This window comes from Doryrhamphus excisus, chromosome 7 (genome assembly GCF_030265055.1).
Source record: "Doryrhamphus excisus isolate RoL2022-K1 chromosome 7, RoL_Dexc_1.0, whole genome shotgun sequence".
Taxonomy (NCBI): domain Eukaryota; kingdom Metazoa; phylum Chordata; class Actinopteri; order Syngnathiformes; family Syngnathidae; genus Doryrhamphus; species Doryrhamphus excisus.
The window spans coordinates 8,110,514-8,396,024 of record NC_080472.1 but is presented as its reverse complement, the minus strand read 5'-3'; the positions used below and the strand labels follow the sequence as shown (position 1 = coordinate 8,396,024).

The window sequence follows — 285,511 nt, the reverse complement described above, 5'->3', positions numbered from 1 at the left end:
TTATTTGGTATGGGATCAGCACCAAAGCTTGGCCCAACCCTAATTAAGTTACCAGGAATGTCACCCTCGCTTAACCATCCCATGTAGCGTCCCGGCTATCAGGGCTGCAAATGAAATATGTAATCACAAAATCATGCCCCACACGACTGCACATTTACTACACTGAGTTGATTGATTGCAGCGGATTGCAGCGTGTGAAGAACCATTGGCTGGCGCCGTGTACGGCAAAGTGGAATACAACTCATAATTAAATGGTCCGCAGGCCAAACCTTTCTCGCTCTTCCTGAAGGCCAAAGTTAATGCAGTCACAACGAGAACTATGATACATGCCCACGTGGAACGTCCATGTGAAGAAAAGCCCGAGGGAGCGCCGGCCTTGAATGAGAGAGAGTGGGAGGGAAGGTTTAGATCCTCAAATATCCTTTCGGTGTCTGGTTGGCTTTGAATTCTGTCAGCTAGAAAGCTCACATTTTTGTGTTTCTCTTTCGTCGCTGAAGAGCTTTCAGTGTTATGATGATGACAGATTGCCAGCTACCTGATATCCTTCATCATCCTCCCCGCTGGAGGTGTGTGTTCCACCCGGCCTGAGCAAGTCCTCCGGGACCAATAAACGGGCGGCAGGTTGACGGACGATGTGAAGACATCTGCTCAGCCTGGTGTTTGCATGCCATATGAGAAAAAAAAAAACACTTTGTTTTGATCCACTTTGTCCGTGAAAGATGCCAAAAGCAAGCCAATGTAGGTCAATATCTGCTACATCCACACACCATAGCTTTGTGCTAAAGAGCTAATAAGATCTACTAATACTGCAGTGGTTCTCAATTGGTGGGTCGCAGATCAAGTCAAGAATTACATTAAAACATGTCATGTCGAACCAATATTCTTTTTTATTTGATGATTTGCATGCAGTTACCATGCAGTTGCATGTGTCAGTAATGTTACACTGACGAGACAATTGTACTGTGCAGAAACAGGATGAAGGAAAGGACGTTCCTTTCCTTCATCCTGTTTCTGCACAGTCTATATTCTCTATATACTTAGTCTATACTCTCTTGTAATGTCATATTTTCTCTTAGTATGTCTACTATATTAGGTAATATGAGTGTAAACGTGACTATAGGGGTGTTATTTCATGTCTACAGGGCTCTAATAATGTTAAAATATATATTTAGAAGGTCATAAACAGGGTTTCGATTAAGATATTCCATGTATAAGTAAGGAATTGTACTACCTTATCACACCTGGGTCTGGAATCAATGAATTGGGATAAACAAGGGATTACGCTACAGTGGATCGCCACACATTTGCCAAATTCAGATTTGCGGCCCTGAAAATGTACAAATGTTTGTTTTGTTTTTTTTAAAGGCTTTTTTTCATGCCTTTTTTCATGAGAAATGTCTAACTACGTGATGATATCGGTCAAATGTACAGCCAAAAAGAGCTGCAGGTTGACAGCCCAGTATACCACAGCATTGCATGACGGTGCAGTGTTTTTTTAACATCCAGCATGGATGACACATCCACGCCAACATCGTCGTAACTGCCCCCCCCCCCCCCCGGGGCCACCTCTGTTTTGTACACTCAAGGGAGAAGACGGAGACAAATGACTGCAGCGCAACGTGATTCATCGTTAAAGACGCTCTATCCTTCACAAAGACGCAACCTTTGAACACTGTCATCCATTTGAATGCGTGCACACTTCCTGTCAGCGCTTGTGTGTTTGTAAATTGTCAACAATTAATAATGTAATTATAGTATCGTTAGAAATTAAAATATTTTAATTTAAAAAACTGCCTGTTTTATAAATTTTGTCCAGTAGATAGCATAGTAGAGCAAATGAAGCCTAAAGAGGATTTTCCTTTTCGTGAACTATTTTGATCAGTCTTCACATGCGTCATCACTATTGATATAATTATGCATACTTTGCTATATGTATACATGTGCGCGTGTGTAATAAAGAAATAAAAACAAATCAAAACAATGTAGCGACAACGTGACTAAAGGTGACAATGTGGTGACCGCATTGAAGTTTGGGCATATTTGAAGTATTTTCCTGCAGTTACAATGTCCGTCGCTAGGGGGCAGTCCTATGAATAAGTCACCTCAAAACCGGAAGTTGTGCCTCGTTGGTCATATAAACATGGCGTCCCCCATGTTGACAACATTGTGACTACCAACGAACGACGCAGCTTATTAGTCTGTTGTCATATGTGGTTCTAAATACACAATAACGTGTCATGGCGCTCAGACTGTGCTGGCGTTTATGCAGGGATGCGGTTGTCCTCCCCAGACGGCTCGTCGCGTCTGCTCGCCAGGAACCTGAACCTGCGTCACGGCTTCTCAAGAAAGGTGCGTTTCGATAGATTATGGCATTCAGGCGAGGTACATGTACAAACAACCCGGTGTTAAGGTTGTGTCACACAAAAACTTTCATACGCTCAGAAATTGGTAAATAGAGTGGTGACAGCGATTCACAATTTAAAAGCAGCGAAAAAGAGGAGAACGCCTGGAAGTATTGCGGTCGTCATTTCCGGCAAGTGCACGACGACATAGTCGATCCTTTGAATAACGAAGTGAACATAGTATACTTATTCAAAGAGAGCAGCCCGTGCTTCTATTCACGCACTTCCACTTAGAATTGAGAGTGCGTGTTAAGTGCGTGGTGAGTGCTTTAGACGCACGGGCGGGCTCGTATTGTTAGAAAGGGTAGTATCACTACAGGAACCATACTAGTAAGATGACATCTTTATTTGTCATTGTGTTACATTGTCTTATCGTGTTATATTTATATATTGTTCATTTGTTCACACGTACGTAAATGTGTTGATGGAAAAAGGTATTTGTTGTCTAAAACAGGTTTGTCCAATGTGTGGCTTGGGGATATTTGCCGCCTGTGGCTGCACATTCCGAATATTAAATGTAAAAAGTTATAATTTAATTAGAAAAATGCAAAAAAAAGAGAATGACAGTGTAATATGAAAAGTTTAGCAACATGAAGTTGAAATATTAAACAAAAAAGTTTATTCTTTCATTGATTCATTTTCTACCGCTTATCCTCATGAGGGTCGCAGTAGGTGCTGGAGCCTACCCCAGCAGTCTTCAGGCAAGTTGTAATACATTATTATACATATAAGTATTATTGTCATTTTTAGGCTGGAGAAAAAGTTCCAATATTGGAATAAGGTGAAAATACTTTGGGCAATATTGTCATATTATGAGAAGAAAATGTACTTTAAGAAATGTGGAAAAAATGCTGTAATTTTCAGAGAATACAGTCATATAATTAAAGTCCCAAGTCAAGTCAAAATACTAACAAATAATAAAATAAATAAAGTAATACTTTGGTGACAAAAAATGTCATTTTAGTATCATGGTATTATAACACAAAACAAAGTTGTCATTTTTAGGCTGGATAAAAAGTTAGAATATTATTGGAATAAGGTGAAAATACTCTGGGCAATATTGTCATAATATTATTAGATGAAAATGTACATTAAGAATGTTTAAATAGCTAGAAAAAAGAGTGTCAAAAATGTGAAAAAATGCTGTAATTTTCAGAGAATACAGTCATATAATTAAAGTCCAAGTCAAGTCAAAATACTAACAAATAATAAAATAAATAAAGTAATACTTTGGTGACAAAAAATGTCATTTTAGTAGTGTTAGCAGAGTTCTTTTACCCAACGTTAAACGTTAAACGCACATAACACACGGCACACGTTGTTCAGTGCTGAGTGAAGCACCCGCACACACGGGCTCACCTGTTTTATATTAATTAGAGCATGTGGGCAGTTCCCTAATCACAGTCACGTGATACCAAAATGAACAAATAAATCATAACATTTTAACAAACAAAATGAAATGAGAGCACATCAACAAGTAGCATGGTATTATAAGACAAAACAAAGTGATATTATTATTGGAATAAGGTGAAAATACTCAACGCAATATTGTCATAATATTATGAGAAGAAAATGTACATTAAGAATGTTGAAATAAAAAAAAGTAACTGTCAGAAATGTGAAAAACTGCTGTAATTCAAGTCAAGTCAAAATACTAACAAATAATAAAATAAATAAAGTAATACTTGGGTGACAAAAAATGTCATTTTAGTAGCAGGGTTGAACTATTAAATAATGAATACAGTTTTAGTTTCTTTTTATTAAGTCATAATAGGAGAAATAAAGTTTTCTTTTTTTGGAAAATGACAGTAGGTTAGAGTAGAGACGACCAGCCTTTGTCCAGGAAGGAATGAATGAAGTATGCAGTGTACATGGAGTAGTATTCATATGGAGGTGCGCTGCCGGAAGTACTCCATTTGATACACATCCATCCTATGCTCCTTTTTCCTGCCAGTGCAGTAATGGAGGCGCTGGTGTCTTTACAGGAAACTGTGGAAGAGGCGACTCCTTTCTCTTCACTCCAGCCTGTTTTATTACATCAGAGGCCTTTCTAAACACGCTGCTGAAAGGCAGCCCCGCAGAGGCAGATGACGGCTCTTATCGCCTCCCCGCCTGCGTTCCTCCAGACAACGGTAAGCCATCTGATGCCTCCAGCATGCCCAGCACCATGTGCGTCTGATCTTTGAATTTTCCCTTTAGGTGAACACATGTCGCTGCTGCTGAGATGTCCCAATCAGCCCAAAAATGCCAAGATTTTGAAAGTGGCCATAATTGGTGCCCCCAATGCCGGGAAATCCACGTTGTCCAACCAGCTTCTTGGCAGAAAGGTGTGTCTTTTGAATTGTCCTTTAAACACCGTGCACTTTGTCTTGATCTTAAAGTGGAAGGCAGAAAGAATGGTAACATTTACTCCAGGACGTTCCCTACTAATGTAATTATCTACTTACGAACAAAGAAAATGTTGAGAATTAGATTGCAGTAATCCCTCCCCGCCTTTTGGCGCATTGAATTAATGGCTTCACTCTATCATAAATATGTTCATTAATTATGGTTTTATTTCATTTGAACATGCATCAGATTACAATTGAGTGCATCCCATAATCAGTTCCCAGTTCCACATGTCCAAAAGGAGTAGGAAGAAGCAAAGCTTATTAAATCCTACCTCTCCATCTGGTACTTTTACTTTCAGTAACTGTTACATTTGTTCACTTCCTGCTTTCCTAATATCATTTTTTTTAAGTTAAAAAGTTTTTTTAAGTTATTTTTTTTATTTTTTTGCTTTATTTATTTATTGTTATTTTATTTTATTTTTTTCATTTTTATTTTTATTTTTTGTCACATACCGAAGTAGAAGGTGATATGAGCATCCAATGCCATAATGGGTACCATAGTAAGTGTCAATATAGTGATATATATAGCACATCATGACTGGTTCAAGACTCTTCATCCTTGTATTTAGCAAACATCAACTGCTTGTATTGTTTCTTGAATTGGCTCATCGTTGTGCATTGTTTGAGGTCCTTACTCAATCCATTCCATAGTTTGATTCCACATACTGAAATGCTATGGCTAGCATAACGTTGTCCTAGCATATTTATTTTGTTTTGTGGTTGCATATGGCCTGTTATTAGTCATTTGGCATACGCAAGCAAATGTGAAGTTTTTTTTTGCCTAAATTAAGCATTTTCAAGCATAACAATGACTAAATGAAGTAAAATAAAAACACAATGATGTTGTGAAGATATGTAGTATTCTACGCTGGTCGCTGGGTGTCGCTAATGTTTCTGTAATATGTGCTGAGACACATTCATTGCAGGTTTGAAATATCTCGCAACAGCTACTGTTGCGGCCATAACCCACGCCACACTAAAACTCAACTCTCAACCCTCCACATCACTTCCTGTCTGTCCGCCACTCAGCTCTACTAGCGCTGGAACACATTTACAGCAACGCAGTAAGCTGGGGTGGGCAAATATTTTGACTCGTGGGAGGCATTGAGTTAACAAAATTGTCCGGGGGGCCAGAACATATATTTAACACACACACTATTTTATGCTTATAATTTTCCTTGAATTATTTGTCTAATTTTATCTGTAAAAGTGTAATACTATTGGCTGTATGATCTCATGTCCCTTTTTTCAGGAGCACTTTAAACATCAGATCACATCAAACTATGTATTTTTATTTTATAGTTTTGTTTTGTGTTTTTTTTTACTAAATAAGACATCCGACTTTGTATGTTAAAAGTTGAAATACTTAGAAAGCAACTGGTGGGCCGGATTCAAACGCTTGGTGCAACGGGCCCCCGGGCCGGAGTTTGCGCACCCCTGCAGTAAGCAGTGTCGTGTTTTCTGTTACGATGTCTACTATATTGGGTATTATGAATGTAAAGGTGACTGTAGGGGTGTTATTTCCTGTTTAGAGGTCTCTAATAATGTAACAAAATAGAAGGTCATGAATAGATGTTCTATGGCTTAAATACAAAAATATTCCATTTATAAATAAAGCAATCCTACTTTGCAGAAATTCACTTATCACACTCGAGTCAGGAACCAAGTAAGCACAATGAATGAGGGATTACTGTACATAATCATTTTATTTTTTATTTTAATTTTTTTTTAACCAGGCTAAAAATGTTCCCCATACTTTTGTAACTTTTTTTGTACTATTGTAAAGTCCGACATCTCTCTCCATCAAAGGTGTTTGCCGTGTCCAAGAAAGTGCATACAACCAGGAAACGGTCCCTGGGGGTCCTAACAGAACAAGACACCCAGATAGTAAGACTTTGTATTTGATGCTGTTTGAACCCCCCATATGCTGATGCTAACATGTTCCTTTTCAGGTTTTACTGGACACTCCAGGCCTCACCACTCAATCAAAAGTCAAAAGGTGCTTTTCTGTTTTTGCTTGAAAGAAATGTCATTTTATGCGGGTTATGACTCTTATCACCTATTATTATTATTATTATTATTATCACCTTGACAGACACCAGCTGGAGAAATCTTTGCTTCTGGATCCTTGGAGCACGGTGACAGAGGCCGACTTAAGTATGGGCTGCAGTTTTTTTGGGGGGGACCGCGTTCCTCAATGAAGTAAATAAAAGGCATGACTATCAAAGGGTAATCCCTGTAACGCTGTCTCTTCCCAGTGGTGGTCATGGTGGATGTGTCAGACAGATGGATGTGCAAAAGGCTGGACTTTGAGGTGCTGAAATGCCTGGCAAGACACCCGGACATCCCAGCAGTGCTCGTCCTCAATAAGGTATCTTGTCCTAGAATAAAATACCCCCGAACAAAAATATGACATTACTATACACGGTAATCCCTCGTTTATCCTGGTTAAATCACTCCAGACACGACTCTGAGAAATAAATATCAACGCATAGTATTCCTTATTTATAATCATTTATAGTTAGAGCAGAGAAAACCTGTTAGAGCCCTCTAGACATTAAATAACACCCCTATAGTTGCATTTACTTGTATAACTTGTATTTTATCCATCATTAAAAACCATGATAGGGTGAAGCCGTGAAATAAAAGAGGTGCACGGTGTGCGAGCCTCAAACCGCTGCTTCCAGCCACGTCCCCGCTTAAACCGTTTGTGTCAACGTCATTTGACACCCAAAGCGGTCCGCTTATGTTGACCTGCATCGCAGTATTGTCAGCTCATCGCCGCTAACTGCTGTTTACAGAGCATGAAATGTGCGAACGGTGACTTCCTGTTCAGTGCAATTTAAGATAAATAAACAACAATAAACAACACGAAAGACTTAAAGCTGGTATTATTTGCGGATGATACCACTGCTTTTTTTCCGGAGGGAGTACAGACAAAATCATTAGAAAGGTCAGAGAAGAAATGGTCACACTAAAAAGATGGTTTGATAATAATAGATTGTCCTTGAACCTAAATAAAACTAAAATAATGCTGTTTGGTAACAGCAGAAAGGACACAGGTACAAATGTACATGTGTCCATTTTGTTTACAAATGTAACAGTTACTGATTGTAAAAGTACCAGATGGAGGGGTAGGATTTAATAAGCTTTGCTTCTTCCTACTCCTTTTGGACATGTAGAACTGTGAACTGATTATGGGATGCACTCAATTGTAATCTGATGCATGTTCAAATGAAATAAAACCATTACCATGACCACAAACAGCAGCAAATAAAATCCACCCATTCAATAAGCTGTGCTTCTGCCTATTGCTTTCCCAGCACGTTAAACCTTAAACGGAAGCACAAGATGCTCCTTGGTGTAGCTTGCCAAGCATGTTCGAAACAAATGAAGCCCATTTCTTCTTCCGTCATAAAAGGTGGACAAGGTGAAGGCGAAAGACAGGCTGCTGGACATCACAGGAGAGCTGACATGCGGAGTCGTGAACGGCCGCCGACTGCATGTCAGACGCTCGATCAAGCCCCCGTGGGCTGAGAAGAGTCCCGAGCGGGATTCTGAAGAGTTCCAGGACGAGGACGCCGCCGTGTTTGAGGACGGTGCCGATGGAGACAGGACTGCGTTGGACAAAGAGCACCTGAAGGCACTGAGCACCCAGAAGGGCTGGGCCGGCTTTAAGGATGTCTTCATGCTCTCATCCGTGGACAGAGAGGATGTGGAGACGCTGAAGGTGATGGAATGAGAGTAAATCTCACTGACGTCCAAACTTTTACTCACAGCCGCTCCTTTCTTTGTGTTCCAGAGTTACTTAATACTTGCAGCCAAAAGTGGGTCGTGGCAGTACCACAGCGAGGTCCTGACTGACCAGAGTCCAGAGGAACTGTGCACCAACATCATCAGGGAGAAGCTTCTAGAGCACCTTCCGCAGGAGGTGCCGTATGCCATTACACAGGTGAAAATACGGCCTATTTTTAGTCCAAAATATGCACATTTAACCAAATTGTACACATTTTTCAAGCAAAGTCAAATAGAAATATAAGGCATTCAAAGGCACTCCATTCGTTTTAGTCTGGATTGTTAGCCAAAGGTAAAAACGTTATTGTCACTGTAGCTGAGACGTGTGTAGAGCTAATGGGGTTCTAACTTGTCTGTTTCAGTCTGTTGAGCTTTGGCAAGAGGATGAAAACGGACAGCTGAACATTTTGGTGAAAATTCACACCAAGAAGGAAACTCATTTGGTAAGCGAACGTTTCTGAGTTTAATTATGGTTGCTTTATTTGTCATCGTAACATAAATAGAAAGCAGTTTGATAGCAGTTTCAACATTTTCCAGCAGGAAGACATGATGAGTAAAGTCAATTTGAAATGAGTTACATAACAGCACAACCGAGTCAGCTGTGCTATGACGTGTGCTAAAAAGCGGCTGGGGTTGTGTAATGATGTAGACTAGTAAAGCCAACTCTATCTGTGGCGGTCCAACTGTATTGGTGGCGATCTGCTACTGTTTTAGCGGATGGTGATCGGCACTGCGGGCCAGATGGTCGCACGTATCGCCCAGGAGACGAGCGAGCAGCTCACGCACATCTTCCTCAAGGAGGTCAAGCTCAGGCTCTCAGTGAAGATGACGAAGGGATGACGAGAAGAAATGATGGGAGTAGCTTCCTGCCTGCGGGACCCGGACTCGGGAGGGACACGGATGCATAAAGAGGTGCTTCATAGATGCGTTTATGTAACCAATAAATCTAATTTGCCCCCTCAAATGAGATCCAATACAACACCCAAAGGGATAATAACGCTCACTTTTGGTGGTGTAATGTTTTTATAGCTGTGCCCACCATGCCATTTAAATAAAGCCATTAAAGTATGATGTCGTGCACTTGGAAGACATTTATTTATCTTATTTAAATAAATAAGATAAATAAAATAAGATACATTTATCTTATTTAAATAAATAAGATAAATACAATAAGATAAATAAATGTCTTCCCAGCTGAATGAATGAGACCTAATAGATGTACCTAATATTGTGGCCACTTTGCCGGTATTGGACAGGAATGACTGCTTGCATCCAGCAAAAAAAACAAATAAAGACCATTTTTTTAATGTACATGTATTTTTTAGACACAAGCATTGACAGCATATTTTCATATATTTTATCATACACTTTGTCGATGAATTATTTGGTCATACATTTGTTTGTAGTACTTGGTCATTTCCAAGAGCCCAGACAGATATCTGGATTCAATCGTCACACACGAAGCTGCAGCTGTCTGTAATTGTTATCGCAGGCCAGCAGGGGGGGCGTGTGCACATGAAATGTCAAGAAATGAACCCTTTTTCGAACCAACTGATTGAAATGGTCCTAAAGCCTCATAAGGCTTCATCTCGACATCAGTAGCAGATAAAATAATACAAACTAAGACATAATATAGACTCACACACGTTAGCCGTGGGAGCGTTCCGTGTTTCCTCTCTACTTCCGGGTCTTCTTGGGTCTATGCTAATGGTACATTAGTGACACCTACCGACGAGTAAAAAATACTACATGTCAAATGAGCGTCCGATGCCTTTGCTATCTACAAGATGTAGGTCAGTTTTATGCTTGAAAATGTTTAATTTGGGGTAAAAAAAGGAAATATCTTATTTTGACTAATAATACGTTTTACCCAGTATGAATGTGAAATGGGTCAGAATTCAATACAATAATCCCTCGATAGCCGCAAAGTAGGATTCCTTTCTAAGTGGAATATTAACATAGAACATCGCTTTAGTACCCCATCATAACGGCTTTTAACATATTTCTATCCCTGGAGACACAAAACGCCCCCATAGTCACCTTTACATTCACATTACCTAACATAGTAGACATAATAGACTCAATAATGTTAGCATTGTGAGATTTCCGTGTTGTTTCTTGCTGACTTCCGTCTTCTTACGGCGGCTGATGGAACATTACTGACACCTAGTGGCGAGTATGGAACATGACATATCAATGTGTCTGGCAATGCCTTTGCTATGTACTTTATCTAAGGTCATTGTAATGCTTACTTTAGGACAAAAATACGTAAACATTGCTTTGAAACGCCTATTTTTTGATTAATAATATATATTTTTTGCCAGTATGGCTATGAAATGAACCTAAAATACATTTTTGTCTTTAAAAAGCATCACCTTTCGTCCGCCCTGAAGATAAAGCACACATAAACACATGAAGTGACGGAATGGAAGGAAAAGTCTTTGAACGCCTCACACGAACGAGCCCAATACAAGCACTTTGAAGACGTCTGATTGGAAAACTTTTATTTCACATCATTCCAGCGCATCTTCCACGGTGAATATGAATAAAAAGGACATCCATGCCTCCGGGTGGCGCCGATGTTGAGCGAGAGCCATTGAACCCTTACCATTACTAAAACTCAGTAATGGTAACGGTTTGACGGCCACCCCTCTGCTTTGTGTGCATCATCCATACAGTATGCCCCCCCCACCAAGATGAGGGAATGCCACCCTGGATAGTACATCATCTATACTGTAGTGTCTCTTCATTGAACTTACAGTATAAGATGATATCCTGTCCGGGGCACAAGTCATCAGATTCCTAGGAAATAATAATAATACTCACATGTGCTCCGGCAGAATCTCCCATTCTATATTCAGCATATTTGTCCACGTGCTGTTTCAAACTGGCTCGCCTGTTCAATCCCCTCTTCTTAAAGGGCCTCCCCCGCTTGATTAGCATGCCGTCATGACATCTGGGGCGGGACTTTTTGTCTTATCTCGTCCTGACCTGCTTGTCCACACCCCTTGTTTACTTCCCATCCTAGTTTCACTTCATTCTAGGGATGTCCACTAATTATCGGTACCACTAATTATCGGCCTGATATCAGCATAAAAATGCAATATCTTTATTCCTATAAGATTCAGCAACAACATTTTCCAAAAATTATATTATTATATATTTTTTCTAATTATATATTATTATGTTGTATCATGACTGTCATTATATTATGTAAGTAAAATGACATTATTTTCCACATAATATTATGATATTATTGTTGTAAAATCGGGACTTTTTTTCCCCTCAACAATTTTTTCCATTTCAATTTTTAATTGAAATAATTCCCAACTTTAAAAAAAATATATGTTTTTGTAACATACATTTGTATTTTTATTTTAATTTAAAAATATGAACATATTAAATATGTTGACTTATGCTGGTAAAATTACTGCTGATTTTTCTTTTTTTAATTGTAGTTTTCTTATGCACTTTTAGTACTTTTAGTTTTTTTCTCTTTACATTTATGACTTTTTTAATTTACTATTTTTAAAACCTTTTCTTTTTTTATTCTCATAAATTATTGACTTGAATTAGAAAGAAACAAAATCAGAAATGTGTAAAAAGAAGCAGAGTTCATATTAATAATATCCATTTTCATTCGAGTCAAAATGTTTACATTTTCAATTGTAAAATTATTTAAAAAGTTGAACATTTATGAGGTTTTTTGTAAATTTTAGAAAAAAAAGTTTACACAGCTTTGAAACGGTTTGAAGCCAGTTTGAAGCACTTTGAACCTGGTTTGAAGCCAGTTTGAAGTAGTTTGAAGACAGAAGCGCTTTGAAGCCAGTTTGAAGCACTTTGAATTGGTTTGAAGCCAGTTTGAAGTGCTTTGAACCGGTTCAAGCCAGTTTGAAGCTAGTTTGAGGCAGTTTGAAGCGCTTTGAAGCCAGTTTGAAGTGCTTTGAATCGGTTTGAAGCCAGTTTGAAGTTCGTTTGAGGCACTTTGAAGCTGTTTGAAGCCAGTTAAAAGCGCTTTGAAGCCATTTTGAAGCACTTTGAATCGGTTTGAAGCCAGTTTGAAGCAGTTTGTAGCCAGGTTGAAGTGCTTTGAACCGGTCTGAAGCCAGTTTGAAATGAGTTGTAGCCAGTTTGAACCGCTTAGAAGCCAGTTTGAAGTGCTTTGAACCGCTTTGAAGCCAGTTTGAAGCACTTTGAAACGGTTTGAAGCTAGTTTGAGGCAGTTTGAAGCCAGTTAGAAGCGCTTTGAAGCCAGTTTGAAGCACTTTGAATTGGTTTGAAGCCAGTTTGAAGTGCTTTGAACCAATTTGAAGCCAGTTTGAAGCGTTTTGAAGCACTTTGAACCTGTTTGAAGCCAGTTAGAAAAGCTTTGAATCGCGTTGAAGCGGTTTTAAGCGGTTTTAAGCGGTTTTAAGCGGTTTTAAGCGGTTTTAAGCGGTTTTAAGCGGGTTGAAGCGGGTTGAAGCCAGTTTGAAACAGTTTGAAGCCAATTTGAAGCGCTTTGAAGCCAGTTTGTTGCTTGAATAAAGTTAGCCTTTTCAAGGCGATGCCAATGTTGCCGAGCGGTTGCAGGACCTGACAGGCTGCTGATGAACGCTTGATGCTTTCCCAGATAAAGGTGTCAGCATACACCCCCCCCCCCCCCCCCCCCCCATCCGACACCCCACGATGGGCGCATTTAGGCTGATTTTGCTCCATTGGATGGGATCTGGGGTGTTTGGGCGGATCTGTCACACACGCGTCTCCATCTCTGACCTTATCAAGTTTCCATCGCAAACCAGGAGAAGGAAAAGCATGAAGTAAATAACATTTTCTCTACGCTACGTCTGCTAAGTATTCACGGTGCTGGAGAAAGAAATGAAGAAGAAATGAGGCGACCAGCAGAGCAAAGGCTGTTAATACTTCTGGAGGTCCCTCTCATTTAGTCATTTTTCATGACTTATTTTTACTCTCATATTTAATGCAATTAAGATTGATTAGGAAATTATTAATTAAAGTAAACATTTATTTTGTTATTTCACTATCCCAAATTTATTGAAGAGTTTATAAACAGTGTTTTGTCTATTTTTATTTTTAATAAATATATTTACTAATATAAAATTATTAATAGAAAGAAATTGTTATTATTTTATGAGCTCAAATTTATGACACAAAAAAGAGCAAAGGGTGAGAATACTTATGTGCCTGTCATTTCTTTTTATTTGTATTGTTCATGAAAATATGTATTTATTAAAATATAATATTTATAATTAGAAACAATAAACTATATATTATTTATATAAAATGATAAAATAATACAACAAATATTTGTTTATTTGCCCAAGTTAAAAAAAATATACCAAAGGAAGGCTGTGAATACTTATGGGCGTGTGATTTATTTTATTTTTATTCTTAATAAAATATTAACTTTCCAATAATATACTATATATATATATATAATTATTTATATAAAATGATGAAGAAATATTTATTATTCCAAATGTATGAGCATATGCTGCCAAAGGAGCAAAGGCTGTGAATACGTATGTGCTTGACAATAAAGTATCTGTTTAAATATAATATTTATAATAAAATATCAAATTAGTAATATTTAAAAAAATATATATTTGTTGAATTCGGATTTTTAATCAATTTGCAAAGATTTGTAAGAAATGACTTGTACAAAATAAGACAATATCATTTGTAGAAAAAGTGCCATAATTATTAGAAATACTTGATTTAGTCATTAGGAAGTCAAGTCAAAAGACGTCCGGCCGTCCTACTAAGTCAAGGAAGCTCCAGTGACCCATTTTCAACATTCCTATGTGAGTCCTTGAACTACACATTTCCCTTTCTATTTGGACCCGGGTTAGATCCTTAGGAGGAACCTGAGCGTTTCCATGGTAACACACTCCCTGGCTGGGGTGTGGCGCATCCTTTGGCGTATCAGCAGCCCCCCAGCAGGCCCAGATAAAGAAAAGATGGGCGGGCGGGTTTATTCGTCTGTTGCTGACTTATCTGCTGCAAAAATGCCTCTCTGCTCCTCTTCATCTCCTCTCCCTCCTCTTCATCTCCTCTCCACTCTTCTTCATCTCCTCTCCCTCCTCTTCATCTCCTACTCATGCTTCATGCTAATGCTGACATTTTGTACTCGTTTTTTCAATTGTTTTTACACTTTTATGGAAGCCATTTTCAGTTTTTACTTTTGTTGGTTTTATTTCTCTTTTGTAATTATAAAAAAAATTAACACTTAAATAATTTTTATTACGTATTAAAAAACTTTTATTGAAGTAATTTTTTACACTTATTTGTTTTTATTCTTTTGACAAACTTATTGAAGGCATTTTTAATTTTTTTTGAAGTAATTTCATTTGTTTTATTGTACTTTTAAGTCATTTTTACTTATTACTTATTTTCTTGCGTTACACTTTTATTTCTATTATTTTTACACTTTTATTTATATAATTTCTATAATTTTTACACTTTTATTTATATTCATTGCTATTATTTTTACACTTTACACATTTATTTCTTTACATTTTTTCAAAATACTTTTAAGTCATTTTGAATACTTTTTAAAACTCTTGTTCAAGTCACTTTTATTATTATTTGTTCCTATTATTATTATTATTACTCTTTTATTTATTTACTTTTTTCACTTGAGTTTTGATGACTAATTTTTTGTACTTTTATTGAAGTCATTTTTATTTGTATTTTCATCCATCCATCCTTTTTCTATGTCGCTTATCCTCACTGTGGTCATGAGGGTATGCCTCTACCAGATCTTGAGTGGTCACCATCCATTTTTATTTACGTCATTTTTATTTTTTTAGGTCTTTAATATTTTATTCATTTTAATGATTAAAAAAACACCTTTATTTTTTTTATTTTATTACTTTTTTTTTTTAATTTTATTTTTTTACTAACATGTTTTTTAGACATAATTCCATGTCCGAGGTGCACTGTCAAGGACTTTATGAAGTTTTGTCAAGGAAACCAGGAAGTCAAATCAAACATCACGGCGCCCAATAAAGCTGATGTTTCATTTTCCTTCAAACTTCCATTTGATATGATGTCATATGATGAATATGATGTCATATGATAAATATGATGTCATAGATGACAGCTATCTGCTTTCCAGAAGAACAGGACAGGCCATGGTATGTATATATATATATATATCTTTTATTAGAGGATGGCGAACAACACAGAATAACATGAACACGTGCTCAAAACGCCATGCTGCATGACTTCCTCCCAAAGGTCGGCGTCACTGGAGCGTCGCTACCAATCCGGGGCGTGGTAGAGACCTTTTCCCATGAGAGTTAAGGCGTAGGTCTAAGGTTTGGTCTTCATCCAACATGTCTACTGGAGTCACACGTACGGTATCATATCATCATATAGTATCGCTGCGTTAGACAAAGCTACTGTTGGCACAAAATACATCGGCCAAAACGATAATGACTACAAATAGCTGCGGCGAGAGGAAAAACAACGGCGAGACTGAGGCGGAAGTTCTGTGACCGTGTTCCCGTGTCGTCTTCCATGTTAGAAAAGTCATGAAGCTGGAGAAGTAAAAAAGGAAATACATGTACACGTTACACGCAACAGTTGAGTATGATTGAAACAGCACGGATCCATCACCTTTTTTGTGTGTTTTTTTTTGTTGACAAAAGGCACTGGGTACAAAAAAAATAAAAACATGTCCTCCAAGATATCTCCAAGATTTGTATTCCATGGATAGATTCCAGGGGTGTCACAAGACCGGGTCTACGAGAGCATTTCTACGTTACATTGCATTGCTCCTCATACGCTCTTCTGCACACTGTGTGCGTATGCTAGCAGCCCCGCCTCCACCCACCGAGAGAAAGACTATCAGGAGAAATCTCGTCCCGTTTTCATGATCTTGTGACATCCCGAGCAGGTTCAGCAATCGCACAAAGTGATGGAGGTCAGTTAGGTAGCGAGTCTAAAGCCAGTGAATGTTAGTCCGGTGCGATTCCCAAGCGCTGAGCTGTGGCACACAACAAAAAAAAATGATCCGATTCCATTGAACTGGTTGGAAAATGATTCTTTCTCCTACCGGACGGCTTCAGTTCTTCACGTATGTAACTTGACGCAACTCTCCGCTAATGGTTTTCCACTTCTGAGCAATTCTAAGCTATAAAAACGGCCACAAGGTGGCAGAAGTGCATTTGATAAGAGCTGAGCAGGGATGGGTGAAGGGAAAAATCACACGTGACAGGAAGGAGGAAGTGTAGCGTGTGGAAATAGGGTCATTATAACGCGTGCGCGCTGTAAATAGTTCATGGTGGTATATTAGTAAATCAATTGTTATTTTGGTGTAAAACAACCCCTTTTGGGCTGCACGGTGGTCGAGTGGTTAGCGCACAGACCTCACAGCTAGGAGACCCGAGTTCAATCCCACCCTCGGCCATCTCTGTGTGGAGTTTGCATGTTCTCCCCGTACATGCGTTTACTAAAGAACGTAAAAAGACGTGAGTGTAATCTTTCTTTTGGTATGTTCCACGTTTATATCGCCATAAAACACAGTCTGTGTTCCCAGAAAGATGGCACCCAAATGGTGTCCAATGGAGTTAAATGTAGACATGGTATGAAGGAGTTAGACTGAGTTAGACTGCTGCTTATACATGCTAATTGTTAGTTCCGAGTACAAATGCAACACAAGGGATAAAACACAGCCCCAGAGTGCTGCGTAAACATTCTAAAAAAATCATTTCCGAGAAAGAAGGCGTGGTGCGGCGAGTGAACGGCCCTGAGCGTCTGGCTTAGCATGCTACACGAGGTACTGCTCTACCCGGCGTGCCACCGTAAGACCACCCTCGCTAAACGTGGCTTTGCGTTACAACGTCTCCACGACCAAAGCACGAAGTGTGTGTTAGTAAAGGCAGATGTGACGGCGGGGAACCACATTTACACGGCTGAGGCCAAACCCCCGTCCTGAAAGGTTTTGGGCACTTGAGTGGCGATCGGACAGGCACAGCACAGAAGAGGACAGGCGAATAGGCTAACAAGCTAACAGTGATGGGAATAGTGGTTCTTGTATTAGTTCTTCAAGGTGAACAAATAACATCACACCTGGTCCAGCTTGGGAGAAGAGGCAAAAAGTCCGATTACAACATTAAAGGATGTCTTCCCTTTCTAAACACTTTAGAATTAAAAAAACCACAACACCAGTGGGTGAATAGAAGACCACTGCAGCATAAAATCCTGATTGACTACGGAGAAGACTCTTTTCTGTTCTTGGGGGGGTTTGGTATCTGTGGCAGTTGCATAAGTGGGTGAGAAGGTGTGGTCATGCTTGAGGCAGATACTGTTTACGTCGAAGGTTTGAGATTCATCAGACGGCCACTTGGCTGCTCATCTTCTGCAGCAGAGGAATCTGGAGGGAGAGGAAAGGGAAGTCGTCATTGGAAGACGCGGCAAGGAACGTACCGCAACGCTGTGGCAAGCCACGCTGCACGGGGAGCGGCACCGCCCCCTGCTGCATGGCAGGGACTACGTACGATTACTCCGTCTGTGTCGTTACTTTTCAAATCGCTTGCTGGACATTGGACTGAAATTGCTGACTCAACAGCCTATTTTATGTGACTTCTAAAGATATAAAAACAGCTAAAAGTAGATAGATAAGTATGCAGAGTGATTTCATGACAAAATATTGTGTTGCTGCTGGATGTTGAGTTATTTAAGTATTTTTTACACTTATTTGTTTTTATTATTTTGACAAACTTATTGAAGGCATTTTTTAAAAACTTTTTTGAAGTCATTTCGATTAATGTTTTATTGTACTTAAGACATTACTTTTTTGTGTTCCAAGTTATTTTTACACTTTTATTAATATTCATTTCTATTATTTTTACACTTTTATTAATATTCATTTCTATTATTTTTACACTTTTATTAATATTCATTTCTGTTATTTTTACACTTTTATTTATATTTATTTCTATTATTTTTACACTTTTGCTTATATTCATTTCTATTATTTTTACACTTTTATTTATATTCATTTCTATTATTTTTACACTTTTCAAATTATTTTCTTTAAGTTATTATTAATTTTTTTTAAATACTCAAGTCATGTTGAATACTTTTTAAAACTCTTGTTTAAGTCACTTTTATTTGTTCGTATTATTATTATTACTCTTTTATTTTTATTTATTTACACTTTTTTCACTCAAGTTTTGATGACTTTTGATGAATTTTTTGTACTTTTATTGAAGTCATTTTTATTTGTATTTTCATCCATCCATCCATTCTCTATGTTGCTTATCCTCACTGTGTTCACGAGTGGTTATTTTAAAAAACATTTTTGATTTTATTACTTTTTTTTTTTTTTACTAACATGTTTTTTTTTAGACATAATTCCATGTCCGAGGTGCACTGTCGAGGACTTTATGAAGTTTTGTCAAGGAAACCAGGAAGTCCAATCAAACATCCCGGCACCCAATAAAGCTGATGTTTCATTTTCCTTCAAACTTCCATTCGATATGATGTCATATGATGAATGTCATATGATGAATCTCATATGATGATCTTTTATTTATAGACATTTCATCTGTCACAAAAGCAAAAAATATTTGTGTCAAAATGAAAGTGGTAGTCGGGAACTGATATTTCCCTGAAACTTACCCATGTTCTACTGCTGTTTACTAAAGAACGGAATAAGATACAAAGAAAGTTTTTTTTCCCCAAAGAACGACTTTGACGTCAAAGCTGGCACCAAGTTTACATAACGCCTTCGAAACACTATTCCATGATAGCGACAAGGCTGCAACTTACTTTAATTCCCAACATTTTCCAGCAGGAAGAAGCTTTAACACACCTTTTTCCCCAGAAAATAAGCAGAATAGGAGAAATGGCGGTATTTCCACCTTATTTCCACCGAGATGACTTTAGCGGACGCAAGATGTATTCCACCCAGGTCGTCCATATGGAATGTTTCACCTCAAGCTGTGGATGGTCGCCACGTCACTGGCGGCGCCCGGCGTGTCCAGATAAGACGCTAAAAATAAGGCCGGCCACACGTACCTTGGTCAGATCCACTCCGGTGAGGGCATTGACAGAGACGGGGAGTTCAGCTAACAGACGGTTGACCTCTCCTGTAACGCGACTGCCGTCGCCACTCAGGATCACAATCTCGTTGGTCTTGGCCAAGGGTGCGGCCACCTTGCTGGCGATCTAGAGACACGCATGGAGGCTTACTTACCGAGAGACTTGCTAATAATGAGGAGAATACAGTGATAACAAGAATAATGGATAGAATTCCAGGGAGCAAATACCAGAACAGCGGAAGTGAAAATACCACTGACCTTGGGCAGGGCCTCCAGGACCAAAGCTGTCTTGGCGGCCTCGCCGTACTGCTGGTAAGCTTCAGCCTTCAGCCTCATTTTCTCAGCCTCCGCCTTGCCCACGGCTTCGATGGAGGCGGCCTCCGCTTCACCAATGAAGCGGATCTTATCTGCCTCGGCCTGGGCTGTCAGAACTTTCTTCATCCTGGCGGAGGGTGAGACCCAGTGACAAGCACGCATGAAAGGTCATCCTCATAACGGCCGACGAGGTTCTCCGAAAGGCAGAAGGACCACTCACTTCTGTCCTTCGGCCAGCTGCTCGATCTTGTAAGCTTCAGCCTCAGCGGGTCTTTTCACAGTGGCAATGAGCTCCTTGTCGGTGCGGTCGATCTCCTTCTCCTCGATCTTGATCTGCTTCTTCCTCTGGACCACTTCGATTTCGATTTCCTCCAGACGGATCTTCTGCTGCTCCTTGGCGGCTTGCAGCTCATAAGCCAGCTGAGCTTCTGCTTTCTGCGGAGAGAAATTGGCGTCTTCAGACGGGCTCTTTCTTATGGGAGGTACATCTGCAGGCCAGTCGTACGCTTCGAAATACCTTAGTGTTCACTTCCTGGTTGAAGGCTGCTCGCTGCATTTCCAGCTCTCGCTTGGAGTCGGCCATTTTTGTGTCCGCTAAGAACTTAACGTCCATCATTTCTTTCTTACACTCGGCCTCCTGTCGAAAAAAAAAATAATAATCTTGAACTTGCTATTTGTCCTGATTTTCCTGTCCGTGTGTTCGTCCTACCCTGATCCCGGCGTCTCTCTCGGCCTCGGCCACCCCGATGTCTGCGTCCCTCTGCACTGCAGCCGTCTGCGTTTTGCCCAGTGAGCTCAGGTACTCCACTTTGTCATACACGTCCTGTCAAATACAAATAACACTTCTGTCATACACTAACTCCAAATCCACCGCTTTGTTAAAACCTGTATTTAGTAGCTTGGAAACAGGTTTTCTAGACTCTTGTTCTGAAAATATTATCTTTAAATATATACATTTATGGGCGGCACGGCGGTCGAGTGGTTAGCGCGCAGACCTCACAGCGAGGAGACTAGGGTTCAATTCCACCCTCTCTGTGTGGAGTTTGCATGTTTTTGCATGTTCTCCCCACGTGTGGGTTTTCTCCGGGTACTCCGGTTTCCTCCCACATTCCAAAAACATGCTAGGTTAATTGGTGACTCCAAATTGTCCATAGGTATGAATGTGAGTGTGAATGGTTGTTTGTCTATATGTGCCCTGTGATTGGCTGGCGACCAGTCCAGGGTGTATCCCGCCTCTCGCCCAAAGACAGCTGGGAAAGGCTCCAGCACCCAGCGGACCCTCGTGAGGAAAAAGCGGCAGAAAATGAATGAATGAATATACATTTATAAGGTTACAGTATAAGGAATTCTGTATGGCGATGGTTTCCAAGGCAGGGCCCAGGGGCCATTGGCGGCTCACACAGTTTGTGTTTGGGCCCCCGGCTTATTCTATGGATACAATTCAACCACAGTCAAACTTCAGGTTTTGTATAATTGACTTTTTGTCAAAACAGTTCACCAAAGGTTTGCCTGTTTTTTTACACACACTCGTTTTTTGCGCAATATTGGCTCCAACAAGCTAGTACTTTAGCCTGCTACTCTATCATTCGGTAAAACCGAGAGCCCAAACAAAGCACCCTATTCACTGACTGTGGATTGTTTTGAGTGCAACTGCTAAATAACCTGCCATGGGGCCAAAGAAAGCTGCTGGTGGCAGCAATTTGATAAAGAATAAGAAACACTATTGAATTAAATCCACATCAACTATGCCTTCCATCATGCTGTCATTATTCTCAAGAAAATGTCTTATTATTTCTTATGGTTTTCCTGATGTTCTTTGGGAAAAAATGATTCCAGTAACTGAGCTAAAAAACATGCCAAACATTTAAAAATGACAGAAAATACAGCAAATATGTTGACATTAATAAACAATAAACATCATTTTAGAGCTTGATCTCCACACCCTTACATCTTAGCCCGTGTGGAAAAGTTTCGCTGCTTTTCCTCAATCAGTCATCATGTTTTTGTCTATGGACATGAAAGCTGAGCCCATCGCAGGAGGTCTTGCTACGTCCAGCAGCATCTCTTCCTCAGGTTCAGCATGGAGCGGTGCCACATGTTGTAAATCAATTCTCTGCGCCGCATTAAAGATGATCGACATTACCACCAGCGCCGCAATTTGCCTCGGCAGATCTTGGTCTCGTTAAATGACTGTGTAAACGCAAAAGTGGGCACGGCCAGGACGACTAAAGGGGGTTTTCCACGTTTCCCACCTTGATGGTGAAGCTGAGGATCTCAATTCCCATGCGGCCCACGTCAGGCGCTGCCACCTCTCGGACCAGCGAAGCAAACTTGTCCCTGTCTTGGTAGATCTGCTCCACAGTCAAGGTGCCTGGAAGGAAAATGGCAAGTATCTGATTCAGTGTCTATTGATGATTAGCATATTTTGAACAGAATCTATCATCTAACATCTATCTGGACCAATCACACGCAGCAGAGCCCAATTTGAGGCGGCTTTCTCAGGCAGCAAATGTTCCACATAGGAAGAAGAATTATTGTGTATCGTATTGAAAGAAAGATGAATGACAGGACAAGATTCTATTATATTTGCATGTATTAACGTATTTATTTGACATCAAGCAAAAAGAAGCCACCCATGTTTGAAAACACTAGCCTCTTCAACAGTAGCAGAAACCACGGTATTAAAACACCTCCAAAAACCTCCAAGAAGGTGTTGGTGAGCATTAGGTAACAGGTACATTCATGATAACATGTCATACACAGTCTTTTGCCCAATTATGGTCATTTTAAGCACTAGCGGAACTTCCTTCCTGGGTGTATTGATTTCAGTAGCATGACAACTAGCATTACCTTCATCCAAACTCAAAACAAAAAACACACCAGGCGTGGCGGCAGCTTCGTGTTACCTTCCCCTAGTGGCGAGGAGCTAGCCGGTGTGGTTGGTGTCGGTGTGGATGACAATGTTGATACCAATAATATGCTCAAGGACTTTTGTTGTGACTGTTTTTTAAGGCCATGGGGTTTAATTTTCCATGTCACGCCTCATTGCTCCATAGTAAAAGAATTGTTGATATCACGCACGTCTCCCTAATGGACCACACCTTAAAAATCACTGGAGTTTGGTGGTATGTCTAAAAAAAGAGTGACTATTGAGCCTTACTGGTTATTATATTGACACACAATAATATATTTGCGCGTGGGTTCGCCGTTGTATTTTTCCGCCGCATGATTTACAGGCAGGCATCCGCCGGGCAGCTTTGTGTTGCCGGAAGACCCTGCAACACACGCAGTCGCGGTACCCCTCCCACACTGCAACAGTGGCGAATCACAACAAGGGTAAGTTTTCAACTTTTAATTATCCTCTAACAGTTAAACTTAGTATAAATATTGCCACCTGCTTTGAAATAGGACACATGAAAGCCAAGTGCATGCAATATACGTGCTTGAATATATAGTTTAGTTTGTGAGTCGTGTTATTATGTGTGCGCGCTCTCTCCGAGCACACACACACACACACACAGAACGAATTGGAGCAGCCATGTCTGCTATTCGAGGTCTTCAGCGTGCACAACACCAACTTTAATGATGAGAGAAATGTTTTATATATCGTACTAAATTGTGCCAGTGTGACGAGGCGGGGTGCGTCTCACTGCATGACCGAACTACGACCGAAATGTTTTGGACATGGTTGAATATTTACTCCTTTTAAAGTTGATAATGCTGTTAAAAATGTGTGTTAAAGTTTAAAGTTGATAATGCTGTTTAAATGTGTGTTTAAGAAAGCTGAATCCTACTGTGTTCAGTGTTTACAGTTCAATAAATATTTGTTATCATTGTAATTTTTTCATGTAAATTGAGGCAGCAAAAGCAGTATCACCCACAAATATGGGCCCAAGCAAAATCGGGCATCGGGTAAGGGTGATGGGAAAAAAATCAGTATCGCCCCCCCCCCCAAAAAAAACGGATTAGCAATCGACCGATTCCTAATCCGTTTTTTTTCCTAATCCGGACCACACGCCTGCGTGATCGCTTCCGAACAGCCGCAGAGACCCAGTAATGTGGACGACCGCAGGTTTGTGCACCAACGGTTCACTGAGACTCCAGGAGCATGGTATACGACCATGCTGTGCACACACAGTACGTGTACTTTACAATGGGGCAGTGATGGGGCAATTGTGCTTTTAAAGTCCTTCAGTGTAATAACAATGTCACTTGGTTAATATTGTATTAATATTAATACATTATGTAAAAGGGAGCGTTGCTAACGCTTTTTCAGAAAGCTTTATAGCCAGGACAGGTGCTTCCCATTAGGTGCATTCCTAGCAGCCTCTTTCGAGCTGTTCGATCTTTACAATGAACAAAAGAAAGAAAGTCCTGTGTTCATGTTTCAAGATTAGGATTGTGAATGACGGGCAATTTTCCCCCTTTGAAAGCCGTGATGTTTGGAGTGTCCGTGAATGCTCGTGATGTTCCGAGGACATACATAAAATTATGGTGTTGCAATTTGAAAGTAACCATAGAGCGCCAGGCTCTGTGATGCTGCGGGGACGACACCGGGTGTTGTGCTCGTTAACTCATTAGCTGCCAAAGACGCAAACACAACAACACAACACAAATGCCTGAAGCAAAGAGGTAATGATAAAAAGGGATGTCTTTTGAAAAATGGCTGGGATTGAATGAGCTAAAAATGTGTACATAATTAAATGAACAACAGAACACATTATTTACTGTTGCTCTGACTTCCTGGTGAGCAAACACAACCCTTTCACGTTGGTACAAAACCTGTTTTTGCCTCCTACGCTGTTCTCAGCTGCTACCAGTATGTATCCACTCCCTTCCATCTGAGATGTAAACACAAGGACTGGTTACAAGCAAGCGGCTACCTACCGAGGATGGCGCGCAGGTGACCTTCGAGGGTTTGCAGGATGACGCTCTTGATCTCCATGACCGACTTCCCTAAAAACTGCTCGCAGGCGTAGCCCAGCAGTTCGTTTTCGGTCATCACCTTTACCTGGTGTCGGTGCGGACAAACATTGTCAGCTGAGCAGGAGCACACACGGGCCAACACATCATATAGCACTCAACCACATACGTTCTTATTCTTATACATACTAGCTTACTTAACACGTCAAGTGGTATCAAAAAGTGTTTGGATTTAAAAAGGACAAAGCCTGACTACAGAAACCTTTTCATGGGAGCAGCTGCTGGCCAATGTAGTCCCCTTGGCTCAAATATGGGTTTCAAAAAGATGAATTTGCACATGGGGAAGAATATACAGTAGATCTGTACTAATATAATTTCAAAGATAATTTCTGTACCATGCTAGTTACCCATGCATACAAAAAGAAAGTCAGGGAGATATCATTGACTGACATGAAAGAAATGAAAGAAGGATGGGGGTGATGCTGTACTCCACTGGGGCTGGAAAACGAGACAAGTGCGCTGGGTCCTTAGGCGAGCGGTCACACTCTTTTCTTGGCTTACATGCACTCATATGAGGGTAGGACACACAACGTAAAAAGGGTGGCGGCGGGGAAGGGGGGAGGGGGGTGCGTGTCATTCCATGTTTAGCCGTTTGAAAAATGAAAAAAAGGGCGCAAGCCGGACAAGCACACAGCAGGCTGTCCCGCCAGCGAAGACGTAAATAAACTCCTGTGTGGAAAAAGTGAGTCTTGCCCCCCCCCAACAACATATTTGACATCACACTTCCTCCTTCCCAAAACAATGCAAAACAGGGTAAAAAAATGTCGCGCCACCCACAAAAGCAACATCCTGCACTAACATGTACTCTGGCTTCCTAGAGGTGGAAGTGGGCGGGCTCAACGCCTCCAATACTTCAAGGCCACGCCAGCCTGTTGCCGTGAGAGATGTGGACCAATAGCACAGTGACATGGTAAAAGTAAGAGTGTTAAGAGAGGGAGGGCTTCTTCCAAACAGTGGGCTCATTGTCAACATGCATGGAGGACACACACACACACACACACACACAAAGGAAACATTGGCGCAAACACACAGGACTGATAATGAGGAAACTCTTTTCATTCTCTCTCATTCCCGGCATGCGGGTGAAAAAGCGATTAACGGCCAAATCGACGGGTGGAATCCTGAATGCAGCACATCGTGTGCTCATTTCTGTGTTCAGTGAAAAGCTAAATGCTAAAAATATGTTGACTTAAATGCTAAAAATATGTTGACTAATTTGGATCTTAATGAAGAACACGCTTTCTCTGAGCTCCAGATGGATAAAACTCATACAAGTCTAGTTCAAATAAATCAAAAACAGCTGAATCATTTTAAAATGGGCAGACTTTGGTTATGGTACAAATGCAGAATATATTGGCTACGCCAGTGGGTCTCAACCATTGGGTCGTCCCAAAAATAATAACACCAAACATTCTGAAGAGGATTTTTTTCAATGTGCGGAGTGTCCATGAATACTCCTACAGGAGGCGGCAATTCTCTGCTGTTCTATTTGAAACCTGCAGTTATAAAAAGACCAACAGCGTTTGCCTCTTGTTGAGTGTTAGGTGTTTTCCTGTAACCAAGATACTAACTGTTTAAGTGACATGTCAATCTAACGCGTCTATTTAATGGTCATAATTGTTTGACATCAGCATATAGAATTGCCAATGCTAATCACAAGTGCATATGGTCTATGCTATTGGTGAGCATCCGCATGGAACCAGCATATTTCTTTAAATCATAGCTGTCCCGGGGGTCATTTTTTTATTGGCTCGTGGCATTCTCAAAAATTAAAACATAAAGCAAAATGAAGAAAGGTTACCAGAATAATGTCAGAATATTATAAAGAAAACAACTTTACTTTAGTAGCAGAAAATAATATATTTAGTATATTTAAAATAGACCTAAATTCTAAAAGACATTTTTGGCTAAAATGATTAAGTACATATATTATTAATATTATTAAGTATTAATAAAGTACTAATAAAGTACTAATAAAGTATTATTAAAGTATTATTATTATAAATATTATAGAACAAAGTCACAATTACAAGAAAATAAAATGGTTGGAAAATAAAAAATATACAAACAGCAACATTGGAAAAAAAATCTGTAATTTTATGAGTAAAAAGAAAAAAGTCAAAATATTACGGGGATAAAGTCATAATATTACCAGATTACCAGACCCTTTAGGGGAAAAAACTTGCAAAAAACTGTGAAAAAAGAGCAAAGATCGAAGTTTTTACACTTTATAAACCAAAAGAGTTAATTAGCTAATTGATTAATTGTTGCAGCTCTACTTGAAAGTAAAGCCAAACCAAATGAGAACCACACCGTCTCATAAATCGGCAAACATGAAAATGAGAACCCGAGAACAAAGAGTGCACGTCCTGCGTGCAAGGGCGAGAGCAAAAAAACCAAAGCACATGCAGACCCAACATCTGGGAGGCGAGCTAGACAAATGCAGGTGTGTAATGCAACTTGAGCCCTATGTAAGAAAGCCCCTCTAACGTGATTATGGGGTGATGCCAGACCAAAGGGAAGTTACGGGGATGCGTGGGAACAGGGGAGGAGTCTGAACCGGCATTCCCAAAAAAAAACAGCAAGTGTGGTGATTTACCTGAGCCACCCCAGTGACCGTAATAGCTACACCCTCCGCTGTCTCTACATCCTCACACTTGGGCTGCAGGGTCATAATCTCAAGCGTTATCCTGTGAAGAATGTGGAAAAAATATAAAATAAAAATAGGCATGTTCCGAGGGGAAGCAAATGAAGGGAGGGGCCAGAACACAAGGAAAAAAACAGGACAAAGTGAAACCATTCACCCAAGGACTCCAGAGCACTAACAATGGAGTTGAAGGAGATCCCTGAAACAGACCTTTCTTTACATTGGCTTCATCTCAATTTGCGTCTGCTTGAAGCTATTCTGACTGATCATCGGTTGGCATATTTTTCTCAGAGTGAAGCGAGGTTAGTGACAGCTGATTGCCCCCGATTGACCACCCAAGGAAGAGAGAAGCCGTGAGGATGACAACACACACACACACACAAGCACACATATAACAGAGTATAGCTTATTAGGCCAGCCGCTTCTCTTGTGTCTTCTTTTGGTCTTGATCGCCAGCCAGTCATTTTTTTGGTTGTTTTTGGGGAGGGAGGGGAGGTGTCTCGAAAATACATTACCTGGGCCACCCCAGTCACATCCAGGGGAACACCCTCCGAGGTTTCGATATTCTCACAGCGACAGAGGATGGTCATAACCTCCAGAGACATTCTATGCAGACAGGAAGGAAGGCCGGAATAGCAGAGGCAAAACAGTAAGTTGGACAAGCTGTTAGGAATGTCAGTAACCAAGCTCAGAAGAAAGAAGTCAGATGGTGGAGGTAATGGGTACAACCGGGGTGGAACCCCGGGTGGACCTGCTTTGGCCACAGACCGCACGCAACATCCATTATTAATACTGTAGGACGTCTCTCTCTTTTGTTCTTTTTGGCTGACTTTGTTGCCCTGACGTCTCCCAAGCGCGACTCTTCTGATGGCAGTGCGTGGTAAAAAAACAGGAAAGCCAGTGAAAAGTGAAATTAGACATTTTCAGAAGCTCTGAAAGGGGTGAGACGTTGGCCGCGTACCCGGTCCGAGCCGCTCAAATGCTACAACCACCATCAAGGATCAAGATGGTATCCTTGAACATGCCAAAGGATCTCCTAAGAAACGATTAACTAAGCAGGGTAGTGGTCTTGTTGTTTAGACTCCATCCTCCCGATAAGACTCTCTCTCCTTTCTTTGCAAGGCCCCTTTTCTCTTTTATATTACTCCATTATATGTCACTTCATGTGTTCTGTGTAATTTACACTACAGCTCAATTTAGATCAGGGGGGTCCAAACTTTAAAACGTCAAAGTTATGCAAGCACCACTTTTGGCACATTTTGTAGAGCAATATGCTAAAAGACTATTATTACAAAGAAATGCTGTCTTTGAAAGAAGCCAAATGTCTTCTTACATAATCCTCACAAATTTTCTATTTGTAATATTATGACTTTATTGCCAAAACGTTTGGACTTTTTTCCCCCAACCAAATATTCCTAAAAATTACAACTTTATTTTGTTTTGTTTGTCTTGATTCTGCAGTTTAAAAAAATAACATATTAATATTATTCATTATATTATGTTTAATATTTCAACTAGTGAAAGTGGTATGTCCCTGATGTAATTCTCGTAAAAAAAAAAATTTACTATATAAAAAGTTGTAAAATTACAACTTTATCTTTTAAAATTACAACATTTTCCTCGTAATATTTTCACTTTATTCTTGTAAAATTACTGCTGATTTTTAAATTTTTGCTGTTGTATTTGTTTTTTAGTTTTCTTAAATTAAATGATATTTTTAGATGGCGCCACTAGCCTATACAAAAAAAAAAAAACATCTGTGGGCCACAAATGACCCCCGAGCCGCATTCTGAACACCTCTGGCCTGGATGACTGTCATAGAAAGGACATTTAACGTACGTACGCCAAGGACCTCCTGTAGTCGGCTAAAAGTGGGACAATGGATCAAAGTATCTGTTTGCATTAAACGAGATTGTCCTCTGACAACCAAACAGAAAAAACATCTTTGACGTCAGAAGTAGTAAAAATGGTTTCTTTCCATCAGGAGTGCGGCCTCCGTCTATATTAATGGCCCACAGTATGATGTACAAATAAAAAAAAACAGCAAAAATGCAACAAAAAAGAGCAAAATGTTAAAATGTTGACACTAATAATAACACAAACCTTTAGCTTTAAATATACATTAGTGTTGGTATTTTTTAGCCTTTTTACCAAGTGTTGGGTTTTTTTTCTTCAGAAGCGTACTGCAGCAAGAGGAGACTCTCTAGTACATGGCTGCAGCACAACCCACCCCCCCACCCCCACCAGGAGAGCCGGATCAATGAGTCATGGGCCTGGACATTAACATGATTGCTGCATCACATGCGGGAAGACACCCCGCCCTCCCCTGCCCAGCGACGGGGCTTTTAGCACAAGTGCTCCCGTTGAATCCTCCAAGAAGGAAGACCCAAATGTGGACTGAGCGGGCGAGTGAGGATTAATGGAAAAGCAAGCGTGGGTCTGCGGGCCTGGTGAATATATAACCTCGTCCGTGCATCAGCCTCACTTTGTTGCTGCGGTCCACCATTATGTCTCCAAGCAACACTGACGCGTGGTTGTTAATTGGAAATGAGCAACCTGAAGCGGGCAAAGTAGAACTGACATCAACAACACACGCACACACACATACACACACACAGAAGCAGGTTAAGTATAAACAAAGCACATGCACATCAGTACAGGTTAGTCCAAGTCAGCTAACAGTGACATTAAGTAGAAGTTTTTTTTTCTTTCTGCTCTACACTTAAAAGCTGCAAAAGCTCTCATTTTCACCTTTGCTTTACTTGGACCCAAATCCAAACCCAAAAAAGGCGCTTTCATGTCATGTGATTTGGGTTGATGAAAGGGCTTACCATAAGGTACAAACGTGTTTACCTTCCCAGAGTGATGACTGTGGCTGGTCAAAAGCATCTGACAATGGTGAGCAGCAATGTTTACACTTTTCAACAAACACGTGTTTGAATAAATAGCCCACTGAGCCACAATAGAATGTTTATCCTTCACAAAGACAAGAAAGAGAACGCCCCATTCTTCCAAATGATAATGCTGTGCAAACCTTATTTATTTCCATGATTATGACATGAGAAACCAGACTAAACCGGTAACCCATCAACTTGTCAATTCAGATGACAATGGCCATTAATATAATAAAAGACATGTTTTCAGACAGTTACATGGACAAGCAGATTTGGGGACCTACAAAGCTCATTTTGGCCCTTTCTATTGAGTTGTGGACTCCTATAGAGCAGCTACACTCCATAACCAGTACAGAAAGCTTTCTAGAGCTTCCAGAATCTGTACCTAACAGTCTGTTTTCATTTATTACAACATTGTAACATTAATAGTTCGGAAAAGTGGAAAATGAATAATAGGTCCTCTTTAACACCTTGGGCTCTAATTGCGTAGACCAGGCACCAACGGGGTGTGGCCACAACACTTTGCATTTTTCGTGAGCAGTGCAGTCCGGCGCAGCGCCGCGCACCCACGCTTCCATACCTCCCAACAGCGCCAGAGGGAGGAGAGCGATGAGTGGATCTGTCTTGTGCTTTTTCTGCTGGAGTTTTCACTTCTGAAATTTTGATTTTGGAGGGAAGGAGGGGCAAGCCATTAATTTAGGGTGGGGTCCCAGTGTGGAACCAGCCCCGGTTGGCATCATACTTTCAGCTGCCGTCAGGATGCGTGACTTCTTTGATCTGACATCAGATGTGAGATGTCAGATGTGATGTGAATTAATACAAAAACGTACATGCTGGTTCAATAATGGCTACTGGTTGCATTCAAATCTGCCTGACACTCTGGAAAAACCTGCCTGTGAGTTTTACACCATATTACCACTGCGTGGGCTGCGCCACACTACACCACCCGGTGCCACCTTGTGCTGCGCCACGAAATCAGAGCCCCTTCAGTTTATTACATGACCCTGCTGAAAAAGTGTTCCCCTTTGTGTGTGTGTGTGTGTGTGTGTGGAATGACATGCAGCCATAGCTTACCTCTGGATGTCAGAAATGAGCCACCAGGCCCAAGCCCAGCCTCCCACAACGTACGTCTTCTGATCTGAGCCACAGCAGCCACCTTAGAAGCAACACAAACGACAAGATTTATCATGTTAACATGTTTTTCGGTGTACGGCAGTGTTGCCTCGGTTTGCACGCATTCTCCCGTTAAGCACGTGTCTTTGCATGTTGCTAATACACTACTAGAGCTCTAGGATTTCCATGTTAATAAAATCAACAGAATAGTGGAATTGGCCACTAAAAACAGAATTTACTAACTAAAACACAGAATCCTGCAGAAATGGACTTGGGTGGCATCTCATCAACACTAACCCGCCCCCTCCCAAACTAAACATATCGAAATGGCAATCTGTAACACCAGCAAAGGTTGGTGACAACACTCCTCTTCCAGAGCGTGAATGGAAACTAGCTGGGTTAGCGTAGTTTAGCAGAGCATGCTAGTGCGGCTGTGTGTGTGCACTCGGGCTGCATGAGCTTTTTAATGCAAACAACGGCGTTAAAAATGATCTTGCTGCCACATGGGTGTCTTTGGGAACAGTCAAGTCTTCATGGATGGAGAACTATAATTGCAGAAGTAAAAACGTATTTTGAGTTAACATATTTGACTTCCTGTAGCAATGGATTGAATTGACATCATTTCCTATGGGAAAGGTTGATTCGGTTAGCGTCCATTTCAGTTGCAGTTAGACCTTCTGGAAGAAATGAGTAACCAACGCTCTGTTGACTGAAATGACCAACAGCTGTTTACTGATTTGAAGCATGCCGGTCTCAGTTATTAAACTCTGATCTGGCAACATTTGCTCAGGTGATGTGACACTGGTCTTGTGACTTTCATCTTTTTAGTCACGCCGTAAAAAGCACATCCACTTCTTCTTCTCTATGATGAAATAATTGACTTTCAGAACGCAACATCATATTTCAAAGCAGTTCTTCCCGATCCAAAACAACACAGCGCGGTAGTAACGACAGCCAGTGTGTGTTGAGCAACAAAACACGGACCTCGGAGTCTGGTTCCTTTCCAATGGTTGTAGCGCCGCATTCCCAGCTGTCACGTTAACCGACAGAAAAAGGGCTGGCGGTGGGGCCTCAGCTATATTTACTAGCGAACACACACAATATGCTAATAACACATCCTCCATCCACAGTGTTGATACCATTTACTGTATCGCTTGGAGCAAAGTGACATTTGAATATTTTCCACCTGTTTTCCTGCAATTGTGCATATGTTTTCTTTTGATTCTTCTGTTTTCGTATTTGATACTTGTATCTAACAGAGCTACTGCAGTCAAAAAAAAACGACGGCCACAAATACAGTATGTAGTAGTGATTCTTTTCAAGTTGGGACACTATGGACGGATTCTGGCCATAGAAACCTGTAATCATCTTTATTATGTGTGGGAGGGCGGTTTATTTATAAGAACGCACACAGAACGATGAACAGCTCTGTATTTGTCTCCTTCCTCCTATGATGAGGTGTTCAAGCGCACTGCGTATTTCTGTGTTCTGTCTGAGGAGTCAGTGTGTTTTTGCAAAACTGCACTTATTCTCTGTAAAATGTGTTTTGTGTTCATATGTTTGGAATGGGGGCTACATGGCGGTTCAGTGGTTAGCGCGCAGACCTCACAGCTGGGAGACCCAAGTTCAATCCCACCCTCAGCCATCTCCCCATGTTCTCCCCGTGCATGCGTGGGTTTTCTCCAGGTACTCCGGTTTTCTCCCACATTCCAAAAACATGCTAGGTTAATTGACGATTCCAAATTGTCCATAGGTATGAATGTGAGTGAGAATGGTTGTTTGTCTATATGTGCCCTGTGATTGGCTGGCCACCAGTCCAGGGTGTACCCCGCCTCTCGCCCGAAGACAGCTGGGATAGGCTCCAGCACCCCCGCGACCCTTGTGAGGATAAGCGGTAGAAAATGAATGAATGTTTGGAATGGATTAATTGGATTTAAATTATTTCTTATGGGAACATTTTTTACTGAAACTGATTCATGATGAAAACCGAGGGCCGTAATTCATAACACTCAACATGAAAATGAACTCATTTTGCTAGCTTCAATATATTGCCATGACCATGAGTGTCTGTTCTCCTGGTCAAGCAGGCTGGAAGAGAGTTCACTCTGTGCATTGGTTTCAGCACCTTGGCCCGTGAACACAGTGACCGTATGAAATAACACCACTATAGTTGCAACACAGCCACTTTTATGCTGACCACAATTTTTTTCTTCGAAGCCAAAAACTCACCACATAAAGCATGTGGGTGCCAAATGCTTTATGCTGAAAATCAACCAACTCCTGGCAATGCCAACCAGAGTGAGGACCATTAGAGATGCACTGGACTGCACACTATCAATGCTACAGTCTTTTTAACCACTGGCATAACTGACATTCCTGATGGCATTCCACCAACGGGAGTGGGGGTTGCTTAAGTAAATGAATACCAACCTACATACATTTGTTTTTAATTTAGTACGTTTTGTCATCAGCTTTGGCAATTGCCTTTGTTGAGCATACAAATAAAGCTGATATATAATAACGATATATATACATGGAGCTTGGTGATTTTCCTAGCATTCCAAAAAAGGACATTCCAAAGTCGATGAGTAAATTTCCACACAGCGGAGCCGGGCGAGCTCGGTCTCACGACTCACAGCTCGTGCCCACTCAGCTCTGTTCCTCTGTGCGGTTAGCACCGTCTTCACCAAAAAGCCCAAAGCAATGTGACCTCTCTCCAGTGTGATTTTGGTGTGAGGAAAACGGTTCAACTGTTTCGGTGGTGAAATTTGTGTTTTTCTTTTTACAGAGCTCAGACCACAGCCAAATCCCAAGTATAAACATGTGTGCAAACACATTTTTCAACCAAAAGCACGGATCAGACATTCTCAAAGGTTCACTGTGCAATTAAGCGGATTTAGCGGACATTGTGATTTAGCATCGGGCTTTTTACAAGCAGCAAGCTTCTTGAGGCCTCTCAATACAGCCCCCGTTGCCGAGAAGTGGCATTTTAGTCAGCGCCGTTCAATGTCTTAGTAATATTGTGCAATACAGATTCCTTCAAAAAGTCAACTGCTGTCTGTCGTAGTGGAATCCAACTATGCAGTTGGCCCTTAAGTTACACACCGTGGTACTGTATGTCACAGTAGCGCCTTTTTTCATAGCCAGGGTTCAAACCAGCTGATTAAAACAAGGGTGTCCAAAGTGCAACCCGGGGGCCATTTGTGGCCCACGGCTGATTTTTATTGGCCCACCGCACATTCTAAAAATTTAATTTAACAAGAAAACTAAAAACAACAAGAAAAATGAAAAATTAACAATATTTTTTAACAAGAATAATGTCAAAATATTGATATAAAAAGTGGAAAAACTTGTAATTTTATGAGAATAACATTGTATTATTATGAGGAAAATATAATTTTGGCCGTATTAAAGAAAAAAATGTTTTAAGTTTTATTATTATAAGACACAAACAAAACAAAAGTTGTCATTTTGGAAAATTCTATTACAGAAAAATGTTCAAATGTGACGAGAATAAAGTCAAAATATTACGAGAATAAGGTTTGAATTACCAGAAGAAAATTGTCAATTTGAAAGAGTTGGAAAATTTGGAAAAAACAACAGCAGAAATGAAAAAAGAGGCCTACTTTCATGAGAATAAAGACAAAACATGAAGAGAAAAAAGTTGAATTATAAGAATTATACAAGAATAATTTTATTTATTTATTACAAGAAAAAATAATGTCATATTAGTAGCTTAGTGTTGAACTATTACTTTTTTTTTTACAAAAGTTTTATAATATTATGAAAAACAGACAAAATTAATTTGTAATTTTTGGAAAATTCAGTTGGGGGAAAATTTTCAATATTATTGGAATAATGTTATGGTACAACAACAAAAAAATTCAAAGATTATTTGAGATGGAAGTTGAAGTATTTGAAAATACAAAATATAACTGCTTGTTACCATAATTAAGGTTGTTCTGGTGTTAGGTTTGACAAGGTCGATCCTGGACCAGTAGGGGGCAGTATGCATTGTAACGTTGCTTCTTAACACGCACCAGAGAATAAGAAAATGCTGCAGGAGGGTGACTATATTCATTTAGCGAACATTCACACGCCCCCAGTGTTCTCTTTCAAAACAGTAACTTTTTCTAGTCTTATTGGAGTCTCGCTCCTCTCAACGAGCAGCGGGTGCTGCCGTGGGCCACTCCCCCATCGAAAATCACAGACGAGAGGCGTGTTTGTTCTTAAAAAAGAAGCAAAGGGAGATTTGTTTTGCTTTTCAGATTTTTCTGCTCACATTTTGTCTCGCCCGCAGCATCCATTAAGTTCACGTGCGCATGTGTCATGGTATGTTATACAAATCAGATGATGACGCCCCGCCCACCGCACAAAAAAGCCATCACAAATACATTGTGCACATGGCTACATAAACAAGAAGGTGCATCCAACATCACATCCAACCCACTTGAGGTCATACAAGTTGGAATGTGAACCTTCCTCTTGGGTTAGGGTCGGCACCGACTCGTTTTACATTTTAATGCATAAAAAGAATCACATAACATTTGTTTATTGCATTAAGGCTTTTTGACTTTGTCTGGAAACTATTTCAACAAGATAAATCCAAAAAAATATTTTTTACTACATTTTAAAATGGTCAGGTTGAAATTATGACCACTGTATTGTGAGGGTCGGTTTCGACCTTGTTATAAGAATATATCTATAAAGCAATATTTTGAGCCACAACTGAAATCATAAGTGTACAATTAGCCAACACAATGACAACACGCTCCTCTTCTCATTATGTAAGTTTCAGGGGATTCTCATTTTGACCGCTTTTCCAGTACACCAGCAGAAAAACAATGTCCAGACATTCCCTACAGTGAAGCAAGATCTGGACCTGTTCTGCTTTTTTATTTCAGCTTATACCAAAGTTATGTTACTGAAAACAATAACTTTTTCAAACCTTTTCTTGACATTAATATATATGGGTCAAAATTGACCCGAACACCATAATGTTTCTATAGTGATTAATACTAAAATGAGAAAATAAATAAAACTAATTGATTTTATGTTCTGTAGCCCTCAGTAATAGCCAGGTAATAAAAGAACCTTCAATTTATGAATATGATTCTTTTGAGGTTCATTTGACCATTTTTGGAAATTGAAATGGAGGGGTATAGTGACAAAAAAAGGCCTACATGCCCACACCAAAAGTATTAAAACCAACATTTTCAAATTTGATGGTAACTTATTGTTTTTAGTGTATTTTATAGCTGATTTAATACATGGGTCAAAACCGACCCGTTAACCTAAGAGATGATACCAGAAAGCGGAAGGTTAAAGGTACCACAAAACAAGAAGGGGTCTGCAATAATAATAATAATAATAATAATAATAATAATGTTTACACACACTAAAAAAATCCATGACACAAACAGCTCATACAAATGCCCTAATAGCCAAAAGTGTATTATTTCCATTGATTAGTGTTTGACCTGAGATGGCATGCACTGTGTCAATAACAAGCACAGCCTTAAAACACTGGCAGAATACACACTGCCTTGTTTGTCGTCCTTGTAATACAACATCAGCTGATAGTCACCGATTCTATCTTGTTGCACTGGCAACCAGACCAGAACCAGGAGGTCTTTAAGGGCCTCCTCTCCCGTGTAATCCAATTTATTCAGCTGTATTGCCTCTGCAACGAGGAGCCACCATGTTGAGCCACAAATAAAAGCACAACTGCTACAATTTACAACCTACACATAACCTAACAAACACAAACACACCCTGTTTGATATGACTTTTAGGTGTTTATATTAGAGTGGGCTATAGAGGACCAAAGCAAATACATAATACTTATATATCATACTTAAAAGTAACTGTGACAGGAGCTTGTATTTAACGCCTGCTTGTTGAAAGCGGCAACGTATATGTGTTAAGTGTGTTAGTGAAGTGTTTTTTTAAAGATAGAAAGACGAATCCATCGAGCGAAAGCAAGGAGAACGCCCCCCAAGGCCCGCCTCTTAAATCCCTTCATGGCGCCCAGTGAAGCAGGCGGAGGCCTCGGGGCTTCGGAAGAAACCAACCCACGAGTTCTGTGTCGTTACCTGAAACCACGAGGGCCTCGTTTGGTCCAACGGTGTGGCAGTTTCCCATTTTAAAAGGAAGTTTAAAAGATATGCGAGCAAAACAAAAGACGCTAATGTGTTTTCCCCTTTCCCCACCAGCGACTCGCTATTATTTCTTCACAACATCCGCGTAGCAACTCCCTCCCAGTCACACCCGTATCGATTTTCTCCTCCATGCAGGAAGGCCACCCCACTTCCGCTTGATGCTTTCAAAATAAGACCTTATTTCGTACAGCGGTTTGCTTTTATAGATGGGAGTGTCGGCTTTTATTTTCTTCCGCCATGTTTGTTGTTGTACCACAACTTGATACCACTTTTGTAAGCTTTATGGACTATCCCTCCCCCAGGCTAACAGTGCAAAGGCAAAGGATATGATATAATAGTGAAATGGGGGTGGGAGATAGATCTTTCGGATCGAAAACCGGAAATTTGACAAAAGTAAAGTTGGTCTTTCTTATACGTGCGCGTACAATTCATGGACAGCTATCAGTGTGCAGCCCGAATCATTTCGATTGTTTATTGTTTATCATCTGAAATGAGAATGATAAATAAACTCAAACTGTTCAAAAACATTTCTCAAGTCACATGAACTCATAATATTACGGAGAAAAATAATGTCAGTAGCATAGAGTTGAAATATTAAAGACTAATTTTAAAAAATGTATTAAAATGTCATAATATTATGTGAAACAAACAAAATAAAATAAAGTTGTCATTTTTGGAAAATTAGGTTGGGAAAATAGTTGTAATGTTATGGAAATAAAATCATAATATTAGGGGAAAAAAACATTTCCAAAGGTGATTTAAGAAGAAAGTTGAAATATTTTGAATTGTTAAAAAAGAGCAAAAATTAAAAAAAACAGATGTTATTTTATGAAAATTAAGTCAAAATATTAATAGAAAAATGTTGCAACCCTTGTGAGAATATGCGGTAGAAAATGAATGAATTAATGCATTCTAATGAGGAAGCAAAGTCACAATTTTCTGAGAATAAAGCCATAACATTATGAGGAAAAATAATTTCATTTTAGTCATAGTTTAAATATTAAAGTTTAAATATTAAAGTTTAAATATTAAAGAAAAAACGCATTTAAAAAGTCAAAATATTATGAGGAAAAAAAACAAACAGCAGAAATGAAAAAAACTGAAGTAATTTTATGACAACAACAAAAAAGGTTGTCTGCTTATAAGGAATAATATTAAAGAAAAAACACATTTAAAAAGTCAAAATATTATGAGAAAAAATTCTAATGTTATGAGAATAAAGTTGAAAGAGTTGGAAACAACAGCAGAAATGAAAAAAACTGATGACAACAACAAAAAGGTTGCCTTCTTATGAGGAATACAGTCACAATTTAAGAAGAATAACCTAATAATATTAAGAGGAAAAAGTAAAAACATTTTGAAAATTCCAAAGATTATTTAAGAGTAAAACTGAAGTATTTGGAATTGTTAAAAAAAAGAGCAAAAATGTAAAACAAAAACAAACAGATGTTATTTTATGAAAATTAAGTCAAAAAAATGTTGCATTCACATGAGGAAACAAAGTCACAATTTTCTGAGAATAAAGCCATAACATTATGAGGAAAAATAATTACATTTTTTTGTCGCATAGAGTTTAAATATTAAAGAAAAAACACATTTAAAAAGTCAAAATATTAAATTAAAAATAATAAATTAAACAAATTCTAATGTTATAAGAATAAAGTTGAAAGAGTTGGAAACAAAAGCAGAAATGAAAAAAACTGATGACAACAACAAAAAGGTTGCCTTCTTATGAGGAATACAGTCACAACTTAAGTAGAATAAACTAATAATAATACGAGGAAAAAGTAAAAACATTTTGAAAATTCCAAAGATTATTTAAGAGGAAAACTGAAGTATTTGGAATTGTTAAAAAAAGAGCAAAAATGTAAAAAAAAAAACAAAACAGATGTTATTTTATGAAAATTAAGTCAAAATATTAATAGAAAAATGTTGCATTCTCATGAGGAAACAAAGTCACAATTTTCTGAGAATAAAGCCATAACATTATGAGGAAAAATAATAGATTTTTTGTCGCATAGAGTTTAAATATTAAAGAAAAAACACATTTGAAAAGTCAAAATATTAAATTAAAAATAATAAATTAAAAAAATTCTAATGTTATAAGAATAAAGTTGAAAGAGTTGGAAACAAAAGCAGAAATGAAAAAAACTGATGACAACAACAAAAAGGTTGCCTTCTTAAGAGGAATTAAGTCACAACTTAAGAAGAATAAACTAATAATAATACGAGGAAAAAGTAAAAACATTTTGAAAATTCCAAAGATTATTTAAGAGGAAAACTGAAGTATTTGGAATTCTTAAAAAAAAGAGCAAAAATGTAAAAAAAAAAAAAAGATGTTATTTTATGAAAATTAAGTCAAAATATTAATAGAAAAATGTTGCATTCTCATGAGGAAACAAAGTCACAATTTTCTGAGAATAAAGCCACAACATTATGAGGAAAAATAATTGATTTTTTGTCACATAGAGTTTAAATATTAAAGAAAAAACACATTTAAAAAGTCAAAATATTAAATTAAAAATAATAAATTAAAAAATCTAATGTTATAAGCACTTCCTGCTTTCCATAATACAGTTTTTTGGGGGGAATGGGGGGGGGGGCAAAGAGCAAAGTTCATACTATAAAAATAACCTTTTTTATAACCTTTTATCACAAAGCTGAAATGCATTTTTCCAGGAAATAGTGTACTGTATAACTTGAAAGCATATCTATTTCAAAGCGGCTCTGCCTTGCATCTTTTCAGTATTTTTCAGTATGCAGCCCTCACTGGACAAAGTTCAAACCCCCCACGCTTTCAAGACACCCCTGCAGTAATCACATGTGTCCAGCAGGCGGCTCACACGTGCCGAACGACCACGCAGGGCAACATCGGAGCAGTCGGAGCTGCGATAGCAGACGAAGAAGTCCCACACCTCGGTCTTCCTTGTGCTCCACGGTTGCCGCCTGCTTATCATATCAGCTGCAGGAACACAGGCCGTTTGGCAACATGACCTCACATGGAAGATGGCGTCCTCACGTGTCAACATGCGGACACGTCAAGCACCCATGCAGCACGCTGCAATTCATCCAATGGTCACACTGGAGTTGATTTCAAACATTATTTGAAGTTGATCCAGCCATAAAAACAATCATATGACTGCCAATACAGAATAATGGCTATCATGGCAGAGGGCACGGGTTAGATTCCCAGGAAGGGCCCAAATCATTCACGCTGTGGTGACCTCTGACACTGGGGGAAAAAAAACAAACTTTCAACTCTGAAGCCATTGAGTCATTGAATCCTGGAGGTCTTCTGCTTGCTAATCATTACGGATAATAAAATGTTATGTCACCCACAGCCACTTACGTTACCATCCTCATTTCCATGGAGTTTGGGTCCAGATGAGCACCAGCACAGACACGGGACACGCGGCGGCAGACATGGACAAGCAAGCCAGCAGGCCGACATGGAGCAGGCAGATCGAGTTCACTCTGGCGGGCATCGGCGCTGCCGTGGGGCTGGGCAACATTTGGAGGTTCCCTTATCTCTGCTTCCGGAGCGGAGGAGGTGAGAAATTTTATCCAAAAACTAAAATCCTCAGACACGCTGAGCCTATAAAACATACTGTATGCAAACGCGCCGACACAAAAGACTTTTAATGCAGAATAATTGGACTTTCACGGCGTTTAAAGACTTGTTGGCAAGGACCGGAGATGGACAAGTGGAAGGGATGGGAGCTTCATACTTTGCGCTGAGTTAGTCATCCCTTGTTGATCATTTCCAGACCCCACTGTGATGAATACATTTCCTTGAAGTAGTAGTCCTTATTTATAAATACGTAGAATATATTCCTAATCAGAGCATTGAAAACCTCTTATAGGGTTCTACTATTATTAGAGCCCTGTAGACATGAAATAACACCCCCATATCCACACTTACACTGGTATTACCCAATATAGGTGACCTAACAAGAGAAAATAAGACATTTGAAGAGTTCATTGTTGTTCCATTCTGTCACATCAATGTAACATTACTGACCCCTGGTGACCAGTGTTGATTACTACACATCATCATCACGTCTTTAAATGCATCTTCTGAATGCCTTATCTGACATTTTTATGTTCCAACATGAACATAATTTGCTTCAATATGCATATTGTATGACGACGAATAAGTTGTGATAATATATATAATATACACAATTAAATGATGATGTATAGTTATAATATCATTAAAAAGAGTAATTACAACATAATTAATTGTAAATATTTTTTTATTATACAAAAAATATATATTAATCACAAGATAATTAATATTAAAATAAATTAAAATTAATTATAACATAATTAATTGTAATTTTTTTTTAAATTAATTAGAAAATATTAATTAGAACATAAATAATTCTAAATATTTTTTAATTAATACAAAAAATAATTACAACATAATTAATTGTATTTAAAATGTAATTAAAATGAATAATAAAAAATATTAATCACAGCATAATTAATTGTAAATATTTTTTATTAATATTAAAAAATATTAATTACAACAATTACAACATAATTAATTGTAAATATTTTTAAATTAAGATTTTTCATAATATATATTTTTTAATATTATGGAATAAAATTGGAGAAATATAATGGAAATTATTATTTTGTATTTTTTTTTAGAATTATTTTATGATATCCTAATGATACATTATTCCAAAATTGAGACACAAGTCCACACCTCGGATTAATGCACAGTATCGACCAATAAACCGCGACACTCTATGAGAACCTCTGCAAAATTTTGGGCCAAAAAAGGCACGTTGGACATTGTGTTTGTATTTTTGTGCTAATGATCTCTGTCGGCCCGGAGACGCACGTGTAGCCTCACTTGGTCACGTGCAGTCAAGGACTTTGGTTTTACATTAACAACATCAGCCTTGATGAAAAGCCAAACCACTCAAGACTTTCAACTGTCAAGATAACGCTAGGTGTCACAATCTTCTTGGTATTAGCGCTAACGCTGATGCTTTCTTTCACGTCACAAGGTTTCATCACGCGCTTACAGTCTCACATTTCCATCATCTCCCACAAGGAGAAGGACTGTTGACAGGGTCATTATATTCCAGATACTATTAGAGATAAAGCTGGCATAAACAGACGTGTAATAACCGGATATGTACAATAAATGATAATGTTTTATAAAATAATAAAATCCTGGATAATGATATCAGACTTTCTTTTTCCTTATGCTTTGTAAACACGACACTGGCTCATATCAGTACAGTGGAACCTTGGTTAGCATCCAGAAGGTGCGACTGTCACCAAAACGGATGCTAACCAAGTCCATTTTTCCCCGTAAAAAATAATCCACACTGAATCCAATTGGTTTACTCTTGTTAGAAAGCCAAACATCTTGGCACAAAACCTGTTTTTACATGCAGATAATAATGCATATAAACACACATAAATGATGATTGAAATGTGTGACTGCTCCCAAAGACAATGTGGCAACGAGACATCACGCAGACAGCACCTTCCTGTTTTGCCAGTTTTGCTAGAATTCAACAATGTTTTGCACCTTTTTTTTAATCAAAATGCGGGCACTAGAAACTTTCTTTACCTCCATTTTGGGTTATTTTGCAGCCGGGATTTGTTGTGAGACAGCGAGAAACCACAGAGACACCACCTTCTTGTTTTGCCATGAGTCTCTTCTTGAATTCAATAGTGTCTCACTACAATAACCAAAAATGGAGCCAATGATAATTTCAAGTGCCAGCATTTTTATAAAGAGGTAAGAAACACTTTTAAATAAAAATAAAAAACTCATGACAAAACCAGAAGGTGGTGTCCACAAAACACGTTTTTATAGTTGTGCCATTGTAGTTTTACATTCACAAAACTATTCCAAATGTATATACGTATATAAAAAAGAAAGGGGAAAATGAACATTTAAGGTTACTTATACCGTCATTGAAGATGTGATTGTTGACAAATACACAATGTGGGAACAAGACACCTCACGTACACCACCTGCTTGTTGTGCTATGACTCCCTTCTTGAATTCAATAGTGTTTCTCACTACAATAACCAAAAATCGAGCCAAGGATAATTTCAAGTGCCAGCATTTTGATAAAGAGGTAAGAAACACTTTTAAATAAAAAAATAAAGACTAATGACAAATCCAGAAGGTGGTGTCCACAAAACACGTTTTTATAGTTGTACCATTGTAGTTTTACAAGCACAAAACAATTCCAAACATATATAAATAATGAAAAAAGGGAAAAATTAACACGGACACCACCTTCCTGTTTTGACATGAGTTATTTCTTGAACTCGATTGTGCTTCCCACCGTCTTTATGAAAACGAGGCCACTTGAAACTGTCTTTAGCTCCATTTTGGGTTATTTTGCAGCTGTGACTTGGGGTGAAAAACACTACTGAATTCAAGAAGTAAGTCATGGCAAAACAAGAAAGTGGTGTCCGTGTTGCCAACGTGCATCATGTCTTCAGTGAAGGTAAAGGTAACCATAAATGATCATTTATCAATTTCATTCCTCATTTCTATGCTTTTTCAAATATTTTCTGCATGTAAAATTATAATTGTAAAACAAAATTTTGAGTTTTTTTTGTTTTTTGTTTTTTTAGATTAATAGGATTTACATGATTTCTAATGGAAAAAAACTGATTTGGTTAGAGTTAGTTTTGGTTACAGTTGCACCTCTTGGAATGGATGAATGACACCAACCATGCCTCCATTGTAACTGTTTTGGTTCCAGTATTGATCCCTGGGGTACACCCCAAGCTATATCTCCAGATGAAAATGTATGCTTGCTTAGCGTCACAAGCGTTTCTCACCAAGTTCACCAGCAAAGGTCTAACACATGTTCTTCAGGTGCCTTCCTGCTTCCATACCTGCTAATGCTGTTGGTGCTGGGCATCCCTCTGCTGTGTATGGAGTTGACTATAGGACAGTACACCAGAAGAGGGCCGGTCCACGCTCTGGCTCATGTCTGTCCACTCTTAAAAGGTACAATTATTATTCCTCATTAACTCGCTCAATACCAAAGACAATTTGAAGCCATAATGGCCACAAGGTGGCAGAAGCGCTGGGAAGACTACGGAAAATCACACACCGCAGACAAGAAAGCAAAGTGTGGAGGAGGGTCGTGTGCAAAAGGTTTCATGCACACACATAGTTCAGTTCACGGGGGTATGCTGGAGCCTATCCCAGCTGTCTTTGGGCGAGAGGCGGGGTACACCCTGGACTGGTGGCCAGCCAATCACAGGGCACATATAGACAAACAACCATTCACACTCACATTCATACCTATGGGCTCCTATTGGAGTCGCTAATTAACCTAGCATGTTTTTGGGAATGTGAGAACGTGTTCATGTTATGATTCGTGTTATGATTCATGTTCATGTTATGATCAGTATTGGTGATGTATATTATTTCCGTGCCCGCTCAGGTGTAGGCATAGCATCTGTGGCCATTTCCTTCATCATGTGCACGTACTACAATGTGGTGATCGCCTGGGCCCTCTACTACATGTTCAGCTCCTTTCAAGCGCCGCTACCCTGGCAGAGCTGCAACAACACGTGGAACACGGCAAACTGCACCGATCACGCCACCAACAGCAGCTACTCCTCCACTGCCAGCCAGGAGTTCTTCAAGTACGTTGACCGATGTGAATGATATCAGTGGAAGTGATGGGTGATATCAAAATTAATCCATACGCTGTGGTAGAGATCAGGACAACCTGGAAAGATTAGTCATTGCTTTGGCAAATCCTGTCATATATTTTCTGCTGAAATCAACATGTGCGGCATATTTGTTTTATAAAGTTGGGCTGGGTTTCATTATTTATGAATGGAATATTTTCACAGTTACAGCAAAACTCCAAATTTGTAAATGTTTTTGAAACGTATTTATGTTATATATTTGGTTTTGATTAGAGCCCTCTAGACATGACATAACACCCCAATAGTCACCTTTAAACTCCTAATACCAAATATAGTAGCCACAATAAGAGAAAATATAGACTCACTCATGTTAGCATTGAGACGGTACCTTGTTACTCTTCATTTTTTACTTCCTGTTCCTGCACAGTAATTCACGCGGTGGCTATTGTCTCATCAATGTATCATTACTGGGTGTCATGTTTATGCCTGACAATCCTTATTTTAGGCCCCTCAAAAATTGCCAAAATGTGCATTTAGTTTTACTAATAACAGGCCGTATTCAACCACAAAACAGTATGATTCATTTCAACCTTTTAAATATGCTTTTTAACATCATTAGAACCCTCTAGATATGACATAACACCCCTATAGTCACCTTTACACTCCTAATACCAAATATAGTAGCCACAATAAGAGAAAATATAGACTCACTCATGTTAGTATTGAGACGGTACCTTGTTACTCTTCATTTTTTACTTCCTGTTCCTGCACAGTAATTCACGCATTGGCTATTGTCTCATCAATGTATCATTACTGAGTGTCATGTTTATGCCTGACAATCCTTATTTTAGGCCCCCCAAAAATGGCCAAAATATGTATTTAGTTTTACTAATTTATTTAAATATCTAAATATTTAATACATATTTAAATAAATATTTATCTAAATATGTTTTTTAACATGATTAGGGCCTTCTGGACATGACATAACACCCCTATAGTCACCTTTACACTCCTAATACCAAATATAGTAGCCACAATAAGAGAAAATATAGACTCACTCACGTTAGCATCGAGGCGGTACCTTGTTACTCTTCATTTTTTACTTCCTGTTCCTGCACAGTAATTCACGTGGTGGCTATTGTCTCATCAATCTATCATTACTGACACCTGGTGACCAGTGTAGTACACTACATATCATGTCTACTGAATGCCTTATATTTGTACATGTTTGCTCATTTAGTCATGTTTATGCCTGACAATCCTTATTTTAGGCCCAAAATAATAATAATAATAATAATAATAATAATAATAATAATAATAATAATAATAATAATAATAATAATAATAATAATAATAATAATAATAATAATAATAATAATAATAATAATAATAACAATAATAACAATAATAATAATAATAATAATAATAATAATAATAACAGGTTGTATTCAACCACAAAACAGCATGATTTATTTCAACCTTCTAAATATGCTTTTTAACATGATCAGAGCCCTCTAGACATGACATAACACCCCTATAGTCACCTTTACACTTCTTTTACCCAACATAGTCGAGAAAATAAGACATTTAAGACCCACATAAGAGATTATTTATCAACACCTGTCACCTATAAAGCAGAATTTGTACGTAGTGAGAGATCCCCACCTGTTGTTGAGAAGCATCCCAACGCTTTGTCGTTCCTCGTGTTTGGTCTGTGAAGATACAAGATGCTGCAGCAGACGCGAGGCGTTGAAGACGCCGGATCCATTCGCTGGGAGATTTTCCTCATCCTTGTGCTAGCTTGGCTCCTCATCTACTTCTGCATATTCAAGGGGGTGAGATCAACCGGCAAGGTGAAGTGAAAAGATGGAGCACACACACACACACACACAAAGGAGTGAGCGGGGGCCTTGATTCCATTGTTGTGGTGTGCAGGTGGTGTACCTGACAGCTCTGCTCCCCTACGTCATCCTCATTGCGCTGTTGATCAACAACGTGCGGCTCCCCGGGGCCTTGCAGGGAATTCTGTTCTTCATCGTGCCAGACTGGGAGAAGCTACTCTCAGTTGAGGTGAGAAAGAGGAGAAGAAGAGATAACGGGCAAACGTGACAAACACTTTGTGCACGCAGGTTTGGGTGAACGCCGCAGCACAGATCTTCAACTCCATCGGGATCGGGTTTGGTTTCCTCATGTCCATGGCCAGCTATAACTCTTTCAACAACAGCATTCTTAAGTAATTCAAGTAATTCAGCCCACTCACCCCCCCCCCCCCCCCCACACACACACCCTATAGGGATAGAATCAAGAGATGCTCTCTCCCCCCCCCTCCCCAGGGACACACTGACTATATCCATCGTCAACTCCCTCACCAGCATCCTGGCAGGCTTTGTTATTTTCTCAGCGTTTGGGTACATGTCTCATCTGCAGGACGTTCCTGTGGCCCACTTGGCTGTGGACGGTAAGTCGGGATCATTATTATCATTCATTCATATTATTATTCATTATTGGAATTAGTGAGCAAAAATGATACAAAAAATCAGAATCTTTGCATGCAGGACCCAAAGATGGAAAAAACGGATGTCGATTATTCTGAGTATTATTTTTATGATTATCTTTTATTATAAGAGTGAAATGTGAATTGCAACCACTGGAATGTTAATCCCTCTGGTAACACTTTACATAACATCACTACTGTAACTCCATGTGCCTTAGTTCCTCAATAACTACTCTACCCATTAGTTCCTCAGAAACTACTCTAAATGTACCATATGTGCCTTAGTTCCTCAGTAACTACTCTACCCATTAGTTCCTCAGAAACTACTCTAAATGTACCATATGTGCCTTAGTTCCTCAGTAACTACTCTACCCATTAGTTCCTCAGAAACTACTCTAAATGTACCATATGCGCCTTAGTTCCTCAGTAACCACTCTACTCATTAGTTCCTCAGTAACTACTCAGTAGTTCCTCAGTAACTACTCTACGCATGATTTCCTCAGCAACTACTCTAAATGTACTGTATGTGCCTTAGTTCCTTAGTAACTACTCTAAATGCATGTACATTAGTTCCCCAGTAACCACTCTACTCAGTAGTTCACCAGTAACTACTCTAATTGTACTATATGTGCCTTAGTTCCTTAGTAACTACTCTACCCATTAGTTCCTCAGCAACTACTCTAAATGTACCATATGTGCCTTAGTTCCATAATAACTACTCTAAATGCATGTACATTGGCTCCTCAGTAACCACTCTACTCATAGTTCCTCAGTAACTACTCTAAATGTACCATATGTGCCTTAGTTCCTTAGTAACTACTCTAAATGCATGTACATTAGTTCCTCAGTAACCACTCTACTCAGTAGTTCATCAGTAACTACTCTAAATGCACTATATGGGCCTTAGTTCCTTAGTAACTACTCTACCCATTAGTTCCTCAGCAACTACTCTAAATGTACCATATGTGCCTTAGTTCCTCAATAACTACTCTACCCATTAGTTCCTCAGAAACTACTCTAAATGTACCATATGTGCCTTAGTTCCTCAGTAACTACTCTACCCATTAGTTCCTCAGAAACTACTCTAAATGTACCATATGCGCCTTAGTTCCTCAGTAACCACTCTACTCATTAGTTCCTCAGTAACCACTCTACTCATTAGTTCCTCAGTAACTACTCAGTAGTTCCTCAGTAACTACTCTACGCATGATTTCCTCAGCAACTACTCTAAATGTACTGTATGTGCCTTAGTTCCTTAGTAACTACTCTAAATGCATGTACATTAGTTCCCCAGTAACCACTCTACTCAGTAGTTCACCAGTAACTACTCTAATTGTACTATATGTGCCTTAGTTCCTTAGTAACTACTCTACCCATTAGTTCCTCAGCAACTACTCTAAATGTACCATATGTGCCTTAGTTCCTTAGTAACTACTCTACCCATTAGTTCCTCAGCAACTACTCTAAATGTATCATATGTGCCTTAGTTCCATAATAACTACTCTAAATGCATGTACATTGGTTCCTCAGTAACCACTCTACTCATAGTTCCTCAGTAACTACTCTAAATGTACCATATGTGCCTTAGTTCCTTAGTAACTACTCTAAATGCATGTACATTAGTTCCTCAGTAACCACTCTACTCAGTAGTTCATCAGTAACTACTCTAAATGCACTATATGGGCCTTAGTTCCTTAGTAACTACTCTACCCATTAGTTCCTCAGCAACTACTCTAAATGTGCTCTATGTGCCTTAGTTCCATAATAACTACTCTAAATGCATGTACATTGGTTCCTCAGTAACCACTCTACTCATAGTTCCTCAGTAACTACTCTAAATGTACCATATGTGCCTTAGTTCCTTAGTAACCACTCTAAATGCATGTACATTAGTTCCTCAGTAACTACTCTAAATGTACTATATGCGTCTTAGTTCCTCAGTAACCACTCTACTCATAATTCTTCAGTAACTACTCTAAATGTACTGTATGTGCCTTAGTTCCTCAGTAACTACTGTACTATTTAGTTCCCCCGTAACTACTGTAAATGTACTATATGCGCCTTAGTTTATTAGCTACTCTACTCTATTACTACTACTCTACTCATGAGTTCCTCAATAACTACTCTAAATATATGTGCCTTAGTAACTACTACACTCATTAGTAATGTCTATATTCTACTATACTATGATTATATTCATTAGTTCCTCATTACTTCATTCACTACTCTAAACGTATGTACCTTAGTTACTCGGTGACTACTCTACTCATTAGTTCCTCATTAGTTCCTCATTAGTTCCTCATTAGTTCTTCATTAGTTCCTCATTAGTTCCTCATTAGTTCTTCATTAGTTCCTCATTAGCTCCTCATTAGTTCGTCAGTAGCTACTGTAAAGTGACACTGTCCCTCCCCCTCTGCAACATGACTGAATGAATTCGAAAGACTACATGAATTTGGATGCAGCCTAAACCCTGTCAGGAAGTAAAATAGAGGAAAGTGGGACAGATGTCCTCAATATGTGGCAATTGAGCCTGTGTTGTACGCCCGCATGCTGTTTAGGTCCAGGACTGGTTTATATTGTCTACCCACAAGCCTTCGTCAACATGCCAGTGCCTCAGCTGTGGGCTGTGCTGTTCTTCTTCATGCTACTCTGCCTGGGACTAGACAGTCAGGTGCCCAAGTTTGCAGCAAATACACCAAAAAACAGTCGGCAGGCGGCTTAATGACTCCATTGATGGTTTCTCTGTGGCCAGTTTGCCATGGTGGAAGTGATGGTGACCAGTCTGACGGATCAATGTGATCAACAACTGATGAGATTCTTCAAGAAGAAGGAGCTGTTTGTTCTTGCGGTTTGTGTGGTGGCGTGTCTTCTTGGAATTCCCTGCGTCATGCAGGTAAGGAGAATCATTTTCCGTCATGCTGTGATGGCATTGACCTTTGTGTCGTCCTTGGAGGTGGGGATCTACGTCTTCCAGCTGATGGATCATTACACCGCCATCGTGTCCATCATGTTCCTGGCATTCTTTGAGGTTCTCGCCATTTGCTGGCTTTATGGTGAGCGCGACAAGCTGGCACGAGACCAAAAGCTAATCACGTTTGCTCAGGTCTACATTCGTAAAATTTGTGCGTTCAGGCGTGGGTCGACTCTCTGACAACCTGGAAGAGATGACTGGAAAAAGAGCAAACGTTTTCTTCAGGCTGTGTTGGCAAATTGTGGCTCCTTTCCTCATCACGGTGAGTCGGTGAGTCGGTGAGTCGGTGAGTCGGTGAGTCGGTGTGTCGGTGTGTCGGTGAATCGGTGAGTCGGTTGGGCCGTTTACGAGTCCCAACTGAATGTGCTTCTCTGTGGGGCAGGTGATCCTGATCTTCTCCATCATCCAGTTCAAACCTGCCCGCTATGAAGGCTATGTCTTCCCTCCTTGGGCCCAAGGTGTTGGCTGGGTGGTTGCCATGGGATCCATCATTTGGATCCCTTTGGCCAGTGTTCACACGTTGTGGGTGCTACCTGGATCCTTTGTGCAGGTGATGTATACACATTTCCTTCCAAAGACGGTGAATGTAGTTTACTATTCTGAGTCCCATACCGTTGATCGGTTCATCAATGGCATGGAAGATAGGACGTCCCATTTGGCGCTACTCAGCCACTAGGACTCTCCATACAACAGAGATAGATGGAAGAAGAGAGAAGCAAAGCGACTGACAAGAGTGAGACATACAGGGAAAGAAGATAGAAATGTATGCTAGGTATGCGAAACGAGCGATAAATAAGGATAAAGCGGACAGCGAGACAATAGCGTTGATGTAAACATTGCAACTCTAAATACAAAGACAGATGGAAGAAGGGAGAAGCAAAGCAAGTGACACGGAAGAATGAGTAATACATACAGTGAAAGAAGACGAAATCTATGATAGGTATGGATAAAGCGGACAGCGAAACAAATCAAGGGAAAGGAGAAGGCAAAGTGAGCGACATGGAAGAACAAGTGATACATCCAGGGAAAGAAGATAGCAATGAGTAATACATGTGGATAAAGTGGACAGTGAGACAATAGAATTGATGTAAACATTGCAACTCTAAATACAAAGACAGATGGAAGAAGGGAGAAGCAAAGCAAGTGACACGGAAGAATGAGTGATAGAAGATAGAAGGGAACGAAGATAGAAATCTATGCTAGGTATGGATAAAGCGGACAGCAAGACCAGTGCATTGGAGTAAAATTTGCAACTCTATATACAAAGACAGATGGAAGAAGGGAGAAACAAAGTGAGCAATACAAGTGAGACATACAGGGAAGGAAGACAGCAATGAGTAATAAATGTGGATAAAGTGGACAGCGAGACTATAGCATTGGTGTAAACATTGCAACTCTAAATACAAAGACAGATGGAAGAAGGGAGAAGCAAAGCAAGTGACACGGAAGAATGAGTGAGACATACAGAAAGAAGATAGCAATGAGTAATAGATAAAGTAATGATAAAGCGGACAGCGAGATGAGCGCAGTGACGAAGATAGAAATCTATGCTAGGTATGGATAAAGCGGACAGCAAGACCAGTGCATTGGAGTAAAATTTGCAACTCTATATACAAAGACAGATGGAAGAAGGGAGAAGCGAAGTGAGCGTTAAGGAACGAGTGAGACATACAGGGAAGGAAGACAGCAATGAGTCATACATGTGGATAAAGCGGACAGTGAAACGAGCGATAAATGAGGATAAAGCGCACAGTGACACAATAGCATTGGTGTAAACATTGCAACTCTAAATACAAAGACAGATGGAAGAAGGGAGAAGCAAAGCAAGTGACACGGAAGAACGAGTGATACATACAGAAAGAAGATAGCAATGAGTAATAGATAAAGTAATGATAAAGCGGACAGCGAGATGAGCGCAGTGGCGTCAAACATCGCGACTCTCAATACAACAGAGACAGAAGTATTGAAGCAAGGTTCATCATGTGTCATGTCTTCCCACAGAAACTAAAGCTGTCCATCAGGCCGTACTCCCTGTCGGAGACATCCAAAATGGCGTATTACGAGAGGGGAGGAGGTGACCGATATCCAGTGGTGTCTGTCATAAGCGCCTCCATCCGTCCACAAGACAAAGCGCCAAACCAGGGCAACTGAAGAGGCGTGCAGCTGCAACGGTCCCTTTCTGCCAGGCAGAAAGTAACATGGAGATTCTTTGTGAGTCAGCGTATTGCTTGGAAGTGAACTTTGGACTATGATAGAAAGTTAAGCGATAATTTTAGTTTTTATAGTTTTTATGATATTTTTGATAGTTTTTCAAAAACACACTCAACTTCATAACTGGTGCTGTTTCGTGGTTGAACACGGCCTACTATTACTCCAAAATATGCACGTTATGTATTGTTTCAGCCTAAGCTCAGCATTTCAAGCATAAAAATGGACGAAAATGTACTGAAATGTAAATATAAGGCATTCAGAAGACGCATTTAAAGACCTTGTGATGATGTGTAGTATTTTACACTGGTCAGTAGGTGGCAGTGATGTTACTGTAACGCTCGGTGAGACACACAAGCACCAGACTTGATGGCCAAAATATGATTGCAGGTTTGAAATGATCTCACAACAGGCACAATCATCTCTCCAGATTCAAGATTCAAATTTTCCATAGAACAACGGCATACACGGAATGAGCCCTTTTGTCAGTCATACAGGAGGCAGGGGCCGCTCCATCCATTTTCGATGCCGCCTATCCCGGCTAACCTCAGGCCAGAGTAATGCAAAGTAACGGATTACAAATTCAATGAGTAGAATGCAATATATTTTTTCAGTGTACTTTTCTTAATAGTAATGTTAAAATCTCATCTCGTGACACCCCTATTCCTAAACCACGCCATGCTAAAACTCAACTCTGAACCCCTGACGTCAGTTCCCGAGCACCAGGTGACATTTACAGCACCACACACGCCTTATTTATACCTTATTATGGCTACTATAGTAGTCATAAGTAGGGGTGTGAAGATGACTGTAGGGGTGTTATTTCATGTCTACATGGCTTTAATTGTGTTAATTTAATTTACCATGAAATTATTTTGGTTATATATTACATTGGTTAATTTTAACCAATTACCCGCGACAAACGAGGGATTACTGTGCTGCATATCTTCTGACACTTCACCGTCCTTCATTCGACAAGTCGTTTTGCTAACAGCAGTGCCATCCTTTGGCCACATTTGGAACTGCAGCGATGAGTGTAAATAGTTGTACTGTACTTTTATCTGTATTTAACTAATGCATTTAAACGTGGTAACCAAACTATTTAAAAATGACCAAATCAAAGTTGTTCATATTGTTATACATCCCTTGGATACAGACTGTACTCATATATACATATATACTGTATATAAGAATAAATACACCAAATTGTGTGTGTGTGACGTATTTATTAGGTCAGATACAATAATGCAACAGGGCCTCGCTGAGGAAAATAACAAAAGTCGGATTTGTGTCGGGAATACAAAGGTCATGCTGCTCGTATGTGGCGTCATATCAACGTGTCACACGTGACCTAACAGCGTGCACGTGCAAAGTACGTAGAATGCTTATGAAGTCCTACACCGGCATGGACAGGGGCTAGACCAGGGGTGGGCAAACTGCGGCCCGAGGGCCACATCTGGCCCGCGGTGTGTTGAAATACGGCCCGCCCGTTCTTTCCAAAGTATTTCATTTAAAGTCAACATAGAAGCTGGCATCATGGCTTGAGCCTACATTTTCATGGTTTAAGTAGCTGCAATTTCGTTATTTGATGTGGTCTGTTGTTTAAAAAGTGCTCCTGAAAAAAGGGAGCACATAATAATAATAATAATAGTAATAATGATAATAATAACAATAATAATATAAAATAATACACATAAAATAACAAATCATATAAAATAATAATAGATGTATTATTATAAATTTATAACACACTTTACATAAAATAAATGATCTCAAAGTGCACATATAGCAGACAGCATGACACTTTTACAGATACAGATACAATAATTCCAGGTGGACTGTTACGTGTAAAATATCGAGTCTGCCCCCCCCCCCATCAATTTTGTTAAATCAATGCGGCCCACCCCTGGTCTAGACTGTAGTGTCTAGTGTTAGATCTTACCTAGTGATTCCTCTTTCATGACGTACAGTACATAGATTAGCTATAGATCTGCGTTCCCTATATGTTGCCTTCAATGACTCCCGGCAATCAATTCAAAGTGCTGGATTGAAATGACACGACCAAAAGAAATTGGATTGCAGAAATTAAACATGCACACAAACGCTATCGTTAGTTTTTTGCTGACTGATTAAAAGTGGTCGTATTTCATTTGAAGGTCAGGTGGGTGGACCCGGATTGGAAGTAACGCTGGCAAGCCTCGGAGAATGTTAAGTACTTCCATTGAATCAAGTGAAAATGTGGCAGGGGTGTCCAAAGTGAAGCCCGGGGGCCGTTTTGTGCACAAAATTCATGATGAGTCATAACGCCAAGTTGTTTTGTCGCCTTTGACAGAAAGTTGGGAGCTCGATGTTTTGTTCGGGAAGCTTAGCAATACATTGACCTACATTGGACACGAGTTTGGCCATCAAATACACGAGTTTGGGGACAAAAATGGGCATAAAACATGAACAAAAAAATGTTAATAAAAACTTCATATTGACTGATTTTTTTTTAAGAAAAATTGTCAAAATATAATAATGCAGGGCGGTAATTACCTCCTAATATTGCATTTACCATGGGGATTTAAAAAATATTTTTAATATATTTTTAAACTAACTTTAAAATAATAATGCACCAAAATCAGCGAATTCTTGACCAATGCGAGGCTCCACCTACTCCATAACAAATATTCCACGTTGGGAAAATATTCCAACAATTCCTGATTAAAACATTCATTCATTCATTCATTTTCTGCTTGTGGCCGATGGTGGAATCGAACTAGGGTCCCCTAGCTGTGAGGCATGCGAGCTAACCACTTGTTCACTGTGCAGCCCAAATTTTTAAAAAATGTTTTTTTTACCAAACGCGCATAAATCATAAAAAAGTAATAAAAATGATGAAATTGACAGATAGCGCTGAAGTTTATCTAGAGATATGAATAAAAATAATTAGAATATATGACTTAATTGTTATAGCCAAGTATCAGGGGCACAGTAATACTTGTTATACAGTTAACGACTTTTGTTGTAAATTTATGAAAAAAAGTCATAATATTATGAGAATAAAATCATAAATTTCTGAGGAAAAAACCTAAAAAAAAAATAAAAATAAAGCTGTGGTAATTTTATGGGAATAAAGTGGTAATATTACGTGTCAGAGGGTTTTGGGGTCCCTGCATACAATAGTGATTATTTTTTAATAGGAAAAAAAACTACACTTCCACTAAAGGTCATCTTTGTGGGTTCCTGACCTCGTATTTGTTACCCCTCCCCGCGTGCTTTCATTTGGTGGAAAAGGTTTGGACACCCCCGGTTGATGACAGCAGGTCCGCCCAGACTCGACTCAGGAGGTAAAGGGACCGCCATCGTAGAAAAACTAACAATTATTATCAACAAGAAATCCAGGAAATTCCAAAGAGAGATATGTGACATCAGCTAAAAATCAAATCATAATAAAGACAGTGTGCAGTCGTTAGCATCCTCTTCCCTCGGCCGTTTGGCGCGGCCTGATGTAGCGCTCGTGCCGCACGTGGGGTGTGGTCTCCGTGCGCGACTGAGGTCAACAAACCGATGTCTGCGTTCAGTAGTATTTTCTCAAAAGTCTACAAAGTCCACGACCTTCACTTCACCGCCTCCGGTCCTCCCCGACCCCCGGTGTCCCTTTCCGCACATGCACCCGCCGTAGAAGATGTACTAACCCCGCCCCCTTCCCTCCCACGCCCAGCAGAGGTTGCCAATGGGTCGGCGTTGCTGCTGACGTGCGAGGCGGGCTCCTCCTGCAGCTTTCCCTTGCCGTCGGCTCTGCTATGACACCTGCTCCACTGGCCTCATCTGAACGTCTCCGATCTGAAGGGGGGGGGGGGGGGGGGGGGGGGGTTGGACATGCGGCAAACGCAAATCAGCAAATCAAACGTCATTTCCACTTTGGAAGGAGACTCGGCGTTGACCTACCTGGACGTGAGGAGGGGCACCCAGGACAAATGTGACTGCGCTGGCTATATCTTCTGCTTTTAAACACTGCACGTCGATGTGGCGTGGGACACACACACACACACACACACACACAGAACTTAGCTAAAATTGTAGCATCGGAAAAGTGTTCACCGCAAGTCAGCAACTTACTTTCATGCTCTCGTACACCGCAGCTGCCTTCTCCGGATCGTTGTTGTGGTGACGGAAGGCAAACTCGGTCTCAACAATCCCGGGAGATATGCACTACAGGAAGGGAGGGGGGGGGGGGGGTGAATAAAAGAACCACACGGTGAACAAATACTTGGCTTTGCTACGGAGGAAAAGCCTCAGGCTACATAAACCCAACAGCACACTTAGAAGAGAGAGGCCTGAAGGGGAGAGGCCAACGGCCCAAGAGAAAACACTTAGTGCACTTCTATACAGTACTTACCCCACAAGTGCACTTCCATACAGTACTTACCGTCAAGTGCACTTCCATACAGTACTTACCGGTCAAGTGCACTTCCCTACAGTACTTACCCGTCACCATCCATACAGTCCTCCCTCCTTTATCACGCTCAAACGTTTATGCTTGAAAATCCATGTTTTAGGCAAAAAATATGCATGATTTGCTTAATTAGACATATTTGTTGGCTAATTATAAGTTGTATTCAACCACAAAACAGCATGATTGAATAATTCATATTTTTGAAACACTGTGATACAGTCAAGGCATTAACTTTGAAGCATCCGGCCATCTAAATACGGTTTTTACCATTATTAGAGCTCTTTAGACATGAAATAACACCCCTACAGCCACCTCTACACCCCTATTATCCAATATAGACATAATAAGAGAAAATAAGCCACCTTAAATAGACATAAATAGGAACAGATCAACTCTTGTGTTAGCATCGATGGCTATCGTCTCACTAATATATGACGTTACTTTTATTAACAAGCAGTCACTTTCACACAGGAGCTGCTGTGGGGCGCTCGCGACACGGCTGACCCACAGAGATAGAAAGATGTAGAAAGCTCACACCAGGGCGCAACACACACACACAGTGCTTCAGTGCACACGCCGCCATCTTGTGTAGCACGACTTGGCAGCAGTGTATAGGCATGTATACTAAGGCGGGAATTTCAGAAAGCATCAGTAAAAACGTCAAAAGTCGCAAACGAACAAGGTTGTGCTACACAAGATGGCAGACTCGCGGCGACAAAAAGGTACGGCTCGTGAGTTTTCTACGTAATGTAGCTCTATGGGCTAACCTGCTGCTAGCACTCGGCTAACAGCTGACGGCACTTCGTAGGCCCTGCTTCTTAAAGGCACACACACGTCACAGATACTCTATTGCACCTCCTTTGAATGCCTTCTAGTTCTATTTTCCTCCATTTAGCCATCGTTAGGATGCAAAATAAATCAATTATTCATGAATAATAGACCATATTCAACCACCAAACAGCAATCAATTATTCAGGAATTGATTTTTAAAAAAACGGGATAGAGTGAGGGAGCAGTGTTGGATCTGCGATGTAGCGAGGGAGGACCGTAATATGGCCTTTTGGTCCCTGGGCCTCTTACTGCCGCCACCATCACGCAGTCCTACAATCCAGCCATTCGTCACCATCTTGCATTTCGCACATTCACTCCATCACGGTTTCTCAGAAATAGGACTAAATATATATATTTATATATTATTTATTATTTATAAATCCTGCTGTTTGCTAAAAAGTGCATATTTAAGGTAATTGTATTTGTATGTGTAGCCTAAATCAAGCATTGTCAAGCAACACAAAAATGTTGTGATGATGTGTAGTATGCTACTGTATCCACTAGGTGTCAGTAATGTGACAGCAATGAGACACACAAGCACCACACCACGCTCCATTGAGCTCCCCCCAGCGCAGGAACACATTTGCAGCAACACACAGGTCTTAGGCCACGTAGGCGGCTATTATTATTTTTCCACGATGTGGCTTGCCATCCACACCAGCCCATAGGTAGTTGGTACGAAAAACAAGGTTTTATGTGTTTGGGTGTGGATGCCAACAACTAATAACTACCTGCGACAACGTATGCTATGACATCACACATGCCACCCGCGTTTACGTCAAACAACATGGATGCCCTGAGAACCGTTGGTAGCCATTTCTCAGGTTTCTCGCTTTTTGCTTGCTTGTATTTGCAAGCCCAAATATTGCTTGCGGTGTCAGGATGACAGCGGATGATTCTGATTGGACAGAATTGTAGGAAGTACTGCCACCTACAGGTTTGCCATGCTTATGACTGTGGTTGCGTGTGGATGCATTTTTTTTCATAAACAACAAAGGGAAAATATGTGGTTTAAAAAAATTCGCCACCACGTGTGGACAAGGCGTCATTCCCGTCTTTGAAGGTTCCTATTCCCCTATTCCGTCTACACCAAAGGGAGTCCAAAGAGGCTTCCAAGCGACGGAAAACTCACGGTGGCTCTGATGTGGGTGTTCGCGTCCCGCAGTTCTTGCCGTATTCCCTCAGTCAAGGCGGTCACCGCATATTTGGTGGCACAGTAGAAATGCACGTCAGCACTTGGCACCACTCGATGCCCGCTCATACTGCAACGGGAGGAGGAGAAAAGATGGTGTCAGTTGATGCTGCAGATAATTTGCACCGCTTGTTTCCCTTTGGCACACAAACCAAGAGGCACGTTTGTTCCAAATGTCTCCAGGAACAATCAGGTGATGCACACAACACTATGTATCTGGATCCTGTTTATGACCACCAAACGGAACAATCATCTATCACTTCTATTCGTTTCATCCACGACCCCCCTGGCCCCCCTTTATGGACGTGATACCACCCCTAGCTAGACGGGCTACACATGTATGTCAGTAAAAAAGAGCATCAGGAACAAAAGCAGGGATGTTTTTCTTGGTTTAGATGACGAATATAGAAAAAATATCTTCACTTGCTAAATGTACTGCAAAAAAGGTCAGTAAGGATAATTCATAATGCCGTCTACAGAGAACATACTAACTCCTTATTTCTAAAATCACAAATACTTCAACTTGCTGATATAGTTCATCTTCAAACAGCTAAAATAATGCATAAGGCTAAAAATAAGCAATTAGCCAAAAATGTCATCCAATACTTCTCTACAAGAGAGGAGAAATATGATCTCAGGGAAGAAGTACATTTGAAACACTTCTATGCTAGGACTACGTTATGCTAGCCATAGCATTTCAGTATGTGGAATCAAACTATGGAATGGATTGAGTAAGGACCTCAAACAATGCACAACGATGAGCCAATTCAAGAAACAATACAAGCAGTTGATGTTTGCTAAATACAAGGATGAAGAGTCTTGAACCAGTCATGATGTGCTATATATATCACTATATTGACACTTACTATGGTACCCATTATGGCATTGGATGCTCATATCACCTCCTACTTCGGTATGTGAAAAAATAAAAAATAAAAAAAAAATATATATACACTTATTATATATTAAATATAAATATATAAATTATATTAGCAAAGCAGGAAGTGAACTAATGTAACAGTGACTGATTGTAAAAGTACCAGATGGAGGGGTAGGATTTAATAAGCTTTGTGTCACGAGCGGGCTTCACCCCCTTGTGACAGCTCTCTTAGTTTCCTTCTTTGCCTCTGTTCCGGTTTCCATGCCCTTATTTTGGTAACCACTTCCTTTGTTGTTCCCTTCCGTTTTCCTTGCTCCTGCTCTTTTCATGCACCTGCTTCTAATTTCGTTATCCCTATTTAGTTCAGGTGCGTGCTCTTTCTGTTGTGGCTTCATTGTGAATTGAAGTTGGTTTGGTTCGTTTGGTGGGTTTTGTATCCTGCTGCTGCCATTCGCAATAAAAGATTCATTTTATCTGCACATTTGGTCCTGCTCTCTGCATCCTGGGGTCGTACTGCAAAACTCGCAAGCCCAGACGTGACACTTTGCTTCTTCCTACTCCTTTTGGACATGTGGAACTGTGAACTGATTATGAGATGCACTCAATTGTAATCTGACGCATGTTCAAATGAAATAAAACCATTACCATGACCAAAAACGCCAACCGATGTTGGCCGAGCATCGTTAAGGACAAAGATGACTGAATGCTAATGAGCGCCAGAGGGGTCATGGATTCTGTGCGCTGCTACCAGGAGGTTATCCTTCCTGACTAGCCCGGGACAACCTTTTAGGAAGGTAGGCGGCCTATTTCAACCTACTTTGTTGCCTTACCTGTTAATATTGATGATGTGCCCATCATCCACATTCCTCTCCTTCATTGATTTGTACGCCTCCCGGGTGCAGATAGCCAAGGCCAGAACATTCACCTGTAGAGATAACCTCATTTAATCCTGCGCATGTTTTAATCAATGAATCCAGCCCAATGTGGAAGAATACATGCGGCGTAAATGCTTTGGGACAAGTCGTGGGACACGCCTCTTTGTGAATAATAAATCAAGCGGGGGGCGGGCTAGACCACTGACCACTCGCTTCACGTGAATTCTTCTTTTGGACAGTTCTATGCTTCCCACTTGGCTGTCCTGCTTGTCCCGTCTAAGCTGCTCCTGCAGAGACGCTGGTGGCCAGAAGGTTACATTCCACATCCAAACATTAAAAGGTTGGGGGAGGTGACCAAATCAGGTCAGCATGCAGATTAAACACAGGCTAAAAATACACTGGCCAACACGTTCATTTGGGCTGCCATGACAACAGATGGACGGGCCTTACCAATGCCGGACTCTGGAGACTTTAGAGCAGGGGGTCTTTAGTGGTCAAGAGCTCATTGAATCTGAATGTTTGGGTCTAACAAGATAAATAGCGGCAGCTTTCATTAGCAGCCGCCCCCCCACTGGGCCACAACTTCTCTTCAGAGCCAATGGAGCATTCTCTCCGACTATGCACACATCTACCCACTGAATGATGCCGTACATACACAAGAGAAGGGCTGCAATGCTTCCTGCTACTGCCCAACCACTAGCATTCGCAGCTAGCACCCGCCGCTTATAGCCACAGCTAACACCTGCAGCTAACACCCTTAGCTAACACCCGCAGCTAGCACCCGCAGCTAGCACCCGCAGCTAGCATCCGCAGCTAGCATCCGCAGCTAGCATCCGCAGCTAGCATCCGCAGCTAACACCCTGAGCTAACAGCCGCAGCTAGCATCCGCAGCTAACACCCTTAGCTAGCATCCGCAGCTAGCATTCGCAGCTAACACCCTTAGCTAGCATCCGCAGCTAACACCCTTAGCTACCACCCTTCGCTAACAGCCGCAGCTAACACCCGCAGCTAACACCCTTAGCTAGCATCCGCAGCTAACAGCTGCAGCTAACACCCGCAGCTAGCATCTGCAGCTAACACCCACATCCACTTGTCCCAGCATGTACAGTATATTCACGTGAGCGTGTGCGGTCGGGGCCACCCACATCCATCATATTCCTCCAGCCTTCCGTTTTCCCGCTGAGCAGCGGCTCGTTATGGGCTAGTCCGGCATTGTTGATGCATACGTCCACGCCCTTGTGGAGCGTCTTGATGGCCGAGAACATGGAGAGGATCTCCTCCTCGTTGGACAGGTCGCACTTGTAAGGAATCAGTGTGCCGCTGTAGCCCGCGCTCTGACATTCGGCCGCCAGCTTCTGAAAAACAGCAATCCAAGCAGCATGTAAGCCAGGGCGGGCAAACGTTCCTTTTTCATGTATTTGTTGCACAAAAAAATAAATACAGAAATACAGAAGCACAATGAAAATACAAGAAAACCAGGGGAGGGAAACCTCTTGGGGTAAAAAAAAAAAAAAATGAAAAAAAACTATAATATAAATAAATACACACACAGGAGCTGTTGACCCCAGGAGTTTGCCTACCCCTGGTTTACATGTTGCTTTGATAAGTTACACGTAAAAAAAATTGCATTTTCTTTTGTACAACTATTTTAAAGCAACAGCTAAACCAGAGCTGGGCACGCTTTTTCATTTATTTTTTACATTTTATTCATTATTTGCATTTTTTAAATTTTATTGTATTTGTATGTAATTTATATTTATTTTAAATATATTTTTAAGTTATTTATTGTATGTACAATAAAAAAAACAAAGCAACATGTAAACCAGAGGGTGGCAAACCTTTTTTGAGTAAAAAAAACAAAAAACAAACAAAAACCCATAAATGACTAGAAAGTGCTGAATATTTATAACAACTTGAGACTTGGGTAATTTAAAAACAGCATTGCAAATCCTATTGCTGGTTCGGCTACAGCTTCAAGGTCAAAGGTTTTAAAAACAAAACGCAACCCTGAGTTTTAAAAACCTTTCGAACCTCTAGGTGTCCGATATTGGTGCTATGATGCTTGCTATGATGCTTGTGCAGCCTGAGCAGGCAGCAGTCCAAGCGGGTCGGCTGTCCGTCCGGCACAGTGGGATTTGGAGCCACCCCCGACTGCCGGGCACAGCTGGCCCAGTCACCTGATCTCCAGGCCCTGATGCCAGCCAGACAAGAGGAGGTGCAGGCAGGTGGGAGACGTGCCACCACACCAGGTTAGCACGGGAGCCCCCCCTCCGTGTGACCTCACACGTGCCAGGATTCTGCTGTGACACGACTCGGCCCGAGGGTGGGAACACGTGACACATTCTGCAGACAAATTATTGCTTATAAACCATATTATGCTCACAATTATTTTTGGAGACCATTTTTATGAATGTATGCAATACTCTCAACGTTATTTTTGAGACCTTTCAAACATTAATTGATTTATTGATTATCTTGACAGGCCTTGTGGCGCCTCAAGAAAATATCAAAGTATCCCGTTTAACTCATTTAAATCGCAAAGACGCACTTGTACGTTTCTACAAACCCAAACGCCCGATCGCAATTTTTGGTGACAGCAGTGCATTCGATAAGAGCTCGGCAGAGATCACGTGGACAAAGCAGGCATGAAGGGAAGGCGGAAGTGAGAGAGCGTAGCGTGCAGAAGGTTAGGCATTGATCACGGTGTTATATTAGTATATAATGTGTTAGTTTGACGTAAAGCAACGCCTTATTGTGTTGTTTATGTTGTGGCATAGTTCTTTATATAGTTGAACTGTCACCAAAGCAAAAAATATTTGTGTCAAAGAGTGAAAATTATGATTGAAATGCAGTATTTCACAAACAGCTGGTTTTCTAGTTGGGAACTGATATTTTCCTGAAACGTACCGATGTTTCACTGCTGATTACTCAAGAAGGGAAAACGGTAGAAACAAACTTTCTTTTTGTGATGAAAGACGGGAGTCTCATCGTTCTTTTTTTTTTACTGCCCATAGAACATAATATTCTGCCTGACGGAAGAGAAGGGGTTGTCTATGAGTTAAAACCAAGGCCTGGCAGACGGGTTCTAAGGTTGCTGCAAAGGAGACAGCGCTGTAAGCTGCATAGCGTGGCTGAGCAATATTTACAGAAATGCCACAACAAAGTCCAACAAACCGTAAACAGCACAACACAGGCAATTAGCATCATCGTTGCTGCTCAAGGCAAAATTAAAAGCTGGCAACGGCAACTGAGAAAAGTGTATAAATACTTCAGGTCATCATTTCAAATGTCAAGACCCAAAGGAACAAAAGGGTTACAAAGCGGTGCGATTGATAAGCCTCACTCTCTGGCACCTTAAGAGACAAGACAGGTTTAGGCCAAAGGTCACAGCTTTAAGTGTACATGGCTGACCCACTTCTTCCCGTCGCTTGGACACAACTTTAGTAACGCGCCGTTAACTCAGAGTGGTCGGATGTTTATTGTACGGCTAAATAAAATTGGATCATTCTGGCCTTTTTTCAGGTAAAAGACACCATAGAGCAAACCCACCCCAACTCACACTTTGGGTGTGCAGATTTCCTTGCTCTGCCTCTAATCTGTTTAGCCTGGATTATCCAGGGAGACAGCATTAGCTGACCAGACAAAATCAACAAAATGCTTCAACATTGAGCGTGCTTGTTTTAACTGTAACGCTTTCACCATCAAGACGGAGGAAAAGCCAGTCGGGAACGCCGGGGCCGTATTTCTAGAGAGAATGAATCATGTTAGTAGGGGTGAAGTAGAAACCCAGCAGAGCAGCTAGCAGGCTTTGATAGAGCTCCAACGACAGGAAGTCTCAGGCTGTGAATCAACGCGTGAGTGAGTGACTTTGGGGCACCAGCTGTACAACCACGGCCATGAAGGCCAAGACTGGCCCTCATAGCGGTCCCGGCTACAGCCAACTAACCTGTCCACACACACACACACAGATCATTCATCTCCATCCAAAGCGTAACTGGATACCTTTGGGTGACTGCTCAGTGTCAATACAAGAGTGAAAAGTGGGTGAGAGCAAACCATAAAACAGGTTGTCAAGTGTTCTCCATACACTGTCTGTTATACACACCCACTCATGCACACCTAACGCTGCTGTGTGCTTTTTCTTTGGCCTCTGACCAAACTTTTCTCTTCCTCTTTTTGCTGTTGTGTGAAAAACATGACAAAATGCTGCTAATGTGGCCCGCCACAGATAAATGTGGACTACCACAGATAAATATTTATATTATTATTATATTTTGTTATATTATTATATTTATTAATATGTTAAAAACGTATTTTGTTTAAGATATGGTGCTACCCATCCATCCTCACTCAGCCTCTGACCAAACTCAGCCTCTTTTTGCTGACATTGTGACATTCATTCATTTTCTACCGCTTTTTCCTCACAAGGGTCACGGGGGTGCTGGAGCCTATCCCAGCTGTCTTCGGGCGAAAGGCGGGGTACACCCTGGACTGGTGGCCAGCCAATCACAGGGCACATATAGACAAACAACCATTCACACTCACATTCATACCTATGGACAATTTGGAGTGGCCAATTAACCTAGCATGTTTTTTGGAATGTGGGAGGAAACCGGAGTACCCGGAGAAAACCCACGCATGCACGGGGAGAACATGCAAACTCCACACAAAGATGGCCGAGGGTGGAATTGAACCCTGAGCTGTGAGGTCTGCGCGCTAACCATTCGACCGCTGTGCCGCCTGTTGTGTGACAAACATGACAAAATGCTGTTAATGCGGCCCGCCACAGATAAATGTGGACTGCCATAGATACATTTTTTTTGTTAAAACCATATTTTGTTTAAGATATGGCGCTACCTGTCCATCCTCGCTCGGAAACACATTTCAATGGGACTGTCTGACCCTCGTGAGGATAAGCGCTACAGAAAACGGATGGATGGAAGTCTGTGTAGAGCACGTGTGAAATCCAGTCCGTGCTACAATTTCATCAGTCCTGAGGAACTATTTGGAAAGTATCATTGAGTTAGCTCGCTCGCAGTGATCCGAGTAACTAAGCAATTTCTGCGGTCTAAACTATTCCTCTGGCCTTTTGACTTGAAATAAATATTGTACACGGCACAAAATTCACAACCATTCTTAATAAGGGTGCCAGATTCTGACCAAAAGTCTAAGTAACTTAACTGTCCACGACTAAAAACTAGTCCACCCTGTCTGTGCAAAATAACACCTTCAAGAGGCTTAAGTCATCATTTTACCCATAGCAAAGCATGCTGGGAAGTGCGTCATCCTTCCATTTCTCAGTCTTCCAGATTGCAAAGTTTTTGCCTTGGTATAAAATACTGTTGCTTTTGCTCGGACATACAGAGAACGATGAAGAAGTGCTCAAATAACCACGCCAAAACTATCACCATCGTATTTTCTCCATTGCGATGTGAGTGGGAGGTAATGTCCAGTTCGGCCCACACCCGGATGTAGGCTTTGAGTTTGACACCCCTGGTGTAGACTGTCATTCAAACTCCGTACAGTAGATGGCATCGTAACTCAGCTTCTTAACACCAGGGAATAAGAAGATGTAGCAGGAGGGAATTCAGAGACTCAAATCTAGAGACAGTTTTATGATCTTATTGGACACCTTTGGAGACACAAAATAACATATCGCTTTCCGGGTCCTTCTGTGGACCCCCTTCTCCTCATCTCAGACCATTTCCACAGGACGACAGATATTTTCAAAAACATACATTCCCCCCTCCAAAAAAAGTCTTACCCACACGAGTGGATGTACAGTTTGGCCAATCAGGAGCCCGAAAAAGCCACAACAGCTGTTTGATATGAGATGTACAACGACAAGCACTTGAGATCGTATCTGTACGTCTGGAGAGAGACAGAAACGAGCACCGACCGCACCTCTATTTCTGACAGCGCCACAGAGAGACATCACGTTTAAAAGCTGTCCAAAACGCACTCAAGAGGAAGTGGAAAGAACATTAGCCGAGCTCTAAGAGTAGAAGGCAGACACATTTAAAGTGGAGAGCCAAATCGATACTGGGAGGCGGCAGCCGTGAGCACAGAGAATTGAAAAAATTTGATTTGTCCGAGATTGGCTCAGGAGAACCCAGCCTCCCTTGACAAAAGAGGGCTTATAAATAGACTACAGTGGACTACTATGTCGGACTGACTGACAACCAAAACTAGCCAACGCTTGCACATTCACAAGCGACTTTGGCCAAAAACATAAGCAGAATGGGCGATAATAAAAGATTTGATTCCATGCAGTACAATTCATCAGGGTACTGTGTATAGTAGTGTATGTATTTTAGTCTGAGCAGATATTACGGGCTTGTAGGGTGCCATTGGGGTTCATGTAGTTACTAGGGGTGTGAATCTCAGCACTGAGGATGATTCGATACACATCTCGATGCACTGCCAGCGATACCATACTTTAACCATACATGGCGATACGATTCACCGTCTTCACGATGCAATAATCATTTAGTTCACATCAATGCAATCCGGCATGATATGGTGCAATTTCTTGCGATATGATGCAATTCAACATGATGCAAATAAGCAAAGGGAAAAAATGGAATTCCGTATGGTCCTACAAAAAGGATTTGGCTTTATTCCTTCTAGGCACTTGGCAGTACATTCAACTAAAGAGCTGTTTGTCTTTTTTACTATGCACCACTTCTTCATCATTCTTTTTGCCATCTTAAAACAGCAACAACTTTTCAAAAACAACTTTCCTCCCACTTTCACATGGGCTATGCAATTCCAATAGCAGTGGTTCAGTGGTGGAGTCAAACAATTCAACAATAATTACGGCTGTAAAAAATACAGTACAGCAACAACAAAGTTAAAGTGACACTTTCAACAGTGCAATCAATGTTTGTTTATATTCCTGTCTGCAAAACACACTGCTAATATGAATGAGCTAGCAGCTAGGCTAATACAGTAGTGAGGAGCAGAAAGTGGAAAACAACTTCTACCCTTTTTAAATTGTTTCACAATTCAGGAAGAAGCCAACTGCTCTGCTGTTCTAATTACCTGTCACCTGCTGTGCTGAACACTCGTACAGGGGGGGTGGAGGGGAGACTTTTTGACACGTTGTACGGCTTCTTAACACGGCATTCTTTGCAAATGATGGATGTTTTGTCGAGCTTTCCGTCGTTCTTTGCGAAACGTTGCGGGGGGGTTAAATATAGAAAGTTCCTCGCTGCTGCTTGCTACGAACGTCCATGCTGTTTTACTAGTAGTTGGATGTGCCTCACTGCTTCTGTCCGTATTCAATACAAAACACCAAATAATGATGGTGCATTCATTGCACCTGGGGAACAGCATTTGGGGTGAAGTTGAACATTAATAAAACGGTGCTTGCATCGGATTTTACCGATACCCACAAACGCATCGCGATGAATCTTGATTTCACCCGTCAATTGCATCCATACGCAGTGAATGAGCCGATGCACTTGCATCACGTGCATGCGCATCGATGTATCGATTAATATCGATTATTTTCCACACCCGCAGTAGTTATGCAAGGTATGCAAACATATTGTGTGAAATTAAAACTAGGGCTGTCAATTAATTGCAACTAATCACATTTTTATTATTATATTAATAAATATTTAATTTGTAAATAATCACAATTAACAGGGTGCCCGTTTTGATCTGGCTGCCGCATTGCGTCTTAGACAATGACATCAACAAGACATCATGTCTTGAACGAAGGTCGTTGTAACCTTAAATGCTCATTTATCGCATTCTTCCGTCATTTCCAAGCATTTAGAATCATTTTCTGCAGCCGTTTGTAACAGTGAGGCACAGGAGGACACTGGACAATCTGCTGTCCATCGTGGACACCCCCAGCCACCCACTCCATCGGACAATAGAGGGGCAGCGGAGCTCATTCTCCAACAGACTCCTCTAGTTCCGTTCCCACAGTGAACGCTACAAGACTTCATTCATTCATTCCAAACGACATCCATATTGCACTTCACCCGTCTGTAAAAGATCATTCACAACATTATTGTGCTGTACTCTTCCCTCCCTTGTATAAAGTGTAAATTTATTGTATTTATGATATTTCTATATATTTATATATCTCTATATATTTGTAAATATATATTTTATATTATTTTATTCATATTGCATTGCATTTTATTTTAGTGCGTGTCTTTTTCTTCTGCAACTGTAACCAAGCAATTTCCCTTCTGGATCACAACAATGACTGTAAAACGATTAAAACATGTTTTGTGTTAACATTTTGGAGAATTGTGGTGCAACTGTGTGAGTTAGCAAAGGGCTACAAAGTCAACCCCTGATGATGTCATAGACAGGCGACGGAGCCAGCTGACGTCCGTCCAGGACATTTTTGTAAGAACACAGAGGGACTCAAGCAGTGTATTAGTAACGCAGCATATCTGAGACCAAAGTTTGGCCTACTGTACGTTTTCTAACCGGGGTGTACGCTAACCGAGGCGCCACTGTACTTAGCTGATAACATATGGATCGGGAAAATAAGTGTTATAGCATGAAAAAGCTGGTCAAAGTCTGTAAAAAGTTTCCCTTTATAGTACCTCAGACACACAAAGCAATTTTGCCTGTCATACTCCATTTCCATCATCATTAACGAGACTGTTGTGCAACATCCACAAATCCTTTGCAGCCTTTGGAAGCAAGAAATTGCAGGAAAAAAAAAAAAGGTAAAACCGAGGTGAAATTGGGGGCATAAAATCTGTATTGAACCTCACTGGTATACATTGCACAGAGCAATATGATTTAGTGCGCGGGAAACATGGAGGACGTGCACAGCATGACCAAACCAAAGACAACTCGCACTGATTCCATCTTCAGCATAATTGCACTGTCAGGAGTACCACTGGTGAGCTGATATGGAATGAAATGATGCTTGAAGAGACAGAATCTACCTCTTATCTGAGCAAGCGATCTTGTGAGGACTCCTTATCCTTGCTAGCAAAAAACACTGAATGCCAATCATTGAGGTTGACCTAATGGGGTTAAAGGTGAGTGCAGTGCAGTGTAGACGGTTAAGTGATAATCTCTTCCTCCCACTAAAAGGTCTAAAGGTTGAACGGGATGGTTTTATTGCACGTTGCTTGTTATGGTCTAATCACTTTGGGGCAGATAAGCAACTTGATGACTTGTTTGTGCCCGTCCTCCGGACCTTGTGGAGACTTAGCAAGAAACTACATTACTTTTATTTATTTATGTTTAAGGCCTCAGCTGACGGCCAACCCGACTTAAGTGGCGTAAATGACCAAGAGTGGCACACTACCAGGGGATGAGGGGGGGTGTCGTAATCGACTGGTGCAACCAGTGAGGTAAGGTTGTATTTCCCCAAACAAAGTCATAATCACAAGCATGGTGCATCTGTGTCAGCAGTAAGAGCCACCATGAGAGAAGCCGGTGCCGCCATGTTCACACGCTAATCATGTGACAAAAATGGCCCTTTTGTTTGCAGTTGAGACATGCTGAGGTTTGAAGTCCTTACATTATGTATGTGTGGCCTCCATCTCACCTGACTCTCTTGTTCTTTGCAAAACTAGCCATTTTGGGGGGGCTTTGGTGGGTCTCTTCAATTATACAGCAAAGGGAACGGTGCCGTCATTTCATGCCACCATTTCCTCTGGTGTTCCATACCGTCATTTATTTGCAGGCGACCCAGCATGATTGGACCGCCGCAGAAGGATAATTATAATAGGACCTCAACACATGCGGGGTGCCAGACAACGTGGCTGAGCAGGAAGAGGGCAGGTTATAGTACGTTCAAACACTAGAGCCCCCCATTGCGGGACCTAACTGTGACAGACAGCAGCATTTGCTAACAGCTATCACGCCGCAAACGGACAAGGTTCATTCATGAACTTTGCTTAAATATCTTGTATATCGTTTGGACTTGTGTTCTACATTTGGATTTTTGAAAGCAAGTTGAGCCCATGCTCACGAACTACACACGGGACTGGTCAACGGCCATTCATGGCCATTGTGAAATCGTCACCGACTGAGAATTTACACGCCAGCTGCACGGATCAGCTGTGTGAACCACTACACTACTCTTCCTGAATCTACTCTTCTGTCAAGTCAATGCCCACTATGATAGTGGCTATGGTAGACGGGACTGCTGGATGGATGGACGGATTGCTGGATGGATGGACAGACGGATGGATGGACAGACGGACAGATGGACGGATTGCTGGATGGACGGACTGATGGATGGACGGATTGCTGGATGGACTGATGGACGGACAGACAGACAGACGGACGGACGGATGGATTGCTGGACAGACAGATGGGTGGACGGACGGACGAATGGATGGACGGATTGCTGGACGGACAGATGGGTGGACGGACGAATGGATGGATGGACGGATTGCTGGATGGACAGCCAGACGAACTGACGGACGGATATGACTTCACAGTAGCTCAACTTCATCTGGATCCCACATAGCTGGCCCTCTAGTCGCCTCACAGAGTTCATGTTTACCAATCAACAACATTCTTTCACCTTTGCTCCCTGCTGCTCGTATGCACTCACAGGCCACAGCAGACTCACCCTAATGAAATCAAATGAAATCTGCCATCACATAGAAAACAATACTTAGCATTTGCTGCATCTACCAACAGATCTATTACAGTGTGCTTGGGTGTTAGTTAACAGGATTACTCTATCCACGTTTTGATCCAAACGTGCACCAAAATGGAGTCCGTGTTTGTTCAGCATATGTGACAATCCAGCAGATTGTGTCGACAAGCCCTGACTCATGCAGACAGTAGCAGCAAATACTGGATGTCATGTTGATAGGATTTCTACTACGGATGTACCGATAAGATATTGATATCTGGCCAATATCAAGAAAAACATCTTCCTGTGTATTAAATGTCCCATGTAACGACGTGGACATCTACCACTTATAGACTGGAAATGCATGAAGAAGCAAATGGCTGAGTTTTTACCGAGTACCAGCCCAAGAACAGATGACAACAACATCTGTATTGCACATCTACGTGTACTTTTACTATGGAAATCTGCCATAATCACACCTCTTCCTTTTATTACTTAGCTGCTCAGTGGTAGGAATCAGGGGCGTCACGATACAACGATGCCGATGTTGCATACATTGTCGATATTGAGCCGCTATCAACATGACTCATACATACTTTTATGACTTATTTTGTATTGTGGAATGCGAGAAAAGGCTTGATGAAGTGATATGATTCAAACAGAAAACAATAGGACGTTTGAGAACTTGGGTTGCATCTGTTATTTGGGCAGGTGTACATAATGTAGTGGCTAGCGAGTATGAGCCCCCCCCTCCCGTGCATGTACAAGCAGGATCAGAGAGCCAGCGCATGCATAAAGTGTCTCTGACAAGACAGGACGGGACAGGAGGCGCCCCACCTACCATGGCAGGAGGCTCAAGCGGGGAGTGTCGAGGCCAGTAAACCTTAAACCTTGACAAGGTGATAAGAACAGAGAGGAGAGCTCAGTGGTGGTGCGACTGGTAGGGGTCGCCGGGCTGTCCTGCCTCATTAGACTGGCGGCCACATGAGATCCCAGTGACCGTACGACACTCCACGAAACACACAGGTTGTGACTATAATGCGCTATCATGGTTCGGTTGACATGGAGAGAAAACTCAGAAAGAAAGCTGTGAATGTTGCTTCTCTTCCCCCCTGAATCCACAAACACAGGATGGATTATTCTCCTTTCGTTTTAAGTCTTTGTTGGCTCCAGGTTAAAGTGGAAAACATCGGCGGAAAAGCCGTTTGCGCGGTACAGCAGAAGAGAAATGAAAACACCAAGAGAAGGCTGAGGGTGTGCGATGAAAGAGAGTCAAGCTGCCTGACCTGACCGCACGCAATTCAAATCCCTTCAGGAATGAAATCAATCCGTTGTGAAATAAAAAAAGGACGGGCTTGTCCAGACGTTACCTGGTTGCCGAGACGGATTTGCAGACAGAGATGAAACATCTGAGCAATTAACCAATAGGAAACAACTTGGAACAAAACGGTTGGTCAACTAAGGCCTTTGGTGTTTGTAACACCGCATATTTCCTCCTCTGTGTTAATGAAAAAAACGGCGTCCACACGTAATGTTCGTGATGTTCGGAAATTGTCACGCCATTTCTCCAGGGGGACGACTTCCATCTCAAAGTTCCCCCACCAGCTGGCATAGCGTCCCGGTCTGACCCAGGGCTGGGACGACGTGTCTACGTCATCAATGACATCGACACAAAAAATACATCGACAAAAGAACTGCATGTCGAGGCGCCTTCACTCAGAATTAGTGGTGGGCAAAACCGTTCATTTCAAAAAATAGCCGTTCATTTCAAAAAATAGCCGTTCATTTCGCTCAATTGGTCGTTAGCCTGTGATCTCCCCCTGTGCATAGACCCGGTCAGTCGTGTCGAGTCAGTCCGTTCACTCAAGTTCACGTTTGTTCCGACTCAACAGCTCACCAACTAGTGCTGTGTCAGTCATGAACAAAACGGCCGGCGGACTGAACGGGTATTTTATGGGCGGTTCATTCGTTCGCAAAAAAGAACAAGTTCTTTTGACCCGTTCATTCACGCTACTCAGAATCAAAACATGGCGGCGGCCGTGGCAACACACTCGCACACTCACGTCTTGCTAACATTTTTTTTAAACTGACACAGACACACACTCCTCAAATACACGCTATAGTTAGTTTTATTTCTATTATTATTATTGTTATTAGTATTATTCATGTCATTATACTTTATTGATACGGGCAGATCATTTAGAAATATATATTTTTATTAACCTGTGCATGTTTTCAGGGACTAATCAGGGACTTTCAGGGATTAATCGATGCATTGAAAATCTATTTTCTAGATTAATCGATTACAGAAATAATCATCAGCTTATTCATGAGCGTAAAGGGGTCTTTCTACCCTGATTTGTTATAATTGCGCCGCTGTCCCCCACGATAAACATACTGTACATATCGCTGTGAAAAGATGCTTATCAGATGTATAACGCTTTACAGCCTTGTTGCTATCATGGAATAGTGTTTAGAAGACATACCAATAAGAAATGACTATGTTCTGTGGCAACTTTGCTTTCGTTCTTTTTGTTTTTCTTTTCCCCTGTGTACTGCTGGAATAGCCCATCCTTTTTCAAAGTGCGTTTATACCGTACTTAGGTACGTAAGTGTTCCTTCATAGCAGTCATCAGTAAAATGATTTTTGTCTTAAACATTCCGCTTTTGGAAAAGGAAACCAAGTTACAGTATCACTCGGACACTGTGAACATCCAGCAGCAACACAACATTTTGAAATTACTAATATTTTGCTGAAAATATACTGGACCAAGTAGGCGATCTACCTCGAGAAGCGTTTGTTTACTCGGTTCGTCATGAACCATAAATGTAGATTTTTGCAAATTTATCGTTTGCTTTCAAAAACTGAACAATGCTGAACACAATTACAAAACAATGTAGAACATATTTAAGCAAATTTATATATCATGACAGGGACCCTTTAAGCGGGGTCCACTGTAGTTTAAAAAAAAAGGACCACTTTTGTACTTGAAGAATCCACAGTGGCAAGATTTGTCTTTCAACAGAATAGAAGAGTTCATGAGAAAGTGTATTGCTGCTTCTTGGATGCGGTCCCATCTCGGCCATTCCTGCAGAAAGCCCATGGTGACCGCGCGCCTCCCATCTGCCCCCACCGCTGCCTGCTTACAAGACAGCACAACAAAACTGCTGCTACGCTTAACTTTTCCTTTCTCAACGCTGCACAGATGCGACGCCATTTAAGTCCACCTTTGGGTGCGCTCGTGCTTACATCTGCGCTCGTCTAATACTGTACGAACAATAACGGCCTTTATTTGCACGCGTGAAAGAAATACACACCAAAGGGGAAGTCAAGAACAATTGCTTAGTGACACTTGCATCCCCCACTTGCTTTGGCACAGCTACAGCCCAGTTTACATAGCCGGGAGCGTACAATACCGCCTTTGTCTCTCATCTCACACACACAACTTCCCAAGGATCTGCTGTCAAACGGAAGACAGCAACCTCTCACTCCTTTCATCTCGCTATCCATCTCTGTGGCATCATATTTGGGAAGCGACTAAGAGTTACTGAGGCTGCTCTGGCTGAAATGCAGCCAAACGCTTGGGCGGTGACGGCCATTTGCACAGTGCAATTTCCCATTTAAATTGCGGTGACCTTGTTTTGAGAGTGACACATGTCAGCGGCAGAAGCAATGACAGCTTCTGCTGCAGTTAACTATTGACAGGACAGGACATGTGACCAGACTATGAATGGCGGCGAGGCAGCCTTATTGCGCAAGCCACACTCACTGGAAGCATGTACGGGCGGGGGCGAGGGCGTGCAGTTGAGGTGGGAGACATGCTTGTGTGTCAAAAACAAGGCGTACATGAATGGAGAGTTAATGGTTAATCACTGTTTACGAGTGAAAAACTAACTAAAATGATTTATACGACCATCCACGACAGAGTTACTGACAATACACAAACAGAAAAATTCATTTTCCTATTCACAAATAAGGTAAGCATTATATATATATATATATATATATATATATATATATATATATATATATATATATATATATATATATATATATATATATATATATATATATATATATATATATATATATATATATATATATATATATATATATATATATATATATATATATAATATATATAATATATATATATATATTTATATATAATATATATATATATATATATATATAATATATATATATATATATAATATATATATATATATATAATATATATATATATATATAATATATATATATATATATATAATATATATATATATAATATATATATATATATATAATATATATATATATAATATATATATATATATATATATATATATATATATATATAATATATATATATATATATATATATATATATATATATATATAATATATATATAATATATATATATATATATATATATATATATATATATATATATATATATATATATATATATATATATATATATATTATATATGTATTAGGTAAGCAGCTCCAATCTCCATGCTCCACACAATGGTAACACCTTACAACAAGGCACAAAAATGACAGCAGTTAACTCATTCACTACCAAAGATGTATTGTTTTTTTATGTTTTTTTCCCCACCCCAACTCTCCATCCTGAAGACGTATGTATCTGTGGATGTATCTGTCTTTTATGTTGTTTTGCACGAGAGGCAAGAAGAGGTTCTTCATTTGTTCCTCAGCAACTACTCCAAATGTATGTGTCTAAGTTACTCAGTAACTACTCTACTCGTTAGTTCCCCATTAGTTCTTCAGCAACTACTCCAAATGTATGTGCCTAAGTTTCTCAGTAACTACTCTACTCGTTAGTTCCCCATTAGTTCCTCAGCAGCTACTCCAAATGTATGTGCCTAAGTTCCTCAGTAACTACTCTACTCGTTAGTTCCCCATTAGTTCTTCAGTAACTACTCCAAATATATGTGCCTAAGTTTCTCAGTAACTACTCTACTCATTAGTCCCATTAGTTCCTCAGTAACTACTCCAAATGTATGTGCTTAAGTTCCTCAGTATCTACTGTACTTGTTAGTTCCCCATTAGTTCCTCAGTAACTACTCCAAATGTATGTGCCCAAGTTCCTCAGTAACTACTCTACTTGTTAGTTCAACATTAGTTCCTCAATAACTACTCTACTCGTTAGTTCCCCATTAGTTCCTCTGTAACTACTCTACTCATTAGTTCCCATTAGTTCCTCAGTAACTACTCCAAATGTATGTGCTTAAGTTCCTCAGTAACTACTCTACTCGTTAGTTCCCCATTACTTCCTCAGTAACTACTGTTAGTTCCCCATTAGTTCTTCAGAAACTACTCCAAATGTATGTGCCTAAGTTCCTCAGTAACTACTCTACTTGTTAGTTCCCCATTAGTTCTTCAGAAACTACTCCAAATGTATGTGCCTAAGTTCCTCAGTAACTACTCTACTCATTAGTTCCTCAGTAACTACTCTACTCGTGAGTTCCCCATTAGTTCCTCAGTAACTATTCTACTTATTAGTTCCCCAGAAACAACTCTAAATTTATGTGCTTTAGTCATTAGTTCTCAACAACTACTCTAAATGTATGTGCCTTGGCTACTCAGTAACTACTATAAATATGTGCCTTTGTTTATCAGAAACTACTCTAGTCATTAGTTCTTCATTAGTTCCTCAATAACCACTCTAACTTTACCTGCCATACCTCCTCAGTAATTACTCTACACATTAGTCCCTCATTATATCGCCATATGTTCCTCAGTAACTACTTTAAATTTGTGCCTCAGCTCCTTAGCAACCACTCTACTCATGAGTTCCTCAGTAACTACTCAAAATGTATGTGCCCTGGCTCTGTGACTAATCTACACATTAATTCTTCATTAGTTCATTAGCTCCTCAGTAACTACTCTACTCCTTAGTTATTAATTAGTTCCTCAGTAACTACTCTAAATGTTCCTTAGCTCCTCAATAACTACTCTAAATGTATGCGCCTTAGTTCAGTGACTATTCTATCATTAATTCCTCATTAGTTCATTAGCTCCACGGTAACTCCTCTGCTCATTATTTCCTAATTAGTTCTTCATTAGTTTCTGGGTAACTACTGTAAGTGTATGCGCCTTAGTCATTACTTCCTCATTAGTGCCATATCTACTCTAAATGGTGTCTAATACTGCATTTTTAGACTTTTTAAGACGATAATGTAGAAAACTTCAGACCGATTTCACGTCCATACTGGCAAAATAAAAAAGACATGAAGGAGATGTGCCGAGTACGCTAGCTGGTTGTGCTCCATAAGTCAAAGATCTGCACAGATCTCTGCAAGTACTGATGTCTCTGGTTGGTATCGGACTAAAGTGTCAAACTACATTGTGAGAGGCGTCATCAATGCTGTCAGGCCCCTGAGCCCCCCCCCCCTCCCAACACCACTTTCAAAGTGTGGTGAGGCAATCTGACACTACCTGAAGAGCACACACACACACACAATTAGCAGCAATCATCTGCCTTTCTTTTTGTGTCACTGGAGTAAAAGTACACAACAAGCTTTGTCTTCACTCCCCCTTGTTTCTTTGACCTCTCCAAAGAAGGTCAACCCCCCCAAAAATGTTTGCACAAAGACTCAAACATATTAGCGTATTGGTGCAAAATTCCTCATTGCAGGAAACAGTGGATCAGTGTTGAGAAGTGGGAATACAACCACATCCCTGTGGCTGATGTTTCATTCACGCCATGCCTTGAACGTGTTGTCTCTCTTACAGTATTTACACGGTTAGCTTTCATCAATAAAAGAAAAGTGTAGCACTACATCGATAGCCTACGACCCTTTTTCTTTAGAAAAATCTAAAGAATGGGAGGGTGGGCCAAATTTAAATATTTGTTTGAATTTTGAAATCTTTTATATATATTTAAAGACAAATCTTTATGTTGTTGCGCTTTGCTCTATTTTTTTCATTTGTGGTTAATTAGAGAAAATGTATTTTATTTAATGTGCCACAAACAAAAGGTGAAAAAGGTAAATAATAACAAATACAAATTATAATACAATACAATAAAATAAATAAAAATAATAAAGTAAGTAATACTAAATAAATAAAAACAAATAATAAAATAACGGAAAAAGAAAACACGATACGTGCTAAAAGTAAACAAATAAGTCAAAATAATAAACGCTTGAATGACAAGGAGGTAAGTTAAAACAAGTATAGATTAAAGACAAATGCATAAATAAGTAAATACTACAAACGAATCAGGCAGAAATAATAACTGAATAATATAATAATGAATAATGCTGACAGAATGAAGTACATGGAACAGGGATAATTAATTTGCCGTTCAAGGTAATGTTTACGCTGTATTGTCATTGCTAAATTTGGAAAAAGAAACCAGTGTCCCAATCTATGTGATTATTTATAGTGTTGTATAATTGTATAATTGAGTGTGCATATCATTTGAAGTCAACGGCTTTTTTACGTTCCAAATGTCCTTCGTTGCCTCACGCTAGCTGAAGTTGTCAAGCTAACGTTAGCTAGGTAGGTGTTGCATTAGCCTCCCCTATGAGTCAATGCTTAACGCTTGACTTCACGACATCCAATTCAATACCTCGATTTTGTCGACATTCCTGGCGCAGCCGACCACCCTCATGCCTTGTTGGACCAGCGCCCGGGCCACAGCCGCTCCAATGCCCACGGAGGCTCCGGTCACCAGGGCCACTCTGCCTTTCCACCGCTCCATCGCCAGCAACGCAGTCCTCACCGGCACGGTGCACTTAAGCTTCTAACGTCAGTGGGCTTGGTTCCGGCAGGCGTCTACTGGTAATGCTGGTGAATCACGCTGTTCTCGATTTGCAGGATGCTTCGATCTCCTGGTGTCAGTCTGTGCAGCATCCGAGAGCGCGGCGTCGGTGGTGCGTAAAGGCAGCAGATCCATGCGCTCCTCTGGATGACATGAGCCGAGATTGTGTTAAAGGTTTGCTCTCCCCCCGCCCCCGACACCGCCCACTTTCTTGTTCAGATCTGCTTGTGCTTAACTGCTCTCGGTGTCTTGGTCGCTTCCGCCACCTACCGGAAAACAATAAACACTGCAATTGATTTCCTTTTTGAAACCTTCCTAGTCGCTGTTTTCTGTAAAAAAAAAAAAAGTCTCAATTCACGCACTTAAATGGGTCGTAAAGGCGCAAAAAAAAATGCTAAAATGAAGCAGGTGGATAATTAATGCACATAATGGGATACACACTAAAAAAAACATGACCAAAAACCTCCAACTAGGTTTTCTATCCAGGCTGTGAGGATATAGTCATAGGCACTTAAGTGCACTCAAAGTGACCTTGACTTTTATCTCATAATGGATATATGTAAATACTTAAAATACAGTATATTAATTGTATTTTTAGAACATTGGATTGGTTGCAGCTTCAAAGAGACAAAAATTACCACGTCTAATTATAAAACATGAATATAAAATAAAAGGGACGAGAAATGAATGCAGATTAATAAATATCCTTTATTTAGTCCATTTCCCATTCTGCTCATGTCACACCCAAATGCTCGTCGTAAGTGGATGTTAATCTCTTAAAACCTATTTAGAATTTCTATACACACACTTCATAGTGCAGCCATCACCACAGAGAATGTGAGACAAAGAAAACCCTCCCATAAGACTACATCACAGATGACAAAGCTCGAGGTGCTGTTTCAGCGTGCTCTTGAATGCCAGAGCGCCCCGCCACCTCCAGCCATTGAGAATCCATCACCACTCCTGTTGGAAAGTAAGAGTCTGATCTCACGGGCGCAAACCTGAGACAAATCACATTTGATAAAAAGACAAATAAGAAAATCAAAGAGGAACAGATGAGATTCTTCTGGATTTGTTGCAGCAGAGGCGACGAGGGTTTCCCCCGGCAACGTCACGAACGTACTTAATTCACACTGGTGGTGGCAAACCAGTTGCCACAGACGGTCTTTCCCTCGGCTGCGCAGCAGTAGCTGGTGAACTTCTCCTTGAGGTGCTGTCGGTACTTGTGACGGTTGTTGTAGAACAGCTGATGTCTTTTGAGAAATGACTGAATTTCATCCTGGGTGAGACAGTTCTCCTCGTCTGACGTCACTTCCGAGTCATCCTGTGAGAAGAGTACGGGCTGAGCATGGGCAACGTTTCAAAAGGTCTAAGGGGCTGTGTCCACACGGAAACGTTTTCAGGAGTGGCAGAAACAGGAGTTTTTGAATGGCAATCTTCAGTAAAGACGCAAATGTTACCTGCTTACACTGTTATGTAGTGTTGTGCTGACGTCGTGTTGTTTGATTGTAAATGGGAATTTGCACACCACCTTTTTCACTTTGCCTATTGTTACACATTAGTTTGTGTATTTTATGTTACTATAATACAGTGTTCCCTCGCTCCATCACGGTTCACCTTTACAGATTTTTTATTGCAATTTTAGTATTTAAAAAAGATTTTTTTAAATACAACATAGGAGCGATGCTACAGGCTGCGCTTTAGCAGCAGGTGGCTGTGTCTCCCCGACAAAACACACAATAATGACAAACACTCTGCACCCAAAAGGCAGAGGAAGATGCTAACCATCGCACAAGAAGTTGGACTTGTGGACACGCCCAAGGAAGGTAGAAGCCATAAATGAATCTTTGGTTCAATGACAGGAGCAGTGCCCTTTTACAAGGATACAAAAACGCTTCAGGCGAAGCGGCCCCATTAGAGGAGTGAAATACGTCACTTAACTTCTTGTGTTCAACCTTGTAGTCATTAAAATTCAAACAAAATCTTAACTTTGAGAATGTATAAATGAGAAATGTGAGAAAAGTGTAATGTGGGGGTTTTACAGCCATTAAGGTATCATTGTAAAATTATAAAGTTGGCTACTTAGCGGCTTTCACTTATTGCAGGCTATTTTGGGGACCTATCCTCCAAGAGAAATGAGGGAACGCTCATTTTGTAGCCGTTCATTGATTGATTTAAATATTAAACATTTGATATGCATTTTTTTCATTAATATTTCATGTCACACAATGATTTGCAAATAAATTATGACAAATTCTTCTTCTATGGTTTTGGCGTATCATGTGGATCCATCTGCGCCACACGTACAGTAGGTGTGCCTTGTGTGTTACATCGTTTTCATGCAACTACAGTATTTCAAATGTGACACGGTGTGGACGCCAATTTCTTTTTTCCACCCACTAAAGTGATAATCTCCCGGGCGTTCCCATGTGGCCAGGGCCCAAGTCAAGTCTCACTCACCAGGAGGTCCATTAGACTCATGTTGGCCTCTGGGTGTTTTGCATTAAGGCTGAGGTTCCTCCCATGTACCATCCATGGCAAGTCTAGTGCAAAACTATCTTGTGTCTCATCACAGCATGAGGAGGACTTTAGAGGTTGGCTTTGGCGTACGTGAGATGATGGCGCACTGTGATTCATCTTCCCCCCTGAGGCACAGTCTCCACGTTTGTATCCCTGGAGACACATTTTAGGTACAGTTCTTGGATTGGTACACAAATGCAGAGAGTGGACCCTGGACTCTTTCAGTGAATACTCTTACCTGATTCTTACATAAGCTATTCCCCTTTCTTTTCTTCTTTTTACTCTTGCATTGCGGCTTTTCCTCGGGCTGTGGCCAGCAGTCAACACAGCTGTCCGTGGCCTCCTCTTCTCTGTTTTCGGCATAGTGGTGTTCGTTTGTCTCACCTTTAGAGAAGTGAGGTTAAAATGAAGCTTCAACGATACGGCATCATGTGTGTGTCATTGCAGAAACGTACATGTCAGACCTCTTTCATCGTGGTTGCAGAGCCCCTCGGAGCAAGCGATATCCGAACCTTCCCGTGAGCTGTTGTCACTGCCCTCGATGCTTGAGGAGTAGCCACAATCGCTACCGGTGCTGTGGGAAGTCAAATCTGGAGAATGGAAGGATAACTATTTCACCCAATGTCGGTGGTTTGTCAGTTTGCGACATTCGTGGTGATGAATGTGCGCACATTAATGAAAACCTGAGGCCGATTTTGCTGGTAAAATCAGTGTGAAAGGGCCCTAGATGCGTGGAGATTAGGGGTGATACCAGAACAGACGATGCACGAGACAAGATAACATTTTAACATTCAATGAAGAAATGACTGAGTCACAAAACAAGTGCGTTTTGAAATGTCCCACAAAGGGGCTGCACGGCGGTCTAGTGGTTAGCGCACAAACCTCACAGCTAGGAGACCAAAGTTCAATCCCACCCTCGGCCATCTCTGTGTGGAGTTTGCATGTTTTCTCCGGTTTCCTCCCACATTCCAAAAACATGCTAGGTTAATTGTCCATAGGTATGAATGTGAGTGTGAATGGTTGTTTGTCTATATGTGCCCTGTGATTGGCTGGCCACCAGTCCAGGGTGTACCCCGCCTCTCGCCCGAAGACAGCTGGGATAGGCTCCAGCAACCCCCGCGACCCTCGTGAGGATCAGCAGTCGAAAATGAATGAATGGATGTCCCAAAGTGACGCTTAAGTGACACGATTGTCTGCATTTTCTTAGACCAGGGGTCAGCAACCCACGGCTCCAGTGCCTCATGTGGCTCTTCAGCCTCTTTCTTGTGGTTCCCTTTGCAATGCTTCAATATTTTTTAACACCCGAGTGGGGAAAATGCACGTCTTTTGTAATGAGTTAAAAAAATCCAACTTTGTGTGAGACCATGAATGCATCCTGACTGAGTTCTGACTGGTGATTGGATGAACAGACAGGATGCTATTCAGTTCTCTCTCACACAGGTAAACATGAAGGAAAATGAGTAATACTTTACCAGAGCTATTTGACAATTCTAAAAAATAAATTAGAGATCATTTAAAAACAGCGGCATTGGAACTTGTTTGCGGCAGAGTAAACAAATCAGGTAAGTTTACACGTACATTTATGTAAGTTTATCTCCAATACTAGCAAGAGTACTACAACTCGTCTTTTCTTATCTGAACTACTTTGATTCCCCCAAATTCCCTCCAATGTTGTTTTAAACATACTATGTTTGCGGTTCCAGGCTATTTTTCTTCAGTGGGCAAGGGGGTAAAATGGCTCTTTTCATAGTAAAGGTTGCCGACCCCTGTCTTAGACCAAACAAGCCACTAATGTTATGATTATATGTTTAAAAAAATTATAAACGATACACGATCATAGTGATGCAATATTTCCTTTAACATGTCATCTTGCACTGAAGATGTGAAATTGCTGACCAATCGGAGCATCCCTCCCTCCAAGCGGCAGTGTGCCACAGAAAAGGAGCTTTTTATGACTGTGCCTTTCTGTGTGCAGTGTGAATGATTTAGATCCAAGTTCCAAGTAACACGAAGCTCAACTTGCATGACATGACAGACAAGAACCGAACTCGCTCATAACTCAAGGACCACCTGAAGCCGTCAAAAGGACTGGGTTTTCTGTGTAAATCCTTACCTCGTTTTCCTGGACAGCTTGGGGATGCGCTTGCATTGGCAGAACTGTTCTCCTCGCAGATTGACGGCCCCTCGTCATGGCCCCCACACGCATTGCAACAATGCTCCCCAGCCTCAAGAGAAGCCTTCCACACAAGAATGCGTGCGTGAGGGTACATGCATTCACATCAAAGTATGTCCAGCAGGCGTTCCAGTCTCCTCACCTCCTTGTGACACTCTTCCTTGAGCTCTTCTTCCTGGTTGTCAAGGCCACACTTGTTTTTGCGTCGAATTTTCCGTTTTTGTCTCTTTTTCTCCTGCTTCAGCTGTTTGGCTCTTTCCTTCTCGGACTGCTCCTCCACAAACTGCTCAAGCCGACTGAACCCCTGAATCTTCTCCACTGCCATCTAGGGGCATGACAATGCAGCGAGAAATTGTAATAATGATCTTCTTGTTTCTCTTTGGACTTTTCCGTTCAGGGGTTGCCACAGCTCTGCACATCACCCTTGTTCTTAAAAATGGCCACCAACACACTTCTCCATTCCTGAGGCATCTTCTCACCACCTAAGATCCTATTGAACAACCCAGTCAGGAACTCTACTGCTGCCTCTCCTAGACACTTCCATACCTCCACAGGTATACCATCAGGACCAAGGGCCTTTCCATCCTTTTCAATGCTCTTCTCACTTCCTGTTTAACAATCTTTGCTACTTCCTGGTCCACGGCAGACACCTCTTCTACTCTTCCTTCTCTCTCCTTTTCCTCATTCATCAACTCTTCTTTTTGTATTTAATTTTCCTTGCCCTTCGCTGTCTTGCCACTTTTACTAGCCGCTTCAATCTTCCCACGTCTTCAAACACCCGCTTCCTTCTTTGTCCTCCGCGTGGGCGACGTAAGCGATTATTCGAGACGTGGAAAACACCCTTGACTACTTTTTGTAATTGAGGTATTCAAATTATCCGAATAATCATTGCAGCCCTAGTTTTAACACAATTAGAGCCCTCTAGACATGAAACGACACCCCTGTAGTCATCTTGCACTACCCAGTATAGGAGACATAATAACAAAGTTAGCCATTTAACATGTCAAACAGACTTGTGGCCATGTGTGTTACTGGAAATATGTTCCGTGCTCGGGGAGCTAGGTCGGGGGCTTAGCGCCTTTCAGCTTGGCATGGTTTACTGCCGCATCAGTAAACCATGTTTGCAATCCCGTCCTATATATAGTATATATAGCCCTAAACATAAATACCACATACACTATGTACCATGTCCATTTAAGACATATAGTATATATAGCCCTAAACATAAACACCACCTACACTATGCCCATTTAAGACATATAGTATACAGTGAAGAAAATAAGTATTTGAACACCCTGCTATTTTGCTATTTCTCCCACTTAGAAATCATGGAGGGGTCTGAAATTTTCATCGTAGGTGCATGTCCACTGTGAGAGAGATAAACTAAAAAGAAAAATCCAGAAATCACAATGCATGATTTTTTAACAATTTATTTGTGTGATACAGCTGCAAATAAGTATTTGAACACCTGTGTATCATCTAGAATTCTGACCCTGAAAGACCTGTTAGTCTGCCCATTAGAAGTCCACCTGCACTCCATGTATCATCCTGAATCAGATGCACCTGTTTGAGGTCGTTAGCTGCATAAAGACACCTGTCCACCCCATACAATCAGTAAGACTTTAACTTGTAACATGGCGAAGACCAAAGAGCTGTCCAAAGACACCAGAGACAAAATTGTACACCTCCACAAGGCTGGAAAGGGCTACGGAGCAATTACCAAGCAGCTTGGTGAAAAAAGGTCCACTGTTGGAGCTATCATTAGAAAATGGAAGAAGCTAAACATGACGGTCAATCTCAATCGGAGTGGAGCCCCATGCAAGATATCACCTCGTGGGGTCTCAATGATTCTAAGAAAGGTGAGGAATCAGCCCAGAACTACACGACAGGACTTGGTCAATGACCTGAAAAGAGCTGGGACCACCGTTTCCAAGGTTACTGTAGGTAATACACTAAGACGTCATGATGTGAAATCATGCATGGCACGAAAGGTTCCCCTGCTTAAACCAGCACATGTCAAGGCCCGTCTTAAGTTTGCATATGACCATTTGGATGATACAGAGGAGTCATGGGAGAAAGTTTTATGGTCAGATGAGACCAAAATAGAACTTTTTGGTCATAATTCCAATAAGCGTGTTTGGAGGAAGAAGAATGAAGAGTACAATCCGAAGAACACCATCCCTACTGTGAAGCATGGGGGTGGTAGCATCATGCTTTGGGGGTGTTTTTCTGCACATGGGACAGGACGAGTGCACTGCATTAAAGAGAGGATGACTGGGGCCGTGTATTGTGAGATTTTGGGGAACAACCTCCTTCCCTCTGTCAGAGCATTGAAGATGGGTCGTGGCTGGGTCTTCCAACACGACAACGACCCGAAGCACACAGCCAGGAAAACCAAGGAGTGGCTCCGTAAGAAGCATATCAAGGTTCTAGCATGGCCCAGCCAGTCTCCAGACCTGAACCCAATCGAAAATCTTTGGAGGGAGCTCAAACTCCGTGTTTCTCAGCGACAGCCCAGAAACCTGACTGATCTAGAGAAGATCTGTGTGGAGGAGTGGGCCAAGATCCCTCCTGCAGTGTGTGCAAACCTGGTGAAAAACTACAGGAAACGTTTGACCTCTGTAATAGCAAACAAAGGCTACTGTACCAAATATTAACATTCATTTTCTCAGGTGTTCAAATACTTATTAGCAGCTGTATCACACAAATAAATTGTTAAAAAATCATGCATTGTGATTTCTGGATTTTTCTTTTTAGTTTATCTCTCTCACAGTGGACATGCACCTACGATGAAAATTTCAGACCCCTCCATGATTTCTAAGTGGGAGAAATAGCAAAATAGCAGGGTGTTCAAATACTTATTTTCTTCACTGTATATAGCCCTAAACATAACCACCACGTACACTATGTACCATGTCCATTTAAGACATATAGTATATATGGCCCTAAACATAACCACCACGTACACTATGTACCACGTCCATTTAAGACATATAGTATACGTAGCCCTAAACATAAACACCACCTACACTATGCCCATTTAAGACATATAGTATATATAGCCCTAAACATAACCACCACGTACACTATGTACTATGTCCATTTAAGACATATAGTATACTTAGCCCTAAACATAACCACCACCTACACTATGTACTATGTCCATTTAAGACATATACTATATATAGCCCTAAACAAACACCACGTACATTATGCCCATTTAAGAAATAAAATGCTCCATTATCAAAATAATTCAACCAATGGCTCCTTCAGTACTTTCAATTCAAGTCAATTCTTGTGACTTTATTATTTCTCTTGAAACAAGAAAAATATGTTTTATCCAATTACTCGATTAACTGAAAGATTTCGGTAGAATACTCAATTACTAAAATATTCGATAGCTACAGCCCTAGTTAAAAGCAGGAATTAGAAGGTCAAACAGTTCTTCGAAGCTGTAACAATGAAAATATTCAATTTATAAAAATGGGGAAAAACCTCACGGTCCGGTCTGGAACCAATTAGCCATGATAAACAAGACATTACTGTACCTCAAAGCTTTTGCGCAGTTCATCAATGCCCAGATGGTACAATATCTGCCACGTCTGCTCTTCTGCTCGGAGTTTCTGCCAGATTCGGTGCAGTCGCTCATAGAGATAAATGCCCAAACAAGTCAGGACTTCTTCTTGTGCAATGTCAATGGTCTTGGCATGTCTCTCCCTATAATTAAAACACAAAATGGGTAAATAAAAAAACAAAGATAGCGAGTACACATGTGATTTAGGAATTGACATACTCATAGCCTCCGGCAAACTCCGACTCAGCTCGACTGAGGAGATGAGCGATGAAGTCAGTCTCATAGCACACGTGGATGTGGCGCTCGCGAGGGCAGCAGCACAGTCCCTCATACAACGCAGCGCAATAGTCCTTCTCTTCACTGCTGTCCACCTCCCCAACCAGGATGTTATATGCCCTCAGCACTTTATTCTTACACTCGGTGCAAAACCTGGGGGGGCGGAGGGGGTAAAATGAAGAAACCTTTCTCTTTCAAGAGATAACTTTGCACAAACATTACATGTGTTTTTGCAAGTGCGTCTCCAGCGTCTCCAAAAGACAGGCACTGTCGACCAGCACCACCTCATCTCGGCACTCCTGAGACATCCGCTCCCACACGTCCATCCAGCTCCCTCTGGAAGTAAATGCAACATCAGTGTAATAGAGAAGAGCAATCAGTAAAATCAACAACCAAATGGCGATAGCCGGTCCTCGGTTTGCCATGTGCAGCGTTACCACACTTGGTGGTTACGGGTGTGCTCCCATTCGTTAAAAATACTAAAAACGTCCAATTTCAATTTACCTCAGATGAGGAAAGGAAATTGTGTGGAAATTGTGTGGAAATTCATGTGATAAATGAATTTCTGCAAGTATAATTCTTTATTCAAAAATCAAAAGACTTTCGTAGTTAGAGAATAGAAAACCTCTGTACAACCTTCTAAATGCGTTTTTAAACATTAGAGCCCTCTACAAATTAAATAACAGCCACATATTCATTACCCACCATTATAGACATAAGAGATAATAAGCCATTTAAGACATAACAGAGAAGGTTAAAAGTTCACATTAGTCTGAAGTGAACCACATGCAAATAGTTAGTTTTCAGTTCCTCGCTTCTTGTCTGCCCGGGTTTGTCATGCTTCAAACCATGCTTCTATGATGGGAAATGAGGAGGCTACGCAACTAGATAAGAATTGGAGTTATTTATTAGGGGATAAGAAGGCTTCACAAATCCCTTGTGATTGTGGTTATTGTTGTTTTAGGTGTGCCCAAACTTTTTCCATGGAGAAAATGTGATATTCTTCCCCTTTTTGTTGATTAAACACACAATAATCAAAGTAGTTCAAGACATGTTCAAATAGTTTTTATCATTTAATGTGTAAAACATTTTTATCCTGGTTAATGCTCAATTTAGGCCAAGAATAAAACTGAAAAAAAAAAAAAAACTATGGTAAGAGTGAGGGGGCGATGTATCGAAGGACAACTACTGTACATATATGCAAGGAGGAAGGGCATTCTCGGGCAGGCTTTTGTGACTTATTACGTGACGCAACTGAAACAGTACATTCTGCTACATTTAACCGGGTCAGATTTCACAAAAAGCTTCCAAAATATCCTTTTAAAGCGAGCGCTGGGCCTCACAGAGGGAGAAACAGTGTGCTCTGTGCATGTAGCATTGACATTTGACCTCGAGTGAACCAACGCACTGTGGAAGTGGTTTTGATGCTGACTCAAGTTTTAGTACTCTGGTTGCATCATACAAGATTTTGATGAGGAATGGAGATGACACTGTACTTACCCCAAAGGTCTGAGTTTGTTCGTGTCCAAGGAGTGTAACTGACATCGGTTGCTCTTTTTACTTTTGGGAATGGCGTTAATCACATCGTTCAACTTTGACCTGTCAAAAAAAAACAATAGGATATATGTAAAACACAACAATTGATGGCAAATAACATGGAAAAAGAAAAAAATAGATGCATAAACTGAGCAAATAAATCTATACATCTTACCCTTGGATGTAGAAGAGGCTGTATAGCTTCCTGATATCTGCTAAACAAGCCCTGGTGACAGACAGCATTCCTGTGGGCTTCACTGTGAGCGGCTCCAAAGCCGGGGTCCCCGACTCCGCTAAATGGGAGAAGAGGCGCTCCACACTGCGTCTGCAGCCCACGCACGGCACCATCTGGGATAAGGCCCTGTACAACGCCCTTGATGGCACCGTCAGGGCCATCGTCAGGTCCTGCTCCATCAACTTGTGGCGACCCTAAGTGCACAAAAGTCCACAAAATCACACAGTGGCTAACCTATTCTTTACACTTCTACAACAGTTAAGAATGACAAAAAAGATACTTAAAACATTCCCCGCACACTTCATATACAGTGTTATTATGGAATTCCATTTCTGTTAGGGAAAAACAGATCCACCCACCTCTGCAAATTGTTTCCAATGGGAAGTACTAATTACATGTTTGTCCATATCCATGCCACTCTCAGCAAACTCCATCACCATCTGCAAACAACAAATGATGTGGATGACTGTTACATACACAGCTTTTCATCATTCATGTTTCAGTTTTGACGTCATGTACAGCGGGGGAAATATTTCATCCTGTTGATTATGGACAGACACCCGTGCGTGTGTGGGTTTACTCCAGTTTCCACCCACATTCCAAAAACATGCTAGGTTAATTGCAGAATCCGAATTGTCCATACGTATGAATGTGAGTGTGAATGGTTGTTTGTCTATATGTGCCCTGTGATTGGCACATATAGACATCTGGGACAGCTGGAATAGGCTCCAACATGCCCGCAACCCTCGTGAGGATAAGCAGTATAGAAAATGGATGGATGGATTGTTGGGTAGGTTTATTTGAACCAAGTATTGAAAAAATGAAGAAAGATAGACATTCATTTGTAGTTGGAGCATGTAATAAACAGGTTTTTATGCTCCATCTATGTTTTATTTTGTGATCATACGTAAATTGAATGGAAATGCTGTTCCTATAGAAGAGTTTAAGGTGTATGCTAACTAAAAGATAAAGACAATTAATACGGCAGTTCATTATATCTTCAATGAAATACGCTTGTAGCAGCAAACAACTGTATAACTGTGGAGCAGAAAGGGCACACTGCTAAGTAAAATAATAAATACAAATATTTTATAGGTTTTTTCCTTTATTTGTCTTTGGCATCAAATCAGATCTGCCTGTAGGTAGTTTTAAATAAAAGACTATTTAAACGACTATAAAATTAGTATTTACAATTAGTCGACTAATCTAGGCAGCCTCCAACTATGAAAATATTCATTTTAATAATATTGAATCCTGCTATATACACCTATCACTTACTATTTCATATTCAACAAGTGTAAGCAATCAGGGACTCCTAGCCAACAATGAAGAATATCATTTTATGAGCATAGCTTCAGGTTTTCCTGGTGCTATGAGAACTAGGCCCAAACCACTGGCTAACTAATTATTCATTCTTTTTGGGGAATTACATCCATCAATATTGACCTACCGTCCAAACGTCATCGATATACAGAGGGATCTGTCTGGCAAGAAAAGGGTAGTCCTCCTCATTTTCCCTGCAAACAGCTACCAGACGTGCCATGATGTTCTTCTCCACTTCCAAATGAGACTCACCTGCAGGTTTCACAGGAGATTCGGTAAACACATAGCAACTCAATGAAATCTACAATGGCCGAGTCACACTGCAGCTAAAACGAGGTTTTCTAGCAGATAACACCGTGGGTGCAGCATAGATGATTAACTTTGTCGCGTCGCCACTGCTGACAACCCCAGCATATTACCACCCTTTGGGCTTGACCTAGATTTACTGCAAAGAAGATCGCCAAGATAAATGACCCAATCATGTGTGGCTTATTTAACGGCCTGTGTTGTTTGCCACGATCGTTTGTGTCGCGGGGATCGGCAATGGGCAACGTCATGCTAACGTTAATCCGCTGGCGAGGGAAACCATCAACCGGCGACTTGTCGCTAGCTAACATGTGGAAAACATGACATATACGCAGGTGAAAGAGCGGTAACGCGCTTTATGTGTGTCAAATACACTCGGATAACCGGTCTTTTTTTTAAATGTTGTATGATGGTGTAATTTGTGCTGTTGGTGTGTGTTTGTACGCGGTAGGTGCTAGCAAACCTGACAACCCACTTGTTAGCATCGCTGCCTATTACACCGCGAGCGTTAGCAAGCTCAACTACAGGCTATACATCGGTAAGACCTACAAACCTAAAGTGATTATGTGTGCGATCGATTGTCAGCCTTTGTGGATAAACTGACATTTGTCGAAGCCCGGTAACAGTTTGAACTTACCCGCTTGCAAAGTTACTTACAGCAGAAAATAAATAAGAGAGTTGGTGCTGCGTTCCAGTAACTTTCCGAAGTCGGGATTTCAGAGTTTCCAGTCGGGGAACAAAAATGGAACGCCCCGCCCCTTGAGCGCCTGACTATACATTTCAAAATGGCCAACAATACTTAAAGCTGTAGCAGTGTAACGTTTTTTTACTTTGTCTGCTTTAAATCTGTTTTAAATTGACGCTTCTCCAAACCTCCGTTAGTGTTATTACTATCATGTTTGCATAATTAATCGTAATCACGAAATGAACAGACCGCACCCTGCTGTCTCCAAATGGTACGTGCCAATTATTTGATTCCACCTTTCGACTCATTTGGAATACAGTAGGCCTAATTATACAACTGTGTCTGTATGCCAAGTTTTTTTTCTTGGTGTGACGTTCCGTGTCTCCTTTGAGGTATTTTGACGAGTCCCTCCAGAAATACTTGATGTCTTTGACGTTGACTGCACGTGCATATTTGATGGGGTATATTTTGTTTGAACAATTGTATGTAATTAAAGTGAATAGTTGTATTATTTTCTTTTTTGTACATATTGTTAAATTATTCACAAATAAATTCATTGAAAAAATGTGTTTGCCTAATAAAGACAAAATCACTAAATCATTCAACAGTCTTAGAAATACAAAATTTGCAGTGGGTCCATCATCCACCCGTGGTACTCAGTACTCTATGTAGGCACGCATACCCATGAATGAATAAAAAACTTGCCTGTAAACATGAAATTCCCTCAAACTAGTTCCAGCATGCGGCTAACCCAAAATATAAACTACACAAAAACATCTGTACCATAACTAACATGTCCAACACTGTAAATGGTGTATATAATAGTGTATGATTTGTACTAGCTTGATTTTGCACTTTGTATGCTCTTGTGTGCTTTTGCTGCTGTAAACCTGGAATTTCCCCTTGTGGGACAAATAAAGGCTTATCGTGTGTTATCTTAGCGGGGTCATGGATTCTGTGCACTGCTACTAGGAGATCTGAGAGAAGACGAGGTTATACTTGTCGACCAGGGGCGTCCAAACATAGTGAAAAATGAAAGGATGCAGCTTTGGATGCAAATTTTGTAAAGCAACACGTGTAGATATGCTAAGAAGTTATACAGTATATATTGCAAGAAAAAAGACGGCCGTTCAGCTTTATGATATAAGTGAAATGCTACTCAAATATTATGAGTTTATTATTTTCAAATTGTGACATTTTTCCCTTCTTCAGTTTAAACTTTTTTTATTCAATGTTTTGACTTTATTCTCCCAAAATGCCATCCATTTCTCATGATACATCTGTGTCTAAAGTGCGACCTGGGGTCCATTTACGTCACATTACTGTTTTTTTTAATTTATAAATATATATATATATTTAAAACAACAGCACAGGCGAGAAATTAGGAGTAATTAAGTCAAAATAGGCTACACAGTAATTGAGTGGTTCGCGCGCAGACCTCACAGCTAGGAGACCAGGGTTCAATTCCACCCTCGGCCATCTCTGTGTGGAGTTTGCATGTTCTCCCCGTGCATGCGTGGGTTTTCTCCGGGTACTCCGGTTTCCTCCCACATTCCAAAAACATGCTAGGTTAATTGGCCACTCCAAATTGTCCATAGGTATGAATGTGAGTGTGAATGGTTGTTTGTCTATATGTGCCCAGTCCAGCTGGAAGAAAGCTGGGATAAGCGTGTGGATAAGCGGTAGAAAATGAATGAATGAATAAGTCAAAATATTGAGAAAAATATCTGCAATCTAATGAGAAAATGTCACAAGGATAATGTATGCTAACAGTTCACAAGCATTCACAATTGTATGCAATAAAACACAACACAGGATGCAAAAAGCCATAATAATAAACACACAGCAGCAAACATTCATATGAAATATATCAAATATATCGAAATTGTGTCAAAGACATTAGAATCGCACTCTTATTCCAAGAAGGTGTAAAGCATATATTCCCAAGCAATTCATGAACATGAACGACAATAAAAAGCACACGGAAAACAAAGTGCTGCAGGCAAGCGTGTCCACCGAGATGTTGGCGAATATTGTCAAAAGGTTTGCGAGCAAGAAAAATAACATCTGATTCTTGTCGACAGCCTGAATGAGACACAAGTTTTCCATCTCCTCTTTCTTTTCCCGGGAGTCTAAATTTGAATTCCACGACGACGGTACAAAGCGGCAGCCGGAGGTCGTCTGTGAAAAGAGTACAATCACATCGGCTAAAGCGATGCAGGATAGAAAAAGCAGCGATTGAGCCACGCTCCAGAGGCAGAACGGTAAATTAGCCAAGCGGCGAGACACCGGCTCCACAATAGTCTGACATGTGCACAAAGCAGCAAATAAGAGCCAAGTCGCCACGAGGAGGTTGAAGACGGCTTTGAGCCAGTCTCTAACGTGGGATCTGGGCTGCATCACGTAGCATCCGATCTGCACTCCTGCCATGTAGACGGCAACATAACCTGCTGTAGAGAATATCCCCTCCTTGTTAGCATGCAGGAAGTCCTTTCCTCTGTCATCGTTGTGCATGATGAAAGCCTTCAGGCCTGTTGTCTCCAAAACACACTGATACACTCCACTGATGAGAAGACACAAAACCCACGACCTTCTTGCCGGTACAACAACCAAAAGCATTTTTGTCACGACTCTGACAATGGCCAGCGTGAAGAAAAAGTTCCAGTGGACGCCATATTCAGTCACATGTTCTTGGTAGTTCCTCAGTTTGACAAAGACAAGTCGCGCCACACCGAGGAGAACCAGAGGCCACACAGACAGGAGCTGCTTGGAGATATGTTTCACCTTGGATCCAGACACGTTCCTGCCACGTGCTTCTGGGCAGACCAGACCGTTGGCCAGGACGAACGCTCCAACCCCGAAGTCCATAACGCCAGTTCCGTACGTTTCCGTTTTAGCGTATCGCCTTGGGAAGACTCTAAAGTCCACGGCAAGAATACTGATGGCTGTTTGCACGTTCACCATCACTCGAAAGATGGTCACAAAGGGAACTTGTTTGAAGTGAACGGTCCCGCCGACGAAGGCGCTGAGAGCAGTCCGGCGTTCGGTGCGGCAGACGCGGCAAAGCGCGCATGACAGCACAAAGGTGAAGCTCAAGACCACCTGAAGAAGAACGTCGCTCAGGACGGTGCATGACAGCACCAGGGGGAGGACCAGTGCTGAGAAATCGAGAAGCAGGTGAGAAATGGGTGGGAACGGCAGAGGGAGACTCCCCTTGGCCTGATGGTGGAGGATCAGGATGAGCGCTCGATTGAGGATGCAGAGCGGGGTGAGAAATGAGCCCACGACCACTTCCTGTAAAGTAGTTCCGTTGAGATTACTGACAAACGCTTCTTTCAGTTCCTTCTCAGACATTTCCTGCAAACATGAAATAACATTTACTGCATGATGCATTCTTTTAATTGATTAAACGTTTTTCTCATAGTAGATAGTGCTGATGTATCAAACTATCAAAGTTAGAAAACTTTTGTCTGTTTGAATGTATTATCCTGGATGATAAATTTTCCTTTGGTTTCCGTGCTTTTTCAAGAATTCATTTGCCAAATTATCAACTAAAAGGGTCTCTTTTAGCATCATTTTGAAAATAGCACTGAAAACATTTGGACTATCAGTCTAAAAGTACTTCCAGTTTAAACAAAATGCAAAATGAGGATAAATCCTAAAATGCAAATGAGAAAAAACAGCCCTTGTCAGTCCTTCGTCGGGTAAGTTGCACTTACCGCAGGTTAACAGCAATGCAAGACCCAAAACGACTTTCCCCACAGCAAATACTAGAAATGCGTCTTGACGTCATCGGCCTGCCTACTTGTCGATTTGAGGACGTCGCATTCATGGCAGCTCGGATTTGTGAGTGTTGAAACAATTAATAAAAATCGTGAATTAGTGCTGCTAATGTAATGATGATCACAGGCGTGGCAATAAGCAACATTACCATATTAGTGAGTAAAAACACAAGTAAAAAGTAAAGTCAATTTTTATTGCTGCCATTTAGAAACAAACGTGAACCCACCGAATTCTTCATAATAACATTTTTCAAGTCTTGAAAATAAATCTTAAAATACAGATCTACAGCTATTTATGATAAAAACAGCAGCACAGGAGCTTGTATGTAGAACATTATCCTTAAATATCTAGAAGTGACATTGTAGTTTTTTTTATTTTATTAATTAGGGCCAGAGCATAAAGACCCAGTCGGTGCAAGGGTGCTGTTGTAATCTCTGTGTTTATTAGTATTGATACTTTCACAAAGGTAATGGGTACTGAATCGATATACGTGTAAATGGTGATATATACCGTTGGTTGGAAGAGTTCCAATTTGAATGTCTTTTCTTCTTCCTGCTCCTTTCCAGACGTGTAGCAATTAAGTGTATATCTGGGTGTATATTAATGTAACATTGTATATAACATTGTATACATTGCCATATTTCAAAATGCATTATTTGTAAATATAAACAACTAACAAACAACTGATTCCTGCTTCCAGGCTGATAACCCGGAAGTACAACATTTAGGTCGGTAGCGCGTGTCTTGCTAACACGTCATAGTTGATGCCAGGTCGGATAATTTGTAAAGCTTGCAAATTTCAATGTTGTTCCCCGTTGTTTTGGGTTGGGGTTGTTTTCAGAGAAGTCGTCGCTTGTTTCTCTCGCGAGACCTGGCTAGTGGCAACGCGACGCTGGGCGTTCCACACATCCGGAAGTGGTGTATTGAATTTTAGTATTGTTACGTTTTCTCATTTATTTTGTTCACATCGGTTGATATTTATGTGATATCCAGCAGCTGCTCGGCACACCGATTCCACTTTCGGTGTAAACCCAATCGCAAGTTATTTTATACCAGTTGAACGCCGCTCCACTGACTCGTTAGGCTTTTAGTCATTTTACACGTCCATCAGCCGGTTCCCGTTTGTTTGCTATGGACGCGGTGGAAGCAGACGGTCCGGCGGCGAGCTCCGACGACCCCGGGAGGAGGCGCAGGGTGCACGGCATGTTGAAGCTCTACTACGGGCTCAACGAAGAAGGAAAGCCCGGAGAGAAGCCGCAGTCACTGGATCCCTGTGACATCAACGGGCCCCATTTTGACCCGGAGCACTACCTAAACAAGGTAAGTGAACGTTAATGTAAAAACAATGTCGATTCTTTATTTCTATATTGTTTGCAGTGGATACAGCTGCATTGTGGCGCAACAGGAGGTGCACCAATCTAATATGTTTAACATTGTGGTTGTAGACTGAGCTTTCTCCTAATATAGTGACTATTGAGCTACAGGAGAGTTGCAACACTACAATTGTGTACCACTGCAAAATAAAAGTACTTGAATAAGCACTTTGTTACTGAGAGTATACGTTTTATTACTTTTATACTAAGATAGTTTAGATGCCATTATATTCCATAGCATAGCTTTTTGGTGTAGATGTCTCCTCGAAGTTTGGCCAGTCTTTCAGACAATTGTCATCAATACCAACATTTTACTTTGAAGTGTGGATAAATTGTGACATCTGCGTGCGTGACCCCATGCAGCTTCGAAGGGAATGCTCTCTAGCGGAGCTGATGGACCAGGAGACCTGCATGGTCAAGCAGATCCGTTCTTTGGATAGTGACATGCAGACGCTGGTGTATGAAAACTACAACAAGTTCATATCTGCTACAGGTGAGGGACTTGCCATCCGAAGTGTTGTCCAATCAGAATATCCTGCAATGTCTCCTGTCTATCTCCAGACACCATAAGAAAGATGAAGAACGATTTCAAAAAGATGGAAGACGAAATGGACTGTCTCTCTGCTAACATGGCGGCCATCACTGATTTTAGCGCTCGCATCAGTGGTACCCTCGAAGACCAGCATGCTCAGATTACAAAACTCTCTGGTGAGGCTGTGAAACCAGGGTTGTTTGTTTTGATGAGCTGGTGGTGGGATGCTTCATGGCCTTTTATGATCCTGTTTCATTCCTTAGGGGTGCATACTTTGTTAAGGAAGCTGCAGTTCCTGTTTGAACTACCTGCCAGACTAAACAAATGCTTGGAGCTGCAGGCCTACGCTCAGGCAGTGAGCGCTCACCGACGTGCTCGCTGTGTGCTACAGCAGTACAGCCACCTGCCCTCCTTCAAGGGCATCCAGGATGACTGCCTGGGTATCATGGAGAAACTGGCGGAGGAGCTTCGGCAGAAGTTCAGGTCAGATTGTTGTGCTAAAAGTGGAAGATAGCAAGTGTTTCATGTGGGGCTGTTGAGATATTGGCATAAAAATCAGATGCCAGGTCATACTGACATCGTACTGATGCACACAAATCTAGCATACCTGCAGAACAATATCAGTCCTTAATTTCATACAGTGTGTTTGTTGTCATAGCTTTCCAAATTGTATCGTTGCCAGCATTATTTAATTGGATTCTTATTTGTGAATGTATGAAGTCTAACCTGTCCTCCAACTTGCATTACATATTGCATATAACATGGCGCCCTCAGTTTAGCAAAAATATATTAATTAGTTGATAAATGACCACTGATGACAATTTATTGTATGTAATTGGTTCATGAATGGGATATTTTTGTAGTCGGAGCATATAAAACCTGTTTACAACCTTATAAATACTGTTTTTAACATTATTAGAGCCCTCAATACATGAAATAACAACCCTATAGTCCCCTTTACACTCATATTACCCAAAGTGATACCACTGCTTTTTGTTCCGGACGGAGTACAGACAAAAATCATTAGAAAGGTCAGAGAAGAAATGGTCATACTAAAAAGATGGTTTGATAATAATAGATTGTCCTTGAACCTAAGTAAAACTAAAATCATGCTGTTTGCTAACAGCAGAAAGGACACGCACCAGCAAATATAAATAGACAGTGTAGACATAGAAAGGGTGAAGGAAAATACATTTCTGGGGATCACAATAGATGAAAATATGAGCTGGAAACCTCATATTACAAGTATACAACATAAGGTGGCCAGAAATATTTCAATATTGAACAAAGCAAAATTTGTTCTCAATCAGAAATCACTCCACACTCTTTATTGCTCTCTGGTTCTACCATATCTTACTTATTGTGTGGGCTAATAACTATAAAAGCAATCTTCACTCACTAAATGTACTGCAAAAAAGGTCAGTAAGGATAATTCATAATGCCGCCTACAGAGAACATACTAACTCCTTATTTCTAAAATCACAAATACTTCAACTTGCTGATATAGTTCATCTTCAAACAGCTAAAATAATGCATAAGGCTAAAAATACGCAATTAGCTAAAATGTCATCCAATACTTCTCTACAAGAGAGGAGAAATATGATCTCAGGGAAGAAGTACATTTGAAACACTTCTATGCTAGGACTACGTTATGCTAGCCATAGCATTTCAGTATGTGGAATCAAACTATGGAATGGATTGAGTAAGGACCTCAAACAATGCACAACGATGAGCCAATTCAAGAAACAATACAAGCAGTTGATGTTTGCTAAATACAAGGATGAAGAGTCTTGAACCTGTCATGATATATATATATCACTATATTGACACTTACTATATTGCCCTGTGATTGGCTGGTCACCAGTCCAGGGTGTACCCCGCCTCTCGCCCAAAGACAGCTGGGATAGGCTCCATCACCCTCATGAGGATAAGCTGTAGAAAATGAATGAATGCATATTTCTGACTCATAGGCCGTATTCAACCATGAACCAATGATGATTTATTAATAATTGCAAAATACCATGATAGAGTGAAGCCACGGAATTTGAGCTGCAAAGTGGCGAGGGTTTACTGTGTCCTTGAACGCGTGCAACCCAGCCTTCGACCAACAGAAGTCATGAAACACTCTTCCATCTTTGGTAACACTTCTCCCTTCCTGGTGAAATACATGATCCCGGGGTATCCAAGGTGTGACAAAAATGGTAAAAATAATAATGAATTGCCTTTAAAAAAAAATACATGCACATACGCCATGGCCATTTATGCATATTGGAAAATGACGTACATTTTTGTGTGTGTAATTGTGCACTATCCCTTTGTTGTGTTGCCCGCAGGGATGGTGGATCAAGTGCTAAAGATTTATCCGAGTGCGTGGAGCTGCTGCTGCAGTTGGACGAGCCGGCGGAGGAGCTCTGCGAGAAGTTTCTGAGCCACGCTCGCTCTCGCCTGGTAGTGGACCTGCAGGGCCTGGAGGCCGAGATTAGGTCGAGCCCGTCTGCTTCAGACGTGAAAGATGCGCCGGTACGCAGGCCTTCCCCTGGCACCTTCATCGCTGCTGGATCGCCGCCTGACGGTGCCCCCAAAATGAGAAGTCTCCCCTCTCCCGCCTCAAACACAGACATCTTGGAGTTCATCGACAGAGGCTGCAACGAATTTGTCAGCAGCTTATGTTTGGTCATTACTTCTTATCAAGAACTTTTCATCAACCACGCTCAGACAGGCGAGCTCGCATCCAAGAATATTCCTCAGATGGCAAACAGCAAGCTGCACGCCTTCGTGGATGACCTCGCCGTTCGATATTTCTCGCTCGTAGAGCGGAGGATCCAAGAGGAAAAGAGCGTGGCGGATAACTCCCTCTTGGTCCGCGCCCTGGATCGCTTCCACCGCAGACTCCAGGCCGTGGCCAAGCTGCTGCCGGGCTCCTCGGTGCCGAACCAAGGCACCGAGATCGTGATCCGTGCCGCAAACGAACGACTCAAGCAGTACCTGACGGCTCTGCAGAGCTTCTACATGGACAGTTTGACGGATGTTAGGCAGGCCCTTGCAACGCCCCGCCTGTCCATGGCTGGTGCAGGGGGCGGGGCTCATTTGGGCGGTCCGGCCTCCAGCAGAGATGCTCCGAGCAGCCTCCCCGAGCTGCTCTCCTCCCTGTCGGCGTCGATCCTAAACCAGATCAAGTCAGTATTGGCATCGGTGCACCTCTTCACAGCCAAGGACATCACTTTCTCCAACAAGCCATACTTCAAGGTGAATGCTCTTTTGGTTTTATTGGACTTTTTATCTTTTGTAACATCACTCTCGGGTAAGGTTCCATTTCTTTCAAAGCAAAGTCTATGAAACGTCATGACAAAACAGGGATTATACATAATATACACATTTATATTATACATCACATTATTTCATTCATTCATTTTCTACCGCTTATCCTCATGAGGGTCGCAGGGGTGCTGGAGCCTATCCCAGCTGTCTTCGGCCTTCCTGGACTGGTCGGCAGCCAATCACAGGGCACATATAGACAAACCAAACCATTCACACTCTCATTCATACCTATGGACAATTTGGAGTGGCCAATTAACCTAGCATGTTTTTGGAATGTGGGAGGAAACCGGAGTACCCGGAGAAAACCCACGCATGCACGGGGAGAACATGCAAACTCCACACAGAGATGGCCGAGGGTGGAATTGGACCCTGGTCTCCTAGCTGTGAGGTCTGCGCGCGAACCACTCGACTGCCATGCATCATATTATTTCTTACTGGAAAAATGTATTTGGTTAGAGTACATTTTGTTTAGAGGCAGACCTTCTGGAGGGGAATTATGACGCTAACCAAGGTTCCACTCTATTTCTAAAGGTGTGCAATTGGATTCTGATCCAAATGACTGACTGTCTTCATTTATTTACAGTTTTTCATGTACGTCCACTTTTTTTGCAAGTATCATAATAATCAATGTGCAGGGCACCATCCATCCATCCGTTTTCCTCCGCTTATCCGTGTCCGGGTCGCGGGGGCAGCAGTCTTAGTTGGGAAGCCCAGACTTCCCGGTCCCCGGCCACCTCCTCCAGCTCCACCGGGAGGACACCAGGCGTTCCCAGGCCAGCTGTGAGACATAATCCCTCCAGCGTGTCCTAGGTCTGCCCCGGGGCCTTTTCTCGGCCGGGCATGCCCGGAACACCTCACCAGGGAGGCGTCCGTGAGGCATCCAGACTAGATGCCCGAGCCACCTCAACTGACTCCTCTCGATGTGAAGGAGAAGCGGCTCTACTCTGAGCCCCTCCTGGATGACTGAGCTCCTCACCCTATCTCTTAGGGTGAGTCCAGCTACCCTATGAAGGAAACTCATTTCAGCCGCCTGTATCCGCCATCTCATTCTTTCGGTCATGACCCAGAGCTCAAGAGGTGAGATGACCATAGGTGCGGTGACCATTGGTGACCTTCCCTCACTCGTGAACAAGACCCCGAGATACTTAGGGAACAGGACCTCATTCCCAACCCAGAGGGAGCACTCCACCCTTTTCCGACTGAGAACCATGGCCTCTGATTTGGAGGTACTGAGTCTCATCCCAGAAGCTTCACACTCAAAAGATGCAAACCATCCCAGTAAACGCTGAAGGTCGCAGTCCAAAGAGGCCATAAGCACCAGATCACCTGCAAATAGCAGAGATGAGATTCTAAGATCTGAGTTTCTTGCAGGGCACGTGTATGGTAAAACGTCTACATTTGTGGGGCATCCTCACAGTGTGTCTTTAACCTGACTTCATCTTCAATGCATGTTTTGTTTGTTCGTGCAGGGCGAATTCTGCTGCCGAGGTGTTCGCGAGAGCCTGGTGGTGAGCTTCATAAAGTTTGTGTGTCAGTCCTCTCGCCAGTTTTGTGAGAGCGCCGGAGACAAGGGAGGGTCTACCCCTCCGGCCCTCCTGTTGCTGCTTTCTCGCCTCTGCTTGGACTATGAAACCTCCGCCATCTCGTACATACTCACTCTTACGGATGAACAGTTCCTGGCACAGGTGCAGTCAGCAGATCTATAAATCCTGGCATTTAGTGTCACTGAATGTATTCTCGCTAACCGCAACCTTTTTAATATGTTGTCAGCACCATAGTCCGGTTACACCCGTGACCGCTCTTTGTGCAGAAGCCAGGGAGGCGGCACAGAAACTACTCAACCATTATGTCAAGGTAGTTACTCTTCCTTACCATGCAGACCCTTGATCATTGTGGTGGGGGAGTCGGGCCAGTGTCACGTTTGTCTTTAAGCTGCAGTAGAGTAGGAGTACACACAAACTGCAGTAAAATAAAGTAAGTATATCTAATTAAGAGATAAATCAAGTAGATCTGTGTGTGTTCATATTTGCAGGTTCAAGGCCTCATTATTTCCCAGATGCTTCGAAAGAGCGTTGAAACACGAGACTGGGTCAACACCATCGAGCCGCGAAATGTCCGCGCGGTGATGAAGAGGGTGGTGGAAGACACCACCTCCATTGACGTACAGGTGACGTTCGGCCTCGGAGGGCCTCTCTTCCAGCTTTCATTTGAGCAGGGCGCCTCACGGTGGCAGTGTGTGTCGCTACAGGTTGGCCTTCTGTACGAGGAAGGCGTGAGGAAAGCGCACAGCAGTGACTCCAGTAAAAGGACCTTCTCCGTCTACAGCAGCTCGAGGCAGCAAGCGCGCTACGCTGCAAGCTACACACCAAGGTACTTTGGCAATTTGGCCAGGAGTGCCCTAGTGCGTGTGTATATTTGCACATAATACATGATAAAGACGCAATGGCTTCTCATGTAAATGATGAATGATAGTAACCACATTAGACATTAGACAAATAGCACCCTTGTAGTCACCTTTACACTTCTATTAGTCATTGTTTACACCGGATTGCACAATTGTTATGCTACAGGGACTGGAGAATGCCTCTAGTTTGGTCGCGTACAACCATACATTCATTCATTTTGTACCGCTTATCCTCACGAGGGTCGTGAGGATGGTCGGGGGTGCTGGAGCCTATCCCGGCTGTCGTACACGGGGAGAACATGCAAATTCCACACAAAGATGGCCGAGGGTGGAATTGAACTCAGGTCTCCTAGCTGTGAAGTCTGCGCGCTAGCCACTCGACCACCGTGCAGCATGCGTACAACCACTTAACCTCAAATATATTTCTTCTAAACCTAAGAGTTTCAGTTTCAACTTATGAGCGGGGAAGAGAAGGAAAAGGAATGGGCCAGAAATGTACCACTTCCACACGGAATGGATGAACCTTTGTTTCACTCTGCAGCCGTGGCTGACTACATTGAGTGCAAGGCAGGGTAATGTCATAAAGATTGATGGCTCATCCATGTAACATTACTGTTGCCTAGCGACCATATATCACATATCGCTTGCATTTCAATATGTTTTGACCAATAATAGACCATAATCTACCACCAAACAGCCATCATTATTGAATTTCCTGAAAAAAACAGATATAGCAAGGGAGCAATAATCAAACCACAATATCGTGAGTGATGACGATGGTCTGATAAGCACAACATACTGTGGTGGTAACTCAGTCCACAGCGACAATTTGAATAACTTATACATTAATCACCGACAGGAAACCGGGACAGGAAGCCAAGTCAGGGCTTTGGAGTTGAGCTTTTTTCGATTTGGTGTTGGTTTCAGCCACTATAGCGCTTGTTCGGAAATCATTTCAACTTGCAAGAAAAGCCTTTTGTTTCTGCGATCGAGTCTGGTGCTTGTGTGTCTCACCGAACATTACAGCAACAATACTGACACCTAGTGAACTACATATCACAACATCTTTGAATGCATCTTCTGAGTTGTTTTAGACATTCTTATGCTTGAAAATGCTTCGTTTGGGCAAAGAATATGCAAAATTTGGTTAAATATGCATATATTTTGACTAATAAAGGTTAGGCGAACTTACTGTAGAATTTGCCAAACCAAAAAACGACCTAGTAGTACACATGCTGACTTTTATGCAGATTTTAGTTCTGTTTTCGTTGTGACTACAGCGCTCCCATGGACACCAACCTACTAAGCAACATTCACAAGCTGTTTTCCGAGCGGATTGACATCTTCAGCTCGGTGGAGTTCAACAAGGTGAGCGCACGTCTTTATCACATCCTCGCCGACGCACTCACTCACTCGCTCCTCCATCGCAGGTCTCGGTGATGACGGGAATCATCAAAATCAGCTTGAAGACCTTCCTCGAGTGCGTCCGCCTGCGCACCTTTGGTCGCTACGGGCTGCAGCAAATCCAAGTTGACTGTCACTACCTGCAGATGTACCTGTGGCGCTTTGTGTCTGACGAGAACCTTGTGCATTTCTTGCTGGATGAGATAGTGGGGAGCTCCGCCCACCGCTGCCTGGATCCGGCCCCGATGGAGCAGAGCGTCATTGAAGTGATCTGTGAACGGGGTTAAAGCTCAAAGTGCAACACTGACTGGTCACGCACAACGTATCGCTGGATATTGTCAAATACTGGACTTCTCTTGGGTATTTATTACTGATAAATGTCCACCACAACGCTCAAATCATTTATTCAGGTGTCGATACCACACAGGTGTTACGTCATCATTTATAACGCTTCAGACACTAAAAAAGTAAGCCAGCACTATAAGTCACCTGCTTTCATATCTTTTAGTGGCACTTGAAATATCCTCAGAAATCATAATGGATTTTTACATCAACTTTAGAGAAATGAGCGTGCGTGTGTTTAACATATTCGCAACACATACTGTAAGCTTTCTCCCAGAAATGTGACGTATGAATGATAGAATGATAAAAAAGGTAACCTATGGATGTATTGTGGAATCATTTATCTAAAGGTAGTGTATAATAACAAATCATGCATGGTGTTTAATTAACAACAAATTCCACCACGTAATTTATATGATTCAGCTGTAAAATGAGTATAACATGTCTAAATAAATGTGCCTCTAATCACAATTGCACTTTTTAAACGTTATTTCCTTGCCATTATTATCACTCAGTTCATACAGCTTAAGTCTTTCTCCTCCGACCCCTCCCCAGTCACCACAGGTGTGCCCCAGGGCTCTGTCCTGGGGCCCCTTCTCTTCATAACCTACCTTCTCCCCCTCGGCCATATCTTCCGCAAATTTAACATTCATTGCCACTGCTTCGCGGATGACACGCAGCTCTACCTTTCCTCCAAACCTAACTCCACACTCCCACCCCCCTCCCTCACCTCCTGTCTCTCTGAAATAAAATCATGGTTCACTTCTAACTTTCTGAAACTTAACAGCAATAAAACTGAATTCTTACTCATTGGCACCAAATCCACCTTATTTAAAGTTGACTCCTTTTCTCTCTCCATCGACAGTTCCTTAGTCTCCCCCTCCCCTCAGGTCAAGAGTCATCCTTGACAGCACACTATCTTTTCAATCCCACATTAATAACGTCACCAAGTCAGCCTACTTCCGTCTGCGCTCCATTAATCGTCTCCGCCCCTCCCTCGCCCCCCACACCACCGCCATCCTCGTCCACAGCCTTGTCACTTCCCGCCTCGTCTATTGTAACCCTCTCCTCTTCGGCCTCCCTCAAAAATCCCTCCATAAACTACAACTGGTTCAGAACTCTGCTGCCCGCATCATCACCAGAACCCCCTCATCCCACCACATCACCCTCATCCTGCAGCAACTCCACTGGCTCCCAGTGGCTCAAAGAATCACCTACAAAATCCTTCTGTTCACCTACAAGTCCATCCATAACCTTGCCCCCCCTTACCTCTCTGACCTCGTCCACATTGTCAATCCTTCCCGCTCCCTCAGATCTTCCTCCTCCCTCCATCTTACTGTACCCTCTGCACGCCTTAGCACTATGGGGGGCAGAGCTTTCAGCCGCTCTGCTCCCAAACTCAGGAACTCATTGCCAACAGACCTCTGTAACTCTGCCACCCTTCCCATCTTCCAATCCAAACTCAAAACTCATCTGTTCAAACTAGCTTACTCTCTTTAACTCTCTTTAACATGCCCCCCCCTTTATTTATTGTATGTTCTTATTCATTGTTTATTCTTGTATCTTGTATTTTATATGATCTTCTGTACAGCCATCTTGGGTGTCCTGAAAGGCGCTTTGAAATAAAATGTATTATTATTATTATTATTACTTGTATCATGCTGTCCAACTGTTTCTCCCTGTCCTGTGATACAGCTCCTTCCAACAGTTCTGCCTAGCAACAAGTAGCCACACTACTACAAAAACGGAGAATCTGAGCAATTGTGCCGACTTGCTAACTAAAACTATGTTTTAGTTGTTTTATTTGTTGTTTGTGCAGTTCATTGTGTAGGGAGAAAATAATTGTGTTCTGGCTCGCTACTTCGTTATAAAGTATGCATTTACTGACTTTCAGGTGTTTCACAACATCCGAACGTGTGCTGACATTGCTGACGCCACCCGGGAAGCTAATCTGATTGGACTAAGCCTCTTGTCTCCGCCCTCTTCTGACTCCCGTTAGGAGATATGATTGGCTGAGGTAAAATGTGATTGGCTGCGGTAGCATTTGGCGCTGAGAAAGTCGGCGAGGGGGCGGTTCGTCGTGAAGGCTGTTGGACTGATGCACACGCATTCTGTTCGATATCACCCAAAGAACTTCGCACTGGTAAGTTACCACACTCTGTTGTGTAATTCAAACAACATATTCGAATTACGTGAGTGATAAATGGCAGCAGTTTTATCTGGTAAAGCGACAATGTAGCGTGTTATAGCTACAGAAGCACTGTCAAGGCATAATTTTTGTATTGCATTCCATCTCATTCGGAATAAAGTCGTAATTATTATTATCATTATGATCATCATAATGTAATTTCATTAGCACAAAAATTTAATGTTACACAATATTGTTTTTAATATTAGACAAACAATGACTCATCATCAATCAATATTATGGCAATAAAGTCATAATTGCGAGAACACAACATAGGAGAAGAAAGTTGATCTCGTTGGGAAATAAAAAAAAAACAGAAAAAAAAAAGAGTTATGAAAATTTTACGAGACTGACATCATAATATTATGAGGAAGAATGATATGATATGAATGAGAAAAAAACAATATTGTGAAAAAACAAATACATTTTTTTAAATTAGGTTTGGGGGAAAAGTTTATAATATTTTGTCCACATGTTATGGTAATAAAATCATAATATTACAAAAAGAAAATGTACAAAAAAAAGTTGTAATATTTGGAAAATAAAAAAACACCAAACATGGGAAAAAGGAGCAAAGACTAATAATATTTTTTTTCATCTATATCACAAAGCTGGGATGCAGTTTTTTCTTGAAATATGTAACCTCTTAGTATATGCTTTATAAATATGAAAAGCGCCCTTTGATTGGCTGGCGACCAGTCCAAGGTGTACCCCGCCTCTTTTGCCCGAAGACAGCCGGGATAGGCTCCAGCACCCCTGTGACCCTCGTGAGGATAAGCGGTAGAAAATGAATGAATGAATGACTATGAAAAGTGTCCTTTGCATCCTTTCCTTTTCAAGATACCTTACGGCCCTGGGGAGTGGGAGTGGGAGTGGGAAAAAGCCAATACACAGAAGATGACACAGATTCTGCAGCCCCATTACATCTTGTAATGTTGTCTTTTTTTATATACAGGAAGCGTAATCATGGCGCCAAAGAATCAAGCAGCCAATGGCAAGGCTTCCCATAACACAGAAAGGGAATTTGGAGGAACCCTCGGTGAGCCGCTATCACGATTTGACCCCATTAAACACATCATACATTTTAAAAAGAACATTTTTCATAAATACTGATCATCACTAACAGATGTGTCAACACATCCCAATGTACGTACAAGCAGAGCTTGTCATTGAACAAGCCATCACATTTGGGAAGAATAACACACACTTTGGGTGTGACAGCCAGCAAGCTTCACAGACTTCAGAATGATTTCAGACGCTTGAATTCTTGATACAATGTTCCATTTCCGTGTCGCTTCCCAAGGAGCCGTTTGCATTCCCATCTTTCTCCCATTGACGGTGCTTTTCCTGATCTGCGTGAGTCGATCCCCTGAGGGGGCTGTACTCCAGTGGCCCCCACCTTTCCCCTCCGTGGACCAGCTGTGGGACCCTGTGGCCCCCCTCCTCTTTCTGGGATGGATATTTCTTCATGCTGTCATCTATTTGTTGCCATTAGGAAAGGTACAACAAGTTGCACAACACCCCTCATACAATAGCGCCGAGCTTGCTGGTGTAGAGCAGATAATATGATAATAATTCATTAATTCATTGATTTTCTACCGCTTATCCTCACAAGGGTCGCGGGGGGTGCTGGAGCCTATCCCAGCTGTCTTCGGGCGAGAGGCGGGGTACACCCTGGACTGGTGGCCAGCCAATCACAGGGCACATATAGACAAACAACCATTCACACTCACATTCATACCTATGGACAATTTGGAGTGGCCAATTAACCTAGCATGTTTTTGGAATGTGGGAGGAAACCGGAGTACTCAGAAAAAACACACGCATGCACGGGGAGAACATGCAAACTCCACACAGAGATGGCCGAGGGTAGGATTGAACTCGGTCTCCTAGCTGTGAGGTCTGCGCGCTAACCACTAGACCACCATGCATTATCATACTATTATGATTTTTATCATAATACTAATAATAATTTATGATAATAATAACATGATAAAATATTATGTGTTATGATAAAAAGCACAATATGATATGATGATATGATAATTATATATGCTGTTTCTTGGTTGACGACGCCTATTATTAGTCAAAAGATCTTCATATTTAAGCAGATTTTTAAGCATTTTTTAAGCATTTTCAAGCATAAAAATGGCTAAATGAACTAAAATCCAAATATAAGGCGTTCAGAAGATGCATTCAAAGACTTGATCAGTCGTATCCTATCACTCAGAGCGGAAATGGAACAGCTGTCAACAGTTGAATGCATCATGCTTCTGCATGAGTAGTATCACCCCATCAGGGTAACATTACTGACACCTAGTGAGCGATGTAGACTACTACATTATTGATTAATATATGTTTGAAAGACCGTGGTGAATTGAAAGCGTGAAGTGGCGAGGGATCGCTGTAGAATGTTATCTTACGTGTGTAGTGAAAAAGCCAAGCATTGCAAAGGTAATGTTGCTAAATAATCACGTTTGGTTGTGTGGAAGTTGTACAAATGTAAATACCGATGTGTTCCCTTAGGTCTCTGAGGGATTAGTGCTGCGAGATGGAACACGCCTCAAGTATCCAATCAACGGTACAGTTGTTTTTTTGGAAGAGGGTCTCACATTTCTACTAAGGGTGTGGAAAATAATCGATATTAATCGATACATCGAGTGCATCGGCTCATTCACTGGGTATGGATGCAATTGACGGGTGAAATCTAGATTCATTGTGATGCGTTTGTGGGTATCGGTAAAATTCGATGCAAGCGCAGATTTATTAATGTTCAACTTCACCCCATATGCTGTTCCCCAGGCGCAATGAATGCACCATCATTATTTGGTGTTTTGTATTGAATACGGACGGAAACCGTGAGGCACATCCAACTACTAGTAAAACAGCATGGACGTTCGTAGCAAGCAGCAGCGAGGAACTTTCTATATTTAACCCCCCCTCAACGTTTAAATGGTATGTTTGGAAACACTACGGATTCTCAAAGAACGACGGAAAGCCGTAAGAAGCCGTACAACGGCAGCACTGCAAACGCCCCCCCCCCCCCCCCCAAAAAAAGGGGACACCACAACATGGACAAGTCTACCGCCCCCTCCCCGTCTAGTTCCTCGTCGGACACCGGGGAAGAACCAAGCAAATCAGGTCAGAACAAGTGGATCTTCCGCTGCTTTCCAAATTGTCCAGGAGCTATTTGTCCGTCCCTGCAACAAGTGCCCCCCCCCCATCTGAACGAGTGTTCAGCACAGCAGGTGACATTAGAACAGCAGAGCAGTTGGCTTCTTCCTGAATTTGGAAACAATTTTTAAAAAGGGTAGAAGTTGTTTTCCACTTTCTGCTCCTCACTACTGTATTAGCCTAGCTGCTAGCTCATTCATATTAGCAGTATGTTTTGCAGACAGGAATATAAACAAACATTGATTGCACTGTTGAAAGTATCACTTTAACTTTGTTGTTGCTGTACTGTATTTTTTTACAGCAGTAATTATTGTTGAATTGTTTGACTCCACCACTGAACCACTGCTATTGGAATTGCATAGCCCATGTGAAAGTGGGAGGAAAGTTGTTTTTGAAAAGTTGTTGCTGTTTTAAGATGGCAAAAAGAATGATGAAGAAGTGGTGCATAGTAAAAAAGACAAACAGCACTTTAGTTGAATTTACTGCCAAGTGCCTAGAAGGAATAAAGCCAAATCCTTTTTGTAGGACCATACGGAATTCCATTTTTTCCCTTTGCTTATTTGCATCATGTTGAATTGCATCATATCGCAAGAAATTGCACCATATCATATCGGATTGCATTGATGTGAACTAAATGATTATCGCATCGTATAGAGGGTGAATCGTATCGCATCGTATCGCCATAAAATTCCATGTATGGTTAAAGTATGGTATCGCTGGCAGTGCATGGAGATGTGTATCGAGTCGTCCTCGTTGAAATAATCAACAGCTTTGTGCGTTAGTGTGATGTGATATGAACACTGTCTCCATGCCAGTCCCTTCGGCTTGATTTACATGAGCGCCTCTTACAGCCTTTACATTTTTCAATGCATACGTCTCCACCTGAGGTTAGCAACGCTGACTTCCTGTGTGTTCCTCTTTCTCAGGTTTTCACAGCCTGTGCATCAGTGGCGTGTTACTGATGCTGCTTCTGATGCTCCAGGCTCCTCTGGGGCATCTGTTCCAGCTGATGTTGCCCCTGGCTGTGTGTGCAATAGGAGCCTCCTTCGTGCTCTCCGCCTACCTCTACCTGCGCTCCTTTTTGGCTCCTCCTCATGCTCTGGCATCGGGGGGCACCACAGGTGAGACAGAAGGTTTAATAATAAAATGGCGGAGCTGGTGGAAAGCTCCTACTGAAGGCTTCAGAGGTTCTTGGGTGAGTGGTGGAGGGGTGCGAAGTTGAAACATGTTCTCGCACATTTCAGCTTCTTGGCTTTATGTTTTGCCGTGATTAATTTTATTTCTATTATGTGCCGTGGGCTGCAAGCCACACGTGACGCTTTGGACACCCGGATATAGACTACCACAACCTCACAATGACTCCAAATCGTGGCTGCGTGTGCTACACATGTACGCGTATACAGCCCTTTGATTGAGTCATTTTTAACTTGTGAGAAATATAAACATGTATTTGTTGACATTGTTGCATCGTATGACCGCCATGTCCTCGTACTTAGTTGGCATGTTGGTTTTATTTTGACCCGTCCCTGTGTTTTCTTTAGGAAATCCTCTCTATGACTTCTTTATTGGACGGGAGTTAAACCCACGGATTGGTCATTTTGACCTGAAATATTTCTGCGAGCTCAGACCGGGTCTGATTGGCTGGGTGAGTTGTTGTGATTATTTCATATTTACATGTAATATTTATATTTTATTATTGCTGTTCACAGCTGAGACCTGAGTTCAATCTCACCCTCGGCCATCTCTGTGTGGAGTTTGCATGTTCTCCCCGTGCATGCGTGGGTTTTCTCCGGGTACTCTGGTTTCCTCCCACATTCCAAAAACATGCTAGGTTAATTGGTGACTCCAAATTGTCCATAGGTATGAATGTGAGTGTGAATGGTTGTTTGTCTATATGTGCCCTGTGATTGGCTGCCCACCAGTCCAGGGTGTACCCCGCCTCTCGCCCGAAGACAGCTGGGATAGGCTCCAGCGCCCCCCGCGACCCTCGTGAGGAAAAGGCGGTAGAAAATGAATGAATGAATGAATGAATTATTTATTGCTGTTGTTTAAATGTTGTGTCTAAAACAAAGATGTACTTTAAGGTGGTGAGATTAGAACCCAATACTGCCAGCAGGGGGCGGTCTTATTCTACTTCCAATTCTTCCGCCTCAGTAAACGTTTTCCTGTTGAACTGAGGCGACATGGCTGCAATTGTCATCTGTGTGGGACTCGTTACACCGTTTTAACGTTTGGATTTCACACTGCAAATGACATGAAGCCAGGTCAAAAAGATCTGTATTTGTTTTGAAAACAAAACAATTGTTCTGTATTTCCAGACGTAATGAATCCTTTACGAGGTGAGCATCTATCCTCCTCGTCTCACAGCAAAGGCTTTGTACATCTGATCGTTTGAAAGTCAAGTGTGTAGGAGAGGACACAAAAACCTCCCACTAACCGAGTGTGTGGGAGCTTGTGGTTGAATTTTTGACAGCATCCCAGAATGACTTGCTTGCCGTAGCCAACTGCAGTACTTCTCACAGACTATATCACATAACATCAAATACAAACATAATTTAACAAGAAAACAAAAAAAACACAACAACAAATATATTAACTATTATATTCTATTACATTAATTACAATATAATAATAATGTATTAATTACATTCATTAATATTATAATTGTCATAATTAATTAGAATTAGAATTCTAATTAATTAGAATTAGAAGAATTGCAGAATTGAAAGCAGCAGCTGTAATTTGACAAAAGGAGAAAAAAGTTGCATTCTAATGACATAAAATATTATATTATATTATATTATATTATATTATATTATATTATATTATATTATATTATATTATATTATATTATATTATATTATATTATATTATATTATGTTATTATGGGAATAAAGTCGTAATATTACAAAAATATATTATTTAAGAAGAAAGTTTTATAGTCATCCCTTGTTCATCATGGTTAATTGTTTCCAGACCGGACCACCAAGTCGGATTCAGTATTCTTTTTTCTGTATTTTTGTAGTTACTGCATAGAAAACCTCATTAGAGCTCTCCAGACATGAAATAACACCCCTATAGAGGCAGCCCCAGCTAGCATAGCAAGCTAACTAGTTAGCCTCTACAATTTGCTTATTCTGAACTTAAAAAAGGATATCAAATGGAGAAGCATTTGAAGAAATGGAAGAAGCTAAAAAATGTACCACTTTCACACAGAATGTCTCAGCCACATCATATTGGCTGTTCTCTGCTGGCTCAGCAGCCAGTCTCCATGCAGTGTGAAAGGTCATGCCATCTAACGTCATGTCTAATAACTTTACCGATGCCTAGTGACCACAATACTACATAAAACTTCCATCTATCCATTTTCTGTACCGCTTATCCTCACGAGGGTCGCGGGCGTGCTGGAGCCTATCCCAGCCGTCTTCGGGTGAGAGGCGGGGTACACCCTGGACTGGTGGCCAGCCAATCACAGGGCACATATAGACAAACAACCATTCACACTCACATTCATACCTATGGACAATTTGGAGTGGCCAATTAACCTAGCATGTTTTTGGAATGTGGGAGGAAACCGGAGTACCCGGAGAAAACCCGCGCATGCACGGGGAGAACATGCAAACTCCACACAGAGATCCCAGAACAGGGAATCGATCATGGGTCTCCTAGCTGTGTGGCCTGTTTGCTAACCGCTTGTTCACCATGCAGCCTACATGAAACTTGCCTTTCAATATTTTTGGACTGATAATAGGCCATAGTCAACCGTGAAACGACGATAATAGTTGCAAATAGTACCGTATTTTCTGGACTATAAGTCGCTCTGGAGTATAAGTTGCACAAGGACAAATATGCATAATAGAAAAAAAAACATATCTAAGTCGCACTGGAGTATAAGTTGCATTTTTTGCGGGTAATTTATTATCCAAACTACTTGACCAAAACAGACATTACGTCCTCATGGACGGCAAGTGGTAACATTAATAAAAGAATAGAGAACAGGCTCAATAGGTGTAAGATATGCTAACACAATGCTTATTCAGCTACACAAAAATTAAAAAACAGGAACAGAAAAGGTGTCATAAACATAAACAGTTTTTTCATTCATAAGGCGCTCTGGAGTATAAGTCGCAGGGACAGCCAACCGATGAAAAAAAGTGTGACTTATAGTCCGGAAAATACGGTAACTCATTCAATACCAAAGACCTATTTTTATAAACCTGAAGGCCTGATCCCAAAGACGGATTCATACGTCTTTTTTGTGCTAGATGCAAAAAAGAGTCGATGATGCAAGTGCACAATGAAAGATGTCACTTTTGGAGGAATTTTAAGCCATAAAAATGGCCACAAGGTGGAAGAGTTAAAAATGGTAACTAGTTACTGGTGTTATATTTGTAAATACATTGTTATTCTTATATAAAACAAGCCTTTCTTGTATTGTTATTGGATATTTGAGATATTTGAGCTGTCAAAGTGAAAGTAATGCTTGAAATGTATCGTTTCACAAAAGGTAGGAGTAACCTTTCCTAGTTGGGAACTGATATTTCCCTGAAACTTAACTAGTCGCAGGAACAGCCAACCGATGAAAAAAAGTGCGACTTATAGTCTGGACCAAGTGGCCCTTTCATATCTTCATTTTCAGTATGCGGCCGTCAGTTCGGACAGCCCAGATATTATATTATATTGATATTATATTATATATAATATATATTATATATAATATATATTATATTGATATTATTATTATAAATTATATTATATAGTATATTGTCTGTGAGTCATCATCAGATGCGCTCATGATGCAAAGCGTCCGACAAAAAGCCCCGAGAGCTCTTCTTTGTCTCCAAATGCGCGCCTCTTCATCTACTTCCTCCTTCCTGCCACTTGGAAACCTGACCTAAACTTAGATGTCAGTGCACCAAGTGACTAGAAGGATTTGCTAAAATGCATCTGGAGGGCGTAGGATGAGCCGACTGTGCTGAAGTCTTGTCGGCACGTGTCGCAAAGAGAAGCGTGACACGGAACAGATGGAACATCAATATATGATATTGTTTTGTCCAGGATGCCGTTTTCTGTCACAGTTCGTGTGAGAATCAGCGGGAGGGTAAACTCAGTTCAGCCGAGATCTCAGCGTGATGACTTAGGCCGAGGAGGAAAATCAACGATATTTGCACTTTATAGCAACAGTAACGCAACGAGGGGGGGTTCTCAAGCTTGCGGTTTTGTGCCGCATCGTCTGGAAAGGAAGCAAGGACAGAGAGATGCAACATTGGCACAAGGTTATTCTCTCTGTCAGTATGTTCAAGCTGTAATGTGAGCTTTGTGGACGCTTCTAAAAGAAGTGATTTTAATCGAGGGCATCAATGAATAAATGATAACGCATACACTGTTGGTGTGCTTGAGACCTAACCAGTCATTCTCTGGCCCAAAATGCTTTCGCGCTTCCACACTACTTGAAATAAATTATTATTAACAGGCGTCCAGGTTGAACCTTTTCACTTGTAATACAATACTTCTACAATGCTGCCACACATTTGTAGTGTGGAATGGTAGAAAAGACCCAATGACCACGTTTTCCAGGCTATTGAGTCACAATGCATCAAACACCTCAGTTCAGCACGTCAACACACAAGATGCACAAAGTAATCCACCTACTGTAGCATTATCAATTGTGGATTGGGACACCCCTAATAAATCATCACCAGTTTTCATACGAATCATTTTTTTTGGAGAAGATATTTGCGGAAATTTGACATTGATTTTCATACCCCGCCTTGGTTTTCATACAATATTACACGTTATAAACTAGTCTAGTATCATTCCCCAAAAAGTGAAATCGTATTTGGGATGTCCGATAACATCAGCTGGCTGATAATAGTGGCCAATGTTGGCATAAAAATCAGATATGGGTTTCATTTTTCTTATCTTATTTTTCTGCTAATAAGGATATCAGCGCACGAGGGATGACGTCGTTTTACGCAGAGCAACAATATTGCTATCTCACCATGTCCGTGGTCTGGAATCATTTCCAAGTCCAATTTGCAGTGATTGCAAAGCACTGGGATTGGGGGGAGGCCTCTCCCTTCAATAGATAGATAGATAGATAGACTTCCTTTATTGTCATTGCACAAAAACACAGTAGTGAAATTGCCAACGAAATGTCGTTGCCTGGCTCCCATATAACAGACACAAAAGAAGATAAGTAATAATAAATAATAACAATAATAATAATGTGGAGAATAAATAGACACCAAATGTGAACAACATAATGTAAAGTGCAGCGTGAACAGTAAATTGCCCAAATAATTTAAATAATTAAAATAAATAATAATAATGTAAGTAAGATAGAGGGGCTTATTTGGCATTGAGCAGTCTGATGGCCAGGGGGAAGTAGCTGTCTCTGAACCTGGTCGTCCTACAGCGGATGCTGCAGAGCCTTCTCCCCGATGCCAGGCGAGAGAACAGTCCATGCTGGGGGTGTGTGGGGTCAGAGCAGATCCGATGGGCTCTTGATACACACCGGCTGTTTGCTACTTCCCTAATGGGGGGGAGCTGGGTCCCGATGATCTTCTCCACTGTCCTCACCACTCTCTGCAGTAACGTCCAGTCCGAGGCCTTGCAGCTCCCAGACCAGACGGAGATGCAGTTGGTCAGCAGGCTCTCGATAGTCCCTCTGTAGAAGGTGGTAAGGATAGGAGGGGAGAGGGAGGCTCTTCTCATCCGCCGCAGGAAGTGCAGTCGCTGCTGTGCCTTCTTCGCCAGAGCGGAGGTGTGGAGTGACCAGCCGAGGTTGTCCGTGATATGCACCCCCAAGTACTTGGTTGTGTTCACAACTTCTACGGCTGTGTCGTTGATGCTGAGTGGAGTGTGGCTGGGTCTGGATCTCCTGAAGTCGACGATGATCTCCTTTGTTTTGTCAACGTTCAGGATCAGGTTGTTCGCCTTGCACCAATCCACAAGGTGTCGCACTTCCTCCCTGTAAGCCAGTTCGTTGTTGTCCTGAATGAGGCCCACAACTGTTGTGTCGTCCGCGTACTTCAGGATATGGTTGCTGCTGTACTTGGGGCGACAGTCATGGGTCATTAGGGTAAACAACAGGGGGCTCAGAACACATCCCTGGGGTGAGCCGGTGTTCAGGGAGATGACACTGGATGTGTTGTCGCCCACTCTGACATACTGGGTTCTATCTGTGAGGAAGTCAAGCAGCCAGTTGCACAGGGAGGTCTTGAGGCCCAGCGGCTCCAACTTGCGTACCAGGTCCTGGGGGATGATCGTGTTGAATGCTGAGCTGAAGTCTAGTAACAGCATCCGTACATGGGTGTTTTTCTTCTCCAGGTGCTCCAGGCTCAGGTGGAGAGCGGTGGAGATGGCGTCTTCAGTGGAGCGGTTTGGCTGGTACGCGAATTGGAAAGGGTCGAGTGATGGGGGGAGTATGGAGGTGATATGGTCCTTAACCACCCTCTCGAAACACTTCATAATGGTTGATGTGAGTGCAACAGGCCGAAAGTCGTTCAGACATTTAATAGATGGTTTCTTGGGCACTGGAATTATTGTGGCGGACTTGAAACACGGGGGGACTACAGCTTGGGCCAGTGAGGTGTTGAAGATGTCTGTGAGCACGTGGGCCAGCTGGTCTGCACATTCCTTGATCACCCGTCCTGGAATGGCGTCTGGGCCTGCAGCTTTCCGCACGTTGACCTTCCTCAGGACTCTCCACACAGCAGCAGTGTCAAACTTGACTGCCTGTTCATCTGGGTGGGGGGTAGCCTTCCTCGCAGGGTTATTGTTCAGAGCCTCAAACCTTCCGAAGAAGTCATTTAGCTCATTGAGGAAGCTGATGTCATTCTGGCAGGATGCAGGTCTGGCTTTGTAGTCAGTGACAGTCTGGATGCCCTGCCACAGTCGTCTGGTGTTGCCGGAGTCCTGGAAGAAGCTTTGGATCTTCCGGCTGTGGGCACGCTTTGCCACTCTGATGGCACGGTTCAGATGTGCCCTTGCTGATCTGAGTGCCATCACATCACCAGATTTAAACGCAGCATTGCGTTCTCTTAGTCTTTCACGCACCTCCTGAGTCATCCAAGGTTTCTGGTTGGCCCGTGTGATGATCGTCTAATGCATCTAATCTCATATCATATCATATCATATCATATCATATCATATCATTTGTAGGAATGGCATAACTCAGATGCACACACACGAGTACCTGCTGCACATTAATAAGCAACAGTAAATGCATGAATATTTTCTACTTAGTAGGATCTACTTATAGTAGGAGAACATGTTACTTTAATTGATTATTGGTCATGATTTTTTTTACTTTGATGAGACAGAATTTTACAAATAAGCAAGTCGTCCGTCATTTATCGTGGTTTCAGACCCGACTGTGATGAGTGAATTTCCATTCCATTCCTGATTTATATAAATGGAATGTTTTCATAGTTAGAGCATAGAAAACTTGTTTCCAACCACCCTAAATATATTTTCTAAACGTTATTAGAGCCCTCTAGACATGGAATAACACCCCTATAGTCACCTTTACACTCAGATTACCCGATATAGAAGACATAGTATAGTATATAGTAAACGTAGTAAAATTCAAATGATGAAATCTAATGTGGGGAATTTATTTACACCAAGGTACCCTCAGTAATCACATTACTGCCATACGATAATTATATGGGTAGTATATGGTAGACATAGTAACAAAAAACAAGCATAAACAAGGCTAAAACAAGAATATTGTTTTCCGTTGTTTAGTACTCAGCAGGGGAACGTAGTTAAGTTTCAGGGAAATATCAGTTCCCAACTAGAAAAGGGAGGGAAAACTACCTTTTGTGAAAAGAAATATTTTCACAAAAGCATTACTTTCACTTTGACAGCTCAAATATCTCAAATATCTAATAGCAATACAAGAAATGCTTGTTTTATATAAGAATAACAATGTATTTACAAATATAACACCAGTAACTAGTTACCATTTTTAACTCTTCCATCTTGTGGCCATTTTTATGGCTTAAAACTCCTTCAAAAGTGACATCTTTCATTGTGCACTTGCATCATCGCCTCTTTTTTGCACCTAGCGCAAAACAGACGTATAAATCCGTCTTTGGGATCAGACCTTCGCGTTTATAAAAATAGCTCTTTTGGTATTGAATGAGTTGCTGTATTTTCCGGACTATAAGTCACACTTTTTTTCATAGGTTGGCTGTTCCTGCGACTTATACTTATATATATATAGATTTATATATATTCTTATATATACAGAGCGATTTATAAATGAAAAAACTGCTTATGGTACATAAACACTGGATACCTTATTCTGTTTATTTTTAGTGTAGCTGAATAAGCATTGTGTTAGCATATCTTACACCTATTCAGCCTGTTCTCTATTATTTTGTTGTTAGAACTTGCCTTCCAAGAGGACGTAATGTCTGTTTTGGTCAAGTAGTAAATTACACGCCAAAAATGCGACTCAGCGCGAATTACGTTTTTTCTACCTAGTTATGCATTTTTGGCCTTGTGCGACTTATACTCTGGAGCGACTTATAGTCCAGAAAATACGTTATATGATCTTCAAATCTTTGGCACGAACTGGCACCAACTAGCCCCAGCCCAGTGGACTCTTAGCATAAAACAGGGAGTAAAACAAGGGAACTGTCTATCCTGGACAGTTCTAATGGTCAATATGTTCTCTTATTATGTCTACTATACTGGGTAATAGGAGTGTAAATGCGACTATAGGGGTGTTATTTCATGTCTAGAGGGCTCTAATCATGTTTAAAAAGTGTATAAGTTTGTAAATCGTTTTTTTTCCTCAATATGAAAATATAGCCTTTAAAAATAATTAATCCAACTTTGCAGAAATGTACTTATGACGGTTGGGTGTGGAAGCAATAAACCGTGATAAATGAGGGACTACGGTATTGTTAAATTTGGATGAACTCCACAAAAGAGCTGCATGTAAAGTATGATGAGTGGTCAGCATCCGGCACCTTTATATTTATGCTAGTGTGGTAGTGTTATTTACAATCAAGTCATCAGCGTTATTAATGCTGCTTAGCGCTATTACTCCGGAGCGACTTATAGTCCAGAAAATACGCTAATCAGAATATCTTAATTAACAAACTAAAAGAGTGTGGAATCAGTGGGTTTGCTGTATATCGTGAGTACTGTGTATGGGATATCGGTAAAAGCCAATATCCAGCATGTCTACTAATCATGACACATCGTTTTCATCACCAAGTGATGCTTGAAGGATGCAAAGCATCATCATTTGCCATTCCCTCAGGTGGTCATAAACTTCAGCATGCTGATGAAAGAGGTGGAACTTGCAGGTTCGCCCTCGCTGGCCATGATCCTGGTCAATGTTTTTCAGTTGTTGTATGTGGCTGACGCCCTGTGGAACGAGGTGAGATGGCAGTTAGCATGCATGACTTTCAGCTTCATCGGCTGCGATTCAGCTTGATTGGCTGTGACTGCTGACAGGAGGCGGTTCTGACCACCATGGACATAGTGCACGACGGTTTTGGTTTCATGCTGGTCTTTGGAGACCTGGCCTGGGTTCCCTTCACGTACGGCCTGCAGGCGGCCTTTCTGGTCGGACATCCCCAAGCTCTAAGCCCACTGGGGGCTGCAGCAATAATAACACTGAATGGTAACAGAATATGTTCATAATGCCCTCTTAGATGTTAGATTTCATACTATTGTCATACTACTTCAGGCTATTCCTCTCTTTGTTGTCAGGCATCGGATATTACATTTTCAGAAAATCCAACTCACAGAAGAATCAGTTTCGGAGAAACCCTGCACATCCAAGTGTTGCACGTTAGTAATCACTTTTTCTCCCTGGAATGATGAAATGATAATCAGCTGAAGTGATTGCAAGATTGTACTCTGCATCATCCACGGCTCCTGGCAGGGCTGGAGACCATCGCCACATCAACAGGGAAGCGTTTGCTGGTGTCTGGCTGGTGGGGGCTGGTTCGTCATCCCAATTACTTGGGCGACCTCCTCATGGCCTTGGCATGGTCTCTGCCGTGTGGTAAGAACTCCCGTAATCTACACAATCCCAGAAGCTATACAGTAAATAGTATATTATTTGTATTCATTCATTCATTCATTTTCTACTGCTTTTTCCTCACGAGGGTCGCGGGGGTGCTGGAGCCTATCCCAGCTGTCTTGGGGCGAGAGGCGGGGTACACCCTGGACTGGTCTCCAGTCAATCACAGGGCACATATAGACAAACAACCATTCCCACTCACATTCATACCTATGGACAATTTGGAGTGGCCAATTAACCTGGCATGTTTTTGGAATGTGGGAGGAAACCAGAGTATATTATTTGTATTATTTATTTTTATTATTATTTTATATTTGTTATATTATTTTTTATAATATTTTATTATATTATTTTTATGCCTCGTCCATCGCGGTGAATTGGTTTCTCGACCCGACCGCCATTCATTATTCATTCATTTTCTACCGCTTATCCTCATGAGGGTCGTGGGGGTGCTGGAGCCTATCCCAGCTGTCTTCAGGCGAGAGGCGGGGTCCACCCTGGACTGGTGGCCAGCCAATCACAGGGCACATATGGACAAACAACCATTCACACACACTACTACACACACAAAACCCACCCGTCATTCACATGTTCCAAGACTTTGGCTCACGTGAAGAACCGGGTGGGTTGTATTCCAAGCTGTGTATCCGATCCAGATCCAAACACCTGGAAAGTTGCCGCGACATACCGTAATCGCTTACTCCTCCCAAAGACTTTTCCACCATTCCAACTTGGTAATATGAACGTGACAGAGTGATCAATTCATGAATTAATGGAAATGATGTACTCCTACTACCGCAAGCGTGACAAATGAGTATGGTAAGGATTCTTACTCCGAATGTCAGTGACGGATCATTTTCTGTCTGGAAATGTTTGCAAGCCGCAGCCGTTGCCATCCTGTTATTATCAGATCATGTGTTTGGCTGCAGCGACGCGGTGACGGTCTGCTCTCATTGTTCCTGTCTGGCACGCATTGTCTAAAATGGAGGCTGTCAGTCCTTTGTTACTGCTGACACGTACTGCGCCATATAACAGGACGTGACTCATTATTTAGCCGCTTGTGTAACCGAGAAGCACAAAAGTTTCAGAGAAAGAAATCTGGAAAAGCACAAAGGGGAACAAAGTCAGCGGGATGGAGAAGACGGGAACGTAAAACCCCTTATTGTGTCAAAGTGGGGAATGATTACACCCCCGCCCACTACGTCGCTGCAGAAGAACATGTACAGCTATTTACAAAAGTAATCTTTGTCTGCTTCTCTTGGGTAGGTTTCTCACATCTTCTGCCGTACTTCTACGTGATATATTTCACCGTCTTGCTGGTTCACCGCGAGGCCCGTGACGAGAGACAGTGTCGGGCCAAATATGGGCTTGCATGGGACACGTACTGCCGACGAGTCCCCTACAGGATCCTCCCGTATATTTACTGACAGGTAAATTAAGAAGCCCACGGAGAGACCAAACTGTCCACTGATGCCTTTTGTAAGTCTGCTTTCACACATTTGAATCGCTTTCCAGTTACAGCCCAATTTGCTTTTTTTTTTTTTTTTTTACACTGGGGGCCAACCAAATGACATGTTTCATTTCAATATGGATGCTTCTTTAGCAACGTCCAATCTAATCAGGTTGCTGTCAATTGGAAGAATGTTTATAATGAGTCCTATGTCAATATTTGTACATGCTTGAGCACCTCGATGAGGGTATGACACAATAAAGTATCATATAATAGCTGCTGTCATTATGCTGCTGAAGCTGAAACTATCAAACCTGCCTGTTCACCCTGGCTTATAAATACACGACAGTAATGGTCATGGTTTCATTTCATTTGAACGTGCATCAGATTACAATTGAGTGCATCCCATAATCAGTTCCCAGTTCCACATGTCCAAAAGGAGTAGGAAGAAGCAAAGCTTATTGAATCCTACCCTCCATCTGGTACTTTTACAATCAGTAACTGTTACATTTGTTCACTTCCTGCTTTCATAATATAGTTTAGTTTTTTTATTTTAATGTTTTTTAATTTTTGTCACATGCCAAAGTATGAGGTGATATAACCATACAATGACCTAATGGGTACAATAGTAACTGTCATGTATAGTGAAATTTATATAGCAATCTCTCGTTTATCACGGTTTATTGTTTCCAGACCTGACCGTGATCAGTCCTTGAATAAATTGAATATTTTAGTTAGAGCATTGAAAATGTGTTTACAACCTTCTAAATGCAAGTTTTAACATCATTAGAGCACTGTAGACATGAAATAACACCCCTATAGTCGCCTGTACACTCAATATAGTTGACATAATACACACGGATAAATGTGTTTTGACAAATGAGACAAGGGAGGGTGCACAGGACCTGCTTAAATATGCATGTTTTACACAAATAATGGTTTGTATACGGGTTATAACATTATTAGAGCCTTCTAGACATAAAATAACACCCCTATAGTTATCTTTACATCTTTACACAATACAATATGCAAAAAAAAAGCCATTTAAGACATAAGTGGGACCAGGAGAGCTGAGTAGGAGGGTGGACAGGAAGTGATGTTGGGAGTTGAGTTTTCGCTTGGCATGGGTTACGGCAACAATGGCTCATCTCTCATGAGATCATTCAAAGCTGCAATACAAGCCTGTTGTTTTGGCGATCAAATCAGGTGCTTGTGTGTCTCGTCGAACATTACAGTGATTACTGACACAGAGTGGCCAGTGTAGACTGCTGCATATCATCACAGCATCTTTTCAAATCAATTAGCCATTTTTATGCTTACAAATGCTTAGTTTGGGCAAAAAAATAAGTAAATATGTAACATTTGCTTAAATATGCAAGTTTTACACTAATAGTAGTTTGGATATGGGTTATAACAGCCTTCTAGACATGAAATAACACCCCTATAGTGAAACTATAGTCTATATGCAAAAAATAAGCCATTTAAGACATAAATGGGACCAGGAGAGCTGAGTGGGAGGGTGGACAGGAAGTGACGTTGGGAGTTCAGAGTTGAGTTTTCCCTTGGCATGGGTTACATCTGCAACAGCAGCTCATGGGTCAAGGATTATTGTGCCTGTTGCGAGATCATTTAAAACTGCAATAAAAGCCTGTTGTGTCGGTGATCAAATCTGGTGCTTGTGTGTCTCGCCGAACATTACAGTGACATTACTGACACCTAGTGACCAGGGTATAATGCTGCATATCCTCAAGGCATCTTTTCAGCTCACTTAGCCAATTCTATGCTCAAAAATGCTTAAACAAATGTGTGACATTTGCTTAAATATGCATTTTTTCCACTAATAATAATTTGTATATGGGTTATAACATCATTAGAGCCCTCTAGACATGAAATAACACCCCTATAGTCACCTTTACACTCCTATTAAATCAAATATACATTTTTTTTCACTAATTATAGGCCGTGTTCAACCATGAAACAACATGATTTATAAAGCAATAAGCTGACAAACCGTGGAAGAGTGAAGCTGGTAAATTTGAAATGGGACTGAATGTGAATGAAGCTTTTCCTTCCAGCTCCATACAGCAGACGGCATTGTAACTCTGCTTTTTAACATAACTCAGTCGCACCTGGTCTGCCACAGAATAAGAAGATGTAGCAGGAGGGGTTGGTGTTGCCAACCTAGTTCTATGTTTAGCAAGTGTTTGGAGACTAACATACAAGCACGTGTCACACCAGCGGCCCACCCCCACCTGAAAGCGCCCACAGGTGACTCCATTCTGCGTGTGACATTTAAAAAACCCACAAAAGTAAGCGACAGGAGAAAGTTATTTTGTATTTGTATAGAAAACAGCATCCAAGTTAATTGCACTGGGACAGTTGTGTGATTTAAAGCCCTAATCTATCAACTGACATTTGCATTGGATTTACACCTTGCACTTGGACGGCAAATATTATTTCTGTCACACGCAGCGCGTTGTGCAAATAGAGGTGAGAGTGCACTCTGTTGATGGACACCTTCATTTGTCACCTCCATGCAACCCACTTAAGTACACTTTGCCTCTGGCTTCGCCCACGCTGCACTCAAGCTATTTTGCCTTGTTTTTTCCTATGCGGCGTGCTCATGACAAACGGGCTGAGACGCCGTGCCGACAAAAAAAGCTTGAAAGCATCACACCTGTGCTAGTGCAGAAATGGACACTCGTGCAGAGTATTTCATTTGGAAGAGCCTGACGTTGTGATTATACTTTACGTTGTTACTGCACTGCAATTTACATTAATTCTGCTGACTTTTAACACGCATTTAAAGTATATTGTAGCCTTCTTGGTGTGATGTCATATTTTTTCATAAGGAAAAATAGAATAGGGCTGCACGGCCAACGAGTGGTTAGCACCCAGGCCGTACAGCTAGGAGACCCAAGTTCGATTCCACCCTCGCCCATCTCTGTGTGGAGTTTGCATGTTCTTCCCGTGCATGTGTGGGTTTTCTCCGGGTACGCCGGTTTCCTCCCACATTCCAAAAACATGCTAGGTTAATTGGCCACTCCAAATTGTCCATAGGTATGAATGTGAGTGTGAATGGTTGTTTGTCTATATGTGCCCTGTGATTGGCTGGCCACCAGTCCAGGGTGTACCCCGCCTCTCGCCCGAAGACAGCTGGGATAGGCTCCAGCAACCCCCGCGACCATCGTGAGGATAAGCGGTAGAAAATGAAAGAATGAAATCATGTATTCTTTCCAGTGCTCAACTGCCACTGTGGTCACCAAACAACTGATATAATATGTATGTCTAATGTGTATGTTTATATTTATTTTCTATCATTTGATTGTCTTTGCAGGCAGGACTTGGCCATCAAATGTGAAATATTGCTGAAGTTGGCTCTTGTAGTACATGAAAGAGACGTCTATGCTTATGTTTCATGTCTGCACAGCCCAAATGATGTGCCGCAACCTACAGTGTCTTGTGTAATGATTGATTAGCTATTCAATGTGTGTGCGCCCATGTGTATGCCAATCTTACCGTTTCCAGCCCTGCAGTTGTAGCCAGTTTCCATGGCAACGTGTCTGTGCGAGCACAGACGTAGGAAGAGAGGGGAAAGGAGTTGAGACAATTACGGCGGTGTGGAGGGCGAAGAAAAGGGAAGAGCCCGGGATGATGAGTGTGAAAGAGTGTGAGTGGTGGGAGAAACAGATGCATCGTGTGTGTGTGTGTGTGTGTGTGTGTGTGAGTGATTAGGCTGTGTTGTAATGTTATACATCCTTATGGTTCCCATGGCGACGTACATGCCTCCTGTGCAAGCGCAGATACTCAGGCATCTGAACACGTATGTAATGTGCAAAGAAATGCTGCAAGGCATGCAAAGTGCAGATGAGCTGGAATTTTTCTGTGTTTTGAGTGCGAGCCTCCGAGTGAGTCAACAGGAATGTCGAATCCAATTTGGTTTCCATGGTGACAGTGGAGAATGATATGTCTTTTCACTGAGAGGAAAAATATCAGCTGGGTGCCTTGTCGCTGCTTTGATTCCTGGCTAATCACTCTGTTGTTGATTTTTTTGGCCTAAATTTCAGATTGGGCAAGCCATGACACGGGATTGTCAGTGTTTTGGAAGCACACAATAGACACTCAAGGAGAGGCACTCAGTCGTCTCCTGCTGTGCATGTGGAACTTGTTCAGCTCTTTTTTGTTGTTGTAAGACAACAGGTGGTCAGTGCGTTTTTATATTAACACTTATCCCAATAAAGTTGTCCCTCGCTATTTCGTGTCTCGAATATCGCTCCCTCAATATATCTCGTTTTTCAAAATAGAAACAAATAAATTATGGCTGTTTCATGGTCCAAAATATTGAAAGACAAGCTATATGCCTACAGAGAACATACAAACTCCTTATTTTTAAAATCACAAATACTTCAACTTGCTGATATAGTTCATCTTCAAACAGCTAAAATAATGCATAAGGCTAAAAATAACAAATTAGCTAAAAATGTCATCCAATACTTCTCTACAAGAGAGGAGAAATATGATCTCAGGGAAGAAGTACATTTGAAACACTTCTATGCTAGGACTACGTTATGCTAGCCATAGCATTTCAGTATGTGGAATCAAACTATGGAATGGATTGAGTAAGGACCTCAAACAATGCACAACGATGAGCCAATTCAAGAAACAATACAAGCAGTTGATGTTTGCTAAATACAAGGATGAAGAGTCTTGAACCAGTCATGGTGTGCTATATATATCACTATATTGACACTTACTTATATGTCATTGGATGCTCATATCACCTCATACTTCGGTACGAGGTACATTATTAAAAACAAAAAAAAACTGTATTATGGAAAGCAGGAAGTGAACAAATGTAACAGTTACTGATTGTAAAAGTACCAGATGGAGGGGTAGGATTTAATAATCTTTGCTTCTTCCTACTCCTTTTGGACATGTGGAACTGGGAACTGATTATGGGATGCACTCAATTGTAATCTGATGCATGTTCAAATGAAATAAAACCATTACCATTATCATTACCATTACCATATGTGGTATTGAGGTCACTCGGCATCAGTGCTGTTAAGAGACAAGACGTTTGATGAGGTTACCTTTCACACTGCATGGAGACTGGATACCGAGCCAGTAGAGCCCAGCCAACATGCCATGGCTGAGACGGACACGCCATGCCTGCGATCTAGTTTCTCCTCTTATTCCGTGTGGAAGTGGTACATTTTTGGTTTCTTTGTCTTTCTCCATTTGAAACACTTTCTTATATAGAATAAGTAAATTGGAGGGACGAACTAGTTAGCTCGCTAGCTTGCTATGCTAGCGGCGGTCGTCTGTTATGTCTTTGCGGCGATCCCATAGCCTGCACAATGTGATACAATGGGAATTTAAAAGAGACTATATGGGTGTTATTTCATGTCTAGGGGGCTCTAATAATATAAATGTAAATAAAACACATTTGCAAAGTCATAAACAGGTTTTTCAATGCTCTAACTACAAAAATATATTTAAAAAAATGTATATTAACTTATGGTGGTAGGAACCAGTTAACCGTGATGAATTGGATCAGTGAATCAGTTCCAAAAAGTCTGACGAAAGCCGAAATGTATAAAAATGGAAGCAATTTTCAATAAGACATTATGTAAATCAAATGAATGCCTTCCAGATGGCCATAAATGTTATTAAAAAAATAAGAAATCATGTAAATGCAATTAATCTTTTCCAGTAAGCCAAAAATGTGAACACATAACATGTTTTTATAGTTTTATAATGACCAGAAAACACTTCAAAATGCATATAAATAATTAGAAATAATGAATGAAAGACTTAATGAACATTTACGGTCACTTTTACTTTGATTGAAGATGTGATTATTGCCCCCCCCCCCCCGCGTTGTGTTTACTTGAATGTCAACATCTCATAAGTGGTATTGGCCCCCTCTGATGCATCCCTGCTCTTGGCCCAGTGTCAGCGCCGCAAAGGGCTGCACAGATGGGCAAGATAATGTGCTGGCAATAAGAAACATGCAGATTTTGGCAGTACTTTTATTAGAATACATATGAACTGTACATCATTAGTATAACCTGATAGATCTAAAGTTGTCCACCAAACTGTCTAAAGCGTACAATGATCAGAAATGTATAAAAGACTGTTACAAATGCTCCAAGTTACAAGTTTCTAGAATGTTTGATTCAAGAGTACATACACAGAGACACTGAACCAAAATATGTTTCTCCATGTGCTTGGGTGGTGATTGTCCTGACTCAGCATTTGTCTTTGCGATGGCTCTTGTTGCGGGCGTCTAACATTGTCAGCGGTGTTATTGACCGGACAGTATGTTTCTGGATTGGCCCGTGCCAATATTTTCCATTCATCGAGGTCATTGTGTTCTCAAGAAGACGTTTGGCCTCGCCTCCGAGCAGGCTTCATGAGTTCACGCTCAAACTAGACTGACACGCTAGTCTAATAGGACAGCTGGAGTCTGAGAACTTTGGCTCTTTCCTGGTGTGAAACGACGGTCGTTAGGATGCAGTGGAGTGAGGCCTTAGCCCGTCAGTGATGGTTAGCATCCCATTCAGCTGTAATGATGATCATGGACCCACCTGAAACCATGGTGGCTGTGCCTTCTTTGTATGGGAATAAGGTGATGTCACTGACCTCCCCCTCTGTTCGGGGTTGGCTCCTACTTTAGAGGGTAATTACACTGGATTTTGCACCAAGTTCCCAGAGCCCATTTAGCATGACTAGCGTTTGTCCTGCCTAATCTTTGATCATGAATGGATGACGCCTGCTGGGATTAGAGGTGAGACGTCTTCTAAGACAACCTGAACTGTCCGGTGGCGATCAATTCATTGCTTGTGTTTTGTTGAGATTTGTTTGAATTTTTTGTCATTGGACTTTTTCCATGAGGACAGTCGGGAGACTTTGTTGATGTTCTAATAAGATTTAAAGGGAAACAAACTGTGCTGTAATAATAGATAGTTTGTTTTGTCATTCACAAAATGGCAATATTTACATGAACATCAATATTCAAGGCTGCACGGCGGTCGAGTGGTTAGCACGCAGACCTCACAGCTAGGAGACCAGGGTTCAATTCCACCCTCGGCCATCTCTGTGTGGAGTTTGCATGTTCTCCTCGTGCATGCGTGGGTTTTCTCCGGGTACTCCGGTTTCCTCCCACATTCCAAAAACATGCTAGGTTAATTGGCCACTCCAAATTGTCCATAGGTATGAATGTGAGTGTGAATGGTTGTTTGTCTATATGTGCCCTGTGATTGGCTGGCCACCAGTCCAGGGTGTACCCCGCCTCTCGTCTGAAGACAGCTGGGATAGGCTCCTGCACCCCCTGCGACCCTCGTGAGCAAAAGCAGTAAAAAAATGAATGAATCAATATTCTAATATTAAGGATGATACTGATACTTTGTTGTAAAGGTCTGCCCACCCTCTGGTGAGCATGGATATATAATACTCCATGTTGGCAGGCAAATTCATTCATTTAATCAGCTTGCTGCCATCCAGCTAGTGCTGGATGGCAGCTAATCTTCCTTGAAGGAAGGGAGTGACACGCACACCCCCGCCCCTTCAGGACGCGGCGAGTACTGCAGTGCCTCAGAGTATGACATTTTTATGTATTTAATTGTCCGATTAGCAAGAGTAATGACGTCACGCTTACATGAAAGACATTACACAAGCTGTAGAAAGTAATGGTGGATAATAAATGTTCCTGCAACGTTATGTTACCGCCACATGCTGACAAACAAACGTGCAGGCGCCATGATCCAACTCAGTGCACTCCTTGAGTGCACTCAGAAGGTAGGCAGGGCTTTGCACTAAGCCGAGAAGAGTCACTCCCGGCAGCCTCATTGTAAGTTTCTGTCCCGGATTTGATCAGGAAATGGAATTCAGCAATAATAACAATAAGCGGTAGAAAATAAAGCAAATAAAGTTGACTAAAATTGTTGTCCATGTAAACATAGCCATTGTTGATTTGCATGATTAGTTCTGCTAGTCTTTCATCCTGGTATTGCTGTCTATTACAATATGACTTCCATACACTTGAACGTACAAGAAATGTCTGATTCCTACTACAGTGTGGATGTTGACACTTTTACCCCTAAGTATTGATATCAAAAACGTATATCTGACACGCTGAACCGGCTGTGAACCACATTATTATCAGGTTCCTGAATTGCTGTATTTCTATCGCAGTTGGAATCACAATAGGACCATCACTTATCAACAAATAAGTCAAACTAACGAACAAGAGCAAATGAGCAAAGGCTTGGTCGTCAAGCAACAATTATTCCATGTGTTTGATGGAGCTATCATCATCTGACACCTACTACAGTGGAACCCGTTTATGTCGACGCGCCTCGGGCTGGCTGACTCACACCAACAGAACCGAAACTTGTGACTTTGATTAGACACATAAGGTGAATTGGTGATAATGCATATGTTTATTATGTGATATTTTATACTCTTAAGTCTAAGTCGCAACGGGATGTACAATTTTTGTACAATGAAGGAGTAACATCTGTCCGAAATATCCGAAAGTGCTTTGGTTGCACTGATTTCACTGATTTCACTGATTTTTTTTGCATGTTTGTCACACTTCAATCATCATTAAATGTAAATATTAGTCAATGACAACACAACTGAACACAAAATACAGTCTTTAAATGAAACTTGTTATTATTAAGGGAGAAAAAAAGCTAAAGCTACATGGACCCCGTGTGAAAAAGTGATGGCCCCTTAAAGCTAATAAATGGTTGGGCCATCTTTAACAGCAACAACTGCAATCAAGCGTATTGCAATAACTTGCAATGAGTCTCTGATAGCACTGTGGAGGAACTTTGCAGAATTGTTGTCATTCAGCCACATTGGAGACTTTTCCAGCACGAAGCCTTTTTATGGGCATGCCACAGAATCTCAATAGGTGGACTTGCTGGTGTGTTTTGGATCATTGTTCTGTTTCAGTCGGTTTCAGATGGCCGGACATTCTCCTTCGGCAGAATTCATGCTTCCTTTTATCCCAGCAAGTCTTCCAGGTCCTGAAGCAGCAAAACATCCCCCAGACCATCACACTACCACCGCCAGATTTTACTGTCGCTGTGATGTTCTTTTTCTGAAATGCAGCACCACTTTTTAACCAGATGGAATGGGACACACACCTTCCAAAAAGTTCAACTTTGATCTCATCGGTATTTTCCCAAAGGTCCTGGGGATCATTAAGATGTTTTCAGGCAAAATTGAGACAAGAATTAATGTTCTATTTGTTCAGCACTGATTTTTATCTTTGTCGTGTCTTTCTTATGGTATAGTCATGAACGCTGACCTTAATTAAGGCAAGTGAGGCCTGCAGTTCTTTGGATGTCGTTGTGGGGTCTTTTGTGACCACTTGGATGAGTCGTCGCTGTGCTCTTGGGGTCATTTTGGTTGGCCAGCCGCTCCTGGGAAGGTTCACCACCGTTTCATGTTTTCGCCATTTGTGGATAATGGCTCTCGCAGTGGCTTGCTGGAGTCCCGAAGTTTTAGAAATGGCTTTATCACCTTTTCCACGCTGATGGATTTCAGTTAATATCAGTTAAGTTTTAACAGGGGGCCATGGCTTTTCCACACCGGAAAACATCCTTGTACTGGATGTTTAGATTTTTTTTCTCCCTTAGTATTAAAAACTTTCATTTCAAAACTGCATTTTGTGTTCAGCTGGGTTGTCGTTCACTAATATTTAAATTGATTTGACCTGAAACATTGAAGTATGACAAACATGGAAGGGGGGTAAACACCACATATGAGCAAAAAAAAAAAGAAAGAATTTTCTCTGCAGTGTGAACATAGCCAAAGACGTTTTGGCCTGATAAACTTGACCCGAAGGGGTCATCACTAGGTTCTGAAGACAGGGGGGGCTTAGCCCCCTGGAGATGCACAGGATATGAATGAATGTAGTAGACATTCAAAAAAATCAAAATATAAAAAAAACAAACAAATAAGGAACAAGAACCGGGATATAACTTTCCCACTTTGGACAGATTTAGTAGAGATACTCAATTGTTTTAGGCCACCATTACATTTACACAAGTACACACAATCTACACTGCAAAACCGCTGCTCAAACTCTGCAACCATTCTGTCCAGTGGACAGTGATCAATTATATAAGAATCATTATTATATTATTAATTAGGGCTGTACGGCGGTCGAGTGGTTAGTGCGTAGACCTCACAGCTAGGAGATCCGAGTTCAATCCCACCCTCGGCCATCTCTGTGTGGAGTTTGCATGTTCTCCCTCGTGCATGCGTGGGTTTCCTCCCACATTCCAAAAACATGCTAGGTTAATTGGCCACTCCAAATTGTCCATAAGTATGTATGTGAGTGTGAATGGTTGTTTGTCTATATGTGCCCTGGGATTGGCTGGCCACCATTCCAGGGTGTACCCTGCCTCTTGCCCGAAGACAGCTCTCATGATTATAAGCGGTAGAAAATGAATGAATGAATATTATTAATTAGCCTATTATTATTACTATCATAATTCTTCTTCTTCTGATTATTACTAGTATTAGCCTGCTTATTGGCCTGCTTTTGCTCAATTATATGAAATCTGTCAGATAATTTTTTTGTAAAAAAAAAAACAACAAATCTATAAATAATATCAAATTATTTAGGGGGGCTAAAGAACATTTTAGGGGGACTGAATCCCCCCTAAAATAGGCCTAATGATGCCACTGGCAACCCGAACATTAATATCGGATGTATGTCTACAAATGAAAGCGGCCTGGGTGCATTTGAAAAAAAATGAAAATTACAGTTCACACTGACATGGAAAAATCCGACAGAGGTCACGTATAATCGGTATGATGGGTAGCCATAGACACGTTGTCGACATGAACGGGACCAAGCGTACATATGTAGACACCTCATCTACTGTAACCTAAGACGTTGCCAGTTTGGAGTTTTTCATTGCTTTTCATACATAAGAGCTGTACGCTTTACAACAGGTCTGAGAAATGTCGCTGCGCTAAAATGGCTAGCATAGATGCTAATGAGTAAACATCACTGGAAGTAAGGCTTTTCCTGCACACACAAAAATACAGACCATAGTTAGTTTCTTTTTTTTTTTTTCCTTTTTTTGTTTTCTTGTAAGCACACCATTGCGCCAAGGTTAAATAAGTCTTGAAGAAAGTGAAAACCGAGACACAGTCTGATATATCGAGGACGTTTTTTTTCGTAGCTCGCCGTTGTTGTTTTCACTTGCTTCATGTTCTTTGGCACAATGTTTTTCAGATACGAACATTTGGCATTGACTCTATGAGCAAAAAGCCCTCCTCTAGCTATATTTAGCACAAAATACGTCCTTACAGCTAAGAACACACTTAAAGTGAATGAATTGCCAGCATGGAGACTTCAACCTTGTTATTATTATTATTATTAATTTATTACAATGTGAAAATGTCCTTGATGAACCTGATGGTCAAAGCTTTATCCCCATCCTGGTTGAAAGTGTCTGTGCACGCACCAATCTCTTATATTCCTTTTTTTTTTTTTTTTAAACATCCCATACTTGGTACACTAAATGCACCTGAAACTCAACAGTGGTTGGATATTAGAGGTGTCTATTACTTGAAATATACACAATAATAGCAAACAGCTGGCCGTGTGCCCGCCTTGAGAGATTACAGACATATTGTTTCGTGTTCCAGCCCGTGTTAAGTGTTTGGAGAGTCACAGTGAGTTGAGAGACTGGATCAGTAAGAGCAGCACGGGATTACTCCAGCCCTTCAGAGTCGTCGTTAAGTTTTGCAATGAGGCGTAAAAGGCAGCACAAACAACTTTTCCATCATCAGCATCACTTCCATCCCTCATTCGTACCTTTGTCCATCGGTCTCGCTGCGCTGTTTGACATAAAGCGATACAAATCGAGCGGAGGCAACACCTTTTACATTCACAATGGCGCTCATATCGGGTGTTGTTTGTGTCGTATTCCAAGGTGAGACCGTGGAAGACCCAAGCCACTGATGGGAAGGCTCGTTGGACCTCGGTCTCGGCGTGAGCTCGTTAGAAGCTCACCAGGGCGTAGACCATGCTGTATCAGCAACACAAACGGGCACTTCATGTACTTTGCCACCACACTGGAACTGAAATTAAGGCTGCGTTTACACTGCATGGTTCAAGTTACCCAATCCTTGTTTCTTTTTTTTGGGGGGGGGCTCTCCAGTCTACTTCTACTTTGAGAATATTATGAAGACTTTCTAGTCTATGGCAGGGGCTCGTACTGCGTTTGTTGTTCGCCTTCTGTATTTTCTCAAAATAAAATGGCCGTAACTGTTTATCAATGGGATACAGTAATCCCTCCCCATTTAGCACTTCAAATTTCGGGACATCACTCTACCACGGCTTTTCAAAAATAAGTTAATTAATTATGCTGTTTGGTGTTTGAATACAGCCAAGTATTATAAACTAACAAATATGCATATTGAAGCATAAAAAAGGCTAACTGAACTCAAATACATATACATTCATTGTTCATTTATAGCGGCTAATTGCTTCCAGACCCGACCTCAATAAATGAATATCCACAATATAGGATTCAATGGAAATAAATCAAATATTTTCATACTTTGAGCAGAGAAAACCTGTTTCTGACTTTCAAAATAAGATTTTTTACATTATTACAGCACTGTAAACATGAAATAGAAGCCCTACAGTCACCTTTTCACTCCTATTATCCATTGTTTACACCGCATTCCAAATCTTATGCTGCAGGGACTCAAGATGGCTGCTCGTAAGCGAGCTAACCAGTTATGTATTTCTTCTAAATCTCCACTGGCTTCCCGTCCCCCAACGTATCCATTTCAAAGTCCTTCTCATCACCTACAAAGCTCTCCACAATCTGACCCCCCCATATCTCACAGACCTCCTTCAACCACACAATCCCCCGCGTCCCCTTCGCTCCTCAGACTCCAACCTCCTCTTGCTCCACGCACTCCCCTGTAAGACCAAGCTCCGAACCTGGGGAGACGGAGCCTTCTCCATCGCTGTCCCCACCCTCTGGAACTCTTTGCCCCATTCACTCCGTGCTTGCCCTGACCTTCCTACCTTCAAAAAACAACTCAAAACCCACCTGTTTAAATCCGTTTTTAATGTCTAACTTTTTATACCTGACTGCTGTGCCCCGCCCCGCTTTTAACCTTGTTTTAGCTCTGAATAAATGTATGGATATTGTATTTTAATGCATCGTTTACTCTGTTTTTTACTCAACTCTATTTTTGTTTCTTTTTTCTCTACTGTAAAGCGTCTTTGAGTACTCTGAAAAGCGCTATACTAATAAAATGTATTAATATTATTAAACTTAGGACGCCAAAAACACACCACTTCCACATGAAATGAGAGGATAACATTTTTCACCTTATGTGACCCAATAAAATTTGATATTTAAATAAGGAATCCTACTTGAGGAAATTCACATATCACAGTGAGGTCTGATACCAACTAGCCATGCTAAACGAGGGATTAGTGTATAGGGAGATACGTAGATATTACACTAATTTGCTTTGTCCAAGATGTGGATGTTGTGGTCAGATAGCCTAGCCTATGTTGACCTACATTGGGTGAGTTTTAGCATTTTTACGGTACATAAACATGTCAACATCACACCTCTAAGCCAGTGATTCTCAACTTATTTTCAGTGGGTCGCGGTTCTTCATCTTACGCTTTAATAATAGTCAACACTTTGCTTCTATTTCAATGCCTTAGAGGGTGTGTTTGTGTACGCTATGTACATATCAGTTGTTTCAGTGGAAGGAAATCTTCTCATGGGGCTCGAGTGGTTAGCGCGCAGACCTCAAAGCTCGGAGACCAGGGTTCAATTCCACCCTCTGCCATCTCTGTGTGGAGTTTGCATGTTCTCCCCGTGCATGCGTGGGTTTTCTCCGGGTACTCCGGTTTCCTCCCACATTCCAAAAACATGCTAGGTTAATTGGCCACTCCAAATTGTCCATAGGTATGAATGTGAGTGTGAATGGTTGTTTGTCTATATGTGCCCTGTGATTGGCTGGCCACCAGTCCAGGGTGTACCCCGCCTCTCGCCCAAAGACAGCTGGGATAGGCTCCAGCACCCCCGCGTCCCTCGTGAGGAAAAAGCGGTAGAAAATGAATGAATGAAATCTTCTCATATGAGGAGGCGTTTGAAATCACCACGTAAAATGCTAATCACTAGCACAAAGATGGGATTTTCAATGTGAATTAGCATTGAGCTAGTTATATTGATATTATGTTAATATCTTATGTAAGCTATAATTCATTTTTCATGTTCACAGCATTTACAGTAGCCCTGTAACTAATGACTTTATGAAAGCTATTTGCCCCACACTGCCTGGGTGTCGTGACTAATCGGAAGACCTGCAGTGTAAACGCAGCCGACATGATCATGAAGAAGATTGTTAAACATACCTGTAGAGATAATAGAAGAAAGAGAGCAGATAAAAACCCAGCTTGCACCAGGACTCCTTCTGACAGTAGTTGAGGATGTCGGCGTTCATCACACTCACAGGATCGTACATAACCTCTGACCCGTCAGCCGGTCGATGGAAAAACCTAAAAAAAGCCCGATATAGACGTCTTGAAAGGAACTTTTGAAGTCATCAGCTGGGGAGGCGAGTTGATCCGTACCTCCACAGATGGTAGAAGAGAAGCGGGATATTTAGGCCAAGTGTGACCCACTCTCCGGCACACATGAACATGAGGCAAAAGAGCCCGTGGATGGAATACTCCGGGACCACCAGCTAAACACAACACACACAGAAACGCGTTCAAGTACCTTCAAATATCAGTTTTAGTTGTTGTGGTATTGTCATGTCATTATACACTCCTGATCAGTTGGAGAAATTGCAAGAATTTACAATTTGCATCTTAAGTCGGCTCTCAGTATTGCTTGAAAATGCAAAAAGAAGAAACAGGAGTGAGCAATTTATTGCAAGCAGACTTGAAAGTGAAATAGGCTGTTCATCACATGATCAAAAGCTGAAGACTCCAGCCTTTAAAGGACTAAATCTTGGCATAAAGTTATATTCAATGTGATGTTCCCTCTGGATCTCTTGATGGCAAAGGAATTGAACACGGGATGGGACCGTGGGATGGTTGAGCTGCCTAAGCGAGGCCTCTGGCAGCCAATGTGTCATTGCTGCTGAGGTTGGACGCAGTAAGACATTCATTTGAAACTTCTTCAAACATCTTGAAGGTTGTGGAACAAAAAGTCAAGTGGTCGACCAAAAAAATGTCACCTGCCCTGAACCGGAGGATCCGATGGACCGTCTGTCAAGACACGGGACCATCCTCAGCCCAAAGAAGGTTGTGACGGGTGCCGAGTGCAGTCTAATAATCGTCATAACGATCATCATACGGCATCGTACAGACATTTTTGGGGAAATTGCAGGAGAGCAGCAAATTATGGGATGTTGTAGGGTGGATGAAAGTTTTATTCTTGATGGCTTCCAACGTTGCTGACATGAGAAACCTGAGATGTTCTCCAAACAGCACCGTGGAGGAGGCGCCATTGTGATCCTTCAATGGAACAATGGAGCTTCAGGTTGTGCAGGGGCGTCAAACATCAGACAGCTATGGGGAGATGTTTCAGGGGGCGTCAAACATCAGACGGCCATGGGGAGATGTCGCAGGGGGCGTCAAACATCAGGCGGCTATGGGGAGATGTCGCAGGGGGCGTCAAACATCAGGTGACTATGGGGAGATATTGCAGGGGGCGTCCCTCGTGACTGAATGCCCTCGTCCGAGTGGTAAGGACTGGCCTTTTCAACAGGACAATGCTGCCTGCCTGAGAAGTGACTTCTTCCAGAGGGGTCAGCTCAGAATATTCGGGGATGGATGGCAAGGGAGGCTTACAAACACGGCCATCACTCCATGGAGCCATCTTCACCACATGGACCGACATTCCCTCTAGCCTCCTGTGAACACGGGCATCAAGCACGCCCACAGCCATTTTTCAGCTGATGAACAGGAATGAATGAAGCTTCCTTGAGATCCACCAGTGCAAATGTAAATTCCTGTAATTTTCCATTTGCTCAGGAGTGTACTATATATCATTGCCATGACTGGACAGCGGTTTATTATACCATTTGGGTGTTGTAACATGTCAAATGCTCAATGTGTTCTGCTATAGTGCCATTTGTAAGGGGCTGTGGGTGTTTGTGCATCGTTACATCATGACAAGCAATCAAGCAATAGCAAAATGGAACAGAGGTGGAATGAGGCACGGTAATGGTGGCCTGTATGGATGGATGGCATCATCACCTTTTGTCTTTAGAGTACATACTGTATTTGTAGTGACATATAGTGTGATAGTCTCAGGCCCTGTCCACACATAGACCGGTATCTCATAAAACTAAGTTCTTTTTCAACGACTTGGTCTATCATCCACACGAGCCTGCAGATATCTGGCACTAAAAAACAAAGTTTTTTGAAAATCTCTGCTGGTAAAACTTTCAGATTTCTGAATAATCACTGTCCTCGTTATTGTTATTGTTAGTCTTATTAGCTATTTTGCTATTATTTGGGGATGCATTTTTTTTTAATACGATGTTGCATGGACACCATTTTTATTCATAAACAAAGAGGGGGAAATATGCGCTTTTAAAAATACCCTGCTACGTGTGGACATGGCCTCAGTCGCTTATTCATTCAGTGTGAGCTTCAAAGAGTCTTGAACCAGTCATGATGTGCTATATATATCACTATATTGACACTTACTATGGTACCCATTATGGCATTGGATGCTCATATCACCTCCTACTTTGGTACGAGGTACATTATTTAAAAAAAAAAACAAAAACAAACTATATTATGAAAGCAGGAAGTGAACAAATGTAACACTTACTGATTGTAAAAGTACCAGATGGAGGGGTAGGATTTAATAAGCTTTGCTTCTTCTTACTCATTTTGGACATGTGGAACTGGGAACTGATTATGGGATGCACTCAATTGTAATCTGATGCATGTTCAAATGAAATAAAACCATTACCATTACCAAAACAGTACATAGAGTATTACTTCCATGATTCAGTTAAAGGTTCCCTATTCATTATTCACTATTGTGCTTTTTCCACTTTTCTGATCAATAGTTATTACAATGTTATATATGTTCAGATCATGAGGTTTTCACATTTGGAAGTGAGCCCTGAGAGAAGTTTGTGATGATACCATTTCAGAGAGTTTTTTCCAACACCGGCTCCCTGTGACGTCACAGTTAGTCCGGTGAGAAGTCACCGGCTGGATTACATGGCCGGGTACATGTCTACATGTCTGGGTACAAGCTGTACAAGCTGAGTGGGCGTGCTGGGAGGCAGGCCGTGGGTGGACCTTTTTGGAAAATCCAGCCGGAATAGGTGCAGATTCTGGAAGATCTAGAACGATTTATCTGCTCTATACAGGCGCCCACAACTTAATACAAAGGGCCCAAAATGAACACCATAGTTCCCCTTTAATACAAAGTGACTGTGTTGATACTTGGAAGACTTGAAGTGTTTGTCTGGATGCTGACTTGTTCTTTTGTGTATTTGTGTTGGCCAGGTGGTATTCTGGTATTCTGTTGGCTTATTGGAAACTATTTCTACTGTAAATAGCTGCCGTTGCCAGCACAATAGTCAATAGTTCCACACTAAATGGATCCGTGGGTTTGTTTCTCTCTTATCCTGTTGTTTCTTTTTCATAGTTCTACTTACTTTCTTGGAAATGTAACATTATTTACCCACTGTTTTGTCTTGCATGTAATATATTTTAATATTCTTTGCTGATTTATTATTACTGTGCATTGCCAAAAGCTCTGTTATTGTATTTTATAACAATCAAAACAGACAGACATTTTTCTGTGGAATGCAAAGAGCGATGACAACATGAGCAAGTCGTAGCGAGTGGGCGGGTAGCATGCAGCCAAGGTGGCCTGTGGTGATGACTCCATGTGAAATGGAGTGTGTGTGTGTGTGTGTGTGTATGCGTGTATGTGTGTGTCACGGCTCCCCCACCGCAGGCAGAGACAAATGACGCCCCTCTGGTGCCATTATCGAACAGCCGCAGGTGAAAAGCAGGTATTACTCACTCTGCGAAGAAGGTTGCAGATTCGCTCGATATTGAGAATCCTTTCCCTCTGTAGAGTGGAAGCAAAGAGAGTCTTTTTTTAGAGACAAGTTTCCAATGCATTCCTTTACTTGTGTGTGTGTGTGTGGGGGGGGGGGGGGGGGGGGTCCGCCACTTTTTCGTCACTTTTAGAGACTCGAACATGAAGTCATTTCTCAACGAGCAGCGGGTCCTGCTCCTTCCTGGGTCCCGGTGTTCCCAAATGTAAAAACAATTATTGAGTGTATGTTTCTTTGTCCATCTGTATGTACTTCCTGGTCCATGGATGATGACAAATATACGGGGGCTACCATTCTGATTGGCGGGGGGGCTCAGTCCGATCATACCATACTGACTCCCTCGATTATCGCCATGAATTGCTTTTAGACTCGACCATGATAAGTCAATTCCTGATTTATAAATGGAATATTTTTGTAATTAGAGCATGGAAAACCTGTTTACGACCTTCTAAATATGTTTTTAACATCATTAGAGCCCTTAAGACATGAGTGAAAAGAGTTCACCCATTCTGTGTGGAAGTGGTAATCTCAAGTTTTAATAAAAAAAAAATTGAGGCTAACTGGAGGCTGCATGGCGGTCTAGTGGTTAGCGCAGACCTCACAGCTAGGAGACGCGAGTTCAATCCCACCATCGGCCATGTCTGTGTGGAGTTTGCATGTTCTCCCCGTGCATGCGTGGGTTTTCTCCGGGTACTCCGGTTTCCTCCCACATTCCAAAAACATGCTAGGTTAATTGGCCACTCCAAATTGTCCATAGGTATGAATGTGAGTGTGAATGGTTGTTTGTCTATATGTGCCCTGTGATTGGCTGGCCACCAGTCCAGGGTGTACCCCGCCTCTCGCCCGAAGACAGCTGGGATAGGCTCCAGAACCCCCCGCGACCCGCGCGAAGATAAGCGGTAGAAAATGAATGAATGAGGCTAACTGGTTAGCTCACTAGCTAGCAACCATCTCGAAACCCTGCGACATATGAATCAAAAATGCAAAAATTAATGTCATGGTAACCATAGGGTGTTATTTAATGTCTTCTAATAATATTAAACACCATATTTAGAAAGTCATAAACAGGTTTTCTATGGTCTTGCAAATGAATGTATGTTGGCATGGGTTAGGGATTATTATGCCTTTAAAAGCCTGTGGTTTTCAAGTCTGGTGCTTGTGTGTCTTACTAAAGAGTATAGAATGCTACACATCATCACAACATGTCCGCATGCCTTATATTTGTATTTTTTATTTAATTCTGCCATTTTCTTAGGCCAAAAAATGAAGGGTGAATGATAATTATCATGATATTGTACCGATAAATGCTTTACCCTTACGGTGCAGGGGAGCAAACCAAGTGCTCCCTTTTTTTCCTGTCGTTAGCTTTTCGTTACTTCCCCTGACCTCGCATAAACAAGCATTCACTTTATGAAGGAAGGCCCAAATGCTCCACGATGAAGGGGGGTACTTTGAGCACACAAAAAACCTTATCAGCCACCCGAAACGCCAGCGCTGCAGCATTTTGAAAAGTGCAAAGGTTTTGACCAGAGACCTCCGTGGCGTCACACCAGCTACTGGGAGCATGTGCCCGAATACAGTGCACTTTGCTGGGCCACGCCAGGAGGCTCCTCCCAGTATATACTCCAGTTCTCCTGACCTTCGTTTCAGGTCCTTCTTAGGACAAATTACAGTTAAGTCCACATTTGAAAAAGGTATCAGTTTTCACTTTGGAAAAAAAGATATTGTGCATCTACATGAAAAAATATGTTGCATTTGCTTGAATATTCATATTCAACCGAGAAATTGATTCATTTTATTTTATTTTATTTTATTTTATTTTATTTTATTTTATTTTATTTTATTTTATTTTATTTTATTTTATTTTATTTTATTTTATTTTATTTTATTTTATTTTATTTTTATTTAATTGATATGTTTTTTTTAAAAAGTGATGAAAAAAAAGTGGTGAAGGATTGTATCCTTTTTTTTTATTAGCCCGTTTATCCAGATCCTCACCAAACGATAGTGGCATCTTGCTGCGTCTGTTAAAGAGACCAAAAATAAAATCCAGGGTGGCGTCCATGCTGGTTGTTTACATTCCTCAAGTCATTTTCTGGACCCGTCACAGCCTCCGTTAGCACTCAAGCTCTCCCCGTTGGACCTTGTTGGAAATGTGACGGCATCAATTCAAATCCCCCTGGCGGCCTTAAAGTGGACTTTGCCCTGATTCCCGATTCTAAACTTGACTCTCCAAGCGTCTCTCCGCCATCCCCTCTGCACTTGCATTGGGTCGCTGGTGCTTGAGCATGCTACGGCTGGCTTTGCGTTACTGTTATGCGCTGCAAACGGCTCCCTGATCCGCATCCGAGGTAATCATAAGAAATATCCATCGTCACCAATCTAATTACCAGCAATTAGTACCAATATGAAAATATCAATACTGATACATCAGTTGTTTCAGGTCATGTTGACTGATTGGACACAGGGCCATGTTCAAGAATAAAGTGGCTCTTCATCCATTTTTATTAATTATTATTATTAATAATAATTATCATTATTTCATGATTGCACTGTCTTTATTGCGTGAAATACCATTTTTGACATATTTTATAATTTTGGCCTTATTTTAGCTTGGCTATATTGTAAATAACCCCGTTAAAATAAAGCGATACATGACTGCAATCCATTGATTGAAATTCATCATGTATTTAATTATTCATTCACTAAATTATTTATGCTACGGTATGCACAATGGACACAATATATGTTGTAAATTTACGAAGACATTATGGTCGTCATATTACCATTCATTCATTCATTCATTTTCCTCACGAGGGTCGCGGGGGGTGCTGGAGCCTATCCCAGCTGTCTTTGGGCGAGAGGCGGGGTACACCCTGGACTGGTGGCCAGCCAATCACAGGGCACATATAGACAAACAACCATTCACACTCACATTCATACCTATGGACAATTTGGAGTGGCCAATTAACCTAGCATGTTTTTGGAATGTGGGAGGAAACCGGAGTACCCGGAGAAAACTAATAATCTCAGATTTGGGGAAAAAAGTTGTATTTATTATTTATAATGTTATTGTCATGAATTTGCGTGAAAAAACTTGTCAACTTACGAGAATACAAGATGTACATTAATGAGAAAAAAATGGAAATTACGAGAAAAAAATACTCGTCATATTACCTTTGCCCGAGGCCAAAGGTCACATAAGTCCCGCCTTTTCATAGCCGTGTTTACTGGAGTAGTAAAATGATTTGAGATTTCGAATAAAGACGGCAGTTTGTGACTTTATTGTCTCAATGTACGAGAATAAAGTTTGTAAATTTATAAGAAAAAAATACTATAGTATTTGAAGCCCCCCTTCCATAGCTGTCTCAGGCAATGCCTGTTACCACAGAGGATTAAAATAATTAGATATTTTGAGAATAAAGTTGTTGTTTCTCGTAAATTTGTAGAATTTGTCGTAAATTTATGAGAAAAAAAAATAGTGTTAACATTACCTTTGCCAAAGGCCAAAGGTCATAAAGTCCCTCCTTTTCATAGCTGTGTTTATTAAAATCATTTGAGATTTTAAGAATAAAAACGTAAATTTGTGACTTTATAAAAAAATTTGTACATTGAGGAGACTAAGACCCCCCTTTTTCATAGCTGTCTCAGACAATGCCTGTTATGACATAGGATTCAAATAATTTGAGATTTTAAGAATAAAGACGTAAATTTGTGACTTTATTGACATAAATTTACGAGAATAAAGGTTGTAAATTCATGAGAAAAAAATACTATAAAAATACTATAGTATTTTTTTCACATAAGCCCCACCCTTCCATAGCTGTCTCGGGCAATGCCTGTTACGACATTACGGATTAGAATAATTCAAAATTTTGAGAATAAAGTCGTAAATTGACAAGTTTTTTCTCATAAATTTACGACTTTAGAATTAAAGTCGTAAATTTACGAGAAAAAATAGTGGTAATATTACCTTTGCCAAAGATCACACAAGTCCCTCCTTTTCATAGCTGTGTTTATTAAAATCATGTGAGATTTTGAGAATAAAAACGTTAATTTGTGACTTTATTGTCGTGAATTTACGAGAAAAAAGTTGTACTTTTCGGAGACTAAGTAAATTTGTAAATTTACGATAATAAATAGTGGTAATATTACCTTTGCCCAAGACCAAAGGTCACATAAGCCCCCCTTTTTCATAGCTGTCTCAGGCAATGCCTGTTACGACATAGGATTAAAATAATTCGAGATTACGAGAATAAATGGGTACATTTATGAGAATAAAAGTATTAATGTGATGTTACAGACTTTGGAAATGAAATCAGTGCTGTTATTATTATTAACCCTGGACCCCCTTTTTGTGGACATTTCTTCATTTCACTTTTCGAACTCAGCGAACAGCTAGGATGAGTGCTTTCACCTGTTTAGACTACGTGTGAGTGTGTGTGTGTGTGTGTGTGTGCGTGTGCGTGCGTGTGCGTGCCTGCGCGGCTGGCACACTTCCACACTCCTCCAGTCTGATTTCACAGTTTCCTCTCCCACTCCTCGCCACTCTCGCTTTGCAGCTTCGCATGCTTTGCGGGAACGTTGGCTCAGAAGCTCCCAGCTGATGTCACCTTGCTAAACGGCATAACGACAGGCAGCTCTTATGCAGGCACTCGAGCGAGACGTATACGCGCCGTATGAATCAGCGACGGCGGGGAACATTTTGTCTCCTTCTGATTGCCGTGAGATCAAACTGGCGGCGTTTGGTGGCGGAGACAGCGGCCTCATTTGCATTCAATTCAGCCAGCTGACGAGCCGCCATCTTTGCGGAAGGTTGATGAGTCAAATCTGCACAGCAGTGAGCGTTCAAGGCAAACGTTGGGCAAACGCCTCTGTGCTCCTGGGGCACCTGGAAGGCTTGATTACTATAACAAAAATTTCATGCTCAAACTCCATTTCCCCCGTGCTTCATACCTGCTGACTAAAAAAAACAGAGTGAAAATTTCAAGTTGAGGTGCGCTCAAAACATTTTTCATATTTCATATTACAGTGTTCCATCACTGCCACTTCTTAAAAAAACATGTGCAGCCACACCGGCTAGCATCTGTTACACATGCATGCTAAAGTCTCCTCCTGTAAGGGACAGAGACGATGAAGGGCAGACTCACATGCCCAGACATTTGGAATCAGGGGATAAGCTTGTGGAGGTCTTGTACTGTATGTATATATACTGTATGTACAGGTATCATTAGAATATAATATTCAAAGGGAATAATGGACACAAGGCACTTTGGAAGCGTATTTTCTGAACAACTTTGACATGTTCTTTCCACTTAAAGTTAGCTTTCATAGCATCGCTTACCGCTCTGGTGGGATTGCTCTGATCGATGGGGTTTTTGAAGTCCGTGCGCAGCTCATCGAAGGCAATAATCTGCAAAAAGATTAGACAATTAGACTAATTAAGGTGTACTTGTGGAATATACCACCTGTCATACATATATACGTATACAGACCTTTCCCACATACAAGTAACTTGTGGTATTTTGGAAAGCAACACATGTACTTGTGCTAACAACTTCTTCTTGCTAGCAACTTTGCTCATTGCTATTTTTTAAAAAACATTTTTGCTGTTGTTTTTCTTATTTTCCAAATAGTTCAACTTTCTCCTTTCATAATCTTTCTTCATACATTTTATTCTGGCAATATTATGACTTTTTCCAAACACAACTCAATGTTTTCTTTCTTTTTCATTATATTACAATTTTAAAATATCATTTTTTTCTTTAATATTTCAATATCTAAATTTACGGCATTTTTTCTCATAATTGTATTACTTTTTTTCTCATAATTTTACAACTTTATGCTTGTAAATGTACAAATTTTTCCTTTAAATTATGACTTTTTTCCATCCATTTTTGTAGAAGTACTATTTTTTTCTTTTTTTCATAAATGTGTGACTTTTTTTCTTGTAATTTTACAACTTTAAATGTACTATTTTTCCTGTAAATTATGACTTTTTTCATAAATGTTTAACTTTTTCTCGTAATTTTACGACTGGATCCTAGCAAATGTACTACTTTCTTCTCATAAAGTTACGACTTTTTCTCATTAATTTATAACTTTATTCTCATAAATGTACACATTTTTCCTGTAAATTATGATTTTTTTTCATAATGTTTAACTTTTTCTTGTAATTTTACAACTGAATCCTAGTAAATGTACTACATTCTTCTCACAAAGTTACGACTTTTTCTCATAAATTTATGACTTTATTTTTTTCAAAGTACTATTTTTTTCATAAATGTATGACTTTTTTTCTTGTAATTTTACAACTTTATTCTCATTAATGTACAAATTTTTCCTGTAAATTATTACTTTTTTTTCATAAATGTTTAACATTTTCTCGTAATTTTACGACTGAATGCTAGTAAATGTACTACTTTCTTCTCATTAAGTAACGACTTTTTCTCATAAATTTATGACTTTATTTTTGTAGAAGTACTATTTTATTTGTTTTTTCATAAATGTATGACTTTTTTCTTGTAATTTTACAACTTTATTCTCGTAAATGTACAAATTTTTCCTGTAAATTATGACTTTTTTTCATAAATGTTTAACTTTTTTTTGTAATTTTATGACTGAATCCTAGTAAAGGTACTACTTTCTTCTCATAAAGTTACGACTTTTTCTCATAAATTTATGACTTTATTCTTGTAGAAGTACTATTTTTTCTGTTTTTTCATAAATGTATGACTTTTTTTCTTGTAATTTTACAACTTTATTCTCGTAAATGTACAAATTTTTCTTGAAAATTATGCCTTTTTTCATAAATGTTTAACTTTTTCTCGTAATTTTACGACTGAATCCTAGTAAATGTACTACTTTCTTCTCATAAAGTTACAAATTTTTCTCATAGATTTATGACTTTATTCTTGTAGAAATATTATTTTTTTCATTTTTTTCATAAATTTATGACTTTATTTCTTGCAAAATTGACTTTATTCTTGCAAATTCACGACTGTTTTTTAAATGTATGCCTTTTTCTAGTAAATGTACACATTTGTCTTTTTCTTACTACTTCACATAAATGTACTTTTTTGTCATAAAAACTTCCTTTTTCATAAATGTAGTAGATTTTTCCTTGGAAAATTACAGGTTTATTACTTGTAAATGTACTACTTTTTCATGTCAATTTCTGACTTTTTTCTCGTAAATTTCCGACTTTATTCCTGAAATCTGAGATCATTTTTTTCAATGTCCATGGCACAGGATAATACGATCGTAGTATCAAATGAAAATGACAAAAAAGGGCATTTCCACTAAAAATGAGCTTTTGCCGCATCCCAATGCTTGTCTAAAAGGTTTTGTGTTTTTTGATGATAAAAATGCTCGTTTGGAAGGAAAACATCGAGACGTGAGAAGCTCCCAGCCTTTCTGTGATGAGTCCCCGTGGAGAGAAGCCAAAGGTCAAAGGTCTCCTGCTGTGTTTTTCCGCAGCTTTTGCCGTTAAAAGCGGACCTTTGTTGAGACGAGTGGGTCGCTTGTGCCCGTATTCCCGCTCGGGGGTGATTTCCTGCGAGCCCACGTGAGTCTGCCGGTGGTTTGCCACACTTGTAAACAGATACAGTTTCCATAGCAACATGACAAAGCCCTCAGCGGGCGCCATGGTTACTACGGCAGCGAAGCAGTGATCTCATTGGCCGAGGGCCGAGTAGAATGGGGATGCGCCGGCATCGGTGGGCGGATCATGGTTTGATAAGCATTTCAATCACACGGTTGAACGGCAGCTACCAACCGACCCGCTTCCTCACACAGACGCGCCGCCGCCTGACTCACACGCCGTCTCGCCCACTTCAGCCAGTCGGTCCGTGAGCCATTTCAAGCCTTACGTTTGTCACTTTGGTTTTCCTGCCTTGTTTGTCCAATCCCAGCAAGCGTCTCTGGGGACCCCTGTGCAAATTTCACTCGACAATGCTGCGGCTTGACGGCGGCCGAGCAAAGAGAGCAGCGCTTTGCCGCCTCCGTCCGTTTGGCCAGCTCTGGCTGGGGGCCATCTTTGTTGACAACAAACAAGGCCAACTTGTGCTGAAAGATACCACTTTTCTTGGCTCAGATTCTGGACTAAAAGCACCCCTTCAACTCGGGGTCGTCCAGACGTTTCCCAGTGAGGGTCACATCGTGACAAATAGTCAACAAGTTATACGTATATAGTTTAGTTATATATATTTCAAGAAGAAACTACCCCATTTTGCTGTTTTTCATCCATTTTCTTCTTGATAGTGTAATAATAATCTTGATCATTTCTTCCTTTCTTCGCATAATATTAGGATTTTATTCCCATAATGTTACTTAACTTCCCCCAACCTCATCATATTTTCACTTTATTCCACTTTTTCTTCTTGTATAATTGCGGCTTTTGTCTCTTTCGACTTTATTTTATATTATGAATTTCATTATTATTTCAATTATTTCAACTTCCTTCTTGTAATGTTTCATAAATATGGCTTCATTCCCATAATATTATAACTTTATTCCCATAATATTATGGCTTTATTCCCATAATATCATAACTTTATTCTCATAATATTCTAACTTTATTCCCATAATATTATAACTTTATTCCCATAATTATTCTCATGTTTATTCCCATAATATTATAACTTTATTCCCATAATATTATAGCTTTATTCCCATAATATTATAACTTTATTCTCATGTTTATTCCCATAATATTCAAACTTCATTCCCATAATATCATAACTTTATCCCATAATATTATGAAATATCTATGAAATTATGTCATTTTTTCCCATAACTTAAAATGACAACTTTTTCATGTTAGATTTTTTTTCTGTTAATATTTTGACTTTATTCTTGTAAACTGTCTTGTAGAATAGTTTTTTTGTGGTACGTTTACCTCGATGGGGGAGTATTATAAACAGATGGCACATACCATCTGTATACGGCCTTCTAAATATGTTTTCTGACATGATTAGAGCCGTCTAAACATGAAATAACACCCCTATATTCACATTTACAGTCCTATTACCCAATACAGGAAACATAATAAGATGTATAAGACATAGAACACCTGTTTACAGCCTTCTAAATATGATTTATGATATGATTAGAGCCCTCTGAAGATAAAAATAACACCCCTACGGTCACCTTGACACTCCTATTATTATGGTAGACATAATAAGAGAATATAAGACATATAAGACATAGAACACCTGTTTACATACTTCTAAATACGATGTGAGACATAATTAGAACCCTCTAGACATGAAATAACACCCCTATAGTCACCTTTACACTGCTATTACTAATTATGGTAGACATAATAAAAGAATATAAGACATAGAACACCTGTTTACATCCTTCAAAATACGATTTGTGACATGATTAGAGCCCTCTAGACATGAAATAACACCCCTATAGTCACCTTTACACTGCTATTACTAATTATGGTAGACATAATAAAAGAATATAAGACATAGAACACCTGTTTACATCCTTCAAAATACGATTTGTGACATGATTAGAGCCCTCTAGACATGAAATAACACCCCTATAGTCACTTTTACACTCCTATCACCCAATAGGTTAGACATAATAAGACATAAATAAGACTCGTGTTGGTGTGCATTGCTGTAAATGTGTTCCGGTGCTTGGGGCGCTGAGTGGAGGGCAGACAGGAAGTGACGTCGCTAGCGACATATGACAGCATGTCTTTGTAGGTGTGGCGTCATCGCGTGACCTACGTGTGCGGCCGCTGCACGCCACACGTGTCCGGTGTGTGCGTGTGTTGCGGGGGTCAGACCCGGGCCGCTGCCCCTGTACTCACCTGCCAGATGACGAAGAAGATGAGGGCGGCGCACAGCACCAAGGTGAGCATGTAGCAGAAGGCCGCAAAGGTGAACGCCATGGCCGTGCCCGCCAGCCTGGCGACGAGACGGGTAGGGCGAGAGAAAGGGAAGTCCCCTTCCCCCGTCGCTCTTCTTCTTTTAGTTTGTCTGCCTCACCTTGACAGCCCCGCCCCCTCAGGTGCTACCCTGTTTCATCCAGGCGGGTGAAACCCTGGGCTCTAATCAGGAAGGGTCAGGAACTGCTCGCTTTCGGAAGCAAATGTCTTTAAGTGTGATCACATGTCACTTGGAGAACGAGCTTCCCGTCCAACTGTTGCTTCCGAGCGAGAGCACGGTGGAAGGCACGTCCGCGTCATTCCAGCCACAAATTGGTTGACACAAAGCCGGCGTCTAAGAAGTCACGGGAGATGATTCGACGGACGGAGAATACCTGCCAGTTTGGCTCGGCACAATCAGGACCGCCTGCCTGGCATCTTCTTCTCATCCCTCACCCTGGCTTCCTTTCCTCAGGGAAGCATGGAAGCTCAACATCTCCATCCCAACGGTGCGCTCCCTTTTCAAGCTCTGCTACGGAACGTGGTCTTCCCTGACTCTACTCTCCCCTCTGGAGGAGAAATGTTTCTATCACGCTCCATATCGAAGGCGTCAGCCAATGGCGCCCCCCCCCACCCGTCTCTTATTTGCTCTCCCTCGCCCTGCCTCCCGCCTCTCTCGCCTCCCTCTCTCCTCCTCGCTCACCCGTTCATGCATCCATCATCACCTGGTCCCTGCAGGCTGATGAGGGGGCAGGGAAGCCACATTCGTCATTTGGCGACACAGCCTCCATGTCCGCCTCCTGATGGATTCCATGTTTCCTGCTGAGATGTGGCGGACAAACAGGATGGAGATGTGAGAAGACTGGAGAAGGTCCAGCCATCAGACAAGCAGCTGCAGGCACTCGCTCCTCTTGTAAAGTCTCCTTTGATGCCACGATGAACGTCCAAGACGCCTGAGAAGGTCCTCCAGCAAAGGAAGAGTCACTGAGATCATGCCAACTGCACTCACAAGCCGCCGGAGCCCTAAAAGTACACCAAAAGTACGGAACCACTCAAAGGTCAAATAAAACTCCTCGTTATTGATAGCTTCATGCTTCATCCAGCATTTGTTTTACAATTTTAAATTGATTTATTTTCAGTTTTATTTATAAAATTATTATTTTTTTTAATATTGTATTATTAATTTGTTATTATTATTATTTTTTGCTCCAGTATTTACTGTTATTTGTTTTCAAATTATAAATTCATAGCTTTTTAATTTTATTTATATGTATTTTTTCCTAGCATTTGTTTTACAATTTTAAATTTGTTTATTTTCAGTTTTATTTATAAAAATATTTTTTTAATTTAATATTGTATTATTAATTTTTTAAATTATTTTTTTTATTGCTCCAGTATTTACTGTTATTTGTTTTCAAATGATAAATTCATAGCTGTTTTAATTTTATTTATATGTATTTTTTCCGAGCATTTGTTTTACAATTTTAAATTTATTTATTTTGAGTTTTATTTATATATATTTTTTTATTTAATATTGTAGCTGGGATAGGCTCCAGCACCCCCGCGACCCTCGTGAGGAAAAAGTGGTACAAAATGAATGAATGAATGAATTTAATATTGTATCATTTTTTAAAATTGTTTATTTTGTTTAATTGCGCCAGTATTTACTGTTATTTGTTTTCAAATGATAAATTCTTAGCTTTTTTTTTTTATTTATATGTATTTTTTCCTATTTTCTATTTTATTATTTCCCCCTATTTATAAATGGAATATTTTTGTAGTCACAGCAAAGAAAACCAGTTTACAAGCTTCCAAATATGGGTTTTAACATTATTAGAGCCCTCTAGTCATAAAATAACACCCCCACAGTCACTTGTACGCGCCAAGACATAATAGACAAAAATAAGTCGATAGAAAATGGATGGATGGATGAATGGAAGACATGTTCTTTAACTTCCTGTTTCTGTACAGGACTTCCTGTGCCAGCTATTATGTCATCCATGTAGCAATACTGATGCCTTGTGACCGATGTGGAATACTACATATGATGACAATGCATCTTCTCAATGCCTTAGATTTCTATTTTAGTGCACATCGCCATTTTTATGCTTCATTTAGACAGAACGTATTACAATTTGCATAAATCGACATATTTTGAAGGCAGGAATGATTCATATATTTTTGAAAAACAGGGATTACCGCACCGGTAGAGAGAGTTGCCACCCGCTCATCAACACATTATAATGGGACTGCTGTGTGAATGCAGCTTGCTATTCCAACTCGGTACAACAGATGGCGGCGTACCTCTACTTCCCGACACGCCTCGCTTCCACAGCCGGGAGATTTATGGTGGCTTTCTCTCGGTGTGGATGAAATACGACAAATAAAAGGAGAAGAGAAGCTTCCGTGGTCCAAATGTGTGACTCACAGCCAAGATCCCGACAGGAAATGGCGCCGTGCCCATCTAATATCGCTTTTGCTCGGACCCGACAATGGAATCCATCAAAATGCCTGCTCTGTAACGTCACAGCAGCCTATCACTCTTCTTTAATTGAGCGGTGGACGGGTTGACAAAGAGCCACGGCGCGATCACGGCGCTATCGATCCACGTCTTCCCATAAGCCTCCGCACTAATGACTATGATTACACAGCAAATGAATCACCTCCGCCCTCAACCTGCACCGCCTCCAAGTACACATGCACTTAGCGCAGCGGTGCTTCTCTGCTGGGGGGTTCCGTGGGTTGCGGACACATCCGGGGTGCACCGCTAGTCAAAAATGATGGCAAATGTAGCTATTTTTTTCCTCATGACCTTGACATAGTTTCCTCATAGATTATTCTAAAATGCGCTGTGGACACATCATTATGTGTGTTCATGTTTTTATAGATGATAATAATAATAGAATAACTATATGTTTGTCAAATAATAACAAAAACCAAGGGTACAAAGCAATTCACATAAACTGACTTTTAAAAGTGTCGAAATAATTACAACAAATAAACAAAAAATATATGACTTAAATATGTCAAAATAAAAGAAAAAGAAATACAAATTAAAATGACTTGAAGTGTAAATAAAAAAAATACAAATTAAAATAACTTTAAAAAATACTAAGTAATATTTTTTGGGAATAATATACAAATAATTATAAATGCTGCAATAAAAGTGCAAAAAAAATAATAAGTAGAAATGATTTACATAAAAATGCAATGAAATCATTAAAAATTAATAAAAGCAAAAATGACTGACTGGAAATAAAAGTGTAAAAAATAAATAAATAATATAAAAATAAATAAAGCAAATACAATAATATTACTTAACAGTTTAAAAACAATAAAATAAATATTACAAATATTAAAAAACAAAATAATAATAAAAATTATATAAAAATAAAAATGACTTCAATAAAAGCCATTTCGAGATTTTGAGGTTGAGACATTTGAGATACAACAATTGGCAAACAAAAATGTTTTTCAGGACAGGAAATCATCATTTGCAAAGCCAATGATGGTCCGAGTCTGCCCTCTTTTGGTCGTACTTGGACATAACATACAGTAGCATGTGAAAGCGTGGCGTGTTTTTTTATATCACATTTGAGTTAAAAAATCAAACCCGACACTTTAATCCTACATGTATATTTTTTGAAGAATTAAACAGTGATGATTTACACTGAAATTTACTTAATTTCTTAACCTCTTCGACCCAAAGGGACTGGAATATTGTCATGAATACGAAGAATGACACATTTAAAGTTGTCCACAAGAGGGCGACATTACGGAGACAGCGACAGATGGCGGCATTAGGCGTCTAACAGGACTGATGAACAGACTGCCACTCTACGTTTCCTCTTTTTTAAATTGCCGTTTTCATACGCCGCAGCTAGTTTGGGAGTATTGTTGTTATTTAAAATCATCATGATAATCTGCAGCAAGTTTCAATGGAGACATCCTGCATCGAGCCAGACGGAAAACCAATTAACCCGACCGGCGTGGCCTCGGCGGGACTCGGAGCGGCGTTCTGCGAGTTGAGTGACAAAGAGCAGCATTTAGCGGGATATTGCGGCGAGGAATAGTGGCGTATCCCCGGGGAGGGAAATGATTAGGTTAAAGCCATCATGTGTACACAGATGCTCAAAGAAAAATCAATGGAACAACTTGTGATCCGCTACCCTTTGGGTGGAAAGTAAACGTGTCATTGAGTGCTTTAACAAGGAAGGCCTGGGTGGGGGGGTGGGGGGGTGTTGACCAACAGACCACAGATTAGCCATATAAACCCACACCAGCTGTACACAGACTACTCCAAAGGATATCCATGTTTCATTGCTGCAGTATTGTACCTTGAGAAGATACTGTGTTATAAAAACTTGTTACGTGTTATTTTAAAACCTGTTATTTTGTTCATCGATGGATTTGTGGGGGCTTTTAACCCAACAGAACTATAATTATTGTCGATTTTTTGGGGGGGAAATTTTTCAAAAATTTATTTGGTGGTAACATTTTTGGGTGGCTGGAACGGATTGATTAGATTTACATGATTTTCTAAGGGAAAATATGCTTTGGTTAGAGTCTGTTTTGGTTTGAGTCGGAGCTTCGAGAATGGATTAATGGAAAGGCAAGGCACGTTTATTTATAGAGCAGCGTTCATTCCAAGTACTTGGGTAGGGTGAAATCAGGCGATGTCCGATACGTGTTTTTTTTTTGCCGATATTGTCCAACTGATAGCATTACCAACCAATACCGATATGTGTATCAATCTATTGATGATTGGGGTAAAAAAAAAATCTGATACCGATATGGGACTTTTATGCTGTTATATGAGGCTGATAATAATTGACGACAGTTAATTATCAAACATTGTTAGTAAAATCATAAAAGCATTCATTCATTTTCTACCGCTTTTCCTCACGAGGGTTGGGGGGATGCTGGAGCCTATCCCAGCTGTCTTTGGGTCCAGGGTACACCCTGGACTGGTGGCCAGCCAATCACAGGGCACATATAGACAAACAACCATTCACACTCACATTCATACCTATGGACAATTTGGAGTGGCCAATTAACCTAGCATGTTTTTGGAATGTGGGAGGAAACCGGAGTACCCGGAGAAAACCCACGCATGCACAGGGAGAACATGGGGAGATGGCCGAGGGTGGGATTGAACGCAGGTCTCCTAGCTGTGAGGTCTGCGCGCTAAACACTTGACCGCCATGCAGCCCTTCATAAAATCATTCCAGCCAAAACCAAAACGACCTTAACCAAGGCATAACTGTATTACTGAGAAGAGCACCAACATCCCAGCCTTTTCTCCTCCATTTCTTGATCTTTCTTTTATTGAATTTGATTTTCACAGCGTGCCACGGGTCAATACAAAACAGTCGTGGACCTCAAATAGCCCTCGGGGCGTGCTTTGGACACCGCTGATATAACAGAACCAATAGAAAGTCCCCCCCTTTGTATTTGTGAGCGTGTAAAACGGGTGAAGATATGTAGCTTAGAGGGGCGTACAACTGCACTGCATCACATCGGGAGGTGTTGCTCATATTTTGGCAACATCTTTGATCACAGAGTCCAAATGTTCGTACAGGAAGAGAGAATCTGCCTTGTGGGATGCCGTGAAAAGTAAAAGCACATTTATTTATCATCAGGATGAATGATTTAAAAAAAAAAAGAGCATCATCAGAGGACTGGAAGCAAGATATTGTGGGCAGGTGTTGCTAACGTGTGTGTGTGGGGGGGGGGGGGGGCAACAACAACAGGTGATGATGGGTGCAAGCCTTCATTGTGGACTTCTGATGCGCAGTCAGGAGGTCCTCCCTTGTCTCCACTGCAGTGTTCCTGCTTCTCCTCCTTCTCGCTCCTCCTTGTGCCAATTCCGCCCACCGCAAGAGTAAGACTTGCTTTTTTTTTTTTTTGACACACACACAGACACACACACACACACACTTTATGTCGCCCGCCTGCCGTGCACCATCCCCACCATCCATATCCATCTTGTCCCGGTCCTTGTGATGTGATGATGTGCAGATGTCGGTGCACCAGCATCCTCCCATCCACGATCCACGCCTCCTCTCTCCCGTGTGCACCGCTTTGCTTTATCCTCCGCTCACAAGAGAGGGATTTCCCATTTTTTATGCACCCCCCCCCCCCCAGTAGATTCATCGGATGAGAACACTGTGGCAACCCGTTCCTGAGAGGACTTTGCTGGAATTTGCCGACCAGAAAGGAGGCTCCTCTTTTACGCACCGAACAATTGGCGTATGCAAATCCCATGCATGCATTGTGATTTTTTTTGTCGCTGTGGAGCAAGGAGGCGTTTCTCTATCAAGACGAACTAATCCGGATGTGTTAAGTTTGATGTAAAAAAACAAAAAACAAAAAAGAGTGGTGGCGTGGAGAGAGGTGGTGGTGGTGGTGGTGGGGGGTGAGTCCAACACATAAGCGCAAGCACGGCAACATCAGCGGATCTGCTCATCTGCATGCTCCAAGCACTCAAGGCGGGCTCCTGTGAGTACATGTGATGCTGCATCAGAAGGAGCCGCCAATTAGGCTCCCGTGCATGATGATGCTTCGGCAATTATGGCGGTTTTTTAGTGTCTCTAATGGCGTGTGTCGATGGTGATACAACTTTATCTCACTGGATGTGTTTCTGTTTCTGCAGGGAGACATGACAAGTCTCTTCTTCCGCTCCTGAGGACTCACAACTGTTGCAAAGGTGAGTAGAAATGTCTCTTGGGATATTAAATATAGTGGATCATATCCGTATCCGTATCCGTATCCATATCCATATCCATATCCATATCCATATCCATATCCATATCCATATCCATATCCATACAGGGCAACATTGCTCATTCATCCATTTTTCCTCGAAGAAATCAAGCACAGTCAACCACCCATCCATCCATTTTTCTATGCTGGAGCCTATCCCAGCTGACTTCAGGCGAAAGGCGGAGTCCAGCCAATCACAGGGCACATCTAGACAAACAACCATTCCCACTCACATTCATAACTCCCAGATACGTATGTCCAATGTTTGATTGTTCATATTGTTGTTGCCACCGGGCTACCCAGCATACCTTGCGGGCCCAACATCTTAAGTTGCGTGTGATGTTTAGTGCTTCGGTGTTGTTTATCACCCACGTGCTAGTAGTCGATTTATGGGATGTTTGACTTTGCTGTGGATGTGTCGTGTTTTTGTTTTGTTGCACCGTGAGTTTGATGACCACATACCGTGCTGTTGCAAATCTTAACAGAAAAAAATGTTATAGTTTCAGGAATATAGCTCAACTCGTAAAAAATGCATATAAATACATATCAATGATGAGCGATAGGGACAAATGGACATCGTTGAAGACCTGATTGTTGCTGGTGGTTGATCTCGCTGCCACAGAATGTCTTTGGCAACAATCAGGTCTCCTGAGAAGGTAAACATCCCCTTAAATGTTCATTTCTCACTTTCATTCCTCATTAACAGTGGCGCCTTGGTTAGCGTCCACCCCGGTTAGCATGTTTTTTGGTTAATGTCTTGGATTGTGTGCACTGCATGAGTCCAAATGTGTTTTTGTCACAAAGCATCGTTCCTTGCTAGCATCCCATTAGCTAGCTAAAACAAAATGTCAACCAGAACTGGAAATTATGTCTCTGCCCGTCAAAAACTCTCCAAATGCTTTCCAAATTCACATCAACGATGAATGAAAAGGATAAAGGAACTTGCTTTGACCTTCACTGAAGACGTGATGGTTGCCAAAGACTGTGAGATCAACACGGACACAACCTATTTGTTTTGTTTCCCTGAATTCCATCATGTTTCTCACCTTAAGTCTCTGCCCTTCTTTGAATGATGGCTGCAAAATGAGCTAAAATGGAGCCAAAGGAAGTTGCAAGTGGCAGCATTTTGGTGAGAAACGCGACTGAAGTCAAGATATAACTCATAGCAAAACAAGAAGGTGGTGTCAGGTGTTGATCTTCCTTGAAGGTAAGAGTTTATTTATCGCTTTCATTCATCATTTATATGCATTTCCAATGATTTTATGCCTATGAAAATATCAATGTAAAAATATAAAAGGTAACATTTTTAAGCATTGTGATGTTTGCTGATGTTGTCATGTATTTGCAAGCTAATAGGATGCTAACGAGGATGTTTTGGGATATGAAAAAATATGTTAGGACTGCACGGTGGACGAGTGGTTAGCTCACAGACCTCACAGCTAGGAGACCCGAGTTCCACCCTCGGCCATCTCTGTGTGGAGTGGGTTTTCTCCGGGTACTCTGGTTTCCTCCCACATTCCAAAAACATGCTAGGTTAATTGGCCACTCCAAATTGTCCATAGGTATGAATGTGAGTGTGAATGGTTGTTTGTCTATATGTGCCCTGTGATTGGCTGGCGACCAGTCCAGGGTGTACCCCGCCTCTCGCCCCAAGACAGCTGGGATAGGCTCCAGCAAAACTGGACACAAAAATGCGACACCAAAATAGACCCCAGAATATCGGATGTTAACCAAAAAACATGTCACGTACGCTAACCAAGGTTCCGCTGATTGCCGTGGTTTATTCCCAAGTCTGCAATTGTGCTTTTAACCGACAGCCGTTTACTCTCCCATGCTATAAGTGAATAAATGAAATGTGTGCCATTGAGCAACCACCAGGCGTCGTCTCATCAGTTGGCGTGTTTGCCTTTACCATCCAAACATCGCCCACTCAACATTTGTGCATGCTTGCATCCATATCGCATCCACATGACGCTTCACCGCAGCGCCTCTGAAGCATAAAAGGATGTAAAAGTAGAGCCGGGGGGGGTTGGGGGGGGGGGTCAAGTGCTGGTTTGTCACAGCAGCCGAGCCCCGATAGCGACACAAAAAGGCATGTGTCTCTGATTTGCACGAGCGCACCGCTTCACCTTGAAACGCGGCGCCGCTGCCAAAACGTGCGCTCGCGGGTCAGCGTGTGGCGTTTGCGTCCTCTCCCCTGCTGCATGCCAATGAGCGTGCACGGTGCGGCTCCAGCCTCGTCACATCCCCTCAGCTGGAGGCAGGCGGCCTATTTTTGACACCGTCTTAAAATTTTGATCAGGCGCATCAGATTACACCTTCCCCGGTGTGCTGTTCCTCTCCGCGTTCAGACCGACGGCGGCGTGAAGCCTCTGGGTCGCACTGGCGCTCCACTCTGAATTATTCACTCAAGCCGTTGAAACGGTCATTTTGCCAGCGTGAAGAAGTTTGCCTCCTATGTAGCTCAAATGACGTAATCTCGTGTCAACTGTGGTGGGTTCATACCACAAAAACGGATTAGTCCTCGCCTTCGCTCTCCCACCCAATCACACACACAACACAATGGGACCTGAAAACAAGGATAGGATTTTAACCATCTAAGTCAACCGGAAAGACGTCCAATCACGATCTGGCATACTAGGTATACAGATAAAAACATACTTTGCTGTATTTAGACACACTTACAATTAGAACTGACGTATGTGAAGGAAAGGAAGATTCTAGAAGATTCTCCACTGATTTCATCCCTGTGGAAAATGGCCAATGGATGTTCGCAATCAACTGCATTGTTCTTATTTTCAGTCACGGCCACCCCTCCCACACTGTCCCTTTTGCTCAAGGGTGCGCATTCTCGGCTAATGTGCAAAGGATTGTCAGGCCGTGAGAGAATAAAATGACAGAATTCACCCACTGACCTCTCAGTCCTTGTTGGTGATTCTCAAATAGTGTGGCAGACCTCCCAACGTGTACAAATTTATAGTACTCAACATGCAATTTGACTCTTGAATATGCTTGTATGCGCTCCATTTATAGTAATAATAATAATACATTTTATTTGTATAGCGCTTTTCAGAGAACTCAAAGATGTTTTACAGTAGAGAAAAAAGAAATAAAAATAGAGTTGAGTAAAAACAGAGTAAACGATGCATTAAAATACAATATCCATACATTCATAGCTAAAAGAAGGCTAAAAGCGGGCGGATTTTAACAGGTTTTTTGAAGGTGGGAAGGTCAGGGCAAGCACGGAGTGAATGGGGCAAAGAGTTCCAGAGGGTGGGGGCAGCAATGGAGAAGGCTCCGTCTCCCCAGGTTCGGAGCTTGGTCTTAAGGGGAGTGCCAGGAGGTTGGAGTCTGAGGAGCGAAGGGGACGCGGGGGATTGTGTGGTTGAAGGAGGTCTGTGAGGTATGGGGGGTCAGATTGTGGAGAGGTTTGTAGGTGATGAGAAGGACTTGGAAATGGATACGTTGGGGGACGGGAAGCCAGTGGAGGTTTTTAAGGACCGGGGTCATGTGTTCACGGGAGCGGGTGGAGGTGAGGAGGCGAGCAGCGGAGTTCTGAATATATTGTAGTTTGTTGAGGGTTTAGGATGGTGTACCGTAGAGAATACTATTCCAGTACTCCATTCTGGATGTGATAAATGCGTGGATCAGGGATTCAGCGGCAGAGAATGTAAGTGATGCAGTCCGGGTTTTGACGTTTCAAGTGTTTGACGTGGGGTTCAAATGAAAGAGTCGGGTCTAGGAGGATAACGACGTTGCGGATGAGCGGGGATGGAATGAGGGTGGCGCTGTCGAGTTGGAGACAGAAGTTATTTTTGGGATGTTTTTGGGACCAATGATGATATTATTTGTCACTGTTAAGTTTGAGGAAATTGTGTCCCATCCAGGTTTTGATGTCAGTTAAACAGTTGGTGAGGGTGGAGCAATCGTAATGGTAATGGTAATGGTATGGTAATGGTAATGGTTTTATTTCATTTGAACATGCATCAGATTACAATTGAGTGCATCCCATAATCAGTTCACAGTTCCACATGTCCAAAAGGAGTAGGAAGAAGCAAAGCTTATTAAATCCTACCCTCCATCTGGTACTTTTACAATCAGTAACTGTTACATTTGTTCACTTCCTGCTTTCATAATATAGTCTAAGTTTTTTTTGTCCCGTACCGAAGTAGGAGGTGATATGACCATACTACAATGCCATAATGGGTACCATAGTAAGTGTCAATATAGTGATATATATAGCACATCATGACTGGTTCAAGACTCTTCATCCTTGTATTTAGCAAACATCAACTGCTTGTATTGTTTCTTGAATTGGCTCATCATTGTGCATTGTTTGATTTCCTTACTCAATCCATTCCATAGTTTGATTCCACATACTGAAATGCTATGGCTAGCATAATGTAGTCCTAGCATAGAAGTGTTTCAAATGTACTTCTTCCCTGAGATCATATTCATATCAGTATATATTGGAGTTGATGGAGATGTATAGCTGTGGAAATTGAGGCCATGACGACGGATGATGTTGCCAAGTGGGAGGATGTAGAGGATGAAGAGAAGAGGACCAAGCATCGAACCTTGGGGAACACCTTGAGGTAAAGGGGCTATGGAGGAGGAGCAGCTATTGATGTGCACTATCTGATGATGATTGGTGAGGTATGACTGGAGCCAGGACTGAGGATGGTAAGATAGCCAGAGTCGGAGCAGAGAAGAAGATCATTGGTGATTTTAAGTGTTTGGGACGGACTGGAAGGATTCAGTCAGGATGTTGGAGTTGAGGTGAGTTTGAAGTTGAGCAGCTATGACACGTTGGAGGATTTTGGACAGAAAGGGGAGGTTGGATTTGGGACAGAAATTGGAGAGTTTATTGGAATGAAGACCAGACTTTTTGAGTGTGTGTGTGTGTGGGGGGGGGGGGGGGGTTGTGTTTTCCTGGTTTCATTTTGAAGTTCAGTCTGTACAGTACAGATACATGAATAAATATGATCAGTTTCTCTAGTATTCCAATTCTGTCCCTTAGGGGCCATGACAGAATAATTGAGAAGCCCTGTTGTAATGGTACAGCTGCTGCCTTTCAAAGGCACGGAACTTGAGTCGGATCCCAGCTGACGAGGGAAACATTTTCAAAACCTAATAATGCTAACGAGGGGTGTCACGGCCTGGGATGATAATAAATGAAAATAAAGTGGATCATGAGCCAGAGGGTGCTTGTCACTGCTGTCCTTCCATAGAGAGGAAAAGTAAATTATTCTCTTCCTTTTTCCTATTTTTTGTTTCTTTGTTTTTATAATGGGGGTGGGAGCCTCGGAATAAAATTCAGCTTCAGGCTCCAGCTTGGTCCAGCGCGTTTGGCAACCCATCTAACTTGACATTACTTTCCGGACTGAGTCACTTTTTCTCTTCGTGCCGCAAGTTCAGAGGGTAACATTTCCACCGCTGCTTCACACAAAATGACCACATTACACAGCGCGCGTGGGAGGGGGACGGGGCCGAGAAGGTTCAACGCCGATGACTCAACGATTAGTAGGTGCCGATATTTCTGCTTTCCACAGCTCAAACCTGCCGTGCGATTGGATCCCACGTCATTTGCATACAAAAGAGCATGAGCGCTTCAGTTATGTGAGTTTATTTGGGGACTCGCACTCGGAAGTACAATTGGATTGCTTGGATTGGCTTGCAGTATCGACGCAAAATGTTTGCGTGGTGTGATTGTAGATGCAGGTCATGAGGTGTTAACACTGAGGAACTACTTTTCTGGCGTAGTGGTTATGGTAGCATTAGGAGCTAAACCTTGCCAAATCGCTACCATGAGCTAACATAACAAACATAATAACGTGTAACATGTAATAACGGGGCTGCACAGCGGACTAGTGGTTAGCGCAGCAAGGAGACCCGAGTTCAATCCCACCTTCGGCCATCTCTGTGTGGAGTTTGCATGTTCTCCCCGTGCATGCATGGGTTTCCAAAAACATGCTAGGTTAATTGGCCACTCCAAATTGTCCATAGGTATGAATGTGAGTGTGAATGGTTGTTTGTCTATATGTGCCCTGTGATTGGCTGGTGACCAGTCCAGGGTGGACCCCGCCTCTTGCCCGAAGACAGCTGGGATAGGCTCCAGCAACCCCGCGACCCTCGTGAGGATAAGCGGTAGAAAATGAATGAATGAATGAATGTTTGCTGATGTTTTCATGTATTCGCAAGCTAATTGGATGCTAATGAGGATGTTTTGGGATATAAAAAAATCTGTTAGAGCTGCACAGCGATTGAGTGTTTAGCACGCGGACCTCACAGCTCAGAGACTCGAGTTCAATCCCACCCTTGGCCATCTCTGTGTGGAGTTTGCATGTTCTCCCCGTGCATGCGTGGCTTTTCTCCGGGTACTCCGGTTTCCTCCCACATTCCAAAAACATGCTAGGTTAATTGGCCACTCCAAATTGTCCATAGGTATGAATGTGAGTGTGAATGGTTGTTTGTCTATATGTGCCCTGTGATTGGCTGGCGACCAGTCCAGGGTGGACCCCGCCTCTTGCCCGAAGACAGCTGGGATAGGCTCCATACCACCGTGACCGTCGTGAGGATAAGTCGTAGAAAATGAATGACTGAATGTAATAACGTGTGTGTTGCGAGGGGCGTGGCTTGCAGGGTCGAGGCAGGTTTCCGTACCATCCAATTCCCGTAGTCCGGTCTCTCAGAATCCACACTCTGATGGAGAACTGTATCTCATTCTGCTCAAACTGACCTTCCTGTTCCCCTTGCTTTCTCGTAGACGTTCCTATCGATAACCCTCCACATGGATTGACGTGAGAAGACTAGCAAACATCGTCATTGCACCATGCTACTCCACAAGAGGACTCCATTTTTCACTCCATGCGTGTTCACCTCCATCCTGCTGCTCCTGCTCCCGGGAGTCACCCACGTGTCCCAAGGCAGTTCCAGCCACGAAGACCACGGCAGCCCGGCCAGGAACTGCACCAGCGAAGATAACTGCTCTGACGGAGTGGTGCTTCCCATGTGGAACCCCCAGAACCCAGTGGTGGGCGACAAGGTGGCCCGGGCCATCGTTTACTTTGCAGCTCTCATATACATGTTCCTGGGCATGTCCATCATCGCGGACCGCTTCATGTCCTCCATTGAGGTCATCACATCCCAGGAAAAGGAGATCACCATCAAGAAGCCCAACGGAGAGACAACAACCACGACGGTGCGTATTTGGAACGAGACCGTGTCCAACCTGACCTTAATGGCGTTAGGCTCCTCAGCCCCAGAAATCCTGCTCTCCGTCATCGAGGTGGTCGGTCATAATTTTGAATCTGGAGCGCTCGGGCCGAGTACCATCGTGGGCAGCGCCGCGTTCAACATGTTCATCATCATAGCGCTCTGCGTCTACGTGGTGCCGGAGAACGAGACTCGCAAGATAAAGCACCTGAGGGTGTTTTTCGTCACGGCCGCCTGGAGCATCTTCGCCTACATCTGGCTGTACCTCATCCTGTCCGTCTTCTCCCCTGGGGAGGTGGAAGTTTGGGAGGCGGTCCTCACCTTCCTCTTCTTCCCGCTCTGTGTGCTGCAAGCTTGGATCGCAGATCGCCGCCTGCTCTTCTACAAGTACGTCAACAGACGCTACCGCGCCGACAAGAATCGAGGCATTATCATCGAATCGGAGGGGGACGCCATGTTCACCAAAATGGACTTGGAGATGGACGGCCAGGGTGTCAACTCCCACACGCACCCCAAGGAGGCTCTGGATGGCATGCTGGAGGGGGTGGAGGAAGGCGGAGGCTCCAGCGCGGAACAAGACCAAGAGGAGGAAGCCAGGAGGGAGATGGCTCGCACCCTGAAGGACTTGAAGCAGCGGCATCCAGAGAAGGACATGGAGCAGCTGATTGAGATGGCCAACTACCAAGTTCTGGTCCAACAACAGAAGAGCCGGGCCTTCTACCGCATCCAGGCCACACGCATGATGATCGGAGCCGGAAACATCCTGAAAAAGCACGCCGCCGACCAAGCCAGGAAGGTGGTGAGCTGCCACGAGGCCAGCGGACAAGAGGAGGACCCCAACACCATCTACCTGCAGTTCGACCCCTCCCACTACCAGTGCTTTGAAAACTGTGGCTCCTTAAAGCTCTCAGTGAGCCGCCACGGAGGAGAGAGCGGCTGTACCGTGAAGGTGAGAAGGCCGCATGAATAATTTACTGTTTCGTAGTAGAAGTTGGACCACTTCCTGTATCTGCTCCCAAACAGGTGGACTACCGCACAGAGGACGGGACCGCCAACGCCGGCTCGGACTATGAGTTCGCCGAAGGCACTTTGGTCTTCAAGCCCGGCGAGACCACAAAAGAGTTCACCGTCGGCGTTATCGACGACGACATTTTCGAAGAAGACGAGCACTTCTACGTGCGCCTCAGCAACCCCCGAATAGTGCACAGAGCCGAGGTCTCCATCCTGGAGCCGCGCTCCATCTCCTCCAGCAACAGCATGGTGGGCGTCTCCTCCCACATCCCACCCAAAGCCGCCCTGGGCGGCGCTCACACCGCTACCGTGACCATCTATGACGACGACCACGCCGGCATCTTCACCTTCGAGAGCAAGTCCACCAGAGTCAGCGAGAGCGTCGGCAACATGCAGGTCAAGGTTCACCGGACGTCCGGAGCAAGGGGGAAGGTCGCGGTGCCTTATCACACCGTGGAGGGCACCGCCAAGGCGGGGGAGGACTACGAGGAAGTGTCTGGCAAGCTGGAGTTTCAGAACGACGAGACCATGTGAGTCCGTGTGCTTCTTATTTGTCTTGATGGAATATCAGAGCCCACATGTTGACATGTTGGCTCCAGAAGCTCAGATGATGTGGGAGGATGAGAGGATATCATTGTGAGGAAGATAATAGCCGCCGCAAAGAGGAAGGTGTCTATGAATGAGCGCTGGTTTTAACCTTTTGAGGTCACGCCGGAGTTCACAGCGACGTGGTTCCGCAAAACTAATGGCGGGCAAACACAGAAAAGGTGGCATGCTAAAACATCATTCACCACCATGTCAGCTGATTTAAAAACGACAGATGGCCGAATGATTTGCAGCCAGCGACAGCGTGAGTAGCATGCAGACAAAGAAAAGAAGCACAGAATAAAACGTGTCAAATAAATGTGGAGGATGGCAGGGTGAGCGTGTGGGTGTATTGTGTGGGTCGGTTGAGCGCGCCGGGGGAGGGAAAAAGGCAGGTGAATGCATCGAGAATTCACATCTCGCTCTTTGTCTCCAAACTTCACATTGCGGGGGAAATGGGAATGTTTGTGTCCGTTTCCCTGCCGTTTGCATACATTTCATTAAAGGAAAACGGCACTTCCCTATCGGAGATAAAAACACACGTATGTGCGTTTTCCATAACTGCCTTCTGGTGGTACTTTTTCACTAACAATGCAGATAATGAGCTTTCACCTATTTTGCTTATAAGGCCTTCTAAAGAAAACATCCCTCCATTGATATTATCATATTAATGTCGATACTACATCGACATTGTTTTCTATCCATCCATTTTCTTCCTCTTATCCGGGCAGCAGTCTCGCTAGGGAAGCCCAGACTTCCCGGTCACCACCTTTGGGATATAATCCCTCCAGCGTGGCCGGCATGCCTGGAACACCTGAACTGGCTCCTCTTGAGGCGAAGGTGCAGCGACTCTACGCTGAGCTACACCCGGATGACCGATCTCCTCATCCTATCTCTTGGGGTGAATCCAGCCACCCTAAAGAGGGAACTCATTTCGGCCCGCTACTATCACGACCCCAAAACCGATGACCGCAGGTGGGGGTTTGAACATAGATCGACCGGTTCCCAAACTTTACCAACTCAGGGCCCACTTAAAAACCTAAAAAATGTCTGTGGCCCACCTTTGTCCTATAAACAGTACATAGACAAAATGCTATAATAATAATAATAATAATAATAATCATCATCATCACAATCATAATAATAATCATCATAATAATAATCATCATAATCATATATTGACATTATATATATATTATATACGTATGTATATATACTATAAATATTATATATGACATCATATATTATATAATAATAATAATAAATAATATATTATTATTATATTAATATTATTATTTTATAATAATTATGATAATATTATTAATATAATACTACTACTACTACTAATACTAATTATTATTATTTATTATTATATTAATAATAATAATTATTATGATTATTATATTAATTAATATTGATGACCACAGGTGGGGGTTGGTGCTTTCCAGCGACCACATCTGCTGGTCAACCTCACACGCCAACCTTCCCTCCCTCGTGACCCCACAGCCGACTCAGAGGTTGCAAGCCCTTCTTTTCCCACTTTGGAGGTGCTGAGTCTCGTCCCAGTAAACGCTGAAGGTCACAGCCCGACCACATTGTCTGCGAATAGCAGGGATGAGATCCTCAGGACCCCCAACTGAACTCTCTCAACAGCTTTGGCGGAGGCCAACGTTCCCCAGGAGAAGGCAGACATTGTTCCCGTGGGAGCTCCCACACAGGAGCTACTTTTCTGGCTTTGTTACACGGATAGATGGGCTGTGTATCTACTGTAGATATCAAGCGCTATGTGCTCCAGGTATCAACATCATGGTGACTCAATGGTCCACCTGGTCCAGATGGTCTAGGGCGTCTTTTCCAGTTGATTTTGAGTAGGAGGGGAAAAAAGTTCTTTGTGATGTAGTCTCTTGGAGCATTTCTAAAACCTGAACTTCACACTCGCTATAGTCAGCTTCAAAAAGATCAGCTTCTGGATCTCTGCCATGATGAGTGATAGCAAACACAGAATGCACTGAAGTAGCGTTAGTTGCTAAGCACTCTTAACATGAATATGCCTGTTACCATGGTTACGGCATGTATACAAAACGTTATGGGAGGGCTTTGGGTGTTTTTTTTAAAGAGCTTTCCTCATTACCTGCATTGTTAGTAAGAAAAATTGCTAGCACAAGGCGGATATCTAAAACGCACAGAAGAGGCAAAGACGTGTTCTTGTCTAATAAAGATTGTGGGTGATGGGCAAAATTCCCCAAAAGTGCAGTTTTCCTTTGCCTGTGTATAAAACCGGCATGGAACTAAATGTCACCCCGCTCCTAAAAAGGTTTTCCCGAGCATCCAGCACAATTACAGGAAGTTGAGAGAGGCTCCCGGAGTCCCTGATGATCTCCACAGAATGCAGACAGCTACACACTGCGGTTAATGAGCCAATAGTGTACCACTAAGTGAAATTGGGGGGGTCGTAGGCAGCTTGTATCTGCATTGGGAAGGCGAGTCGGTACTTACTGTTCGTCAGTTTGTGCCTCATTAACGGCCCTACGGTACGTGGTCCTTGGAGTCGTGCTTTCAAGACGGGTGGGGGGGGGGGTATGAGCCACAAAAGCAAACTTAAAGTGCTGGTGTCACCAAAACACATTCATGTTGTTATTGAAAGGCATATTTCTTATGTTAAATATGTGCTCCGTTTTCTCCCCCGAGCTCATTTGTAAACAAACAGTCCCTTTCAGAGACATTTGGCGTACTCCACGGTGAGGGGGAAAAAACCTCAGCAAGCACACAGAAAAACCAGCCGCCTGAAACGTCACATCCCTACGACACTCTGGGTTTGTTGGGCCACAGTGTTGGAAAAGTGAAACGTCACATTCCTACGACACTCTGGGCTTGTCGGGCCGCAGCATTTGAAAAGTCAAACGTCACATCCCTACGACACTCGGGGCGTGTCGGGCCGCAGCGCTTGAAAAGTCAAACGTCACATCCCTACGACACTGGGGGCATGTCGGGCCGCAGCGCTTGAAAAGTGAAACGTCACATCCCTATGTAACTCTGGGCTTGTCAAGCCGCAACGTTTGAAAGATGAAACGTCACATCCCTACGACACTTGGGTTTTTTTTGGCCGCAGCATTTGAAAAATGAAACATCACATCCCAACGACACTCGGGGCGTGTCAGGCCACAGCGCTTCAAAAGTAAAACGTCACATCCCAACGACACTTGGGGTTTGTCGAGCCGCAGCGTTGGAAAAGTGAAACATCACATGCCTACGACACTCGGGGCGTGTCGGGCCGCAGTGTTGGAAAAGTGAAACGTCACATCCCTGCGACACTCGGGGTGTGTCGGGCCGCAGCGTTGGAAAAGTGAAACGTCACATCCCTAGAAAACTCTGGGCTTGTCGGGCCGCAGCATTTGAAAAGTGAAACGTCACATCCCTACGACACTCAGGGCGTGTCGGGCCGCAGCGCTTGAAAAGTGAAACGTCACATCCCTATGTAACTCTGGGCTTGTCGGACCGCAGTGTTGGAAAAGTGAAACGTCACATCCCTACAAAACTCTGGGCTTGTCGGGCCGCAGCATTTGAAAAGTGAAACGTCACATCCCTACGACACTCGGGGCGTGTTGGGCCGCAGCGCTTGAAAAGTGAAACGTCACATCCCTATGTAACTCTGGGCTTGTCGGGCCGCAGCGTTTGAAAAATGAAGCGTCACATCCCTACGACACTCGGGGCGTGTCGGGCCGCAACGCTTGAAAAGTGAAACGTCACATCCCTACGACACTCGGGGCGTGTCGGGCCACAGCTTTGGAAAAGTGAAACGTCACATTCCTACAACACTCGGGGCATGTCGGGCCGCAGTGTTTGAAAGATGAAACGTCACATCCCTTCGACACTTGGGGTTTTTTTGGCCGCAGTGTTTGAAAAATGAAACGTCACATCCCTACGACACTCGGGGCGTGTCAGGCCGCAGAGCTTCAAAAGTAAAACGTCACATCCCTACGACACTCTGGGTTTGTTGGGCTTCAGCGTTGGAAAAGTGAAACGTCACATCCCTACGACACTCCGGGCTCGTCGGGCCGCAGCGTTCGAAAGGTGAAACGTCACTGCAGCATTTGAAAAGGGCAAAAGGTTGATGTCATGATGTTTGATTAGGAAAAATCAGCAGTTGCCTGAATCGTAATTTGTTCAAGTCCCTCTTGCCTCCAAATTACAATTAAATCCAAATGATGAAAAAAGTTATTGGGTATTGGTGTCATATTGATCTTGAGAAGCAGAAAGTTATCGTATGGGTTTGGAAAAAAAGGTCAAAAAGTGCATCTCCGGTGAGAACCATAAGAAATGTATCTCAGCTTGCATCAGCTTGCCCTGCTAGGTCCTGCTTTGTAAGCAAGCACACGTGGCTGAAATAAATGTATTTACCCAAGCGCATGCCAAAGTTCTGCGCCGAGGCCTAAATCTTTTACAAGATCAAATTTTGTTCCTGCTGCAAGCTAGGCAGACGCTCCAGCCAGACTGAATTTTTTATCATCTTTTTTTAATTCAAAGCATTCAGTCTCCTTTTAAAACATGCAGATGGAATCGTGTGTCTTCACGGAATGATTTCACCGACTGTCTGTTAGAGCGACCTGTTTGGACGCTGAGCAGATCATCTTGCTTTTGCGTGCTCAAGTCGCACCAATGTGGTGTACATTATTTATTCCCTGGCGTAGGAGTCCTTCTTTACAAATCTAATATTTTCATAGCTAGAGAATAGAAAACCTGTTTACAATCTCCTGACTATCCATTCATCCATCCATTATCTATGCCACTTATCCTCACCAGGGCCGCGGGTATGCTGGAGCCTATCCCAGCTGTCTTCGGGTGAGAGGCGGGGTACACCCTGGACTGGTCGCAAACCAATCGTAGGACACATATAGACAAACAACCATTCATCTTCTGAATGTGTTTTTTAATATTACTAGAGTCCTCCAGAAATCAAATAACACCCCTATAACCACCTTTGTGACTAGAACCAATATTGCAGAGATATTAAGAAAAAAGTAAGCAATTTAAGACATAAATAAGACTTGTGCTGGTGTGTGTCGCAGTAAATGTTTTGCATTCTTTTTGTTCAGTAGCAGTTTTTGTCTTGGAATTGCATGCAATTGTAAAACAACACATGACATCATGTGCAGACACCACAGCAATGCCTGGCATCTTTCACTACTTGATGCTATGTTGCTCGATGCTACCATGCTAACTATTAGCATGTTAGCATTTTAGCTAATTTACCCATGTCTAAAGGCAAATACACACATGGCATTATGCAGGGACGTTATAGGACAGCCTTGGCACTTTCGGTACTTGAGGCTCTCTTGCTAGGTGCTAGCGTGATGACTGTTAGCATGTTAGCATTTCAGCTAATGTAGTCATATCTAAAGGCAAATACACACATGGCATGATGTAGGGACACTATAGGACTGCCTTAACACTTTTGGGACTTGATGCTTTCTTGCTCGATGCTACCATGCTAACTGTTAGCATGTTAGCATTTTTACTTTTTTATGCAAATCGAAATGAAAATACACACATGGCATGATGTATGGACACTATGCAACTGCCTTGGCACTTTGCCACTTAATTGTATCTTGCTAGGTGCCACCATGTTAACTGTTAGCATTTAAAAATTTTGGCTATTTTACTCCTGTTTCAAGGCCTATATATAGATATATATATATACATGGCATGATGTAGGAATGCTTTCTCTGCACTTTTTGTGCTAGCACGCTAACTGTTAGCATTTTAACATTTTAGCTGTATTCCTCACGTCTAAAGGTTAATACATACATGGCATGATGCAGGGATATTGTGGGACCGTCTTGATACTATGTCATGTGCCATCTCGTTAGATGCTATCATGCTAACAGTTAGCATGTTAGCTTTTTTGCTAAATTCCTCATGTAATGTACGCTCGGCGACGTGGTACAGCAGACACCGGGCCCGAGGTTCACAGCACAGGTTGCATGCCCATCTAAATTCCGCGGTAATTTTCTAGTTTATGTAAAAAAATGTAAAACTTGCTTTAGAAAATATAAAAAATAGGCCATATTCAACCACAAATTATATTTTTGAAAAAACGTGATATGAAAAGTGCGGAAAAGTCGCCACATATGGAGGGCGTGCACGGAATGCCCCCATTTGAAATATAACATGACAAATTCCATTATCAGATCAGATAGTAATTATGTAGGCGACTGTACATTGTTCTACCGCAGAACAGAATGAATGCAATCTGGATGAAACCTGACCTTGAAGCAGATGGTAGCCGTTGTGCCAGATCTTTAAGCCTGCTGTTATTATCTTCTACGCTTCTGGTTTGGTGCACATCCTCCTGGCTCTACTCGTCTTCATCCTTCCAGCACTACCGGATGTTCTTAGCCATCCACGAGTCTCAGGGCTCTCCCAGCTGTTATGTATGTGTCTGTCTACATGGTGTCGGATCCTAAAGAGGACCGTGTATTTTGGAGCTTTTGTTCCAGAGGCCCGGAGGAAGAAATCAACGTCTAGATTCTGCAGTGCAGCAAATAGATGGTGATGCACAGACATAAGCCTTTGAGCTAAAATAAACACGCTGACAGAGAAGCGTTCCCCATTCTGTGTTTATGGATTAGCTGAAGCCCTGTGCAGACCCTGTGATGCTTGTGTGCGGCCTTCTTTGTATCTGTTTTTGTCGGCGCCTCAGTATGTGTGCCGCAACACCAGTTGAGGCTAAAGTGGATAACACGGGCGGTTACATAAGCTGAGATGAAAACGCTATGAGTGGAAGGGGAACACTTCTGAAAGGTAAATCAATAGCCAACGCTCGTAACTTCTTCTTGTTTCCAACGTGGATGAAAGCAGAGCGCCGCCCTCATGGTGGGCTGATGCTAACACGTTTGGACAGATCCAAATCTTTCCTTAAACATAGGCTGGTGATGAAAAAAGGTACGTTTCATATGCCACAGGATTTTAGCTGTGTTTGGCTGTTTTGGTGTTTTGGGCTTCAGCAGGTGTTGTGCTGAACCATCCAAAAGTATTTTGCGAAAAGAACCGAGAGTGTTGAGGAAGTCCGGGAAATGTTTCAGGAAAATGAGCCAAACCATTTTCGGTGGCACTGACTATTTCTTTGGGAAAGGAATTAGCTTTGAAGTACGAGTGAACAGTTTTGTTCTCAACTGATTGGATGGATATAGTCTTCCCCTGCTACATTGTGGATTTGCTGTTTTGCGTATGTGCAATTGTGATGTATTAGCGCTCTGTTGGATGTGTCTGTTATTGTATTTACCACTGCTACCAGTAGAGGGTGTTGTATACTCATGTGGGAGTTGATTGGCTGTTGTTGGTCAGTCCCTGTGCGAGCATTTAGTTTTAACAAGGATACAAAAACACTACAGTTGAATGGTCAGACTAAGGTGAGCCAGAATTTAGAAGGTCCATTATTAAAATTCAAACAAAATTTGAACTTTGAGAGCATTTAAACAAGACAGAAATGTTAATGCCTGTTTGAGAAAAATGTATAACGTGTATGGTTTTGCAGCCTTAAAACACGTAATAGTTGTAAAAAAAAAATTCTATTTGTACTATAAAAAGTAGATCTAAAAAAGATTCATTCACTCATTTTCTACCGCTTTTTCCTCACGAGGGTCGCGGGGGTGCTGGAACCTATCCCATCCCAGGAGCCTATCTTGCCTATCTGGCAAGAGGCGGGGTACACCCTGGACTGGTGGCCAGCCAATCACAGGGCACATATAGACAAACAACCATTCACACTCACATTCATACCTATGGACAATTTGGAGTGGCCAATTAACCTAGCATGTTTTTGGAATGTGGGAGGAAACCGGAGTACCCGGAGAAAACCCACGCATGCACAGGGAGAACATGGAAACTCCACACAGAGATGGCCGACGGTGGGATTGAACTCTGGTCTCCTTGCTGTGAGGTCTGCGCGCTAACCACTTGACCACCGTGCACCCCTTCATAAAATCATTCCAGCCAAAACCAAAACAACCTTAACCAAGGCATAACTGTATTACTGAGAAGAGCACCAACATCCCAGCCTTTTCTCCTCAATTTCTTGATCTTTCTTTTATTGAATTTGATTTCCACAGCGTGCCACGGGCCAATACAAAACGGTCGTGGACCTCAAATGGCCCTTGGGGCATGACTTGGACACCGCTGATATAACAGAACCACTAGAAAGTCCGCCCCTTGAATTTGTGAGCGTATAAAACAGGTGCCGGATATGTGGCTTGTAGCTTAGAGAACATGCAAACTCCACACAGAGATGGCCGAGGGTGGAATCGAACCCTGGTCTCCCTGCTGTGAGGTCTGCGCACTAACCACTAACCACTAACTCTAAAAAAGTTATCGGTTATCAATACTATATCAGTCCAGGAAATGATCCTGATCCTGTGACTTAAACACAAGGATGCTTTATCGGTGATAGTTTATCCAATTATTTTCCTTTTGGAATACTGATTATTTTGTCTGCAGCAGGAAGTTTTCAGACTAATGTCCTAATGGAGGAAAGTGTCATTGTCCATTCCATCCAGTCTCTGAAAGGCAAAGTCCCGCATACACGCGTCTGGAATAACATCCGCAAGAAGCACAAGTAAAAAAAAATGCACGTCTCTTCATTTGCTCCGATATGACTTTGTCTTTGGCAGTTGGCCAGCTGACGTGGTGACGCCCACTCCCACGGACGGCAAATGTGGACGGTTACGTTCGACATTGACATCACCATGGAGCTGCCAATGTGCCACGGATCAGGATTAAAATCACACGGATGCTTTTACTGTGCGTGTCTGAGAGATACAGTCCTCAGCCATGGTGTGTTCAAGGACTTACTTGCCCGGTGTATTTATAAGAACCAAGTCACAAATAACACGTTAATGAGCTCCCTCAGCACTCATCAAACAAAGAATTAAATACAACGAAGGCTGTGAGCGTAAAATTCGAAAGCTGTTTGACTCAGGTAAAGAACGCAATAAAGTTAACAGTAAAATAATCCGATTTACTTCGATTTTATGCCGGGGTAGCTCGGCACTTCAGTCGTACGGCAGATGACTGATTTCGAGGCTAAATCCCAAATGTGTCACGATCCTAATATTGCCGGTGGATATGAGAAGCCTATTTCTTCATGGCGCCTCTGTGCCGCTTGAGTGTTCATTTTCAGCTCTGACGCATTCTCCCGAGCCCTCCGAGATGTTCAGTGTGTTGCTCATCTTTGCTGGTTGGAAGCACGGCCACTTCAAGTGTGTTGGACATTTGTGTTTTCGCTACCTGCTTTCTTTCTGGTGGGCTTTTCAGGACAGGGAAATCATTTAGCATCCTGGTGTACCGTTGAGGCTACATTTAAAGGAGTTAGCAGGTCCTCCACAAGCCGAGTACTATGTCCTAGTACTTTGTCCTGAACGTGTCGGAAGTGCCAGCAGCCAAATGTGCAAAGGAGCTCCGGTTGGGACCTGACTAGACTCTCAGCAATAACAGTTGACGGTGGCCTGCAGAGACACCGGAAGTAGAATTGAGTGGCGTCATCCATAAAGCTTGTGTCAAATCTCATTGACACCCCTGAACGCCTCTTGAATTTATGGCCAATTTTAGTATTCAAGGAATCGCTCCGGCATTTTACTTCGCCAATCAGCCACGCGCTGCATGTGCACGTGTGTGTGGGCTCACTGGCCGCAACAATAGGAACACCTACACACTAAGGGGTGTGGAAAATAATCGATATTAATCGATACATCGATGCATCGGCTCATTCACTGGGTATGGATGCAATTGACGGGTGAAATCTTGATTCATCGTGATGTGTTTGTGGGTATCTGTAAAATCCGATGCAAGCACCGTTTTATTAATGTTCAACTTCACCCCATATGCTGTTCCCCAGGCGCAATGAATGCACCATCATTATTTGGCGTTTTGTATTGAATACGGACGGAAGCCGTGAGGCACATCCAACTACTAGTAAAACAGCATGGACGTTCGTAGCAAGCAGCAGCGAGGAACTTTCTATATTTAACCCTTAGATGCACGAGTGACTGGACCCTACACTCTTCCATAAGTGGGTCAAAAATGACCCATACTAGAATCAATGCGTTTTTATGCCAATTTTGCCATTTTGGTTAGGAATAATCACATGTATGATATTTAGTATTATATTTAGGACCGCACAAAAATGATTTCATGTTAGAAACATCTTCATTTTTCACTTTTTGACATCTTTGAAAAAGAAAATGACTCTGTACAACAATAGAAAATGTGAGGATCCATTGTGTGTTGCATAAAGGTAAGTTAAAAATGTGAATGGCATGATATCAAAAAATATGTTTTTGAGGAATACCTGGAATATGAAATGATAACAATTTTTCAAGATATTTCAAGAAAACAACCTGACCCACTTATGGAAGGTTGGGGTAGTAACACAAAAACAAAAACTTCTTAAAATGTATGAAAGATAAGTTAAAAATGTGAATGGCATGATATCAAAAACATGTTTTTTGAGGAATACCTGGAATATGAAATGATAAAAAATGTTCATTTTGAGGATATTTCCTTTTTGACCCACTTATGCGCACAGGGCTTATGCGCAAGCTCATTCATATTAGCAGTATGTTTTGCAGACAGGAATATAAACAAACATTGATTGCACTGTTGAAAGTGTCACTTTAACTTTGTTGTTGCTGTACTGTATTTTTTACAGCAGTAATTATTGTTGAATTGTTTGACTCCACCACTGAACCACTGCTATTGGAATTGCATAGCCCATGTGAAAGTGGGAGGAAAGTTGTTTTTGAAAAGTTGTTGCTGTTTTAAGATGGCAAAAAGAATGATGAAGAAGTGGTGCATAGTAAAAAAGACAAACAGCACTTTAGTTGAATTTAAAAAAAACTCCTTTTTGTAGGACCATACTGAATTCCATTTTTTCCCTTTGCTTATTTGCATCATGTTGAATTGCATCATATCGCAATAAATTGCACCATATCATATCGGATTGCATTGATGTGAACTAAATGATTATCGTATCGTATCATGAAGATGGTGAATCGTATCGTATCGGCAGAAAATTCCATGTATCGCTAAAGTATGGTATCGCTGGCAGTGCATGGAGATGTGTATGGAATCGTCCTCAGTGCTGAGATTCACACCCCTAGTACACACAACCACTGTTAGAGAATCCTGTATCGTATACAGTCACTGTTGTATTGTAGTAAAGTCATATAACTAATATATAGCAGGGCTAGCATGAGCCCACGGGCAGTGGTTCCTGCAGGGCTGCAATCTATTTGTGGCAGTGTGTTATTTGAATAAATTGTCCAAATCAATTAGCAGCGATTAACGAGGGCCATCTGAACTCTCTTTATCGGCACTTTACGGCGACATTTAGCAGTCATTCACGTTTTGAAAGACTTTTTTGCGTCATCGTCCAGTCTCTCAATGCCATTAAAGTCATTTCCCGCCTTTCAAAGTAAGGCATTCATCTCTTGTAAGTCAGATTCATCGAAATGGAAATGCTAGTCAACAGTGAGGTGGCGTTCGTGTGACTACGGCGATGAATAGAGATCATCCATCGCAAATTCACTTTCTACCTGAAGATCCTACACCTGAGACCTTGGTTTTTTTGTGCCTGCGGGCTCTTTGCTCCCACTGGCATGACTTTCCCCCGATGACGCGTCGGCCTTGTTTGGAATAAAGCTGCTTTTCTTCTGCGAGCGAAAGGCGCTTCCTGCATGTTTCTGCATCCTGGGCGTATGTGTGCAGACAGAAATAGTCAGCCGCCCACATATCATTAGGGAGCCGGGAGAGAGCGGGAGAAGGAGTCAGTGTGACAGAGTGGGAGGAGAAGGCGGCTTGAGCAAAATATGTCGGTCACACTTTGACAGCACGGCTTGGCGTTTGAAGCGCCGGCGTCTCAACCGCTGTGGATCGGCAAGGATGTCTTTCTGCATCCTTTCCCTGAAAAGCAGCTCTTCATTCCCACACAGAAAAATAGAATGATGAGGAAGTTTGTGTGGGCTATTTTATTTGTTTCGACTCCAATGCTAAGAAAATATTCATTAGCTGCCACTGATGAGATCCAACACAGCGGATCCACAGAATAACCACACATAAGACATGAGAAGGGCTGCACGGTGGTCGTGTGGTTATCACTCAGACCTCACAGCTAGGAGACTGTGAGAATGGATGGAAGTTCAATTCCACCCTCGGCCATCTCTGTGTGGAGTTTGCATGTTCTCCCCGTGCATGCGTGGGTTTTCTCTGGGTACTCCGGTTTCCTCCCACATTCCAAAAACATTCTAGGTTAATTGGCCACTCCAAATTGTCCATAGGTATGAATGTGAGTGTGAATGGTTGTTTGTCTATATGTGCCCTGTGATTGGCTGGCCACCAGTCCTCTCGCCCCAAGACAGCTGGGATAGGCTCCAGCACCCCCTGCAACCCTCGTGATGATAAGCGGTAGAAAATGAATGAAGATATAAGAATGCTCTTCTGAGGGAGATGTTAAGAATATCTTTATTGTTAGAAGAGTTTTCCCTACTTTACCTCCCACTATGGCGCCGTACCTTCTACAGGCCACATATTGTTATAGTCAGGGACGTCAATAGAGGACAGGGGGGGCTAAGCCCCCTGGAGATGCTCAGGATATGAATGAATGTAGTAGACATTCAAAAAAATCAAAACAATCTAAATATCCAAAAAACAAATAAGGAACAAGAACCAGGATATAACTTTCCCACTTTTGGACAGATTTAGTAGAGATACTCAATTGTTTTAGGCCACCATTAAATTTACACAAGTACACACAATCAATTATATAATAATCATTATTATATTTGATTATTACTACTACTACTACTACTAGTAGTAGTAGGCTGGTATTAGCCTGCTTATTGGCTTGCTTATTAGCCTGCTTTTGCCCTATTGTATCAAATTTGTCAGAGATTAAAAATGAAAAATCAATAAAAAATATCAAATTATTTAGGGGGGCTTAAGAACATTTTAGGGCTGAAGACCCCCTAAAATAGGCCTAATGACGCCACTGGTTATACATAGTAATATCTGATATGAAGGAGGGTGCCCCCCTTGGATGCAGCCCCCATACCCCCCACAGGCATGATGATTACAAGTCATCATCCTCATCACTTTTCATCATTTGTATATATTTGTTTCTATTGAGAGTAGGGACTTGGAATGTTGGAACTATGTACTACCAGCAAGGCTAGAAGTTTAGGAGCAGGGTTCAACTTGTTCTATCATGGTGTCGATGGGAAGAGAAATGGAGTAGGAGGAGTTGGTTAAGAATGTCCTGGAGGTAAAAACAGTAGGATGGGAGTTGGAGATTCTGGCTGGACCTTGATGAAGTGATGCAGAGCATCCCGAGAAGGGAATGTGTTGTCATTGGGGCAGACTTGAATGGATGATGGTGATGGGCAGGTTTGGTATCCAGGAGAGGAACGCAGAAGGACAGATGGTGGTTGACTTTGCCAAAAGGATGAAAATGGCTGTGATGACAGTGCTAAGATGTGCTGGAGGTGTGACGGAAGAGTTCAAGGTGGAGGTGGAAGTGCATCAGGGATCAGCTCTGAGCCCCTTCCTGTTTGCTATGGTGATGGACAGGCTGACAGATGAGCTTAGACAAGAATCTCCATGGACTATGATGTTTGCAGATGACATTGGGATTTGTAGGGAGAGTAGGGAACAGGTGGAGGAGATGCTAGACAAGTGGAGGTTTGCCCTGGAAAGGAGTGGAATGAAGATTAGCCGCAGCGAGACGGGGTATATGTGTGGGAATGAGAGGGACCCAAGTGGAAGAGTGAGGTTCCAGGGAGAAGAGAGTTTTAGGTATGCTGGGTCAACAGTTCAGACCAACGGAGCTTGTGTAAAGGAGGTGAAGAAGCGTGTGCAGGCAGGATGGAACGGGTGGAGAAAAGTGTCAGGCGTGATGTGATAGAGTTTCTGTGGTGAGACCAGCCATGTTGTTTGGTCTAGAGACAGGAAGCAGAACTGGAGGTAGCAGAGATGAGATATTTATATTTTCATTCATTTTCATTATTATTCAATTTATTCCATGCAGTTTTTGTTATGTTATGTCATTATTTTATTCAGAATTCCCATTATTTTATTATTCAATGTTTTTTTTTATATATTTTTCCATATTTTAATCATATTTATAACTTATACATGTATATTGACAACACATGTATCTTTCATGATTGTATTCTAATTTTTCATTCTATTTGTTTATGGTCATTATTTTGATATATTTTTATTCATTTTCATTATTATTCAATGTCATTTATTCCATGCATTTTTTTGTTATGTTCCTCAGAGTTTTCATAATTTTATATTTGTCAGAATTCACATTATTTTATTATTTAATGTTATTTTTTTCATATTTTTTCCATACTTTAATCATTATTTTTTTTCAAAATATGTGTGTATTATTTAATTATTTATTTGATTCCTCATTTATTTCATGCTGTTATTATTATATTCATATTTTTATTATTTATATAATCTATTATATTTTCATTTTTGGGGGTATATTATTTATTCCAGATATTTTTCTTTTTTCGTGATTGTTTTTTCATGGTATGTAAATGGGTTTTGGGGGGAGGGGGGGGTTGTGATTTTATTGAATATTTTTTCCCAAATCGGTATTCTGGTAAACTTGAGTGGCCCTGCTTTGGATTCAATAATCCGATACTGAGTTGACTGTAACCGTAGCAACAGCCAACATTTTCAAACACAGTCTTCCCCGTGCAAAGTCACCTATTTTCTGCTTCTTTCCCGTCGCCGTGGTTTGCGTGACTGTTTGACACTGCGCCACCGTTCCAAAGCACGGGGCTACTCTCCCAAGAACAAACCCGCACGCCGAGCCGTGTTTTAATGCCGACCATATTGATTCTCACCAAATGAGATTAGCGGCCTTGAGGTTGCGACCCATCTTCTCGGGTTCATAAATGCTGTTTTTCAGCCTTGGCAAAGCTTTAAGTCTCATTCTGTTGGTCTGCGGAGCCGCTAAGATCACGTTCTTCCTGATTCATCGCGTGGGCTGTCTACCTTTCGGCTGCTCGGCTCCTGACTACAAACGCTTGTGTTTGGATTTTCAAGTTGGCATTAGAAGTCGGCGGTGGTCGGCACGGAGCCAACAGATGCATTTGCCTTCTTCTTGTTTAAAAGAAAAATCCTAAATAATATTTCACAAGAATTTTTCTGGTGGCAAAGAGCAAAGTTGATAATAATAATAATACACTTTTTCACCTATGTGCCATTTTTTCTTGAAATATATATATATCTAACTTCTCAGCATTTTGGGAAAATTAGGTTTTGGGAAAAACCAAGAGAATAAAATCCAGATATTATGGACATAAAGTCATAATTCATATTTGGATATTGTATTTTAATGCATCATTTACTCTGTTTTCACTCAACTCTATTTTTATTTCTTTTTTCTCTACTGTAAAGCGTATTTGAGTACTCTGAAAAGCACTATACAAATAAAATGTATTATTATGTATTATTATTATAATTATTACAAAATATTTACAAGAAACTCCAAAATAAATTTTTAACATTTAATTTTAAAATACAAAATGGAAAAAAGCTGATTTTTTTAATAAAATAAAGTCAAAACATTAAACCAAAAAGTTATATTTTACAAGAAAAAAAGGAGGAAAAGTTCTAATATTAAAAAAAAAATTGAAAATAAATGTCTTTTTAAAAAGCTGAAATGAAAACAGCTGTAATTTCATGAGACTAAAGTCAAAATATTATATATTATTATATATTGATATATATTAATAATATATTATTATTTTAATGAGAAAAAGGGAGAAAAGCTGTAATATTGTGGGACTCAAGTCAAAAGAAAAATTCTAAATATTATTTCAGAAGAAAATATTTGGACATTTTTCTGGGGGGGCAATGAGCAAAGTTGATAATAATAATAATAATAATTGTCATAATTTGTCATAATTATGACAAAATATTTACAAGAAATTCCAACATAAATTTTTTAAATTTAATTTTAAAATACAAAATGGAAAAATGCAGCTTTTTTAATGAGAATATAGTCAAACTGTTAAACCAAAACGTGATATTTTACAAGAAAAAAAGGAGGAAAAGTTCCAATATTACGAGTGTATAAAAAATGTGAAAATAAATGTCTTTTTCAAAAGATGACATGAAAGATTTTCAAGTTGGCATTAGTTGGCACGGAGCCAACAGATGTATTTGCCATTTCCCAAATAATTCTATTCATTCATCGATCCACGTCTCTCTGCTCCCATCCTCCCCTTGCTCCTCGCGACCTTCCGCTCCCAGGAAGCTGCTGAACGTGAAGATCATCGACGATGAGGAGTACGAGAAGAACAAGACCTTCACCATTATTTTGGAGGAGCCCATCCTGCTGGAGGTGGGACAGAGACACGGTGAGTCCTTCTTCTGCGTCTTCACCTCCCGACGTTTCTCGTCACGCCAGCCGGCGGGTTGACACGTGGTCCTCTTGTGCAGGAGACACCAACGATAACAAGACGCCCGTTGGGCCCGAGGACGTGGCCAAGATGGGCTGCCCATGTCTGGGGGAGCACACCAACCTGGAGGTGGTCATTGAGGAGTCCTATGAGTTTAAGGTAGCTCCGCTCGTCACTCGTACGCTTTTCATCACGTTATCATTTGGGTTATGATTTGACATTCATTCATATTTCATGTTTCTCATTCATATTCAATAGAATAAATAATCCAGTCATTCTTTAATACTATTAAAGAATTAAGATTAAGGAATTCATTTCATTCATTTTTATTATTAGAAAAAAGGCGCCATTTTACCAGAATAAACTTTTAGGAGCATAAAGATTTAATATTAACATTAATTAACATTCATATTTTTATTCATAGTCTAATGTCAGAAACAAACAAAACAAAATAAATGTATGGGAATAAAGTCAAAATATTATTGAAATAAAGTCTTGATATAAACAACATTTTACCAAGATTATTCAAGAAGTTTAAATATTTGGAATATTTTTTTTAAATGCGGGGAAGAGCAAATCTGATACTAATAATAGTAAAATTATTTTTATTTTTTAATATAGCTTATTAGGAGAAATAAAATAAAGTTGTCATTTTTGGAAAATTAGGCTTTGGAAAAAGCCAAGAGAATAAAGTACAAATATTATGGACATAAAATCATAATTATGACAAAATATTTACAAGAAATTCCAAACTACATTTTTAAATGTAATTTTAAAATCCAAAATGAAAAAAAAAGCTGAAATCTTACGAGAATAAAGCCAAATCGTTATATTTTAGGAGAAAAAAAAGGAGGAAAAGTTCTAATATTACGAGAATAAAGTGCACAAAAAATTGAAATTAAATAATTTCTTTTTAAAAAGATGAAATGAAAAAGAAAACAGCTGTAATTTCATGAGAATAAAGTCAAAATATTAAGCCAAAATAGTCATATTAAAAGGGAGAATAGCTGTAATATTGTGGGACTAAAGTCAAAAGAAAAATCCTAAATATTATTTCAGAAGAAAATATTTGGAAAATTTTCTGTGGGCAAAGAGCAAAGTTGATAATAATAATAATACACCTTTTCACCTATGAGCCATTTATTTCTTGAAATATATATATATATAACTTCTTAGCATTTTTTGGAAAATTATGTTTTGGAAAAAGCCAAGAGAATAAAATCCAGATATTATGGACACAAAGTCATAATTATGACAAAATATTTACAAGAATTTTTTTATGTAATTTTAATATACAAAATGGAAAAAAATGATATTTTATGAGAATAAAGTCAAAATATTAAACCAAAAAGTTATATTTTACAAAAAAAGGAGGAAAGGATCTAATATTAGCAAAGTTGATAATAATAATAATAATAATAATAATACACTTTTTCACCTATGTGCCATTTTTTCCTGAAATATATATATCAAACTTCTTAGCATGTTTGGTCATCTCTGTGTGGAGTTTGCATGTTCTCCCCGTGCATGCGTGGGTTTTCTCCGGGTACTTCGGTTTCCTCCCACATTCCAAAAACATTCTAGGTTAATTAGCCACTCTAAATTGTCCATAGGTATGAATGTGAGTGTGAATGGTTGTTTGTCTATATGTGCCCTGTGATTGGCTGGCCACCAGTCCAGGGTGTACCCCGCCTCTCGCTGGGATAGGCTCCAGCACCCCCATGACCCTGGTGAGGATAAGCGGTATAGAAAATGGATGGATGTATTAATGAATGAACTTCTTAGCATATCTATAAAATACCTACCTTTCATTTTTCACGATGTGGTCCCCGCTGGTAAACGTTTGGACACCCCCGATAGGGCTGACTGATACAGGACTTGGCCAAGGACTGGTCCACAGGACTCCAAGTGACCACAGGGTGGTGGTGCTCACTCAATAAAAATATACCAAGCGGTCCTCCCTTTTCTATGCTGCTTTTTCCCTGCAGAACCACACGGGGGGAGTGGAGCCTCCAGTGAAATGATTTCCTGGGGGGGGCTTGGACACCATACAGTTAAAGGTATTGAAAAAAGGCTTCCCATGTGGCATTTAGCGAGGGGGCAAAGTACATGTCAATACCAAGTCTAACCACCGCTTGCCTTACACAGCCTGACACATCCTGACTCCTCACATTGATTAATCGTGATTAATCAGGTTGCCAGCTGAACGCACCACCGCACCATTGGGCCTTCTTTTGTTGTGACCAGGCCTATGGAGTAGATGAGTGTGGAATAGACAGTACAGCTGGGTGGAGAATGAATTGGGGGGCCAATTGGCTCCGGCATCCCCCATTAAGCTGAGTGCACTCCTGGCTTTGACACAGATGACGGACATCGGATCATGGAAGTGCATAGACGGAATGGGAAACGCAGGTAGAATACACCAGATGCCCGCTTTCATCATCGGAGAATGGCCAAAATCTGCAAGGAAATTGATGTTCCCTTCTAAGATTAGATTAGAGCAGGGGTCGGCAACCTTTACTATGAAAAGAGCCATTTTACCCCCTTGCCCACTAAAGAAAAATAGCCTGGAGCCGCAAACATAGTATGTTTAAAACAACATTGGAGGGAATTTGGGGGAATCAAAGTAGTTCAGATAAGAAAAGACGAGTTGGAGTACTCTTGCTAGTATTGGAGATAAACTTACATAAATGTACGTGTGAACTTACTTGATTTGTTTACTCTGCCGCAAACAGGTTCCCATGCAGCAGTTTTTTTAAATTATCTCAAATTTATTTTTTAGAATTGTCAAATAGCTCTGGGAAAGTATTACTTATTTTCCTTCATGTTTACCTGTGTGAGAGAGAACTGAATAGCATCCTGTCTGTTCATCCAATCACCAGTCAGAACTCGGCCAGGATGCATTCATGGTCTCACACAAAGTTGGATTACAAAGACATGCATTTTCCCCACTCGGGTGTTTAAAAATCTTCAAGCATTGCAAAGCGGCTGCACGGCGGGCGAGTGTTTAGTGCGCAGACCTCACAGCGAGGAGACCCGAGTTCAATCCCACCCTCGGCCATCTCTGTGTGGAGTTTGCATGTTCTCCCTGTGCATGCGTGGGTTTTCTCCGGGTACTCCGGTTTCCTCCCACATTCCAAAAACATGCTAGGTTAATTGGCCACTCCAAATTGTCCATAGGTATGAATGTGAGTGTGAATGGTTGTTTGTCTATATGTGCCCTGTGATTGGCTGGCCACCAGTCCAGGGTGTACCCCGCCTCTCGCCCAAAGACAGCTGGGATAGGCTCCAGCACCCCCGCGACCCTTGTGAGGAAAAGCGGTAGAAAATGAATGAATGAATGCAAAGGGAGCCACAACAAAGAGGCTGAAGAGCCACATGCGGCTCTGGAGCCGTGGGTTGCTGACCCCTGGATTAGAGCCTCGCACATGTATCTTAAACGCAAAACCATAATAATGTAAGATGATGGGTGAACAGATGGAGTCACATGACATGGAGTCACGGTTAGTCTTTTGTTCAAATTTGTAGCAAAATGTTGCCTTGGTTTGCATGCTTTGTCTGGTTATTGTAAGTCCAACTGGGTTCTTAAAGGGACCTGTTATGCTTTTTCCATTTTTCTCATCTATAAATGTTGTTAATGTTGTGGCGTCACAGTGAGTCGCACCTCTTATGTGGGCGTGCCTGAGTACAAGCTGAGTGGGACCATTCACAGCGGAGTGGGCGAGATGCGGGTCGTGGGTGGGATAAATTCAATCTAAGGAAATCCAGCTGGGATAGATGTAGATTCTGAAAGTATCGGAAAGCTTTCTGTGTGGGTTATTGTGTGTAGCTGCTCTATAGGAGTCCACAACTCGATGCAAAGGGCCCAAAATGAGTATATTGGGTTATAGCATTCCTTGTTAGCAGCCTTTTAGCTTGCTAATACACGGAAACAGGCACCGGGGGTTAGCTCTGTCGCTAGTCTATTAAGTTATTTGCTAACTTTTTCTGTTTCACTTTGTTTTGCTTTGTTCTGTTTATTATTAATATTGGACTTTTTTTAATAACACATTTTTACTATTAGATTTCAACTAGATGCTATTGGTATTATTTTTCCTCATCATATTTAGTTCGATTCCACCCTCGGCCATCTCTGTGTGGAGTTTGCATGTTCTCCTCATGCATGCGTGGGTTTTCTCCGGGTACTCCGGTTTCCTCCCACATTCCAAAAACATGCTAGGTTAATTGGCTACTCCAAATTGTCCATAGGTATGAATGTGAGTGTGAATGGTTGTTTGTCTATATGTGCCCTGTGATTGGCTGGACACCAGGGTGTACCCCGCCTCCCGCCCGATGACAGTTGGGATAGGCTCCAGCACCCCCGCGACCCTCGTGAGGATAAGCGGTAGAAAATGAATGAATGAGTATTTATTCTCCTAAAATTGCAACTTTTTTCTCATTAGAACATGACTTTTTCCTCTTAAAAATGTTTTTTCTCATAAAATTCTTTTATTTCTGCATTTTTTGAGGGAGGGGGGGGTTATTTTCCAATTTTTTGTGTAAATGTTCTTCTCATAATTATGATTTTATTCCCATAATACTTTGACTTTACTTTCTTAAGATCAAGCTAATTTTATTTCATTTGTAGTTTTGTTTGTTTCTCATAATATTACAATTTTAAACTATTTTAATGTCCTTTTTTAATCTCATACTATTACATCTTTATTCTCGTAAAGTTTTTCTCATTTGATTCCAACTGTTATCTTTTATAAGTTTTCTTGTTTAATCCTATTTTTAGTTCCGCGGGCCAGTCAAAAAACAGCCGTGTCCATTTGGGGCCCCCGGGCCGCACTTTGGACACCCACAGTGTTATGAATTAGAAAGACATTTCAGAGCAAAACAAGAAGAAGGCAAAGTGAGTTCCCACGGGGATTAGCAGTAACACTGTAGCAACACCATAAGCATTCATTCCAGTGGACAACAAACATTAAAGCCCAGCAACAATGTGGCAACAGCCAGTATTTTGTCAGAGTTTTGTTAGTGGGCGTGCTTGCAGCTAAGGACGTTTGTTCTCCGGCTGTTTGCCAGAGTTGCCGGCAGCGATAAAGCAAAGCGAGTCCACAGCACTATTTCTAAGGCAAGGCAGTGAAATGTTATTATAACGTTATTACGTAAACGTATGTTATTATTATAACGTGTCTTTAAGCCCCTGCTTGTGTTCCTTCTTTTAGTGCTGCATCATCTCCAGGCTCAATCAGCCCAAATTCCTCCTTCATTTGCTCCCGTTTCCCATCCACAGAAGCCATTTCCTCCTCTTTCAGTGTGTCATGTTGGACCACTGTAACGCTTCACGCGCAAATACTCTATTTTGGTGGAAAGACGACATAATGCCGACAAAGAGGCTTTTCCCCCGCGGGACGCTTGGTTCTGGGCTCCCTTGGATGGGTCTTGGTGACTCACTGTGCTCCAAACTGTGATAGAAGGTTTTTAATGTTGCTGCTTTTGTGTTGCTCCGCAGAGCACGGTTGACAAGCTGATTAAAAAGACCAACCTGGCTCTGGTGGTGGGGAGCAGCAGCTGGAGGGAACAGTTTGTTAGCGCTGTCACTGTCAGTGCAGGTGAGTTGTCTCAGCGCTTCGCTCTGCTATGACCTCTGCAAGGTCACGCCCGACATCTTGGTCTGGCAGTCAGCTGATACGCACGCACCGGTCCCACCCGTCTGTTATTAATATTATTAATAATCATTATTACATTATTATTACCAAAAATAGTAACCTATTGTATAAATATTACTAACAAATATCATTGCATATTATTAATGATAGGAAATAATAGTAAAAATCACATTTCACATTGATTCCATTATTAGTATTAATAGCATTTGGTATTAAATAATATTAATTATTATAACAATTATTAATTATTAATGTTGTCATATTTTATTAATATCATATAGAATATATTGTATTATTTAATTAATTTATTTGTATTATTATTATTATATTATTGTATTATTATTTGTATTGTTTTTAATTATTTATCTAATTCTAAATAACATATCAATTATTTGTATTGTATTACTACTATAATAATATGAATAAATTAATAAATATGAAGTATAATTCATATTTAATCCTAAATTTAAATACATATTAAATCATTACAATTAAATATGATAAAAACTATAAAAACATGAAATAGGCGGCTAACTAATATATAGACTGATGAATGATCATGAATGATGAATGATGAATTTTTACGGACTCTGTGGGAGAGAAATATGGGGGGGGGGGCTTCCAAAGTGAGTTTTGGAAAGGTAGGTGTCTTTATTTATAAATTGAATATTGTGCTAGTTAGCATACAAAACCTGTGTACATTTAAACACGGTTTTTAATATCATTAGAGCCCTCTGAAATAACATGAAATAACACCCCTATAGTCATCTTTACACTCTTACTACCCAAAAAAAGAGAAAATGAAACATTAATAGGACACATATTAAAGACTCACACATCCATGATCATTCCTGCAGTGGTTATTGTCCTAGTGATCAGTGTCAAACACTGCATATCACCTCATATCACCTCATATCACAACATCTTGAATGCGTCTTCTGAATGCCTTAGATGTGTATTGTCCGTCATTTAGACATTTTTATGCTTGAAAATGTTTCATTGAGGCAAAAAAAAGTACAATTTGGCCATATTCAACCACAAAACAGTATGATATTGGTAAATATCACAAAGTTGGCAACATTGATCCCTCCTGCTGCATCTTCTTATTCTAGTACGGCACGCGTGAGGTGTGTCAAGAAGAGTTACGATGCCATCTACTGCACAGACTTGGAAGGACAAGCGCCATTCACAGACAGTGCCATGATCATGTGCCAATGAGCAAGGGCAAGCAGGCAGCGCCAAATGTATTTGTGGCGGTCCAAAGGAATATATGGGAAATGCTGTACATTCATTGCCACTGATAGCATTGTTGTTTTGGGAGAAACTGTCACCTGAAACACAAATATATTTCTACACCCCCCCCGACCCCCCAACCAAGCCAGACAGTTCATAAAAAATGCATGCTCCCCATCATTAAAAAGTGAACCGGACCAGACTTTCCCCGCCTGCACAATTAATGGCTATCAAGTATTTATGGCCATGTTTGCGCTTTTTACATATTTTTAATGCCGTTCATTTGGCTTTTGAACCTTTTAGACGTAACATCAGGGCTAAAAGATGACGCACACATTGAATGTATCATCTTTTTCATTGTTTTTCTCTTTCCGGTTGACATAAGCTTGTGTATAAATAGAAAGCACACTTGTGGCCATGATACAGCCCCCCCCCAATGAATCATACGCTATTCTAATGAGACGCAATAGAAAAAAGAGGCATTCATGATGCAGTTCTAAACACCATTCACGGTTGCATGATATCCAATGTGTCGTTCCAGGCGACGACGACGAGGAAGAGAGCGGCGAGGAGCGTTTGCCCTCCTGCTTTGACTACATCATGCACTTCCTGACCGTTTTCTGGAAAGTGCTGTTCGCTTTCGTCCCGCCCACTGAGTACTGGAACGGCTGGGCCTGCTTCTTCGTCTCCATCTCCTTAATTGGCATCCTGACGGCTGTGACCGGCGACCTGGCCTCTCATTTCGGGTGCACCGTCGGGCTGAAGGACTCGGTCACCGCTGTGGTGTTCGTGGCCCTGGGCACGTCCGTCCCAGGTGGGTGTCTGCTGCTGTTAACGGTGATGTTTGTCGGCACCGCAGGAGCAGCTGCTCCTGAAGAACCGTGTGACCTTTGCCTCGCTGTCTTTCTTAACAAGTCGTGGAGCTGACAGTGCTGGCTCAGCTATGGGAGGCCGTTTAGGGCAAAACACATCAAAAAAATCTGTCCACACACACACTGATAATGGGTACACGCACCAACAACAGGCGCATACACACAAATAAACACTCACTCTGTTTAAACTTAGGTTATTCAGCGTGCGAGTGTGTGTGAGGAAAAATACATTTGGTGCACCCGGAAGCCTAGTTCAGTGTAACTGGAACCTGAACCTGAGTTGTGAGTTTCAGAATAAAATACACTCATGCTAAACATGCTAAAACTCAAAATTACCAAGCAAGCGAGGTGGTTTGTTTTTATGGATCATAAATGTATGCAAAATACTTGTCTCTCAAGTATGAAGTTTTTATAGCAAAGCCTATAAAAATGTAAAAAATATATATATAATTTGGTAATGTAATTGGTTTAATGGTTTAATGTAAATGGTTTTATTTCATTTGAACATGCATCAGATTACAATTGAGGGCATCCCATAATCAGTTCACAGTTCCACATGTCCAAAAGGAGTAGGAAGAAGCAAAGCTTATTAAATCCTACCCCTCCATCTGGTACTTTTACAATCAGTAACTGTTACATTTGTTCACTTCCTGCTTTCCTAATATAGTTTAAGTTTTTTTTGTTGTTCTTTTTCTTTTTTCATGTACCGAAGTAGGAGGTGACATGAGCATCCAATGCCATAATGGGTACCATAGTAAGTGTCAATATAGTGATATATATAGCACATCATGACTGGTTCAAGACTCTTCATCCTTGTATTTAGCAAACATCAACTGCTTGTATTGTTTCTTGAATTGGCTCATCGTTGTGCATTGTTTGAGGTCCTTACTCAATCCATTCCATAGTTTGATTCCACATACTGAAATGCTATGGCTAGCATAACATAGTCCTAGCATAGAAGTGTTTCAAATGTACTTCTTCCCTGAGATCATATTTCTCCTCTCTTGTAGAGAAGTATTGGATGACATTTTTAGCTAATTGCTTATTTGTAGCCTTATGCATTATTTTAGCTGTTTGAAGATGAACTATATCAGCAAGTTGAAGTATTTGTGATTTTAGAAATAAGGAGTTAGTATGTTCTCTGTAGGCGGCATTATGAATTATCCTTACTGACCTTTTTTGCAGTACATTTAGCCAGTGAAGATTGCTTTTAAAGTTATTACAGTTATTATAGTTATTATAATAACTGTTACAGTTATTGCAGTTATTATAGTTATTATAATAACTTATAGTTATTATAATAACTAATAACTATAAAAGCAATCTTCACTGGCTAAATGCACTGCAAAAAAGGTCAGTAAGGATAATTCATAATTCATAATTTAATAGATATTTTATTACAAACTTCAATTGTACAAAACAGTATAAGCAGAATTACAGGAACATAAAGGTGCAATTCTACAGAACAATATCAACATAAATAAGAAAAAGTCATTAACAAGGAAAGGGATGTGCGAGGGATATTGCTTGAAAATAAGAACAACAAAATAAAAACAATAGAAAAAATGTCACTTAAGCTTGTTCTTCATATGAATTGTTTTTAGAATTGTATTTTCCTAATAAAGAAAGTAAAAAAAACAAAATGTAAGACACCACCACAGCTACTTCCGATTTTCTCGCTTCAAAATAATGTTCTCAATTTTATACATTTTTATAGGCTTTGCTATAAAAACACATTTTTAAAAACTTGCTAATTTTGAGTTTTAGCATGTTTAGCGTCAGTGTGTTTTATTCTGATGCTCACAACTCAGTTTCAGGTGTTTTCCGGTGACACTTAACTGAGCTTCCGGGCGCACCGAGTTTATTTTTCCACACATACACACGCGCACGCGCATGCTGAATAAGTTTAAACAGACAAGAAAACTACTACTCCTGTGTGAATGTTGGTCCGTGTGAACCCATTATCAGTGTGTGTGTGTGTGAATTGTGTTTGTGTGTACAGATTTTGATGTGTTTTGCCCCTTTTTGGGGGGTATATGTGCCCAAAATCAGTGTGTGTGTGTGCAGATGTTTGATATGTTTGGTTCTAAACGGCCTCCAATACTCATCTGCAGTGTCTTCAACATGATGGAAATCTTTCTATCTTAGCTATGATTTGGGTGAGGTATTTTATTTTTCGTCATGGGTTGAGTTGTTTATTCATATATGCCACCTGAGCGGCCGCTTGCCACTAGAGGGCGCCATAGACCCTGATATGATCAGCCATTAACGATTGATGACTGAAAAAAACTCACATATTTTTCATTTAGAGGTGAAAACAACATGCAAACCAGAGAGCTGTCTGTGGGCGACAAATAACCACTTAATGCACCACCATAATGCACTTATACATCGCGTCTTCAGCATAGGCGGTCATCAAACACAACAACATACTTGCTCACGGTGCAACAAAATGAAAACACAACACATCCACAGCAAGTTCAAGTTCAGTTCCTACCTTCCATCACATAGATCAACTGTTACTACTACCACTATGCGGGTAATAAACAACTGAGCACTAAACAAATTTCCCCACTGAGGGACGAATAAAGGCATATCTTATTTCCAAATACCCGCCAGGTATGCTGGGTAGTCCAGCTGCAACAACAATATGAACTATCAACAATAAAACATTGGGCTGTCAAGACTTAAACCTCCTCAGCATGTTTTGCAATCGAGCAAAAATGCGACAAACACAGCAAAATGTTGGGAGAAAGAGTACCACAAGCTACCCAGCATGCCTTGTGGCAGGGATATCTGGGTGTTTTGTTTTTTTGCCATGGGTATTGTGCGTAGATATTTATTTGTATGCCCACGTGGTGCAGTAGGTGTGTTACTTTGTGTCTTGTGTTTGTCGACGTGTTGTGTTGTTTGGATGACTTTTTTGTACAAGCTACAGCTACAGATTGCATCTGACTTTGTGAATTTGTGAATGATAAACCAATGGTTAGCCATTACTGCATTGGTCGCAGTCTCTGGGATCAATAACAATCAGCCGTAATCTTTAGATGTATCACAAGGTCTTGCAAGGCTAGCAACTGTTTGACAGCCCATCTCACGAACAATGCAAGAGCAAAAACAATTGTTGCACATTAGCAACCATGCTAGCTAGACCCCGGTACAGATTTTCAACAAAATATACGTACATTATACCCATGTCATTTCAATCAGAAATCACTCCACACTCTTTATTGCTCTCTGGTTCTACCATATCTTACTTATTGTGTGGAAATATGGGCTAATAACTATAAAAGCAATCTTCACTTGCTAAATGTACTGCAAAAAAGGTCAGTAAGGATAATTCATAATGCCGCCTACAGAGAACATACTAACTCCTTATTTCTAAAATCACAAATACTTCAACTTGCTGATATAGTTCATCTTCAAACAGCTAAAATAATGCATAAGGCTAAAAATAAGCAATTAGCCAAAAATGTCATCCAATACTTCTCTACAAGAGAGGAGAAATATGATCTCAGGGAAGAAGTACATTTGAAACACTATGCTAGGACTACGTTATGCTAGCCATAGCATTTCAGTATGTGGAATCAAACTATGGAATGGATTGAGTAAGGACCTCAAACAATGCACAACGATGAGCCAATTCAAGAAACAATACAAGCAGTTGATGTTTGCTAAATACAAGGATGAAGAGTCTTGAACCAGTCATGATGTGCTATATATATCACTATATTGACACTTACTATGGTACCCATTATGGCATTGGATGCTCATATCACCTCCTACTTTGGTACGGGACAAAAAAAATAAAAATAAAAAATAAAATTACCTAATTAAAATTAATAGTTTATAAAATAAAGTTTAAAAAAAAACTTAAATTATATTAGAAAGGCAGATGGAGGGGGTAGGATTTAATAAGCTTTGCTTCTTCCTACTCCTTTTGGACATGTGGAACTGTGAACTGATTATGGGATGCACTCAATTGTAATCTGATGCATGTTCAAATGAAATTAAACCATTACCATTCCCGTTTATTAAATATTGTGTAAAACTAAATGAATACAGACCCACCATCCACCAGTATAAGCCTGGACTTTATAAATATGAATATGCATGTTAGCGCTCAATAAGGCCATGGAATGTTACCTTCATATTATACATTCCCACATACAGTAGTATCAGCATTTAGGACCAAACGAGGTGAAAGAAAAAAGGGACAACCACAGTATATGTGCAGCGTGGAACAAAGTTAGATGGTGCGTTCAAGGAAGCTGGATAAGTCGCCAATCGCAACAAACAACATTCATTCATTCATTCATTTTCTACCGCTTTTCCTCACGAGGGTCGTGGGGGAGCTGTCTTCGGGCGTAAGGCGGGGTACACCCTAGACTGGTCGCCAGCCAGTCACAGGGCACACATAGACAAACAACCATTCACACTCACATTCATACCTATGGACACTTTGGAGTAGCCAATTAACCTAGCATGTTTTTGGAATGTGGGAGGAAACCGGAGTACCCGGAGAAAACCCACACATGCACGGGGAGAACATGCAAACTCCACACAGAGATGCCCGAGGGTGGAATTGAACCCTGGTCTCCTAGCTGTGAGGTCTGTGCGCTAACCCCTAGACCACCGTGCCACCCGCAACAAACAACATAAACGTGCAAAACCTGTGGGATTTCTAGCTGGATATGTTTTTATACAAAAATTCTACATCAAAACTTGGACTTTCAGATTGAAATATGTTTTCAAATATAGCTAATATAGCTCCATCATGGAACGTATGAATTGGCGTTATTTTCTATGTTAGAAATTGCTCTGGTTGATTGCCTTCGCTTGGAAGATGGTAAGTGGACATATGCTCATTCCTCCCTGTCCTCCTTCTTGTGCTTCAGACACGTTTGCAAGTAAAGTGGCCGCCATCCAGGACCAATACGCCGATGCATCAATCGGCAACGTGACGGGCAGCAACGCCGTCAACGTCTTCCTGGGCATCGGGGTGGCGTGGACCATCGCCGCCGTATACTGGAAAACCAAAGGCAAGATGTTCAAGGTCAACCCCGGCTCTCTGGCCTTCTCTGTCACCCTCTTCACCATCATGGCGCTGGTGTGCGTGCTGGTGCTGCTCTACCGCCGCCGGCCCAGCGTTTCGGGCGGAGAGCTCGGGGGCCCACGGACAGCCAAGCTCCTCACCTTCTTCCTCTTCCTGTCCCTGTGGTTCATTTACATCCTGCTGGCCTCCTTGGAGGCCTACTGCCACGTGCCTGGCTTCTGAAGGCCCACACGCAGCCCCTTCGCTTTGTTTTTACGCTTTGATGAATGCTTTCTTTGTTTTTTTTCTGTCCACTTTCACAAATGTTTACAACCATTACACTTCCCTTCTGGTTTGCCCAATTATAGAAATTACGATTCGCGTATTACAAAAATTTCAAGAATAAAGTAGTAAACGTATGACTTTATTCTTGTAAATTTACAAGAACAAATGTCACATTTATGATAATTTTTTTAATATTATGAGAAAAAAAATCATACTGTTACTCGGAAAGTTACAAGAATAAAAGCCTACATTTATGAGAAAAATATTTTTAATATTATGAGGAAAAAAAGTGGTACTGTTAGATTTGCCCAAGACGGAGTATTAAAATAAGCCGTAAATTTACAATTTAAAAAGTCAGAAATTAACAAAAGTAAAGTCGTAAAGTTACAAGAATAAAGGCCTAAATTTCTGAGAAAAGAAGTCTTAAATTTGCGTGAAAAAAATGTCGTAATATTAACTTTGCCCAAGGCCAAAGGTCACAAAAGTCCCCCCTTTTCATAGCTGTCTCAGATTATAATCAGAGATTTTGAGAATAAAGTCGTAAATGTATGACTTTACAATAAAAAAGTTGGACATTTATGAGAAAAAAAATGTAATATTATGAGAAAAAAAGTTTCCAAAGGTCACATAAGATCCCCCTTTTCATAGCTGTCTCAGGCAATGCCTGTTACTCTGTCATAACAGGCATTTATGAAATCAAACATTTATGAGAAAAAAATTGAGAAATACATCTACAAGAAAAAAGTTGGATATTTATGAGAAAAAACATGTAATATTACGAGAATAAAGTCATAAATTAACAAGAATGTTAGGACAATCAAGTTGTAAAGCTAGAAGAATAAAGTCGTAAATTTCAGAGAAAAAAATTGTAACATTACGAAAATCCTGTCGTTAATCTATGAGAATAAAGTTGTAAATTTACAGGAAAAATCTTGCAATGTTAGGAGAATCAGGTTGTAAATCTACGAGAATAACGTCATCCATTTCAGAGAAAAAAAATGTAATATTAGTAGAATAACATCATAAATCTACGAGAATAAAGTCGTAAATTTCAGAGAAAATAACCCCCAAAACCTTATGTTACAGGCCTTGCCTGAGACAGCTATGAAAAGGAGGTACTTATGTGACTGCTAGCGTTGGGCATGAGGAGGGGGCGGGGTTTGGAAGGCGGAAGTGAGGAGGGCTAGCTATACATGCTAACCAGTTCAACTTCTTTGTTTTGCTGCCACGCCATAAATAAAAGCTTGTTTGAAGGAACAGGAAAGTTTCCTTCCTTCCTATTCTCTATTTAATATTTTCTACTTATTATTTATATCATTATTTTCTATTTACAACACTAAGACCTTATTCTTGTAATATTATAACTTTTTTCTTGTACATTTCTCATAAATTTAAGACTGTTTTTCTTTGTATGTAAGACTTTTACTCGTAAATATAAGACTTTTTTGTCATAAATGTCAAACTTTTTATCTGGTAAATGCCCGACTTCATTCTCATAAATGTACAACTTTATTCTCACAATCTGAGATTATGATTATGTTTTCAAAGTGACCCCAACACTCCGTTGTGGAAGATGGCTCCCCTCTGTGTATAGACAGTTATTTAAGTTTGTACATTTTTATGATATGACTTTATATAAAATGTAAAATTAAAAGCAGCGCAATGAAAGGAAAGATATGGGGGGTGGGAGGGGTAACATACATGCATTGATATTTACTACTCCAGCTTTACATGAAATATTCATAGTATATCATGTGACAGATGAACATTGTGTGTGCGGGTTTTGTGAAAGAGTTGGTGTGTTTGTTTTTGTTTTCTTTTGCACGCAGATAGAAGAGTTTATTGGAAATCTATTTTAAAGTACAGTATGTAAAATTTGGACAATGATGTGTTGATGTGCTTGTGTAATGTGAATGTCAGCAGTAATCTCGCAACGTTTGATATAGCCATAGTTCACCTGCATTTTCTAACAAAGAAAAAACACAAACAAAGGTCCCTGAGGGCAGAGTGCCTGCTTTAAATTGTTTACAATTTAAGGGTGTTTACATTTGTGTGACTTCTCCGACTTTCCATGGCTGTTCCAGACGTTCAGTGACACGCTCTCTTTCCTACCTTTCACACGGACACTGTGAACATTCGCAAGCGTCAGAGAAAAAAAGCACAGTCGAAAGCAAAGGCCCACTTTTGCAACGAGTATAAGCACAACAAGTGAAGTGGTTGTCTGAGACAAGTGAGACGTGTCCAAACAGAATAGTCAAAACAAAAAACTGTACCTACCTGAGTGTTATGTCAAAGATTTCTTTCTTTATTTAATTTGTAAAGCCATATTTACAAGAATACGACGATAGAAGTGTTCTATTTCAACATATTGATATGCATGTTTAATGTGTAAAAAAAGGAAATAAATGTTGGTGATTTATGAAAATGTAAGACGCCCCATTGTCTTCATTCATTCATTCATTTTCTACCGCTTTTCCTCACGTAGGTCGCGGGGGTGCTGGAGCCTATCCTAGCTGTCTTTGGGCGAGAGGCGGGGTACACCCTGGACTGGTGACTAGCCAATCACAGGGCACATATAGACAAACAACCATTCACACTCACATTCATACAATTTGGAGTGGCCAATTAACCTAGCATGTTTTTGGAATGTGGGAGGAAACCGGAGTACCCGGAGAAAACCCACGCATGCACGGGGAGAACATGCAAACTCCACACAGAGATGGCCAAGGGTGGAATTGAACCCTGGTCACCTAGCTGTGAGGTCTGCGCGCTAACCACTCGACCTGAATGTGAATACAGTAACACTGAGAGCAAAAAATAGAAACATATATTTTTCCAAGGGACCACGACTTTGTCCCTTATTGCCACGAGAATCAACGCTACTCTGTAAAACCTCAATGGCTTCAGTTTGACATCTTGTCACAGGCTACGCTAATCGATGCCAGAGTGTTTGATCGCCCCTAATCAAACCTATTGCCTTTACACTTTTTTTTGCATCTTTAATTGCATGCTGTGCGGTTAGTTTGGAGCTGTTTTTTGTCCCACGAGGAAGCTGAGTGGATGTCAAGTTTTTCAAGTGTTACTGAGTCATTTTCAGAAGGCTTTTCAGAAGGCGGAATAAGTGTTTCCCATTAAATGCATTCATGAGCTGTCCATTTTTAGCTCTTTTTATATCTTTATACGGGCAGAAATTGTCATCTCAAACCACCCACTGTCAGCTCTGTGTCACAACATGTACTATTTTTTTATAGTCAGCAGTCCATACGAGAAGACATTTAAAGACGCTGGGGGCTAAGGACCATGAAAGGAGATCGAAATAAAGTCATTCAGCTCAATTCATTGCAGTTACTGTATTTATGCGTAAATCCTGGGTGTGGTTTCATTGCCTTCGCAATTGACATGAGTGTAGACCTGTAGGCGCCGCAGTACTTCACCGTCTTACAAGATGACATCATTTCCAGCCGATCAGCATGAGATCATTGTCAAAAAGCAGCTTCCTGTGTGTCATATCTACTGCTAGGTATGTCTGTAAGGTCGCTATAGCTACATAGATGTGTCAATCAAAACTGAGCTTTGTGTGAGCTTGCCACGATAATCACTAAATCAATGAACTTGATCATTTTGCAGGCCACGATGACGTCTCAACACCGTAACAACCCTCCTGTCAGTCATCCAGTCTCTTTGGTCGACAATAATCATCATTTGGAGGACAATTATCAGCCAGTGAAATGTGTTATCGTGACCGCTAGGCCAAGTAGGATGGAATTCAGCAATTCATTTGGACTTACTCTGCATTGGCTGACCATTTCAGTTATGAAACACCGTCATTTACAATGCTGATCAATAGGGCTCATGCTTTCCCTAGGGCGCCCTTTGTAAACTAACCCAGCATCACATGCATTATTAACTTTCAACACTTAACTAAGTCATTTCAATTCCTTTAGGTCAGCAAGAAGAAGCAGTATCATACAGTATAGTGTCATATACACCACATGGATCTGCTAATAATCAAATGTGGCGCATTATCTTATTCAAATCTGATTTTGTATTGAATAGCGTGACAAAAAAGGCTGTTGAGTGGATGTCTTTTTTTTAAGTTACTTGGGCTTATTTAAACTTTAAATTTTATTCTCAAACTGATGGCATTACTCCCATAAGATTTTCACTTTATTCTATGCTTCATCCACTTCACATAGTCATTTGAAGCATTGATACACTTATATGCTAGTTCTGTCAACAGCAGCATAGATACAGCAACAACACTTACAATGTCCGCGCTCCTTAGGATGGCCGTGTCTTCCAGCACAAGACGTGTGCTCCAGTCCTAAAAAACAGCATCTGGTTGAGTCTTTGTAGCAAAATTGAAAGCTAGGTATCCACTCTGACGCTCGCGGTTCGCGGTGTATTAGTCCGCCAGATAATTAAAGATAAAGATCATTTTTCAGTTTAGCTGCTACAATAATAATATGGCTGTAGCTGGGTTAATATACAAGTCATTTATGGTCAATTACGTAAATGGAACACTGTTTTTTCTGTGAGGGGTTTTAGCATCAAAATAGGTATTTCCCCTGACGCGTGTTGCTAGCTAGCTAGCTGTAGCTCAGTAACACTGAGAGCAAAAAATAGAAACATATATCTTCCCAAGGGACCACGACCCTTATTGCCACTAGACTCAACGCTACTCTGTAAAACCTCAATGGCTTCAGTTTGACATCTTGTCACAGGCTACGCTAATCGATGCCAGAGTGTTTGATCGGCCCCTGATCAAACCTATTGCCTTTACACTTTTTTTGCATCTTTATTTGCACGCTGTGTGGTTAGTTTGGAGCTGGTTTTTGTCCCGCGAGGAAGCTGAGTGGATGTCAGTTTTTCAAGTGTTACTGAGTCATTTTCAGTAGGCTTTACAGGCGGAATAAGTGTTTCCCATTAAATGCATTCATGAGCTGTCTATTTTTAATTTTTAATATACAAGTCACTTATGTAAATGGCACACTGTTGCCGTTTTTTCTGTGAGGGGTTTTAGCATCAAAATAGGTATTTCCCCTGACGCCTGTTGCTAGCTAGCTAGCTAGCTTGTAATGCGCAGTAAAAGGAAAGAAACATGTTCATGTTTCACATATAACGATTGTGAATGATGGGCAAAATTACCTAAAAAATTGACTTCCCCTTTAAGAGCCCCTTTAACAGAGATTAGAATGCCCTGTGAAGAGCCATCAATGGACATATTTAGCAATGTTAAGGAAATACAGAAGAGGAAATACACACTGGTTATCTTGGATGCTAATGCGCTAACTTTGATGTTAAAAACTGAGTACAAAGTACGGTAGTATAATGACGAAGTGAGCATGACTGTGTCTCAGCACGCACGCGCCTCCAGCGGCGCACGTGCTGCGTGCACATCCGTGGGCTCTTGATCTCGTGCGCCCCGCCATTGGCCTGAGATGATGTCATGCACAACAGAGACAATAGAGCCCACCTCCTTGCAAACACACACACACACACACACACATTGCAGCTGACTGTCACACACTCACTTATCGAAGCAAGCCGATTTTTTAAAACTCATTTGCTCATGCAAATTGGATCTTTTTTGTAATTTATTTAAAGCGTGTTGTTCTTTTTGAAGCCCCAATGACCGCGCGAGCCGGCGGACTGGCTCGGTGTCACACACATCTGGATCAGACCGGAACCATCGACACCAGCACAGGCATGACGGCGAGTGGTGACGCTGCATGTAAATGATGAATACACTCCACGACTGCCTCTCTTGATGTAAGTCTTTCCCAGTTGATAACCTCCCGTGTCCGGTATTGTGGTCGGCCTTGCGGGCTGCGTGCGGCTACGTGTTGGTCATGCATGCTAGGTTTTCAAATCAGGAAAACTACAGTATGTTTGTTACAAATGCCTGATCAAATGACAGGAGTTATGTTATATTTGTGTGCGTGTGTGTGTGAGAGAGAGAGAGAGTGAGAGAAACAAAAAAAACTACCGCGTCTGGTAATTATATTTTCAAGTTTGAAAGGTAACATGGCGTCTTTGTTCCGTCATCACAATAAAGGTTCGAATGCGCGATTACTGTAACACCGGAAATTAGGTGTGACCCCTAGCGGATGTGTAGAAAAGGTAATGAAAGATTTTTCAATTTGTCTGAAAAAAACTGGATTTATGTTTGTAGAGGTTAGATAGAAATGCAGCTAAAATATATTTTTTGTTTGACTATTATTTATTTATTTTATGTCTATATCAGGGGTGCTCACAATTTGTCAGCCTGCAAGCTATTTTTAAAATGACCATGTCCAACCTCCTACTATATTATTTAGTATATTTATAAACATTATCTACAGTTCCTCTTACTATAAAACATACTGGATATATCAGATCTAACCAGTGAACTTTGAAGCCAATCAGGAGGGGAGCTTAATGTCAGCTGACATCTACAAAGTCACGTTGATGAGATCGACCCAAACCACCTTGGCGATCGATGTAACGGGCACCTGTGTTTTAAATCAAGATGAGATTCAGGTGAACTCTGAACAAAAGTTATTCATTGAACATCCATCCATTTTCTGTACCACTTGTCCTCATTCGGGTCCTGGGCTAGCTGGAGCCTATTACCAGTCAATCACATATAGACAGAAGAAGCATTCACATTCACACTTTAGAGTCACTAAATAGCCTAACATGGATGTTTTGGAGGAAGCGGGGCAACCCGGGGAACATGCAAACTTCACACACAGATGTCCCACGGCGATTCTAACCCATATTGCACACTAACTGGAGAATTCACACAAAACCAGGCATACATTTTGGACCGCAAAACACGCTAAGCAGGGTTACATATTATATGTGCACACATACACGCACACACAATGTTTGTTTTAAGGAACGTGGTTTTACTTTGATGTCTCCAAGAGCCGATATGTCAGAAGGTTGACGTCGACTCCAGAGATGGAAAGCAGCAGGAACATTATTTTGCATTGAGATATGGGACTTGAACTGTCAGCCCATTACAATTACTCTCAATAACCGGCCATGACAGCAGGCTTCAGAAGCCCAGCCCTGGAGGAGATTATTCTTAAAGCACACTGCGCTTTTTCTTATCTTTATCTGACAGAGGGCTCAAATACCGAGCAAAAAAACTTCCTATTTCTAAGCAGCTTCCTTCAATTGCTATTCTTAGTGGGCTATATTAGGCCTGTCTTTTTGCTCTTCACAGATTAGACTTTTGACTCATTAAAAAAGGCTGGGAATACAGCGTGATCTACTTCTCAGCATTGTGTTGATCCATGAATGAAATATATCGTCAAATTTATGACTTAATTATATTTGTGTTCTTATTTGTGACTGTGCCACGGTCCGCAAATCGAGATCCATAAAGGCATACTTGAATGATTTTGGTCTCATCAAACACCTTTAGGATGAACCTGGGCAGGGATGGTGAGCCTGAAGACCATTTTGTCGAATTTCAGTCATCTCTGACTTCTGAAAATGTTCTTCTGGGGCTCAGGAAAAACCAACTCCGTATTTTCTTCCATTTTCACATCCTGTAGGTGTCACCGCCAGGTGTCCCTATACTTTTGTCCAAATAATGTATGTATAAAAGGGGTTGCTAAGAATGATGCTGCTCTGCTGCCCAAGTGCCATCCATCACAGTAATGTGTTTAAGGTCCCTGAGGTCATGGCTGTGTTTAGACTAAGTAATTTAAAAGCCGCTTGTAATAACAGACGTAGACCATGCTTCTATCTTCATTCATTAATTTTCTACCGCTTATCCTCACGAGGGTGCTGGAGCCTATCCCGGCTCTCTTCGGGCGAGAGGCGGCCTACACCCAGGACTGGTAGCCAGCCATTCACAGGGCACATATAGACAAACAACCATTCACACCACACATTCAAACTATGGGAGACCATGCAAACTCCACACAGAGAGGACCGAGGGTGGAATTGAACTTGGGTCTCCCAGCTAACCACTTGGCTATGCTTCTGTCCTGTACTTGCTATTTATGCCTGTGATAATCACACTGACTCTGCAGGAGAAAATGAGGGAGGGAGATTTGGCCATTTAGTTTTGTCACTTCCATCACATTCTCTTTGCTGAGTGTGGCGATTATGTGATGTAATTATTCTGACTTCGTCGCCGTCATCTGTTTTGTGGCATGTGCGCTGATAAGGCAGCGAAACAAAGCTGATTATAGTAACAACACATTAGGAACTAGCTCTTGCCAGTCATTTAGGACCACACCATGTTGTTACAATAGCACAAACGCATGTATAAAACAAGCCTGGGAAAATAACACCCATCAAAATCAGATTAATTAGATCAATAGATTAATTGAACTGTGACTTAATTCATTAAATTAAACAGCTTAGTTTTATTAAAGCTACTTTTCCTAGTTATTTGGACTATGTTGCTATTGGAGATGTAGTCAATGATCACACAATTTAAAAGGTTTTGAAACGATATTAAAAAATAAGAACAATACATTTGGTTACAGTGCTGGACTCTCGCATCCATGAGGAAGATTGACAAAGGGCCCCTCTGTAAAGTGAAAGTTACGCTTGTGTGTGAGAGACTGGTGTAAAACTGGTTCTAAAGATGCTGTCAGCAAGTCTGTGTACTATGTTGTCTTCGCTACTTGTACTATGTGAGTGGAGGCATCATGAAAGTATTCTTTTGGGAAGCTAGTGAGAGACTTGAGAGACTCAAATTGGCTCTATCGATGCTGTTAGCCTGTTTACTATGTTATCTCAATGCCTTTCTATGAATTACCTGTAAATGCTGTACAACTCTAGTTGTACTATGAGAGCGGCAGCATCATAAAAGCTTTCCTTTGGGAAGCTATTTGACAGAACCTAGCGAGAGACTTGCTCAAATTGGTTTTAATGGTACTGTTAGCATGTCTGTTTACTATCGTCTGCTCTCAGTACTTTTCCATGAGTTATCTGTAACTCTAGTTGTACTATGTGAGTGGGGCCATCATGAAAGCATTGCTTCGGGAAGCTATTCAACATAACCTAGTGAGACTTGCTCAAATTGGTTGTAACTATACTATTAACCTATCTGTTTACTATCTTATCTCAATGCTTTTCTATGAATTAGTTGTGAATGCTGTGCAACTCTAGTTGTGCTATGTGAGTGCGTTTCATGAAAGCATTCCTTTGGGAAGCTATTACATAGAACCCAGTGAGAGACTTTCTGAAATTGGTTCTAATGGTTCTAATGTTTACGATCGCCTGCTCTCAGTACTTTTCCATTAGTTATCTGTGAGCGCTGTACAACTCTAGTTGTGCTATGTGAATGGAGGTATCATGAAAGCACTCCTTTGGGAATCTATTCGACAGAACCTAGCGAGAGACTTGCTCCAATTGGTTTTAATGGTGCTGTTAGCATGTCTGTTTACTATTGTCTGCTCTCAGTACTGTACTCTAGTTGTGCTATGTGAGTGCGTTTCATGAAAGCATTCTTTTGGGAACCAAGTGAGAGACTCTCTGAAATTGGTTCTAATGGTTCTAATGTTTACTATCGTCTGCTCTGAGTTATCCGTTATCGCTGTACAACTCTAGTTGTGCTATGTGAATGGCGGCATCATGAAAGCATTCTTATGGGAAGCTGTGCTAATTGTGCTTAAAAAAGAGCGCTAGTGGCATCTCAGTCTGTCCACACAGGAATGTCTCCAAGTTGGAAAGGGCAAAGTGTTTTATCGTTTCAGCCTTTCAACGCCAACAGTGTTTTGAGTGTTGTGGTGTTGTGAAACTGTATCTGTCTGAAAACGGCTTCCAGAATGGGAAAATTGTCGTTGTCGTGTAAACAAGCAAAGTGCTACTTTCTGAGCATTTTGACTGGCATGACTCACCCCAGTCTTATACTGCAAAAAACTATGGCCAATTCGCTTTAATGTGTCGGCGAAGGACCCATCACGAGAATGAGGGGTTGTGACATGCAGGTAAAGCAAAGAGTTAGACATTTAGGTTGAAATATCGCATCCAAATGCACTTTGGCCATCCGCCAAACAGTGCAGTCGGCAGTTATTATCATTGATATCACATTTTTACTGATTTTCCTTCTGCTGCCATTGCCCTTCTACAAAGCATCCTGCTGCAGTTACAGGTGGCGTTTCAACTCTTCAAAGGTTTGGGTCGAGACCTGACATGCTGCTGTGACACCAGTGTCAGGACAAAGCTTTGTCACACTTTCCCTTCATGCGGGGATACAGTTGGTGCTTTCTGAATAAAACACTGCCAAGTCTTATTCATTATTTACCACAGCAAGGAAAGTCTTGAATTGCCTTTGTCGTCGTTTGTCTAGAACTCAGATTGTTCTGTTTTTTTTTCAAATTAATGTGTTGGCATAATCCCTAGACAAAAAAGATTACCAAAAGTGTCACCATATCGTATGTGAGGAAGCAGTGACATTGTTTTTGTCCTTTGGTCATTGTCAGGACATGTTCTGTTTCTCCAGCTAGCTTGCAGCCATGCCACTGTCACACAATATGCACAGAAAACATCAGAAACCTTCTAGAGCTGTACAATCATTATGCACTGTGGAATTAAACTGAGCTTAACATCCGTGAAGTGAGGCTTTTTATCATTGATGTGTCGTCTATACTGAAGTGTAATAATAATGAATTATCTATACTACTACAAACTATAAACAGTACATATTCCAGCCATCCATTTTCTATAGCGCTAATCCTCACTAGGGTCGCATGTATAATGGAGCCTGTCATAGTACATATTGTTAAATAATAACTTATAGTGATTAGTGAAGTTCCGCAAAGTTGTTTTCCTTCTTTATGCTTCAGTATTTTCATAGGCTCATAGAAATCCTGTTCACAACCGTCAAAATACGGCTTTTGGCATTATTAGAGTCCTCCAAACATGAAATAACACCCCTATCATCACTTCTACACTCGTATTACGCAATATAGTCGACATAATTATAGAAAATTAAACATTGTAGGCATAAACAAGACATAACATGGACTCCCACATTAGCATTGACAGCATAGCAATGGAACATTACTGACACCTAGTGACCAGTATAGAACACTACTGTAATGCCGCTGCGTGTGGTTAAGGAGAGACTTTATTTACACAGGAGCTGCTGTCAGCCACAACTCACACCAGTCACCCGCACTCTCCAAGTCACAGATATTACACTACACATGCCATCTTCTGAATGCCTCATATTTGGATTTCATTCATTTTGCCATTCCTATGCTTAACGTAGGCCTAGAATACTTAATAAAAAAGCTAATTGGTTTTGCAGTCAGATGCAGTTTACTAAATAAAGGCAGCTGTCATTCACTAAAATGAACCTCAATAAACAAACACACTTGATGGCACTCGGGTGGCATTATGGTAATGGTATTATTTCATTTGAACATGCATCAGATTACAATTGAGTGCATCACATAATCAGTTCACAGTTCCACATGTCCAAAAGGAGTAGGAAGAAGCAAAGCTTATTAAATCCTACCCCTCCATTTGGTACTTTTACAATCAGTAACTTACATTTGTTCACTTCCTGCTTTCCATAATACAGTTTAAGGTTGTTGTTTTTTTTAATAATGTACCTCGTACCAAAGTAGGAGGTGATATGAGCATCCAATGCCATAATGGGTACCATAGTAAGTGTCAATATAGTGATATATATAGCACATCATGACTGGTTCAAGACTCTTCATCCTTGTATTTAGCAAACATCAACTGCTTGTATTGTTTCTTGAATTGGCTCATCGTTGTGCATTGTTTGAGGTCCTTACTCAATCCATTCCATCATTATCAATCGCAATGTCAGCAAAACTGGAAGTGATGCTTTCAGAGTAAAAGCTTTCAAAATCAGAGTCCTCGCATAAACATGCATAAACATGAAGAATTATTTTCAAAAGTAATGCCACATCTAACGTGAAGGTTGGAATTACGTGCAACCAGGACATGTAGCAACAATCGTTAGCCAGTTAAATATGCATGATTATGAATATTTTTGGTGAGCATGGCCTTGGTTCTGTTCTACTTCTGGTGTGTGTATGGCCCGTTGTTCCAAGAGTGCAGAGTTAGGCAGGGAATATTTTTCCCTCTGCTATCAACCCGCCTTCAACATGGTTTCTTATCGACTCATTATTGCTGAAAATGTAGATTCAGACAGAAAACGAACCACTGGCCTTTTTTTGGGGGGGGGGTCAGTGATTAATGTTCTTCCAAACACTATCTTGAGAACCCTGGACAGTATTGCAATACAAATTCTCCATGTAGTGCAATTTTCTGAGATATTGATTTAGCGCATGGTTGGTTCTTCCCATTCCCAGTGCCACGGCATGTCCGCTCTGTTCCACTGTGGGTGAAGGCAGGTGTCTGTGATGGATTGTCTGCATCACCGTGGGCAGATAGAAGAAACACAAAGATTGTCTTTAATATTTTACAACCAGAGAAGCATCTGTTTCCCCAAAGCTTCTGCTCAAAACACTGCACCACCACAATAACTCCAAACTGTGAGAGATGATTAGTGCGCACAGCTAACTGCTGCAGTATTATACCTATTTCTGCCTTAAGCATTGCACTTCCTAGACTAGGAAAAATGAATGACCGTGTGTATTTTACATAGAAGAATTGTGTTATAGGTTGAGTCAAGAGCGATGGTTTGAATCTCTGTGCGGAGTTTGTATTTTCTCCTGTGTGTGTGTCCAGCATCGACTCCTACATCCCCAAAACAATGCATGCTAGGCTAATTGCAGGCTCTAAATGATCCATAGGTGTTAATCTGAGTGTGAATGATATGTGTACTTTGACCTCTCACCGGAAATCAGCTGGGATAGGCTCCAGCTCACACACGACACCGATGAGGACACGTGGTAAAGAAAATGGATGAATGGACGCTTTACAAAGATGATTATGCTCTGATTTCATTAAGGCAGAGGTGTCCAAAATATAAAAAAAATAAGTTGTATTTGAAAGTAAGATTATGAAAAAGTGGTGGCTTCTTTGTCCTTCATGTCCACTCCGTTTGAAATCCTTTCGTAAGTTTGGAAGAAATACATTTGAGGCTGGGCTGCACGGAGGTCGAGTGGTTAGCACGCAGACCTAACAGCTAGGAGTTCAATCCCACACTCAGCCATCTCTGTGTGGAGTTTGCATGTTCTCCCCGTGCATTCGTGGGTTTTCTCCGGGTACTCCGGTTTCCTCCCACATTCCAAAAACATGCTAGGTTAATTGGCCACTCCAAATTGTCCATAGGTATGAATGTGAGTGTGAATGGTTGTTTGTCTATATGTGCCCTGTGATTGGCTGTCCACCAGTCCGGGGTGTACCCCGCCTCTCGCCCGAAGACAGCTAGGATAGCCTCCAGCACCGCCCGCGACCCTTGTGAGGATAAGCGGTAAAAAATGAATGAATGAACATTTGAGGCTAACTGGTTAGCTTGCTAGCTTGTTAGCTTGCTGGCCAGCAGCCGTCTAGAGCCCCTGTAGCATAATAATTGTGCAATCTGGTGTAAACAAAGAATAATAGGAGGGTAACGGTGACTTTGGGGTTTTATGTCATACCTACGGGGATCTAATCATGTTTACAACCATATTTAGAAGGTCATAAACAGTTGACTTTTAATGCTATAACAATGAAAATATTACATTTCTTAACATTGAATCCTATAATGTGGAAATTCATTGATCGCGGTCGGGGACTTCTTAGCATGATGACAAAATATGTCATTTTTCAGTACATGGTCCTTGGTGGAAAAGGTTTGCACACCCCTACCCTAGAAATATGAAAATACCGCATTTCCAACCTAAAAACGTCTGTGTCTTTTACTAACATACTTGTTTTTTGGAGGTGTTTTCCTCGTCTCCATGACGCTGACTGTCTGCTGAATACACGACTAGGAGCGAGTGAAAAGGCCACTGGCCAGCCTGCAGTGACAGTGTGTGAGAGAGTGGTGATCAGAGAGATAGCGGCTTCCATCATGACAAATCTGGGTCAATGTAACCCCCACCCCCTCTACCACAGGCTAAGCAGAAAAAGGGGAGGAAAAAAAACAAAAGATGAGGATACCGTCACCGGGCTGTGTGTATGGACGTAAGCATGGGGATACCGGAGCTGGGTTTGCCTTCTCTTTGGGTCGGTATCTGTTTAGTTTTAGGATGGGTGGCACCCCCAGACTGTTTTTCATTTCTTTATTCCCCTCCTGTACTTTGTGGTTGACAGTGACGCTTCTGTTTCCCTGTTTATTGGCACCACATTTCCCCTGTTCTACATTTGGGTCTTTTGCACTCCTTGGGAAATTCTTCATGACTATGACTCAAAGGGCAAACATTCGAGAAAATATAGCTCAGGCACAACTATCGATAATTTTTTATAAAATACATTTCAATTGCATACATGCCTGATCAAAATTGTCAGACCGGGTGACTTTACATTTCACACTGTTGGATCTTAAGGAGTGACCGGTCCAGCATACCCGCGACTGTAGTGAGGATCAGCGGCATAGAAAATGAATGGATGGAGCTTCAAAATGCTAAAAGAAAAAGTGAGACAGAATATATATCAATTGATCAAAAGTTGAAGACCACAGCTCAAGAAAAAAAAAAATGAACCCCCCATCACCATCAAAGACAGAAAGCTTGTTTGCCTTTGCCATCAAGTGACTGTGACAATGTGAATACCTGAGAGAAAATCCCATTCAATACACATTTTTGCCAAGATTTGGGCTTTTAAAGGCTGTAGTCTTAAACTTTTGATCAGCTGACGAACAACCAAATTGCTTACTCATTTCAAGATCTGCTCAAGACCTCCCTAAGATCCAACACTGCTAAATGTAAATTCTTGCAATTTATCAACTGGTCTTAATATTTTGATCAGGAATGTGTAGATGAATGATGAATGAATGGGCAAAGCCACTACGTTCGATTCCCACATACATACCACCTCAGTCGCTCCGGAGTATAAGTCGCACAAGGCCAAAAATGCATAAATAGGTAGAAAAAAACATACATAAGTCGCACTGGAGTACAAGTCGCATTTTTTGCGGGTAATTTATTTTACAAACTACTTGACCAAAACCGGCATTACGTCCTCTTGGAAGGCAAGTTCTACCAATAAAAGAATAGAGAACAGGCTGAATAGGTGTAAGATATGCTAACACAATGCTTATTCAGCTACACAATAAATAAACATGAACAGAAAAGGTGTCCAGTGTTTATGTAACATAAACACTTCTTTCATTTGTAAGTCGCTCTGGAGTATAAGTCGCAGGAACAGCCAACCTATGAAAAAAAGTGCGACTTATAGTCCGGAAAATACGTAATTATAATTATTTGTTATGGTGACCACACATTGAGATTTGATAAAGAATTGATCAATTTCTGATACTATTGGTAAAAGATTATGATTTATTATCACGAGTTGAATTCCACACAAGTTATGAACCCTACGTGATTATCACCCTCGTAGTATACAGTACTACAAAACACCAAATACCAGACCACACGTAAAAGGCGCTTCAGCTTCATGTAAGCCACTTTGACGACCGGCTTTGTCGGTTGTCATTCTATGTGACACTCATTAATGCAGACTGCTGTCATAATCTGTCAGTCTCACCATGCGAAAATCTTACTGCAGAAACATGCAATGTATGTGTCTTTATTGGGGGTGCACAATAATTGGCCCAATATCCAGGAATTCAGGCGTCAAATCGATAAATCGGATAACACTAAAAATATCTCCAATAAGCAATCATTTTTCTCCTGCCTTGATGATAACGGTAACCTCTGCTGTGCTCACTTTAAGAGGAAACATTCACAAACATTCACTTTAAGATGAAGGATGCTGTACCAAATGCTTCGTGATGAAGGAAATCAACCCGTCGAGCACACTAAAAACCTTCTCTGCCATCTGAAACGCTAGCATGGCAGCGTTTGAAAAGTGCCAAAGGTTTTCCAGAGACCTCCGTGGCCTTAGAGTTTGTGCCCGAATACAGTGCACCTTGCTAGGCCATGCTAGGTGGCTCCTTCCGCTCAATACTCTGGTTTTCCGGTCTTTAGAAAGCAGAAAGTTATCAGTATCGGTTTGGAAAAAACTGTATCGTGCATCTCTTGTCTTAGGGATTTGCTTGCCAACAAATAGCAAATTTCCTGAAACTCATTTTAGCACCCAACTGAACCACAGAGCCATACTGAACTTCCCCATATAGTTAAAAGTAAATAAAGCACTTAATCAACAGCGTAATGAGTCCTGGATGCAATAAGCATGACAAATGATCCCCATTCATCAGTGTGTGTTGTTCATCACTGTGTGTTTTCTATTGTGATGTTGTGTACCAACATGCCATTAAATGTTCATGATGATGATTGTGGTGATTAAATGACCCAAATAAATACAAAGTTGCCTTTTAATGCGCCGTGAGCTATTACTCGGCTGTGCTGTGTCATGTTGACAAAAACTTGTGCTTTGCTAAGTCCAGTTGTTGTGTGTTGTGGTGTATGCAGTGATATTTGGTTCATATCAAGGGCCACATGAATGCGCATTTATGATTTGTGAAAGTAACTTGGATCATTCAAAGACACCTTTTTTTTTGGTCAAAATAATCAATCAACGCAGTTCTGACCGAGCATGCTGTCTACTGTGCAGTACTGCAGTACATATTTATCACCAGTCACTGTTTAGTCCTTAACGTCAGCAAATGCGTCTTGCTAAGACTGATGACTCCTCTGAGGGACGAAGGTTACTGCAAGTTCATCACTACTTTTTGTAAATGAGCTTTTAAGAACCCTTGTTTGCCATCCTGATTAACATGCTCTCACCCTTTTCTGGATTGATTTTTTTTCACTATAATGACACGAGTAGCAAATGTGAGTGTCAAAACGTGATATATATATATAGATGCACATTCATTTTCTGGCAAGTGGCCTTGGTATAAGCAAGTAGCAGAGTGATGTGTGCATGTTTAAATGGATTTGGCAAAGGCAGTGGTTCCTTGCTCCAATGTTATCCATTAAGGTCAAACATGCACCAGTGGCTGTAATCTCCATATCCTACTTGTGCAGCCAGTGATGAAGGAGTTATGTGTGTCAAGTTCATGTTCAATCTGGCATGGCATGTATCTGTAATCAGCATGTTTTCATTTTCCTCACACGGTGGAAGTGATAACGATATGTGAGAAATACACAGAAAAATCATTTCAATGTTGTGTTGCTTTTTGTTTGTAATGCTTTGGTGTTTGACTTTACATTCTTAAATAATTGACTAGCCTCAGCTGAGATTGGTTACCTAACAACACAAAGCACTATCTAAAGGGTCCCTGATAGGAGTTTTCAACTTTGTTCATCCATTTTCTATGTCGTTTATCCTCACTAGGGTTGCGGGGGTATGCTGGAGCCTATGTCAGCTGTTTTTGGGCGAGAGGCGGGGTACACCTTGAACTGGTCGCCAGCCAATGTGTGAGGAAACTGGAGTACCCGGAAAAAACAAATATGTTACATATTGTTTTGAGTACATTGTTGAATTTTTGAAAGCGAACGGTAAATTCGTAGACATTACATGGCGCCACCCATGACCAGCTAGCTCTCATGAGACCAGATCGGTCTGACTTCCGGAAGTGACACGATCTGAGTGCTATCACTTAGCTACACAAAACGGTGTGCGAGACAGAGGATGTTTAATTTGAGCGATATGTCAATCATTTTAGAGGAGAAAAGAAGGGAGAAACATTTGGAGATGAAATAGAGAACATGGAAATGTACTTAGTAAGCCGTGACACGTGGAGATGAAGATTGGTCAGCTTCAAGTCACAGAATAGTCAATGCGTAAAGTGGTCTTTATAGGCAGATTTATTTCATATTTCGTCGCCACTGCTGTCCCTGCCCCCCACTGTTAAGATGTCACCGTGGAAAGATGTTTATATAACATGTGTAATACTTTGCAGCCTTGACACTATGATGGAATAGCGTTTAGAATACAATATTATTCGTCGTTTTTTACTTGTTTCTTCCCTGTGTACATGCCAGCACTATTCCGCCAGCATTATATTATATGCGTTTAGACCGTACTTTCAAGCCAGATGCTTCTTGTAAAGGAGTTCCTTCAAAGTAGTCATCAATGAAATGAACACTGTAAAAAAAAAAAAAAAAGACCTCAAGGTGGCCGACCATCTGTCTCTCATTGTCTGCACTTGATTTGCCCATTTTTGAATTTTAAAATTCCCTCTTTTGGAAAAGAAAACAAACTTACATGATCATTGGGATACTATGAACATCCAGCAGCAACACGTTTTGGCATCACTACCATTTTGATGAAAGATACACTGAACCAAGAACCAACGATCTACCTTGAGACGCATTTGTCACATGTGTCACCCCGATGACGGCACTTCGTGGGAATGAGACTGAACAGTGAGAGTTAGTTTGTCATATAGTTCACCATGAACTATAAATGGAATTGTTTGAATGTACCGTCAGCTTTCAAAAATCAAACAATGTGGAACATAATTACAAACAGGGACCCTTTAAATAAATGCTATTTGTGTCTAAATAAACATCATGTAAAATCTGACCCACGCTTTCAGTGCAATAATGCTGTGGCTAATCTCTTCCCTTCTCTCTTTTCCTCTTTACTGGACAGCTTCACTTAAACCCAGATGCCTCCTCTTCCTCTCGACGAGCGCATAGTGGTCATCCAGCGGCCTAAAAACTTATCCTTGTGTGAGGCTTCCCCTCAAGCCATCCCACATCACTCGTCTCAGATATCCGCATCTTCCAATGAACAAGTCACCCGTCTTCCTCGACCAAACCTTTCCCAGCCTCATTTCTACTCCCCCACCTGTAAATCCCTAACTCTGGAATGCAAACGCAGATCCACCCGTGCACAGAAAATCACGGGCGACCATCCGGTTGTCCCGGCGGGTCACCAACAAGTCCCAAGCCACTGCCACAGCAATGGAACCGTAACGCTCGGCCCACGACTGCCATCCCACACACACACGATTGATATCAGACTGAAAGTGGACAAAGGCGGGAGAGCAGGAATCAGTAGCTCGCTTGGTCGTAGCGGAAGTGTCAAGGGCGCACGGGTAAAATGCCCCCCTTCACATTTGGATCCGTTTGAGAAAAGACGTGGAGGTGAACACAAGTCACAGCGAAGTCAACAAAGTCAGCTGTCATCCTCCGCTGGAGGAGTCCTGCAGTTTGTCCCCGCCCAAGCACAGCAGTACAAGCTCAGGGCTGAAAAGGAAAAGGAAAATTTTCTTACCAGAACTGACCAAGAATTTCCCTTGCTGGATTACAAGAATTCCAAGCTGGGCACTGTGCGTCAAAGCCATATAAGTCACAGTCTTCCCTTCCACCGTAATTCCGTCCCTGTGCCCCATGCTGCCATCCTAAACCACCCCTCTTCCTCTCCCCCTCAGCCCGCACACGTCCCCGCCTCCTTCCAACCACTCAACGAGCCTCGTTCTTCCCGACATAGGGATCACCGTCCTCACATTCTTCATGGTCTTCCCCTCTCTCCATGCACCTCCCATGCAGGGGGGGGGTTCCCAAGCCCTGACCACACCTGTACCATCGACTGCTCCCACCCGTTCGGATGCGGTTGCTGGAGGTTGGTAAGATGCAGAGGGTCTAAGGGCCACTCCTCTACCTGCCAAGGTGGGGGCGGTAGCTCTTCCACCTCCTTTTCCTGTGGTCACAATGTCGGCGCAGTAAAAAAAGGAGGCAAAGATATGGGGCTGAAAACTCTTGGAGGGTGTCTCTCCACCGCCTCCACCTCCAACACCTCATCAACCAACAGCACTGTGTCTGACCACCAGCCCAACATGTTCAAACCCCTCCGCTGTGCCTCCTGCGCCAGTGAGGCTGGAACCTTTGAGAGTCCTGCTATTCTTCGTAAAAAACTAGTGGGTGGATGTCTTCCCTGTGCCCCGTTATCCTCCTCTGCCCCTCTGCGGGCAATTCAAAGCTGTGTCACAGGCTGCAATCCCAAAGCCTCCCAGACAGGTAGCTCCACCTGTAGCTACTGTAGCAGCGACCCCATAGTGGTAACATTTAACCCTCGCAGGGGTAAACAACCTGCAAGAAGCCTCGGAGCGCCTCATTCAGCGACTATGTTTCAAGCCGACGATGATGACTACAGTGTGCGTACTATCTGGCCAGAGGAACTGGCCAGAAAGATGACCCATTCCACAGCTCAAAAGAATCAATGTGGCGGCATAGGAATAGGAGTCGGGAAGCCCACTTCGAGCCAGATCCAAAATGGAAGCAACGGTACTGGGCTAGTACTCCTGGACTGTCAAAATCTTCAAGAGTACGCACACTCTCAGCTAACAGACCACGCTGGTCGGCGGCGACTACAGCAGGGAAAGATGGCTGCCCTGGATTTTATGGGCTGCAGGTCGGGATCGGGATATGACGAAGGCCGGAATTCGCTCAGGAGGCTTCTGAATAAAGCCGACAATGTAGGAATGGGCGACCGTCTTGAGCACGACAGAGACGGCCCTTACCCCCGTTCACCTTCTCCCTCCTTCTCTCCTTCTCCACCATCACCTGTTTCCTTTTCACCTCCGCCGTCCGCCCCCAGCACACTCATCAAACCCAAACCCTGGCAGAGAGACAGGGAGGGAGGGCATTCGCTACCATCGGCTCAGTCCCTTCACTTGGCTCTCAACTCACTCAACAGAGAGCAAGATGAGGAGAAGAGCAGAAGTAAGACTCTAATTCTTAACTTATTGTGTGTAGAGAGATAAACAGACCAACAGAGGGCCATAGTGCTGGAGGAACTAAACCGTGGATCAAATCCAAGCTCTGCTCCCCTTGAAATGTTCAGTGAGAAAATAACTTTTGGTTCTCGGCCAGCTCAAATCAATCAAGATAGACAGAAATAGCAATATGAATGATATACAGTACCAATATGAAGAAGATTGACTATTTTCTCTTTTGGCCAATGATTTCCAGATGATTGTTTGATAATTCTATCACAGGTTCCAACGGTGTTGCTCAAATAGCATCCCATAGGGATTGAAAACTCCATTTCCAAAATGTGTTTTCAGATATTCCAAATGTAGCAATGCAAAAACATAAAATATCTGGGGGTTTGGAATGGAAAACTAGACGCGTTGGTGAGGGAGGTTGCTTAAGATGCATTCTTGGCTTTTTTGTCAATTTCTATCGTGGAAATTCTTACGGTCCAGCCCAGTCCAGCACTGAGACACTGGTCAAGTCTAACATGTGTTTTTTTGGAATGTGGGAGGAAACCGGAGTACCTGGAGAAAAACACAAAAGCACAGGGAGATAATGAAAACCCCACACAGAGAGGTTTGAGTCCGATTTGTTTGATTTAACCGGGTGGTGCCATCCATTTATGGACAATCTCCAGAGCATTTGACCTGAGAAGTTCCACTATATTTTCTCTAAAAAATTCTTTCAAAATCTTATCTTGCAGTGCACCTTTCCCTGCCACTGTCATCTTCGCTGCCAGCCTCCCTGTCCGATGAGTCTGTGATGACTCCCGATGCGGAGAACGCAGTGGTCAGCCCCATCCTTCCATTCTTGTTCCTTGGAAACGAACGGGATGCTCAGGACTTGGATCTTCTGTTGCGCCTCAACATCGGCTACGTGGTCAACGTGACGACGCACCTGCCACTCTACCACGTCAAATCCGGACTGCGCTACAAAAGGCTGCCAGCCACAGACAACAGCAAACAAAACCTTCGACAATACTTTGAGGAGGTCTTTGAGTTTATTGGTAAGACTTTTAGTGAAGATGTCTTTACCTCAGCTTTTAGGATGTTTATGCCTTCATTAGTTTTTTGTCACACAAAAAGGTAAATAAAGACAAGCGGCATTTCACACTTATTGTGTGGTCTCCAAATAATCTAATGTCCATGTTTAGCTAATGTTTAGAGTACCCAGAGAAAACCGCAACCAGTCTGGTAGACCCCAGCACTAGGGATCAAAACATGGTCCGCGGCATCAGAGTAAAAAGTGCTAGCCATCCAGCTAAAATCCCCGACTGTCAACTCTTCAGGTGTCAAGGAGGGAGGTTTACCAACGTACTTTCGCACAGCGGCACCAGCTGTCATCCGTGAGCCAGTCATGAAGCTAAAATCCCAGACTTTCAATGTCCAGCGTGACTCTTAAGGTGTCAGGGAGTGAGGTTTAGCTTGTGGGCTATTTCCACAATTATTTCCACCCCCCAAACCCACACTTTCATCCGGGTCAGGGTACCAATGTAACTCGCCTGCTGCAGCCAGCCTCACATTCCGCCCGGGCTCGAACTCGAGTCCACAGCAAGGGACTTGGGGGCGCTAGCCGTCAAGCTAAAATCCCAACTCGATGTTGAGCGTGACTTAAGGTGTCAGGGAGTCAGTTTTGCCAACTACCACTCACCCCCCAAAACCACACTCTCATCCGAGTCAGGGCACCAATGTAACTCGCCTGCTGCAGCCAGCCTCACATTCTGCCCAGGTTCGAACTCGAGTCCACAGAAAGGGACTTGAGAGCGCTAGCCATCCAGCTAAAATCCCAATTCGATGTTGAGCGTGACTCTTAAGAGACTTGAGAGCGCTAGCCGTCGAGCTAAAATCCCAACTAGATTTCAGCATGACTCTTAAGGTGTCAGGGAGTCAGTTTTGCCAACTACCACTCACCACCCCCCAAAACCATCAACCTAAAATCCCAACTCGATGCTGAGCGTGACTCTTCAAAGACTTGAGAGCGCTAGCCGTCGAGCTAAAATCCCAACTAGATTTGAGCATGACTCTTAAGGTGTTAGAGAGTGAGGTTTAGCCACTGGCATCTGTCACACATGCATGGGGAGAGATGGCGATTCAAACTCTCCATCTCCTGACTGTGAGGCCATCATGCTAACCACTAGGCCACTGTGCTGGGTTTGGAAAGTTTGAAAACATCTCATTGTATGTTTTTGTTGCTACTCCAGTTGATACAAGTGTGTTTTTTCGTCCACAGAGGAGGCATATCAGAGTGGACAGGGAGTGCTGGTGCATTGCCAGGCAGGCGTGTCCCGGTCTGCAACCATCGTCATCGCCTACTTAATGAAGCACACCCTCATGACAATGACAGACGCCTACAAATACGTGCGTAGCCGTCGCCCTGTGGTGTCCCCAAATTTAAACTTCATGGGCCAGCTTTTGGAGTTTGAGAGAGACCTCAACTCCGGGGTGACTCCTCGCATTCTGATGCCTAAACTTGATGGTGTGGAGACGCAGGTGTGAGGAACATCTCTGGCCAGGCGGGCAGGGAATTGGCTTTACGATTGGAAAATGGCGACATGTTTTGGCGGTTAGTGCACTTTTATACTGTGAAAAATAAGACAAACTGGTACATGACCTCATATTAGTAGCTAATTGAACTTGATCATCATCCAGTACACTGTTTATAGATAATGTGCCAATATAGATGTAACATTATATTGAGATATCTTTTCTTTTTATCCTGATGCCTCCTCCTATGTGTCCTCCTGCAGTCCACTGTTAACATGCCCCACTTGCATGCAATACCATTTCCACTTTGATACAACATTATTGCAATGCAATGACCAAATTCGGTCATCGTTTTGTCATGTTGGGGCTCTGTCCTTTAGATCCCCATGGACCTAATGCAGATACTGAGTAGCGTTAACCTGGCAGGTACAGTACAGAAGAGACCCATATCGCATACAAAACAGTCCGCTAAACTTCATATTTAAAACAAGTGTACATGATCAGGCAGTGCAGTAATATTTCAAGGCAGCCATACTGCAGATTAACAACTGGAATAACAATCCAAAGCTTGAAAGGTTGATGTGTTTTTAATGTAAAGCGACGAGACGTGTGGCATGGCTGATTTTCAGATGTGGTACATCTTCTTCAGAGTACTTCTTTTTGGTTTCTTGGTTCCTTGGAAATGCATATTTATTTCACTAACCACAACATTAAGTACCTGCACATGTAACAAGATGCGATACAATGGTATTCAGTCGATAGAATTCAAAATAATTTATTCTTGTATTGCACTGCATTATACTTAGAAGTTTGAGTTATCTTCATTTGCTGCATCGCGGTTTCGAGGTTAACTACGTCTACAATAAAACCTGTACAACATTCATTGAGTGAAAAATAGCGGCAAATGAGACCTTGCACCCTTAAAACATTCATTTCAGTGATACCAATTGTGCTGATTAAACACCAAGTAATTAATGTTTTATTCATGTGGAGTCATAAACCCATAACTAAAGCCGAAGATTTTGTTAGAGGCAAAACTTAAATTAACACATGTGATGGTGGAGGACACGAAAAGGTAACCAATTGTTATTACATTTCCAAAGTTCCTGTACTCGGTCAATATGAAATGTGTAGCAGAAATTGTGCGCATATTTTGCAAACAGCACATCAATAATGCAATTAATTTTCCAGCATGCAATTAGAGACACTCGATAACGAGCTTCTTGTAAAGAGCCCTGCAGGTTCAGCGGAGGTGTCATATTATGACATGAAGACATTGACAACCAAAAGTCTCAGATTGTGTGCATGTGCCTAATAATTGTGGTCAGTGAAGACTTTCATGGGTTATGGTCTGATGCCACAGTGGATACAGTCTTTTCTGTTTTTAATACATTGACCAATGTCTTGTTTGGTGACCGTTTAGACTATTTACGTGTTCTTTCCTGACTTGAGGAGAGGAGGGGGAAAAAGAGCCATTGAATAATGTTTACACTCTTTGAGGACACTCCGCAAACCAAATCTACTTTGCTTTAAGTTCATTTAGCTTTGGGACAAAGTCAGAATCACAAGTTCTTTCCTCTAGAGGCGCTCCTCTTCTGCCTTATTCTCTCTTCACTGTGGCCCTCGTGACTATGCATCGTTGTATTGGGAAGGCTTTGATAAGAAAAGGTACCTTGATTCACTGTGAGCGCTTCTTCTGCTGTGAAGGTCGAGGCCTGAGGTCCTTTCAGCATCCACCACCGCCTTGTAGCAAACAAACAAACGCTACTGAAACACATGAAAAGGGTGGGGGGGGTTACAGAAGGGTAATAAATGCAATCTTGTTTGGGATAACTACATGTGGGGCTGTAAAGCATTTGATGCGTACAGTCGTCCCTCGCAATATCGCGGTTCAATGATGGATCCCTTGCTATATATCGTGGTTTTGTGGTAGACTGCGCTCTATTATTTCTCAAAACATATTGAAATAAACGTGATGGTAGTATTCTGGTCACTAGGTGGCAGTAATAACACAAACATCAAAAATTACCTTAACACTGCATTAAATCAGACAATTCTCCTCCCGTCCCGTGTGGAAGTGGTAACTTTTTTGTTTCTTAAAGGTGACCTATTATGCTTTATGTTGTATTATCGTGTTAATCGATGCCAAAGTTCCAGATAATAAAGTATGCACATTTGGAAGTGAGCCCTGAAAGAAGTTTGGGATGGCTCTGAGCGCTCAGTTAGCTGCACAAGCTGAGTGGGACCAATCACAGCGGAGTGGGCGTGCCCGGAGGCGGGCTTTGGGTGGAATAGGTGCAGATTCTGCAAAGAAAGAAATGTGTAGCTGCTCTATAGGAGTCCACAACTCAATACAAAGGACCAAAAATTAGCATAACGGGTCCCCTTTAAGTTTGGAAAAAATAAATCTGAGGCTAACTGATTAGCTTGCGAGCTTGCTACATAGCAGCTATCTCAGGTCCCTGCAGCATAACAAGAGTTGTGATAGGGTGTAAACAGTGAATAATAGGACTTTGAAGGTGACTCTAGGGTTGTTATTTCATGTCTACAGGGCTCTACTAATGTTCAAAAAATGTGCATAAAGTCAGAAACAGGTTTTCTAACCTGTACCTATAATACTATTCCATTGATTAGCATGGAATCCGATATCGTGGTCGGGACTGGAACCAGTGAACCGCTATGAACGAGGGACGACTATACTCCACTTTGCTCATGGGCTATGGCAATTATTTTGTACATTTTCAAACAGATTACCACTGTTTTTGATAACATGTTGTCCAAAATTGACATTGTTTGGAGCCTGGCTGTTTTCTCTTAGTCTAAGCTAATTTAAATGTGACCTAATACTATTCAGATCATCGTTGCGTCCCAATGCTGTTCTCTTATTGATTACAGGTCAATTGACAACCATTTAGGTTAAAGAGGGGTTGATTGCTGTAACAAGATAATGCCATGTGAAAGAGCACATTCTCACAATTCTTTTTCTGGACATTAGGGGTGCCCTGATCCGATATCAGCAAAAGAACGAATGGACACTAGCAAAATAAGTCAAAATATCAATGATTCCTGCTGATATCGGATCAATATCAGTATGGACCGATATTCAAGGATGCAGTGTCGGTATCGTATCGGAAGTGAATAAATTGTATCAGGACACCCCTACTGGACATTTGATGAAAGGTAAAGCACAACAATGACATTTTACATCATGAAACATAAACCTTCATCATTATGACAGCAACTTTTGTAGCCCAGGTATCAATCATCTGGCGCATCAATATTACACCGTGTCCAGGGTAGACTGCACCCCACTTCACATTTGGAACTAAATCCTGGTGGTTCTCAGGTTACGAACAACTTCCGTTCCTGGACTGAGTTTTCGTAAATGACACCTAAATTGTACTTGAGCTGCAACAATGAATCGATTATCAAAGTTTGAACACCCCTGGTCTAGGGCCTAACCCAGGGGTCGGCAACCTTTACTATGAAAAGAGCCATTTTAACCCTTGCCCACTAAAGAAAAATAGCCTGGAGCCGCAAAACATAGTATGTTTAAAACAACATTGGAGGGAATTTGGGGGAATCAAAGTAGTTCAGATAAGAAAAGACGAGTTGGAGTACTCTTGCTAGTATTGGAGATAAACTTACATAAATGTACGTGTGAACTTACTTGATTTGTTTACTCTGCCGCAAACAGGTTCCCATGCAGCAGTTTTTTTTAAATTATCTCAAATTTATTTTTTAGAATTGTCAAATAGCTCTGGGAAAGTATTACTTATTTTCCTTCATGTTTACCTGTGTGAGAGAGAACTGAATAGCATCCTGTCTGTTCATCCAATCACCAGTCAGAACTCGGCCAGGATGCATTCATGGTCTCACACAAAGTTGAATTACAAAGACATGCATTTTCCCCACTCGGGTGTTTAAAAATCTTCAAGCATTGCAAAGCGGCTGCACGGCGGGCGAGTGTTTAGTGCGCAGACCTCACAGCGAGGAGACCCGAGTTCAATCCCACCCTCGGCCATCTCTGTGTGGAGTTTGCATGTTCTCCCTGCGCATGCGTGGGTTTTCTCCGGGTACTCCGGTTTCCTCCCACATTCCAAAAACATGCTAGGTTAATTGGCCACTCCAAATTGTCCATAGGTATGAATGTGAGTGTGAATGGTTGTTTGTCTATATGTGCCCTGTGATTGGCTGGCCACCAGTCCAGGGTGTACCCCGCCTCTCGCCCAAAGACAGCTGGGATAGGCTCCAGCACCCCCGCGACCCTTGTGAAGAAAAGCGGTAGAAAATGAATGAATGAATGCAAAGGGAGCCACAACAAAGAGGCTGAAGAGCCACATGCGGCTCTGGAGCTGTGGGTTGCTGACCCCTGGCCTAACCGATTTTTCGATTAATCAACACAGCAAGCTTGAGACTAGGAAATGAATCGTTACTCGCAGCCCTAAATGATACCAAAACTAAATCCTATGTCACTCATACATGAAGGACATTTTAAATTAAACATTTAAAATTAACATTAAAATATTGTCCCAGGCTAGTTGGATGAATAACCGTGCATTCAATCATTTTTAATGATGGCCGTGACAGTCAAGCAGCTGAAACTCATCTTTTTATGATATTCATTTTTTCACTTCTACGGTGATGGCTTTCCTTTTCTTTCGCTCACTGACGATAGGGAGACATCATGAAGCGCAGACGTTACACTTCCGCGTTTTCAATGTAACTAGTTCTTAAGTAAGACGACAACATTTTCAATGGATTTATGGGCACGCTTTCATAACCACGGACCTGTCGTGCTTAACTTTTCATTTAAATGGCTTGTGATGATGGCGCTCTTTCCAGAACTTCTCAATGCATTTTACAAAATTACACAATCCCATGCAAAAAATCCCACAAGCAAATTGCCTTCACTTTCTTTCATCCTCCAGTTTCCTTGTGATGACTGTGACGTTGCGGAATGGCTTTGTGACGTTTATGGGTTATGTGTATTTCTCCACTGTTAATGTTTCCTCTTGTTTTTACAATCCCCTTCTGCTGTTCTTATGTTGTTACGAGTTATTGTTCGTCGTAGCTGGAGAGACATCAAGCAAACAATCTAGTCCTACCCAGTTTAGATGGCAGTTAAAGAGAGCCTGTTGTCATCACGCCACCATTTTTATAGACCGTGGTTTCATTTCAAGTGTTGTGAACTTACTGTGAAGATACGGAAATAATATTCCCCTTGGGCCGGAGTCGCCTGCGAGCGTGTGTAATGTTTTGCATTTGTAAAGACTGCATTTGCAAGCTGATAGCGTGTTTTTGATACCTGTGCATTGCCTACTTGTGGATACTTCCTGTTTGTATTTTACTGCCACAGTTTTAACAGCACTTCATGAATATGAAGCTACGGATTAGTCACAATGAAAAAGAATAACGGAAGGGGGAAAAAAAAAATCAGGATGATTCAAATGCTTTGGTGTCCCCCTGATCACTACCAGTAAAAATCACATGATCCATCCATGATGCCCTTAGCGTTCCACATGTTTCACACTGTAGCAACAGTCCTGCTGTTTAGACAATGTCTTAAACTCTTTCTAATTCTGTCCTGCGCACTGTGACGAATACAATGCTGCTTTATCACAAAGACTTCTTTGGATGTGGCATTCTCCTCAAAAAGAAACGACACCCTGCAGACTTTGTAGCCATTCAACACGCTTTGATGTGTTGCCGTGTGTTCATCTCAGAGGGACGGCTGGAGCGACTGTACCGTCTTCCTTTAAAGAAATGTTTTGTGGAAAGAAAAGACACCACACCAACATAAAACATGACAAAATCCCTCCGCAATGTCTTGAGTCCGAGGACGGGTGGAGGGATGAAGGGATGGAGGGAGTAGCATCTTGGATGTTAACCTGCATTTAAACCTGACAACTGGCCTTAAAGAACATGTTGGCAGGGAAGCCATATGGACACAGATATACACCCCACGGACACAAGTATTGGGACGTGAGGTCACTGACGTCAGACCACGATCTCTGTTCTTGTTCATTCAAAGGGGTTGGTCAAGTTCTTTCACGCCAAATTAGAACCAATTTGATCTCCATTTGCGCATGACGCGGTCCTGACGCCCTCATCGGACTTTGGCCTTCAGTGTTTACTGCTGGGATGCGACTCTGCACCCTGGGGCCTTCTCAGCCGGAACAGGGTGGCAGTGAGGTCTTGCACAAGGTAGAGGAGTTCAAGTATCTGGGGTTCTTGTTCACAAGTCAGAGAAGGCGGGAACGAGAGATTCCTCATCTATGATCATAGCTTTGTGTAGTGACTGAAAGAACAAGAATTTGGACTCACCCCTAGAGATACGGCGAGGAGCTTGGTCATCCTTGAGGAGAAGCCAGCCGAGGTTGCCTCCATGGTGAGGTGGGCCGAGAGGAGACCCTGGGGCAGATGTCTCCCAGCTGGCCTGGGAACGTCTCTGTGGAAGACGTGGCCAAAGACTGGGAAGTCTGGGCTTCCCTTCTAAGACTGCAGCCCCTGTAACCGGGATAAGGGGCAGAAAATGGATAGATGGATGGAACTTGGTAATGGTAATGGTAATGGTTTTATTTCATTTGAACATGCATCAGATTACAATTGAGTGCATCCCATAATCAGTTCACAGTTCTACATGTCCAAAAGGAGTAGGAAGAAGCAAAGCTTATTAAATCCTACCCCTCCATATGGTACTTTTACAATCACTAACTGTTACATTTGTTCACTTCCTGCCTTTCTAATATAATTTAAGTTGTTTTTTTTATTAATTTTTATTTATTTAAAAAAAATGTATTTAATTCTTTTTTTTATTTTTTGTCACGTACCAAAGTACAAGGTGATATGACCATACAATGACATAGTAACTGTCAATATAGTAATATATAACTTGCAGAAATTCCCCAAAATTTGGTCCAAATTTAGTCCAAAGATGAAGAATTAGTATTTATGGTGACCTAAAACACCTCGTCAACGGTACTTAAATGCAAATATTCAAGGTCCATAAAGAAATCTTTCATTGGGTCAGATGGTCCATTTATCATAGTTGGTCAAGCCTCAAGCAATCAGTCCAGGGTGTACCCACCTCTCGCCCAGCTGGGATAGGCTCCAGCATACCCCCGCAACCCTAATTAGGGTAAGCAGCATAGCAAACAGATGGATGGGCCAAGTCTCAAGTCATAATATTCTTATATTGAAAACAAATTCAACTTTGTATTTAAAGCAACAACAAAACTAAAATGAAATAAAATTGCCTTTCCAATGAAAAATGTAAACCCAGACACAAATGCAGTTCTTAGGTGAGGTTATCAACATGAAACTACACACCGACATGATCACTGTTGGTCTAGACCAGCAACTACGCCACTTCGCCATCTCCTCGTCATGAGCCTTTCAAAGATGTGCGGCGGGAGTGTGCTCTTGCACTTGCACTTGTTTTGGTTTTTTTTTTTTTTGCTGAGTCAGCTCGGTGAGAAAACATGACGCTAGTCAACTATTTATCTTGTTAGCTTTCTTTGTTGCTAATGAACAACGGCAACTGAAGCCACGAGGAGCGTCATACTGGAACTGAGCCGAAATTGGCTTCAATGGAGTAGTCAAATTTTGTGTTTTTGTGGCTCCAAGTGGGTTTTAATTTGGCGGGAACAGGCCCAGGTGGCTGTTTTGATGCTAAAGGTTGCCAACCCCTTATTGACTGAACAATTAACCAGGAGGTGTGTCTCAATACTTTTGTCCCCATAGTGTACCTTCATATCTATAGGTGCTAGAAAATCAGAGGCCTTTCATTCTACGTTAGCGATAAACTGGATGAAGTTTAGGATGATAATAAGGAATATTAGAACCTGGAGATCACTTGCTAATGTTAGAAAACAATCATAAGCAGTTTGTGGGTGATGGGTACTGACGAGTAGCGCCGTGTAATATGCAAATATTGGCGTTATACTGCCGTGTTTCAGATTAATGTAGCTTGCATATTTCACATACTTGCATCACGGAGTTGCTTCGGAGCAGTCGTCTTTTTAGCTTGACTTTTGTGTTATTGTTCCTGATCATATAGTCAAGCGAAGGGGCAAGAACGTGTGTGTAAACGAAACGTTGGGAGGCGTGGAGTGTCTCGACATGACATCAAACAAGAGCAGTGGACTGCATCTTGCGTCCTTAAAAGGAAAAGTGCACTTTTCTTTTTGGAATTTCGCCCATCATTCACAGTCTTTATTCGAGACATGAACACACACGTCTTTTCTGGGCATTCTAAAGATATAAAAACAGCTAAAAAGAGGCAGGTAATTAATGCTTGTAATGAGACGCACTCATTAGGCCTTCATAGCCTGCTATTAAAACACCTCCAACAAGGTTTTCGGTCCATCCTATGTAGTAACATGATGTAATACTTAAGTTTTGCCATATTTTGGTCATTTTAAGCATTAGCGGAACTTCCTTCATGGGCACATTGATTTCACGTAGCAACATAGAAAAACCGCTACACCTAGCATCAAAAACACAGCAGCAGTGGCGGCGAAGTGGCCTGAGGCATTGTGAGCGAGTGTGTGGTGAAGCTAGTAGCTAGCCGATGTGGTGGGGCGAGGTGTCACTATGCCAGTAAAGTAGTTCTTGGGCGTAACAATGACAATAAAAATTGGATGTATCTTGCTTATAGTATGTAATATGCAGGTCACTTTATGTTGAGCATTGTTCAGAATATGTGCTGCCTCTTTTTAGCTATTTTTATATCTTTCAAATGCACAGAAAAGAGAAAGACGTGTGTTCATGTCTCACATAAGGATTGTGGATGATGGGCGAAATTCCTAAAAAAGTGCTCTTTGTCTTATGTGTCTTCAGCAGCCAGAATTTAAGTGGCACCAATGAGTTCTCTCCCAGCCCCCTTTTTTATCTGAATTCAATTGTGTAACCATAATAGGATCCTAAAATTGTGCAGTGCAAAAACCTGATGGATGGATTGTGAAGTTGTTCTCTTGTTCATTTCCGGTGAACACTCTGGAACTTTTTTTTTAGTAATAATAAAAAATGGAAATACAGATGATTTTGTGTTATTTGTGTGTTTACTCCGAAGACGTCCGAAGATGCACAATTAAATTTGTGACAATCAAGCAAAGACCAACACTTTGCTGAGCACCCGAAACAAGCGTGTCCTATGACCCAACATTCACTGCAAGTCGACTATTGAACCGTTCCATCAATACAAACAGCCAATTGTAATTGATCATTCTGATCATCATCCCACCCACAATTGCTTTCTCCAGCATTGCGTAACGCTTGGTTTGGGACTCACAACTGTGTGATCAAACCCCCGCAGGCACATCAATGTGGCGCGTACAGTATTCACTATCTGGCTGGAATGAAGTCGTGTCTAAACGACAGCATCTCACAAAAGTGAATTATTGCAGTCCATATTCTCAAAACGAGAAGACTATGGAAATGAAACCTGGATATACTTTAGCGTAAGCAAGGTACAGCTTGTATAGCCGTGTACAATAGTGCCTCGTTTAGTGCGGTTAACAGGTCCCTGAACTGGCAGTGATAAGTGAATTTCCATGGAGGAGCATTCCTTATTCATAAATTGAATATTTTTGTATTAAGAGCATAGAAAACCTGTTTACAACCTTCTAAATATGTTTTTTTACATTGTTAGTGCCCTCTAGATATGAAATAACACCCCTATAGTCACCTTTACACTCCTATTATCCAATAGGATAATACAAATTTCCCCACTGAGGGATGAATAAAGGCATATCTTAATATAGTTGACACAAGGCTCATGCTCATGTGTGTTTCTGTAAATGTGTTCCGGTGCTAACAGAGCTCAGTGCGGGGCAGACAGGAAGTGACCTCGGTGATTCAGAGTTGCCATAGATTACGGCCACAACTGTAGCTCATGTTAGGGATTATTGTGCCTGTGAGATAAAAAGGCATGCAAACGCTAGCATGATTGTGTCTGCCAATGTTAAAACAACATGAATAAAACTGCTACTATGCTACTGTTAGCATGCTAGCAATGCTGTTTCTATAAACAGCATTCTATAAAATTATAGAAACAGTGTTTCTATAATTTACATTTATTTTTAAAAGGCTACTATGCTAATGTTAGCATGCTAGGTGTTGCATGCTAACATGAGCTTGTTAGCATTAGCTAGTGTTGCATGCTAACATTAGCTTGTTAGCATGCAACACCTAGCATGGTAGCGCCTGCGTATGTTAATACTTGTTTAAAAAATGCACTATGCTAATGTTACCATGCTAGAGCTAACATGCTAACACCTAACATGATAGCAGTAAATGTCTGCTATAAAATGCCAGCAAAAAAGGCTAGTGTCTGCCAACGTTAATGCTACTGAAAATGGATTTAATAAAATGCTACTATGCTAATGTTAGCATGATAATATGCAAAGTGTTTCTAGAATTTGGATTTATTTTTAAAAGGCCACTATGCTAATGTTAGCATGCATGAGTGTCTGCGTATGTTAATACTCATAAAAGTTTCAAAGTATGCTACTTTGCCACTATGCTATGCACATAGCATGATCGCCCAATGTAGCGGGAATGCTACAGTACATGTCCTCATCGAGTTGTGCATTTTGACTACGGACAAAAGGTGAAACTTCTTCAAAGAGTCCGGTTGCCTCAATTCAAACTTGGATTTTAATGCAATTATATTCGCCCTGTGTAGCACCAAATCACAAGGAAGGTTATCTCGATGCACTTTTCTGAAGCTGAATTAGTAGTTACACGGGTAAGTGGCCTCACTTTCCATTCAGTCCGTGAAATAAACACATGACGCATTTTACTCTTCCATATTGCCACTCCAACTACTAACCAGCAACCCACCCGTGCTGGCGTCCAGCAGCCGTCAGGCAATCAATGGCCCAAATGGGCTGAAATGAAAATCTTTGAGCAATATAATCTTTATTGACATCAACCTCCAGGCTAAGAAGGGCGAGCAATAGATCCCCGCTGCATGGATTCACAACGTCAACAATACATCGACCTTTCACGCGAGGTTTATCCTAAACTGCCGTTTGAGGGGATGATGATTAACGGCCAGCATTGCACGGGAGATAATATAATAACAATAAAGACATTTACATCAGAATCACAAATCAAAATATTCCCTTTAAATATAATGACATTATTTTCGGATGTTAGCGTGAAGGAAAAATATATAAGCAAGTCACACTCCGGCAATCTTTCATCTCGAGAGTCTCCAGGCTCGAAGGCCTCCACATCATCACTGTCATTATGTTAATTAAGTTGGACATAATTAAGCGTTACTAATTACTTTGGAGTAAATGAATGAACGGCATCAGGGATTTCACTTTTTTATGAGACAATGAAATTGAATCCGTGTTCATTTCCTTACCATTTGGTTTTAAGGAGAACAATTCAAATACATTTTACCATTGAATAAATAGACTTTTAGAACAATGACTATCTGGGTGTTATTGCTGTGTCTAAATGGCTCTGATCATGTTAAATGTATTTAGAAGATTGTAAACAGGTTGGACTAACAAGTACTTGAAACAATGTTTTTGACTGACAGTTATTCTCTTCATGAATACCAAATTCAAAAAATTCAAGTAAAAAAAGAAAGAAAAAATTCTGAAATACGTCTGTGTTTGGGCTGTGTTTGCTGGGCACCTGTCGGCCAACGTAGATTCACTTGGCAGAACCGGAAGTTAAAAAAAAGTTACGTATTTTAGCATTCGTCGTTGTATTTTTTTCGCCTTACTCCCTAGACCCCGACCAGCAGACGACCCGTCTTTATGAGACTTTTTTCTGGAATGAAAAAAGGAACCCGTCTTATATTCGGGTCAATATTAGAGAGATGTACAAATTAGATAATACATTGTTAGAGCCATTAACGACAACAACTTGAGGATAAAACACAGGAACTTACATGAACCTGGTGGGCGCTTTAGGCACGGTAATTAACGTCTTCTCTATGTTATTATTAATAATAACGTTGTGTTGTTAAAAGTTTATCGCCGCGACAAACAAACAAATTAGCTACGGCAAGCTAGACAAGTACGGCAATGGCGGAGGGACAATTTAGTAAAAACGCGAAGTGAGGAAAAAAAACGTCGAAATAATTCAGTCCGTGTTGAATTAAGCGAGGTTTAGCTAGGTAATAAATGCTAAACACGACGGTAGAAAACAGAAAATGTGGTATTATTGGCGATATTTAGTCAGCGGTAGTGTGGTTTTAGGAACGTCGTGTAAACCATTGGACTGCAGCAGTCCCCATAGCAACAGAGGAGCGGGAGGGCATCACATACGGTGGGGGACGGGGGGGTGTAGATGACATCACTGACAACATTGTCTCTTCACAGCAAATATTTCAACCCTATTGGTCACTGTGGTCCATGTCAGGCATTTTAAGATGCATGATCCCGTTATTTCCTGCACAAATATGGTCGGTTCCACCCTCATAAGAAAACCTCAATAAATGGTGTGTGTGTGTGTGTGTGTGTGTGTGTGTGTGTGTACCCCCCCACCTACCCTCCCACCACTCCCTCCCTCCATCTGGCAGATACCACTTACTGCAGAGGGGATTCTGCTCCACATCTCATTGTGGCAGGATTGCAGTGCACCGGGCTGTTGCGAGTGAGGGGAGCATCCAGACTGCTGTGAGCGAGGGGTGGGGTCCGGCTACACTGGTACCACCACACACGTAAGCCGACATAGAGAGGCACAAAACGGCAGGGGCGAGGGGGGGAGATCTCAACTGAAGAGCAATATTACACGGGTAAGTACACAAATGGGTGGATGGCATGGGGGGGGGCAAGGAAAATGGGGGAAATATCTAGAACGGTTGGAATAGATTCACTCCTTAGCTGAGCTTATGCTTTATTAATAATCCATCTAATGTTATCTACAGTATTCCTGTGTCGCTAATTCCATCCCACGTGTGCTTCTGTTAGGAGAATCGGTGGGCCCGCATGGTGAATTAGATGTTAGCATTCGGGCCTGTTCATGTTGGCTATTGCTTTTGGAAACGTGCTGTTGCTTCTATTCATAAGGTGACCCAATGCAGTGTGACACAAATTGAACATCACCATTGGGATTATTCAGCCCGGAGTTGACAAGTGCCATTTTTTTTAGAAAACTCTTCACTGACAAAAGTGGTTCATTACACAACGACGACTAATACCCATTGTTGACTGCAAATTAACATACAGGAATACATCGAGATCACAGGTGTCAAACTCAAGGCCCCAGGGGCCAGATTCAGCCCGCCATATCGTTCAATTGATGCTTGGGCACCTTGGCTTCTGATAGCTATATTAGTTTGTTGGTAAAACAATACAAAAAAAGAAAATGCTAATAATCAAATGTGTAATATGATGGGATTTTTACAGTATGACGTCCCTGATCAATACAATTAAAGCCAATCTTTTCTGAATAATGATGTTCAAATGAACATATAGTCAAATCTTTGTGTTTGTAAATCTAATTTAATCCTTTTTCTTTTTGTACAGTCATCCCTCGTTTAGCATGGCTAATCGCTTTCACACCCAAAGTGAATTAAGATTCATTATTTTAAAATGGAATATTTCTGTAGTTAGAGCATAGAAAACCTGTTTATGGCTTTCTAAATGTTTTTTTACATTATTAGAGCCCTCTAGACATGATATAACACCCCTATAGTCACCTTTACACTCGTATTAAGCAAAGAAGTTGACATTAATAATGACAGAAAATAAGGCACAATATAGAATCACACACGTTACCACTGGGAGAGTTTCTTCTTGGTGCTTTTTTACTTCCAGGTTCTGTACAGTACTTACTGGCATGGCTATTGCCTAAGATTACTGACATCTAGTGACCAGTGTCGAATACTACATATTATCATGTCTTTGAGAGGGTATACTGAATGCCTTATATTTGTATTTCAGTTCATTTAGCCATTTTTATGCTTGATAATAATTCATTTAGGCAATATTCATTTATTTTACTATTCAGTCATTATTAGTTTGCTATGATTTTGGATTAAAAATGTGAGAAACACAAATACTGGAAGTCCACCAGTAAGTTCCATTACTCCTTTTTTCACATCGCTTTCTTCAATTATCTGCTATAAAATGTATTTTTTTGATAATGTCTTTTGGCGTCTGGATTATATCCCATGGAAAAAATTGCCTTGGTTTCTATAAGTTTCCTTTACTGGAACGAATGAATGACGCAAACCAAGGTTCCAGTGTCGTTATGTGAGGAAAATGAGATGAAATGTGTGCTCCTTGTGTCCACTTCTTGTGGCTAGGATGAAAGGAGACACCCCACTGAACAGCACCATGAGTGTCGGCCAGGCCAGGAAGCTGGTGGAGCAACTGAAGATCGAGGCGAGTTTCTGCAGGATAAAGGTAAGGCAACACGTGGAAACACAGGAGCACAATCTCCTAAGGCAACGACAGCATCACAGAGATTTGGGGCAATATTGGACCAAAACCAAGGCAAAATTTGATCGGAGGTGGGAAAACCGAGGTTTAACTGTGACGATGAAATTATTAGAAACACAGTAGAACGTAGTCCAGATCTACACCAGTGGTACACAAGAAAATTGCAGGGGATACAATGATAAGGAAATATTCCTATTTCATATTAAGCCAGACAAGAAAATGGAACATGTGTGCTACAACTAGTTTCCCCAGGGAGACAATAACCTGTGGCACAGCTGCGCCAAAATCATAAAGTTTGTGTTACATTCTACTTTTGGAGAATTATCAACATGTATGAGTACTCATGGTATGACAAAAGGCTCCAGGGGTACACAAGACAAAAAATATTGGGGAACACTGATCTACACAACTGTAAACTACAGTAAACGCATATTTTTGTCATTCATTTATCATATTTATTATTTATTATGTATACATTCTAAAATGGGGGTGTAGTGACCCCCGAGGGATGGTTGATCAGGAGGTGCAAATACACACACTGCTATGGTAATTGTAGCTAGAAGGACACATGGGTGCAATGGCAAGACAACAGACTTGTCACCATATTCGCCATAGGACAAGGTATTCAAGCACACTGGTCACTTTGAGCGTTAGGGAAAAGGCTTTCAGACATCAACTGAACAAAAGATGGAAAAATGCTGTTGTGTAATCTGATTGTTTAAAAAAAAAAAAACAGCCTCATTGCTAATCGTGTGCGTGTGACAAAGGCCAGCACTCATGATTCTGAAGGCCCTGGGCAAATTGGCAACAGAGTAGCTGAAATCTGATTGACAGCCAATAGCCTGTTGAAGTAAATGAATACAATTTTGTGATGTACATTTAGCTCAGTGTTTCGGATGGTGTTTAGGCCAGCAAAGAAGGTTTTGCTGGCCCGGACGGCACTCTGCTGTTGAGCAGTATGCATGTTGACGGGACATACTCATGGACCGCTCTGATCCTCTGCAGGTTTCCAAGGCAGCGGCCGACCTGATGGCCTACTGCGACGCCCACGCCTGCGACGACCCCCTGATCACACCTGTGCCCACCTCAGAGAACCCCTTCAGGGAGAAGAAGTTCTTTTGTGCTCTACTTTAAGGCCAATCAGGGATTGTGATTATGATTTGAAGTACAAATGTATAGTGTGCACACGTACCTGCAATCAAAATAAGACATGGATGAACTATACGGTACTTGCCTACGCTGCCCACGCGCAGCTAACGATCTACTACCAACTAGATTGTCTGTCTGCGTTAGAGACCCCTGATGATTGACGTGAGGCGTCATCGGGACTGAAGGAAAATAAACGTTTCAAAAACCAATTCATCTGCAAGGAAAGATCTAACTTGTAAATAGGGACATTTGGGTCCACATGGAAAGCGAGCATACGTTCCCGTGGAAGGGAAGCTAACGTAACAAGTTTAATCGACGTACTTTTTCAAGCTATTTATGACTTCATGAGGCAGTCATGTCAAACAAGGTTTAGCTCTTAGCGTTAGCGTGTGCGGGCGTGTGTGCGGGCGTATCCATACTCTAGGTGCTTTCCTGTCCCATATGTGCTCAAGTGTGTAGGTGTACATTGAAGTAGCAGAACATCCACAATACGGATGCTGGGTCAGCACTCCTATCCAAATGTAAGTTTTTGTCATGGTCTATACCAGGGGGCCAGGGGGGGTCCAAACTTTTTCAGATGATTCAGAAAAATGTAAGGATGTGGGGGCCCCTTTGATATTTTCTTTATTCTATTAGGACCCGGAAATGTGTCTTCTGAGCTGTAGAAGAGTAAGCTGTGAGCGGTAAAATGTTCCTTGAGGTAAGAGCCATCGGTCGTGCCAAGGGCCGATTGTAATCGTTGCGTTTATTATTGTTGGGAATGTCCGATAAATGTTGCCCGATATCGGTATCTGATTTTTTTTCCCAATCTTGAAAACCGATATTAAACAACACATGGTCATTCCACCACAGGAGACGTGTCGTGTTACACATATCGGTATCTCTATCGGCTGTATCGGAAATTGCGAGTAGGACAACATGGGCGTATCTGTTTTCAATATCGGACATCCCAAATTATTATTATTATTATTATTATTATTATTATTATTATTTGGGGTGGCCAACCAGTCAGACATCATACACATGAACGTCATTCCCTCTTCCCCCAGCCAGATTTATTGTCCATTCCGGATCCATGTTGGCGTGGAGTGAGCAAGTGTCGGTGAAGATTCGAACCTTTGAAATGCGATAAAGACGTCTGACGCAAATACCCTAATGAGCCGAACTTTGATATGCTTTCCCGAGCGACACGGAAAAGGGCAAAGAGCCGGCAGCTGGAGAGCCGAGGGGTCGCCATCCCAATCGGACACTGATTAGTATCGGCAATTTTCGATAGAAAAAAAAACACACCACATTCAAACTTGATTACAACAACCAATCGGAATGCGGCGGCGGTAAACTACATGTCGGGGCGGCGACACCCGCACCGAGCCGACACGGAACGCACTTTGTCCTGTAAAACCTCAATGGCGACGCTGATGGACTCTGCCGGGTTCGATCAAACCGATTCCTGTTCGACTTCGCTTATGTCTTTGTTTACACGCTTCGCCTGGCTGTCACTCGCTAGCTAGAGTTATCCTCCTAGCTTCTGGTCTTCGGACTCCAAATGTGTTTTTGCTTTTGTTTTTTAAACCAACTTAGTTGGGAGCTTGTTTTTGTCCCACGGGGGAAGTGGAAATCATGTTTATGGGGTATGTACTAAACTTTTTCAAGTGTCACGGAACAATTTAGCTGATTATATTAATTATGTTCACGGATGGACATGAAATCTGGTGGCAAATGTTTGTCAGCTTAGACAATGTTACCGCTGGCTGCAGACCAGGGCTTAGTTTTTTTATTGCTTTTTAAATTTAATTTAATTAATTCTTATTTTTTTATGATTAGAATATGCTAAGTAGTTAAATAATTACTGTTAGAGTTATAACCTGTTCAAATATTCAATACATATATATCCTGGCGACCAATAAAAATGAAGATGCAGGCCCTAAATGGCCCCCAGGCCACACTTTGGACACCCCCTGGTCTATTCCCACGTATGTGTATGTATTCATTTACCAATATGTTTATTATTGTAGATTGCAGTGATATAGTGAGTGTCATACTGGACGCTGTGTGTATTTTTTTCCCCGGCAAAATATGATATATTTATGTTATACAGATTGCAGTTCCGCATCACGACAACTGCAACAATAATTAACCCAGAGTCCCACAACATACACAAATAAAGCTACCAAAACATCTTCCATGTGGTATTAAATGTGATTTGATTTACTGATAACATGATCACATCATATCTGGGCAAATGTTTCACAAGAGAAACTCAGCTTTAAGTTTATTAACGTGAAATCGCAATAAGAACATCCACCTTTGCCTCCGTTTTAACGTCAGTTCAAATGTGCACGGGCGAGAACAATAACACGCAATAGATAAAAGGAGCAAATCACTTATATGTAGATGTATATGTAGGCCTCGCAGAATTCCTTAAGACAGCGAAAGCAGTCTCTCTGTTCTTCAGCATTTGCCCCACAAATATCCTTCGGCCCGCCCCCAAAAAGCTTCTCATCATCGACCATCAGAAACGTTCCAAGAATAGAAGCAAAGGCAAAGGCCACTACAATAACTTGGTTCTGAATATTTTCATTTTTGATGAACATAAAAATGACTGAATGAACTACAATACAAACATAAAGCATTAAGGAGACACATTCAATGACATTTTGGCACATGTAGTATTCCACACTGGTCACTAGGTGTCAGTAATGTATTGGTGAGACAATAGAAAGAAATCCCTTCATGCTAATGTGTGAGTCAATATTGTGTAATTGTAATTTACTGCTAAAAAAACAGTTTTCTGATAAAAAAAAAAATACAGATTTCGAAGATACTTTTGATTAAAGACGCGCTACATTGTATGCTAACCGGGGATTGTGTGCAATTGAGGCAAGATTTTGCTGTAAATTTTCTAACATAAGCCGAAAAACATGCGAGCTGGTGCGTACCCTAACCAAGGTTCCACTGTATATTGGATTTGTTGTCCACACTGAGACTTTCCAAAGCTGTTTTGGGATTTATCCACTTGAGGTTTTCCAAAAAAGGCACAGTGAGCAAAAAATGTAAAGAAAAAAAAAATACGTGGATTTGCACAAAGAATGGGGACAGGGCCTAAAACAAGCATCCCTATACCCTCCGCATTCATACATAAAAATCATATTCCGTTACCTTTCAATACCGTTCGCCAAGGACCTCTCCGATGCCAGGGACAGCCGTCACAGGCTTTTCTCCCATCTTTGGGTCAGCCAGAAACTCTTCATGTTTTTGGTATGAAGACATGATTGCTTTGTGGATGCGGCCACAGTTCACACCACCACCAGGCTGAAAAACAAAGACAGACGTTGCACAAACGCACACAGCGCGTGTGATTATATATTTCATATTTAGACGTAAAATACCATTTCCAACCCAAACAATGATCGAAATTGACCTAGTTCTTTGGTTTCACACCTTTTTCCCAATTAAAGTGGTTTGATTCTTTATAGCTTCAGTTACAGTGACCTCTCCTGGCCAAAGAGTCAAATTGCAGCCAAATCAGCGCGAATATTTGTTACTGTTAAGTTGTTTCAACACGTAAAAATTGAAAAGGTTTACTTCAAGGAGCTGTGTCAGTGAATCATATTGTATTTTCAGTACATTCCCAATCGTTTTTAAACACTTTATGGTGTAAAAATCGCTGAATTTGCACATTTCCTGATCGAAGTACAGGTCACAAACGTGAACTGAGGCTGCGGGTGCTGAGTGGTGATGGTTCTTATGAAGTCAGTACCCGTACCCTTGAGTCAGTATTGACAATTTGGCGAATACCCGTATCGTTCTGTCGAGTCTTTGAGGAAGCTCAGGTAGGAAAAGGAAAGTACAGTTGATTTGAAGCAAGGAGCAGACGCGTACCTTAGATTTTTGAACGATTCGTTCATGATTCGTACCTATAACCTTCGTGAACCGGATTGTCAACATGTCGCTAATGTAATGCTCACAGAAACATTACACATCGTTCCTTGCGTAATGTTTTTAATGCAATGATGACGTCATTATGTTTGCACGTCGAGAAATGTCAGGTGAGGTGCACAATATGCTGACTCACCTCGTACTCGAGCTGGAAAAGAAAGTTTAAGAATAACACCTTAAGGTGCGAAAAATGATAAATGAAGATAAAAGAAATGGGACTGTATACAGCTGGCTCAAAACACCACCACCGTCGAGCATAATTACATTGGTTTAAAAGTATATGTACTCTAATATGTCAGTATTTTTCACAATTACTAATGTGACATTAAAAATTGGCGTAAATTGCCGTTAAGCTGTGAGGTAGTGATGTTACAAGAGGTGCCGGGCCTTCAAAGCGTGTGTCGAGTAATCGAGTGGGCACTTCCGCGAAGCGTGTATCCAGGCGTGATTCATTGGGGGGCGGGGCCTGAATTTATGACGTCCGAAGCCTCGCTGCCCGGCTGTACCACGTGACGGATTCGGGGAAAAGGTTCACAATTTGCCCCGATGTTTGCCTGTCACTCAGCGATATAAACCCCTCAGGCTTAAACATTAAAATGTGGGGTTTTGTGGTGAGAGTCAGTCAGTTCAGCGTATAGATAGTGTTTGTCGATGGTTTGGACGGTTTGGTTTGTACGGTTACGTTAGTTTGGAGTCCAAAGAGAGAAGATATGGAGCCAGCTAGAAAGAGGAACATTTCTCCTGTGTGGGAATATTTTGACTTGTCAGTCCGAATAATTAAGCCAAATCAACACTATTAAGAGATGTCATGTTTGCATTTCAAAACCTGTATTTTCACTGTTTGTCATTGTTATTGAAGGGTGAAGTGCTTATTGTGTTTCAAGGAGTTGGGGTACAATAATAACACCTCATCCATGTTCAGACATTAACGTGCCTTTCACAAACAAAGATGAAACTGGCCCTTCATTCATCCATGGTAAGGTTAATAGTACTACATTATAATATTAATATACTATAGTATTACTAACACAACAAAACATTAAGTATTTTATATATACTGTATATTTTATATTACACTTTGTAGATTTATCATTTGGTTATACATACATACACAAAACATTTCAGCATTCAATGCATCACACATGACGATACAGCTGCCTGTAATTGTATCCAAGGCCATCACTACTGTGAGTTACTCACTTAATTTCCACGACGTTGTTACGACATTCAATTATGCTAACAATAGTAGCATTAGCTGCCAACAAATGTAGCGCACGTGATTAAAGCAGGAGGGAGGCGGGATTTATGTCTGTATAGCTCACGTGATCAAATCAGGAAGGGGGCGGGATTTATGCCTGTGTTATTCGAATGAGGAACCCGTTTCTTTGAAGGAGTATTTGAGGAGCACGTTGAACTGAACACTAAACATTAGACAAATCCCATTCATTTCTTTTGAAAAACATTGTGGCCCTTACCTTTTGTATACGAAGTACACGCAGCCATCCTTTTCCTCCATGAAAAGCTGGTGAGCTAATATAAGGCAGATATAATCCTCCATCTTGGCAAACACGTTCATTCATTCAGAAAAGTGTCAAAAAATGACTTGCTGCTCTCCGGCTGCTCCTTGCAGCTCAATCATACACAAAGTAGATTCTGAACTAAAAGCTCATGTCAGGATTTTCCCTCACTTGTGATTTTATTTCATACAGCCACTGCCGGGAACACACATTTGTATCACTTATTTCTTCAACAGACAGAACAGAGCATCAGCCAGCGTGTGTTAACTGCTTACAAATATAATCCATAAAATGATCACACTATCTGCATGAAACTTCAGCTAGTTATATGTATATAACTAAATATATATATATATATGAAAATAAAGAAACACTATTAAAAGAAGAAATTGTTTATAGGAAGGCCTCGCACCATTCGTTCAGACAGGCAAAGCAGTCACCTTGTTGTTTAGAATTTGCCCCACAGATGTGCTTTAACCAATCCCGGAAAAGGTCCTCTTCCTTCTTCAGCACCAGGAACTGTCCAAGGACGACGTACGCCTGATGGAAGAGCAAACATTACGGCCTTGACCACATGCAAAACAAACTACTTTGACATTTGACATTTTAAGTGTAGGACACGCGGAAGCCTGTATGTGGCGCTGTACAACCCTACCTCTCGGGACGAACGGCGTCCAAACACACCCGATTACAGCCAAACCTCGGTATTTGCGTACATTTGTAAACCAAAAAATACGCTAACCAAGGCCGTCCGCTAACTGAGGTTCCACTCTACTTGATTTCATACCTTACCTTGTCAAAACCTTTCTCCTCTAGTCTTTCTCCAAGGACCTCTCCGATGCCGGCGAGAGCCGACACATGCTTGTCACCTATTGGCCCAACCACAAAGTCTTTATGTTTTTGGGACGTTGAAGACATGATTCCTTTGTGGACGGCAACAGATCAACACGAGGCTGAAAAAGAAAGACAACAGTTTCATTCAGAAGCTATTACAATGATGTCATATTACTTGGGCTGTCAAATTATTACTTTAAAAAAAATCAGAATAATCATGGTTTTCAAACTAATTAATCATGATTAATCACCATGTCCCACGATGTCTGAAATATGCTATTTTGTAACCATATTTTATTGAAAGGGGCAAGATGAGGGCAGGATTATTTGGAACATTATTTTGCAGGATTATGTATATTTGTATCTAGTAAGCAGTGCTAAATTAACTCGAGATTTAAATAAACTTGAGAGTTACATAACACTGGTTTATTTAATGCTCATCTGAAGTCAGCTGGGATAGGCTCCAGCATACCCATGCAACCCTAGTGAGGATACGCGGTATAGAAAATGGATAAATGTTTCTTTAATTGCAGATTATTTCAATCAGATTTGAACAGTTTTATTCTGAGCAATGAGGAGTTGCGTTCAATAACACCACGTCAATTTTTTCCCAATTTTCTGGGATGAGATGGTAAAATGTACCAAGCATTAAGGGTTACAAAGTGAGTGACAAGAATATCCACTTATTGTTTTTATTTACGTTTCTGTTTTTGTTTCTTTTTGAAACCCAGAGATACTTCCCAAGTCCCGCTGACTTTCATTATAAGCACCATTTTTCCACGCATTGTGACGAGATAATATAAACGTGTATTTTCTCACGGCAAGGTTTCATTTGGTTGAAAATCAAGTCCAACTTGTCATATTTACGGTGGGAGTAAGTAAACTTTTTCGAAATGCCATGCTATTTCTACCAATGTGACGATTGTACGAGCTTTGTTGTGAAATACAGGACGCACTTCCGGTAGTAGCTTTCTTCCACATAGAAAACGAGATGGAAATATATCATTTCATTTCCATCATCATTGCGCAATTGTAGACGCATAAACGTGACATTCTGACTATAACAACTTATAACAACTCGTGATGGTTGTTCTGCTGCGCTCTCTTAATTTGAAGATTAAACGCAAACATCCGCTATTATCTGACGTTGACGTGGCAGATTTTTTAATTACGGTTTGGACTTTTACCTCCCAAATGTTCTAGTATCTAATCTAATTTCCGGTCAAAGTGTCACCATTGAAGCTTAACAGCTGATATGGCAAGTGAAGCTGAGAAACGATCTCCAGAACTCCTAAAGAAAATGACTTCCTGTTTGTGACGTATGACGGAAGTCCATGACCCAATTTGAGGTAGTAATCTTACTGTAGCTAGATAACATACATGACAGCTACACAACATATACAGCGAGTGATTTTCACTATACATTGATTTTTTACACTGACGTTATCTTACCGTCTGAATCAGACGTCGTGATAAGAGACGAACCAAGTTAGCTTCCCAGTGAAAAAGAAGCTACAATTGTTTCCGCGCCGGCGACCAAATTGTGGGTCAAAGTGTGCCATGACTGACGCTTGGCTACGTGCTTCAAACGCTACAATTGAAGCAGCACTTCCTCAAAGCTTGAGTTACGTGACGTTCCGACTACGTCATCGCCCAAATGCAACACATGGCTGGGTCACGAGCAACCAATGTTTTCCCAACTATTGCTTGTCATTAAAAAAATACCTTTACACAATTTCAGTATAGTAAAAAGACTGCTGCGTTACATACATACACTTCAGATGCGGTTGGGATTTTTTGGCAAAGTCATGTGGATTTAAAAATGTGTTATTACATTAAAGTAAAACGTCCCTAATTTTTGGAAAATTAGGTTGTGAAAAAGTTATATTCAAGTCAAAATATGGGAATAAAGTTATAAGATGACTAGAAAATGTAGATGAATGAGTGTAATTGAGGAGAAAACGTTACTAGTACAATACACGTTTGCAGCAATATCACAGCACGGAGATGCAGGCTGTTACTTTAAATGCAGTGTATAACATATTAGCATATCTACATGGGCGTACAAAGTGTAAAACATCAAAGTGGCTTGTGCCCTCTTCCCGGATGAAGGTCAGGACACCCCCGTGTCAGTGAATGTTGCAATGGTCATTTTTGAGTAGCTTTATTTGTATACAATTCTTCAAACAGGTCTTTCACAGTTATGATACAGACTTGAGGTGAAGGTGGAGGACCAATATTTTTAAAAAGTCATTCTTATTTTGTAATGCTGAGAATTGTAGATAATCCTCAGCGAGGGACAGCGCAAGTTGAACCTTTTTTTTTTTCAGTGAATACATTGCTAGTAGTGTGTGAGGCCGTTGAACTTAAAATGCAGCACATTCAGAATCGACATTCGAGAATCCAAGACACTTCAAAGTGAATAATGGTTCCACAAGAAGAAACGAGCGCATCAATCTCCTGTTGGACGGTACTACTTGCAAACACCGATGGTCAATCAATCAATTTTGGTGAGTCGGCGTCCCAAAACGCCAAGGTTTCGGTAAGTTCCAGACTTGTGTTATGGAAGTCTTTTACAGGTCAAACTCTGCATTCCATTTTATTGACATTAAATTGCAATCAATGAGCACACACACAAATGTACCTCCATTTTAAGATCCATTAAGATGTGAACGACCGTGAAAAGGCAGTAATCATTTCAATTTCATAAAACTGATGCCGTCCGTAAACATCAAATCAATCCAAAAAGCAGATGAACAGTTTGCACTACAAAAAAATAGATATATAAAAAGGAGAAATTGTTTATAGGAAGGCGTCACACCATTCCTTAAGACAGCCAAAGCAGTCACCTTGCTGTTTGGAATTGGCCCCGCACGTGTCCTTCAGCCAATCTCTGAAAAGCTCCTCGTCTTTCTTTAGCAAGAGAAACTGCCCCAGGACGACATACGCCTGGTGGACACAACACAAGCAAACGTTAACTGGCTCCAAATGACAGGTTCAGAGTACAGACTGTACCACAAACGTCCATATTGCTCACAATCAGAAATTCAACAGCATGACAAACGTTGGATATTTTTCTTTTCAAAATAAATATTTTTTATTATTATTCAAACAACAATTCATGAAGAATAGATGATGGCCATTTGGTGGTTGACTTGTCAGCAAATATTGAAAGACAATGTATACAGTATGGAGTACTGCCGTCACTCCGCATCAGTAATGTGAGGGGTTATCTCTCATTCCGTGTGGAAGTGGTATGTTTTTGGCTTCTTTGTCCTCCTTCCTCACTAACTTTTGAAACCCCTTCTGAAGTTCAGAGTAAGTAAATTGGAGCGGCTGCCTCGTTAGCTTGCTATGCTAGCGCCGGCAGCTGTCCCACAGCCCGTGCGATGTGGTGTACACAAAGAATGACAAAAATCACACCAGCTTTTGTACGTTTGGGTGAGACTTCCTGGAATGAATTGATGACAAAAAGCAAGCTTCCGCTGTAAAGTATCTGTCGTCCATGTTGACACGTTCTAAAAAATGCTGAATTTGCCCAACCATAATGTTGGGGTTGTGTAGCCCAAGCCCCCCCCCCAATCCTTGATCCCAACAGACGTGGACCAGCTTGACTTCCCCAGAGCAAAACACCTCAAAAACTTTAAATGCACTTTCATAGGAAAAATGGAATTGATTGAATACGTTACCTTATCAAAGCCTTTCTCCTCCAACCTTTTGCCAAGGACCTCTCCGATGCCTGCAAGAGCCACCACACGCTTCTCGCCCATCGGCTCGGCAACAAAGTCTTTATGCTTTTGAGATGTTGACGACATGATTGCGCAAAGTGGCTGAAAAAGAAAGACGACAATAGCATAATTAAGAAAACTCATCCCACAAAATTAACACTTTTCCCCAATGCCCTTGAAATATTGTGATTTTATATTGCTCCTTTAAAGGTGCAATATCCAAACACAACTAGGAGGTGAATTTAGATACAGTGGGTGTTTTTATGTGATTATATTAGTGGCTGTCTTAGTGATTTGCAAATCAATACTGAAATATTGATCATTCTGATACAAATGCTGCATGCTCTGAAATCCATTCTCAGATCCAAATAAATACTTTTGATACTTCAGTCATTTGAGTAAAAGGACTGTAAAAGGAGCCATGGGATTAACTGTGAATAGATATGGTTTTATTATTTTACTTTTTTTGGTTGTTTGAAATACCATTTACACATTGCTTACATCTTTTATTTTGCTCTTGTATTATTTATGCTATGATGTAAAATACACTACTTATAGCTTAATAGCAAAGTATAGGTGTGAATTGTGCTCTGCATCGAATCTGAAAGGAAATTAAATCAGTGATATCGCACATCACTGGTATGCGCCTTTAAGCTCAGTGAACAATGGCGTCCTCAGGTTGAATTGCGCGCGCAATAGCTTGACTTCCTGTGCAACGAGCTAACCTTTAAGCACACCGGCTAACCCTAACAATATTGCCTAGTTGCCGAGTCTGGTTATACCAATAACTGTTATTAAATACCACATAAGTTAATTGTGCGGTCCATATTTGCCTACCCGCAAAAGGCGCCAGTGTAGCGATTTGTACATTATGCGGGCGCCACAGCGTTCGCTAAAGCTTTCAATGACTTCATGCTCGCTAAGCTTTCAGTGAAGTGCGATAGACCTCTTTTCATCGCCTTAATCGTAGTTGCTGCCGAATGGCATAGTTAGTTAACACTGATGTTTTTACACATAAGTTATCTTACCTCCTGGTCAGATGTCGTAGTACGCAGTGAGCCAAGTTAGCTTGCTCGCAATGCTTTTTTTCAGCGCCGGCGACCAAAATGCAATGCGCTTCTTCTTCGCGTGACGACGTTCCCGTTGGTACATTGCTGCCCCCATCCGTGTTTTGCTAGTATTACATGTTTCTTGTTTGTCAGCCAACCTGCTAGATCATTTTTATATTCAGACTGAATGCTTCAACTCATTCAATTCCACGACTACAAAAAATATATATACACATTTAGATGAACACATATTGTAAGAAAAATAGAAAAATGATTTGCCAGATGAATGTGTGCTTGTAATTTCTAATCATTTTCAATGACTTGTAACATAACAGACATAAGACTAGTTCATGTTTCTGTAAATGCGTTGCGGTGAATAACTGCCACCCAGTGACTAGTGTAAAATACTACTTGGAAGTCTTTCAATGAGACTTCCAAATGCCTATTAGCGTTGCTGTTCATTTTCCTAGTTTTATGCTTTGAAAAGGCCCCAAAAAAACATGTCACTTTTTTTTTCTAATCAGCTGTATTTAACCACAAAACATAATTTGTGATCTTTTTGAAAAAATGAGTAAAACTGTGAAATTAAAAGCTTTATCAAATGTAAACATGCCTAATTTAATGTTAGATGTAAATATGATTGGCACCATGCTGGAATAGCGGTTTATATATCTGCTGCCCAGTCGGGAGACCCAGGGTCAAATCTTCACACGTTCCCTCCCGTTCTGGCGTGGAGATGTCCATCATTGAAATCACCTGCTTTAGTAACCGGATGGAAAGAAAAACCTACAGTGTCCTGGCCCTCCATGGCATGGGTTTGACCCCCTGGACTAATTGAAGACTGTGAATTGTCCATAGGTGATTGTCTACAAGTGTCTACAGGTTGCGCACCACCTCTCACACAAAAGGCTCCAGCTCACCCTAATGAGTGTGTACTCTCATTTCACCCAACATAACAAAAATAAAAATATTTTAAAAGAACACTACAGAAGTTACTGCTTTTGGAATAGATTGTATTAAGTCTCACTCTCACCAAAGTACACTGTTCTTTGCATTGCATATCATATTTGTGCGCATTTTATACTTTTCTTTTGATGCTAGCATCTATGTAACATTTGTTGGTACTCTTTGGGATGCGGATGAAGCTTTGTAACATACTGGGAACGGTTACTTGTTAGACATTTGTAGCACGCCTACAGCTCAGAGAGAACACTGGGCGCCAAGCTGCAGGTCAGTCCGGTGCCATCAGGCTCCACGTTGATCTTCGTCACGACGCCGTCTTCAACCACCATTGCATAGCTTCAACACACACACACACACATAACATTACTGAACATTCTATACTGAAACACCACAATGAAGTATTCTTACCGCTTAGATCTCTTGTTTCCAAGTACTTGTACAAGCTGATCGCTATCCAGCAGCAAGTCCACAGCCTGGGGGAAAGAAACGCAGGCACCGACATGTGCTTACTCGCAACTTTTCTATTCCTTTCACAATAGAAGTAACACAAAAAAACTCAAAAACATCAAAAAGTCTCTACAACGGTACTCTACAACTACGGTACATACTAAGGGTGTGGAAAATAATCCATATTAATCGATACATCGATTCGCATGTGCGCAATGCGAGTGCATCGGCTCATTCACAGGGTATGGATGCAATAGACGAATGAAATCTAGATTCATCGCGACGCGTTCGTGGGTATCGGTAAAATCCGATGCAAGCGCTGTTTTATTAATGTTCAACTTCACCCCAAATGCTGTTCCCCAGGCACAATGAATGCACCATCATTATTTGGTGTTTTGTATTGAATACAGACGGAAGCCGGGAGGCACATCCAACTACTAGTAAAACAGCATGGATGTTCGTAACAAGCAGCAGCGAGGAACTTTCTATATTTAACCCCCCCACAACGTTTAAATGGTATGTTTGGAAACACTACGGATTCTCAAAGAACAACGGAAAACTAATTTGCAAAGAATGCTGTGTTAAGAAGCCGTACAACGGCAGCACGACAAACATGCAGACCCCCTTAAAAAGGGTACTCCACAACACAGACAAGTCTACCGCCGCCTCCCTGTCTAGTTCCTCGTCGGACACCGGGGAAGAACCAAGCAAATCAGGTCAGAACAAGTGGATCTTCCTCTGCTTTCCAAATTGTCCAGAAGCTATAACAAGTGCCCCCCCCATCTGAGTGTTCAGCACAGTAGGTGACATTAGAACAGCAGAGCAGTTGGCTTCTTCCTGAATTGTGAAACAATTTAAAAAGGGTAGAAGTTGTTTTCCACTTTCTGCTCCTCACTACTGTATTAGCCTAGCTGCTAGCTCATTCATATTAGCAGTATGTTTTGCAGACAGGAATATAAACAAACATTGATTGCACTGTTGAAAGTGTCACTTTAACTTTGTTGTTGCTGTACTGTATTTTTTACAGCAGTAATTATTGTTGAATTGTTTGACTCCACCACTGAACCACTGCTATTGGAATTGCATAGCCCATGTGAAAGTGGGAGGAAAGTTGTTTTTGAAAAGTTGTTGCTGTTTTAAGATGGCAAAAAGAATGATGAAGAAGTGGTGCATAGTAAAAAAGACAAACAGCACTTTAGTTGAATTTACTGCCAAGTGCCTAGAACAGGGGTCGGGAACCTTTTTGGCTAAGAGAGCCATGAAGACCAGATATGTATTTTAAAATGTGTATCTGTGAGAGCCATATTTTTTAACATTGAATGCAATAAAATGTGTGCATTTTTATGTAAGACCAACAGTTTTAGATATAATGGACTCTAATTACGTAGACCAGGCACACTACCCCACGCCAAGGGGGTGTGGCCAGCATACTTTCGTGAGCAGCGCAGTGTCTAATAATAAATCTAATACTTGCTGCCATTAATGCAACTTCTGCTGCTGCATGGTTTTGCACCATACTCCGTACACATATTTCATTCTTTTGGCCATCTTCGTCAGAAGGCTTGGTTCTGCAGCTTTAGCTATTTGACTAAAGGAGGAAAGTTTACATTTACATGTTTTTTTGACATCTCAATGACCGAGGTAGACTACCGCATTACCCAGTAATAATCAAGTTTTGGTGTTTGACCTGGAAAATATCATCAGGAAAGATGGATATGGTCGGCCGTATTGCAGTAGAAAATAGATGGACGCATTAAAATGCATAAGAAAGTTGTTTGATTTTGAATATTATTTTTAACAGTGATTTCTGTGATGTTTACTTTAAAATGTTAGCAAAAATACATTTTTATTGAAGAAACGCTTGAGAGCCAGATACAGTCATCAAAAGAGCCCTACCTGGCTCCCGAGCCATAGGTTCCCTACCTCTGGCCTAGAAGGAATAAAGCCAAATCCTTTTTGTAGGACCATACGGAATTCCATTTTTTCCCTTTGCTTATTTGCATCATGTTGAATTGCATCATATCGCAAGAAATTGCACCATATCATATCGTATTGCATTGATTTGAACTAAATGATTATCGTCTCGCATCGTGAAGATGGTGAATCGTATCGTATCATATCGCCAGAAAATTCCATGTATGGTTAAAGTATGGTATCGCTGGCAGTGCATCGAGATGTGTATCAAATCGTCCTCAGTGCTGAGATTCACACCCCTAGTACATACGTGTGTGTAACACATTTCATAAATGTTCCTCTAACTAGACATTCATGACGCTTGGCTCACCTGTGTAAATGCTCCAGTAGGATCAGCCAACATTCGAATCTGGAGGAAAAACAAACCGTTAACTCTACATTGCAAAAATAATGTCACCAATACATCACAGTTTTTGAATAATTAGTCAATGGTCGCTGTTTTGGGGGTTGAATACCGCCTATCCTATTATTAGTTTAGTTTTAAAAGCATATTTAAGCAAACAGTATTAATATGAATATTTAAACAGCATTTTCAAATGTAATGTCTAAATGAACCAAAACACAAATACAAAACAGAAGCATTGTAATTGTGAATGTAATATTCTACATTGGCCACTAGGTGTCAGTAAGTGTCCCATGAAATGCCAGAGCTGGCGTTTATTGCAGGTTTAAACGCTCTCACAACAGGTACAATAATAATAACATGGTAATACTGCTGGGGCCACAACCCACAACAAGATAGAACTCAACTCTGATGTCACTTCCTGTCCTCCCGCCACTAAGACCCCGTAGGGAACACATTTACTGTGACACAAACGAGCAGTGGTTTTATTGACATCTTAAACGGCTTATTGACTCTTATGTCTACTATATTGGGTACGAGGGTCGCGGGGGTGCTGGAGAGGCGGGGTACACCCTGGACTGGTGGCCAGCCAATCCCAGGGCACATATAGACAAACAACCATTCACACTAACATTCATACCTATGGACAATTTGGAGTGGCCAATTAACCTAGCATGTTTTTGGAATGTGGGAGGAAACCGGAGTACCCGGAGAAAACCCACGCATGCACGGGGAGAACATGCAAACTCCACACAGAGATGGCCGAGGGTGGGTTTGAACTCGGGTCTCCTAGCTGTGAGGTCTGTGCACTAACCACTCGCCCGCTGTCCAGCCCATTTAAAGCAGTCATTGCAATATATAAATGAGATAACTGCCACAGCAGGAAGTACGGTGTCCAGAAAAAAGCAAAGAACTGCTATAACGCGAGTCTTTGTTATTTCATTTATGTCTAACATGTCTTATTTCCTCGGATGATATCTCCTATATATGGTAATACAAAGGTAATGTAACTATAGGGGTGTTATTTCATGCCTAGAGGGCTCTATTGTTTTCTAAAGTGTACTACCTTGCCATCTGCCCCGTGCTCCTTTCCCCAGGCAGCCATGACAAATGCGTCGTTGACAGAAATGCAGGCCACCTCTTGCACGCCTTTGCTCTTCAAGTCCTCTGCCTGCTGCACAAAACCTGGGAGGTGAGTCTGGAAAACAGAAAAGCGTTAACTTCATATTCAGTGTAAAGGACCGGCCGAGATAGTTTGAATGTAGCTCGTGCTTGACCTTGGAGCAACCGGGTGTGAAAGCTCCTGGCACAGCAAAGAGGACACCCTTTTTTCCCTTAAAGAGCTGATCCATTGACACCTTATTCCCTGGCTCGCCCTCTTGGACCTCCACTTTAGGGAGACGTTCACCCACCTGAAAAAAAAGAGATCGCATCACATTTTTGCACGTACTGATATCGTCGAACGCATTAATGGTAGTTCTAGTTGGTCGCCGCTAGGGGCCGACAAAGCCCGAGAAAACAGACGTGCGTTTAAAATGGCTGAATGACATTACAAAAATCCAAGTGTGACATTGAAGCATTCTTTTGACACAGATTTCACATTGGGTCGTCAAACGGTGTTTTGTGAACCACAATATGTACATAGTACGTACACATGTATACTTACATATCTGGAGCGTATATAAGTCAAAACACAAGGAATGCGTCAAGTAGCTGTAACCAATCAGTAACGTTACATTTACGATACAAATTGCGCTCAGTCTGACGCCAAATAAAGTTAAATAGCGCCATGTTCATGGCGTATTGTATATATACATGATGCGAGTACTTTTCGTTAGCATAAATTACGCAAAGGGCGCCTTAAGTGTGTCAATTATACAGGTCGGTTACTTGGGTGGCGTTTACTTTTTCAATTTTAAGTCGGACAGATGTCGGGAGGTTTCCGTTCAATTCCACCGAGACAGTAAACATGCTTTGCTAGCTAACAACTGTCATGGCAGCAGCTATAGGATATTAGCATTCGGAGCTAGCAAAGATGTTAGCAAGGCTGTTCGAGTGCTTCAAGTCTAATTCGCAAGACAAGCACGGTTGTAGGGCAGGTCTTCTAACACGCCCACGTCTTACCTGGATCGGCATTTTGAGCAAAGCACAGGAGTGTATGCGTCTCGCACAGTGATCAATCCGGCTGCGTTTAATGAGCGCGGCGGTGGCGGAAATCATGCTATGCTAGCTTGGAATAATAAGACGATGTGAGGGTGTGTGGCGCGTCGATCCAAATTCACAAAGCTGTTTAGAGAGACGCGCTTCCCTCCACCTGGCTTCACCCGACTGCTGGCAGCTACACTCACATTTCGACTAAATCTTGACCGCGCCATCTGCTAGCTTGCGTAAATAAGATTAGTTGCTAAAAGTTCGACATCATTTGAACGCAGCACAGTCAAGCTTGTATGATTGAAGTCTCAGCAGTACTTTAACATAAAACTTCATAAATAAAACAGTAACTTGACACCAGAAATGAGGTGGTAGTGTGTCTATTTATTTCACAGTCCAAAGCACCTCAAATAATCCACTTCTTGTCCCCTCAAACAGTGGAATATATCACTTTTATTCACAGTGATTCTTACGTGGACATGTTTAGACAAGGACGCCAGAACAATATTTGAATCCAACTTGAAAAGAAAAACCAAAACCGACACACAAATTCACATAGCAACACACTTAAAAACAAAAGCAGTGTCAACAACCATAAATTGAGTAAAAAATAGATTTTAATCATTTAAATTGTCTGTCAAAATACAAACATTGCTTAGAGCTTCTAAATAACGTTGAGTGGCTATTTGTCGTAAGTGGCGATGTTAACCGTATACAGTGGCTGTACAAGGAAAGTAGTGATTTATTGTATTGCTATCATTTATATTCACATTCACACCGCAAACGAACCCTGGTCCAATCAGTAATCCTATTCCTATCACCTCCACGTCACACTTATACATAACATACAGTATTAATACCAAGACCCCCCCCCCCCCAAAAAAAAAAAAAGTTGGGCCCCGGGGTTCATCTTCACAGAGTGAAACAGGAAAGGACCATTTTGTAACATGCTAAGGAATTATTGCATTTTCCAAATATTTTGACTTTCCTTTAGGATATTGTCTTAGAATTATGACTTTATTCACGTCATTTTATGACTTGTCATTTTCAGAAAAAATGTTTCCTCATAAATTATGACTTTAAATAATCATATTTCAACTCTGATAATGTTACAAGTTTATTCTCATAACATCACCATTTTTTTCTCTGCAAATGTAGTCTTTATACTTGGAAAAGGACAGCGCTTATCCTCATTAGGGTATGCTGGAGCCTATCCCAGCTGACTTCTGCGAGAGGTGGGGTACACCCAGGACTGGTCGCCAGCCAATGGCAATTTCATATTTTATTTTATTTAGATTCTTTTATTTTTCCATCCATTCTCCTCGACTCATCCGGTTCGGGATGGGGGGCGGGGTCAGCAGTCTCAGCAGGGAAGCCCAGACTTCCTAATCCCGACCACCTACTCCTGTTCCACCAGGAGAACCCCAAGGTGTTCCCAGGTCAGCTTTCATTTTCTCCTATTAAGTTATTCTGGTAAAATTACCACTTTGTTAGTATTTCAACTTTTTCTCGTAAAAGTATGACTTTACTCCCATATTTTGAATTTATTCTGGTCACATGACAAAATTGTCTAAACATTACAATGGGGCCAGTTTGGGCACCCCTGAGCTAAAGGAAGCTCTGCATCTCCATCCCACTGCGGTTTTATCAGCGTAGAATTCAACGTCATTCACTCCGTCACATACACACGCACTCATAAATCCTATAAAGGAACAAATGTATGAAAAATGTTTTCTTAAGAAATTTCCAAACACTTAAGCTGCACAAATACTGTACATTATTCATGGCGAAATTGTCACATTTGCTGGCAAATTGCATGTTGCTATTCACGCCACTGCAACCGCCAAGTGATGAGTGATGAAGGAATATTGTGATTTGAACGTCGGGTACGCAGGTGGAAGTCTACAAGGAGACGGGGGGCTGTAGCGTACGGAGGAGGATACATAGTGTTGCATATGTTGCCCTGAGCCCATTCCAGGCGCTTGACACGTTAAAAGACCAACACACAGGAGCTCGCGCATTCAAGTGCAGCTAAAGGCCTACGGATCGTACAAGACGGACCACGGCGGTGGTCCGATAGGATAAGATCTACTACAGGTCGGGGGGAAGGGGAGAAAATGTTGTTTTTTTTTTTTAAAAGCAAACGAGGCAGAGGCATTCCCGTCTAACCTCGGTGTTGCAACACCGTAAAAAAAAAAAGTCTTGCTCATTGGCTGCAACTGCAAATGGAAGCTTTTTTTTCATGTGCCAACAGGATTCCTAGCAGCTTCTTCCTCTCTACGGCTGACATACCTGGGGGTCCTGAGAGTGGGAAAACTACAGACGCACAACTAACTAGGATGCAACTTAGCATGTTATCCACATTTGGAAGTCCTTATATTGCTTTGAACATATTGCAAGGAAGTCCTAAGAAAAGAAAAAGAAAAGATCATCAAACAAACCTGCCTACAACGGCACACTAAGCTATGGTGAATGAATGCACCCTGTGTACTAAAGTGGACCCTCAAGTCTTGGCCAGATATGTTATGGCTTTCATGAGTCACTGCTGCATTCCTTCCAAAGTTCCAAAGCCGCACGGCCGCCGTCTCATCAGCGCTACATCCGTGTTCTGCGGTGGTCATGCAAGCGCAGGATGATGCTGCGACCAGAGGAGGCCACCGCAAGCAACTCGGCATTCCGTCTTCTATCCGTTCCCAGCCTTCATCCACAACAGACGTGGATCTCGATGGTGGAAGTTTTGAAAGGCGACCGCTTCAGAGCTGGCAGTCAAATTGTTTCTGTCTTTCAAAAGAACCCCCCCGCCCCTCCTCATGAATAATTCTCTAATAAAACGTTTCCTTTGTGACAAAACATAAAGACTAGATGAGAGCACTGCCGCGTCTCTGCGTCACCCCTGCACGAGCGCCTCTAGGGAGAGTCCATCATGGCTTCCAGCATCTCCAGGAATAGTTTGTGCATGGGTATGCCGCCGCGCGTCTTGATGCTGTAGAACGTCGTCAGGGCCCGGCCGGCGGTCTGCCGCAGGAGAGGCAGTGTTAGCAGGAGCCGCCCCGCTCGCTGGGGGTCGTCCGGGCGCCGCTGACACTCCAGCTCCAGCAGGGCCTGGTGGAGGAGGTCCCGCAACTTCTGCACGGCCTCCATGTCCTCGATGTAAACAGAGTCTGACAGAGGGAAGACATGGTGAGCCGCCGCGTGTAATGCAGGGGTGTCCAAAGTTAGTGGCCCACCGCTTTTTTGGCCCTCTAAAATATATTACTTAATTGATATATTTTGTTAAATAATTAAATGCATAAATTAATACTCTCAACATTTTATAATTAAATTTTAATTATTTAGAATTTAATAATTTCATACAAATTATTGTAATTTAATAATTTATTTCATAATGTACTTAAAATAAATTGAAATAATAAATATAACATAATATTAAATATTTATATTAATTAATATTATATTAATGAATAATACACAAATATTATAAATATTTTCAAATGATTTATATTATAAAATATTAAGAGAAAGAAGTTTCAATCTAACGAGAAAGATAACGTAACATTGTTATCTAATATTAGGAAAAATGTAGCATAAAAGTTTGAATATGAAAGAAAATGAACATATATAGGTCACCAAAAAGTTTTGTTGTGTTTACAAGAAATTTGAAATGAAATAAACAACAGCAGAAAACAAAAGCATAATTTTATGAAAGTAAGGTCAACATATTGAGGACAAATTTGCAATATGAAAAGAATCAACTGGTAATATTGTGAGGAACGATGCCATTTTAGTAGTATTTTTTTATATTGTAATATGAAAAACAAAATAAAATGTCATTTTTGGAAAATTAAGTTGCAGAAAAAGTTGTGTTATGAGAATAAAGTCCCTAAATATTATGGCAATAATGTCCTAATTATACGAGAAGAACATTGACAAGAAGAACATTAAAATTAAAAAACACAAAAACAACTGTAAATTTATGAGAATTAAAACAATAATTAAATCAATTTCTATATAAAATAAATACATTTCTATGCTGCTTCTCCTCATCAAATATCTACATCTAGAATTCACATCAAAATATGACAACGCTTTTTACAAGGATAAATATGAGGGAAAAAAACTCTTTAGTGCAGAGCTGAAATATGAACCAAAAAAAAATTTTATTTGTTTTTTTTTTAAGTCGTAATATTACGAACAACAAAACAAAATGTCATTTGGTTGGAGGAAAGTTACAAAATAAAAATATTATATTAAATAATTTTAAATAATAATAATAATAATTTTTGCAAGATGCAAAAACCTTTTCCACATACACATTTCGGCAAACCGTTGCCGTTCATACACCTCACAAGTGTGGCCTATCCAGATGCCAAGTAGACGCCGTTAGTTTTGCAGTGGGTGGCTACAATAAAAGGCCACTCCAAAATGTGCAGTTTAAGTGTAACAAAATTTGGTGTGGCTTCACTCTATGGCGGTTTGCACTTGTGAATAAATGTATTCCAACCATGCTGCCAACCAATATTTTCATAAAGCATAGAAAATCTGTTTACAGCCTTCTAAATATGTTTTTTAACATTAGAGCTCTTCAGATATGCAATAGCACCCCTAAACCCACAGTATAAGCCAATATGGTAGACACAATAGGAGAAAATAAGACATTTTAGGAATAAATAAGACACAGTGTAGACTGACATGTTACCAGTGAGAGAGTTCCTTGATGTTTTTTTCTGTGCAATGCACTTCCTGGTGGTTATTGTCTCATCAATGTAATATCGCCAACTACGTACTACAGCTCACGTAGAATGCATCTTCTAAATACCTTATATTTGCATCTTCACTCATTTGGCCATTTTTATGTTTGAAAATGCTTAATTTAGAATGTATAATTTGCTTAAAATGTGCTAATTTTAGCCTAATAGGCTGTAGAGCAATTATTTATTTAGCATACTCAGCAATACAAATCAACTGCACGTTTCACAGTGGCCTTTTATTGTGACCAGGCTACAGCACATCTGATATTGAGTAGTCTGTGTGATCAGCATCTTGGTGAAGGTGGATGAATGATCAGTGTTCACTAACAGATTTGTGAGCAACAGTTTGACATGTTTGAGTTCAGCTCAGGAAAATTGAGAGCAACAACAACATGCCGTGCTAAGAAGAGGAACTCTACCAAGAAAGCCAATTAGGAATCCTACTAATGTATTCCATTCAACAGCAGAATAGTCTAGAATATTTGGAATACGAGCATCTTGGGCAGTGCATGAGCTTATTGTGTTGTGCGTGTACCTGAGTTAGTGAGCGCGATGGCTTTTAGCATGACAAACTCCTCTCGGTCCACATTAAGGGTGCGGAAGCGTCGGGCGAGTTGACTAATGGCCGCATTTAGCTCCGTCAGGCCGGCCACACGAGACATTTCCTCATCGAGGACGAAATCCTCGGCAAAGACCACCTCATCTTCACAGCCCAGGGAGCGGTACGCTACACCCAGCACCAGCACCTCCAGCCAAACCGACTGTAGCACAGACATCTGGTCCGCTAGCGACAGAGACAGGAAGCCTGGGGAGAGGGGAGGGGGGGTGGCAAACAGAAAAAGGGGGCAGAGTGAAGGATCTGAATGTTAAGAAGGGAAAACTGGCAACAGGCTCTAAATTGAGTGCTGGCAGCAGGGCTTTAGAGTACCCCAATACTGAGATCCACTTGATGCGCACACCCCTAGCATGCAGAACAGCTGGCCCTTCTATGGTGGAACTAATAAGTCATACTGCGCATTTAGCTACTTTATACTGCGTATTGTGGTGCAAGAAAACGCCGGCACCACCAGCTCTCACCAGGAATGTGTTTGGCCCAGCCGATGATGACGACCAGCTCACGGTCAGCAAGGTCACAAAGGGTTGTGAGAGTGCGTTGGGCCGTGTCAGGCTGGAGGGGGTCGGGCATGGCGAACAGCTTTTCTGGCTCGGCGACTAACAGGTGGGACACGATGATGTTGGACGAACCTGTGCGACAAAACACGACATTGTAAGAGGCGATAATTCTGCAGGGCACAAGTGACGCTTTAGCAAACAATACACTCAGAAGAACAGGCAGCCACTCACTATGGTGCTGTCCGCCCTGGTTAGGCACTTTGGAATGTGCTGGAAGCATTATAAACCAGCCCTCTTCATCCTCAAACCCACATAACACACACACACACACACGATGATAGCAATTTGGCAAAGTTTAGCTCCTAACATTAGCCACCATTGACTGTGTAGCCGCTCATAAATATGTCTGCATATCAGCACTCCCGGTACAAAGCGGTCCATCAAGACTCTGCTCGAGCAAGTACAACAGGGCCAACCCTGTCCGCATCTGCTGCAGCAGCACAGCATACCTCTGGCCCAACATTTGAATGCAACATTCCCTTTCAGTGACACAAAAGAATCCTCAGAGCAGTGCAGGAGATGCCGCAGTTTGTTTAGCGGAGCTAATTTTGTAGATAAAAAAAAAATACAAACCCTTTTCATTTTCCTTAGTCAGTGGCAGGGGAACACTCTGGTAAGTCGCATTCTCCACTTCGGGGCGCCTTTTGTACTTCTGTCGTCCACCTCGAACCCGATCAAGACGAACTCCTGCACCACAACACACGGGAAAAGGTGCGTATTTGTTGCATGTGTGGAATAATGGCCGAATCAAATGAAAAGGGCTCCTCTCTCACCTTCTTTCAGCATGCCCACTTTGAGGCACTTGGTGAAGCGGCATGCCTGGCACGCCTTCCTGCGCCTTTTGGTGATCTCGCACTCATTTGAAGCGGGACAGCTGTATTCAATGTTACCTGACGCAACAACAGACCATGATGAGCTGATTAAGTGGACAGTGATGCATGAGCACGTCAAATGAATGAAAGCGACCTTCAATACACCACTCACAGAATGTAACTAGCGATCGATAAAACCAGCTCAATAGTTTGAATTTGCGCTCAAAAAATTCAAAATCTTAGTCACGCTTTAATATTTTCAGACTTCAAATGGCAATTGCACAGTATCCATTCGTTCAATTAATCATAATCACAATCCTTCATTTAAGCTCTCCCGGTCTAGCCATTTAGTTGATGAATGGAAGCTTATTACTGCTTTAATATGCAGTATATTACATTTCATTATACTTTACTATAATACAGTAATCCCTCATCTATCACAGTTAATTAGTTCCAGACCCGACTGTGCTAAGTGAATTTTCCTTATTTATAAATGAAGTATTTTTAGAGCCAGAGAAAAAAAAACCTGTTTTAAATACGCTTTGACATTATTAGAGCCCTCTAGACATGACATAACAGCCCTATAGTCACCTTTACACCACTATTACCCAACATAGTACACAAAATAAGACAATGCACGCACGCACGCACGCCAAATGTGAAAACTGAAAATCATTCACAGTATATTTGTCAAAAAATTGCTTGTTTTGATATAATACCAGCATTTTTTGTGTGTTTATGCTGTGGCGTAGTTGTTTAGATATTTTGGCTAAATTGCTGATACTTTGCTGAAACTTACCTCCAGTATGTTCTACTGCTGATTACTAAAGGGGAATTACTAAAGGGGAAAAAGCTCAAATGGTAGAGCGCTCGCTTAGCATGTGAGAGGTAGCGGGATCAATGCCCGCATTCTCCATAATCTCTTTTACAAATTTCCCCACTGAGGGACGAATAAAGGCATATCTTAATCTTAAAGAACCGAAAAGGGTCGAAACTAACTTTTGTTTCCTGATGAAGGATGAGAGCCTCATCTTTCTTTTGGTGTATATATACCATATCTGTATAGCCCAAGAACACAATATTCTGAGTGACCTGACAAATCATCAAAAATGGCCGGTACCAAGAGGGAGCGAATGGCTGGGATTGAATGAGTTAATAGCGGGCGTTCTAGGGGGCAATAGGCGTGTCCCAGTACGTGTATTCATTACCTGCTTCTTTTTTTTTTAGCTGTTTTGGGGTTTTATGCGAGACCGAACTTGAAAATGAAGCGGTGAAACACAACAAAATGCAAAAAAAATCTCAGGGTGAAAAGGATGCACTGTACCAAAAACACGTAGGTCTTGGCTGGTCTGCAACGCACCATGGTTAGGATCACCTCTGGTTATGAAACATGAAAAGTGTGTCGATATATTGTCAGAATATTAAAACATGTCTCAGCGGAGAACATGGCTGGATAATAAATTTACAGCTAGTAGATTGGCCTGCGTCCCACACCGCACTCCTGTTTACAAATTGAAGTCAAAGCCATCTTTAATTCATGAATCACTGCAATGTGTGTAACATTACGGTTTAATACCAGGGCTGAATCCTAATCCGGGGGGGTGGGTGTCATACCTTGGATGGTTCTCTTGAAGAACGCTTTGCAGGCCTCGCATGAAGCCACCCCATAGTGGTAGCCCGATGCCACGTCCCCACAGACCAAACACAGCCTCTTGGGAAGCGTGCTCAGGGCGTACTTGCAGCGCCCGGCGCCGTTGCCCGTGGACCCCTCGTCGGCGCCGTCGCCGCTCTCGTCTTTGAAGTGGCAACGCAAGGCCGGCGTGTAAAGCGGCGGCGAATAGCGTTTCGTGCAGTCTCCCCGGGTCTCGCCGCCTCCGCTTTGAGAAGAGTCGGAGGAGGCCCCTCCCGGACTGGTCCGACCTCCCCCTCCCCCTTCTGGACTGCTTGGTTCTGCCTTGATGTAGACGTCCGACCGGCGATCCCTGGAAGACATGATGTCTGGAGGGGAAGAAAACAGAAGAATAATATATTAAAATATATTAATATTGTTTTGTACTCCATGATGTAAACAAACAGTGCTTGCAATCTCATTTCAGGGTACTTAAATAAGTTGTTCCTCGCTATATCTTTGTTCAAGTAAATAATTCATAAATGATCTCTGTTACAAGGTTCAACACGGTCTATTATGAATTAAAACTATATATATTTAAGCAAATTGTACGTATTCCTGGCCTAAATTAAGCACTGATGCATAAAATGGCTAAATGAACTAAGTAAATGATCTAAAATACAAATCCAAGAAGAAACATTCAACTTATGAATGTATTATTCTACATTGGCCACTAGGTGTCACCATAACATGGGAGGTGATGGCCAGAAAAGGCCGTTATTGTAGGTTTAAATGATCTCAGTAATAATCGTCACCATAAACCATAACTCGGGCTACTGTTGGGGACAAACCACAACAGGCTATAACTCAACTCGGAACCTCTGACATCACTTCCTGTCCCCCAGGGGAACACGAGCAGTTCACGTCTTAAATGGCTCATTTACTTGTATTATGTCTACTCCATTGGGTAATATCAGAGTAGAGCCATTAAAAACCGCAATACATTTGATGAGACAATAGTCACTGCAGGAAGTACGCTGTTCAAGGAAAAAAAAAACAAGAAACTGTTAACTGCTAATGTCTAATGTGTCTTATTTGCTTTGTTTTTAGCTACCATATAATATTCCGTTTATTAATATTGAATCCTACTTTGCGGATATTCACTTATCACGGCTGGGTCTGGAACCAGCTAACCGCAATAAACGAGGGATTATTGTATTCTGGACCAGTCGATCAAGTATTTCATAGATTACTAAATGACAAAAATTTATATTCAATTTAATATTCAGATTCCAAAAAGCGACAAATCTAGCGACTTTTTCTGCTGTTGATGGCCAATGGAGACTACTGACAGGCGGCTCTGTCTTGCTTGTGGCATTAAAAGAAACACAAAAGAGGCCACAGAAGACAGTTCATTTGTATTTCTAAACATGTTTGTTTTTTGCCACCCACAGCATCCATAAAAATGATAAAAATGCACATGAACCACAGGCAATCATGCTGATTGGAAGGCATTTGCCCCCTCCACAAAGAGACTGCAGCATTGTATATTCAAGTGGACGTTTTCATTATCATAAAGATTGTGGCTTCTGTGGTCAAAGTGTAAACGTTGCCCAACATGGGTGACGGCTCCCTGCCAATAATCAAGCCCCCACTCCAGCCACATAAAGCTTTTATGAATGTGGACCTAATAAAGGATTATCTTACCTTATCAGCCCACCACTCTGACAATCACGACTGAACTACTACGCTTAGCCTTTGCCTGCGGTTGTCACAGAGGTACAAAGTAAACAAAGCTTTGCGGGTTTTTTTGCTGGTTTTCTCAGCTATTATCACGAAGCCTCGCTCAATCAAAACCTTTCACACCTATTAAAAATGCCGCTGTCTTCAAGCATGGCCGGTGTGAAGTCTTTGTCGCCAGCATCTCTGTAAATTAAAATAGCCAAGGTGACTGGATGAAGGTCACGCTGCTCATAAAGCGTGATCGCTCTTCACTTTCCAGGCGCATAACTAATGTTCGTGTGAGGCTGCAAGACCGCTGCAGCAGAGTGCTTTCCTTCATCCTCGTGTCTGTACTTAGAAACCCCTTATGCCTCCCAACACAAAAGTAGCATGATTACAATACATTAAGCGTGTACAGAAAAAGTACTTCTTTTTTTTACCTGTTTGACCTTTGCTTACAATTGCACACATTAGAATGGGACTGTGTGTTTTGTGTCAATAACTTCATGTTCTGTTGTTAAATACGGTTTAAAAACACGGGACATGGTCGCACAACAAAAAGCATGTGATCAAATCTATTATCAAAAGAAAATGACTACCACACTATACTTGCCAATGACTCGCACTTCTCCACACGAGGTTGAAATACGAACAGTTTGATCATATCGAGCGAGTCGCCTTACGCTGCGGCGTGTCGGACACATACCAGAGACTCACAGTAAAGCCAAATGTGTCTTTGACACAGGACGTCATAAAATCTCATGGGGGGCAAGCAGGTGGGTTCCCATTGGTGTCAGAGCGTGGGCCAAGTTACCACTCAATAGACAAAGCATATCCAATATCCATTGGCAATGAGACAGCATGTGGAAACATACGGCTGTGAAATGGTGTAAATAATACACAAAGTACACACTGTATGTACTGCAAGACATGTTGGACATTTGGTACAGTCTTTCTTTAACAACAGTGTGTGAGGATGAGGAGATAAGTCATCTATATTACCTTGCCTGTATCCATGCACCATACAGGAAAGTCAAATCCCAGCTTGCGCCACATATGACAGCATTGTGTATGTTTTGAGATGTATTGCTCCTGTAATAAAACCTATGCAATAGTAGCTAAAGTTAAGAAACATGGGGTCAGAGCAACCCTACTCGCTTTAGAATTTAGTTCATTTTTTTTATAAATACGTCACTGTCCAAATTACACATTAGATATTATAAATGGACAGTCTTGCACAGTCCATCATACGTGCATGCACCATGCTGTCTGCATGGCTCAATGAAGGGCATCGGTTACACGTTGCGTTACATATACAATATGTGCTAATTTTGTTGTCTGGGTAAAAACGGTTGCGCCGTTGCTGACGCGGTTTCTCTGGTGTTGAAACGTAACCATTGAAACGTATCACGTATACTGTACTCTAATGTACCAGCATGCGAGCATTAGCTTCGCGTGTTAGCATTAGCGTCTATATACACCGTGTAAGAGAACGTCAGGTACCCCCGGCTGACTAGCTTGCTGATGCTAAGCGTTAATCCATACAGTCCACGCTATTTACGCGTATTTGTTTGCCACTAACAAACACTATGCTGCGTCTTACCTGGATGCAGATGTTGGTGTGGTGCTTAAATATCCCGACGATGTAATAAAATGACACCAATTAGAACGAAAACCGGCTGCCACTAGCGCCAATGTTACGATGGGCCGGGATGCTAGCTTGCTAGCTAGCTAGCCAAACAGCTGTTCGACCAACAACACTGCACTTGACTCTCCCGGGCTTCTCTATACAGTTATTTGGGTAAAATATAACATGATGATGAAATGATTACCACATATTATTGTAGTTTATTGAAATCCAGATTTAATTATACCCGTAATCGTTTAATTTGCAGAATTGGACGTGCCAGACTAGCAAAAAACATTAAAATGAAAATTTATATATGTTGAGAAGTACAATTAACTTTCTTGTGTTGCTTCTTTTTGTCTTTAAAATGTCACAAACAAGACAGAGCTTTTGAATGGTTGTGGAAGTCGTGAAAAAGTCTCGCTTTTGTTGCGGGCTGCCACCAAATAATGAATGTATGGCAAATGCTTGGATTTTATTTTTAGACATAAATGTTTCATAACATTCTAAATATATATATATTCTTTAATATAAATATAAAAAAATGATTCATTAATTTTTAAGGGGCGACAAGAATTAGTCAGGCTATCCAAGTAATAGGTGACGATAACGCTCCATTTGGTGGTTGTGACTCACCATTGAAAAGGAGAGACAACATAAATATTACGTTTGTCATTTTTGGTGCAACGACAGTCATCGTTCTGGGGAAACACAAGATAGGCCCAAAACTTTATAGCAGTTACTTGGTTCCACGCCCGACCTCGTTAAATTAATTTCCACGATAAAGGATTCAATGTTGATCGAACATTTTACTAGTTAAAAGCCTAGAAAATCTGTTTCTGGCTTTGTAAATATGGTTTAACATTATTAGAGCCCTGTAGACATGAAATAAAACCTTTGGAGTGCCACATTTACACTCCTATTATTCATTGTTTGATTCAATTACTGCCCTCTAGTGACCAGAATACTAAATATCAATTTATTATGACTAATAATAGACCATAATCTACAACAAAACTGTCCATTTATTAATTAATTTCTGACAAAACGAGGTATACAGTATATATATATATTGAAGTGTACTGACAGAACAAACTAGCATTAGTTTCTGTGCTTTTAAGATGGGACTCACGTGGCTCGCGTGTTTTGACCAAAAACAGTGTTGACGGCAACCTACTAGAAACACCTTACACAATCATTTGCAAACAAACAAAACCCAAAGACTACAAAACGCTAACTCTGGGAACAACAATAGGAACCGCCCTCAACTGAAAAAATGCACCGTAAGGTTCTATCAACACTGCCTAATAGCGGTCTTATCACTAACAATAGCTACGAGAACGCATTACCTGTTTGCTGGGCTGGAATTTGAATCCTACACAGTAGACGTGATCCGCGGTGCTCGTTGCAGCTTTCGCTTGTAGACCTCAGATATCAGTCCTGCAACATAAATGTTTTTTTGTATTAAATGTATATAACATGCCTGGGTGTATTCAGATTTATGGACACGACACAACCAAGCCCCCCCCCACACACACACACTCTTCGCCTGTGCTGCGTGATACACTCCAAAGGTCAAAGTCACAGGAATGCTTCAAGGACAGACAGCAAAGCCAACACCTTGTCTCCCACTCATGCTGAAAAGTTTGGCGGTAGCTCTTTGTAAATCATTACATAGGCTAGTGGTGCAAAATGAATTCAAACAAATTCTAGTTTCAGTTTTAAGTCTACATTATGGAGAGTCATATTCGCCTTAACGCTGCTTCCATACTTGGAAGCACCATATGCGGAAAGTACTTCAGAGTACGCATCAAATAAGTGCACTTAAAAGTCACTTAGAGCTTTGCACATGCTGCGCATTGTGGAGGCGCGAGAGCAGGCACCCAGGGGTGACCTTGCTGACTGATCTCCAACCGGTGAAAGGTTAATTGCCTAAGTGGATTATGCCTTCAGATCAGTGATCTCAATCCTGGGCCAGCAGGCTTGGTTACATTCAGAGGTCAGTGTGTTGAGGCGGCAGGAAGAACAAGTCAGAAAATATTCATGTGGACATATGAAGTGTGCGGTGCAGGCACAAGTCCGCTGCATCTTATTCCATACACATTGCAATGTCTGCAATGTTTAGTGGAGGTTTATCAAAGACTTGGGGCTTGGTGGTGGAACTTCAATGCCCTTAATGACGTCGGGACGTGGCCCCTTTGAGAGGCGAGGGGGAGTAAATAAAATGTAAAAAAAAAAAAAGACTACTAAATGATGAATTCTCCTGCGGCTTGTGCACCCTACCCCCAATAACGTGAGCACGCCAACTTCACACTGCCCAGCGGGCATACAAATCAAACAACCGGCAGTACGCGTACAACAGGCGGACACCTGGGGATATTTATATGATTGCATTCCTAATGAGCCGTACATGTGAATTGTGACACTTACCAGGAACAGCGGAAACCGGGCTGCGTTGTCTTAATCTGGAGCCAGGCGGCGTCTTTGGGACTAGCAAATCCACCGTCGTTTTTGTAGCGGTTTCACGGGGTTGTCCGAGCGATGTCGTGTTTCTCACACCTCACGCCGACTTTACCGGGGAGTCTGCGGTGACAACAACCGGCGACATACCGTCTTCCTCGCCTGCTTGAATCCAGACACTGGCGGTGTCAGAAATTCTCGCTTGCTATTCCCACCGCTCTAGCCGTTGTACATAGTCGAGTTCATGACAATGACACGCGACATCCGGTTGTGGACTTTTCACAATAAAACTGAAGAAACTAGCTGTAAGGATACACCTTTTCGCTTCACGGGTTGTACACCACAACACCGGAAAATGAGCGCTTTATCTCTATCGTAAGATGACTCCACATGTGCGTGTATTGGCAGCAGAGGGATAACTCCCAAATGACTGTACATTCATGTTTTTTTGTGTCGGACGATTCCGGTAGAGCTAGTTTCACTCGCGAACTTGGTGGAGCTCAGTGACGTCAGACTGTGTCCCGTGCCTTGGCTCCTCCCTCTGACCGATTTGCGTCTGCTCTCTCCGTGACGTCAGTACGTATCATACAATAGCGTCATCAACTTCATAACGGGGGCAAGCGACTCTTGTAAGAGAATTTAAAAAAAAAGGAGAAAATAGAACAGTTAACTTGAAGTTGCACATGTCCTTGTGCTATCACCAAATCCTAAATCATGCATAACTAGATAATACATATAATATATTAGCCTCCTTATTGAAACTCAATATAATTTAAATAACATTGTCCCTTTGCCTTTACATCAATGAGCCTAAGCTCTATGGGAGTGCTGCAGAGAGAAAGCTAGAGGGTGCACCTCTTTGGAAAATGTAGTCATGCTTCTGGTCTTGTGACTGTGGCTCACCTCACCTCAGTGAGTTGAGAGATGGGACACACCATGTAACACTAACCCAAAATTCAACCCATCTCAGCGCCCCATCTGACAGTCCTGTCCATTTTCAGAATAAGACAACACATTTTTATTTCCAAAGACACGTCTATCTATTGATAGTTGATATTTAGCCCACGGCGTGTGACTAACCAAAACCCCCTCCTTGTAAAGCTGCGTTAAAAAGGTGCGCCTCGCTGTGGTCGGGCGCAAAACGGTGCTGTGGGCGCCGGATGGTCGGGAGGAAAAACTGACGGCAGTGTCACTGCGACCTTGAAGCAAGGTCACCGAGTCTCTGCTGCAGACGCTGCAATTCTGCGGGACTGTGTCATGCTGGTGCAGTGTGCATGAGCAACCTGGCTTTGCAGGCCTGAGAATGACTTTGAATTTGCATATAAATCACAAATATGATTTACTGTTACACGCATTTTACTGCATTCCAAGATTGGATATGTCATAAAGGACGTGCTTGAACTAACTATATTGAATGGGGGGTTCAAAAACATACCGTGAATGCCAGCTGGGCTCCCTGGAGGGCTTCTTATACAGCAGGCCCTGACCTTAGACAGGTGTCAGCTGATAGACTACATATAAATAAGAGGCCTTTGTGCTTGTTGTTCACGCAGGAAAAGCATTACTGCATCAATGAATCATATTTTACACAATTTACAGTACATCACGGCTTTGGTGGGAATACACATTACTGCTCATTTAGCAGGGTGCACACAGTGCAGCTTTAACATGTTCACAGCTTGATAACAAAGATGAATGGAAAAGTACTTAACAGAATATAAGCATTGTGAATGCAATGCGACTGACACCGCCATGTGTTTGAGATTTGCTGCAGTCACACAGTTTTATTCCTAGCAGAAATGTGACCAATTGTAACCGTAGTCTTATGGTAGAAATAAGAGTCACAATCCTCCCTCTGGTGGCAGCAGTAGGAAAAGAGCAGCAGCCGTCTTCATGACATTCTAGCAGCTGAGTGTTTGTCAGTGTGTGTGTGTGTGTGTGTGTGTGTGTGTGTGTGTCCTCCAGTAAAAGGTCACCCACTGCCAGTGCACATCATCACAGCCTGCTGACTTCCTGATTGTCATGCCAGAAGGCTGCCTGTCATCTTTATACATGCTACAATAAACTGTCAATTTGCCAGGGGACAGGGCTGGGGGCGCTTTTAAATACTGACTGGGTTTGTACTACCCGTCATGCTTGCATACATGTGACATCCCGCTTATAGTCCTTTACAAATGCAGACCTGTGCAAGTGTGCAGACCTGAGATGCGATTGAGACAGGGGTGTCCGAAGTCACTGCTATTTGCGGCCTGTGGCGTATTACAAAAATAAAATCATACATGGTCTCTCATTAAAACGGTTCCACTTTACAAGTCTACACCCACGATCCTCATACGGTACATTAAAGAGAACCCCACATGAGATCGCTCTGGGCCACGGAGGCAAGGAAAAACTCCCTCTAGGGAAGAAACCTCAAACAGAATGCCAAATGCAGTCCTCCCTCGCTGTATCGCCGTTCGGCTATTATTTCTTACCTATATTCACTGTATAATAAATGCTATTTTGAAAGGAAAAGTTATGTGTTTTGATCACTCGGTGTCGGTAATGTTATGACACATTTCACACTGCAAGAAGACGGGCTACCAAGCCAGTACAGCACAGCCCAGCCAAGGCTGGGAAGGACATGCCCAGACTGAGATGAAATGGAAAAAAGATTCCCCTCTCATTCCGTGTGGAAGTGGTCAGGTTTTGGCTTCTTCGTCCAGCTTCGGCACTTTGTTTGAAACTCTTCAGTTTAAAATAAGTAAATTGGAGAGGCTAACTAGTTAGCTGGCTATGCTAGCGCTGGCCGTGTGTTTATCGCTCCAATGATCTCGTAGCCTGGGCAATGTGATTTAAAACAAAGAACAATAGCAGTGTAAAAGTTACTATTGGGTTGTTATTTACATTCACACATTATTTACATATTTACATTCAGTTTCTTAATATTGTTTCAAAATATACTTTGTGGGAATTCATTTCAGCTGAACCCTGATAAATGAGGGGCTGTACATTTTATTTTACTTTCACATTTGTGTTTTTTCTCTACATATTTTTTTTCCCCACAGAAAACCCATCCCATTCACCCTAATCAGTAATAATTTCTAATAAATACTGTTAGATATTGGCTTTTTTGTAACATGACATGTCTCCTGTGGTGGAATGAACACATGTATTGTATATAGCATTTTTTAAATATTGTTTTTAATGATTGGGGAAAAAATCTGATACTGATATCAATTCATATCACATTTATCGCAATTATCGGACATCCCTATTACATACAGTGAAACCTCAGTTAGTGGTCCGACTTAAACTGAAACCGACACTAACCAAATCAACCTTTCCCACCAGAAATCATGTACATTCAGTTAATCTGTTCCTGAAGGCCAAAATGTTAACACAAAACACCCTTTTCAACCACAATACAGTATTTTGACATATGTTCATTATAATTTATTGTTTCGCAACCGTTACGCATTGCAGAAACCTGACTTCCTGTCATTGTGTATCACCTGTCCGCAATCATCATCGCACCTCTTGTGTATATTTAGTATGTTTAATCCTGCTTCCATGTGCCACTCATCTCTTCTTTACTGTATGTGTTTAGGCTGTTCCATCTTTTTGCCTTTGACTTGAGTCCTCCAGGGTTTGTTAGCTTGTTTCTGACTGCCTGACTCTGCCGACCTGTTTCATATCAAACGGTATTCTTATTTATAAGGCATAGTCCTTAGTCCACCAAGGCATGAGTGGTTCTTGTCAGTATGCGTGCTATTCCATACTTGCAGCCTGAGCTTAATTTGTCCGCACTGGCATACACGATGTAGACAGATGTATTGGGACACCTGGCCTTCCATACAAAGTGATGATGAAAGAAAATATGGATTTACTGCTATAAAGCTTCCACTCTTTCTACAAGTTTTTGACAGTGTGTATCCCAGAGGTGTTTTATGGGGTTGAGGTCAGGGTTCTAATGTTGTTCCAAACCAAATTCATCCAGGAATGTCTATTGTGGAACAGGAACTGGGTAACGTCAAAAGTCCCAAAAGGCAGTTTTCTTTCCTGCAGTTTTTACTGTAAAATATCAAGCACTAGGACCAAGCGGATAATGGCCACTAGAGCTGAAGCCTGTTTCCCTTTAGACAGCCCACAAGCTCATCGATTGGCTCTGCCGTTTCCTACTCATGTGTGATTGGCCGTCCCCAATTTTTGTCCACTAGTGGGATATTCCTGTGATATTCCCGCCCACCACTGATGGTGCCTTATAGAGGTCCATTTGAAATGATTTCATTTCATTTTTGAAAATTTTTAAAAAAAAAAAGTTTTTTAATTACCTATATTTAATTAACATATGAAAAATGAAAAATGAAAAATGAAATATTAAAATATTAAAATATTAAAATATTAAAATATTAAAATATTAAAATATTAAAATATTAAAATATTAAAATATTAAAATATTAAAATATTAAAATATTAAAATATTAAAATATTAAAATATTAAAATATTTAATTAGTTAATTAGTTAATTCATTTATGTCTAATTTTATGTTAATTTTTATTTATTTATTCATTTATTAATGATCAATAGATATTTTTATAGTTGCCATTGTGAGTGTGGCATCTTGTTCAAATAGTCAATATTTACGGTTTTCCTATTTTCAATGTGGCGCTAAACCTCCTTTATCAGGTTATATGTTTAATTTTATGAATATAATACTCCCTCTGTGCCAATAAAAATTGAGCTCTTTTATTTTGTCTTATTATGTCTACTATAGTTCAATTCCACCCTCGGCCATCTCTGTGTGGAGTTTCCATGTTCTCCCCATGCATGCATGGGTTTTCTCCGGTTCTCCGGGTACTCCGGTTCCCTCCCATATTCCAAAAACATGCTAGGTTAATTGGCCACTCCAAATTGTCCATAGGTATGAATGTGAGTGTGAATGGTTGTTTGTCTATATGTGCCCTGTGATTGGCTGGCCACCAGTCCAGGGTGTACCCCGCCTCTCGCCCAAAGACAGCTGGGATAGGGTCAGCACCTCCTGCGACCCTTGTGAGGAAAAGCGGTAGAAAATGAATGAATGAATGAATGAATGTCAACCAAATTGGATAAATGGATGTAAAGGTGATTATAGGGGTGCTATTTCATGTCTAGAGAACGCAAATCACGTTTAAAACTGTATTCAGGTCGTAGAAATGTTTTCTATGCTCTGACCATGAAAATACTTGATTTACAGATAAGGAATCCTGCTTGAAACCTGTGAAATTCAGGAGAAAACTAATCTCAAAATCAGTAATGAAGCAATATAAATGACAGCGAGTGAGAAGAAGTACCTCAGCTTGAGTCTTCCAGTAAAACCTGTATTTAAAGCCTCCTGGTTGAGGTTTTACACGTGTTTTGACCTTTGTGTTGCTTTGAGGTGTAGGGCAGATGTCAAGGCACGGTTCAAGCAGTTCAAGGTGGGTATTTGTAATGGTTCCAGTCTTAACTGGTCCAGTACATGCGGCACAGATGACATGAATCAGCAATGCCATCATGCACTTTGTTGACACAGTAAACAGTGGTCGACACAGTGCTTGCATTTCATGTCTTTATTTTATACATACAGTATACCTATGTACTGTATGTAAGTACATATATATATATATAAATATACGTATATACGTATATATGTGGGTCCAGTAAGATTACCGCATAAGGCAATCAAAATGCAACCATTGCCATTCATTGTCATATAAAAAGTTGCGTTAAACACCAAAAAAGTTTGACTCTTCACAAATTTGTTGGCAGGCAATGTACCAAAGCAGCAGTTGTATGGTTTCTCCTTCCTGAACCTTTTTTGCATGATCTGGGATGGCTAAATAATAATGAAATTAGGGCTGTCAAATGATTACATGTTATAAATGTCATCATATTAATCAGTTTTCCAATTAATTAATTGTGATTAACCTCTGAAGCAGCCCATTTATACTGTATTTTTTAAACAGAATGATAGATGTAGTTGAATATGAACGTACGTTCTAGGATTTCGGAGCATACTTAAATGCAGCACGTTGTACTTCCGCATTAAGAGCTACGAAGTGAGTGATAAGAATATCAATTTATTGTTGTCCCCTGTCTTTCTGTTTACTTCGACCACGCGTACATGCATAATAACAAGATTGCTGTGATATTCGGAGTGTACCTGAATGCACCTCTCGGCAGCGGCGAGAAGGAGGAAGTGTCATACGGAAGACAAATGGAGGGATGTGTTTGTGAGTTGGACTTACTTATATGATGTTGGAAATTCAGTGCTGTTGACGTGTTCATGTCAGAATAAAGTTATAAACGAGCGTCAGACTTACCACAGGCTCCCCTGTGGTATGGCTTGCCATTACAATTACGCTAAAAACCTTCAAGTAATTAACGAAATCACACATTTAGCCCTGAGAAAGTGTGATTTTGGACAGCCCTAAATGAACATATGCTAACCAACATATGCTAATTAACATACATAACGAAATGTGATGATTCTCTCTCAGTCCAGCAGAGAGCAGCAATTCCTTAGACAGTAAAAGAAGCGTACTGTAGGAGGCATACATTACAGTACTGTCACTAGATTAAGGCATACGTGCTAAAGTAAAAACATCATCTGCAAAGGCCAACGCTTGTGCAACATTTCCATGTGCCTGCAAATATACAATTCATTGACACAAATAGCTTGCTACATTAATCATTCCTGTCAATCCCGCTGTGGGGACTTTGTTTTGTTGAGGCATTTCCTGTGCTAACACTAGCCACGTATACATGGACCCAAATATTCCAATTGCATTTGTTTTATTTCCCCAAATGGAAAGAATGTAACCTTTGTATACACCTCGTTTCGAAAGAAAAGTGCGAATACGAATGAACCGACTGAACATATAATCGGATTCACAGGTGTGGATTATTCCTTTCCCCGATCTGATCGAAGTATCTTGTACCCACGGAAAACGGAAAGTTGTGCCTTCTTCTTTGTCGTGTTCGTTTTCTGTTGTTTATTGGCGGTTTCCTGTTTAAAATGATCTAATTAAGTTAGATATTATTTCTTTTATTATTTAAATTATTTAAGTTTAATTATCTAAGCACATGCTCAAATATTACGTAACATGCAGCTCGAGACGTTCTTCAGTTTTAAAAATGGAGGAGGAGGAAAGTTTGTTTTTGATCCAAACTGATTCTAATTTCAAGACTGGACGAAGGAAAAACTGGCAATACGGAGTTATTCCAACAAGGGAAAGAAAAACTCGGGGAAGTCGGTATCACGTGATGTTGATGTTTACGTTTTACTGCGCATGCCCCATTTACTATTCTGTTTATAGCGGCTTAAATCGGTTTATAGCGGATTGGAATATTCCTTTCCATGTATACAATTGTTTTCGGAAAAGCCATTCGGAAAGAGGAAAAACTCCTCATGTAAACGTGGCTACTGTGGCTTCTTTCTCAAGCTTGTGGATTCAGCGGTACATTTGGAACCGGCTGCGGTGTTCCGTTGTGCTCCTGTTTGCCAAGGCTGGACCGTTTGATTCCATCAGTTTTGGAGCTTCTCCGTGGGACAGGCTTCCTGTGACGCCTCCGCTTGTGTGAACCGGGACGTTTAGGACTCGGTTGGGTTGGATCCAGTTGAGGATCCACGTGTACTTTAGCACTCTGAGCATCCGAGGACTCGTCAATGAAGGCCAGGTTCTCTCCAAAATAGTCCAGAGGTTGAGAAAGGTGGGGGTCCTTCTTTTCCTCGGGCACCTGCTCTGTTTGGGTGGTTTCTGACTCCGATCCAGACTCTGATCCACTGTAGGAGGTGTAAGAGGAATAGGATTCAGAATCAGTTTCACTCTCGTTTTGCTCTCCTTCCCCCTCATGGGCTCCAGGAGCTGAGCCCCCGTGGCCGTGGTTGCGAGCGCCATGCCGCCGTCTTCGCCGACGCCGTCGGAAGGGATCGTCAATTTTTCCAGAGATCCGAAAATCCATATTCTGGATATTCTGTGTCCAGTCCGTGGCGTGGGCTCGCAGTTCCTCCATCTAGCGGAGAAAAATCAAATCAGCAATCCACCCCTCCATCTTCTACCGCTTATCGGTCGGGGGGCGGGGGTACAGCCTAAGCAGGGAAGCCTAGACTTCCCTCTCCTCCGGCGGATCCCGTTCACGGGCCAGTTGAGAGACATAATCTCTCCAGTGGTGTTCCCCGAGACCTTCTGCCGGTCGGATGTGTCCTGAACACCTCCCCAGGGAGGCGTCCTGGAAGCATCCTGTCCAGATGCCCGCGCCACCTCATCTAGCTCCTCTCAAAGCAGAGGAGCAGTTTCATACCAAGTTTCTCCTGGATGACAGTGCCTCTCACCTTATCTCCAAGGGAGAGCCCAGCCACCCACAGGAGACGACTCATTTTCATTCATTCAGCAATGACAGCAAGAGAGAAGACGTACCTCAGCTCTCGTCTTCTTCGATAAAACTCGAAGCCAATTCCCAATCATTGACAGGACGGATGCAAAGTAGGCAAGACCCAGCAAGATCCAGAACCACACCAAAGGCTTGTACCAGTGGTCACTGCCCTCCAGTCCCGAATCCCCTTAAGGAGCATCAGTATGTTACGTCAACACTTCTATTCAAGCCATTTGAATCAAAATTTAAGACAGAGGGCACCAATAGAGAAGATGTAACGATCAATACTTCATCACTCATACAAAAAAATCATGAATAATTTACTGGGAAAATGAAAACCACCTGAGCAAAGTGAAAGAAATGCCTGCATGTTTATAGCTGACTTGTTAAGATTTTACCAGCACATTAGCTTCCGATCAATAATGGATGGATGAAAACATGCAAACAGCTAAAGCAACCTGCTTTGATCACAGTTAGCAAAATCTCCATCTAAAGACGAGAAACTCATTCTGTCTATCTTATTTATTTACACCTTTTTACAGTTACAGTCCACTTACATTGGGGCCAAGTGAGGCTGTGAACAACCTGATCCAGCAGAGGGCGCTGCAGTGAATTACAGTGGTACCTTGCTGAGCGTACACCCCACAGTTAGCGTGTTTTTTGGTCAACATCCAAAATTGCAGCCTAAAATTTTGCCTTGGTTTGAGTTCATTTTCCGGTTAGTGTACAATATGGCACATGTCATGTTGTGCTATTAATATACTGCATAATTTTTATTAAAACACGCGCAGCATCCTTGTTAGAAGCTGATTAGCCCAATACAATGTAACCTTAGTTACCCTACATCTAGCTTAGTGTGTTTTTTGGTTAATGTCAAAAATGTATGGCAACATGTTCCAGTTAGCATAAAATATGGCACGCATCTTGTTATGTTATTACTACACTATGTTCTTCGTAATTTTATCACAAACCGTCCTTGTTAGCAGCCTATTAGCTTGCTAATACAGTGGAACCTCGGTCAGCACACGCCTTGGTTAGCAAACGCTGTAGTTAGCAAATGCCTTGGTTAGCATACATCTCGCTTAGCATGTTTTTTGGTTAATGTTAAAATTTGTGCCAAAATTTTCCTGTTACTGTAAAATATGGTGTGCGTCTTGTCAAGTTATGAATACACTGTGTGAGTCCAACTATGTTATTAATTTGTCTTAAACAAAACATCCGTGTTAGTAAACTATTAGCCTGCTAGTACTGTGAAACCTCAGTTAGCACATGAGCCAGTTAGCTGTTTTTTGTTGTTGTTGTTGTGGTAGTAATACACAGGGTTACGCAAACTGTGTTTTTAATGTGGGTTTTTTAAATCACAAAACGTCCTTGTTCGCAGCCTATTATCTTGTATTAATAGGAACCTTGGTTAGTATACGCCTGGTTTTGCATACGCCTTGGTTAGTGTACGCTATAGTGTGCGTCTTGTCATGTTATGAATACACTGTGTGAGTCCAACTGTGTTCTTAATGAGTTTTTATCACTAAATGTCCTTGTTAGCAGCGTATTAGCTTGCTATTACAGTGAAACCTTAGTTAGTGTATGCCCCAGGTAGCTGTTTTTGTCCAAAATTAGCGTCTTTTTGTGGTATTGATACACAGGGTTTGTCAAACTGTGTTCTTAATGTGGGTTTTTTTTTTATCACAAAACATCCTTATTAGCAGGCTATTATCTTGCTATTGCAGTGGAACCTCAGTTACGCCCTGGTTAGCATACACCTTGGTTGGCATATGCCTTGGTTCGCAGTTTTTTTTCCGGTTAGCGTACAATATGGTGTGCATCTTGTCATGTTATGAATACAGTGTGAGTCCAACTGTGTTCTTAATGTGTTTTTTATCACAAAACCCCTTGTTAGCAATCCATTAGCCTGCTAATACAGTGAAACCTTGGTTAGCGGTGAGGTTCCACTGTAATTGTAAAACTCTAAAAATGTGTTTTTGGCTTTCTGCAATGGATTCATTGGAGCGACGTTATTTCTTTTGGGAAAAATGTCATCTGTTCGATTAAAGTCGTAACCTTTGGAACGGATTAATGACTCTCAACCAAGATTCCACTGTACTGTGTAGTCATTACTGCCATCTACAGGACTGGAGTGGAACACTAGTTTTTGCCATACTAGTGTGGTGTTTACCTGCAACATAGTCACCAAACCCCACTGTTGTCAGGGTGATGACTACAAAGTACGCAGACTCCAGCATGGTCCAGCCTTCTACCTTTTGGAAAACCAGGATGGGCACCGCAACAAACAGCAGGCACCCCAGCAGGATGGACAAGACGGCTGAGATCACACGCACAATGGTGGGACTAACTCGCCATTTCTGTCAGTAGAGAGTAACAATGGTCAAGCAAAGCCAACACAGCGCTGGATCAGTGATGTTTGGGACTCTAACCAGGAACAGAGTCTCTATTTTGGCCACCGTTTTCCTCAACCCGGTACCTAGATGGTCTCCAACTCCAGCAAGCAGGATACCAAACAGTGGAATTCCAACCAAGGCATAGAAAATACAGAACAACTGACCACCCTCCGTCTTGGGGGAGATGTTTCCAAAACCTGCGTGAGCAGAATCAGAGTGAAAAAAGCGTGTTGCCATTCAGGACGCGCGTCCAAGGTGTACTAGTGTACCCACCGATTGTTGTGATGATGGTTCCAGAGAAGAAAAAGGCGCTGGCCAGATCCCACTGGCTGACATAGGTGGCGTTACTGTTGGGATCCACGCCTGCACCAATGGCCTCTGCCACCTCCTGGGATGGAATGATGCTAGAATTCAACTCCAAACTTCTACAATCGTCCTAAATTTTCTCTTTGTAATACTTTGACTTTATTTCCATAAAATTTACATGTTATTCCCATAATATTATAAAATATGAATCACAAATGCACCCTGAGCCCTGGTTTTGGTACTTGGTTTTGTAGAGTGATAAATTACAGAGCAAACGGACTACCGTATTTTCCGGACTATAAGTCGCTCCAGAGTATTAGTTGCACAAGGCCAAAAATGCACGATTAGGTAGAAAAAAAACATAAGTCGCACCAGAGTATAAGTCGCATTTTTTGTGGGTAATTTATTTTTAACTACCGTATTTTCCGGACTTTAAGTCGCTCCGGAGGACAAGTCGCACAAGGTCAAAAATGCACGATTAGGTAGAAAAAAACATACATAAGTCACAGCGGAGTATAAGTCGCATTTTTTGCGGGTAATTTATTTTTAACTACTTTATTTTCCAGACTTTAAGTCGCTCCGGAGTATTAGTCGCACAAGGCCAAAAATGCACAATTAGGTAGAAAAAAAAAACATAAGTCGCTCCGGAGTATTCGTTGCACAAGGCCAAAAATGCATGATTAGGTAGAAAAAAACATACATAAGTCGCACTGGAGTATAAGTTGCATTTTTAGCGGGTAATTTATTTTTAAATACCGTATTTTCTGGACTATAAGTCGCTCCTGAGTATTAGTTGCACAAGGCCAAAAATGCATGATTAAGTAGAAAAAAAACATACATAAGTCGCAGCGGAGTATAAGTCGCATTTTTAGTGGGTAATTTATTTTTAAATACCATATTTTCCGGACTGTAAGTCGCTCCGCAGTATTAGTCGCAGAAGGCCAAAAATGCATGATTAGGTAGAAAAAAACATACATAAGTCGCAGCGGAGTATAAATTGCATTTTTTGCGGGTAATTTATTTTTAACTACCGTATTTTCCGGACTATAAGTCGGTCTGGAGTATCAGTCGCACAAGTCCAAAAATACACGATTAAGTAGAAAAAAAAACATACATAAGTCGCACTGGAGTATAAGTCGCATTTTTTGCAGGTAATTTATTTTAACTACTTGACCAAAACAGACATTATGTCCTCTTGGAAGGCAAGTTCTAATATTAATAAAAGATGGAGAACAGGCTAAATAGGTGTAAGATATGCTAACACAATGGTTATTCAGCTACACAAAAAAATAAACACGAACAGAAAAGGTGTCCAGTGTTTATGTAACATAAACACTTTTTTCATTTATAAGTCGCTCTGGAGTATAAGTCGCAGGGACAGCCAACCTATGAAAAAAGTGCGAATTGTAGTCCAGAAAATACGGTATATTTTGCACAACCAAAACAGGTTCTCGACGAAAAGCGAATCATACATACAAAAAGCAAGCTTTGACCATATAACCATTTTTTTATCCAAATGACCGAGTGTCCTGTTTTTTTGGTAATGAAAATATGGTCACCCTAAATTGATGAAACCCTCATAGTCTGCAATAATTACTTATAATGAAAAAGAGGTTTCTCATTACAGTGCGTGAGTGTGTGTTATTGATTCTGGCTGTTGTGCTGACGCTACTCGTGGTGTAAACTGCTGAAAAGGTTCTCCTGGCACACCGTGACTGCTTCTGTCTACATTCACAAACGTCTCTGCGTTAGAAGGAGCAGTTGTAAGGAATCATGTGGTAAAATAGCTGTTAACGTCGCTGAGGACTATGTACTAATCGAACAGAAGGAATACGACACCGTCCACACAATCACGACTGGGATTTTTTTCAGCCCTGACACATGCAGTAGCGTGACACTTCTCACATTACTCAAAGACCAGAACAGATTGTCTTGGACCTCCTTTGGATTCATGGAAGACCTGTTGAAACCTCAGTTGACCTTGTTTGCTGAAACTCAACGCCACAATGCGCTGAATATCTGAAGAATGACTGACTGAAACGGCTGCCTGGTTGACTCGTGAAACGACTCGATGTGTACATACCCTACATCTTTGTACGACCTTGTTGGAGGCCACTCACTTGGGTACTTGAGTGCTGCTGCAGCTACAGATGACTTTCCAAGCTGATACAGTAACGACTGGAATAAATGACAATATGCATCTGGGACCACAAGTTGGCCCACAACATTCCGCTGCCTCACGATGGATCGCTTTACACGGCCGTACATACAGTACATAATTCCTCTCATAGCACATCGTTACCGCTCTGCACCCTTTGTACTTGGCACAGTATGCAGTATAAGTCGTGTCAAATAGCCTCTCCAGTCTACACATTATGTTGATTCATATAGTCAAATACATTCAAATACTTCTAGACTAAATAGATTAACTATGCTTAATCATCATTTGTGTTTTTTTCTCAAATGAATGAATAAATGATGGCTGTTTATTGGTACACTATAATCTATTACTACTCAAAACATACAGTATGTAAATACAAGTGGTGTGTAGTATTCTGGTCACTAGGTGGCAGTAATGACACAAAAGACTAAGACATGAGCTGACATGAAGCCATGAGGTCAGCCATGGCATGTCCATCATGATAGAGTGAAAAAAAAACATATCCTCCCATCCTGTGTGGAAGTGGTATGTTTTTTGGCTTCTTAGGTTTAGAAGAAATAAATTCAAGGCTACCTGGTTAGCTCGTCCATCTCGAGTCCCTGCAGCATAAAAGTTGCGGAAACAGTGGTGTAAACAATGAGTAATAGGAGTGTAAAGGTGACAATAGGGGTGTTATTTCATGCCTGTGGAGCTCTAATGTTAAAAGTTATATTTAGAACGTCATAAACAGGTTTTATATGCTGTAACTACAATTACATTCTATTTATTGAATCCTATATTGCAAATTAATTTAGCAGGATGGTATGAAGCCAATTAACTGCTATAAACGAGGGAGAACAATTCTATGAAGAGTAAAATAAGTGAGAGGTCAGGATCATATGTATTTGTATTTATTAACAACTCCTAATGAACTGAAAATTGAAATCAAGCTAAAAGATACACCACACGTCTTTAAATCTATTTGCCCCGCACCAGTATCTTTAATAGTAGCAGAGCCTGTGAATCACGCTTTAACCCGGGTTGCGTTCAAGGTATTTTTCAAAGTGTATTTTCCACTTAACTGCAGCAAATGGTACATCTTCGTAGGCAGCTAATGATAGCCACTTATTGTTTTTGTCTTTCTTTATTAAACCCACGTGTACACGCATAATAAAAATGCCGTTTTGATTCCCAGAGTTCGGAGTGTCCCTGAATACACCTCGTGCCCCTGGTGAGAAAACCAGGAAGTGTTGCTAGGACGAAAAGAAAAAAAATGGACGTGTTTGCAGGTTGAAGATAATTTACATATATCGTGTTAGAATTGCGCTGCTGTTGTTGATGTGTTCAGGTAAGAATACGTTTAGAAAAGAGTGTCAGACTTTGTACTTAAATACATTAATTACCGCTCTAATACTGTATATACATTCATCCTTCCTTTAAACGCGATTAATTGTTTTTTAAGTGGAATATTTTCGTAGTTAGAGTATAGGAAACCTGTTTAAGACATTATTAGAGCCCCCTAGACATGAAATAACAGCCCTATAGTCACCTTTGTGTTGTGTATATAGGTATTTTCCAGACTATTAGCCACTGTGGAGTATAATATGAGTCCAGTTTCATAGTTTGCGTGTTATTTGATGTTTGTGCCACACAGACACAATTTCCAAATTGTTTCATTGGAATTTTATTTGTGAACGTACGGTGACTAACCTACCTTACTTGTTGTTGTCGTAGGAGAACAAGGTGGGAATATCTGCCGTACCTCAATGAGAGCTTGCAGGTTGTCGGGGCTGACGCAAGTGAAGTTCATCAGAAAGTCGCGACACGTGCCCTGCAGCTGCATGTGCTTGCCTTCTTCTCGCTGCGCCTCCAAGGCCCGGAACACCACGGCGCCCAGCACCAGGTACAGAAGCACCCCGGTGAGGATGGCGAGCAGGGTGGAGCAACGCATGGCCGCACCTCCGCTCACTTCAAACGTGGGCGGCTGTTTTGCCCTGACGGCGTCCGTGCTGTCTTGGCCCGGATCCCAGCTGAAACATCCCAGGAAACTCAAATGTGTCACGCACGCGTCTGCAACGTGTTCACAAACTACACACAAGGCAGGTGCTGCTGCAGCTGCACAAACCTGCTCTTGCGGCCCCGCCTTCGCCTTTTCCAGTCTTTTTTTTCACCGGGTCTGAGGATGGAGTCCCTGGATCCGTAACCACTGGGGAGCCCATCCACATCACACTCCGTGGGATCTGTGGGAGGTGACACTGCGGACACACAGGGACGCGTTCATGCTTCATCAGGTACGTCCAACAGCTGCACCCAAAAATCATCAGAGGTCACAATGTCCCAGTCCCTGTTCATCCATTCACAAACCCTCATTTGTTGGAAACCACAAAACTCCGCCCACTTTTCCTCAATCCAACGTCAGAATGCTACGCTCATTCAGGACACGTTGGTTGTCTATCTTTTCCAAAAAAAAATACCACTATTACTGGAATTTTATATTTTCTATGGCAATTTACCAATTGAAAATGAATGGGCAATTTATTTGGCGCCCCCTATTGGTGGAAAGTCATTTTCCATTTTCAACATTGGGCTTTTGCTACAGCAGGGGTGGCCAAACTATATATATATGTTTATATTTATCTATGTTTATACTAAGCATCTCAGCTTAGTAGGTGAAAAACATACACTTCTAGTATGAACTTCAGTCTTTTGCTCTTTTTATTTCCCTGTTTTTGCTGTTGTTTTTTTCATTTTTCAAATATTTCAACTTTCTTGATAAATAATATGGAAATATTTTAACTTCTCCCCCACCAAGTTTTCTAAAAATGACAACTTTATGTTGTTTTGTTGGTTTGTCATCATATTTACATTACATTTCAATTCCACGCTGATAAAATTATAATAATATATATAATAATAATATATAATAACATTATTATATAACAAATAACAAATTTATTGCTGTAAAATCACTATTATGATAATATTTTGACTTTATTCTGGTAACAGTTTTTTTCCAATTCCACTGTTATTTATAATATAAATAATTATTTATTTAATAATAATTAATAATTTATTAAAAATATTAATATTCATTCATTCATTTTCCACCGCTTTTTCCTCACAAGGGTCGATATAAACTAGTTATATTATATATATTATATATAATATTAATAATATATGTAAAAAAATTCAAGTAGTATAATTTTCTTTTGGTCAATTTTCTTGGAATTACAACTTTATTCCCATAATATTGTAACTTTTGTGCAACCTAATTTATCTGCTGTTTTCAGTGCACGGTGGCATGGCTCAGGTCGACTCCCCACTTAAGGTTTGCTGGTTCGATTCTCAGTCGGTGAGTAGATTTTCTGTGTTCGCTCTACATTTCTCTTTCTATCTTGCTCATTTCAGGGTTTTCTGAAGTGAAATTGACTGATTATGGGATCCCAGTGGGGCACGATTGTAAGGTTCACCCCAAAGATGTCAAGTTGTGTGCAGGATAAATTCCGACATGCTCGCCTACTCTGTTGTGATTGGTCAGGCTGGATATATGGTACAACTGAATGAATGTTGTTAAGAATCCAGAGTCAAACATTAATGCATTAGTCTCTAGCTCCACAGAAAACAAACAATAAACCTCCAGTTGTTGCTAGATACATATTTCTAACACCGGAAAAAAAACACTTTTTGGTTGCATTTAAAAAAAAAAAGCAACAACCTTGGCAAAATTTCCTCAAGTTCTCACACCCGTTAATTGACGAGATAAAGGATCAGTATAAAAACGAAACCTGGGATAACATGAAAACACCTGAAGCTCATGATGAGTGCAACATTTTAAACATAAGTTTGAAAAGTTTCAATGGATTTATATGGCAGTATCGTATTCCAGTTGCCTCCCACCAAAAAAACCCCAATCAATCGACTGGACGGCCGCCATCACACAGAAAATAAACGCTTGCTCAAATACAGCAAATGCAAGGCGGTGGCGTCCCACCCCCCCACCCCTTCTCCACATAGCATTGTCTGCCACTGCAGATGTTGCTGATGCAGCTGCGTGGTCCCGGTGATCGCCTGTTAATACCTGGGGAGGGGAGGGGGGGCGTGTGGGGTGTCCGGGGGTAGCGTGCACTTACCTTAAAATATGAAGAAGAACAAGAAAGCAGAGTTGCAGTCGCGTCATGCAGTCACATACTGTATGGGGAGTGTGCCTCGGCAGACTGTGTGTGCGTGTGTGTGTGTGTGTGGTGGGTGAGGAGGGAGGCTGTTGCTGAACACACAAGCTGACTTGATGAGAGAAGGAAGTGGAGCAGCACACGTGGTCCTGGTATGCGAGTACTAGCGTGGGGTCCGTACGACTTTGCTGAGCTCTGATCATCTCAGCATCTCAGCCTCCCTGCCTGTGATATTCTGCCCCATAGACGTGCTGCCTCTCCCTTGCTGTACGCGTGTGTAGACGACACTACGAGTGGGTGGAGACCCACAATCAATCACGTCTACAAAAAACAGCTGATCAGTTCAAGCGTCACTGATGGCATTTTTATATGGAGAAAATGATGACCCATGACCACTTGTTGCCAGGCAGACTGCACCAGCCGCCCCTCCCTGCAGGCAGAACATGAGCTGTGCTTAGGGCCCCACAATCAATGGAGGACCCTTTTTTTTTTGCTTAAGGGGGTGATTTTCTGCAGATAAACCAAAGCAGGGGAGGGGGAAAAGAGACGAGTAATCTGACCCGGGCTGGTTGTCACAATGATTGACATTGGTGTAATGGTACAGCTGCCGCCTTTCCAGGCAGAGGGGGCATGTTCAAGCACAGTTCCCATTTTTTTTAATCACTTAATTTATTATGTAGTAAAAATAATTAGTTTTGCCTACATTGATATTCATATTACCTCAAAGTCAAATAGTATAAAAATAGCTTCTAAGGGGTCTCATGATTTTTGTGACAAAATGGGGCCAAAATTGGCCATCCAGAAGTGACGCTGCATGTATGCTGTACAAGCGAGCCACACCCACTCTGCAATCCCAACGCCAATTCTGGCCATACCTGGCATTTGGAAGTAAGGAAACATTTCCAGAAAATGTGGGAAATTCTGGTAGAAAGACCACCATTTTCCAGGAATTTCTTTTTTCATGAAAAAGAAAATACAAAAGGCTATTAAACTATTTGGAAAATAAGAAAACATTTCCAGAAAATTAGGAAAAAAATCAGCATGAAAAATTTCCATGATTTTTAAAAATGAAATTAAAATACAGGAGACTGTTTTACCTGGCATTTGAAACTAAGGAAAATTTCCAGAAAATTAGCGAAATTCTGTTAGAAAGACCACAATTTTCCATGAATTCCTTTGTTCATGAAAATGAAAATACAGAAGACTATTAAACTCTTTGAAAATGAGGGAACATTTGCAAAAAATTAAGGGAAAATTAGGGAAATTTTGATGGAAAGACCATAATTTTTTCATCATTTATTTTTCATGAAAATTAAAACACAGAAAAATACAAAATTTGGAAAACAAGCAAAACTTATCAGAAAATCAGGGAAATTTGGGCAAAAAGACCAGAACTTTCCATTATTTTTATTCATTCATTCATTCATTCATTTTCTACCGCTTTTCCTCACAAGGGTCGCGGGGGTGCTGGAGCCTATCCCAGCTGTCTTTGGGCGAGAGGCGGGGTACACCCTGGACTGGTGGCCAGCCAATCACAGGGCACATATAGACAAACAACCATTCACACTCACATTCATACCTATGGACAATTTGGAGTGGCCAATTAACCTAGCATGTTTTTGGAATGTGGGAGGAAACCGGAGTACCCGGAGAAAACCCACGCATGCACGGGGAGAACATGCAAACTCCGTACAGAGATGCCGTTATTTTTATATGAAATATTATTATTTTTTTAAACTTAAAATAAAAAAATATAATAAATAAATAAATGAAATATTATAACTAT

The 285,511-nt window shown here is 41.4% G+C and overlaps 17 protein-coding genes and 2 long non-coding RNA genes across 35 annotated transcripts; 8 read left to right on the top strand and 11 right to left on the bottom strand.

The window, feature by feature from the left end:
* Window positions 1-2,116: 2,116 nt before the first annotated feature.
* eral1 (Era-like 12S mitochondrial rRNA chaperone 1) lies at window positions 2,117-9,898 on the top strand. Its single transcript, XM_058077620.1, has 11 exons — window positions 2,117-2,349; window positions 4,388-4,534; window positions 4,602-4,729; window positions 6,602-6,679; window positions 6,745-6,791; window positions 6,888-6,949; window positions 7,051-7,163; window positions 8,214-8,522; window positions 8,595-8,744; window positions 8,950-9,030; window positions 9,302-9,898. Exons 1-11 carry the CDS (start codon window positions 2,238-2,240, stop codon window positions 9,425-9,427), a joined length of 1,353 nt encoding a protein of 450 aa, XP_057933603.1. The 5' UTR covers window positions 2,117-2,237; the 3' UTR covers window positions 9,428-9,898.
* A 5,835-nt stretch (window positions 9,899-15,733) lies between these two features.
* LOC131131864 (flotillin-2a) lies at window positions 15,734-37,877 on the bottom strand. Of its 3 annotated transcripts, none has more exons than XM_058076839.1 (11): window positions 37,689-37,877; window positions 31,555-31,636; window positions 28,102-28,192; window positions 24,844-24,967; window positions 22,209-22,327; window positions 20,666-20,779; window positions 20,474-20,593; window positions 20,177-20,391; window positions 19,900-20,083; window positions 19,619-19,768; window positions 15,734-17,969 (listed from the first exon to the last, which is right to left on the bottom strand). In XM_058076839.1, the coding sequence occupies exons 1-11, from the start codon at window positions 37,735-37,737 to the stop codon at window positions 17,928-17,930; spliced, it is 1,290 nt and encodes a 429-aa protein (XP_057932822.1). In that variant the 5' UTR covers window positions 37,738-37,877; the 3' UTR covers window positions 15,734-17,927. The 3 variants fall into 3 exon arrangements, with proteins under 3 accessions (XP_057932822.1, XP_057932821.1, XP_057932823.1); XM_058076838.1 differs by lacking the exon at window positions 28,102-28,192 and adding an exon at window positions 27,539-27,629 and having other exon boundaries at window positions 37,689-37,876; XM_058076840.1 differs by lacking the exon at window positions 28,102-28,192 and having other exon boundaries at window positions 37,689-37,736.
* A 6,294-nt stretch (window positions 37,878-44,171) lies between these two features.
* On the top strand, window positions 44,172-54,243 carry si:ch211-283g2.1 (sodium- and chloride-dependent GABA transporter ine). The gene is made up of 13 exons (XM_058076837.1): window positions 44,172-44,245; window positions 44,623-44,757; window positions 45,200-45,404; window positions 47,134-47,266; window positions 47,349-47,483; window positions 47,543-47,646; window positions 47,747-47,871; window positions 50,466-50,578; window positions 50,660-50,800; window positions 50,861-50,960; window positions 51,040-51,140; window positions 51,261-51,428; window positions 52,880-54,243. The coding sequence occupies exons 1-13, from the start codon at window positions 44,188-44,190 to the stop codon at window positions 53,027-53,029; spliced, it is 1,668 nt and encodes a 555-aa protein (XP_057932820.1). The 5' UTR covers window positions 44,172-44,187; the 3' UTR covers window positions 53,030-54,243.
* A 38-nt stretch (window positions 54,244-54,281) lies between these two features.
* Window positions 54,282-79,880, bottom strand: dhrs11a (dehydrogenase/reductase 11a). The gene is made up of 7 exons (XM_058076842.1): window positions 79,490-79,880; window positions 62,448-62,657; window positions 61,258-61,352; window positions 59,488-59,617; window positions 57,188-57,280; window positions 57,017-57,082; window positions 54,282-56,911 (listed from the first exon to the last, which is right to left on the bottom strand). Exons 1-7 carry the CDS (start codon window positions 79,619-79,621, stop codon window positions 56,870-56,872), a joined length of 768 nt encoding a protein of 255 aa, XP_057932825.1. The 5' UTR covers window positions 79,622-79,880; the 3' UTR covers window positions 54,282-56,869.
* Window positions 79,881-80,369: 489 nt separating this feature from the next.
* On the bottom strand, window positions 80,370-92,430 carry ggnbp2 (gametogenetin binding protein 2). Of its 6 annotated transcripts, none has more exons than XM_058078334.1 (15): window positions 92,282-92,430; window positions 91,446-91,570; window positions 90,355-90,435; window positions 89,936-90,189; window positions 89,725-89,823; window positions 88,447-88,560; window positions 88,168-88,377; window positions 87,923-88,091; window positions 84,517-84,699; window positions 84,315-84,438; window positions 82,657-82,791; window positions 82,440-82,585; window positions 82,142-82,354; window positions 80,805-81,005; window positions 80,370-80,682 (listed from the first exon to the last, which is right to left on the bottom strand). In XM_058078334.1, exons 2-14 carry the CDS (start codon window positions 91,536-91,538, stop codon window positions 80,805-80,807), a joined length of 2,022 nt encoding a protein of 673 aa, XP_057934317.1. In that variant the 5' UTR covers window positions 91,539-91,570; window positions 92,282-92,430; the 3' UTR covers window positions 80,370-80,682. The 6 variants fall into 6 exon arrangements, with proteins under 6 accessions (XP_057934317.1, XP_057934318.1, XP_057934319.1 ...); XM_058078335.1 differs by having other exon boundaries at window positions 92,262-92,404; XM_058078336.1 differs by lacking the exon at window positions 92,282-92,430 and adding an exon at window positions 92,178-92,262.
* A 449-nt stretch (window positions 92,431-92,879) lies between these two features.
* Window positions 92,880-96,068, bottom strand: LOC131132579 (phosphatidylinositol-glycan biosynthesis class W protein-like). Its single transcript, XM_058078337.1, has 2 exons — window positions 96,029-96,068; window positions 92,880-95,666 (listed from the first exon to the last, which is right to left on the bottom strand). The coding sequence occupies exon 2, from the start codon at window positions 95,661-95,663 to the stop codon at window positions 94,209-94,211; it is 1,455 nt and encodes a 484-aa protein (XP_057934320.1). The 5' UTR covers window positions 95,664-95,666; window positions 96,029-96,068; the 3' UTR covers window positions 92,880-94,208.
* Window positions 96,069-96,803: 735 nt separating this feature from the next.
* vps51 (VPS51 subunit of GARP complex) lies at window positions 96,804-106,217 on the top strand. 2 transcript variants are annotated; one of them, XM_058077991.1, is made up of 11 exons: window positions 96,804-97,412; window positions 97,829-97,958; window positions 98,027-98,173; window positions 98,261-98,480; window positions 100,331-101,243; window positions 102,785-103,000; window positions 103,086-103,169; window positions 103,348-103,476; window positions 103,564-103,685; window positions 105,000-105,087; window positions 105,150-106,217. In XM_058077991.1, the coding sequence occupies exons 1-11, from the start codon at window positions 97,224-97,226 to the stop codon at window positions 105,408-105,410; spliced, it is 2,499 nt and encodes an 832-aa protein (XP_057933974.1). In that variant the 5' UTR covers window positions 96,804-97,223; the 3' UTR covers window positions 105,411-106,217. The 2 variants fall into 2 exon arrangements, with proteins under 2 accessions (XP_057933974.1, XP_057933973.1); XM_058077990.1 differs by having other exon boundaries at window positions 103,348-103,482; window positions 105,150-106,212.
* Window positions 106,218-107,517: 1,300 nt separating this feature from the next.
* tm7sf2 (transmembrane 7 superfamily member 2) lies at window positions 107,518-123,608 on the top strand. 2 transcript variants are annotated; one of them, XM_058077992.1, is made up of 11 exons: window positions 107,518-107,608; window positions 108,609-108,692; window positions 108,957-109,153; window positions 110,180-110,234; window positions 111,754-111,948; window positions 112,369-112,472; window positions 121,113-121,232; window positions 121,310-121,478; window positions 121,568-121,648; window positions 121,743-121,865; window positions 123,150-123,608. In XM_058077992.1, exons 2-11 carry the CDS (start codon window positions 108,620-108,622, stop codon window positions 123,308-123,310), a joined length of 1,278 nt encoding a protein of 425 aa, XP_057933975.1. In that variant the 5' UTR covers window positions 107,518-107,608; window positions 108,609-108,619; the 3' UTR covers window positions 123,311-123,608. The 2 variants fall into 2 exon arrangements, with proteins under 2 accessions (XP_057933975.1, XP_057933976.1); XM_058077993.1 differs by lacking the exons at window positions 107,518-107,608; window positions 108,609-108,692; window positions 108,957-109,153; window positions 110,180-110,234 and adding an exon at window positions 110,661-110,794.
* A 9,511-nt stretch (window positions 123,609-133,119) lies between these two features.
* cnih2 (cornichon family AMPA receptor auxiliary protein 2) lies at window positions 133,120-151,946 on the bottom strand. The gene is made up of 6 exons (XM_058077985.1): window positions 151,289-151,946; window positions 146,804-146,872; window positions 141,423-141,470; window positions 137,987-138,099; window positions 137,768-137,911; window positions 133,120-135,401 (listed from the first exon to the last, which is right to left on the bottom strand). The coding sequence occupies exons 1-6, from the start codon at window positions 151,367-151,369 to the stop codon at window positions 135,374-135,376; spliced, it is 483 nt and encodes a 160-aa protein (XP_057933968.1). The 5' UTR covers window positions 151,370-151,946; the 3' UTR covers window positions 133,120-135,373.
* A 5,340-nt stretch (window positions 151,947-157,286) lies between these two features.
* On the top strand, window positions 157,287-198,887 carry slc8a4a (solute carrier family 8 member 4a). The gene is made up of 9 exons (XM_058077810.1): window positions 157,287-157,846; window positions 158,001-158,054; window positions 164,877-166,274; window positions 166,349-166,866; window positions 183,248-183,354; window positions 183,437-183,555; window positions 188,894-188,993; window positions 190,825-191,097; window positions 196,054-198,887. The coding sequence occupies exons 3-9, from the start codon at window positions 164,943-164,945 to the stop codon at window positions 196,431-196,433; spliced, it is 2,829 nt and encodes a 942-aa protein (XP_057933793.1). The 5' UTR covers window positions 157,287-157,846; window positions 158,001-158,054; window positions 164,877-164,942; the 3' UTR covers window positions 196,434-198,887.
* A 3,016-nt stretch (window positions 198,888-201,903) lies between these two features.
* On the top strand, window positions 201,904-228,961 carry si:dkey-175m17.7 (uncharacterized). 3 transcript variants are annotated; one of them, XM_058076975.1, is made up of 5 exons: window positions 201,904-202,247; window positions 210,477-210,545; window positions 215,085-217,159; window positions 217,896-218,198; window positions 219,422-228,961. In XM_058076975.1, the coding sequence occupies exons 3-5, from the start codon at window positions 215,101-215,103 to the stop codon at window positions 219,685-219,687; spliced, it is 2,628 nt and encodes an 875-aa protein (XP_057932958.1). In that variant the 5' UTR covers window positions 201,904-202,247; window positions 210,477-210,545; window positions 215,085-215,100; the 3' UTR covers window positions 219,688-228,961. The 3 variants fall into 3 exon arrangements, with proteins under 3 accessions (XP_057932958.1, XP_057932957.1, XP_057932956.1); XM_058076974.1 differs by having other exon boundaries at window positions 210,477-210,587; XM_058076973.1 differs by lacking the exon at window positions 210,477-210,545.
* LOC131131925 (uncharacterized) lies at window positions 219,421-232,169 on the bottom strand. Of its 2 annotated transcripts, XR_009130274.1 has the most exons (4): window positions 231,593-232,169; window positions 226,003-226,185; window positions 221,348-221,442; window positions 219,421-220,350 (listed from the first exon to the last, which is right to left on the bottom strand). It is a non-coding gene; the product is annotated as an uncharacterized LOC131131925 (long non-coding RNA). The 2 variants fall into 2 exon arrangements; XR_009130273.1 differs by having other exon boundaries at window positions 219,421-221,442.
* gng3 (guanine nucleotide binding protein (G protein), gamma 3) lies at window positions 231,384-237,420 on the top strand. Of its 2 annotated transcripts, XM_058076979.1 has the most exons (4): window positions 231,389-231,619; window positions 232,226-232,441; window positions 233,957-234,056; window positions 235,098-237,420. In XM_058076979.1, the coding sequence occupies exons 3-4, from the start codon at window positions 233,958-233,960 to the stop codon at window positions 235,224-235,226; spliced, it is 228 nt and encodes a 75-aa protein (XP_057932962.1). In that variant the 5' UTR covers window positions 231,389-231,619; window positions 232,226-232,441; window position 233,957; the 3' UTR covers window positions 235,227-237,420. The 2 variants fall into 2 exon arrangements, with proteins under 2 accessions (XP_057932963.1, XP_057932962.1); XM_058076980.1 differs by lacking the exon at window positions 232,226-232,441 and having other exon boundaries at window positions 231,384-231,619.
* Window positions 237,421-238,400: 980 nt separating this feature from the next.
* Window positions 238,401-243,160, bottom strand: LOC131131921 (barrier-to-autointegration factor-like). Of its 2 annotated transcripts, XM_058076976.1 has the most exons (4): window positions 242,984-243,160; window positions 241,490-241,650; window positions 241,138-241,237; window positions 238,401-238,553 (listed from the first exon to the last, which is right to left on the bottom strand). In XM_058076976.1, the coding sequence occupies exons 2-4, from the start codon at window positions 241,613-241,615 to the stop codon at window positions 238,489-238,491; spliced, it is 291 nt and encodes a 96-aa protein (XP_057932959.1). In that variant the 5' UTR covers window positions 241,616-241,650; window positions 242,984-243,160; the 3' UTR covers window positions 238,401-238,488. The 2 variants fall into 2 exon arrangements, with proteins under 2 accessions (XP_057932959.1, XP_057932960.1); XM_058076977.1 differs by lacking the exon at window positions 238,401-238,553 and having other exon boundaries at window positions 240,851-241,237; window positions 242,984-243,152.
* Window positions 243,161-243,679: 519 nt separating this feature from the next.
* Window positions 243,680-246,440, bottom strand: LOC131131922 (barrier-to-autointegration factor). The gene is made up of 3 exons (XM_058076978.1): window positions 246,288-246,440; window positions 245,221-245,361; window positions 243,680-244,480 (listed from the first exon to the last, which is right to left on the bottom strand). Exons 2-3 carry the CDS (start codon window positions 245,344-245,346, stop codon window positions 244,334-244,336), a joined length of 273 nt encoding a protein of 90 aa, XP_057932961.1. The 5' UTR covers window positions 245,347-245,361; window positions 246,288-246,440; the 3' UTR covers window positions 243,680-244,333.
* An 860-nt stretch (window positions 246,441-247,300) lies between these two features.
* On the bottom strand, window positions 247,301-252,380 carry prdx5 (peroxiredoxin 5). Its single transcript, XM_058077612.1, has 6 exons — window positions 252,160-252,380; window positions 251,313-251,447; window positions 251,102-251,233; window positions 250,003-250,041; window positions 247,680-247,744; window positions 247,301-247,607 (listed from the first exon to the last, which is right to left on the bottom strand). Exons 1-6 carry the CDS (start codon window positions 252,253-252,255, stop codon window positions 247,502-247,504), a joined length of 573 nt encoding a protein of 190 aa, XP_057933595.1. The 5' UTR covers window positions 252,256-252,380; the 3' UTR covers window positions 247,301-247,501.
* Window positions 252,381-252,619: 239 nt separating this feature from the next.
* Window positions 252,620-266,572, bottom strand: esrra (estrogen-related receptor alpha). 2 transcript variants are annotated; one of them, XM_058078099.1, is made up of 8 exons: window positions 266,308-266,572; window positions 265,227-265,317; window positions 260,534-260,917; window positions 258,881-258,997; window positions 258,681-258,794; window positions 258,012-258,179; window positions 257,470-257,739; window positions 252,620-255,347 (listed from the first exon to the last, which is right to left on the bottom strand). In XM_058078099.1, the coding sequence occupies exons 3-8, from the start codon at window positions 260,910-260,912 to the stop codon at window positions 255,094-255,096; spliced, it is 1,302 nt and encodes a 433-aa protein (XP_057934082.1). In that variant the 5' UTR covers window positions 260,913-260,917; window positions 265,227-265,317; window positions 266,308-266,572; the 3' UTR covers window positions 252,620-255,093. The 2 variants fall into 2 exon arrangements, with proteins under 2 accessions (XP_057934082.1, XP_057934083.1); XM_058078100.1 differs by lacking the exons at window positions 265,227-265,317; window positions 266,308-266,572 and adding an exon at window positions 263,854-264,014.
* A 5,858-nt stretch (window positions 266,573-272,430) lies between these two features.
* On the top strand, window positions 272,431-283,255 carry LOC131132202 (uncharacterized). Of its 2 annotated transcripts, none has more exons than XR_009130323.1 (4): window positions 272,431-272,571; window positions 281,291-281,847; window positions 282,847-282,884; window positions 282,965-283,255. It is a non-coding gene; the product is annotated as an uncharacterized LOC131132202 (long non-coding RNA). The 2 variants fall into 2 exon arrangements; XR_009130324.1 differs by lacking the exon at window positions 272,431-272,571 and adding an exon at window positions 280,804-280,904.
* Window positions 272,748-281,598, bottom strand: LOC131132201 (potassium channel subfamily K member 4). The gene is made up of 6 exons (XM_058077611.1): window positions 281,319-281,598; window positions 277,384-277,498; window positions 277,147-277,307; window positions 276,888-277,074; window positions 274,759-274,901; window positions 272,748-274,354 (listed from the first exon to the last, which is right to left on the bottom strand). The coding sequence occupies exons 1-6, from the start codon at window positions 281,505-281,507 to the stop codon at window positions 273,779-273,781; spliced, it is 1,371 nt and encodes a 456-aa protein (XP_057933594.1). The 5' UTR covers window positions 281,508-281,598; the 3' UTR covers window positions 272,748-273,778.
* Window positions 283,256-285,511: the final 2,256 nt, after the last annotated feature.

What these genes read in the sequence shown, in the direction of transcription:
- eral1 (XM_058077620.1), top strand. Translation starts at nt 2,238, where the DNA reads ATGGCGCTCAGACTGTGCTGGCGTTTATGCAGGGATGCGGTTGTCCTC. An exon ending in CAGTGCTCGTCCTCAATAAG is followed by an intron (nt 7,164 to 8,213) that starts GTATCTTGTCCT and finishes CCGTCATAAAAG; the next exon opens with GTGGACAAGGTGAAGGCGAA. An exon ending in AGGATGTGGAGACGCTGAAG is followed by an intron (nt 8,523 to 8,594) that starts GTGATGGAATGA and finishes TTTGTGTTCCAG; the next exon opens with AGTTACTTAATACTTGCAGC.
- LOC131131864 (XM_058076839.1), bottom strand. Translation starts at nt 37,737, where the DNA reads ATGGGAAACTGCCACACCGTTGGACCAAACGAGGCCCTCGTGGTTTCA. An exon ending in TCCTCAGCTTCACCATCAAG is followed by an intron (nt 20,780 to 22,208) that starts GTGGGAAACGTG and finishes TGTATTTGACAG; the next exon opens with GACGTGTATGACAAAGTGGA. An exon ending in TCCTGGAGGCCCTGCCCAAG is followed by an intron (nt 19,769 to 19,899) that starts GTCAGTGGTATT and finishes GCGTGTCTCTAG; the next exon opens with ATCGCCAGCAAGGTGGCCGC.
- si:ch211-283g2.1 (XM_058076837.1), top strand. Translation starts at nt 44,188, where the DNA reads ATGGCAAAACAAGAAAGTGGTGTCCGTGTTGCCAACGTGCATCATGTC. An exon ending in GCATCATGTCTTCAGTGAAG is followed by an intron (nt 44,246 to 44,622) that starts GTAAAGGTAACC and finishes CATGTTCTTCAG; the next exon opens with GTGCCTTCCTGCTTCCATAC. An exon ending in TGTCTGTCCACTCTTAAAAG is followed by an intron (nt 44,758 to 45,199) that starts GTACAATTATTA and finishes GTGCCCGCTCAG; the next exon opens with GTGTAGGCATAGCATCTGTG.
- dhrs11a (XM_058076842.1), bottom strand. Translation starts at nt 79,621, where the DNA reads ATGGAGCGGTGGAAAGGCAGAGTGGCCCTGGTGACCGGAGCCTCCGTG. An exon ending in GCTGGAGGAATATGATGGAT is followed by an intron (nt 61,353 to 62,447) that starts GTGGGTGGCCCC and finishes TTATCTCTACAG; the next exon opens with GTGAATGTTCTGGCCTTGGC. An exon ending in ACACCCACATCAGAGCCACC is followed by an intron (nt 57,281 to 59,487) that starts GTGAGTTTTCCG and finishes CCCTTCCTGTAG; the next exon opens with TGCATATCTCCCGGGATTGT.
- ggnbp2 (XM_058078331.1), bottom strand. An exon ending in ACGCACTTGCAAAAACACAT is followed by an intron (nt 88,378 to 88,446) that starts GTAATGTTTGTG and finishes CCGCCCCCCCAG; the next exon opens with GTTTTGCACCGAGTGTAAGA. An exon ending in AACTGCGCAAAAGCTTTGAG is followed by an intron (nt 84,700 to 87,922) that starts GTACAGTAATGT and finishes TCATGCCCCTAG; the next exon opens with ATGGCAGTGGAGAAGATTCA.
- LOC131132579 (XM_058078337.1), bottom strand. Translation starts at nt 95,663, where the DNA reads ATGTCTGAGAAGGAACTGAAAGAAGCGTTTGTCAGTAATCTCAACGGA.
- vps51 (XM_058077990.1), top strand. Translation starts at nt 97,224, where the DNA reads ATGGACGCGGTGGAAGCAGACGGTCCGGCGGCGAGCTCCGACGACCCC. An exon ending in GAGCTTCGGCAGAAGTTCAG is followed by an intron (nt 98,481 to 100,330) that starts GTCAGATTGTTG and finishes TGTTGCCCGCAG; the next exon opens with GGATGGTGGATCAAGTGCTA. An exon ending in CCAACAAGCCATACTTCAAG is followed by an intron (nt 101,244 to 102,784) that starts GTGAATGCTCTT and finishes TTGTTCGTGCAG; the next exon opens with GGCGAATTCTGCTGCCGAGG.
- tm7sf2 (XM_058077992.1), top strand. Translation starts at nt 108,620, where the DNA reads ATGGCGCCAAAGAATCAAGCAGCCAATGGCAAGGCTTCCCATAACACA. An exon ending in AGCAATAATAACACTGAATG is followed by an intron (nt 121,479 to 121,567) that starts GTAACAGAATAT and finishes CTTTGTTGTCAG; the next exon opens with GCATCGGATATTACATTTTC. An exon ending in TGCACATCCAAGTGTTGCAC is followed by an intron (nt 121,649 to 121,742) that starts GTTAGTAATCAC and finishes GGCTCCTGGCAG; the next exon opens with GGCTGGAGACCATCGCCACA.
- cnih2 (XM_058077985.1), bottom strand. Translation starts at nt 151,369, where the DNA reads ATGGCGTTCACCTTTGCGGCCTTCTGCTACATGCTCACCTTGGTGCTG. An exon ending in TCTGCAACCTTCTTCGCAGA is followed by an intron (nt 138,100 to 141,422) that starts GTGAGTAATACC and finishes TGTTGTGTTTAG; the next exon opens with CTGGTGGTCCCGGAGTATTC. An exon ending in CTCTTCTACCATCTGTGGAG is followed by an intron (nt 137,912 to 137,986) that starts GTACGGATCAAC and finishes GGCTTTTTTTAG; the next exon opens with GTTTTTCCATCGACCGGCTG.
- slc8a4a (XM_058077810.1), top strand. Translation starts at nt 164,943, where the DNA reads ATGCTACTCCACAAGAGGACTCCATTTTTCACTCCATGCGTGTTCACC. An exon ending in GGAGGTGGGACAGAGACACG is followed by an intron (nt 183,355 to 183,436) that starts GTGAGTCCTTCT and finishes CCTCTTGTGCAG; the next exon opens with GAGACACCAACGATAACAAG. An exon ending in CGCTGTCACTGTCAGTGCAG is followed by an intron (nt 188,994 to 190,824) that starts GTGAGTTGTCTC and finishes GTGTCGTTCCAG; the next exon opens with GCGACGACGACGAGGAAGAG.
- si:dkey-175m17.7 (XM_058076973.1), top strand. Translation starts at nt 215,101, where the DNA reads ATGCCTCCTCTTCCTCTCGACGAGCGCATAGTGGTCATCCAGCGGCCT. An exon ending in AGATGAGGAGAAGAGCAGAA is followed by an intron (nt 217,160 to 217,895) that starts GTAAGACTCTAA and finishes CTTATCTTGCAG; the next exon opens with TGCACCTTTCCCTGCCACTG. An exon ending in GGAGGTCTTTGAGTTTATTG is followed by an intron (nt 218,199 to 219,421) that starts GTAAGACTTTTA and finishes TTTCGTCCACAG; the next exon opens with AGGAGGCATATCAGAGTGGA.
- gng3 (XM_058076980.1), top strand. Translation starts at nt 233,958, where the DNA reads ATGAAAGGAGACACCCCACTGAACAGCACCATGAGTGTCGGCCAGGCC. An exon ending in CGAGTTTCTGCAGGATAAAG is followed by an intron (nt 234,057 to 235,097) that starts GTAAGGCAACAC and finishes GATCCTCTGCAG; the next exon opens with GTTTCCAAGGCAGCGGCCGA.
- LOC131131921 (XM_058076976.1), bottom strand. Translation starts at nt 241,615, where the DNA reads ATGTCTTCAACGTCCCAAAAACATAAAGACTTTGTGGTTGGGCCAATA. An exon ending in AGGAGAAAGGTTTTGACAAG is followed by an intron (nt 241,238 to 241,489) that starts GTAAGGTATGAA and finishes CTCTTCCATCAG; the next exon opens with GCGTACGTCGTCCTTGGACA. An exon ending in GGCAAATTCTAAACAACAAG is followed by an intron (nt 238,554 to 241,137) that starts GTGACTGCTTTG and finishes TTTGTTTTTCAG; the next exon opens with CCTGGTGGTGGTGTGAACTG.
- LOC131131922 (XM_058076978.1), bottom strand. Translation starts at nt 245,346, where the DNA reads ATGTCGTCAACATCTCAAAAGCATAAAGACTTTGTTGCCGAGCCGATG. An exon ending in AGGAGAAAGGCTTTGATAAG is followed by an intron (nt 244,481 to 245,220) that starts GTAACGTATTCA and finishes TGTGTCCACCAG; the next exon opens with GCGTATGTCGTCCTGGGGCA.
- prdx5 (XM_058077612.1), bottom strand. Translation starts at nt 252,255, where the DNA reads ATGATTTCCGCCACCGCCGCGCTCATTAAACGCAGCCGGATTGATCAC. An exon ending in CTACTGGAGCATTTACACAG is followed by an intron (nt 247,745 to 250,002) that starts GTGAGCCAAGCG and finishes TCTTTCCCCCAG; the next exon opens with GCTGTGGACTTGCTGCTGGA. An exon ending in GGAAACAAGAGATCTAAGCG is followed by an intron (nt 247,608 to 247,679) that starts GTAAGAATACTT and finishes TGTGTGTTGAAG; the next exon opens with CTATGCAATGGTGGTTGAAG.
- esrra (XM_058078099.1), bottom strand. Translation starts at nt 260,912, where the DNA reads ATGTCTTCCAGGGATCGCCGGTCGGACGTCTACATCAAGGCAGAACCA. An exon ending in CTTCAAGAGAACCATCCAAG is followed by an intron (nt 258,998 to 260,533) that starts GTATGACACCCA and finishes TTGTTGCGTCAG; the next exon opens with GTAACATTGAATACAGCTGT. An exon ending in CATCGCGCTCACTAACTCAG is followed by an intron (nt 255,348 to 257,469) that starts GTACACGCACAA and finishes TCCCTCTGTCAG; the next exon opens with ACTCTGTTTACATCGAGGAC.
- LOC131132201 (XM_058077611.1), bottom strand. Translation starts at nt 281,507, where the DNA reads ATGCGTTGCTCCACCCTGCTCGCCATCCTCACCGGGGTGCTTCTGTAC. An exon ending in ACCTGCAAGCTCTCATTGAG is followed by an intron (nt 277,499 to 281,318) that starts GTACGGCAGATA and finishes ATTCCATCCCAG; the next exon opens with GAGGTGGCAGAGGCCATTGG. An exon ending in AAATAGAGACTCTGTTCCTG is followed by an intron (nt 277,075 to 277,146) that starts GTTAGAGTCCCA and finishes CTCTACTGACAG; the next exon opens with AAATGGCGAGTTAGTCCCAC.